Source organism: Bos grunniens, chromosome 18 (genome assembly GCF_055505025.1).
Source record: "Bos grunniens cultivar Pamir isolate PY7600 chromosome 18, Bosgru_T2T1.0, whole genome shotgun sequence".
In the NCBI taxonomy this organism is placed as follows: domain Eukaryota; kingdom Metazoa; phylum Chordata; class Mammalia; order Artiodactyla; family Bovidae; genus Bos; species Bos grunniens.
In genome coordinates, this window is record NC_141182.1 from 5,167,651 (window position 1) to 5,456,008 (window position 288,358).

Here is a 288,358-nt window from a genome sequence, read left to right on the forward strand (position 1 = left end):
TCTTTAAACTGCTGCAAGGGAATACCCCATTTTTTTCCTTAAAAAAAAAAAAAATCTAAGTGCTTCTCTGAGCTTTTTTCAAAAGGGCTCGCTAACAGAAGACAAGAAGCCAGGTATTGCTTGGCGTGTTTGTGTGTGTGTACACGTCTGCGTTGCAAGTGTGTGTGTGTGTGTGTAAACAGTGATCTGATCTTCTGTTGAGTCAGATCAAGAACAGAACCCCTTTCTGGTACTGAACTCTATTTTGGAGCCTCTTCAACGGCCCCAAACGGGTCAGGTGGTGAGAGTTAGCCATCGTGAGATGCTCCTCGCGATCCCGGGTAAGGGGCATCGCTGCAGGTCCCAAGTGCAAAGACCTGGATCTGGACTCCTCAGGGCAGCCAGTGGGATTTCCAGTTTCCAGTTTCCCGAACCTCTCCGTCCTTCTAACCCGGACCGGTGGTTTGGGAAACAGCGCGTTTCCCGTCAGTCCCCCGGCCCCCGCACGTTGGTGGGAGAGGAGGCCACCTTGGGGAGGGGAGGCGTCCTCCAGGCCCAGACATTCATCTCTGTCCATTTCAAGGCGCCCAGCCCGCGCCGTATATAATGAAGTATTGCGTCCACGGCGGAGGACAAGGCGTCCTCTCTCTGTGTGTTTTATTCACGAGTTTTTTTTTTTTTTTGGCGGATCTGGGCTCTGGGTTCTACGATCAAGAGCTTGGTGTGAAACTGGCTGAGAAGCGGGAGCTGAGGCTTTGCTCGGGCAGGACAGAGAGGAGGGCAGTGAGGCAGGGCGCGCGGCTCTTGGGAGGATTACGGCGGAGTCCGTGGACCGCGGCGCTGCTCGCAGAGGCTGCAGCCATTGCGCCGCCGAGCATCCCGCATTCAACAGGAGGAACCCGCGAGCGAGGGTCTCCGAGCCCCCCAGCGCCGCAGCAGCCGCAGCCCGTGCGCCCCGCGCCCCCGCGCGCCATGGCCAAGGAAGGCGTGGAGAAGGCGGAGGAGACGGAGCAGATGATCGAAAAGGAGGCAGGCAAGGAGCCGGCCGAGGGCGGCGGCGGCGGCGGCTCTCACCGCCTCGGGGACGCCCAGGAGATGCGCGCCGTGGTGCTGGCCGGCTTCGGGGGGCTCAACAAGCTGCGGGTCACCAGGAAGGCCATGCCCGAGCCGCAGGACGGCGAGCTCAAGATCCGCGTCAAAGCCTGGTCCAGTATCCGCGCCTTTCTTGCTTTCTTTCTCTCTCTCTCTTTGCGCGCTCAGAGCTCCGGGGGAGCGGCTGGCAGAGCCTCGGCGGGCACGCTGCCCGAGGGGAAGAGCCTCCCTGGGCGGCCCCCCGCGCGCCCTCACCGGCTCTCCGAGCCTCCCCCGCCGCCCCTTGGCCCGCCGATGCTGGGAAGGAGGCTGGCAGGCAAGCCCTCGCTCTCCCCAAGCCAGATCTGGGGGTGACCGGAGGAGATGGTGAGCTCCGGGGAGGGGAAGGGTGGCCGGTGGCGCCCAGCGCTCAGGGTCTGGATGATCGCGCCACGGGAGCTCTCCGTGGAGTAGGACAGCTCAGGGGCCAGGAGAGGAAGGTTTGATGGTAACATGGTTAGAAAATCGTAACCGTCGGCTCACTGCGTACCTGCCATCGGTTCTTAAAAGAGTTTTACGTGTGCGATCTTATTTAATAGTTCCCGGGACCCAGAGAGTTAGGCATCATCGTTGTCCCCTTGTCACAGGTGCGGCAGCCGGGGCTCAGAGAGTGGTTTGCCCAAGATCAGCCGGCTGCCACTAAGCAGCATGGCCAGGATTTGATATGGCATCTTTTTTAACCTCTAGGCAGTTTTCCCTTTGGGGCTGGGGTCGGAAAGCCGGGCTGGGGAAATGCGTCCTTCTTCCTCACCGCTGTACACTCCCTCCTTGTGGTCTCATACTGGGAAAGGAACTGGGAAGGAAGCATTTTAGGTACCCAGCATTTAAGCCTGGTGAGAGGGAAGGCCGGCACTGCTGCTTAATCCCCCTCTTGCCCCCCAGCGTCCTCTGTGTTTCTCTGAAGAGGAAAAGCACAAACAAACAAAACAGCTGAATCTTCTAACTCCTGCTTCCATCTCCTTAGTACCCTTCCTGTCCCCACCCCGCCCCAGGGAACGTCAGACCCTCACCCGGCCGGGATTCCTCCTGGAGTGTTTAAACATCGCTTGTGCTATCACTGTATAGTCATTTCCCTGGAGTTCCAGGGAGAGGGCTCGCCCCGGAGGGCTCACTGGACCAGCGCTGCGAGTCGTATGCTGCAGCGTGGAAAGCTTTCCTGGGGAACTTGCTGTTAGCACCCTGAGATGGGCCCATCCCTTCCCATCACCGTTCTTTAAAGCCCCCAACAGACCCAGCTCCCTAAAAGCAGCAGCCAGCTCACTGGTTAGCCCCCCAAACTTAGCATCTGGGAACAGTCTAGAGGCAGGAAGAGTGCAGAGGAGCTTCCCCTCTGCTTTGCCACTTTGAGGGCAGGTGCGGGTTTCATTCTTCAGACTGGAAGGTGGCTGGAGAGAGGCAGGCACTGGTCTCTGGCTCACTTCTCACACAGGGGGCTGGGCGCATTTGACTCTAAACACAGGGGCCTCTCCCAGGGGAATTCAGGGTGGCAGAGGCGGCTTTGGCCAACTAGGGGACCCTATACAGTTCTATCTTGTTAACTCTTGCTGAACCAAGCTGGCTGATCCAGAAGGCAGAGCGTGCCTCTGATACATGCTCACTGATAAATTCCCAATGCCCAGCACAAAGCTTGGCACCCAGTGTATCTTGCTGAATGACTCAGTTATTGTTGGATGGAAGGATGGGGGAAAGGTGCCTGGAGGGAGATTGTTGAGTCATGTCTGGTGGAAGTATATCTACCTAGTAAAATTAAACCTGTGTATTGATTAATTCTCCTTCCTCAACCACCAATCAAAAATATTACGTGTGTGTGTGTGTGTGTGTGTGTGATTTATGACCCTTATTCAAATTGGGGACTGGGTTCTAGGACTCTTTGTCAGAGTGTATATACAGAGAGTAAAAATGTTGAAGCTACTTTTTTGTTAAAAGATCATCATCTGCAGGACAAATAGACCTGGGTTCTCCAGCCTTTTGCTTCCTGCATAAATGCCAAGAGGACCTGAAGGGTTTGGAAATAATAAATGTCAGGATGAAGGCTGGGAGATTGATTTTCAAAGCCAGACACAGAAGCCTGCTGTTTTGGAGCCGCACACACACACAGACACACGCATATACACAGACACAGAGAGAGAGACACACACACGCTGAGTAGAATCACCGCAGATCCCCCTGCCCCAGTTGTTTAGAAAGCCAACAAGCCAGGAGGGGTGGGAGATGATGCTGGACGAGGGAGGAAAAACAGTACTGCAAAGGGCCCAGGTTGATTTTCATTTCACCCAAGCTGGAAGCAGAGTTAATCAGTTTTGCAGGGAGGGATTGGAATAGGTTTGTGAGGATTGCCCGCTGGGCCCTTCTTTCTCCACTGGGCTAGGATTGGCTGGCCGGAGATGCCCATTGATTGTAAGATTAGCCTTGGGAGCCAGGCTGACTCATTCTGTAGCTTTATGAATCAGCTGATGGCCTCTTGGATGAAGGTTCCCCTCTTATCCGTTCTCTCTCGGTTCTCTATTTTTAATGGAAACCTTTTATCATCAAATAGGATCTGCTTTTTGCTGGAAAATAGGGCATAGTCCATCTGAACTAGTATCATTCAGACCTGAAATGAGGGTCCAAGTTGATTACCATATGAATTTTGTGGAAATGGAAGAGAGAAGGCAGGGGGACGTACATATTTCATCTCATTTCCCCACTCTCATCTGTGGTCTAACACAGTAGGTATTATGGTAAATCAAACTGAGACTTGGAGATGTTGAGTAATTTGCTAAAAACACCACACAGGTAATGAAGCTAGGATTTGAATCCTAGTTTATTTCTCCTTAAAGCTCTGCTCTTTTCCTCTTATTTTGTCTCCCTCTGTTGAAAAGCCAGAAGAGGTGTAGTTTACTTCTCTGGACCTTTGACACATAACCTTGTTTTCTCCCCTTTCTTCAGTGAATGTGGCTTTGATCTGTTTGCACGGGTGCTCAGTCACTTCAGTCGTGTCTGACTCTCTGCAACCCCATGCACTGTAGCCCGCCAGGCTTCTCTCTCCATGGGATTCTCCAGGCAAGAGTACTGGAGTGGGTTGCCACGCCCTCCTCCAGGGGACCTTCCTGACCCAGGGATGGAACCCGCATCTCTTATGTCTCCTGCATTGGCAGGCAGGTTCTTTATGTGCCACCTGGGAAACCCTTTTAATCTGTTTATGTCTGGCTTAAGGAAACGTTCTCTGGCTGTCCCAAGAGTAATCCAGCTTTCTCCCTAAAGTGAAGGCTTGATGGTTAAACACGGCTCGGAAAGAACCACTGTGGGCTGTACAGGGTGGGAAGGGTAGCCCAGTCTTCTATCTGAATTGTTACCAGAACCTCATTGTTTATAGGGAGCCCATTTCATCAGCCATTCAGTGAACAATTTGCACAGCAAGTGATTTAACTGGCCAAGTGGAAAAAGCGTGTGGCCTTTGGAGAAAGATAGATCTGTGTAACCGTGGTGAGCATCTCTCTTAACTTCTCTAAGCTTTTCCTGCCTCGACTGCAAAATGGAGTTAATAAGATGAACACTATAGTGTTCAGAGGTTTGGATGCAAGAAAGAGATGGGCTCAAGGTTAGCAGCAAGAACTGTGGTGTTGGAGAAGACTCATGAGAGTCCCTTGACACCCAGGAGATCAAACCAGTCAATCCTAAAGGAAATCAACCCTGAATATTCATTGGAAGGACTGATGCTAAAGTTGAAGCTCCAATCCTTTGGCCACTTGATGCACTGAGCCAACTCATCGGTAAAGATCCTGATGCTGGGAAGTATTGAGGGCAAGGGGAGAAAGGGGGCGACAGAGGATGAGATGGTTAGATATCATCACTGACTCAATGGACATGAGTTTGAGCGTAGTCCGGGAGATAGTGAAGGACAGGGAAGCCTGGCGTGCTGCAGTCCGTGGGGCTGCAAAGAGTCCGACACGACTCAGCAACTGAACAACAACAGCAAACAGTAGTTGTGATTGTTGTCACACTGATGCCTGTATAATAGACCTGCTGGCAACCTGATGACTTGGGGGCCATCATTTTAATCATGTATGTCATAATACAGGCAAATGTTGCATCACATCTACTTAGAGATGAAGAGTGAGACCTTCCTAGACGTGAGCCTGGCTCACCCCCTGCTACACGGCTGTCCTAGGACTGGTCCCCTGGAGGCACAGCCTGAGACAGGAATGCTGTTTGAAGAGGTTGATGGTTGGGGGAGGGGGTGTCCTTTCAGGAGAAGGGGAGCAGGATAGGACAGGGGAAGGAGTGAAGCAAAGGTTGATCTCAGCTGGATCCCTCCAGGAGTTCTAGAGCACAAGTTGCACCACAGACTCAATCTGACCTTGTAGCAGTGGCGGGAGCCTTCTGGGCTCCCTGCCCTGTCATCGGTCGGTGATGGGCTCTGGGCTGCTTCCTGAGTGGGGGTGTGGAGCCTCTGTAACTCATGGGAGGAGGAACAGGGCTGCTCTGAGCTCCGACAGCCAGCTGGGGGACGGGTGTGTTGCCTGGTGACAGAGATCTGGGTGAGGCACGAACAGTGTCTCTACACTGGCTGGCCTTGACCCCGTCACTTACTGCTCTAACCATGGGCTTCCCAGTCTATAGAATGGAAAGAATAATAGCACCGCCCTTCAGAGCCAAGCCAGTCATTCCTCAAGATCAACCCTGAAGAACTTCATTGGAAGGACTGGTACTGAAGCTCCAGTACTTCGGCCACCTGACGTGAAGAGCCGACTCATTGGCAAAAACCCTGACGCTGGGAAAGACTGAAGGCAAAAGGAGAGGAGGGCGGCAAAGGATGAGACAGTTAGATAGCATCCCTGAGTCGATGAACATGAATTTGAACTAACTTGGGAGATAGTGAAGGACAAGGGAGCCTGGCGTGCCGCAGTCCACGGGGTTGCGAAGAGTCAGACGCGACTTAACAACTGAACAACAAGTGTAGGGTGTTGTAAGGGGGTTTCAATGCGACACGGCGCATCAGGACCTTTGTGGTGATGCCTGACACAGAGCAAGAGGCCAACAAATGCTAGATGGTGTTGTTCAAACTGCTTTCTTGGTTTCCACAGGTTCCCCTTACAGGCTATCATACCAGCACTCTGGAGAGTGAAAGGGACACTGTTGGTAACTGCTCTGGGACAGCAGCGACAAACTGGGACTGTTCTAGACAAACCGGGCTTTGTGGTCTCTCCTCCCCCAGTCCCCGCAATTGCTCAGGGTCCTGTCTACACCTTTGCGGCCAGGGGTCTTGCCACAATGGCGCTTCTCTTGGACAGGAGCTGGGAGGATTTGAGGCTGAGGGTCTCCAGACTGGGCTGCAGGAACTTACTTAAGTGGCCATTAACAAGCCTGTCTGTTTGGCTTGTGGTGGAAAGGCTCTAATGGACTGGGGACGTTTATTTTCCCAGACTGATTTACAGCAAGAGGCCACATGAAGCTGCTGGAATGAGACCAATCGGATGAAAAATAGTTGCAGCCAGTCATGGCTCCATTGGCTGATCTGAAAATGGGCCGAGGGCGGGCCACACTAGAGGAAAGCCGAGAGATTGGTGGGATAGGAGATTGGTGGGATCCTGATACATCATGAAGGTCAGGTGCACTGCAGATGGGCTGGGAGCCCAGCCATTGGCTGCTGGTGATAAGGCAGCCACTGAGTTGCCTGCTATATACTTTGCTTCATTTTATCCTTATGGCCACTCAAAAGCATCAACAACATCAGTGTTACAGTCTCCATTTTAAAGATGGGGGAACTGGCATTCAGAGATATGTTAAGATTGCAACTTTTTAGGTGGACAAGCAACATAAAAATCTAAGTCTGCCTTGTTCTGGACTCTATGATCTGAGGGACACAGTGACAAACACAGAGTAGAAAGAGAGAACAGACAGAGACAGTTAAAGACCCAGGGACTCAGAGAGGCAGACAGACACAGAGACTGGAATTGGAAATACAGAGAAAGAGCCATGGGATGCACTGGACTGACTTGAAGCATAGCTGGTCACCCTCAGAACTGCATGATGGGGCTTCCCTGGTGGTCCAGTGGTTGAGACTCCATGTTGCAATGCAGGGAACACCAGTGCAATCTCTGCTCCGGGAAGATCCTACATACGGCGGAGCAACTAAACCTGTGCACCGCAGTAGGCAACCTGTATTCTGGAGCCTGTGCTCTGCAACCAGAGAAGCCGCTGCAGTGAACAGCTGGGAGCCACGACAAGAGAAAGCCCGTGCGCAGCCACAAAGACCCAGTGGGCCAAAAATAGTTAAAAATAAATATATATTTTAAGTTGCATGCTGTCATCTTGCCTCCCAAAGCAGCCATTGTGGTTCTGGGCCACATCCACTTCCTCACCATTTCTGGGGTCTGGAATGCTTTTGGGATCCACTTAGAATCACATTACTACGGTTGACCCAGAATACCCATGCTGATTAAACATGATCACCACTCAAGACATTTAAGTTCCTTCCTCTGCCGCATTTCCTCCACTGGTCTATGGCTACACCAGCAACTTGAGCTCAGGGTATCCCAAACAAGACAGCATGAAAGGTTAAGCCAGTGAAACATGGCCAATATGCTCTTCCCTGTGTCTGTTCGAATACATAAGTGGGGTGTATGAGGTCAAGTTGCAAAGAGCCAACTCACTGCAAAAGACCCTGGTGCTGGGAAAGATTGAAGGCAGGAGAGGGGGGATGGTGACAGAGGATGAGACAGTTGGATGGCATCACCCACTGAATGGAATGAGTTTGAGCAAGCTCTGGGAGATAGTGGAGGACAGGGAATCCTGGCGTGCTGTAGTCAATGGGGTCATAAAGAATCAGACACGACTGAGCGACTGAACAACAACAATGCTCTTCTCTGTGTTTATTGAAATAAATAAATGGACTGTATGAGGTTAAGCAATGCAGGTGTTTGTAGAACTGAGAAATTGTTTGGAGGGTCCCAGTACCTGAGCTGGGAGCCACTCTGGCACAGAGACTGGAATAAAGTGCTCTGTGTTGGATGGGGTCATCAGGATTTGACGGGAAAGGGTGACTCTCCAGAGTCACACTGAGCCCCATTTGGGGATGAGAAGGTGGAGGCGCTGCATCAGGGGTCTTTCTTGTCCATCTGAATTTGCGTTTTTCCGTTAACTGTGTCCTCCCCACGGAGGGCTGGTGATGGTGACAGTATCTGCTCTCATCCAATAACGGAATGGACTTCCCGTCTCCCCAGCACTTTGAGGGAGAAAGGAAGCCCAGGATCAGAGTTTCTTCTACTTCATAGATAGAGGAGGCGCAGAACATCTCATTGGACGTCTGACATAGAGCAGGTTCCCATAAACAGCAGCCTGATCTTCATTAGATGGAAGCCAAAGGCAGGGGGCTCACAGTGGGCAACAGGAGTGAGGACTCAAGTTCACCCTCCCCTCCACCGGCAGCATCTTTGCAGCAACAAAGCCTATCGTCCTTGTCATTTCCCATCCGACCCTCACCCATGAGGCTGTCATCCTTAATTTCTAGGTAACGAAAAAGGGACTCAGAGATGAAATGGGAAGAGTAAGGACCTACAACAGATCTGAGTTCAGACTCTAATCCTGCCTCATGGTGGCTGGGTGATGGTGATGCCCAAGAGACACCTTGCCCGTAGCCTCCCCTTGGTACGAATAACACCCTCTCTTTGGTGTTACCGTGAAGACCGGCTGAGGGTCTCTGACCGTCCTCACTGCTCCTCAGACATAGTGAGTCAGTTATTTCCCTTCCTCTATTACTGGACTCGACCCCCATCCTCCAGTGCCCTGTCCTGATCACCTCCCATCCAACAACGTGCACAGCTGGAGTAGGGTGCTGGCTTTTGAGTCTTATGCCCAGGGTTGGGAATGGACTAGGATGAATGTATGCTACCCTGACACCAACTCTCTGCACACCCATCCATGGGTGACAGCACAGATTTCTCTGATAGCTGGGCATGCAAAATGGCTCAACCTCTGGAGTCTGGTTTACACCCATCTAGCGGAACCAAAATCCCATGACATTTGGGCAGATCACTGACATTCATGCCAACAGCAAAGCTCACCCAGGCATGGGGAAGAATGCCCTCATGACCCCAAGTTCCTGCCACTTCTTATTCTTCATACAGGTCTTTCTTGGCATCTTGGCATTTGTCATAGAAGAAAAAGTTTAATTAGAAATAAGAAGAGGCTCTTCCTAGGAAAGGGCAGCAGGCATGTAATCTCAAATTAGTCTGATTCCTCTGTATGTGATCTCACACAGAACATCAGTTGCAGCCACGGTATTAAAATGAGTAAATTTAATGTTTAATGTTTGAAGGCCCAAGAGACAAAATAGATGCTCCAGTGAAAGGAGCTGTTTCATCTTTGAACGTGATGTTTTTCTAGATGAGAGCCTGCAGGGGAATTCTGTTCTCCAGCTCCTTGGCCCCTAAGCCTTAGCCCCTTCCCTAGCACTGTGCAGGGGGAGAAACATGTGAGCCACTGCTTCCTCTGCAAATTAAAGCACCGAGTCCTCTTAATGCTGACTGCTCCCCTCCTCCAGAGTCCCTTGTAGGATAATTCTCTTCTGCGAAAAGACTGATAATGATTCATTTTGGGGGCTGGCACTGACTAGACATCCAAACTGGCTGGGAGGCAGGATGCATTGGGGTTATAAAAGGGTTAATGTTTGGGGTGAAACAGACGTGGTCAAGTCCTTGAATTGGATCATTTTTAGCAACCTCTGTCACCTTGGGAAAATGACTTCCTCTTTTGAAACCTCAGTTTGCTAAGCTGTAATATGGGTATAATTATAGTCCTTATGGGGTAATTTTAGATCGTGTCTAAAGTATTTGGCAATGATGTTGGCACATTTCATATCTGTTGAATGAATGGAGTCCTTGTCGTATAGTATATGTTTAATATATATTAATGGTGGTAAGAAGATGAAAAAAAAATAGGACATTAGAAAGTCCCTCCTTAAGTCATAAAGTTTTCTGAATGGAGTCCCTATTCAGACTCTACGTGTCTCCCCTAAAGGGTATAAGATCCTAAAATCAAAAGTAGCTGAGGGACTTCCCTGGAGGTCTAGGTGGCCAAGACTCTGAGCTTCCAACGCAGGCAGCCTGGGTTTGATCACTGGTCAGGGAACTAGATCGCAAGGTAAATTGAGATGACATGCCATAACTAGGAGATCCCACCGCATCTGAGACCAAACGCCGTCAGATTTAAAAAACAAAACAAAACAACACAGTAGCCTGGACGGGCTGTGCCACCATGGCATGACATAAACACGAACATCCAGATGCGTTCCCGAGGGAACAAGAGTGTGAGTGGGACCAAAATGTACGGTGCTCCGACTGCGCTGCAGGGGCTGGGCCAAGCTCAGGGACCTTCAGGAGGAAGACCAGTCGCTTCTGCTCCCACCTCTCTGTCCTTCCTTTCAGCCATGCTGAAGGAAGTTCACTTTGGTGAACTAGTCCCTGGACTCCTAGGCACTCTCCTTCCCTTCCCCTTCCCTCTCTTGTCTTCTCTTTCCTCGTGGGTGCGATCAGCTGCCTTCCCGAGACCTGGAAAGATGGAGACCTTTCACCCCAGCTGCCTCCTGAGAGTTTAGCAAGCCCCGATGCAAACAGAACTTTCTTTTCCCAGTTTTCATACGTCAGGGAAGGGATCCAATTGACCCCTCATAAATCACAAACCAGCCCTTGGGTCTCTGTCTGTCTGGCCCGAGGGAGTAAGGCGTAATGATTGGCCACATTGGTGTCTCACGCCCTCCTGTTCTGACCTAAAAGAAGGGAGCACTGAGATCAACAGCCCAGCCAGGAACTCATGAAGCACGCGCGCGTGTGTGTGTGTGTGTGTGTGGTGAATGTGGGGTAGATGCTGTAAATGGAATGGAGGGCAGTTATCAGATGACGCAGGTAGGTAAAAAACACACTGGACTGATCAAAATGGTAGCCATCATGGTGGATGGGAGATGCTTCTTTGTCCAGAAAAAAGTGAAGAATCAGAGGGGGCACTGGGGAAGGCAGTTCCAGGCCCTCTCTTGGGACTTGACATCCCTCAGCACCGTCATTGAATCATATTAAATAACATATATACTGTTTTCAACTTTGAGGCCCATCATCTTTTGAATCTCTGGTTGTCTTGGACGTTCCAGAAGCGTTCTCTATTCTCTGCTAACTGGTGAACACCATGCCTGGCGCTTCTGTAAAGTAGGCACACAATCAGTGTTTGGGGGAGTGAGTGAATATGTTACTCAGAGGGTTGGGTGTACATTTCGGCAGCAGTGGCTGTGCCACTTGTAAATGTGACTTTCCTAATACAAACAGTGGCCCATCCGAGCCCGTGTTCCTTTGCGCTGTCCTCCGTCATCTTAGCTTTCTCTGAGTCTACCTCCCTCCAGCGTGCAGGTCTTTGAACGGGGATTTGAAAGAGTACCAAAGGAGCTGTGTTTGGGGGAGTTTTACTTCTCCCCTGACACAGTTTGTTCTCTTGAAGCCAGAAGGCTGCTTCTTGAGCCCTCTCATAACCACTCCGCCGAGGCGGGGAGATGTGGGTCTCTAACTTCTCAAGACGCTCTGTGGTTTCTTCCTCACTGTCCCCCGGCTCCACTGGGGGCTGCAGCTGGCGAGGGTTACTCCAAGAGCAGTGACTCAAGTGTTCCTGCCATGCTCGCACACCTGGGGACCCGAGGCTCCACCAGCCTGGCTGGTGTTTCCCTAAAGTAAACAGTGACGTGACAATCCTTGTGTAAGATACGCACACATCAAATCATTATGCTGTACACCTTAAATTAATACAGTGTGTCAAATACAGCTCAGTACAACTGGAAAATAAATGAATAAATATTTCAAACTATTGGGGGGAAATAACCTTTTAGAACAAGTGGTATGTCCTTGACTCTGTCCTGACCTTCCTTAGTAGGTATCAGGACCCCCACCTTCAATGCCTCCCACATAGTTGGCAGGGTATCTTAGCTGCTGTGGCCTGGACTCTCAGAACACAGTTCTGGTTCCCCTCGATTGTAACCATCTCCCGTTGCTCTGCTGTGCTCCTCCCAGTACACTGAAGCCACCCAGTGTGTTTCCCGTTTCTTCTCCATCCCGGGTGGAGCCTGGCTTTCTGCTGAGGTGGAGCCTGGCCTTCTGCTGAGAATGCGGCCCCCTTTCTATCCAATACAGGTTCTAAAGCAGCATGTGCCAGCCTCCTTATCAATGTTTCTGCTGTTTGGAGCTAATAATAATGACACTCTTGTCATTCATTATTTATCATCGTTATTATCACAATGACCCTTACTGAGTGATTTCTCACAGCACCACGTTAAGGGTTTTATAGAAATTTCCCAGGTGGTGCTATTGGTAAAGAACCCGCCTGCCAATGCAGGAGATGCAAGAGATGCCGGTTCAATCCCCAGGGCAGGAAGATCCCCTGGAGGAGAGCATGGCAACCCACTCCAGTATTCTTGCCTGGAGAATCCCATGGAGAGAGAAGCCTGGCGGGCTACAGTCCATAGGGTTGCAAAGAGTCAGACACAACTGAAGTGACTGAGCACCCGTGCAAACAGATCAAAGCCACATTCACTGAAGAAAGGGAAGAAAAAAAGGGTTATGTGTCAAAGGTCCAGAGAAGTAAACTACACCTCTTCTGGAGGGAGGAGCCTGGTGGGCTGCAGTCCATGGGGTCGCAGAGTCTGACACAACCCAAGCGACTTCGCATGCACACGTGCACTTAGCATGATACCCAACATTTTCTGATGAAGGGAAAGGATCAGAGAAATAAAGAACTTGCTAAAGATGACGAAACTCTTGAGACAAAGAGCTGGGATTTGAGCCAGGGTTTTCTTCACTCACTTTATACCCACTCGTCACGAGCCCTTGAAGTTGAAGGGCTGAGTTGTACCAAAGCCCACATTCAGAGTCAAGCTTCCCGTTTGCATTACCATAGGCTTCTTCATCTAGGCTCCTCTTCTCCAACTCGCATTTCCCTTAGCATGAGTGTTTCTCTTCTTTCCCAGGCTTATCTGCTCTTCATGCAAATAGATACGTAGTGGGACAACCCCAGTGGCTCAGTCTAAATTCTACAGTAAGCTCTGATGAAGCTTGCAAACTGCAAAGCCCTCTCCCCACCCTCCCGATGCAGACACATCTCCTTCTTAAAACAGACTATCCATCAAGTAACAGACTTTAAAAAAAAAATCCCTAAGATCAGAAAGAATTGCTTTTCATTTATCTATGCTATCCCTAGGTCAATCAGCTAATGGGGAGCTATTAAATCCACCGTTCCTATGACTGGTCTCAACGATTTCATAATTGGATTCTCTTTATCCTCCAGCTAAACTGACTAAAATTGTTCCAACTGGGGACCTTGTAATAAGCTGTGACTCAGTGTTTCTGCAGCCAGAACCCGGGATGTGTAATACAGCTAAAAACATGCCCCCTCTTCCCAAAACATTCTGTTCAGGTTTATCTGCTTTCAGATCCTGGAGAACCGTTCTCTCTGATCACAGAGGAGACGGTCCGAGTCCTGGGACTGCTCCTTCCTAGGAAATAAATAGGAGAGGCAAATTTGCACCCTCTCACCGGCTTGGAGTCACCGTGTCTGCCCTCAGCCTATGGCGCTTACAGGACACTCTTCCTTTTGCTCTTTTAATGTTTTTCATTCCTATGCCTGTTCTGTTTTCCCTTTTGTAGCCCAGATTTAGCTGGGATGATTCACTCTTGAATAGAAACCCAATTTTTCAATATAATTGAGAAGCACTGTCAAATTCTATCGAGTCCTTTAGAAAATGCCAAAGCTGGAACTATTCGTGCTGCAGAGGAAACATCTCGAAAATTTCTCTTCCCATTTAGACATCCCCCACCGCCCCCGCCAATGCCTCCTCCCCCTCCAAACTCTTCTCCCCGTGCTCTTCAGACTCTCCCAGACTCTCAAACCCTGCCCTCGCTCTCTCTTGTCTTTTGCATCTATCTTTGCTCACCTTTCACATCTCTTCTTTTATCTTCCAGGATAAATATTTGCTCTTCCCAAAGCACATCAATCAAGCAGGTCTTTGATCTTCTCAGTTTTACCCTGCCTACTGACAAGGCTGCCAACCAGTAACTCCCTTTAGCAGGAGGAAGGAAAGAGCTTGAATCACGCCTCGGTATTTTCCTACTTAACACCTTCAGTGGAGGAATCCTTGTTGGCAAGGCTAGAATGTGCCCTGGGCTAAGCAGTGAACATCGAAAGATGGATTTTAAGGGCGACTCCCCCTTCGAGTTGTGCATAGTCCACCAGGAAGACAGCAGGGTAGTGATGTTGCTACTGTCTCCTTCTTAACCAATTAAATTTTTTACTGAAGTTTAGTTGATTTACAATGTTATTAGTTTCTGATATACAGCAACACAATTCAGTTTTGCATATATATATATATATATATATATGTTCTTTTTCATATTTTTCCCATTATGGCTTTAGTATATTTTATTTTTGGTTGCACTGGGTCTTCGTTGCTGCATGCAGACTTTCTCTAGTTGCAGTGAGGGGGGCTCCTCTCTGCTTGTGGAGCTCGGGCTTCTCACTGCAGAGGCTTCTCTTGCTGTGGAGCATGGGTTCTAGGTCCACGGGCTTTGGGAGTTGCTGCACGTGGGCTCAGTAGCTGCAGTTCCCTGGCTCCAGAGCACAGGCTCAGGAGTTGTGGCACACAGGCCTAGCTGCCCTGGAGCACGTGGAATCTTCCCGGACCTGGGATGGAACCCACGTTCCCTGCATTGGCAGGCGGATTCTTAGCTCCTGAACTACCAGAGAAATCCTTCCGTTTTGGTTTATCACAGGATTTGAATACAGTCCCCTTTGCTCTAGAGTAGGATCGTGTCTCTTATCTATTTCGTAAACAGTAGTTTGTATCTGCTAATTCCAAACTCCCGACCTGTCCCTCCCTCACCCCCTCCCCCTTTGGTACCCACCAGCTTGTTTTCTGTGTCTGTGAGTCTACTTCTGTTTCGTTAGTAAGACTGTTTGTGTCATATCTGAGAGTCCACATATCAGTGATCTCATACGGTATTGGTCTTTCTCTGACTTACTTCGCTTGGTTGATAATCTCTAAGCCCACGTGCTGCTGCAGATGCCACTGTTTCGTTCTTCCCTGTGGCTGAGTGGCATCCGTTGTATATGTGCACCACATCCTCTTTGTCCATGTTGCTTCCCAAGCTTTGCTATCGTGAAACTCAGTGAACACTATGGTACATGCATCTTCTTAAATTAGAGTTTTCATCTTTTCCATTTATATGTCCAGCAGTAGGATTGCTGGGTCATATGGTACTTCTATTTTTAGATTTTTAAGGAACTTCCAGACTATTTTCCATAGGGGCTGCACCAATTAACATTCCAAGAAACAGCATAAGAGGGTTCCCGTGCTCAATACCCTCTCCAGTGCTTGCTACTTTTTAATGGTGGCCACTCTGACAGGCATGATAGCTTTGATTTGCATGTCTCTAATAAAGGTTAACTAAATTTAAATACTAATTAAAATGAAAAATCCAGTGCCTCACCCACACTGTCCACATCTCAAGCATTCGGTAATCACACATGGCTAGCGGCTGCCACGTTGAACAGAACACACACAGAATATTTTTGCCATTGCAGAACGTTCTATTGGACTGAGTTGTTCTAGTCTTAGCCTACTTGTTTCCCTACTGACATAACTGTTTTATGGAGCAAAGCTTTTATCAGCATCAATGACAGGAGATAACCTTCACGTTGTGGCAAAAATGGAGTGTTTCTCTGGGGGAGCCCTCCTCGCCTCCGGGGCTGCAGTGAGAGGTCAGGCAAGAAGCAGTCTGCACTGTCCGGTGATACCGTCTCCCTTCTGCGGTGGGATGACGCTGGAGAGCTCGGGAGAACGGGAGCAGAGGGCGCCGCCACGCCTGAGTGACGCTTTGCTGTGGGACCTGCACGACTGCTGCGTGGTGGGTTATAACTGCCCGGCCTGTGCCAGCTGTGACCCACGGCCTGCAGGGCAACTGTCATGCTGTGAAGGCACTTATCTTGTTGGTCTCCGAGCTCTTGGGAAGCAGAGGTCCCATTGTCACTGCTGTCACATTAGTCCCGAGCCAAGCCCCAAGTCGTGAAAGGTCTGTTGAATTTAAATTAAATGCGTTTGAATGCTCTGCACAATCCGTCACAGCCAGGCACCTGTTTGAAGTCAGTGACTCCATCAACATCTAACCCGGACTGCAGAGATCTTAACCTTTCTGGGAATCTTGTTGGGAATAAACACCTGCTGTGTTCCCAGGATAGGCTGAGAGTAAATAAATTCCTCCAGGTCCAGAAATCAAGGGGTCCGTCTCAGCATCAGGGAGAATTTTTCCTGGACACACTCATGCTGCACTTTTCGGTTTCTGCTGAGAATGGCTGTTCATATTTAGATTCTCCGTGTATCTCCTTGGCCATTTTGTTCTGTGTTTGAAATATTAAACCGACATGTGTTTGGAATACTAATGTGGACCTGTGATGGGGACATGTTTCCTATCTCTGAGGAACAACAGACCCGTGCAACCTCAGCTCAAGCTCTGTCAGCGCACCATCAGTCCCTGTGTTAGAGATACAGGCGTCTGGGCTGGGCAAAAACAGCATCGTTCACTTAATAAGTCGTTGATGACAAAACACATCAGATGTGTCCGAGAACTTCAGGCCTCACATCTAAAAATAATGGTTAAACAAGGTAGGCAGGAATACAAGGACCCAGACATGGAGGAGACTGCTGTCAGGAGCCATGGCCAGGGGTGGGAAGAAGGTAGCCTGAGCATCCATAACACACTTTAAAAAAAATCTTTATATTTATTTTCTATGCGGACAGAAGGAAAATGGTGGAGTCGTAACTGAAAAGTTTTCTGGTTCTGTGGGTTTTGTTGCGTTGTTAAGTAGAGGAGTCAGATTTTTAAGCCAGGAAGTTCATTTTAGAATTTGGACTCTTAACACTATCCCATGCTAAGTTTTAGCAGCAAAGATGACAGTCTGTTTAGAAAATATGGTGGAATTGAATATTTTTTTAGTTGAAAATTTCCCTTCTGTCTCTTTTGCTTACATATCACTTGAAATCATTTAGTCAATTCAAATGTTATATTTTAGTTGTTTATTCTTGGTTGAAGGATTTGAAGAGTAGTCTGCATGCTAACTGACGAAGATCTTAGCAGAAGAAAACTATTTGTTTGGAGGTTACTCCCTCTTTTCTATAATTTTTTATTTTTGTATTCCTTTTTTATTTAGGTATAGTTGATGTACAATATTATGTAAGTTCCAGGTACATAGCATAGTGATTCACAGTTTTAAAAGTATACTTCATGTGTAGTTACTGTGAACTGTTGGCTGCATTCCATGTGTTGGACAATATGTACTTGTAGCTCATTTATTTCATGTGCTGTGTGTGCTAAGTTGCTTCAGTCGTTCCCAACTCTTTGCGACCCTATGGACCCTAGTCTGACAGGCTCCTCTATCCATAGCGATTCTCCAGGCAAGAGTATTGGAGTGGGCTGCCATGCCCTCCTCCAGGGAACCTTCCTAACCCAGGGATCGAACTCGTGTCTCGTATGTTTCCTTCATTGGAAGACGGGTTCTTCACCACTAGCACCAACTGGGGAGCCCGTTTATTTACACATGGTAGTTTTTACCTCTTCATTCTCTACCCCTTCCTTGCCATTCTCCCTTCTCTCCCCGCGGGTAACCACTAGATTGTTACCTGCATCTGTCCTAACACGCTCTTTCCAACCTCAGATGGAGCTCAGGTGGTTTCTCTCTCCTGAGGTCCACCCAGGATAATTCTGTCTGTTCTCCAGTAAAAGGTACCATTTGAGATGTGCATGAAAGTTTTCTTTGCTTTAGACACGAGTTTTTCCTTCCGTAGCAGATTTGTATCGATCTCTTTTCATAGTCTTGACGTAATAAAATGGGTGCTTTAGTTCAGTTCAGTTGCTCAGTCGTGTCTGACTCTTTGCGAGTCCATGAACCACAGCATGCCAGGCCTCCCTGTCCATCAACAACTCCCAGAGTCCACCCAAACCCATGTCCGTAGAGTTGGTAATGCCATCCAGCCATCTCATCCTCTATCATCCCCTTCTCCTCCTGCCCTCAATCTTTCCCCAGCATCAGGGTCTTTTCAAATGAGTCACCTCTTCCCATCGGGTGGTCAAAGTACTGGAGTTTCAGCTTCAACATCAGTCCTTCCAATGAACACCCAGGACTGATCTCCTTTAGGATGGACTGGTTGGATCTCTTACAGTCCAAGAGATTCTTAAGAGTCTTCTCCAACACCACAGTTCAAAAGCATCAATTCTTCTTCACTCAGCTTTCTTCACAATCCAACTCTTACATTCATACATGGCCACTGGAAAAATCATAGCCTTGAGTAGATGGATCTTTGTTGGCAAAGTAATGTCTCTGCTTTTAAATATGCTGTATAGGTTGGTCATAACTTTCCTTCCAAGGAGTAAGCATCTTTTAATTTCATGGCTGTAATCACCATCTGCAGTGATCTTGGAGTCCAGAAAAATAAAGTCAGCCAGTGTTTCCCCATCTATTTCCCATGAAGTAATGGGACTGGATGCAATGATCTTTGTTTTCTGAATGTTGAGCTTTAAGCCAACTTTTTCACTCTCCTCTTTCACTTTTATCAAGAGGCTCTTTAGTTCTTCTTCACTCTCTGCCATAAGGGTGGTGTCATCTGCATATCTGAGGTTATTGATATTTCTCCCAGTAATCTTGATTCCAGCTTATGCTTCCTCCAGCCCAGCATTTCTCATGATGTACTCTGCATAGAAGTTAAATAAGCAGGGTGACAATATACAGCCTTGACATACTCCTTTTCCTATTTGGAACCAGTCTGTTGTTCCATGTCCAGTTCTAACTGTTGCTTCCTGACCTGCATACAGGTTTCTCAAGAGGCAGGTCAGGTGGTCTGATATTCCCATCTCTTTCAGAATTTTCCACAGTTTCTTGTGATCCACACAGTCAAAGGCCTTGGCATAGTCAATAGAGCAGAAATAGATGTTTTTCTGGAACTCTCTTGCTTTTTCGATGCTCCAGCGGATGTTGGCAATTTGATCTCTGGTTCCTCTGCCTTTTCTAAAACCAGCTTGAACATCTGGAAGTTCACGGTTCATGTATTCCTGAAGCCTGGCTTGGAGAATTTTGAGCATTACTTTACTAGCGTGTGAGATGAGTGCAATTGTGCAGTAGTTTGAGCATTCTTTGGCATTGCTTTTCTTTGGGATTGGAATGAAAACTGACCTTTTCCAGCCCTGTGGCCACTGCTGAGTTTTCCAAATTTGCTAGCATATTGAGTGCAGCACTTTCACAGCATCATCTTTTAGGATTTGAAATAGCTCAACTGGAATTCCATTACCGCCACTAGCTTTGTTCATAGTGATGCTTTCTAAGGCCCACTTGACTTCACATTCCAGGATGTCTGGCTCTAGGTGAGTGATCACAACATCATGATTATCTGGGTCATGAAGATCTTTTTTGTACAGTTCTGTGTATTCTTGCCATCTCTTCTTAATATCTTCTGCTTCTGTTAGGTCCCTACCATTTCTGTCCTTTATTGAGCCCATCTTTGCATGAAATGTTCCCTTGGTATCTCTAATTTTCTTGAAGAGATCTCTCAAATCTTTCCCATTCTATTGTTTTCTTCTATTTCTTTGCAGTGATCACTGAGGAAGGCTTTCTTATCTCTCCTTGCTATTCTTTGGAACTCTGCATTCAAATGGGTATATCTTTCGTTTTCTCCTTTGCTTTTCACTTCTCTTCTTTTCCCAGATATTTGTAAGGCCTCTTCAGACACCCATTTTGCTTAAACAAAGCCAAAAAAATAGGGCTAAAAAAAGACGACGAAGAAGAATTGGGAGCAAGATTTTCTGAGATCAATGATTATGGTCCTAGATGTTTTTAAGCTATCAGCTGTGATTAAGAAACAAAACCAAAATCTTGAGTTCTGGGGAAATGAGGGAATGACTCAAACCTGTGTTTCTTTGGCCCCACCCCCTTGGGTTCAGAATTCAGTGCTTTGAGGAATATCGCAGCAGCCAGAGGAGAGCTGAACAAAGGGCAAAGCAGTTTGAGGTAACCACCAAATAAATAAAAATGTTAAAAAAAAAAAAAGCAAGGGCACAGCTTCCAGGCTGCTATGGCTCAGCGCAAAGCCACACATTGGGAGCCTCTGGGCCAGGCTGCAATGGCTGCTGGGCAGTGAGTTCACCAAGCAGAGGGAATTCTAGACTCCCCACGTGGCGTCTGACCGTGTTCCCTCTGGTGTCTGGGTCTCTACCAGTATCCAGTGATCCCCGCCTTCTAGACACAGAGAAAGCCCCGAGCTACTATTTTTCATGGATTTCCCCAAGCAGTTCACTAACCCTGCATGTATGGTTTTCATAGCTGAAAATAATCTAGTAAGCCCTGTGAAAGACTGTTTTCCCTTTGCCCCAGCGTCACTGAGAGATGACTGATGCGTAACATTGTGTAAGTTTAAAGTGTTGATTTGATATGGTTGTGAATTGCAAAATGATTACCACCAACCCATTAGTCGCCTCCATGCTATCAGAAAGTCACCGTTTCTTTTCTATAGTGAGAACATTTAAGATCAACTCCTGCGTGTATTTTGATAGTTCGTCCGCCTTTCCCCTTCTCTTTTTTTCTTAGTTTGTCGTGTCCTTGACACTTTGATCTCTTCAAGTCCTCCCTTTCCCTTCCCTCTTTGCCTCTCATCCTCAGATCCCAGTTTGAAGATACCATCCTCTTCTTCCTTCCCAGCATTGGTCGTAAGAACCCTACACCTTTCCTTCTCAGAAACCACCATGCAAAGGACACCTCTGTAAATTCTCACCATCAGTGACCACTGCTCTGGGCCAGCAGAGGAATAAAGCCCTGCAAAGGAAGGCCATAACACCCCTCTCATGGTGGATGCTGGGGTATACCACCCAGGACCCCCTTTTAGGACTGAAGAGCGCCTTCCCCCAGCTACAGCGAGTGCTGGCTGCTGGGGGCTCGCAGCTAGGTCCCTGCTGAGGAGTTGCCCTCAGCAGAAAGAAGTACCCTTGCCTGAGATCAGAGCTCCTCCCGGGGACAGCTCTCATCCAATGAGCAGTTGACATGAGGTAAAAAGGTCCAGCCCCCTTGCCTGGATTCATCATGACTTGAGGTCCCATCCTAGCTCTAGAACTTTCCACGGATAAATCGTGTCCTTTTTTACTACCACGTCAGTGTTTCAACCTCTCCATCCACTCAGTCCAGCTTCCCTCACCCCTGGGTAGGTGTTGTTCTCCGGGGTGCCTCCTATCGACCCTCCTGCATGCAAAGCTGAGTCTCGGAGTCTGCTTCCCAGGGAGCCTGACCCATGACGCCTTCTCTGTGCTGATGACAACGACAGCAGCTCACGCTCACTGAGCACTGCGGTGTGCGAGGCACCCCGCTTCACAAGGTCCTGTCACGTGCAATCCACACCAACCCCGACAGCGCGAGGCTGCTACCGACGCATGTTTGAGATGAAAGAACTAAGATTCAGGGAGATTAAGCAACCCCCTTGTGGAGAAGCCAGAAAGCAATAGCTAAGGGTTTACGTTTAGCTCTGACTATAGAACTTCCCTGGTAGCTCAGTCGGTAAAGAATCCGCCTGCAATGCAGGAGAATTCCATGGACTATATAGTCCTTGGGGTCACAAAGAGTCATGACTGAGCGACTTTCACTTTCACTTTCTTATGGAAATTGCTCATTCGTGTCTGACTGTTTGTGATCCCATGTCTGACTCTATACAGACCATGGAATTCTCCAGGCCAGAATACTGGAGTGGGTAGCCTATCCCTTCTCTAGAGGATCTTCCCGACCCAGGAATTGAACCAGGGTCTCCTGCATTGCAGTCGGATTCTTTACCAACTGAGCTATCAGGGAAGCCATCACTTTCACAGAGGGTGTCACCAAAGCTAAGAGTTCTTTGAGAAAACCTTGTTGAGGGTCCTTGTTCTGACTCCACGGTTATCTTGTCTGTGAGTCCGTCTCCTGGTGGCCAGGTGAGCTCTCTGGCTACACTTCTATCAAACCACTCATCCCACTGTGTTGTGATCAGCTTTCACGATTCTGTTTCCCCATGAGAAACTGAGCCCCCAGTTCTTAGACATCCAGTACTAAGTATCTGCTCAGGACATAGTAAGTGCTCAGTGTGACATGTGAGTTGAGAAGTCCCCTCTCTGTAACTGGAAACATTGAGTGATGGTCTCTTGAAAGGAAAGCAAAGGGCAGTAGCCTCTGGAGACATCACTTGCCTTCACCTCTTGGCTTTATAAACCTTAATGTGCCTCCGTATTGATCTCTGTAAAATGTGGGCAATATGTATCTCTCAGCCTTGTTATGGTTGCTGTAAAAATTAAGTATCACACTTACAGACATTTAATACCATGTCTGATACATAGTATGCACCCCATAAATGTTATCTATTACAAGACTTAGCCACAAATAATTCCTTTTCTCCCCATCCCTATCATCTGAGGAATTAAAATGAGGGTTTCTAGAGATCTGCTAGTTTATTGGGCCCCTCAAACCATCACAAAGCCCTACATGAGAACCCATCACAGAAAGGACCTATCTCTTCTTAAAAAGTCTTCTTGTGGGAACAGCTGATTTGAGGCTACTTAGAGCAATTTTTCTCAGTGCTGATCACACATGAGAATGTGTGCCTGGGTAAAACACTCTCAGAGCTAGGACCAGAGTGTGCATATTTGGGGATTTGTGGGCCGGGGAAGGGGGATTTGTGTGTGTTTGTGCACGGGAGGGGGGAGCTTTGATGGTCATGACATGCATCCAGAAAATTACTGTACCTGAAACTTGCTCAGACTGCGCCCACGTGGTCAGCAACTTCTGCTGGGAATGGGGAGGGGGGTTGACTGCCTTGGCTCACGAAGAGTGGGGCTCACTAACTTACACAGATCTTGTTAAACATGAATTCAAAGTATTGGGTTGGCCAAGAAGTTTGCTCTGGAAAAACCTGGAAGGACTTTTTGGTCATGCCAGTATCTTGGAGATGTTTCAGAGAATCATAGAGTTCATGAATTGAAGAAACTTAAAACATGTCCACTGGTTCTATATCTTGAATTTCCTCCATGACATCTCGTTGTGGTCTTCACAAATACCCTTAGTAACCAGGAATGTGACAGCCAGTCCAAAATTTTTATCAGCAATTTGGACAGAAAAGTCAATGGCTTGATATCTGCATTCTCAGAGGCTACATATCCAAAAGGAAGAGCCAATTTTTTGGATGAAAGAATTAGGATCCAGGAAAGAGCCAGACAAATCAGAATGATGAACCTAATCTAATAAGACCACATTTAACAAGAGTAATATAATTCTTTGGACTAGGATCAAAAAATTCAGCTGCCTTAGAGGACTATGAGAGAGCTTTTCATTTTCTTATCTACTTAATCATCATCTATTAATTTTTACCTTGTCTCATCCCAAAGACAACTTGAGATAGCTTTAAAAGAAATGGTACAGCAGCAGCTATCTAAGTGTGTTTTTTAGAGCAGCAGCGGCAGCAGCAGCTGGAAGCTTGTTAGAAATGCAGATTCTTTTTTTTTTTCTTTATTTTTTTAAAAATTTTTTTAAACTTTACAAAATTGTATTAGTTTTGCCAAATATCAAAATGAATCCGCCACAGGTATACATGTGTTCCCCATCCTGAACCCTCCTCCCTCCTCCCTCCCCATACCATCCCTCTGGGTCATCCCAGTGCACTAGCCCCAAGCATCCAGTATCATGCATTGAACCTGGACTGGCAACAGGTTTCATACATGATATTTTACATGTTTCAATGCCATTCTCCCATATCTTCCCACCCTCTTCCTCTCCCACAGAGTCCATAAGACTGTTCTATACATCAGTGTCTCTTTTGCTGTCTCATACACAGGGTTATTGTTACCATCTTTCTAAATTCCATATATATGCATTAGTATACTGTATTGATGTTTTTCTTTCTGGCTTACTTCACTCTGTATAATAGGCTCCAGTTTCATCCACCTCATTAGAACTGCTTCAAATGTATTCTTTTTAATGGCTGAGTAATACTCCATTGTGTATATGTACCATAGCTTTCTTGACCCTCGCCCTAGACCAGCTTAGTCAACAGTGCAGGAGTGGGACCCGGCCATCTGTTTTAATAAGAACTCCTCAGAATTCTGGTGTACAATCAAGTTTGAGATCTAAGATAACAGAGCCTAAGACTTTTAAAAATGGCAACCCCAAAGCATTCAGAAAGTTAAGATGATGGTGAGTGTTAGAATGACATAAAGAATGAATTCCAGAAAGTGCTGCTGTTTTCAGGGAGGGGTGCTACAACTTTGGCCTGGAGCTTCCTAGTAGCCAATGAAAAGAAACAAATATGATCAGTTTCTACACTGTGCTGGGCCTGTGAGACCCATGTAAACTAAACCTCTGTGTTGAAATTTGAGGGGAAATCCCCAGTCTTCATAAAGAAGAGAACGTATATTGTAACAAATGATATGTTCAACAATCCCTCAGAAAGTAAAACAGCGGGTTTCTGAAGGTGGTTTCTGTGACCACGTATCTCTCAACTGAACCAGATGGGGCAAGATTAGGGATTCCTATTGAGTGTGAGGTCAAAATATATGATTGGGGTCTATTGAGGTGCATTAGTAGAGAAGTAGGATTCTGGAAGATTTTCAAGATTTTCATCACATTGTCCTTTGTCTAGTGATCTGTGCTGAGGACACTGATGGCCTCTGGGAAGAACAAGACGGCAGGAAATCCAAAACCCTTTCCCATGAGCAACCTTCACCTTACCTTCACCTGGAAAATAGAAGGGGACTTTCTCCACATCTACTTGCTCTTCTTTGCTAAATCCCTCTTTGGGCCAATTTTCTCTCAAACTGGAAAATTAATAAACTATAGCTGGGCATCTGGTCCCATAACTTCATGGGAAATAGATGGGGAAACAGTGGAAACAGTGTCAGACTTTATTTTTTTGGGCTCCAAAATAACTGCAGATGGTGATTGCAGCCATGAAATTAAAAGACACTTACTCCTTGGAAGGAAAGTTATGACCAACCTAGATAGCACATTGAAAAGCAGAGACTTTACTTTGTCAACAAACGTCCATCTAGTCAAGGCTATGGTTTTTCCAGTGGTCATGTATGGATGTGAGAGTTGGACAGTGAAGAAAGCTGAGAGCCGAAGAATTGGTGCTTTTGAGCTGTGGTGTTGGAGAAGACTCTTGAGAGTCTCTTGGACTGCAAGAGATCCAACCAGTCCACTCTAAAAGAGATCAGTCCTGGGTGTTCATTGGAAGGACTGATGCTGAAGCTGAAACTCCAGTACTTTAGCCACCTAATGCAAAGAGTTGACTCATTGGAAAAGAGTCTGATGCTGGGAGGGATTGGGGGCAGGAGGAGAAGGGGACGACAGAGGATGAGATGGCTGGATGGCATCACTGACTCGATGGACACGAGTCTGAGTAACTCCAGGAGTTGGTGATGGACAGGGAGGCCTGGTGTGCTGCGATTCATGGGGTCGCAAAGAGTTGGATACGACTGAGTAACTGAACTGACTAACTGAACTGATAGCTGGGCTGATTTTTCAGTCATCCACTTACTGGTGTCCTTGAAGAAATAACTCAGAAGCTTTTGCACGGCAAAGGAAACCATAAACAAAATGAAAAGACAACCTACAGTCTTGAAAAAAATATTTGCAAATGGTACAACTGACAAGTGACAGATTTCCAAATTATACAAACAGCTCATACAATCCAATATCAACAAACCAAGTAATCCAATCCAAAAGTGGGCCAAAGACCTAAACAGACATTTCTCCAGAGAAGACATTCAAAACAAGCAACAGGCAGGTGAAAAGATGCCTAACATTGCTAATTAGTAATGAAATGTAACTCAAGCCCACAATGAAGTATCAGAATGGCATCACTGAAAAACCTACAAATAATAAATGCTGAAGAGGGTATACAGAAAAGGGAGCCCACCTACATTGTTGGTGGCAATGTAAATTGGTACAGCCCCTATGGAGAACATCAGGGAGATTCCTTAAAAATCTAAAAATAGAGTTGCCATTTGATCCTGCAATGCCATTCCTGGGCATAGAACTATACTTTGAGAAGATACACACCCCTATGTTAATTGCAGTGCTGTTTACAATAGTGAAGACGTGGGAAGAATCTAAATGCCCATCAACAGATGAATGGATAAAGAAGATGTGGTACATGCCTGGGCTTCCCAGGTGGTGCTAGTGGTAAAGAACCCGCCTGCCAGTGCAGGAGACATAAGAAACATGGAATCAATCCCTGGGTTGGGAAGATCCCCTGGAGGAGGCCATGGCAACCCACTCCAGTATTCTTGCCTGGAGAATCCCACGGACAGAGGAGCCTGGCGGGCTGCAGTCCATAGGGCTGCAGAGAGTCGGACGACACTGAAGCAACTGAGCACACACACACACACCTGATACATGCATACGTATGATGGAAGATCACTCAGCCATAAAAAAGAACGAAATGACGCTATCTGCAGCAGCATGGATGAGCTCACAGACCATCATACTAAGTGAGGCAAGCAAGACAGAGAAAGACAAGTATCATACAGTGTCATTTATATGTGCAATCTGAAAACTGACACATTTGAGCTTATTTAAAAAACAAAAATAGACTCACAAAGAAAACAAACATATGGTTACCAAAGAGGAGGGGTGGGTGGAGGGATAAATTTAGGAATTTAGGATTAGCGGATATACACTACTGTCTATCAAATAGATTAAAAAAGGGACCTACTACAGCAAAGGAGCTATGTTTCAGTTCAGTTTAGTTGCTCAGTCATGTCCGACTCTTTGCGACCCCATGAATCACAGCACGCCAGACCTCCCTGTCACCAACTCCCGGAGTTCACCCAGACCCACGTCCATCGAGTTGGTGATGCCATCAAGCCATCTCATCCTCTGTTGTCCTCTTCTCCTCCTGCCCCCAATCCCTCCCAGTGTGGCCAAAGTACTGGAGTTTCAGCTTCAGCATCATTCCTTCCAAAGAAGACCCAGGGCTGATCTCCTTCAGAATGGACTGGTTGGATCTCCTTGCAGTCCAAGGGACTCTCAAGAGTCTTCTCCAACACCACAGCTCAAAAGCATCAATTCTTCGGCGCTCAGTTTTCTTCACAGTCCAACTCTCACATCCATACATGACTACTGGAAAAACCATAGCTATGTTTAATATCTTTTAATAATCTATGGTGGGAAAGAATCTGAAAAACTGTGTGTGTGTGTATATATATACATATACATATATGTATATACATACACATGATATATATGTATATATACATATATAAAAAAGTAAATCACTTTGCTATATGTCTGAAACACTGTAAATCTCAGTAATAACACTTTAAGCCTCTCATTTGACTAATAATTTAATATAGGAGGGAACAAAAGCCTTACCTTTCTAACTGTATCCGTCTTGGAGAAACACAGGGTTGCATTTTTGCATCGAGCACCTTGCAGTACTATTTCTTTTTGCAGTGCCCTCAGATGTTTAAGGACTTCCCTGGTGGACTTCCCCGGTGGCTCAGACAGTAAAGCATCTGCCTACAGTGCAGGGGACCTGGGTTCGATCCCTGGGTCAGGAAGATCCCCTGGAGAAGGAAATGGCAACCCACTCCAGTACTCTTGCCTGGAAAATCCCATGGACAGAGGAGCATAGTAGGCTACAGTCCATGGGGTCGCAAAGAGTCGGACACGACTGAGCGACTTCACTTCACTTCACTTCAGATGTTTAAGAGAGTCACATAAAAAGTCAGCAAGAAAGACATATGACAGTCACCCCTGGTGTGGGCCCGAATCATCAGGCATAGTCGTTGCCCCCCGCCTCAGAATTCCCAAAGGGGAAAGTGAAGTCGCTCAGCCGTGCCCGACTCTTTGCGACCCCATGGACAGTAGCCTGCACCAAGCTCCTCTGTCCATGGGATTTTCTAGGCAAGAGTACTGGAGTGGGTTGCCGTTTCCTTCTCCAGGGAATCTTCCCGACCTAGGGATTGAACCCAGGTCTCCTGCACTGTAGACAGGCGCTTTACCATCTGAGCCACCAGGGAATTTTAGAGAAAATTAGAAACTATTATAATGATGATGCATGGCTTGATATGCCTCTCCCTGTGTTTTTTCCTGAGGGAGTGGGAAGAAAAACATGTTTGACAGACCCAAGTTTAAGTCCTTTCCTTCACCATTCACTGTCTGTGTGGTCTTGGGCAAGGAACTTATTATTGCTAAACAATGTTAGTTGTTTTGCTTGGGGGAAAAAAAATGAGGTCATTAATGGTTGTCCAGTGAGTGATTTACGGATATTGATTCTAGTATTTGTTTTCATTTGTATTTTGGGTTCATGAGGCAGAAACCACACACATAACCCAACGAAGAGCTCTGTTATAAACACATATGTGAAGTATCCAAGGACCCCTTAGGTATCTGACGGCAGGGGGCACATGGGGCAAGGAGGCACCACAGGTCGAGAGTGGGCTCTTCCAGCCTTGATAATTCAGCAGTGAGGTGTGTATAGCTGACCCTGGTGGAAGCTGCTGGGTTGGCTCTGCGACCTGGCTCAGTCCTACCTTTTGACATCCTCTCTGGTACCAAGTTGTTCTCTTGATGCATGTTTTCCAATTCATGGTTTCTGAGATCCAGTTCTTGGACCAGCTCATTTGCTTTATGCTGCATGCACTCCTGCTCAAACTAGGATTGGCCACTCCTCCAACACTGGGTCCAACCACTGGTAGTGTCAGCTGGCAAAGAGATAGGAAGTTATAAATGTGGGCCCTGGATGTGCCCCCTTCATCAAGGGCAGTGGATGGAGTCCCTGTGAAGAGGGACTAGGGTGTCATCTGTGAGGTCCCAGGTTCTGGACTTGGCTTGGATTTGAATCCTGACTTCAACAGTTTCCACAGATGAGACTTTACACAAGTAACTTGTTGAGCCTAAGTTTCCTCATCTGAAAAGTGGGTATGATAGTTCATACTTTGTAGGAGTGTTGTTGAGTCTTAAATAACAAAAGGAAAATGTTTATCCCAGTTTCTGCCCCAAATGAAGCCCTCAGTAAATGCTGGCTGGCTCCATTTGAGGAGGAGGTGCATGGGCAGACACCATGAAACAGGTCTGATGTAGCATAAAGGTGCTTCGTCACCACCTCGTCACCTCCTCTCTGCTGAGATAAACAACACTGACCCATCCCCCCTCACGTGGGACACACCTCCTTCATGTTTCCATGCTGAAGGTGACTGGCTTCCTCCACAATCCTGAGTGCATGCCTCACTGAGAAAACGGGGTGCTCCTGGCTCTATAAGGTCTTGGCCCTTATAGAGGCTAAGCCCTTATATAAGGCTCTATAAGTCTTGGCCCTTCTCTCTGGCATTGAGTAGCTGCCTCCTCATTTATAATCACTGCACCCACTTCATGCTGGATGGAAACTGAAGGCTGCCCTACAGAGCAGTGCGACAGGCATCTCGGCTGAAACCTTGTCCAAGGGGCTGGCGCGTTTACAGCACTGTCAAGTCATCTCTTCTGCCATTTCTCCATCAGGGGTCTTGGGAAATCATAAGTTTTCACATGGAGGATATAACACGGTGAGCTGAAATATGTGTGACATGAGATGGAGTGTTTGATTTGGGACGTAGAAATTCCTTTTATTGTTATACAGTGATGTTTTATTTATTTGATTGTGTCGGAAAATGGGCTATTTCACAGAAGCGAAGCTTACAGATAGCTCAAGTTTTCCCATTTCAGCTCTGAAACGATTTTTCACTCTCATTTAATGGCAATCTTCCCAAAATATATCTCACACTTCAGCCTTCTTAATAGAAGACACAGATATTATTATTATTGAATACGTACTTTTTACTTGGCACAATGCCTGACTCTCATCAGTTTTCCCAACAACCCTGTGATACGGGTGCTCTCATAACTCCCATTTCACAGATGAGGAAACTGAGGCTTAGAGAGGTTGCATAACCGACCCAAGGTTACCCAGGGAGAAGTCGTGGAATTGAGACTTTATTCAGCCACATTATTGGAGAACATTTTGGTTACTAAGTGGCCCTAAGAACTATTAAACGTCGAAACAGGATTGTTGGAAGTCTACACACACATTTCAGAAGGGTGTCCATGACTCTGAGCATCCCTTGGCTGTTTTCTAAAAGGTGTTAGTACTCAACCTGGCAGCACGTGTTTTTGAATATTCATGAATATTCTTTGATTCAGTGTGTGTTGCTTGAGTACCTACTGTGTTGCTGTGGGTATGAGGCATGCCAGGTATTCTGGGAGCCAAGAAGTGTGAGGCATGCAGCTGTCTTCAGAAAGGGCACACGTCAGAGATACTTCGGTGGGGGGAATATGTGAATCTGGCCTCATTTATGGCTAGAAAAACCTTGAGAAAGGGGTGACTCTAATCCGCCTTTCAAGGAAGTCACCCTCCTTGCCCCTGTCCATTGCTATGGATGAGACTGACAAGTGGAGACCAGAGGTGGAAGGTAGACGTCCTGTGTCCCTGGCTGCAAAGAGGCCGAGGAAGAAACGGACAAGCTGTGTTTAAGAAAGAGTTCAAGTCTTCTGCTTGCGAGAGAAGCTGTGGTCAGAGGCCAATAGGCCTTGGGCCAGACCGAGGACTTCGGTTTCTCCAACCCATGTCTTCCTTAGATGGCAGCTTGTGAAAACAGGAAGTACGTTAGAGCCACATGTGCGAAAAAAATACATGCTCGTGTATTTCACATACATGCTTTCTCACTTCATTCCTTCACAGCTGTTAAATGCAATTCTCAATTGTAGCTCTTAAAAAAACAACCAATAGTTTGGAACATTGGTAGCATCATTACAATCAAGTATGTGGATTTCCAAGGCAATGACTTTGATATAGTTTAATGATAACTTTCTTACTTCAAAAGTAATATGTCTATAGAGAATACCAAACAATTTCTCTCAGCCAGAGACAACTCAGGTTTTTGAAACAAGCCTTCCAGTCTTCCCACACCCACTGGCCTGTCCCTTTGACCTCTCTCTTTCGAGTCACCGTCCTGCAGGCGCACCCAGCCTGGTCTCTTGATGGCTCACGGTCACCATTACGGCTGGCCTTTATGTCGCGGTGCTGGTGTAGGTCTGTGACATGGTTGAAAGTGAAAGCGAAAGTTGCCCAGTCATGTCTGACTCTGTGACCCTGGAATTCTCCAGGCCAGAGTACTGGAGTGGGTAGCCGTTCCCTTCTCCGGGGGATCTTCCCAATCCAGGGATAGAACTCAGGTCTCCCACATTGCAGGTGGATTCTTTACCAGCTGAGCCACAAAGGAAGCCCAAGAACACTGGAGTGGGTAGCCTGTCCCTTCTCCAGAGGCTCTTCCCAACCCAGGAATGGAACCGGGGTCTCCTGCATTGCAGGTGGATTCTTTACCAGCTGAGCTACTTGTGACAGTCTATTTGAGACCTTTTAAGTTAGATCTTTTTCTCTCTTTCTTTTTCATAGATAGGTGGGTGGCCATTATGTCTGGCTGCTTTCTGTGTTTCTTCTTATAAGCTCTTCCTAGTATTTTTTTTCCCCTCAATTAAGTGCTAGAATGGCTAATGACCAGGCTGGTCAATACATTTTTAGAGTTAGAGTAAGGAGGCTGTGAGTGGGGACAACGAGGCTCTCTCTTGAATTAGAGCATGAACGCTGCAGATGCCATTTGAAGGGCTGAGAAAGCATGAGTTGTCTAGAGAGGTAATTGTTTTGCTTTCTTGGTGACATCTAGCTAAGTAACGTTATTATTAGACACATTTTTCCAGAAAGTTAAAAAAGAAAGAAGAGAGGAACTGGGGGAGGAAGGGGAGGGAGGGGATGGGAAGGAAAGAAGAGTCAAGCCAGTGCTTTCTTTCCATCTCATCGTGAATTTCTCTCTTTTCATTTTGCTGTTTACAGTGGTTTAAACTTCATTGACTTGATGGTGCGCCAGGGGAATATCGACACCCCTCCCAAGACCCCGCTGGTGCCAGGATTTGAGTGTTCTGGGATTGTTGAAGCCCTAGGGGACAGCGTTAAAGGATTTGAGGTAATGTTTTGACTTCTGACTGAAAGGGTGATATTTATCTGGAATCTATTGAAATAATACAAGATTAAACAAAACATTATGCAAAATGCATTTGAAATCATCTGTAACATGTCTTCTTGTTATTTGCTTTTTAAAATTTATTTCAATTGAAGGATAATTGCCCGATAGTAGTGTGTTGATTTCTGCCATACGAGTGAATCAGCCGTGGGCACACATATGTCCCCAACTCCTGAACCTCCCCCAGCCTCGCCCCACCCCTCACAGAGCATGGCCTGGAGCCCCCCGTGCCGTCAGCGGCTCCCATCAGCTATCTGTTTCACACACGATATTCATAAGTGATAGGACTTTCCCAGTGTTTCATGCCTTTCTCAGGGACCATCTTATTACAACTCCTCGCAACAGTCTGGTGAAGTGGCCAGGGGAAACCTTAACATCCCCTTTATTCACTTTATAGCTATTAAAAAGATTTTTAAAAAGAAAAATGTTTTTTTAAAAAGATTAAGATGAATACAACTATGGATTTGGCCATGGGTTAACCAAGCGTACACCCCTCCTCTCTCTACTCGTGGCTCCCATTTCGCCATCACATCAGGCTCAGAAGTTAATTACAAAATGCAAAGGTTGGTGAGAAATAGCCTCTGTTTCTTCTAATCACTTATAAGTCATTATTTCAGACATTGAGAAAGGGCATTTTTGGATGAAAAATGTAAAGACAAAGGGTAGAGTTATCTGACAATAAGACAGAATTGGCTATGGGTTGGTGGCTTGGGGAGTAAGACAAGTCTACAAAGGGTTATTATATAATTCTGTTTTTGTACATGTACATAACTCCCAATAACAAAATTTTTAATCACTGGAAATATCCTATTTACCATTACCATGCAAATCAAATAGGATCTGGTCTATGAAAACTGAAAAACCTATGGGCAAATCAACTATACAAAATTGTGGTAGTTGAGAGCAAGAAAAGCCATTGGAAATCAGGCATAAGAGCTCTCATTAAACTTTAGTGCTTCCCCACGGAGAGACAAAGAGACCTCACACTTGAGAATCCATCATAACCAGAAACATGGGCAAGTTACTGTTTTTCAGCCCCATCACAACCCTGCAACGTAAAGATTATTATCCCCTTAGAGATGAAGTTCAGAAGGGTTTGGTAGTTTTCCATGCGGTCAGAATGAGAACAAGTAGAAGGTGAACCTGAATTCAAACCACTAGAGAGTTTTGATTCTTCCTACAGTCCCACAATCTTTACCCCTCCTCCCCACCTGCAAATGCTGCATTGGATGGTTAATACAGGAAGAAAAATCCTGTAAAAGGCAATGCCAAAATCCCCTCGGAATCGATTTTGAGCCTGCTGCTTGGTCTCAGTGCCTCAGAGCCTCAGTATACTTTGAAAATATCAATATGCTCCAAATTCATTATGATGAATGTCTGGACCCCTCAACCAGCTCATCTGTCTTTTTGTCAGTGGTTTCCAGATAACACGGCAGAAAAACGTTCAGAGAGAAGTAATTGTGCTTTTTCTTTTCTTCTATATGACTTTACATTTTCTGTCCCCAGGTAGGCAATATAACCAGAGGCAGCACCGTCTCTCCCTGAAAATGCTGCGTATAAGAAATACAATCTGTTCTTCATTCCTCCACGTGGTCCCAAAGGAAAAGAGCATACTGTTTGCTCTATCAATCCTGAGCACTGGATAAACAACCCATCATTTTAGGGATGGGTTGACCTTGGTTTATAGGGAGGAATCACTGTGCCTGTTTATATATATTTTCCCTTATGTATGATCTTTCTTTTGCTAGTTAGCCCTGGCTTGCTTATTGTCAGATTGATCCATCATCTCCTCCACCCCTCCTCCAGTCCTTTCAGCTGCACTAATAAAAGAAGCCACCTACGGGTTTCTAGTCAGGGCGTGATTGGGGAGAAAAGCCAATACTAATATGCCCTCTACTGACTTATGATTTTCAATCATGTTGGAGATAGAATTCCACACAGCAACACATGGAATAGCTAGCTGTCTTGGCTTGATCGATTACAAGGAAGCCTTGAAAAATTATTGCCGGGAGCACTGCAGAAAAGGAATCATTTGGGCTGCGTTGCCAAAAACTAATTTCTTTTCCTTAACAGAATCAAATAATGAGGTGAATTAGATATTTTTTAAAAAGTTTCCCACCTCTGGACTCTGAGATTAGGGTTTATCTGATGGCTGACCCCTCTTTTTGACGTTTTGATAATGAAATGAGAGGCCTCTGGAGCAGACAACTCTGCTGGATGGCACGACCATTACTGTCAGGGTGGTCTGGGGTGGTATGACCATCACTGTCACGGTGGTTGAGATGCTCTTTTCCCACACTCTGTTTACACCGCACGTCATCAGCTACTCTGTGGTGCTATGACAGAGCTTTAGGTTTGCATGACTCTGAAAAAGGAGGATGCCGGTATTAGACCTGAGCGATCCTCTGGTCCAAGCCATGATGTTCCTGACAGCATCCTTTGATTCTCAATGCTTCCAAGGATTGACCCTCACTGCCCATGAGACAGCCTCTCCCACCCATCAGTTTCCTCACTAGACAGCTCTTCCTCTGCTTCATGAAACTCAGTGGGTCACAGATTTAGCTTTCGATCATTAAAGTGTGAATTCCATGGGAGATCAGGAACCAGGCTTCTTAAGAGCTGGCACTGACTGTTCTTTGCTCAGTTTACATGCACCATGCCATGTAGGTTGCTTGCTTATTATTTTATTTAATCTCATAAGGAGCCGTTCCTAATATTAAACCCATGTAAGAGCCAAGGAAACTGGAACTTAAAGACCTTAGACTAATATTCCCAGACTTGGTGGGTTTCCCCTGTTGCACACTCTTATATAACTCAGTGTCTTCTTTGTAGCACTTAGGTGTAATGAATGAACTATTTGTATCTGGAGTCAGCCTCGCTATGTTCGCATCCAGGTCCAGCTGCTCTCTGGCTGCATGACTTTTGGGTCAGATCAGTGACGTGATCTTCTCTTTGCTTCAGTTTAAGTGTCTGCAAAAAACTCTCATCGTTCATCTGTAATATGGAGCTATAAAAAGAAACCAGTCTCATGGGAGGCTTTTGTTGTAGTTTGTTGAACAGAGGTAAAAGAGAAAGGCTAAACTAGAAGAAAACAGTAGAATCAATTACTAAAAAAAAAAAAAGTAAACTAAAACACAGATATATGGAAGCCATTAGTTTACTGAGAAATCACTGTGACAGTAACAATTTGAATATTGCATTGAAGAGTCACAGTACAAGCCTAACGTCAGATAGCAGAATGGTTCCATTGAACTACCACTTGGCAACTCATAAGCTGTTCGTGATGGTTTACTTTGTATTTCCCTTGAATAATGATATGTTATGGGGGGGGAAAAAAAAAAAACTTAGCACATGATTATAACCACTTTAAAGGGAAGACCACTCTTTTCTTTTCTGCCTGGTGTCTGGCTATGTAAACCACTGATTTAAAAAAACCGCAGTCTTCAGCCCTGCCTCATCCGATCAGGAGGTAAACCAAGTGACAGCCTTAGGACAACGCCTGCCGTATAATACGTGTGCTCCTCACACCCGCGGGCAGTCTCCTATTTCTCTCTGAGCCTGGTTGCTTTTATTCAATTCCCTGCACTCAGATTTACATGACTTTTCTGACGCACCACGTTTCACATCTAATGCCATCGGTAATCCGGTGCTAACCTTTGACGCAAATACTGCAGTGAACTAGCCTGGCAGGGAATCAATACGGGCTGGGAGAGAACCAAAGAGAGCAGACTGACTCCCAGCCCTGCCCCTTTGACCCTCCACGTCCTGAAACAGGGAGATTAGATGAGAGGTCGGATCGGTAATGTGACCTTCTGACGCTAACATTCCAAGGCGTGCAACGTGGTGCACGTCGATATTTATGCTCCGGAAGAGGGATACAGACCGGGGCTTCCATGGCCTCTGGGAAGCTTGCAGAGATTGGTTCAGAGCATCCACAAATGCCTCAAAAGGCAGGTGAGGTGAAGGTGTGCATATTTTAGGGTTTGAGGTTTCTTTTTTTCCCCCCCTGGGAAGGACTCTACAGTTTTTGCTAGATCATTAAGTGTACTTGAGAAATCTCTCAAAAAAGACTAAGAAACCTCCACTCACGCCGTGCTTCCCTCTCGCCAGATCGGGGACCGCGTCATGGCATTTGTCAATTACAGCGCCTGGGCAGAGGTAGTGTGCACACCTGTGGAATTTGTCTACAAGATCCCCGAGGACATGAGCTTCTCTGAGGCCGCTGCCTTCCCCATGAACTTCGTCACCGCCTACATGATGCTCTTCGAAGTCGCCAACCTCCGAGAAGGGATGTCTGTGCTCATACACTCGGCTGGCGGCGGCGTGGTGAGTGGGCTGCTGTGCGTCCTCCTCCCCGAGGTCAGGGTGGAGAGAGTGGAGTGACACGCGGTTGATGATGTTTCTTTGTGAGCTGTGTCCATTCGTAGAGATGATCACTGTGGTTCTCCTGAATCTCACGTGAGTGGCAGAGTTCATAAGGACGAATGTGTTGGGGTTAATGTGAGCCTCAGAGATGGTTTCTCTGGAGTTTGGAAAGATCTCTTAGATGGTGTGTCTCAGTGGTGGATTCTGTAGAGAAGCACTCACTCTCAGCCTTGGCATCCCAGTGAACCTTCATGTCAATCACTGTGAGATGCTCCGTAGGTCATGTACTACTAACATTATCTGAAATGCCAAAATGGCGGAGGCTTTACTCTTTTCAGTAAGTTGCCACAAATTCGTGATACTTCCCAGAGTAATGGTGTCCTTGTTCATTTGTGTTCTGATATATTTTCTTGAGTGGCAGGGAGGCAGATGGAGATTGTACTAGCACAGTGGGAATGGCACTTTAACCTAAGTCTACCCATGAGAGCGGTTGCTTGTAGGAATGTCACCTGTAAGGCATGTTTTGACAAGGGAAGAAATAAAGGAAATTAAAATTGCTGCCCTGGAGCTCAGGAATGGCAGAGATTTCTTTCATGGTTTGGATGGATCTCAGTACCAGTCACATCATATGTACTGCCAACCTGCCCCAGGGCAAGCACTGTGTTCCCCTAGGTGTCTTGGGGTTGGAGGAGAACTCCAACCTTTGAGAATGAGAGGTACTTGTGCTCAGTCACTAGTCATGTCTTGACTGGGAAATTCCATGGACAGAGAGTGAGATGTTACTCACTAATTCAGTGACTGTGCATTGAATACATACTACGTCTTGGGCTCTATGGGGATAGAGATTAAAAAGAGAGGGTCTGGATACACTGTCCAGTAGGGCGTGAGAGGTTCTTGGGGTTGAGGATTCTGTTGTTTTATGAACTCAGAGATGAACTCTTAGGTTGCGTATATCTTAAAGATTTTTTTCATTGGTGGTTCTACTAAGGTTGTTTTTTTTTGTTTTTAATCTTGGCTTTCTACAACTACCAAAACCTTATATACTGTACAACTCATTTCTGGTTTTCCTTTCCAAGAAGACAAGGAATGCCTTTAAGAAGAATATCTTCAATCACTTTAGCAAATTTGCCAATGTCTTTTGACCATGAGTAAAGATACAATAAAAGTTAAATATCCCCCAGAAAAGAAATGGATTTCAGTGCCAGTGAATCTGTTAACAGCAAGCAAGCCATTTAGAACGCTGGTATTTATGAGCTCGGTGTGCTCGGCACGTAACGTGTGAGACCTGTTTTCCTTTTATCAGCCTCAGTGCCAGGCTTTACAGTGGAGCTGGATTCAGTTCTGCTGAGAGTCTGTGTCGAAACATCGGCATTGACGTTGTTTGGTTATATGTTTTGATTTTTTGTTTTTCATTTGAGTTTGTTCTTCTTGGAACCAAGAGAAATGTATCAGGGACCTGGGTCTCACAAAAGAGAAAAAAACGTCTTGGGAAATAACAGAAGTTCTTACCATGCCTTATTCTGGGCTCACAGACACGAAAGGACTAAACTCTGAACTAAACTAAAGGACAGTAAGAAAAAAAATGTGAAACAGGAAGGAACTGGGGAGGGGACAACGAGGGTAGATAACTAATGGGGCATATAATGCAGGCTTTGATGTCTTATAGCTTTGCTGAAGCTTCTTGGCTTCCTAAGAGTGGGTTGTGCAAAGGGAGAAAAATGATCAGCCATGTGCACTTGTGTTCATTTGATGGAGATAAACCAGTCACCAGGAAAACCATAACCAGTACTGGGGTGTTTGTTAGTTACTTTGCTTTTGGCCAGGCCATGCAGGCTGTGGGATCTCAGTTCCTCCACCAGGTATCAAACCCATGCTCCTGCAGTGAAAGCCCAGAGTCTTAACCACCGAGCCACCAGGGAAATCCCAGTGCTGATTTTAAGGCCAGGGATAATTATCTGTCGTTTCTCATAAGAAATGTATGCTGACATGTAATGAACATCCACTCACAGAACAGTTACCATAAATGCAACTTCTCCTGTGATGCTGCTTCTTATGGTGTGCTTGTTTCATAATCTAATAGCACTAAGTAAAGCAAAGTTTAGTGAAAGTGAATAGCCTGGGGCCAAAAGGATGTGGTCTGGCTAAACCCAAGGACACTTGAAGGGTGGGGTTGGACTTCCAGCTCTCAGGTGCTTGGGTCTCTAAATAGCATTTTTCCCAATCAAGATTTGATGGGTGGTATGTGGCATGGGGGCTTCCCGGGTAGCACCAATGATAAAGAACCTGCCTGCCCATGCAGGAGACAAAAGACACGGGTTCGATCCCTAGGTTGGGAAGATGCCCTAGAGAAGGGCATGGCAACTCACTCCAGGGTTCTTGCCTGGAGAATCTCATGGACAGAGGAGCTTGATGGGCTACGGTCCATAGGGTCACAAAGAATCAAACATAACTGAAATGACTTAGCATGCACAAATACGCATGCAGCATGGAGTTCAAGGTTACCATGAGAGGAAAGTCTTTTTGCCAAGCACATATCCACATATGTGAACACTCAAGTGAGATGGGGTGGACTTGACACAGTCTTATAAAAAACCAACAGGTTCTGAAGGGAGCCCAGACCATGTCACCACCCCATGGTGGAAAGACCAGCGGGCCACCTCCGGGGCAGACCTAGATTCCTCCCAAGAAGACAGCCAGCCACTGCCCTCATGATGGGGGGGTGGGCTCCCTGGGGAGTACTTTTCATGAGCTATCTGTGATGCTCTGGAAAGGTACAGGGTGTTGCCCATCACCATTGGATAAATTTGGCTCAGCTGCAGTGGGCAGCAGGAGACATGAGACATGGGTTCAACCCCTGGGTTGGGAAGATCCTCTAGAAGAGGAAATGGCAACCCACTCCAGTGTTCTTCCCTGGAGAATCCCATGGACAGAGGAGCCTGGTGGGCTATGGTCCATAGGGTCACAAAGAGTCAGACGTGACTGAAGCGACTTGGTGCACAGCACAGCTGTGGTAGGCAGGGTGAGTCTCTCTTTCTCTCTCCATCCCTGACTCCCCCCACCCCACCCCAGACATCCACGTCCTAATCCCTTATACAGCAAAAGGGATTGTGCAGATGGGATTAAGGAAAGGACCTTGAGGTGGAGAGACCCTTCTGAATTATCCAGGTGGGTCTGATAAAAAGAGTCAGAAGGAGATTCAGAGCTGTTACACTGATGGCCTCAAGGATGGAGGAAGAGACCATAAGCCAAGGGCTGTGGGCAGTCCCTCGATGCTGAAAGAGACAGAGAAAGGGACTCCCCTGGAGCTTCCAAAAGGAACACAACCCTGCTAAAAACCTTGATTTTAGCCTCAGGCAACCCATTTTGGATTTCTGATCTCCAGAACTGCAATATAAAACCTCTGTATATAATGTAATATATATCCTATTACAATATAAAACTCTGGCAGAATAAATTGGTTTTATTTGTTTTTAGCCATGGAACTAGATGGTAATTTTTTGTAGCAACAATAGGAAATGAATTCATAGAGCTACTTTCTCTGGGTTGTTTCCCTTTTCATGGTGAAAAGCCAGTAATAAATTGCAAAACTAGGATTCACACCCTCCTTTGGCTGATTAGAACACACTTCTCTTTCCACTCAACAGCTCCATCATTCATTCCTTCATTTATTCATTCATTCAACACATATTTGTTCATCTTCTACTTTAGTGCCAGCTATAGACATTTCTAAGAGCCAAAAAGGCTGTGGCCTGGGTATATGGTTCCTAACTTGATGATGATCAGATGACAAATCAGATTCAACCTAATTAGGATAAAGTTTGCTTAACTGAGTTTATATAAAGTGTGTAGTCCTCATGGTACCAAGACTTCTTCTGTCTGACTTTATCAGAGGCTGTGGAGCAGAATTTGCAGACAGGAAGTGAGAAATGCCAACCTAAACGTGATTTGGAAAGAAACTTTAATATCGTATAGGGAAATAATTCAATCCAGAGCCAGTCACTTTCTCATCTAAATTGCCCAAGTCTCCACTGCTGTATCCGATCTCTGAAGATGCTGTTGATTTCCTCTGACAGTAGCAGAGTCAGATGGTCTGAGAAGATAACACACCTAATCAAATCTCTGTGTGTACTCAGTCACTCAGTCGTGTCCAATTCTTTGCAGCCCCTTGGACTCTAGCCCGCCAGGCTCCTCTGTCCATGGAATTTTTCAGACAAGAATACTGGAGTGGGTTGCCCACTTCCTACTCCAGGGGATCTTCCCAACTCAGGGACTGAACCACTGTCTCTTGCATCTCCTGTGTTGGATTCTTTACCAGTAGTGCCACCTGGGAAGCCCCAATCAAGTCTTTGTCAGTCGCTCAGTCATGTCCGACTCTTTGTGACCCCATGGACTGTAGCCCGCCAGGCTTCTCTGTCCATGGGATTTCCCAGGCAAGATACTGGAGCGGGTTGCCATCTCCTTCTCCAGGGGATCTTCCTAATTCAGGGATCAAACCTGTGTTTCCTGCATCGGCAGGTGTATTCTTTACCACTGATTTGTTACTGCTACATCATAAATGCAGTAAACACTTGTGAACCAAAACGCTGTTGCAAGCCATTTTTTATGGCCTAGAAAACGTATATGCTGAGCTAAGGAGAGTCCCATCCTTGATTTAATCTCAGAAAAAAAAATCACTCCTAGGGATCTTGTAAATTTCAGCCTAGTAAGCCGTCTTTGGCGGTCTTGCTCATGCCATCCCACATTCTGAATATTGTTCCAGGTTTCCTCTCTGCATCTGGTGTGCATTATTAGTTGAATGAGGCCCCCTCTTCAAGGCCCTGTGACCGTTTCACCCATATCCCCCTCCATCATCCCATGGTCCAGCTATTCTTAGTCTGTACTCGTCAGCATCCAACTAGAGGGTGCATGCATGAGATCTCAGAGCCAGAAGGAGACAAAGACATCCAGTTGTGTCCCACACCAGTTGTGTACCAGGGTCATTGTAAACAGAATTCATGTAGCCCTCGTAACAACCATCCCCAAGAGAGAGTACGTAGCAGGGAAGACTTCAGACCATGAGTTCTAGAGCTGGGCTCCCTGAGCTTAGTCCCAGCTCCATCTTCCAACCCCTTGGAGAGTCGACTTTCTCATTTGTAAAGCGGGGTAACATTATGGCCAGCCTCAGGCGGTACCTCTGAACTTGAAGCAGTATACTTGCACGTGATAAACACCCAGTAAAAATGAGTTATTGTAATTTCCCAGATCCAGAGTTTCAGAGTTGTTTCCAAGCCCACAACCGTTCATTAGATGGAAGGATCAAATTTGAACTCGGAATTCCAGGGCCAGGAACTCCCCCATCCATCGCTCTTGAGATTGCCCCACAGAGCCGGCCTCAAAACTGTCTGCACCGCCCCTGTCTTCTGTCTGCCCCCTACCCTATGCCCTGGATAAGAGGGTCTACACCATAGCAAGACCTCCGAATCCCCAGGAGCCTACAATTCTTGGAAACGGAATCTCTGAAAATTTTAAGAGGATAAAGTGCCTCTGTCATATCCTTAAATATCCATGTCATATCCATGAATAATAGAAGAGATGATGATTAACTGCATCTCAGCCATCAGCAGGAAGGGCTGTGGCCTGAGGACCCCCTGGGATGCATAAGACCCTCATTCTGTAACCGCTGACCCCTAGAAACAGGCCCTCACCCTCCTAAATGTCAAAGATGCTGCAGAGATGTGTCGTGGCACCAGGCCCCACCTCCCTGCTTCTGGAAACCTCTGATGCTGGCTGCCACTGCCTGACTTTCACAAGTCAGCAATATACCTTAGGTTAAGAAAAACATATCTAAAAACATTTCTTCCAAGCTGGGTCTATGTCTGGATAAGCCTCACTTGATCTTTATTTTTAGTTGCTTTTAACTTCTTTACAGTAAGTCATGAGTGAGCCAAAGAAACTATCTTTATTATAAACATTATAAAGGTTAAATTTGGCCTCTGAGACAGAGGCTTTGTTTATTCAATATTCGTTGAACATATATATCACATCATGAGGGAATAAGAGCTGAAATAGAGTCCAGTAATTTCCATACAGTGGCTGTGAGGTAGATACTGTTTCATCCCCGTTATAACAGAGGAAATTAAGACACAGAGAGGTTGAGTTACCTCTTTCAGGTCACCCAGCCATAGAGAGGATGGGCTCGCATGTGTACTTGGGTCTCTTTGAATATAGAGCTCGTGTTTTTTAAGTACTGGGAGGCCATGTGCAGAGAAACCCAGCTTCTGCTTAGAATGAAGTGGAATGGATTCCTCTCTCTGGGTTTTGTCGGTGAGCTTTCCCCCCACCCCAGGAGCTGAGGACAGCCTGGGGGGTTACTCAGGAGAGTTGAGCTATCTTCAGGAGGAGGAGGGGGCCATCCGTTGATACAACCAGCCTTCCAAGAGGCAGGCAGATTTAGTGCTGGAGCATCTCCTCTTGTTAATTTCCCAGCTGGAAATAAGCTGTAGGCTGCCGTGTCCCTGAAGGCAGGGATGGTGTGAAGTCCTCAACACTATGTCCTGAGCACACAGCCCAGTGCCCAGTATACCGGGGTTACTTGCTGAGTATTTGCAGAGGGAATGAAGGAAGAAAGGGGCAGAAGGAATGAAGGGGGAAAAGGCAGCATTTATGTTAGTTATAGAGACAGTACAGAACTTCAAGTGCTCAGATTCCAAAGTTTGAGCTGGTTTTCATCCTAGCTTCTCTGTTTTCCAGGTGAGAGACCTTGAATAAGTGCTTTAACTCCCTTGGATCTTACTTCTTCATCTGAAAGAATGGATATAATATTGATCTCAGTTTTTGTACAGCATTTTAAAAGAGGTTTATGGAGTGGGCTTTGCAAGCTAACCGGCATACAGGAAAGTCCAGTGTCAGCTGCTATTATTACTATTATCATCATGTTATTATTATCACTCTCTGGTTAGAAAATATTACTCAGTGCCACTGTGGTACTTAAACAGCCAGAAGCAAGAGAGCAACAAATCATACAGTCAGCGGGCGGCTGGTTGTTGGAACCTGGAGCAAGGGGCAGGTAAAGCTGATCTCAGCATCCTTTGTTCATCCTCCCAGACAGGTGTCTGCACAATGATCTCATGAATTAGCGGGGCTGTCACACAAGCCCCTTTTCAAGCATCACTTTCCTCAAACACATAAGACATAATTAGACATGAAGAAAAATGTACCTCCGTAGTTCCAGCCCTTGGACATGCGCTGAGAACTCCAGACAGACAGACTAGTCTTGCTGAGTTTATATAACCCCAGGGACCCATCCACTTCCCAGCAACACACTTGAAAGGCCACACTTGCTTTTCAGAATATTATTGCCCATATTAAGATGAAAAAAAAAAAAAACTGTTCAGCTGGGCAAGTGTGCAGTATACAGCAAGAAGCAGCCTCGCCTGTTCTCATGGGCACCCACCAGGCTGTCAACCGTTGTCCCCGCCCTCTACCCATCCCCGGCTGGCCACTGGTCCCTCTGACAGTGTCCATCCTGTGGCTCACTCTATGAGAAACTCCAGAGAATCCCCCACGCAGTCCCTGTTCAAACCGCGCTTGGGCTCCTCAACCATTTGACTGGATAGAGAGATGAACTCTCAGCCTCACCTTTGCTCACACCAGCCCGAGTCCTTCTCGCACCCTGCTCCCCATTGTTCCCACCCTCCACCCCACACTTGCTCATAATCCCCTGCCCTCCCCACCGCCAGCCCCTGCCTCTCTCATCTCTCTGTGCCTGGCTCTGCCTCTGTCTGCATCTGTCTTTCTCTGCATCTCTATCTCTTGCTTTTTTTTCCTCTGTATCTTTCTGTCTCTGTTCTTCCCTCTCCATTTCTTTCTGTCCTTCCTTGCTTTTATCTTTTTCTCGTTCCTTCCTTTTTTCTTCTTTGCTTTGTCTTTTTCTCTCTCCCCTTCCTTCCATCTTTCCTCCCTTCTCTCTCTTTCCCTTTTCCTCCCTCCCTCCCTCTCTCTTTCTTTCTTCATCTATCTAGTACAAGCCCTGAGGATAGGTAACTGTGTCAGTCTCTGGGTGTTATAAAGTGAGCAACATTAACCCAATGCCTCTGTCCTGAAGCCTGCAGTCTCATGGATATAATACATCTTTACCAATCAGCAATGGTGGTGGTGATAGGCACTAAGCAGGGAGTAAATGGTGTTGTGACTATAGAATACAAGGTCTAAGCGCCTAGTCTAGGGGAACAGAGATGACTGTACTTAGGAACCAAACTTAGGACTGCTATTTAAGGATGACAAGGAGCTGGGGAGGTGTAAACAGTGAAGGGAAGAGGTTAGGAGGTTACAAGAATAATCAACAATGTGGAATCTGCATATGTTCCGGAAACTGACCAGAATGTGGCAAGAGAGGAGAAGAAGAGAGAAAGAAGGGACAGTGAGTGAGTGGCAGGTGAATGACCACATGGCAGCATGACGACCATTTTTTTTAAATTTTTTTTTAATTTTTAAACTTTACATAATTGTATTAGTTTTGCCAAATACCAAAATGAATCCGCCACAGGTATACATGTGTTCCCCGTCCTGAACCCTCCTCCCTCCTCCCTCCCCATACCATCCCTCTGGGTCGTCCCAGTGCACTAGCCCCAAGCATCCAGTATCGTGCATCGAACCTGGACTGGCAACTCGTTTCTTACATGATATTTTACATGTTTCAATGTCATTCTCCCAAATCTTCCCACCCTCTCCCTCTCCCACAGAGTCCATAAGACTGTTCTATACATCAGTGTCTCTTTTGCTGTCTCGTACACCGGGTTATTGTTACCATCTTTCTAAATTCCATATATATGCGTTAGTATACTGTATTGATGTTTTTCCTTCTGGCTTACTTCACTCTGTATAATAGGCTCCAGTTTCATCCACCTCATTAGAACTGATTCAAATGTATTCTTTTTAATGGCTGAGTAATACTCCATTGTGTATATGTACCACAGCTTTCTTATCCATTCATCTGCTGATGGACATCTCGGTTGCTTCCATGTCCTGGCTATTATAAACAGTGCTGTGATGAACATTGGGGTACATGTGTCTCTTTCCCTTCTGGTTTCCTCAGTGTGTATGCCTAGCAGTGGGATTGCTGGATCATAAGGCAGTTCTATTTCCAGTTTTTTAAGGAATCTCCACACTGTTCTCCATAGTGGCTGTACTAGTTTGCATTCCCACCAACAGTGTAAGAGGGTTCCCTTTTCTCCACACTCTCTCCAGCATTTATTATTTGTAGACTTTTGGATCGCAGCCATTCTGACTGGTGTGAAATGGTACCTCATAGTGGTTTTGATTTGCATTTCTCTGATAATGAGTGATGTTGAGCATGTTTTCATGTGTTTGTTAGCCATCTGTATGTCTTCTTTGGATAAATGTCTATTTAGTTCTTTGGCCCATTTTTTGATTGGGTCATTTATTTTTCTGGAGTTGAGCTGTAGGAGTTGCTTGTATATTTTTGAGATTAGGTGTTTGCATGACGACCATTTTATCCTTATCCTAAAAGCCATGCAGGGTCATGGGAGGGTTTTGAGCAGAAATTTAACCTGTGGTTGACAGTTTTATAAGATTCTGTATTGCTGAAGGGTGAATAGATTTGAGTGGGTCAGGGTGGAATCTGGGTGATTGAGGGATGGCCAGAGTGTCCTTCAGCTTCTCTTTAGAGTAATTAGAGCTCTGGATACCTGAATGCCAGAGATTCAGGCATGTAGGGCTCTATCCTTTGGTCTGACAACATCACAGTGTAGTCCTAGGTAAGCCTTTTCCCATCTTGTGCCTTAGGTTTTCCTGTAAAATGAGGTAATGCAATGCTGCTTCTGTAAAATAAGGTAGACCAGATGTTTCTCCTGTAAACTGAGATAGACCCATTGGTTTCTAAGGCCCGATGTCATGCTCTCTTGTGATGTGGCCAATCTTTACCTCCTAGATGAAAACTTCCTTACCTATCACTCTCACCAGCGCCAACTCCCCTCCCTATTCATCCACTCTCACCATGATTCTCTTCTTTAAATTCATAAGAGTCAGAGGAACAGTTAACAGTTGTTAAATGTTCAGTCTTTGGAACAGACTTCCTGGGTTTGAGTCCTGCTTTCTATGACTTACTACTTAGCTGTTTGTTAGTTTCCTTGTGTATAGTAGAGTTATTATACTTATCTCATAGTGTTGGGAGGCTTGAATAAATTAATATATGTAAAACATGTAAACAGTGCCCAAACCTAGTAAGTACCCAAACGTTACCTAATGAAACTGTAGGGGATGCTGTGCTGTGCCATCTAGAACACCCTTCAGAACAGAGGTACACATTTTCCCGAGCTGCCGGAAGCTTTGGCTACTGATGACTCACGGCTGTGTCCCCTCCCCAGTAATAGCTGTCGAGGGAGGGAGCTGCCTTGCTCAAGGTTTCTGCCCCTTGCTGGGGCAGCCCCTGTCTACACTGTTGGACGCAGGGCTACAGAAACCCGGCCCCCTTGCATCCATGGAGACAGCTCTGAAGGACTAGAGACAGCTCTGTAGGACTCACCCATCTTTGAAACAGTTGTGGGACTGGCATGATCATCTTTTGCAGGTGTGCCACAGCTCAACTTCTCTCTCTGCCCAGTTCTGCTTCCCTCACTCCTTTGCAGATGCTGTTCCCACGAGTACTTCCCAATAAGCACTCTGCACGCAGGTCTGCACTCAGAGTCCTTTTTCAGAGAACCTGGCTCTCAACAGTTATTGTGATGACCGTTATGAGTTATCATCATCATATCATCATACCCCGCTTGCCTGCCTGGTTGCTTGGTTGAATTTCCAACAATGATCATCCTTTAGACCTTGCTTCTCCACCCTGTGCTTAGTTCTGGAAGCTTATCTTCTCTCCTTTCTGAGAATCCTTCCTGTTGTCTGGAGCACTGCTGAGTGCCCAGAAGCAGCTCGTAAGTGCTGGTGGGCTGAATAAGTGTGTACACAATGGGGCTGGTGCATACTTTCTTTCTCCTAAACCATTTGGGCTCCACTTGATATTACTAAACCCAGGATATACACCAGACAAAACATCAGAATAACTTTGCAATATGGCCCCAAGCTGGGAAAACTGGGCCCTGGGCTTTCAGCTCTTATGGTGGGGTTTGCTTTTAGTATCAGGAAGAAAGAAATAAAGCTATTCCGGGCTTGGCTTAAAGAAGAGAAGCTCAGATTAAAGGCGTATTTCTCTTTATTTGGGCAAGCTACTTAACCCTCAGGACCTTGGTTTCTTCATTTTTGCAATGAGGATGAAAGTGGAGATGTGAGTAGTCAGTGATTAAATTCATATAGAGCTGTGGTTTCCCACAGCATGGCTCCTAGACCATCAGCATCACCTGGAAGTTGTTAGAAATGCAAGTCCTTGGGTCTCACCCCAGACCAACTATGGAGTCTGAAACTCTGGCATGGAAGCAGCAGGTCAAGAGACAGAATCTACAGGCAACTCTCCAACCTGAGTTTTAACAAACCCACCAGGGGACTCCAATGCAAGGTCAAGTTTGAGAATCAGTGATACGGAACTTCTAATAAGCCTGACACTCGGAAAATTCAATAGGAATTAGATATCACTGTCATTTGGGTGGTGGTGCATTGTAGTGGGTAATGCACGTGAAATGTCATGCATTAAAGAAAGAATTAGTATTCATTTCAGTCTTCTGTATTAGTGTATGCTAGTTTAGGTTTAGGGCACAGAGGTTTAAACTCAACCAACCTGTATTTGCATCCCAACTTCGACAATTTACTGGATGATCTTAACCAAGGTGCTTAATCTAAGTCTCAGTTTTCCCGTGTGTAAAATTCACATCATAGCACAACCCTCCTCAGATTGGTATGCAGTTAACAAGAGAATGGAATCCTTAATACAACATCAACCCCAAGTGAGAGCACGGTAAATGGTGACTGTGATTCTATCCAAGTCACGCCCTACGTCAAAGAGAAGACATAACGGCATAATTATCCTGTAACATTTCCATGTTTGCTCATAAAAGCAGATGTAGGACCCAGCTTGTCGTGTGTGCAGGAGGGAAGTCCTCATGAAATGGTACCCATCTGTGTCACACTGGAGTGAATGGTTATTTTCAAAGTCTCAAAGCTGTGAGCTCTTCCGCTGTCGAGCTTTTCTCAATCCCATGTTGCTGGGCTGCGTGCCCGCCTGGTGGAAGGACTGACTCTTGATAGGGGAGGGAGTCTGTGGTCTGAGAGCAAGGGACGCACTTTAGTGTAAAACAGCAAGAAAAATAGCCCACAAGGAATATTTGGACACTAAGGATGCTTTTTATCCTCCTCGGCTTCATTGCTTACTTTGTATCCATAAAATCTGTCTGGCATTCGTGTCCTGTTCCTCTGCCTGGAGCAGGCATTCATTTTTGTGAGCTGGCAGAAGAGGTTCAGACCAAATACTCAGCCACTAAGGAAAGAATATGTCTACTCATGAGGTTAGGGCTCTGGCCTTGGCACCTGGATGTGGGTTCAAACCCCAGCCCTGCTACTTGCTGATTATGTATCATCTCTTTTACAAGTCTCATTTTTTCCCATTTGTAAAATGAGAAAACTCATTCAGTATTTATACAAGTAGTCAACACAGCACATGACGCCCACTTAGCTATTTTTAATTGTCCTGTTGGAAATGATGTTAGACTGTCCAGCATGGATTTAAGGAGACAGATATTCAAATTACATAAGCGTGCTTGTTTTTGCACTTTTTTTTCTGCCTTGTTATTCTCAGGCTAAATCGGGGTTACGATAACTTCACTTCAAACCGGGAGTGAGCTATATGGATTCACGTTGATGAATGGCAGAAACCAACACAATACTCTAAAGCAATTATCCTTCAATTAAACATAATTTTTTTTAAAGTTAACCATCAACTCCAAGCCCTCTTGCATGACGATGACACGTTTCCCCAGGCATCTCTAATTGCTCACATGTAGCTCTGACATCAGCTGGTGGTGGCCTTTTACTCCCTCCTTGCTGACCAAGGACCATCACCCCCACCAACAGTGGTGATCCTGGGGGCAGTGGAGGGCCACCTAAGGGCCCCCTGTTCTCTGTTATAAACGTCGAGCCGTGGTCAGGCTGAGTCAGGGGTATGGGGATGCCAGGCATGTCAGCGAGCTGACAGCAAGTTCCATTGGGCTGTCAGCCTGTCTCCTGAACACCCTGCCTTTCCGAGCTGGGGCTTCATTGTTCTGACAAGAAGACAGAGGCAGGGGACCTTGGTGATGGGAGGAGCCTGGAGGCTTCTTCCTTGGGAGGTGACAGTGCTGAGCTCAGCCTGGGGCTGGGATGTGGTGTCAAAGTAAGAGTCCAGCTAATGCAAGGTCAGGTCTGGACTTGGCTTTTATGGAAAGAGGGAGTGGTACCTTGAGTGTTTTGCACTGCAAGGAGGTCAAACCAGTCCATCCTAAAGGAAATCAGTCCTGTATATCCATTGGAAGGACTGATGCTGAAGCTGAAGCTCCAGTACTTTGGCCACCTGATGTGAAGAGCCGACTCATTGGAAAAGACCCTGATGCTGGGAAAGATTGAGAGCAGGAGGAGAAGGGGATGACTGAGGATGAGATGGTTGGATGGCATCACTGACTCAGTGGACGTGAACTTGAGCAAACTCCAGGAGACAGAGGAGAATGCTGCAGTCTATGTGGTCACAAAGAGTCCGACACAACTTAGCAACTAAATAACAACAACAGCAATAAAAAGTGATACCCAAGACTGTCCATCAGGGGATGCTATCAAGGGCTTTCGAAATCAGGCTAGTCACACTTTTCCAAGGAAGGAGAACTCTTCCCTGGGGCTGAATAAACCTGAGAGTCCATTGAAACAGAGTGATATATACAGGTGCCCGGCCTGTGCTTGGTCCGGGAGAGGCCTCTGCAGGGACAGAGATGCATAAGACAGCTCCTGCCTTGTGAGGACTCCCAGCTCTCTGGAGGAGATGGATAAACAACTGCATACATGAACTAGAATGTGGAGTCTGCACTAATCGAAGCACTTGGGAGAAAGAAGGGTTAATTCTCTATGTGGGAGGGATGCTATGTCAGCAGAATTCTTACAGATAAAGGTGAGTTTTCCAGGCTGCCGGGAAACATGGCACAGAAGGTCAGGGAAAGCGTGGAGCTAGCTGCAAGTAGTGTGTGGGCAGTGATGAGTGAGGAAGGAAGACAAGGCTCCCTCACAGGGGCCCTGAGCTGCCTGTCACGCTGGTTTCCCAAGACCCTCCCCCACTCGTACTCTCAGCACCACGATTTGAGTTTTATTCATAACTCTTTGAACAGACAAACTGATGAATAAATGAGATCCAAGATAATACCTAGTAGCAGTTTTTAAATTTAGTTATAAAATTTCAATTTTTCAAATTTTGTGAATTGTAATGGCAACCCACTCTGGTATTCTTGCCTGGAAAATCCCATGGACAGAGCAGCCTGACAAGCAAAGAGTCAGACCCAACTGAGCAACTTCATTTTCATACACAAATTTAAGCACAGGAATGTATGTGTTGCTTAATTTTTTAAAACACGTGCTGCCAAGTACCTTGCACTCATTTTGTGTGGCTGACGACCACCCTATGTGGTATTTACCATTATCATCAACCCGTTTTGCGGTTCAGGATACTGAGGCTTGTGGAAGTGAAGTTCCTTAGCCAAAGCCACATGGTTGGCAAAGACGGAAACAGGATTCACACTCAGAAGGGTCTTTCTCAAAGCCTGTATTTAAACCTCTAAGGCAGGTCTGGAAATAGGAAGGAGACAGCAGGCAAGGTCTACCCATCTGCTCAGGATTTCTGCCTACCTGCCTATTTTTGGCACACTGAAGGGACCTTGCTACAAGCTGTTTCCTTTGACGGTGTATGGGGTCACACTGGCCTCTGAGAAGCCAGGTGGGCAGTGCGGGGCAGGAGTGAAGTCTGTCGGGGTAGAGGGGAGGGGGCGTGGTACGCACCAAGCCAGCTTGGAGGGACAGCCACTTTCCCCCACAACTCTCCGGGGCCCCAGCAGAAGGTCAAGCCCAGTAGGGTTGCCAGATTTAGCAAAATTCAGATTTGATCTGGCAATCCTTCCTTCCCAGGGGCCACCAAGCTCTCACACAAAAACTCCTAAACCTTCCAAGGAGCTAATTACACCAGTGAGGCTGAAATCCTGGATTTGAGGAGATTAAGGGATGCATCCAGGCAGGAATGCATTAAGGAGGGCAAATATTTTAAGCCCCAAGAGATGCAACTGAAAGGAGCCCTGTTCTCTAGAGCCCATCCCCACGATGACAGAGTGGCTCCGTGCAGTGCCGAGACCTGGACTTCCCTTCCCAGGGCCAAGCAGAGGCTAGTCTTCCCACCTACCTACCACCCCCCACCTCCGCCCCCAGAAACCTGCCACTGCTCAGGGCTCTTCCCCATTCCCCCAGCCCCAGGACAATGGGGAAGAAGACTTCCTCTGCCAGAAGGTACAGGAGGCAGGTTGTTGCCCCGATTCCTTTACCCAGCAGACCTCACTGAGCACTTGCTATGTGCCAGGCAACATGTTAGGTGTCTAGAATGCAATGGCAAATAATGGGGATAGGCACACAGCCAAAGATCAAACAAATATATGCACATGCGGACATACGTTATATATATACACAAGCACACATATGCTGCTGCTGCTGCTGCTGAGTCGCTTCAGTCGTGTCCGACTCTGTGCGACCCCATAGACGGCAGCCCACCAGGCTCCCCCATCCCCGGGATTCTCCAGGCAAGAACACTGGAGTGGGTTGCCATTTCCTTCTCCAATGCATGAAAGTGAAAAGTGAAAGTGAAGTCGCTCAGTCATGTCCGACTCTGTGCGACCCCATGGACTGCAGCCCACCAGGCTCCTCCGTCCATGGGATTTTCCAGGCAAGAGCACTGGAGTGGGTGCCACTGCCTTCTCCCATACATATGCATATATGCATACATGAATGCATACTACATGATATACACCTGAAAGGATCAAGATGCTATTATAGAATAATCACAGAGGAAGACGCACTGCAGATTGAATCATCAAAGATGACCTCACTGAGTGGGTGACATTTAAGCACAGACAGGTTGCAATTACATGAAAAGCAAGAAAGAAGTCCATTGCAGGCTTTAGGAAACAGTGAACACCCAAGGCAGGAATTACTGATGGTATTAAGTCACTGGAAGAAGATTATTCTTGTATAGTCATGATTGTTTGGAGAAACATCCATAGCCTCAGATATGCAGATGATACCACCCTTATGGCGGAAAGTGAAGAAGAACTAAAGAGCCTCTTGATGAAAGTGAAAGAGGAGAGTGGAAAACTTGGCTTAAAACTCAACTTTCAGAAAACTAAGATCATGGCATCTAGTCCTATCACTTCATGGGAAATAGATGGGGAAACAATAGAAACAGTGACAGACTTTATTTTCTTGGGCTCCAAAATCACTGCAGATGATGACTGTAGCCATGAAATTAAAAGACACTTGCTCCTTGGAAGAAAAGCTATGACCAACCTAGACAGCATATTCAAAAGCAGAGACATTACTTTGCCAGCAAAGGTCCGTCTAGTCAAGGCTGTGGTTTTTCCAGTAGTCATGCATGGATGTGAGAGTTGGACTATAAAGAAAGCTGAGCACCGAAGATTTGATGCTTTTGAACTGTGGTGCTGGAGAAGACTCTTAAGAGTCTCTTGGACTGCAAGGAGATAAACCATTCCATCCTAAAGGAGATCAGTCCTGAATGTTCATTGGAAGGACTGATGCTGAAGCAGAAACCAATACTTCGGCCACCTGATGTGAAGAACTGACTCATTGGAAAAGACCCTGATGCTGGGAAAGATTGAAGGTGGGAGGAGAAGGGGATGACAGAGGATGCGATGGTTGGCATCACCGACTTGATGGACATGAGTGTGAGTAAGCTCTGGGAGTTGGTGATGGACAGGGAGGCTGGAGTGCTGCAGTCCATGGGATTGCAAACAGTCAGACACGACTGAGCGAGTGAACTGAACTGAACTGAACTGAATCACAGCATTGTCATGCCGAGATCTAGCTTGTTACCCACTAAGCTTTAGATGCCCCCTTGCCCAGCCAACCCCCCTGAGGTCAGTGTATAGCCCCAGCTCATGCCATCAGATTCCTGCAGTTCTCTGCCTGAGGTCGTTTTCTGGTTTGCAACTTGGCCCTGGCTTGATGCAAGGTGGAAGTGTCTAGGAGTTAATGCCCCCAGGAGTGTCCTCAAGTGCATGATGGGAGTGGGCAGATAAATCCCTGAACTGGGAGAATTACCAGGTGTGTCCTGTGTGGTTTAGAAGATCCCCACTAGAAGTGCACTCCAGCTAGTCACTGGGCTAAGCTGCTTTATCGGTTGATAGGTTTTCCTCTCTCCTGCCTCACTGCCTTACTGCTTCATCTTACTTCCGGGATCAATTGCCAAATAAACCATGTGCACACATATCTTCATTTTAGGGTGTCCTTAGGGGGAAGCCCAAACCTTTGAACAAGTCATGATCGGCCAAGATGAACTCAAGCACTTCTCTCCATCATCTGCTGCCACCTTCTTCATCTCTAGCCATACTCTTCTGTTCATCTTCCCCTTGCAACCATGCATTTTCACTCCCGACAGCCTTTGCCAGCTCCCCTTATTTCTCTGACAAATTCCTGTTCATCATGTAAAAATCACTTCCCCATGGAAGCCTTCCCTGCTTTTCCATTTCTACAGCCTCGACAGTTTGAATATTCCCAACCATTCAAAACAATGATGTAAAAGAATGTTTCTCAATTGTATTATGGATAATGCCTTCATCAGACCTCATGCATCCATTTATCCATCCATCCACCCGTCACCTACATCCATATATCAGGTACTGCAATTGTTCTCCAGTCTTCTCATCTAAATCTTGAGGTTCACAGTGAATCTTAGGCATCTCTCTGCTTCTAGCATGTCGTACAGGGTCCAGTTGGAGTGAGTGGGTGCTTGGCCATTTTTAATTGTTTGATCTAATTAAATTGATGAACTTCACCTGTTCCAGGCAGACAGCATCTGTGCAATGATAATGAGATTCCTAATTACACAGAGAAGGATACGTTTATTAAGTATGTGGAATTAACAAATGACCATGTTGTCAAAATGTGAACCACACGTAGACACTGTTTCATTACTTAAACTAGCTTGTCAGCTGTTAAGTCAGGAACCACGATGGATTTCCCGGTCCCTAAATGTATCATTCAAGGCAGAGACGGCCGTCGGCTTGCTCTACTTTATCAGTCCGTCGACTCTCTCTGCTTTATCAGTCTGTGGACTCCCGAGTTTGGAATTCCTGCTTTGCCTCCCACATCTCCTCTTTAGAACTATACTAAGCTGGCGGACCTCATAATTTATACTGGTAGGGTTGCCATGTCAACTATAGGATAGAACCCTATCTACTGGCAGTGTCTAATAAGGAAATAATCTAGGAGTTAGTCAAATGAGTGGCAAGTCTGTATTCAAACACTGACTGTCTAGTCTCTCCAACATTGGGCTGGACACAAAGTACGCAGTGGCAGATAAAGCAGATACAGACCCTGCCATCTGAAACTTACCATCAAAGATCTACATTCCAAGATGGTCACTGAAATATGGCATTATAATTTCCTCCAAGATATGGACTGGTTACAAGGAATTATAGTGTATCCCACAATAGAATATTCCCCAACCATTCAACATAATGATGTTAAAGAGTGTTTCATGCCCACGAATGTGCTCATGGTGTAAGCTTAGAAAAAAATAATCAGGGTACACAGTGGTATATTCAGTGTGATTTCAATTCTGTAGACAACCAGATACTAACCTATACATGTCAGACAACTACTGGGACAAAAGAGTCAATTTATGTAGCGTATTTATCTCTGAGACTGGCGTGATGGTTGGCATTTTTATTGTTTTCTGTATTTTCCCAATTTCATTCTTTATGAGGAACACTAACATGTGCGGCTTTCAAATAATATTTTTTTTAAAGAGCTTAGAGGAGATCAGCATGCTGCTGCTAAGTCGCTTCAGTCGTGTCCGACTCTGTGCGACCCTATAGACGGCAGCCCATCAGGCTCCACCGTCCCTGGGATTCTCCAGGCAAGAACACTGGAGCAGGTTGCCATTTCCTTCTCCAATGCATGAAAGTGAAAAGTGAAAGTGAAGTCGCTCAGTCGTGTCCAACTCTTAGCGACCCCATGGACTGCAGCCTACCAGGCTCCTCCGTCCATGGAATTTTCCAGGCAAGAGTACTGGAGTGGGGTGCCATTGCCTTCTCCAAGAGATCAGCATAGATCCTGCTAAACGTGCCATCGAGTTCTCTCACCTACCTGGAGAATTTACTAATGTGATCAGTTTGTGCCGTGCTTGGGGAAATAATAGCTTCAGTCTTACCTAGAGCTTTCAGAGAATGAGGAAACATTTAGGAAACTCTGGACCCGTGAGAGCTGTGTACCTTTGTAAGCGCCTTCATTGACTGCAGCCTATAAATATTTGGTGGCTGAAAGCAGTAGGTGTCGGGGAGGAGGGAGGGGACAGAAACCACGCTGTCCCCTGCTCCCTCAGTCCCCCAGGCTTCTCACAGGTCAACCCGCAGCCCCTGAGTGCCACATGGCGGCCTGGGTGTAGATCTTGCTGGGGAAACAGGTGTTGAAATCCTTAACTGTCCTGCTGCCTGGTGCTAGGCCGGATGCCCAGGCCTCCATGGGGTCACATTCTTCTTTCCTCACACCCACCTTTAGCAGGGCACTGCTACCATGCATGCGTGAGAGGTTAGGGTTCTGAGGACTCATAGGACTGGTCCATTTCCAGATGGCTGATGAGTGTGGCCAGGGGTACCCCAAAGGCCAGAACCTCCCACTAAGGATTCCTAGAACCCAGTGCAGCACGTGGCACAGAGGAAATGTGTACAAACCAGCTTGATGTCTATGCACAACACTGATTTATGTCCACAGCACATGCTTTTCACTGAATAGAACAATAAATAAACAAGCAAAATTTATGCGACAGTGAAAAGGATACCATGAAAGAAACAAGGTATTCCCTTACTAAGATGTGTCAGGTCAGTTCAGTTCAGTTCAGTCACTCAGTTGTGTCCGACTCTTTGCAACCCCATGAACTGCAGCACACCAGGCCTCCCTGTCCATCACCACCTCCCAGAGTTTACCCAAACTCATGTCCATCAAGTTGGTGATGCTGTCCAAGCATCTCATCCTCTGTCGTCCCCTTCTCCTCCCGCCTTCAATCTTTCCCAGCATCAGGGTCTTTTCCAATGAGTCAGTTCTTCACGTCAGGTGGCCAAAGTATTGGAGTTCAGCTTCAGGATCAGTCCTTCCAATGAACACCCACGATTGATATCCTTTAGGATAGACTGGTTGGATCTCCTTGAAGTCTCGCAAGAGTCTTCTCCAACACCATAGTTCAAAAGCATCAATTCTTCAGCACTCAGCTTTCTTTGTAGTCCAACTCTCACATCCATACTTGACTACTGGAAAAACCATAGCCTTGACTAGGCAGACCTTTGTTGGCAAAGTAATGTCTCTGCTTTTTAATATGCTATCTAGGTTGATCATAGATTTTCTTCCAAGGAGCAAGTATCTTTTAATTTCATGGCTGCAGTCATCATCTGCAGTGATTTGGGAGCCCAAGAAAATAGTCTGCCACTGTTTCCATCTATTTGCCATGAAGTGATGGGACCAGATGCCATGATCTTAGTTTTCTGAATGTTGAGTTTTAAGCCAACTTTTTCACTCTCCTCTTTCCCCTTCATCGAGAGGCCTTTTAGTTCTTCACTTTCTGCCATAAGGGTGGTGTCATCTGCATATCTGAAGTTACTGATATTTCTCCTGGCAATCTTGAATCCAGCTTGTGCTTCATCCAGCCCAGCATTTCACATAATGTACTATGCGTGTAAGTTAAATAAGCAGGGTGACAATATATAGCCTTGACATTGTCCTTTCCTGATTTGGAACCAGTCTGTTGTTCCATGTCCAGTTCTAACTGTTGCTTCTTGACATGCTTACAGATTTCTCAGGAGGCAGGTCAGGTGGCCATCTCTTTAAGAATTTTCCACAGTTTGTTGCGATCCACACAGTCAAAGGCTTTGGCATAGTCAATAAATCAGAAGTAGATGTTTTTCTGGAGCTCTCTTGCTTTTTCGATGATCCAATGGATGTTGGCAATTTGATCTCAAGATGTGTCAGAGAAGGAAAAAATGCAGAGATTTCCATTCATTCATTCACTCCCACGTTTTATGAAAGCCTTCTGCATGCCTATTGCTATGATGGTGGCTCCAGATAAAGAGGTGATCCAAGACATGATGTAGAAACTGGTGGTGTTAATGTTTACCCAAGAGAGATGGCTTGATAAACAATACTAAGAGTTAAATAGCTGTACATTTATTGCATTTACAAAGAAAGTCAGTGGACTTTGAAAGTCTGCTGTTCATATGAAACAGCAGGACGAAGCTTTGGGAAGTGAGGAGCTGCTCTTTAAAGAGAACAGATCATGAGGGGTTGGAGAGGAAGAAAAGGTGGATCAGACAGGGCTAAACACCCTAGTGGGAATTCCTCTCTGGAGATGGTGCTTCTCTTCCCTATGGGACTGAGCCTGAAACACACTCTCACCTGGAACATCCGACGCCACCTTCCAGGTGTCACGAGCTCCACACCCACACCAGTTTCAGAACCTCAGTCAAGGGATTGGCAGCCGCAGAAAGAGCCCAGACGTCTGATCCAGGAGAGCTGGCAGCAGGAGCAGGGGCTTGAGGGTCTGAGTATTTCATGCCCGGGGCAGGGGCTTTCCTGTGAACTTGTCCTCGTATCTGACGGGAGCTGAAAGCAAGGTTGGGCTCTTGGTCCTGCCCAGAGGCCTGACTAATGAGGTGCCTTCAACAAACAGGGACACTCAGAAAAAGGCACAAAGCCAGAGCACTGAGTCGTGGAAACCGTCATCCTGAGCAGGGGCTCTTACTGCCTCCCAGGCACAGCCACGAATTGGTTTCACAAGTCCCCGGGGTTAGGGTGTGGACAGTGTAGTCATCGGGCAGGGAAGTGAACTTTTATTGCCTAAGCCCCCACTTTGTACTTGAACTCGGGCAGCGCTTCTCTCTATTTAGCGCATGCATGTGTGCTAAGTCACTTCAGTCGTGTTCGACTCTTTGCGACCCCGTGGACTGTAGCCCTCCAGGCTCCTCTGTCCATGGGATTCTCCAGGCAAGAACACTGGAGTGGGTTGCCATGCTCTCTTCCAGGGGATCTTCCCAACCCAGGGATCAAACCCTTGTCTCCGGCATCTCCTGCATTGACACATGGGTTCTTTACCACTAGTACCAACTGGGAATCCCTATTTAGCACATAGAGGTAGGTATTATCATCCCAACTCTAGAGGTCAAGCTGTCAGTTGAGAATCATTGGGCCACAGCCCACGGGTGGTAAGTGGTCGATCAAGGGTCAAAGTCCAAGTCTTAACGGATGCCTACACCTTTCCCTTCGCTCCTGGCCACCCTGTTCCTTCTGGTCCTTGACTTGATATTAGGGCACTCACACAATAGGTGTGTGTGTGTGTGTGTTTTAGTTGCTAATTCATGTCCAACTCTTGTCACCCCATGGACTGTAGCCCAGAAGGCTCCTCTGTCCATGGCGTTTTCCAGGCAAGAATACTAGAATGGGATCTTCCTGACCCAGGGATAGAACCCCAGTCTCCTGCATTGCAGGCAGATGCTTTCCCATCTGAGCCACTAGGGAAGCCCAGTAATAGGTGTGGCCACCCAGTTTACCTAGGGCACTTCCACCTTCTGCCTGTTGAGTGAGCCAAGTTAGTAACAGCATCCCACTCAGCCCCTGCTCTCAAAGGGTATCCCGTTTTGGATGGTGCATTATATGCTCACCCTACCTAACAAGTTTTGGGTTGAAATAGACACATTTATCAAAACCACAGCTCCGAAATGTGAGTACAAACTATAATTTGGCTGGGAACCGTGAATCCGGCATCCCACTGTGCACCAGTAATCATCCAGGAAATGTATCCAGATGCACCGCGTGGAAGGCAGCCAGCCTGGAAGTGGCTCTGACCACCACGATTTAGAGCCCTGTGAAGGGGACTTGGCCATCTGGCAGCCTGGACTGGCTCCCTGGCCAGGATTCCAGCCATGTGGTTCCCAGAGTCCAGTTCTCAGTCAGTGTGGGCTCTGGATTGTCCTATGGGTACCTGGGCGTCTATGGGAAAATTGTCCCAATGAAAGATACGGATCCGCAGGTGGGCTGGTTAGCAGAGTTACCATGTGCAGTTGGGCAGGCTGTACACGGCACAGAAACACTCAACCCCTGGGGCGACAGAGAGGAATGCTGTTTTATATTCTTTTATGAGATGGTCAGTCCGATGCAACCCCAGGCGGAGACAGAGGAAGGCTCAGGAAAATGAAGGTTATGATACTCTCTAGTCCTAGAGACAGGAGCACACCACACGCACAAGGAAAAGGAAAGACCTCGGGGTGCTCAGGAGGCAGAAGGAAGGAGCGAGGCAGACACTGGCTATGACCTTTACTGGGGTTTCTGTGGGAAAGGCCAGGCTGGGCTGGGTGGATAGTCAAGGACTGGCTATTCTGAAGCATTTCAGCAGGGATTGGGCTATAGGGCCGGTCACTAATCAACCCTCAATATTCTTCAGAAGGACTGATGCTGAAGCTGAAGCTCCCAGTATTTTGGCCACCTGATGCAGAGTGGACTCAATGGAAAAGACCCTGATGCTGGGAAAGATTGAGGGCAGGAGAAGGGGGCAACAGAGGATGAGATGGTTGGATGGCATCATCAACTCAGTGGACATGAGTTTGAGGAAACTCTAGGAGATAGTGAAGGACAGGGAAGGCTGGTGTGCTGCGGTTCATGGGGTCCCAAATAGTGGGACACAACCTAGCTATTGAACAACAACAATTACAGGCCTCCTATCGGGCTGAGAGACAGATAAGGCAGAAGAGAGTTGCCTCGGGGTGTATGAACCAGCTACACATACTGAGGAAGAGAGGGTCTCTGGATTGGTTAGTTTGCATATCAAAGAGTGCCCTTGGCTCCCTGGGGAGCCCTTTGTTATTGAATTGGAGAGCCCAGGAGGGGCCTGCCTCTCCCCAGCCAGTGAGGTTCTTAACATGTCAAAGCATCACATAATATACAGAAAACTTTAAACATCTACAATACAGATGCCCACACTTCGGTTGCCAAGGCTCACAGCTGTGCCTGCCTGGAGGTAGAGAAGGGGAGAGTGGCGGCCCTAAACTAAACCCTTCCAACTCAGCTCCCTGCCTTGCAGTCCACGTGGGGCTTAAACGGAGGCGAAAGATAACAGCACGCACGTGAGGATTGCACAAGGGCACTAATCGTGTGCTGGGCTTCCGCTCGCTGCCTGGTGCTGGGCTGAGTACTCATCTGTCAGCGTGTGAGCCTCAGACCAACATTGGAGTCGATAGTCCTTTCTCTGTTTTATAGATGAGACCATGGAGGCGCCAAGAAATGAAATATCCTTCCACAGTCACACAGCCCATCTGTAGCGTGAGTACATACATTTCCAGCCCATTTCCCGTCATTGATGGAAAGTCAAAACTGCCCAAGGCATGTGGGGCAGATCAGCATCTAAGCAAGGGAGAAAGCAAGGAAGCCTTCTGGGCAGCAGCTAGGACCATCCTTCCAAGCCTCCTCTTCTAGAAAGGGCACACGTGTACAGTCCCAGCCCTCATTCTCCCTCTGACATCGTGGGTCCTCTGTGACCACCTTGCCCTTTGCCACCAAACTTCCATCTCTTCTGCTACTTTATCCATTTAACATGAAGCTACTGAGACCTGTGCAATGCGACTCACCGCTGTGGATAAAGGTAAATAAGACATGGTCCTCCCCTATAGGAGCTGATAGGCTAGTGGGAGACACAAGAGAAAGAGATTTTTCAAAAGAAAGAGACAGGAACAGGAGGGAGGAGGAGGGAAGGAGAATCACAGCACAGAGTGGAAGATGGTTGAAGAGTGATGTGTATGAATTTTAGGGCAAAGCAAGAGATATTTGATGCTTTCAAACTGTGGTGTTGAAGACTCTTGTGAGCCCCTTGTACAGCAAGGAGATAAACCAGTCAATCCTAAAGGAAATCAACCCTGAATATTCATCGGAAGGACTGATGCTAAAGCTGAAGCTCCAGTACTCTGGCCACCTGATGCGAAGAGCTGACTCACTGGAAAAGACCCAGATGCTGGGAAAGATTGAAGGCAGAAAGAGAAGGGGGCAACAGAGGATGAGATGGTTGGATGGCATCACTGACTCAATGGACATGAATTTGAGCAAACTCCAGGAGATAGTGAAGGACAGGGAAGCCTGGCATGCTGCAGTCCATGGGGTCAAAAAGAGCGGACACAACTGAGCAATGAGGAGATATTAACTCCACTAGGGATCTCCAGGATGGCTTCCTGGAAGAGGTGGCTTTGGAAGCCTGGTTATTGAGCACCTGTTCTGAGTCTTCTGTGGTGAATCACATCACACATGTTGCCTCCTTTGACCCACAGTTGACCTCATTGAGTAAATGTTATTATCCCTGAATTAGAGAAGAAGAATCTAGGGGTCAACCAGCTGACCAGCAGCTCCAGGACAGAAGTGAGTCTGGGGTCCCAGAGCTCTAGCTTGCTCTGCGGCCATGGATGGGTCTCGTTTCTATGCAATTGTTTTGGTGTCAGAACAAAGAACTTGGGCTTTAGTGACAGGAAGCTTGGGTTTAGATCCCATCACTTCCTGCCTCTAGTATTAGCCTCTCTGAGCCTTGGTTTCCAGCAACTAGCAGGATAACCTTGATCCTTCTGAGTCTGTCTTCATGCCGGGAGTATTTTGCTGGGAGGGTGAAATGAGGTGTGTGTGGAAGGTCCTGGCACAGTGCTTGGCAAAGAGCACCCGGCCAGTGAGAGATGTTTCCCCTTCCTTCTCTCCTCGTAGCCCCAAGACCCACTACTGTCCTGCAGCACAGGGCAGAGGTTAAGGCTGTGGACGCTGGAGCCAGGCGACGTGGGTTCAGATCTAGTCTCTGTTGTTACTGTGTGCCTTTGGGAGGTTACATCACTTCTCTGCGCCTCAGTTCTTTCTTCTGGAAGATGAGGATGAAGTGGTACCCTCCTCATCGAGGACGGGATGCAGATGGAATGAGCTGGTGTTTGCAGAGCGCAGAGAACCCTGCCTGGTACACAGGAAGCTCTGCGCAGATGACACTGGGTAAATAAATCTAGACTCTTCACCACCTTGCCCCACTGCTTCTCACCTGAGAGCCTGTTCTGTGAGCTCAGTGCAGCCTGAGCGGAGGAAAAACGTAAATATTCACCTTGCCATCAATGGATGGGCAGAGCTGTGGGTGGCCAGGAAATGTCTCTTACTTCCAATCAGTGAAATTGACCTGGGTGTTCAGCAGCCTCATTGAGGCCCCAGGAGCAGGGAGGCTGAACGTCTCCAGGCCTGCAGAGCCCCAGACCATGCTGATAGAGGGGCGACAGTTTTCTCATCTGCCTCTCTGACTTACAGAAGACTGTTAGTCATATCCTCACCTACAGGATCTCACACGCTAAACCCATGGGCTCCAACGTCAACCTCGACTCAGAAGGGAGGAAGTGGATTGTAGTCAAGGCTGTGCTGTGCTCAGTCATCAGTCGTATCTGATTCTTTGTGTCCCCATGGACTGTAGCCCACTAGTCTCCTCTCTCCACAGGATTCTCCAGGCAAGGATACTGGAGTGGGTTGCCATTTCCTCCTCTGGGGGATCTTCCCAACCCAGGAATCGAACCTGTGTCTCCTGTGTCTCCTGCATTGCAGGTGGATTCTTTACACCCTGAGCCATCGGGGAGGTGCATAGTCAAGGCTGTAACTGACCAAATTAGAAGAAGGAGACTTTATAGAGCACTGGATCTCAGCAGACTCTGCACATTAGAATCACCCTCTGGAACTTATAAAATACAGACAAATAACTAGGCGCCATCCTGGCTTGAAATAAAACATGTGCTATTAAGGTATTCAGAGCATCCCAGGGGCCTTAGCCTCTGAATCATGCCAAGTGGAATGGCGCCCTGAAGGATGAGTGGCATCAGGGTCTCTTGGGAGGCTTGTTAAACCTCTGATGCCAGGTTCCACCCCCTGGGGATTCTGATTCTGCAGGTCTGGGGTGGGGGCCTGAGAACCTGCATTTCTAACAAGTCTCCAGATGAAGTGATGTGTCACTAGCAGCTCACAAGGAGAAGCACTGAGCTGTATGATAGATAAAATCAATCATCGATCAAAGGTATCATCCACCAGGTCTTCCCAGACAAATGTGTCTACTGCTTTTTTGGATTAAAAAAAAAATCCATATTTAGACCTTCAGTTCAGTTCAGTCGCTCAGTCATGTCCGACTCTTGGTGACCCCACGGACTGCAGCATGCCAGGCCTCCCTGTCCATCACCAACTCCCGGAAGTGGATCAAACTCACGTCCATCAAGTCGGTGATGCCATTCAACCATCTCATCCTCTGTTGTCTCTCCAGTGCCACTAGACCTTGAGCAATTGAAAAAGGCCTGTCTCCACTGATCTTCACTTTTTTCCTCCTTCTCTCTCTTCTCCCTCAGCCACTGCCCCCTGGAACTTCTCGCTGCAGGGATATCTGCTCAGCGCATACATGTTACAGGGAGTGTCATGTGTAGTTCAAGAGTTTGGCAGCGACGAACAAGATAAAGAGGAGCTGATTCTGAAAACGTTCTAGGGGAAGGCATAGAACGTTCTTTCCTGCCTTTGATGGCGGGTCACATGGATCAGCCCACGCAGTGGGATGTGAATTTGCTCTTCTTACAACAATTGAGTCAAGTGAATTGTTGAGCAGGCAAATGACAGCCCTGATCTGGGGGAAAAGAAGAGTTTCTCAACCCATGTCTGAATCCCAGTGTGGGAGTCAGTACTGTCATATGAAAAGCATAAGGAGGGCTCAGGTCTCCAATGTACTAAATTTTGTGATAACAGTCATTTATCTCTCCTCGTCCAAGTGCCTTTCTGCCTTGACGAAGATGAAAAAGTAAACTGGCGGTTCTTGGGAACAGAACAATCCACCCTCACTGTTTCCTCCAGGCGTCTCCTCTATATACCCCCAAGCTCATTCTTTTCCATTCTTTGACCACAAGAATGATTGGTGGTTTCCAGGAGCTTTTTAAAATCAAAAACAACTTGTGGAAGAGATAACCCTAACTCTCTTCTATAAGTGATCTTGGAAATGTCAAGTTAGCAGTAGAAAATTCCATTTTTCACTAAATGTAGGATACTGTGTAAAGTCTCATTCTCTTCGGGAGGCTTTTCAAATAGATTTTTTTATAGACCAGCTAAGAACCAGTCCGTGTGACCTAGAAATCACGGCACTTGAGAGACCACAGGGATCAAGTTCAAGTTCCCGTTTGTCTAGTCCCTCCCTCCACATGTCCACATGTGCTGGAGTGCATGCCCCCTATTTGCCACGTATTTCCAAGAGTGAAGTGTGCCAACGTGGTCTTATCCCAGTGGTTCAGTGGTTGGAATTGGCATTCTCACTCCATTGGTTTAAGTGTATGACTGTACTTTTAATAGTATCTTTATTTTATTAATATCTGTTGCCTCTAGAGGAATGCAAGCCCCAAAGTGAAAAGGACCATTTATAACTTGTTCACCTTTATGTTTCCAGGAACTCCCATAGGGCTAGGGTTAGGGTCTAACCTATTAGAGGCAGTCATGAAATAGCCCTCTAATGATGGAATGAGCAACAAAGAAGTGACAGAGAGGCTGAGGTTCAAAAGATGACGGGGAATCAGCCAAGAGAAAAGACAGGGGAGAGGGCTACCGGTAGGGGGCCTGCATGTGAAAGGTCCTGTGGTCAGAGGGTGTGGTGCTCAGGAAAGACTTGGCATTTTCCCCATATGCTCAGTCTGTCCAAAGCTAGAGTTGTGGTGTACGATGAGGAGGTAGAGAACCTCTGCATCAGAGAGGCCCTTTGAAGCCATCTTTCCATTGTCTCCTCCTTACTTGAGAATCTGATGCTGCATCCTGCATCTCAGTGCCCTGATAGGAGTGCCTATTCCATAATCAAAGATTTTTTCTTTTCTTTTTTTTTTAAATCAGAGGATAATTACTTTACAATATTGTCATGGGTTTTTGGCGTACATCAACATGAATCGGCCCTAGGGCTACATATGTCCCCTCCCTCTTGAACCACACCCCCCGCCCCTCCCAGCCCTCTCGGTTGTCCCAGAGCACCAGCTTTGGGTTCCCTGCATCATACAGCAAACTCATGCTGGCTATCTATTTCACACATGGTAATGCATCTGTTTCAATCCTTTTCTCTCAAATCATCCCACCCTCTCCTTCCCCTACTGTGTCCAAAAGTCTGTTAATATTTTTTAGATTTTTTAAAATTGAACTTTTAGTTTTGTACTGGAGTGTGACCAGTTAGCAGTGTTGTGATAGCTTCAGGTGGACAGCACAGGGACTCAGCCATGTTTCCATTCTCCCCCTAAACCCTCCCATCCGGGCTGCCACATAACATTGAGCAGAGTCCCCTGTGGTATACAGTAGGTCCTTGTTGGTGATCCATTTTAAATACAGCAGTGTGTACATGTCCATCCCAAACTCCCTAACTGTGTCTTCCCTCATTCCCCATCCTCCCCAGCAACCGTAAGATCCTCTCTAAGTCTGTGAGTCTGCTTCTGTCCTGTAAACAAGTTCATTTGTAGCATGCCTTTTTAGATTCTACACATAAGGGAGAGCATCCATTCTAAATTCAGGTTGAGTGGGTAACCAGAATTTCAGCCAGGCTTGGTCCTAATTCCAGGACAGCTGTGTTAAAAATTGTCGATTAACAAGCTGAATATGTCCCAGGCATGTACTAAGCCTGTTACACAGATGTGCCTGCTCCTCTGACCTTCCCAGTGGTAAGGAACAGTGGTAAGGAACCTACCTGCCAAGCAGGAGGTGGAGGTTTGAACCATGGGTTGGGAAGATCCCGTGGAGAAGGAAATGGCAACCCACTTCAGCATTCTCTCCTGGAGAATCCCATGGACAGAGGAGCCTGGAGGGCTACAGTCCACGGGGTTACAAAGAGCTGGACACAACTGAGCAACTAAAACAGCGACCTCCTCCTCAAATTGTTCATCTACTGTGCCCAAACTTTCTGGAATAAGATCTTGCTTTGAACTGCCAGTCCGTTGATAAGAGTCAAATTGCAGGACCCACCCCTCCCCGCCCCCCCACAAACAACTTCCTCACAATTATTCGCCCTGGATTTCCCACTGTCTGTGCTCTGCTTGAGGAGACCTCAACAGCCCTGGGATTAGGACCGAGCTGGCTGAAATCTGTTCACCTATCTTAACCTGAGACAGAGCTATCCAGAGTAGATCAATTAAGCCTTCCAGACTGATGTCAAGGACCCATGGCTTTCTCTAAGATTTCCATGTCAGCAACTTGAATGCTTAGCAGGATGGACAAAAAGACAGTCAGGGACAGTCAAGGAGTCAGGGACAGCTGAGTCTGACCCCAGCCTTATCACGTACAGGCGCCAGAACCCTGGACAGGTTCTTTTCCTCTCTGAATCCCCATTTTCAGGTATAAAAGAGAAACGAAGTGTCCTACAAGTGATTTAAGGATTTAAGGCAGCTCTTTAGCCCAGTACCTGGCACAAGGTGTGAGGCAGGAACCACGCCGCTGTCACCGCTGAGGGAAGGGAGGCAGAGGCTTGCTGCGAGCTCTTACATCCTACAAGGGAAGGGGAATCAATCAGAACAAGTACATGCAAATCTCCATTTACTGCTGTTGCTGGGAGACTAGATTGTCTTGTTCATTTTATGTTCTGGGTCTGCAGGTAAATTGCAAAATCCTTTTTATTGAAAATTCACTCCGTCTTCCGCAAATGTTTATTGAGTCCATGCTGTTTGCCGGGCACGTGGGAGAAACCGAGGATAAATTAGGTGCTGATCTTGCATTCACCTTGGGAGTTGGAGAAGGGAGGGTACAGATTGTCTATAAATGTGAGGGAGAGCACTTTTCTGCTTAAGTATAGAATGGTGGGTATTATTTATTTTAGAAAATCACTGAGGATCTTGCAAGGGCCTCTCATTGCCTGAGTGAATTAATTAAGAGTTAAAAGAGGGGGTGAGAGTGCTGCAAATAGAGGTGCACTGAACTTGTGTTTACTACCCATCATTATTTATATAATAATAGACACTATAATCTCAGACGGTAAAGCGTCTGCCTACAGTGCGGGAGACCTGGCTTCGATCCGTGGGTCAGGAAGATCCTTGGAGAAGGCAATGGCACCCCACTCCAGCACTCTTGCCTGGAAAATCCCATGGATGGAAGAGCCTGGTAGGCTGCAGTCCGCGCAAAGAGTCGGACACGACTGAGCAAATATTACATATACTACTTGTATCTGTGCTAATTATATGTGCATTTATATTGTATATATGCATGCATGTGTGCTCAGCCGTGTCTGACTCTTTGCAACCCCAGGGACTGTAGCCCACCAGGCTCCTCTGTCCATGGGATTCTCCAGGCAAGAATACTAGAGCGGATTGCCATGCCCTCCTCCAGGGGATCTTCCCGACCCAGGGATCAAACTCAAATCTCTCCTGTCTCCTGCATTGTCAGGCAGGTTCTTTACCACTAGCGGCATCTGGGAAGCCCATTCATATATACATATAATTCTAGCTATATATTGTATAACGTAATTATATATACACAGTTGTCCCTTGGCATCCACAGGACCACACCCCTCCCCCAACAGAAACCCAAATCCAAGGATGCTCAAGTCTTTTATATAAAATGGGATAGTGTTTGCATATAACCCATGCACATCCTCCATGTACTTTAAATCATCTCAAGATTACTTATAAGCCCTAATACAAGATAAATTCGATGTAAATAGTTGCCAGCATGTGGTAAATTCAAGTTTTATTTTCTGGAACCTTCTGGAATTAATTTTTCCAGAATATTTTCAAATCACCAATTGTTGCCTCCACAGATGCAGAATCAGTATCCATGAGGGCTGACTGTAACTATATTATATAATATGTTTATGTATTATATATTACATTTAGTGCTCACATATATTACATAATAATATAAATATGTAGGTAACCCAGTTACTTCTGTCACTTCATTTTATTACCACATGTATCTTTCTCTTTAAAATGAAAATGGTAAATTTCTGCTTGGGCCAGAGACTAGTAATGCTGAATGTTAAATCTGCGCTTTATTCCTGCTCTGCAAAGCTGAAAAACAAAGAAATCTGCAAAGTGACAAGGGGCTTCCCCATTACGTCAAACCCCTGTTATGTCTTGTGCATCAGTTCAACACACTTTACCAAACACCTGCTTCGTGCCAGGCTCTGCCCTGGGCACTGGGGTGTGGAGCCCACGAGGCACCGTCTCTGGTGCACGGACGGGTCAGCGAGCAGCCGCAGAAGGCGGCGGTGGCTGCTGTCCTGGAGGACGTTCGGTGGTGGCCCTGGAAGAGGGGAGAGGGTCTGCCTGGGATGCTGGAAAACGGGCGGCCTCAGAGCAAGCACTGTGAGCTGCATAAGGGAGTGGACAGCCAGGTCGTGACAGGAGAGGGGGCGCATTCGGGGAAAGCGGCACTGTTGCAAGCAGCATGTGGGGCTGTGGAGTAGTGGTAGACTGTGGATCTGCTCCCACTGCCCATATAACCATAATAATACGGAGAAAAATGGCAATAGGAGTCCTAGTGGTAATGAGTGCAAATGCTTATTGGGTGTTCCGGTGCTAAGCCTGTGGATGCATTATGTCATACAGCCCCGCAGCAATCTTAGAATTTATATAGTGCCATATGATGCATATACTGTAAAATGCAGAGGAGCGGACGGTTACTCAGGGTCGCTCAGCCGGCGAGCACAGCACGTCAAGTTCTGCCGCATCGTACCCTGGTGGCCTTGGCCCAGGCCCCCGACCTCCGTGAACCTCAGCTCCTTCCTCAGTAAAAGAAGGTTGAAGGCTTATTCTGCGAACGCCTTGGGATGAGGGTCAGGGCCACTGTCAGTGATGGCGCAAGTGTGTGTAGCTAGGGAGTGGGTATTGGCAAGGCGGAGGCCGTCTCTTAGTGAGGTGACTGGGTCAGATCCCGGGGGCCTGGCCTTGTGCGGTCACATACAGGGTGTGCATTTTATCCGGAAGGCGGGACAGGCGTTGGGAAGCCTTGCAGCACATGAGGAAATGTTCAGTGGTGTGTTTAAGAAAAATCGTCCTTCACGGTATGAAGTCCACGTGGAAACAGCCAGGCTGGTGAGAAGGGTGTTGTCATAGTCCAGGGGAGGAAGTGGCAGTCACAAGAGATGGTGAGGGGAAGCAATCTGTGCCATTTGGAAGAGGAGTTCAGCACAACTCCTAGATTTCTCTCTTTAGCAATGCATGAATGGTGCAGCTCCATCCACTGAGGCAGGAAATGCAGCGGGAGGAGTGTGTGGGGTTGAATCGTGTCCCCCTGCCCTCGTCCAGTTCATAAATTAAAATCCTAAACCCCAGCACCTCAAAATGTGCCCTTGTTTGGAGGCAGGATCTTCACAGAGGTCATCGAGTTACAATGAGGTCATGAGGGTAAGCCTTAAACCACAAGGCTGCTGTCCTTACAAGAAGGGGGTTTGTGGACACAGATAGGCACAGGGAGAGAAGACCAGTGTGAGGAGACCCAGGGAGAAGACCACCGGGGAGGGAGGCCTGGGTCTGCTCCCTCCCTCATGGTCATTAGAAGGAGCCAGCCCTGCTGACACTCAGTTCTGCTGACACTCTGAGTTCAGACCTCCAGCCTCAGAACCGTGAAACAGCAAAGTCCTGTTGGTTAAGCCGCCCAGCCTGTGGCATTTCGTGATGGCAGCCCTCGCAAGCTCATACAAGGAGTAACTCTTTTGGAGAGAGCCACGAGTTATGTTTTGGATCGCTTGAGTCTGACGTGTGGTTTCCGGAGAGCCGGGTGAAGATGGCTGGTAAGATGTAGTTCAGTACACAGCCGTGGACCTCGGTGTGCCTAGAGAGATGAAGGCGTATCAGGAGTCTGCCGCTCCAGCCTCTATTACAGTGTGACGAGGCAGCATGTAGTAGGAATCTGAAAAGGAGTTGAGGGATAAATGTCAGGTTTGCTTAAGGCTTCCCTGGTGGCTCAGATGGTAAAGAATCTGCCTGCAATGCAGGAGACCCAGGTTCGATCCCTGGGTTGGGAAGATCCCCTGGAGAAGGGAATGGCTACCCACCCCAGTATTCTGGCCTGGAGAATTCCATGGACAGAGGAGCCTGGCGGGCTACAGTCCATGGGGCCGCAAAGAGTCGGACACTTTCACTCACTTGCTTAAGGACAGAAGGCAGGAGGGACTACACAGCTATGAGCACCAGCTCTAAGCTCTCACCCCAGCAGTACTAACAGTACCTGTCGAATTTTCAAGGATCGTCACATTGGTTGCTGACATTTACACTCTGGTGGGCTATAGCCCACAGGGTCACACAGAGTCAGATGCGACTGAAGCAACTCAGGACACATGCATAGGAAAGATAACCCCTTTTTTGTTCTGTAAAATCAGGAGATAAAGAAATGAACCAGACTTCCGTGGTAGTTCAGTAATTAAGAATCCTCCTGCCAAGAAAAGAGAATCTGCCTGCCAATGCAGGGGACATGGCTTTGGTCCCTTGTTGGGGGCAACTAAGGGGAAACTAAGTGGCCCCGGGGCTACTGAGCCCATGTGCCACGGCTAGTGAGCCCGCACTCTAGAGCCCATGTGTGCAAGCACTGAGTGCCGCACGCCCGGGAGCCCATGCTCTGCACCCAGAGAGGCCGCCTCAATGAGAAGCCCCCACACTGCAGCTGGAGAGGAGCCCCCGCTTGCCACAACTAGAGAAAGCCCAAACGCAGCCGAAACTAAATAAATAAAATGTTCTTAAGAAGAAATTAACCAAAATACCAAAGCTATTCTTAGAGCAGAGAAGTACAGCCCGTCTAGAGTCTCAGGTTCATGGCCATGTTCTGAAATGGTGACCTCCAAGCGAGCATGTCAGTAATGTGTCTATTTTAGACAGCAATGTAAAAGTCCACTTAGTGCAAAATGTCAAAATAAGTAGACAGTGTGGCATAATAGAAAATGGCAGTAGCTGGAAGTCAAGAGACTTTGCTTTGCATCTCAGGTCTGCCTCAGAAGAACTGGGTCACCTTAACCTTTCCGAGTCCCCTGTCCCTGCTCTATAAACAATGAGGGGGAGGGGGTAACTGGATGAGCTTATAAATCTGACATTTTCTGATGCTCTCAATGTTTCCTTTCATTGCAAATGTTGGGAAGAATCGTATTTCCACAAATTGACCTGCCAGCCTGATTTGAGTCCACCAACAGGAAAATGTAAATAAAGTGAGAGGCAGTAATTCATATCACAGATGCGTTTGGTGGAATGATTTCCCTCCTTAATAATTTCTGCCTCATGAAGATGGTTGATGGAACACTGGAAAAAGATAGTATTTGGTTTTAGGATGCATCCTAATTAGCAAATTGGGTTTTACTGGAAGGTTTGTGAATGCATGCGATCACAGTATTTTGTCCACTGACTCAAACTTCTGACCATACTGAAAAAGGACATGGGAAGATTACCCATTCCTAACTACTTCTGTGATCTCTCTTGAAACATTTGGTATTTAAATGTACTGGCTTTTTCTTCATATGGTTGGACATCTCAGCTCTAGCTGTAATAAGCCACTATGGGGTACGGATAATTAACAGTGACTGAGTCCCATGTTTTGTGCCAGGCGCTGACCTGTGTCACATGTTACCTCATTCCACACCCTGGAGCAGAGGCTATCAGACACACCACACCTTCTCTGCACTCAGTGTGGTACAATTTGCTCACTTAGGGCTCCTAACTGGCTGTGGAAGCACGTTTGGTCTCTAAGGACAAGCCAGACATGCCTAGGGGTTACTGCTGCAGAAGCAACCCTGAACCCGTATCAGATGGAAATTTGGTGGATAAATACTCCAGCTTCCTCACCACTTGGTTGGGATAATGCAAGGTGCAATCTGCATTTGCTCTTGGAGTTCCTCAGAGGGACCCAGTTCCAGTTACCATGGTGGATGCTGACTTGATAAACACACCCTTTATTGACTGCCTTCCATTTCTGTCCTGATATCCCGGTGTTTCCTGCAACCCTATTCCAGATAAAGGTGGTTGTTGTTTGTTGTTCAGTCACTCAGTCATGTCGGACTCTTTGTGACCCCATGGACTGCAGCACACCAGGCTCCCCTGTCCTTCACTGTCTTCCAGAGTTTGCTCAAAGTCATGTCCACTGAGTCAGTGATGCCATCCAACCATCTCATCCTCTGTCACCCCCTTGTCCTCCTTCCCTCAATATTTCCCAGCATCGGGGTCTTTTCCAGTGAGTCAACTCTGTGCATCAAGTGGCCCAAGTATTAGAGCTTCAGTAACAGTCCTTCCAATGAATATTCAGGGTTGATTTGTTTATTGACTGCCTTCTATTTCTGTCTTAATACCCTGGTATTTCCTGTGATCCTATTCCAGATAAAGGACTTGCTCCTCAGGATCTGCTTCTGGGGAATCCAAACTAGGACATCCTCCAAGATCCCTGGGGTGTACGTAATATCAGTGCTGATTTATAGATGGAGAACCTGAAGTCCAGATGGTTAAATGATCATTGTTATGTCTTGGTACCAGGGTTTTGCTGGCTCTCCTTCCTCTATGCCAGTGGTTCTCAACTGGGGGAGATCGTGTTTCCCAGGGGACATTTCAAAATGTCTGGAGATATTTTTTTAATTCATTTATTCTTTAACTGAAAGGTAATTGCTCCACAATATTGGTTTCTGCCATCCATACGCCCACCAACATGAATTGGCCATAGATATACATATGTCCCCTCCCTCTGAACCTCCGCCCCACCTCCCACCCCATCCCAGCCTTCTAGCTTGTTACAGAGCCCCAGTCCGAGCTCCCCGCGTCAGGCAGCAGGTTCCCGTGGGCTATCTGTTTCACATGTGGTAGTGTACATGTTTCCGTTTGTCCCACCTCCTTCCTCCCCACCCCTGTGTCCGTAAGTCTGTGCTCTGTGTCTGCATCTCCATTGCTGCCCCGCAAATAGGCTCCTCAGTACCTCTTTCTAGATTCCATATATGTGTGTTAATATACGATATTTGCTTTTCTCTTTCTGACTTACTTTGCTTTGTATAATAGGCTCTAGGTTCATCCACCTCATTAGAACTGACTCAAACGTGCTCCTTCTTATGGCTGAGTAATGTTTCACTGTATATACGTACCACAGCTTCTTTATCCATTCATATGTTGATAGACATTTAGGGTGCTTCCATGCCCTAGCTATTGTAAATAGTGCTACAATGAACACAGCGGTACCTGTATCTTTTTCAGTTTGGTTTCCTCAGGGTATATGCCCAGTAGTGGGAATTACTGGGTCCTATGGTAGTTTTATTCCTAGTATTTTTAAGGAATCGCCATAGTGGCTGTGTCCATTTACATTCCCACCAACAGTGCAAGAGGGTTCCCTTTTCTCCACACCTTCTCCAGCATGTGTTTGTGGATTTTCTGATGATGGGCATTCTGACCAGTGTGAGGTGGTATCTCGCTGTAGTTTTGATTTGCATCTAATAACGAGCGATGTTGACTGGAGATACTTTTGGTTGTCACAGCTGGGGGCATGCTGCTGGTACCGTGTAGGTGGAGGCCAGGGATCCTGCTAAACATCTCACAATGCACAGTTCAGCCCCCTCCAACGAAGACCAATCCAGCCAAAAAAAAGGTCAATAGTGCCAAGGCCGAGAAATCCTGCTTTTTGCCCAGCAAGCTTAGCTGTCGGGTGGTAGCTCTTCTATGTGACTTGTCTGTTATATTTCACTTCTAGGGCCAAGCTGTGGCTCAGCTGTGCTCCACTGTCCCCAACGTGACCGTCTTTGGAACAGCTTCTACTTTCAAGCACGAAGCTATCAAGGACTCCGTGACCCACCTCTTCGACAGAAACGCAGACTATGTGCAGGAAGTGAAGAGGTAAGATGTTTGTTCTAAAGAGCACCGGGATGGTCCTTGCGCTTCTGTCTTAAAGAATTTCTCTCAGTCGTGTCTGACTCTTTGCGACCCCATGGACTGTATAGGCCCAGGTCTCCCGCATTGCAGGAGGATTCTTTACCAGCTGAGCCACCAGGGAACCCCAAGAATACTGGAGTTGAGTAGCCTATCCCTCCTCCAGGGGATCTTCCCAACCCAGGAATCAGACCAGGGTCTCCGGCATTGCAGGTGGATTCTTTACCAACTGAGCTATCAAGGAAGCCCCTTCTTAAAGAACAGGGGTATTCATTTAGAGGAGGGCTAATAATAGTCATCAGCTCAGTGGTAAAGAATCTGCCTGCCAATGCAGGAGACCCGGGTTCGATCCCTAGGTCGGGAAGATCCTCTGGAGAAGGGAACAGCAACCTACTCCAGAATTCTTGCCTGGGAAATCCCATGGACAGAGGAGCCTGGTGGGCTACAGTCTATGGGATTGCAGAGTCAGACACAACTTAGCAACTGAGCATGCACGCACTCTCTCTTTCTCAGGGTCATAATGCCATAATGATGAACATGCATATTACTAGCTCTGGGCTATTTCACATGTAATTCGCTCATCTAATCCTCTCAACAACCTTATTATTATCCCCATTTTGGAGACGATAAACCCAAGGAACTGAAACGTTAAGTAACTCACCAAGCTGAATTGTGAGAGCTGCTACAACACGACCTTAACACAGAGAAGTTTATCTCTCATGCATTCACATAACAGCCCCAGGGAATGTAGACTCCAACCTGGGTGTGACTGAGAGCCACCAAAGGACCACGGTGGTGACAAATGGGACATGGGCTTGAAACAGTCACTGGTGCTGCAGGGAGAATGAATGGGAGACGGGAGTCTGAAGGCAGAGGCGTCAGTCTGCTGGCTGTTGCGGTCTCCACAGGGGAGACTTTGGTTTATAACCAGATCCGTATTTTACCTGTGATCCTGAAGCCATTGATCACGGCTACGTGCATGCCAACACAGGGAATCAGATGGCACACTCAGCTGCTGCCACACTTGCAGATGATCTGTGGGTCTCCCCCTGCTGATTCTGAGCATTCAAGGCAGATTCCCAGGCTCTGCTCCACTCGCAGTCCCTGGGAGGATTCAGCCAGGTTCCAGAGCCACTGTTTATATATTTTCAGTCTCCAGCACAAAATTGTAAGCTGCAAAGGATTAAGTTGTCTAGCTAACATCATAACAAAGAAACCATTTTCTCCACACCCCTGATTAAGGGCTGCAAGACAGGAGATCTGGTTGCTTGAAGTGATAGATTTGGACCAGATTAGGTTAAACTTGGGAAGTTTCTTGGAAAGGAAAGCCTTCTGATGGTCTGAATTCCCCGATTTGTTTTTAGATATTGAATGGGGAGATCTACATGCTATTTAAGGTTGCCCCAGTATTTCCCATGAGGTGTGAAAAGAGAGCTTAAAAGCTAGATATTAGAACTTCACCATCCATTTCTCAGATGTCCAGAGATCACAGGCATTTTGTAAAAAATTTAAGTATAGATGATTATATTTTCCAGTGTAGGTAATTACAGAATATTGAATAGAGTTCCCTGTGCTGTACAGTAAATCCTTGTTGCTTATTTATTTTATATATAGTAGTCTGAAAGACTCTCAGAATATATTTTTGCCTACTCTTATACCCCTCAGGTGGTTCTTTATTCCTTTTTTTTGGCTCGCCGGGTCTTCGATGCTGCTACTCGCAGCTTTGTCTGGCTGCAGCGAGAGGGAGTGACTCCCTCTGGTTGCGGCTCTCGGGCGTCTCGGTGTGGGGGTTTCTCTTGTTGTGGAGCACAGGCTTTGGGTGCACGGGCTTCAGGAGTTGCAGCACTCAGGCACAGTGCTTGTGGCACACGGGATCTTCTCTGCACAGGAATTGAACCCGAGTCTCCTGCTTTGGCAGGTGGATTCTTTACTGAGTAGCCACCGGGGAAGTTCCTTCCTTTCTTTAGCTTGTATCTTTCAAGCTGTGATCTGATCCCTTCTGTCCTCTTTTCTTTCATCCTCTGAAGTGATATTTTGGCAAGCATCCCTTTCTCTGTTCCTGCCCTGACCAACTTAACTTAGTAAGTACCAAGTATCTGTGGTGGGCCAGGTACTCTGCTAGGGCAGCAGATCCAGCAGAAACTACCTTGAGAATCACTGTCTTCAAGGAACTTAGAGTCTCAGTGGGGAAGACAGGACAAAAGATATTGAAAGGTTCATTGCTTTATAGTTTTGGTATGCACTCTGGTGGAGAAATGCAAGGTGCTAGTGAAATAAGCACAGGCACATGGGGAAATCAGATGTGTTATCCATCAAAGGGTGAGATTTGGACTGAGAACTGAGGGATGAGCATCAGGCCAAAAGAAGAGCATTTCTGACCAAGGGGAATGGCGTGTGCTAAGGCCCAGGGTCAGGAAAGACTTGGTCAGTTCCAGAATCTGCAAGGAGACCCGTGCGGCTGGAGGATGTGGTGAGAGGATTTGGGAGGTAGTAGCAGAAGAGAAGCAGGGGATAGCAGTCTTCTGAAGAGGTGACAGTCCATACCAGGGAGCCTCTGTGGTCCCCACACCCCAGGAGCTGCACCATCCCCTCATCCCCTCACTGCACTTGACCTGCTCCCTTTAGCCCAGAATCGATGATTCTGCTGATGTCAGATAAGTGGAAGATAATAGCATCTGAGAGTATCTCCTCCGACCACCATCCTGCAAACATGACCTCCAATACTTCCTTGAGTTTTTAAGTAGAGATCCTAGGATTAGCCTAAAAATGACTTGAGAAGTCACAGGTATATTTCAACTCTCTGTCCCATGAATCCTACCCTCAGGAAATAATCCTGAAGAAGATAAAAGCCACAGGTCCATATTGCCTGTTGCAGAGCCAAGTACTCCTTCTGCCTCGCTGTAGGCGCCCAGGATGGACCGACAGCGTGAATTACAGCATCATCTGTAATAGTGAAAATTCAGAACCAGCCCCCATCAACAACAGAAGGGAAACAGCTCAGTAGATTACACTACACCCACACACTTGAGTATTATGCAGCCCCTAAAAAAAAATGCTAGTTATGAAGACTCTGTCAGAAAATGAAAAAAATATCCATAGTAGCATATTGAGTGAAAAAAGCAGTATGCCAAATTCCAGCTACACTGTGATCACAGCTTTGTATAAATCCTTGGCGTGTAAGGACATAAAATGAAAGAGAAAAAAAATCCACCCACTAAGATGCAACAGGAGTGGAATGCAGAGTGACTTTTCCTTCTTTTCTGATCCGTGGATATTGTTTGTTACACAATGTTGTGTGTAATCAACTAGAAAAAAATAATAGCGTAAAATTTCTTGGGACGGAAATTCTTTTATCAACCAGTCCGTCAGTCTGCTTCTTTTGAACATGTCTGCAGCCTAGAACCAGACATTGTAAAGGGAATGGGGGGAAATATTTATAATACAGACCTAGCCTTTATGTCACTCCCCCTTCTCTTTTCACGAGGAGAGAGATGAGTATGCTCTTTGTTTCAGGAGATGAAACAAAGTGGAAGAGTTCGAAGCTTTGAATTGTGTGCATCTGACTGTAAGGGCTTTAAAAATAAAGAGGAGAGAAAAAAGACCAGAGGGAGCACAGAGGGGGACAGCCCCCACGTGGGAGCTTGAAGACTGGGAAGTATTTTAGTCCTTAGAGAGAGGCGGGGAGTGAGTCCTACGCCAGGTCTGCATCAGTCCTCTTGCTCTTTAGAGCATCTTAGTGAGACCATTTGATGTGTATCCAGCAAGACGGAAATTCCACATCTTACAAAGAAACTGAGGCCAAGTGGAAATTAACAAAAGCCTAGCCAGCAGGAGAGAGCGGAGAGAAAACAATAGAGAAAGGGTTCCTTACTAGAGGTGGTTTTGCTAAGTGAGGTGGGAGGCATCGCAGTGAACTTTTACTAAGCAGCCTACTGTGTGCCAGGCGCGCTGAAATCGCCTCATCCCTGTGTCATGAGTTCAGAGGTGATGGTTAAAGCCATGGCATGGATGAGTTCTCAGAGAAAAGGGGATTCTGAACGAGAAGACTTGCAGGAGAGCCAAGGACCCAGCTGGAAATGGAAGTTACGATGATAAAGGGGAATTGATCTCTTGATTGACAGAGTCGAAGGGCCGCTTACCCAGTAATGACTCAATGGCAAAGGCTACCACTCAGGAGAAATCCCCCACTGATCCGAGTGGGCGAGAAGCAAAGAGCCGTCACTTTCAGAAAAGGAGCAGGGGGTTGGGGACCAAGGACAGACAGACAGGAAAATCTCGGATCAGCAATCCCAAAATATCTTGCTGCTGAATTTGGCATAGAGACTCTCCGAGCTGGGGCTATTTCTGTTTGCTTCTTAAGTCTGCAGAGATTTATGACAGCAGGAGAAAGCAGAGTAGGAACTGCTGCCTATAACTCTGCCCTCTCTGTGTTTGTGTAATTATGCAGGCAAGGTGCACATTCCCAGAAACTGGGGCCCTGGGGGCAGCTCAGAAATGAGGATGGTCTCTGAGCCTCTGGCGAGCTGTGTAGCTCTGCTTGTGATATTCATGATTGTTCCTTTAAAAGATGATGCTAAGGTGCTTGTCAATAGAAGGATGAGCAAGGGAGGACCTGACCCAAGCCTCCCTGTGGAAAGAAAGTTGTTCAGTGTTAGTTGTTCAGTCATATCCGGCGTGACCCCATGGACTGCAGGCTGCCAGGCTCCTCTGTCCGTGGGATTCTCCAGGCAAGAATGCTGGAGTGGGTTGCCATTCCCTTCTCCAGGGGATCTTCCCGACCCAGGAGTCGAACCCGGGTCTCCTGCATTGCAGGCAGGTTCTTTACCGTTTGAGCCACCAGGGAAGTCCCTACTTGCAGGACCTGAGCATTTTAACTAGACCCAGTGTTCAGTCCGATCCACTAACTGCGCTTCTAGTGACTAAACAAGGGGATGGAGCGCTTTTCCATTCTGCAGCTCTCACCTGAAGGAACATTGCTGGCCCTTAAAGGAGCAATGTCTGCTCGCAGGTTTGACTTCTATAACCAAATTGGGTCAGTGGCGTGTTCTCACCCTCAGGGCCCCCAGGAATGACACCAGCCTGTACCCAGCTTCTCATCCACAGAATCCATCTCCTCCCTTCCCTTCCTCCCACTGCACCACTGACCTTCCAAAGGATATGATGACAGCAATGCGCAGCGAATTTTTGGCTTATTTCAACCTCCGTGCATTGCCCAACTCTCTGCTCAGCCTCCACTGGGGACTATGAGTGGCAGTGGCAGTCACCCCCGGGCTGGCCACAACCCGCCCTACAAAACCTCCTCCATCTCTGGGGCTCTCACTTGGCGTCCGGTTCAAACCAGGGCCCTCCTATTCCCCACACAGTCAACTGACTCCACTGAGCCTCAGTTTCCTCATCCATCAAATGGGTATAACTGGCCCTGAGTCTCAGGACTGACACGAGGCCTCATGAGATGAGACAGTGCTGTGCCCGGCACACAGTAGGTGCTCTTAAATGTGGGGTTTTAGGAATAGCTAGAAAGTCAGGGTGTCTAGGGTGGTGAGTCAGAGGTGAGGATGGGGAAGTGGGCAGAGCATATGGTCACGTGTTTCTGTGGGCGTGCCCTGCATTTCTGCAGAACCACAGTCCAGAGGCTGGAGCCACAGGCCGAGGCCAGGCAGCCAGTGCAAGGAACTGGGATGGGCAGAGGGGAGGTTGTGGGCCCATGAGCAGAACGTGGATGTGAGGAGCCCCGGACAGGAAGTGGGGAGCAGAGGACAGGCAGGGCCAGCGGGGATGCCCCAGAAGGTGTGAACAGCCTCGTGTCGGGGAGGCCACTCTTGCACCTGGGCGGCATCCTGCGGGCCGAGGGAAGGGTCTTAGGGAAGTGAAGTTCACGGGGAGGACTTGGTCCGGGAGGGCTGGCTAGGAGAGGCAGGGCAGGCTCTCACTTCCACGGGAGGGAGCAAAACTGACCTGTGGACGTGAGAAAGGAGGGTGCTCAGCTCCCCAGCAGGCGGCTCAGCCCGGCCTCAGAAGCGTCTGTGCACCGCCTCCTGCTGCCTCTCCAGCCCCGCTGTGCAGCAGGCTCCCTCCCTTTTTTAAATTTTTAAACATTCTAAACAGCTTCATTTCAATTAGTGTACAAACCAGAAGAAAAGAACATTTACCAAGGAAAGTTTGTAACCACTTTTTTCTATTATTACACACCATGAAAAATTCATCTTATAGTGGTTCAGACTTAGTACTTATTTATACACACATTTGTTTCATGCACATATCCTTCTGCATGTTCATATAAACTCACACACCCTCATTCACATATTTTTAAAATATGTAAATGGAAATAAAAGTTTGATGAAATGAAATACCCTTACTACAATTTGTTATTTTTTTTTAATCCCAATCTCCTCATTTATTCCTCCCCCAACCTTTCCCCTTTGATAGCCATAGTTTGTTTTATAAGTCTGTGAGTCTGTTTCTGTTTGGTGAATAAATTCATTTGTACCGTCTTTTAAAATTCCACATGTAAGTGATATCATACGATATTTGTCTTTCTCTTTCTGACTTACTTCATTTTTATGATAATTTCTGGGTCCGTCCATGTTGCTGCAAATGGTATTATTTCTTTCTTTGTCATGACTGAGCAATATTGCATTGTGTGTCTGTCTGTGTATCCTACAGCCTCTTTATCCCTTCCTCTGTCAGCGGGCATTCAGCTTGCATCCATGTCTTGGCTATTGCAAATATTGCTGCAATGAACATTGGGATGCATGTGTCTTTTTAAATTGTGTTTTTTTCCAGATACATGCTCTGGATTGCTGGATCATACGGCAGTTCTATTTTTAGTTTTTTAAGAAACCTCCATATTGTTTTTCCACAGTGGCTGCACTAATTTACAATGCCACCAAAAGTGTAGGAGGGCTCCCTTTTTTCCACGCCCTCTGCGGAGTTTATTGTTTGTAGACTTTTTGATGATGACCATTCTGACCGCTCTGAGGTGATACCTCATTGTAGTTTTGATTTGCATTTTTCTAATAATTAGCAACATTGAGCATTTTTTTCACATGAAGCAATCAATTTTGTTCATTCAGTTCAGTTCAGTCCAGTCGCTCAGTCGTGTCCGACTCTTTGCGACCCCATGAATCGCAGCACGCCAGGCCTCCCTGTCCATCACCAACTCCCAGAGTTCACTGAGACTCACGTCCATCCAGTCAGTGATGCCATCCAGCCGTCTCATCCTCTGTCGTCCCCTTCTCCTCCTGCCCCCAATCCCTCCCAGCATCACAGTCTTCCAATGTTCATTATGGAGAGTTAATTTTTTTTAAGATTTTAAAAAATGAATGTATTTATTTTAATTGGAGGCTAATTACTTTACAATATTGTGGTGGTTTCTGCCATACATTGACATGAATCAGCCATGGGTGCACATGTGTTCCTCATCCTGAACCCCCCTCCCACCTCCCTCCCCATCCCGTCCCTCAGGGTCATCCCAGTGCACCAGCCCTGAGCGCCCTGTCTACATGCTGTTCCCTCTGCCTGGGACCCTGTTACCACCTCTCTTGACCCACATATCTGCTCCACCTGCCACTCTTCACTTCCCCAGGAACGTCTTCCCTGGCAGCCCTGATTGGGCAGATCCTCAGTGTAGACGGTCTCATGGCACCTTTGTGGCACTGGACCCCACTCGATTTCAATTTAATTTTTATTTGTATAATGTTTGATTCATATCTGCCTAAAGTAAGCTCCAAAAAAGAGGGAGAAATCAAATCTGTTCGGGTTCACCATGACATCCCCCATGCCTAGGGCAGTACCAGTGCTCAATATTCAATGAACAAATTAATGACTAATTAAACAGTAAACCAGGGGCTTCCACAGTGTGGAACTGAAATCAACAGCAGCAGCAGCAGCTGGAAACTTCTTAGAAATGCAAATACTTGGGCCCCACCTCAGACCAAGTGAATCCTAGAGCTGGGGTTGGGGAGGGGGGTGGGGGTGGTGGTGGGGGGATCGCAATCTATGTCTTAAAGAGCCCCCAGGGAGATTCTGACACACTGAGGTTTGAGATCCACTGGCCTAATTTTCTCAGTTCAGTTCAGTCATTCAGTCGTGTCTGACTCTTTGCGACCCCATGGACTGCAGCACGCCAGGCCTCCCTGTCCATCAGCAATTCCTGGAGTTTACTCAAACTCATGTCCATCGAGTCAGTGATGACATGCAGCCATCTCATCCTCTGTCGTCCCCTTCTCCTCCCACCTTCAATCTTTCCCAGCATCAGGGTCTTTTCCAATGAGTCAGCTCTTTGCATCAGGTGGCCAAAGTATTGGAGTTTCAGCTTCAACATCAGTCCTTGCAATGAACACTCAGGACTGATCTCCTTTAGGATGGACTGGTTGGATCTCCTTGCAGTCCAAGGACTCTCAGGAGTCTTCTCCAACATCACAGTTCAAAAGCATCAGTTGCTAATTTACAGATGGAACTTGAACGGACACACCCATGAGATAAGCCCTCTATTGGGTAGAAAGCAAAGCTGATCTCTTTGGAAGGGCCTCTGTAATGGGCTGGGTTTTGGACAAGGCCTGGGGGCTTTTAAAGGGCACACTCTTGTTAGACTCAGCTCTTGCGGGCACGAGAAGGTTGCCTTCACGTCTGAACCCTGGAGGTGCGTGTGTAATTTCCTAGTTGGTGCCACTGTGGACACAGCTGGTGACATCAGCTAGTGGTGGTGGCTGAACTTTGCTGAAGGATTGGGGAGGGGGTAGAAAAACTGAGTGATGTGCTAAGGCAAGATAGCCCCTGCAAATTCACAAACCTGAGGAAATGCCTTTCTTGTCTGCCCAGAGCAGGGTCCAGCCACAGCTGGTAACTCCGTGGGCAGGAATATTTTCCCTACACATCTCCCGAGAGTTCCAGTCCTACAGCCCCTCCTGCATAATCTCTTTTAACCCAGGAAGCCCAGTACGTGTTTATTAAGTGCATGAGTAAGTGAATTGCTAAATGTTAAATAAATAAACGGATGAAGGAATCTTCCTAATAGAGGACGGATGTGGATTCCCTGTATGCTGGAACCCTCCATCACTGTAGGAAGATCCCCTCTATTTAACCCTCTTCCTCTGAGAGTGTATTTATAGGTTGAACCTGGAGATTGGACAAACAGAAGTTTGCAAGTTAAATTAGTGTGCCTTTATAGATTCACTGAGGAGGGACGTGGAGAAGGAAAAAGGCAAACCCTGCTAGACTGGAAGCCCCATGAAGATAGGGAGCTTGCTGGTTATACCACTCTGTCTTCAGCACCTTGGACAGAGTTGGGCACGCGACCCAAGCTCCACAAATATGAGTTGTTGATTGGCGTCAGAGTGACTGTTTTGTGGTTGGCAATCGGCCAAGTATCACATTTTTCATCTCACTTCATTCCTAGCACAAAAAGACATGCTAGGTCCACTTTCCAAAGGAGAAAGGGGAGGCTCAGGGATGATGAGTAAGGTGGCTAGACAGACTATGACCTTCCACGCTGGCACCACCCTCTGGGCTTAGCATCCTCCAGCTTTGTGAAATTCTTCAAGACGGACTCCAAGGCTTCTGCTGTACATTTTGATGCTCTCAGAGCTCTCTGTGTTCCTGAGAGTCAACAGTATGACATGGGAGGGGAGAGGGACTGACAGTTTGTTCCCTGACAGGTTACAATATTTTACTTTGTCGTTTTGCCATGTAGAATCTCTGCTGAAGGAGTGGATATTGTTTTGGATTGCCTCTGTGGGGACAACACCGGGAAAGGCCTCAGCCTTCTCAAACCACTGGGGACCTACATTTTATATGGTGAGTGCTCAACAGAAGCGGGTGCAGGGAGCACTGCGTGTGTGCTTGCAAAAGCTCTGAAAGACGAGATGTGCTGATATGTTGGCAGAATAAGATGGGGTGTTCTCAACTTTTTCATATTTTCTATGATACTGCTATGGCTGTTCATTGTTTTCTATTCTAAAAGTGCCTACTGCACTATTATTCTATAAGCATGTCTCATTCTACAAGAAATAAAGCAGGGCCAAGCCAAGGTAGTGATGAGATGAAACCTGACCACAGTAGGTGGCACAGGAGGGAAATACTAATAGCTTCAAAGGAAGTTCCAAAAATGAAGCAATAAAGGACCCAAAGGAGGATGGAGAGGAGTGGATAGGATGCAGGTGGGGGTGGGTGTGGGGATAAATGGGAAGATCTTCATTACTGAAGATGAAGTTGCAAAGTACAGGATTTCCTTCCTCTAAACTACTCCTGTATGTCCCAATCAAGACAGAAGCTCTGAAGGGATGAAGTCCACATCTGCCTCTACATTCACTTATATGCTCTCAGGTCTGGGGGGATTTATGAAGGACATCTGGGAGAGGTTTCCTCCAGAAGAATGAGACCCCAGAGCCTCCTCTTTCTCTTTTCTCCCTCTTCTTCTTCCTCGCCTCCTTGTCTTCCTCCTCCAACATCACCTCCTCTTTTTCCCCCTTCCCCTTCCCCTTTTTCTTCTCTTTGTTATAGGCATAGAAAGCAATTTAAACATTAGTCTCCACAAAGGGAAAAAAAACATATCTGAAGCCAGATGTCACATTCCGAAGCCATATGATCTTAGGGTTCTCCAGTGTGTGAGATTTTTGGCACTCTGTTCCATGGGAATAGAGTACAAAATTGAGCCTTAGTTCTGTATAACTTAGGAAAAAAATACTCAATTCTGTACTATTTGCTGAGAAGTTTATAAAAGAGATCTGTGAGAGGAATAAGCAGCCAAGCATCATTTTGTCATCATCAGATCATTGTGACAGAAAGAGAAGGAAGAAGCTTTCACTGCTGGAGTATTCTGGCATCATCAATAGTGGCCATGTATTAATAGTTGAAAGGGGCAGATGCATAATTTTAAAATTATTACTATTGGTAAGAGAAGCTATGAATGTCAGTGTACAATATATGGATATTGGCTATGACCGACATGTGAGCCAAATGCAGATGACACTTTATCCATCTTTGCTCATGTACTAGCTGTTTTTTCGCCTTAGTTTCACAATGTCACTCTGGTGTAATACAACTCGATCGTATCACAAGTATCTAATTCATTGTATCAATCACTTGACTACTAAGTAATCAAAGCCTAGTGCCGTGATGTTTGTATCCCGTAAAAGCCATGCCATAAAAGGAGAAGCAAGTTCACCAATGCCAAAGAAGTGAGTTTAAGACAGACATTGATTTTCTCATTTACCGGTTCTCTGAGAAGATCCTAGTCCCAAATCTGTGGGGACAAAGCAGAGGAGTTGTTAAAAAGCCACCAATATTGTATAGTATCTCTCACCTTCCACCAAACCCAGAACCCAGGAGGAGGTCTTTTCTTTCTGCACAAGCAGACTCAGCTTCCTGTCTTCCCTGACTCAGCTTCCTGTCTTCCCTCTGAATATCACTTGTTCTCACTAGCAAAGCTCGGTTACCTACACCTTTGGTCTCAAATGGTTTTCTCCTTTCTGCCCAGACCTATTTGGAGGTAACATGAGTCACACCATTTCCTTGGCTTCTGAACCTGTTTTCACCCTCACCTGTTGCTCTGTACCCTGTATTTCCATCCATCTAAATTCTAGCCCAGCCCCACCTCTCCGCACCACTTAAATGCCCAGTCAATGTCATCTCCCCAAGCCTCTCACTCACCGAGGAATCAAATTAAAACCATAAAGGAAGCTCACAAATGAGTTCATTTCTCAGTCTCCAAGAACGGAACCAACAAGACATTTTGGCAGCCCATCACTTTATTAGAATGTTGGCTTAAATCACATTTTTGCCGCATGACCAATTTTCCCAAGTGATGAAAGGGTCGCCTTGAGAAATGTTACTTCCTCTTTGATCCAGTGATACTTAGTTAAAATTGTTGGCTTGACACCACCCACCCCCTCCATTTCCCTCACTTTTCCAAGGCTGAATTAAATTTCTTTTCAAGCTCTTGACAGTTTGGGGCCAAACAACTGCCATTCTTCCATGTGAACCAAGAGATTGATTGTCATGAGCTTGACTTAGGAGTCTTCCCTTTGCAGGTTCATCCAACATGGTGACTGGAGAGACCAAGAGCTTCTTCAGCTTTGCAAAATCAGTAAGTATCCATGCACGTCTAACGAACGGGGGTGGTGTGGTGCTTGGCATGCTGTAAGCTCTTCTAAGGACATGGACCTGATAGGCCAACTCTTGTTTGTCTTTCATCTGCATCATTCATTTGCAAGACAGCCTGTGTTCCCACCCTGCTCATTACACATGGTCAGGACTGTGACTTGGGGCGCTTTTGTTCAAATGAAGCAGAGAGGTGAGAGAGTCAGAGAAACTCCAGAAAGCTTTGTTTCTTATTTCAACAGAGATTGTTGGTGTTCTTAATCATTGGTCAAGAATAAACTTAGCATTAGTGAAGTTTGTTTGGTCCGTGGAGAGACCAGCCTTTCAGTTTGGCTACTTTCTAACCGGGTCTCCAGGGCTGCCTGACATTTCTCCATATCCTTATTCTACTGGCTTGGAGATACAATGGGACCTCAAATTTTCTCAAGCTCCTGGGGCAGTACTGTGATAGGGGCAAGTGTGTGAACCACTAGCGTAGATGCTCATGTCTGAATACAGTGGTTACTGTGTCTGCAATTGAGAAGCTGCGTTCCTGGTACATTCACTGCATCACGAACCTACTCAGGTCTGCATTCCCACCTAGAGCTACAGTTGCTGGAATTAAACTAATTTGGACTTGAACCTGCATTTTTACCTCCACACCCACAACAAGGAGTGGCAGCGTCTCATCAGAGCCTGCCTTCGTCCTCTCTCCTCTACCCTCCCCAGCAGCCAGTGAGATGCTGATGGACTTACTCGCTCTGTGAGCATCTTCTGAGCACCTACTATTTGTGGTGCTGTGCCAAGCACCGGGTACCCCAGTGAATTAGGCTGGCACACTTGATGTCCTTGGGAGGGAGGCAGACAAGCTGAAATAAGTAACACATATTAATAAGGTGCTTGGAAGAACATCTCTGAAAGGGATGAAGATAGGGTGTTGCAACAGAAAAGAACAGAATGGGGTAGAGGCATTATGAATAGGGCAGTCAGACAAAGCCGGGGCAAGGGGTTTAGAATTTACTCTCAGCATGACACTGTGGAGGTATCCAGATGCCCTCAAAGTGCCAACTCTGATTGCCAAAGGCTTTATTCCCAAACGGCCCCTGATTGTGGAATGATCAATACTTCCTGCCCTGAGAGTGGAATGAAAGGGCCTCTGCTTGCGTTTGAACTTCAAAGTTCAGGTCAAGGATTACGCAGCCATGGGATAAACAGGGGAGCAAGAATGGAGCCTAATGAAGGATGCTGTCTGGATCATGTCCCCTGAAGACAGGCTTTGTGTCCTTGGCAGCTGTTTCATTGCTGTGGCTGTAATTAATGTGATGCTGATGGCCTGCTGTGGGGAACCAAATTGCTCTGAAATTACATACAATTGTAAGAAGTGTTTTCCCTTTCTCCCCTACATGCACAATCACAACACACAGTGTTAATGAAATAATTGCTGTGTGCCCAGGTTCGATGAAGGCGCTTGTAAAAACAGCCAGGATGGAGGGTAAGATTCTCCTGCCCAGAACAAGGCTTCTGATTACCAGAAGGCTTTATAGCTGGAGGTCAAGAACAAAGTTTGTTCCCTTTCAGAGGCCAGGTTCAATATTAGTTGGTCGGTTAGAAGCAAATTGAAGGTAGGGCATGCTGAGGCAGTGGAATGATGGCTTTGTTCTGGAAGGTTCTAGAAAGGCATTTTCTTCTGTACATTGGAGAAAAGCTTAGAAATCGAAGGTATAGTTGGACTCATACAGGAATTTCTGACGCAGCTATCCTACTGATGTTCCCACTTAAAACTCTTACAGAGTGTGTGTTCACATGCCATTTGTTTTTAGATCGTAAGGGTAATGACAATAACAATTGAAGTCAACATTTCAAGAGCAGTCTGACTCCAGATCCAAAACTCTTACTCACTTAAGCCAAAATATCTCTCCAACTTCCGATGATAAAAAGGTTTCATACTTACAGACCACATACTACGTGCCAGATACTGAGCTAAGTCATTTGTACGTGTTAACACACTTATTCCCCATGACGACCCTGCGAGGTATGGTGGGGACACTGAACACAGGTTAAGCGATTTGCTTACAGTTGCACGCCGAGTGACAGAGTGGGATTCAGAAGCAGGCGCTGGACTCTGGAACTCACTTAACCACAACTGGGCAGCAACGATAGGCTCAGTGAGCTTTCATTTCACAAACGCTGCTGGAAGCACTATGCATACACTATGAATCAAGTTATTAATCGTTTCTCTGCCTCCACGTCTGTGGCAAGCAGCCCAGGCCAAATACATGTCTCTTCTAGAGCCGGCCCTGGGGCCCCTGGGGACTGGGTTTTGGTGAAAATGTTGGGCATGAACCTTACCCCTGTTGACAACCTGTCTTTCTTAGACTTATTTTCCAACCATTTCATGTCCCTACTTTTAAAAATATTTTACTTTTTTGAGCTTCCTCAATCCTGGAAGGAGGCAGGATGTAAAGGAAACAAACCATAACATAAATGTTAATATCATAAATGTTCCTAAGTGTCCATCACATGGCTCTTTGCCTTCTGTATTAAACTAGTTAGTAACCATTTTAATCTCTTAAGAGTCCTCCAGAAGCTGGAACTTCAAATTTCTAAAGTCTAACAAGAACTAAAGGGGACATAATCAAGACAGAGAAAAGCAATTGGATAAATATTTCTGTGGTTTGTTAATGAGTTATCTACTTATTTTTCCTACTTATGGCTTCCCTGATAGCTCAGCTGGTAAAGAATCCATGTGCAATGCAAGAGACCCTGGTTAGATCCCTGGGACGGGAAGATCTGCTGGAGAAGGGATAGGCTACCCACTCCAGCATTCTTGGGCTTTCCTGGTGGCTCAGCTGATAAAGAATCTGCCTGCAATGCGGGAGACCTGGGTTCAACCCCTGGGCTGGGAAGACCCCCTGGAGAAGGGAGCGGCTTCCCACTCCAGTATTCTGGCCTGGAGAATTCCATGGACTGTATAGTTCATGGGTTGGCAAAGAGTCAGACACGACTGAGTAACTTTCACTTTCACTCATTTTTCATGTCTAAAGTGGAAGATGGGAGACAGGAAATAAGGCAGCCGTACTTGTCAGGTGTGGCTTTCCCACTTAGGACCTTAGTGCTAGTGACATTTACGGATGGATAATTTTGTCTCAAGGACCTGCCCTGTGTATTGCAGGATTTTAGCAACATCCCTGGCTTTTTCCCAATTCCCAGGTGGTGCAGTGGCAAAGAATCCACCTGCCAGTGCAGGAGATGCAAGACATGGGTTTTACCCCTGGGTTGGGAAGATCCCAGAGTAGGAAATACTCCAGTAACCCACTCCAGCATTCTTGCCTAGAAAATTCCATGGACAGAGGAGGCTGGCGGGCTGTAGTTCAAGGGGTAGTAAAGGGTTGGACCCGAGTGAGCACACACACACTGGCTTCTTCCCAGTAGACGCCAGTTCATTCCCTGCCTTGAGTCATCACAACAAAAAAAAATCCCAAACATTTACCAAATGTCCTTTGGGAGGGGGGAGGGTAAAACTGCCCTTAGCTGAGACCCACCAATTTAGTCCCAACGCTCTGGCTTCATCACTCCATCATGCTGTTCCTTCTTCCTCCGTTATGCTTCTCTTCTCTGTTTTATCTGGTGTTTTCCAACCCTGTCCACCCGCCCCCCCACCCAGCCTTGCTGCTGTGCCCTGCAAGGAAAGCTGCTTCCACAGGCACCCCACCGCACCCACACCTCGCTTGGACTTCTCTGCCACTCTGCTCCCTTCACCAGCCCATCACCACCACCACCACCATCCACTAAGCCAAGTGCTTTAGGCTAAACTCTCCCAGGAAACCTCAGAGGCAGTATCCTGCCACATCCCATCACTGAGAAAAATGAAGCCTGGAGAGTAACTGGGAGCAGGTTGTCAGGCAGGATCCAGCTCCAGATCACGATTCCAACTGTGTGACTCAGCAGTCTGGTCACATGTGGCCTAGGAGCTGTCTTAGTAAAGGGCTCTCCCCGATCTAGATCCTGAGCATCTTCGAAGCATTGCTGTGCACTCGTGGCAGCGCCCAGCGTAGGAGGCACTTACAAAAATACACCAGCCAGAGGTACCTCCTGGCCAACTGGAATCCCCCCAGCCTGCCCAGCACTGACTCCTTGTCACCCACACCTTCTCTCTTTCCAGTGGTGGCAAGTCGAGAAGGTGAACCCCATCAAGCTATATGAAGAGAACAAAGTCATCGCAGGGTTTTCCCTTCTAAACCTGCTCTTCAAACAGGGCCGTGCTGGCCTCATTCGGGGAGTGGTGGACAAGCTCATTGCACTCTACAACCAGAAGAAGATCAAGCCCGTGGTGGACTCTCTATGGGCCCTGGAGGAGGTAAGGATGATGTTTCCCCCAGCAGATAGTCTTTTCCTTTTAATTCTGGCAGATTTGGGTAGCCAGATCCAATCTTTTATTAAGGGATTCTTACCACCACCACCACCCCCCACCAGGCTTGTTTGTTTTAAATGAGGATCCTAAATGTCATTGTCCTAGAGTGTGGAGTGCTATGAATGTAAGATATACTTCAAGTTTCATAGTGGTTCTTAAACCACGTGTGTCAATTTGCCTCTTGTGCCATGAACCTTTCCCAGTAGGTCACTGAACTTTGATGGGTATGTAGGATTCGCCTTGACTCCAAGAGAGCGTGTACATTGTTGCAACATCAATTATATCCTCACTTGCGGGTATATGAGACCGAGGTCAGAGCAGACAATGACTCAGAGCTGAAATAATTTGTGTGCCAAGCCTGGGTGCTTGGATCCCCTTCCAGACGTCGTTAACTTCACCCTGGGCACTGTAATTATTCATGAATTGCTAGATCTAGTGTTTGAGTCTTTTTATTAACTGATCTGCCGAAGTTCTAGTATTTGAAAGCATTTCTTGATTACACAAAACAAGAACTCCTCAAATACTGAAGTGTGAACTGGCTGCAGTGGTTCAGGGGAGATGGGCTAGGAGGAGGGAGTATCTAGAAAATTCTTCAGGACAGGAGTGGTTTTGGATATTTGGGAAGTCAGTCATGGGAGCTACTCGTGAGGAAGAAATGAAGAAATGTGATCTAGGCTTCAAGAGACATTTCATTAAGACATCTTCCTTGGTCCGGATGTCACGAGCTTGGCTTCAGGCAGCCAAGAAGCCCTTGGAAAATACTGTGAAAGATGTGGGCTTGTGTTCTTTTGTTTGGTTGGTTGGTTTTTGCATATAGCATGAATGAATGTCTTGTATTTTGAGGAATCATGGACACTTACGAAAAATCTAACAAATATAAAATATTCTTTGGGACAAACAGTAGCTGTCATCCTGGCATGAAACTTGGTGCTGTTTGCCTAATGGACTAGGTTGGCCAAAATCCAATGGCTTTCCTGAGCACAGAAATCCCTCCCACCCAAAATATTTTTGTGGGAATCACCATGTAATCAAATAGGGCCAGTCCTGGATCTGTGGATCAAGCCTATATATGCCTCCTTGACACAGCAATATCATAAATGGTGCTTGAAAAACCCAGCCACCAAACCCCCTTCTCTTTTATGGTAAAAGAAATGTGTGCTTATTATAAGAAACTCCTAAATTATCCAAAGACATAAAAAATAAACTGAAAATCCACATTCCAGAGATGGGTAACACTGTTAATATTCTGGTTTACTTCCTTCCAGTCTTTTTTCTTCTGCCCGTGTTCACTGTAATTCCATTGATTGCTAAGTCAAATCAGATAATCATACGTTTCCTCTGCTGTGTAATTTCCAAGATGGTTAGCCTACGGTTATATTTTTCTTGAAAATGTTTTAATTTAATGGGTCAGACATCTGTGTGGTATTCACTGTGGCCTCTCATTGGAAGAGGAAAGGGCTAGACTGTAGAATGGCTGGTCTCAGAGGTCGGCGAGAAGGGTAAACCTGGGCTAGTGGAGACCAGGTATAAGAGATTAACTTGACCGTGGAGCAAAGAAGGGGACTTCTGCTTAGTTTCCAGAAGGGATCCAACAAATCTGGTAGCATTGAAGTGAGGCTTACAATTGAAGAGGGGCCTGGTTGATCCAGTGGGTCCTTGGTCTGGTATTGGAAATCATTCCTTGCTTACAATGCTCTTGAATCAGCAAATGTGAACTGAATAATAATTGCATGCCCAAGACTATGCATTGTTGGGGGTCACAGTGGCAAGCAGATGGCCAAGGTCCCTCAGCTTCAAGCTCACTTTCAGAGCGGTGGGGCAGAAGAACTCAAGTGACACCTTTAGACATGACATGTTTGCACCTTGTTTTATGTCCCTGGATATGTTCCAGTGTCTCCTAGTTTATAGTCTATGGGAACTTGAATAGAATCTGTATCCTACTGTTGTGTGAAAATTGTATAAATCTGAATTACGTTGAATTGGTTCATAGTGCTTTTCAGGTCTACTATATCCTTCTACTTTTCTATATATTCATTCTATTAATTTTGGAGAGTTTGATATTGAAACACCAACTAAAAATATTATCTGCTTAAAAAATAATTGTAATGTATAGTGGAACTAAATGTAACCTTGCTCCATATTTTCCAAGTCTCCTGTAAATGTGTTATCACACTTTCATAATTTAAAAAATAACCACCTGCCCCCCCAAAAAAGAAAAACCCAAGTGAACAAAATTAAGTGTTCTCCAACTGCAGTAAGTTCTGGAAGGAATAAACCACGGTATATGTTGGCAAGTAAGTGGCGGGGGGTGGGGGAGAAGTTTCTACAAAGCAGTCTTTCCAACCTTTTAAAATTACTGTCCCATATGGAGTTTTTTTTTTAATACTTTTTTCTTAATTAACCTCCTCTGTGAAACTTTAGTCCCACAGATATACCATCTACCTACCTACCCATCTATCATCTATCTATGTCCTGTATGTATATTTGTGCTTTACACATATTAAAAGTGTAAGACTTTTAAAAAAATCCTCCAGGAAGCAATTCTCACCCCTCTGGGGGTGGTTTTGCTCCCACTAAACCAATAGCTCCCCGCCCCCACTGCCAGCTATGACAACAAAAACTGTTTCCAGCCATTGCCAAATGTTCCCCAGGAGGGATAGGGAGAAGGCAAAACCTTCCCTAGTTGAGAACCACCACTTTATATGAAGCTGTATTGAGGCTTCCCTGGTGGCTCAGTGGTAAAGAATTCACCTGTCAATGCGGGAGATTCAGGTTTGAACCCTGCTCAAAGATCCCATATGCCTCGGTGCAAATAAGCCCTTGCACCACAACTATCGAGCCTGTGCTCTAGAGTCCAGGAGCTGCAGCCACTGAAGCCCGCGTGCCCTACAGTCTGTGTTCCACAACAAGAGAAACCACTGAAATGAGAAGTCTGAGTACCACACTTAGAGAAAAGCCCGTGCAACTGTGAAGAACCAGCATAGCCGAAAATGACTAATGAATTTGATTTGATTAAAAAAAATCAAAGACGTCATATTGGTTAAGACAGGCACCAGGAAAACGAAGGAATTACAGCCCCTGCAGCAGGCTAGTCATTCACAGAGTGGGGAGGGGCGGCTGCCCTGTTTGCTAACAAAAGCACCCACAGTCACTCATCAGCAACACCCACCAACGTTTTGATGGTCTCTTCAGCAGTATTTACAGACAGCATTTTAGAAGCTGCACTTGGGCCAAGCTTGGCTATTTATCAAGCCCACACAGCTCTTCTGGGCTTGAAGAGAACAGAGCATGCTTATTACTTGCAAACCTCTGAAGGATGACTACAGTGAGTCTCCCCCATCCCCTTTGGTAAATGAGTTCACAAAATTACTTCTCAGGCCAGCTCTATAACTTCATCTATGGGACAGAAAGCCCATAGAGATTAGAAGAAAATTTTCTTGGGCTCTCTGAGAACTCAAACTAGAGGATTTAATAATATCAGAGATGATTAGGGTTCCTTTTTAGCCATCTATCTTCAACTTTATTGTAAATGTTATACACACCTTGGTGATATGCTGCAGCCTCAGGTTTGTCTCCAGATAATAAATGTGCAGCTGTACATAAAACTGTAAAAACAGTTCAGAGATGGGAAAGGGAGAAAAAAATACATCTGTCAATCAAGCAGCAGAGACATTATTGGGCACCTACTATGTGCTCATACTGTATTAAGATGTCACATCTACAGAAAGGATAGGTCACTTGTTCCCTGACCCTTACATTTATGATTTCATTCCTGAGACAATCCCTAAGACCTATGAAACAGAAGAACTGCATTTTCAATTTTGGGATGTCAGTTTCAAGTGTGACTGGAATTTGAAAACAGAGGAGAATGGTGTTAAGGAAGAATGAATGTTCAGAGATGGTTTTGAGAATGAGTTAGGGCTTGGTAGAGATTAGTAGAATATAGATTCTTAGGATGATGTTGGGGTTTATAAAAGCAAAGTATTGCCCGCAGGAAGGAGAGTGTGAAGACAATCAGAGAAGTGGGAATGAGTATGGGGTACTTAGGGTAGAGAAGTCTGAACAAAGCCGACGAACGGGAACAAAGAACGAGAGGAAATAAGGCCGATCTGCTCAATGGAGTCCAAATCTCGGGTTTGAACTGGCCTTGCCTTTGCTGCCAGGCTCAGACGGTAAAGCATCTGCCTACAATGCGGGAGATCCCGGTTCAATCCCTGGGTCGGGAAGATCTCCTGGAGAAAGAAAGGGCAACCCACTCCAGTATTCTTGCCTGGAAAATCCAGGCAAGATGGATTTGCAATCCTCAATGGATGGAGGAGCCTGGTAGGCTACAGTCCAGGGGGTTGCAAAGAGTCGGACACGACTGAGAGACTTCACTTTAAAGGAGAATGAGTTGACATTCTGGGTGAGAAGATTGTTATTTAGAGACTGTGGCCTAAGGAATATGACATCATTTCATCTCTCAATTCCTGGAAGCACATCTTGGCCCCAAGTATGGCACTAGGACACACACCTGGAGTATACAGCTATGGCTTCTGATCACAAACGCCTTTACCTGTCTGCTATTTAATAGCACACAGAGGAAACTTATGAGCTGAATTGTGTACTCCCTGATACTCACATGTTAAAGCTGCAAATCCCAGTACCACAGAATATGACTGTATTTAGAGACAGGCCTTTAAAGAGATAATTAAAATGAGGCCTTTGAGTAACCCTAATACAATCCAACTGGTGTCCTTATAAGAAGGGAGATTAGGTTGAAGAGAGACATGAGGGATGTTTGCATAAAGACTAAGTGAGGACATGGTCTTATGAAAAGATGGCCATCTGCAAGCCCAGGAAAGAGGCCCAGAATGCGTCCAACCTACCAACACCTTGATCCTGCAAGCCCAGGAAAGAGGCCCAGAATGTGTCCAACCCTACCAACACCTTGATCTTGGACTTCCAGCCTCCAGGATTTGAGAAAATACATTTCTGTTATTTAATACCACCTCCAAGTCTGCAATATTTTGTAATGGCAGCCCTAGCAAACAGATACAGGGTTACAGGAAGGTCTTGACAATTTTATAATATTCCATTAAAGATATTTTACAACATTATTTACATATAAGTCTGTGATTACACTCTAATTATGGTACCAGTAGCCACAGATAGCTATCCAAATTTAATTTAATTTAATTAAGTCAAATGAAAAATTCAGTTCCTTGGCCACATTTCAAGTGGTCAGTAGTTGCCTGTGGCTAGTGGCTACCATACTGGACCCTGCAGAGATGGAAGGACATTCCCATCACTGCAGAAATTCTCCTGGAGCTGGTCTGTGAGATGATGTCATCCTCCTGTTTGAAGGTAGGAAAGGAATTTGTTTCCCTAGCAATCTGGTATGATTACCCTTAGTAAATTATGTTAATTATGCCCTTCCTTGTGTATCTCTCTTTGCCTTGGCTATAGTGAAGTTCACTGCCCGAATGCAGTCATTTGTTTGATTTAAGTGCTCCAATCTCTCATTATGGGTCCCCTGCATTTTCCTCTTCATGTTATTAGCTGAGGCTTAATTATACATGTGTCTTTCATTCTATGACATCACGAAACCTACAAAGATAGAGGTCTGCCTAAAAGAATAAATGAAGGAAAAATAATGTGATGCTGAGTTTGATTAGGGACCCTTATCTGACACAGAGCAAGAGGTTGACATGATAAAAGGGAGATTACTGTTGAACCAGTGATAGGGAGGGTGGAATGGCTCAAGAGACAAGGATGGGTGAGGGTGTGGTTGTCGCTTTTAAAGAACTCCCAGACTTCAACTCCAATACCAGACTGGGAAGGTAAAAAAGGATGAAGCCAGTTATCTGAAACAGATACCCAAGCCAAAACCAAGAAGCAAAGACTGAAGAAGAAACCACGGAAAGTCCCACTTAATTATGGCAGACGGCAGTTGGCTGGTAGAGACCTCTTTTAAAGATTTACAAGCTCCTGGGACTTCCCTGGGTGTCCAGTAGTTAAGAATCCGCCTGTCAATGCAGGGGACATGGGTTCGATCCCTGGTCTTGGAAGTCCCACGTGTGTAAGGCAACTGAGCCCGTGCACGACAACTTCTGAGTCCGTGCGCTGAAACTACTGAAGCCCGAGTGCCCTAGAGCCTATTCCCCAAAACAAGAGAAGCCATCACAATGAGAAGCCCTTGCTCCACTACAGGGTACCCCCACTCGCCGCAACTAGAGAAAGCCTGCGTGCAGCAACAAAGACTGCACGCAGCCAAAAATAAATAAATGAAAAGATTTAGGAGCTCCTTCAGAGGCCCAGCTGGGTGTAGGGAGAGTGCTTGGCAGCGTCATGTTGAAGCACATAATGCATGCAGGTATGTCGTGTACTCATTGGTTTGGAGGATGGACTCGGGCAGGCAGGAGGTAACTGCACATTTTTACACCTGGGTGGACAAGCCCCACACAAAAGTGGAAGCTGTGGAATGGGAGAGAATGAGTGAATCCGAGTCACTGGGAAGGATGGAAAGCCGATATAAAGGACAAAGGGGACGCGAGTCTGGGAAACCAGGACTGCGGTTGCTAGCAGTGTGATTCGAGTTAGCAGTGATGGAAACTGCTGTGAAAAAATTAACGTGCTCAGATGTGGGTTTGGTTTAAAGTGATGGTAGAACAGCAAGTGATGTCCCTGGGCAAGTCAAACGCACCTGAACTCGAGAGAAGAAGGCAGGATAATTACAACTACCACTACTGCTGACATTTCTAGAGGATTTGCTACATTCCAGGCACTGTTCTGGGGCTTCCCTGGCGGCTCAGCTGGTAAAGAATCCGCCTGCAATGCAGGAGACTTGGGCTCAATCCCTGGGCTGGGAAGATCCCCTGGAGAAGGGATAGGCTAATGCCAGTATTCTGGCCTGGAGAATTCTATGGACTGTATACTCCATGGGGTTTTGCATGGATTAATTTATTTAAATTCTCCAAAATCCCTAAGGCTTCCCAGATGGCACAGTGGTAAAGAATCCTCCTACCAATGCAGGAGACATGTCCCTGGATCCCTGGATAGGGAATATCCCCTGGAGAAAGAAATGGCAACTCACTCCACTATTCTTGCCTGGAAAACTCTATGACAGAGGAGCCTGGTGAGCTACAGTCCATGGGGTTGCAAAAGAGTCAGACACAACTAAGCCAGAGACTGAGCATGCAAAAAGCCTAAGACCCAGCTACTATGATCTTCATCTTATAGGTTGCAAAAGTGAGGCTTTGGGGGGAGTTATCCATGCCCAAAGTCCTTGCTTACAATTGAATTTAATGGAAATTTGAACCCCAGGGAAGTCCAATGCATAGAAGTTATTGAAAAAAAAAATGACTATGAATAAACTCATTGAATAAAAGAAGGAGCAAAATAATATTAGCAGACACTTATCATAGCATATTTGTATGTGCCCAGTGGCCTGGGAAATCCCGTGGACAGCCAGGAGCCCGGCGGGCTACAGTCTAGGGGGTCGGTCACAAAGAGTCGGACACGGCTGAGTGACTAAACAAGAACAAATGTCCCCAGGAGTTCTCCAAGCAAGCACTTTCCATGAATTAACCCATTTAATCCTCACGACAACCCCAGGGGGTAGGTACTGTTACTCTTCCTGAAGCACCAATAAAGAAAGAGGGCTTAGATGAAGTAAGCTGCCCAGGCTCACAGGGCTGGTGTGCGGTGAAGCTGGCATTCAGATCACAGGCATTAGCTTCTACTGAAGAAGGAAGAGGGTAAGACCAGAACCCCATCCCCTCCCTTCACACTGTCCATAAAAGATGAGGCGTCCCAGGCAGGGGAGGGCGTGGGGGCCGGTAAAGGGACCACCGTGACCATTGGCAGGTCCTTAGTGTCCAGACTGCTGACCAGTTGGGAGGTACCAAGGAAAAGCCTTTGAATCTGGCCCAGGGGTCACTGTTGACCTTTCAGAAAGCCTTTCAGTAGAATGATGTGGGCAGAAGTCTGAAGGCAGAGGGTCAGGAAGTGAATGCGTGGGTAGGATAGGCTGACAGCCAGCGTGAGCCTCCCATTTGGCAGCGAGCAGAGGAAAGGACTGGCAGAAGCCAGGAGGAGCAGGCCCACAGAAGGGCTGCTTAGCAAGTAGGTCATGGGTTCCATGGGCTCGGGGGCATTTCTGTTTAGCGAGATAAACATGTTCTAAAGTTAATGACAGTTGCACAACCCTGTGAAGATGCTAAAAACCATCGCTCTGCACCCTCTGAACGAATCGTGTGGTGTGTAAAGTGTATCTCAATACAGACACACACAGGAGGAGAGAGAGAGAGCAGGGCTGTTTAAGGATGGGGTAAGAGGACAGGAGAGAAGGGAAGGGGCTACAGTTTGGGCAGTCAGATCCCTGGCCTCAGGCCCTACTAACATCCTAGCTGCACGGCCTGATGGAACCAGACATTCAGCCTAGCCCATCCTCCCGGTTTTCAGACAAGGAAACCAAGGCCACAGAAGTAACCAGTAGGCTTGCTTTATGTCCCTTCCTTTTTTTTTTTTTTTTTGCAGCATGTCCCCCTTTCTTTCAAGTGAAACCCTAGACTGTTCAGTTTAACATAATCAGTCCCCCATGCACAGCTTTCCAATTTCCACACTCATTCTCCCGGCATGCCCTGCTCACAGGTGTGAAAGTGGAAGTGAAGTTGCTCAGTCGTGTCCGACTCTTTGCGACACCATGGATGGAGGAGCCTACTTCTGTCTATGGGATTTTCCAGACAAGAATACTGGAGTGGGTTGCCATTTCTTTCTCCAGGAGATCTTCCCGACCCAGGGCTTGAACCCGGGTCTCCCACATTGTAGGCAGACGCTTTACCATCTGAGCCACCAGGGAAGTCCTACCTCACAGATTTTCTGCACCTCAAACGTGTCAGCACCATCATGCCCCCCAGCGCTGCCATGCACCTGCTCTCACCCCATTCTAGTTGTCCAGCAGATCGAGCCCCCTGCGTTAGCATCCTCATCCATGGCAAGATGAATAACAGCCCCTTCAAGATGTCCACGTCCTAATCCCCGAAGTCTTTGAGTATGCTCCCTTATGTAGCAAAGGGACCCTACTCATGTGATGAAATTAAGGGTTTTGCAATGAGGAGACTTCCCTGGACTGTTTGGGAGAGACTGATCCCATCCCGCGAGTCCTCATGAGGGAGTCAGGGGAGTCGGAGGAGACGTGAGCAAGGAAGTGGAGCAGGGAGAGGCCATGTGATGTGGGGACACAAGCCAGGGAGGGCAGGTGGTCTCTAGAAACCGGAAAGGACAGGGAAGCCCCGGCCTCCAGAAGAAACCAGGCCCATGGACGCCTTGGTTTCTATGCACTTGGCTGATTTCAAGCTTCTGACCTGCAGAACCGTAGAAGAGTACATTTGCGTTGTGTTAAGCAGTGAGTTTGTGGTGATGTGCCAGAGCAACAATTGGAAATCAGCACGCCATCCGTTCAACAGATACTTAACAGGGGCTGGGCTCTGAAAGCTGAGAGGAGCAGTCAGATAATGACACGAGCGGGAGGTGAGCCGTCGAGGGGTGGAGCTGGATGGGAGCGTGACCAGTGCACACTTTGGCCTGGAGAAAAGCCTGGAAGCTAGAGAGAGACGGAGGTAGGAGCATCCAAGCCTTGAAAAGCGTGCATTGGGTGGAACACAGAGATGGGGAGGCCAGGAAGGCAGGCCTTGGGAGAAGGTGGGGTAGGGAGAAACCCCCACCAACCGCCCAGCTCCCCATCACTCCAGCCTCCGGGACCATAGTGCTTCTTCCGAGACCCAAGTCTCTTTTGCCTCCTTGCTTTTATCCCTCCTCTTATCTTCACCTGCCATGCCCTCCCCTCTTTTTTGTCCTTCTGCATAATTCCTGCTCACCTGTCAAGACTCAGGGACACTGCTGACTCCTCTGCAAAAACACCCCTGACATCCCCTAAACTTGCCCTGACCCAGCCCCCACTTAGGAACCCTGCTTTCGGGTCCCAGGGGTTAGCCACCCTCACTGACACGCTCACAGACAGTCACCTGTGACGATAACGGTACCTTCCGTCAGTTTGGTGGAACCAAAAGGCGTTACGCCCACAGTTGGATGGAGAGTAAGACCTGGCAAGCTGGTATTACAGCCCCGTCGCAAGTGCGTTCCCCGTGGGGTCATGGTCTTTGCAGTCAGGGACTCTCAGACAAGGTATCAAGCAAGGATGCTCTGTGCAGAAGGTGCCTGGGGTCTCAGGCAGATTGCGTGCGCCAGTGGTGCAACCCCGGCCACTCAGGCCCTAGCCACACAGACTCATCTCCGCCAGAGGCCCCGGTGTGTTGCAGGATTAGGTTTTTTGCAGTCTGGCGCTCCCCGTTAAGAGGTCTGGGAGCTCAGCTCCGAATACACGTCTGTTGTGAAGGAAATGATTGTTCTCGCCTTCACGCCTGTTGTCTAGCTGAAAACGAGTCACAGAACTGGATTTCCTCGCGCCGGGGATGGAGTCAGTGTAGGCTGCTCTTTGCTGTGTTCTTCCAAGACCTGGATGAGATTCTGTTGCTTCCGGAGGCTGGACAGGAACACGTCTGTTTGCTTCCACTTGCCTTCCTAGGAGGTGGGGGTCAGGGTGCTTGTCTGACTTGCAAGGTGGCATCAAAGGACTGTTTCAAACATTTTTGAGGGACCTGTCCTGATGTGTTCATCACAGATTCTGGCCTATCCGCTAGACCAGAGAAGAGGGGTAAATAACTGTTCTTCAGACCAGGATCGTGTGAGCAGGAGAACAGACATTTAAACCAGGGAACGCAGGAATAAAGGTCACACCACAGCAGGTGAACACACTGTGGATGTTGATTTCAATTTCACCTTCTGAAATCCATCCTCCTCCCTAAGCACCCCTTTCCTCCACTGGAAATGGGGCTGCTACCACGTTCCCTGTAATTGCAAAGGATTTTGTGGTTCTTGTGCCATCGACGGATAGATGTTGAATCCTTGCAAACTGAAAAGCACTCTGCCAATGTTGCTCAGCCACTCAGTCATGTCCTACTCTTTGCGATCCCATGGACTGACTGCAGCACACCAGGCTTCCCTGGCCTTCACCATCTCCCAGAGCTTGCTCAAACTCATTGAGTCAGTGATGCCATCCAACCATCTCATCCTCTGTCATCCCCTTCTCCTCCTGCCTTCAATCTTTCCCAGCATCAGTGTCTTTTCTTATGAGTCAGTTCTTTGAATCAAGTGCCCAAAGTATTGGAGCTTCAGCTTCAGCATCAGTCCTTCCAAAGAATATTCAGGACTGATTTCCTTCAGGATTGACTGGTTGGATCTCCTTGCAGTCCAAGGGACTCTCAAGAGTCTTCTCCAACACCACAGTTCAAAAGCATCAATTCTTCCACGCTCAGCTTTCTTCACAGTCCAACTCTCACATCCATACATGACCACTGGAAAAACCATAGCTTTGACTATACAGACCTTTGCTGGCAAAGTAATGTCTCTGCTTTTTAATACTAGGTTTGTCTAGGTTGGTCATAGCTTTGCTTCCAAGGACCAAGCGCCTTTTAATTTCATATTATAATATGCGAGAGCAGCACCAATCAGATGGGGTAAGCTTTGGGACAGTAAATAAATGCATTGGGTTTCCTGACCCTCTTACTTCTGGCTGTTTGGCCTATAACACTTCTTTTCTCTGAGTCTCCTTTTCCTTACCTATAAAATAGGAACAACTGGGGGCTTCCCTGGTGGTCCAGTGGTTAAGACACCCTGCTCTCACTGCATGGAGTACAGGCTTGGATACCTGGCCAAGGAACTAAGATCCTTCATGCTGCGAGGTATAGCCAAAATTTTTTAAATAAAAAAAATTTTTAATAAAATAAAATAGGAACAACTGACCCTATTTCTCAGAAGAGTTATATATTTGTTTCCTAGAGCTGGCATAACAAACTATCCCAAACTGAATAACAATAGACATTTACTGTCTCCCAGGTCCGGGGGCCAAAAGTCAGAAATCCATATGTCAACAGAATTAGTTTCCTCTGAGGGTTGTTAGGGAGGCTGTTCCAGCCTCTCACCGCATGTCTGGTGGTTTGCTAGCTGTCTTTGGCATTTCTTGGTGCGTAGAAGCATCATCATCCCTCTCCGCCTTCCTTTTCACATGGGGTGCTCTTGTGTGTGTGTGGGGGGGGGTCCACATTTCCCCTTCTTCTAAGGACATCGGTCATATTGGATAAGGCCCACCCTGCTCGAGGGTAAACCCTACTAATTTCATTTTCAGCGACCCTGTTTTCAGACACGGTCACATTGTGAGGTCCTAGGGGGTTAGGACTTTGAGGACTTCCCAGTTGGTGTTAGTGGTAAAGAACCCATTTGCTAATTACAGGAGATGTAAAAGATGCAGGTTTGATCCCTGGGCCAGGAAGATCGAATGGAGGAAGTCTTCACTCCAGTGTTCTTGCCTGGAGAACCCCATGTACAGAGGAGCCTGGTGGGCTACAAGTCCATGGGGTTGCCAAGAGTCGGACACGACTGAAGTGACTTAGCATGTATGTGAACTTGCAGGGGGTGGGAGAGGATGGGACACAATTCAATCCATAGCAAATGGTGAGTCAGACAAGATCAAACAGAAAAATATTTCGTGAACTATGAAGGGCTACAGACGCACAATTTCGCCTTGGGCTTAAAAGGGCAGGTTCCTGAATCATTCAGGTCCTCCAGTGATAACTGTGAGTTCTTGAGAAAGGTATTTCACTTCCTGAGGCCTCGCTTTCTCCATCTGTGAGATGGGGTAATAGCAGTGCCTCCTCTGTGGGGTCATTGTTGGGGCAACGCAGGTGAGCAGTACCCAGCCCCGAGTAAAAGTCAGCCTCTGTCACCATATCCAAGGGGTGGGATGGGGGCGTCCCATTTTTCTGTCCCTCAGCAGGTGAGCCCCCGGGCTGATTTCCCCCTCCATTTGCCACTGCGTGATGTAGACAGGCTAACCGGGGCCCTAGCCTCATGCTTTCCCTTCATTCCCATGGGCGCCGCTTTGGGGCACAGAAGCTCAGAGCAGCATGCATGAAAAATACATGCTGCTGTTTGGATCCTCGGAGCCTCCACCTGTCTCGTCTCGGGTTTCTAAACTGTCAGCTTGTTGGGGGAGGCTGTGCCAGGAAAGTCATTTAATAAACTCTAAATGTGCAGCTGCGAGTCCTGGACAAGTGCAAAGTGGCAGCGGTGGGTGCAGGTGGCTGTCTGCACTGAGCACTTCACTCGCCTAGACTCCCGACTGTCCTGGAAGGAGACATGTCGCCCATTTTACAGATGGGGAGACCGAGGCTCAGAGAGAGGGCTACGTGGCCCAGACGGGGTCACACAGCGGAGAAGCGGTGGAGCCGAACCTTGACTCCCAGGCTGGCTCTGTCCTTCGTCTGATCTCACAGCCAAGGCTCAGCCCCTCCTGGAAGGGGGTGGCTACCCCAGCCCTACGTCCTGCTCACCCCGACTCCCCGACTGGATGCTTCCTGAGTCAGGGGTGAGACTGGTTTTCAAAGCCCTTGTGCATCCATCCCGAACTTTTGTGAGTGCAGACAGTGTTGACTCTGAACTGCAAGCCTTGGGTTTCTTCCTCTGTAAAGTGGGGCCGATGACCCTCACGCTTTCTGCTGGTGTCAAACTCTGGGGCAGCAGTAAAGCAGGTGCTGTGTACAGGTGCCTCGGGGTGGGGTCTTCCTCTAACTTTTCGTTCATTTCTTCCTGTCCCCATCTCTTCCCAAACGTGTGTCATTTACATCACCTCACACGCGTTGTCAAACAGCTCTTGGGTGAGGATGGGGCCGTGGTGAACTGGCTTCAGTCACGTGATGCCCGCCTCGGCCTTCTGGGGTGGGTGTTGCTCTGCCCACGTCTCAGACGAGAAGACTCAGGTGAGGGGTGCTGCCCTCCTCCGGGACGTGAGACTTGAGTGACAGCACGAATTCCCGTGACTCCCAGGCCAGCACTTGGGTCTCTCCAGCTCCCTCTCTGCCTCGCCCCAGTGGCCGTGAATCATGAGCTGGTGGGCTGATCACTGCACTTTTATTCTTGGCAAGTGGACGTGTTCCAAATGATCCTCTTTACCATCCACATCACTGTGTCCAAGGGTGTGGTGGGAAGTAAGGTGACGATTCAGAGGCTGCACCCACCATACCCCTTCTATGTACACAGCATTTTACTTGCCTTGTGGGCACTGAGCCCCACAGTTATCCCACAGAGATAGGCAGGTCAGGAGTTGAGCCCATTATACAGATTTTTACAAAGAGGGACTGAGGAAGATAAATGGTACCAAATGGTAGAACCAGGAATCCAAGAAAGGTTTCTTACTTTGGAGTTCATGTGTCTTTGTGTGTTCATGAGTATGTGTTTGTGTTGTGTGTGTGTGTGTGTGTGATGTGTGTGTCTTTGTGTGTTTGTATGTGTATGTTTGTCTGTGAATCTGTGTGTGTTTGTGTGTAGGGTGTATGTTTGTATATTTGTGTGTGTGCTGTGATTATGTGTGTTTTGCCTACTTCCCCAGCATAATTTTTTCTTGCAATTAAAAGATTAAATGATATAAATTTCATATGACCACAACACCCATTTAGGAAACAGAAGAAAAAGAAAAAAGATCACTCATAATTTGACTACCCTAAGGCTTCCCTGGTGGCTCAGCGGTAAAGAATCCACCTGCCAATGCAGGAGATGCAGGTTTGATCTCTGGGTTGGGAAGATCCCCTGGAGAAGGAAATTGCAGACCACTCCAGTTTTCTTACCTGGGAAATCCCATGGACAGAGGAGCCTGGTAGGCTACAGCCCATGGGCTCACAAAAGAGTTGGGCACGACTGGGCAGCTAAACAACAGCAAACAAAACCACTGCTGCTGTCCTAACGCACTCCATTCTCGGTTTTATTCCTGTACATCTTCTTCCCCTCCACCATGACAGCTGCAAGCGGTCCAGATCCCTCCTGAGCCTGTGTGAGCAGGTTAGAAGAATATTATGATGCTTGTCTAAGGAGGGACGTGAAACTGCAACGAAATGGAGGAGGTCTTTGCTTTGGGCCATTGAAGGGTTAGGGCGTCAACACAGGAATTTTGCAGGGACACAAGCATTCAGTTCATAACACTCCCTGATTTACCTAAAGAGACTTAGTTTAATCCTTCTTTTCTTTCTAATATAAAAATGGGGTAAAGCAATGTGCCTCCAATACTGTTTAGGTGCCTTTGGATTCCTTCCTTGACTTGTTTTTCATTTAAGGTGTTTTATTTTTTTTCAATTTCCATATAGTTGCACATAATAATTTTTCAAACCAGCTTGCATTTACTGAGCACTTACTATTTACCAAAGCCCAGAGTTAGGCCCTGAAGAGACAGAAAAGCAAGGTACCCTCAAGGAGCAAACACCAGCTGGTGGTAGACATGTAAATAGACAATTACAGTATTTCGTTGCAAGCTCACTGATGAGAACATTCATGAGAAATACTGGTGGCAAATGGCAGGCATTCAACTCTGCTTGAGTGGTCTCATGGTGGTGAGACCCTTATAAACCACACCCTCCCTGTCAGGGTTGCAGGCTTTATTTATCCACCTCTTGTTGGCAACTTGCTAGACAGCTGAAGGTTTAGGTGCTCTCGATCTTGAAATAATTTTCCAGTGTTTTAAAAGAAGAAAAAGCTGCATTCAATATGTTGGTAGATCTTCATTGTCTTTAAAGAAAAAAAAAAAAAACAAAACCAAAAACCTAAGGCAGAATCAAGACAGAAGAAGTTAGGGCTAAAAGGAGATACCTTGAAACTACGTTCTCTCTTTTTTTTTTTTTTTGTCAAGATGTTTATTTTTCGTGTTTAAAAATGTGACGAGGAGATTTCTTCAGCTCCTCCTTGGAGGATGCTTCTAAGAGCAAGCACGGAGTAGCCTCTGCTACCCTGCTGCGATGGTTTTCCTGTTTGGGTCCATTCTTAAGTTGCTTTCCTGCCCCTGGCTTCCACGTGGCTGCCATTTTTCAGCGTCCTCTGCTGCCTTATTATTTACCCATCAGTTGACTCTCTTTCTTCTCGTTCCTAGGCTGGCAGGCTTCCTCACATCATTATTCTGTTTATATCATTAGGTGCAATTTAGGTTTGTGGTGTGATGGGATCATCCTCAAAGCGCTGCAAATAGGACTCCCTCGCTGTAACTTTCATCACCTAGGTTTGTACTTCCCCCAAAGTGATTATAAACTTATCACACACCTGCAGTGTTGAGAAACATGCCTTTAAAAAAAGAGTGATCGGTCTCCCCTGGTGGCTCAGCAGTAAAGAATCCTCCTGCCAGTGAAGGAGGCGCAGGTTCAGCCCCTGGTCCAGGAAGATCCCACCTGGCATAGAGAAACTAAGTCCCTGTGCCACCGCTACTGAGGCTGCGCCCTGGAGCCCAGGAACCACAAGACAAGCCACTGCAGTGAAAAGCGCACACACCACCGGGAGAGAGTAGCCCCCGTTCTCTGCAACCAAGATGAGCCAGCACAGCAGTGAGGACCAAGGCAGCGATACATATAAAAAATACTTATGCAAACTAGTTGATGGCTGCTTCTCGCGCTGACATTCCAAGCGTTTTATTGGCTCTAGGAGGTGCTGGCTGAGTATTTTCTTGTTTGCTGCGGGTTTAAATTTGCACCTTTCCTTGCCTGTAGTTTGAGTTTCTGCTCACCATCGATCTGTGGTGTTTGGATGGCCTTGGCTCACATCAGGAATGCCCTTCCCCACCTTCTACCAACAATGAGTGTCAAATGAACGACCTTCCCTAGTTGTGCTCAACAGTAAACATTTTTTTTTTTTTTTGGTGGAGGGGGGATGCTCTCTGCATTCATTCTTTAAAAAGTTTATTTACTTATTTTTAAACATTATTTATTTGGCAGAGCGAGGTCTTAGCTGCGACACGTGAAATCTTCCCCCTTCATTGCAGCACGCAGGATCTTCTGTTGTGTCACCCAAACTCTCAGTTGCAGCTTGTGGGATCTAGTTCTCTGACTGGGGTCTGAACCCAAGCCCCCTGCACTGGGAGCACAGAGTTTTAGCCAGTGGACCACCAGGGAAGTCCCCCCAAAAGTCTGTTGGTACCTATTTTGTGCCAGGGGACGTTGTAAGATGAAGAAAATAATGTTTCATCTTCCAGAATTTCTAGGGAGAGAGGTCTGATGTATGAATCGCTCCATTCCAGTGCAGTTGGTTCCCATGGGAACAAAGTGTGACCAAGTCTTGGGGGGAAGCAGGCAAGACTTCCTTTAAGAGGAGGTCAGTCACCTTGACCTGGTTCTCCATCACCAGGCCACTTCCTGCTTATGACTGCTGTCACAAGGGGAGAGTCCTGTGAGTGACGGACAGGCATCAACAGACTCAGACGATGTCTTAGGCTGAGATCCCTTCAACGCAGAGCCTGGGGTACAGGCTTGGGTGCAAGAATTTATGTGAGAAACGATGGCAGGGAGGAAAAGTGAAAGGGATACGTAGCATTCAGGACATGAAGGGAAGACTGTTATCAGAGGCAGCTATTGCTATAGCAGTTTCCAACCGCATAATTCCTAAAGCCTGGAGTGTTCCCCTAGGAGCCACTCTCAGGAGGAAAAAAGGGAGGGTGAGCTGGCAAGACCAACTTGACAGGCAGAGGCAATGCGCAGGTGTGGAGAGGCACACTGTCCCGGGAAGTGGGTTCAAATCCCACCTCCTCCACCACCGAGAATGGTGATCTTAGACAAGTCCCTGACTCTCCGAGCCTTCATCTCCTTACCTGCCTTAGTCAGACTGGCTGTGATGGGTGGATGGCATGAGAAGACGCAGGAAGATGGTCAGGTTCTTGGGGAGACTTAGGAAATGCATCTCAGAACCGTCTCCCTGGGAAACCACAGGGTGTCCATTGACTGTCACTCCCCATCAGTCAGGTGGCCCCACAGGCACCAAGCCCCCAGGACTTGCGTGACTGTGCGTGTATGAGGATGGCTTCCCCTGCGCGCACATCAGGGACACTGCAGGTGAAGGCCAGGTATGGGCAGGGCCCAGAGCACTGTCAGCTGCGCCTGCGTGAAGCTGGTCAGCATTGCACAGAACGGGTCCCAGCAGCAATAGCTGGAGAATGAAGGGCACCCAGAGGATTTCAAGTGCTGTGCAAGAGGGGTCCAATCCAACGGATGGGAAGTTTCTTTAGCAGAATAAGATCTGGAGACATGGAAAGCGGTAGGTCTTGCAAGAGGCAGCACTCGAGTGCAAGGTGCTCAGAGTGGTGCACTGCAAGCTGTTTAACAGCTAGCCTTGGAAAAGAACTCCCTGATGGGGAGAATTTGCCAATTTCCCTGTTGCAAATGCTTTCCATCAAGACCAGGATCGAGTTACCATCATGAGTGCACAGTTGGGGAGAGATGCACACCATCAGCTGTCAGAGCTGACTCCCCTGAGACACATCTCCTGGTACCAAGGTCCCCGGGTTGGCCAGTGATAGGATAGCGCTTGGAGGGTGGGGTCCCTCAAGCACCGTCAGGCAGAGACCTCGCTTCTGCTGGTCTCCTATGTGGAGAAACCCTGGCTCCGTGCTGGCTTGCCCACCTCATGCAGTGCAACTGGGGGAATCATCTCAGAACATTCCGGAATGTTTACTAGGAGACTGTATAAAAAAATTAACATTTGACCAACAAGAACCTCCTGGATAGAGCAGGGAAGTATACTCGATATTTTGTCATACCCTCCAAGGGAGAAGAATTTGAAAAAGAAGATGTGTATTGTTGCTGTTGTTCAGTTGTTAAGTCGTGCATGACTCCATTGCAACCCCGTGGACTGTAGCCCCCCCAGGCCCGTCTGCCCACGGGATTTCCCAGGCAAGAATACTGGAGCCAGGTAATGAGTCCTCCTGCGATGTGGGAGACCTGGGTTCCATCCCTGGGTTGGCAAGATCCCCTGGAGAAGGGAGCAACTACCCACTCCAGTATTCTGGCCTGGAGAATTCCAGGGACTGTATAGTCCATGGGGTCACAAAGAGTCAGACACAACTGAGCGACTTTCGCTTCATGTGTACATCATACATATATTTAGCGTAACTGAATCACTGTGCTGTATACCTGAAACTAACAAATATCGGAAATCAAATAAATATTTTAAAAATCAATATCCAGGCAGAAGCTCCCTCCCTGAGCAGTGCCAGTCCTCAGGTCTGTTTCTCCCTTGTTCTTCAAGTCTTGTTAAGCTCTCCTTAAGCAGACTCCCACCTCCAGCTCCTGAATACACCCTGTGCTTCCAGATACACTGTCTTCTTATCTTCCGGTTTCCCCACCAAACCCTAAACTTCCTAAAGACAGGGGCAGACACTGTGTTGAATCGATGTTCCCGACATTGGATTTACTGCACAGGGCCTGAAACTTCCTTAATCTTTGCTTAGTTCAGTTCAGTTCAGTCTCTCAGTCGTGTCTGACTGAGAGACTGAACTGTGTGACCCCATGGATGGCAGGCTTCCCTGTCCATCACCAACTCCCAGAGCTTACTCAAACTCATGTCCATTGAGTCAGTGATGCCATCCAACCATCTCATCCTCTGTTGTCCCCTTCTCCTCCCACCTTCAATCTTTCCCAGCATCAGGGGGTTTTCCAGTGAGTCAGTTTGTCGCATCAGGTGGCCAAAATATTGGAGTTTCAGCTTCAACATCAGTCCTTCCAATGAATATTCAGGACTGATTTCTTTTAGGGTTGACTGGTTTGATCTCCTTGCAGTCCAAGGACTCTCAAGAGTCTTCTCCAACACCACAGTTCAAAAGCATTAATTCTTCAGTGCTCAGCTTTCTTTATAGTACAACTCTCACATCCATACATGACCACTGGAAAAACCACAGACTTGACTAGATGGACCTTTGCTGGCAAAGTAATGTCTCTGCTTTTTAATATGCTGTCTAGGTTGGTCATAGCTTTTCTTCCAAGTAGCAAGTGTCTTTTAATTTCATGGCTGCAGCCACCATCTGCAGTGATTTCGAAGCCCAAGAAAATAAAGTCTCTCACTGTTTCCATTGTTTCCCCATCTTTTTGCCATGAAGTGATGGGACCAGATGCCATGATCTTAGTTTTCTGAATGTTGAGTTTTAAGTAAACTTTTTCACTTTCGTCTTTCATCGAGAGGCTCATTAGTCCTTCTTTGTTTTCTGCCATAAGTGTGGTGTCATCTGCATATCTGAGGTTATTGATATTTCTCCTGGCAATCTTGATTCCAGCTTGTGCTTCCTCCAGCTCAGTGTTTCTCATGATGTACTCTGCATAGAAGTGAAATAAGCAGGGTGACAATATACAGCCTTGACATACTCCTTTCCTGATTTGGAACCTGTCTGTTTCTCTCCTCTCCTCTCTTCTCCCTTGAGGAAAAGTGCTGAGGAGAGTACGTGCTCTTTGCCCCCGAGTGGGGCAGCTTAGGTCTGCGGAAAAGCTGTTTCTCACCATCAATGATTAAAGAGAGGGCCTGGAATCATTGCTTAGTGCTTGTGTAGAGAGAATGGTAATACAAGCACAGAGTTGCGGTGAAAGACTGGGATGACAGCTCAGACAACAACAGAGGAGCCACCAGAAAGTTCTCTGTGATTAATTGCCAAGTGAAAGCCCAGACAACAGCAGCTGTCAGAGCTTGGAAAAAGTCAAGAACACTTGCGGAACCTGCAGGAGGATGGGTGTTCATCTTCTGACAGTGAGGCTCTGTTAATGGCTTAACCGATGAAAAGCAAAGTAGAGCTGAGGGAGAAGAAAGGGCAAACAAGAGGACCCGGGCAAAGGATGCTGATAATAATAATATTGACGATGATAGTGGAGAGAACACTGTGAGCATTTGCTACAAACTGGGCACCATCCTAACCCCTTCGTGTGCTCCGTACCTCATTTCATCCTGCCAGTAACCACAGGAAGTAGGTGGTATTATTTATCGATATTCAACCGGATAGAAAATGAGACACAGAGGAGGTAAGTAACTTGCCCAAGGTCACACAATAAGACATGAAAGATAAGACAAATCACTTCTTTTTAGAGAGGCTTTCTTTTAAAAGTAGGTGATGACAGTTCTTTATGAAATTGCCTGTTTCCTCCAATCCTTACCTCCCTCTGCACTTCTTTTTTAAAAGTATTCATTTATTTATTTTTGGCTGCACTGGGTCTCGGTTAGTATACACGGGCTTTTCTACTTGCGGCGAGCAGGGGCTGCTCTTCATTGCAAAGCACTGGCTCTAGGGCATGTGAGTTCAGTAGTTGGGGAGCTTGGGCTTAGTTGTCCTGCGGCAGGTAGAATCTTCCCTGACTGGGGATTGAACCTGTGACCCCTGCATTGGCAGGTGAATTCTTAACCACTAGGCCACCAGGGACATCCCCTTCTGTGCTTCTTTTCCTCACTTCTCTGCAGTAAGACTCGTGAAGACTTATGGGCTACTAAGTGTTGAGCACTCTACCGTATTTTCTTGTGCAGTCCACTCACAACCAGGCCAGCTGTGGCAGTTCAGGAGATGCAGGCTTAGAAAGAGTCAGCCTCTGGTGTAAGACTACCCATCTGCTCGGTGAGGGAGGTGGGTGTGAACCCAACCACAGGGCTCTCACCCTTTCCATGCGTGCATGCTATTTCTGCCTGTCAGCCCAGCCTCCAGCTCACCCTCCCCTCCTTCGTCCTGAGAGTAGTCCTACAGGAACGTCTCAGGCTTCTGGAAGAAAGCAAATGGAAGCCACATCAAGACTATGTCAACAACCCAACTGCTAGAGAGGGCAGTCCTAAGAGATTCCTCTTCTGATGTCTTTTGGAAGCCAAGAAGGATCAACAAGGTGAGATTCAGCCTGAGTTGGAATACTCTTTGCAGACTTGTGAATTCTTTCAATAGGAAGAATGACGGTCCCTATAACTCTGCTTGACTCTCTGCATCTGGGGTGTAGGGATCAACAAGAATTCTGCCTCAAGGGAGGGAAAATGAAAAGCTGGGGAACAGCAGCCCCTCTTTTCTCCTGAAGGGAAATTTCAACAAATGCTAAAAACGGACATCTCAGGGAGTGTTTCAGAAATGCCAGTATTAGTGGTTTTGGAAAGGAGCGTGCAATATTGCTTCTTAGTATGACAGTAGGCATTCTGAGATCTTACAGACTTTTTGGAGTCCTGTATTAAGGAAACCTCATTAATAGTAGTTGAACTACCATTTTCCAAAATTGTGAGGATACTACTATAGTACTGTTATTATCATCATTTTACATCATTTGAGCTCATACTATCTGCACAGCACTGTGCAAAGAGCTCTAATGTGCAATTTCATGTTGAATCTTTACAAGATTATAAGGTGCAGTGACTACCCCATGTTATAGATGATGAGGCAGAGTCTTAGAGAAGCTGAATAACTTTTCTGGGGGCACACGGCTAGCCACTGGCATCTGAACGCAAGCAGTCTGACTCTGAAGCCTTGCTGGTAACAGTTATCTGTGCACATTTACTGTTATCCAACAGGACAGAACCCCCGAGCTAGTTTGCAATGGCCAGCCAGTGTCTAACTCAGCCTGCACCACCCAGTAAGACCAGTGTCCAAACCAGAATGCCAGTTTGTTAACTGACCGTGAGAAACATAACCTCTGTCTCAGACACACAATTGCTCTGGTTGGCCCGTGTCCCTGCTGAGGAGAAAACAGGGGAATCCAACTGCTAATCAGCCAAGCTCCTTGGTTATATACAACAAGGAAGGAACCAAGAGGCTATGGGCAGCTTCCGTGACTTGACTCGTGTCTCCACTATCAGCCCAGGGACCATCCCTTCCCCTCGTCCGGCTTGGTGCCTGGAGCAGTTCGGTGAGAAAAATGTCTGACGGTGGCCTTATTTTCTCAAGCTCTTTGCTCACCAGCCCTTTTGAGAGCTAAAGAGCCACTCACACAGCAAGCACTGAGAACTCTGACTGCTGCCCAGACCATGCTCAGCACTCGGAATCCCAATGCCGATGCCATGGTGTGCCGGGCTGGCTCCTACCTGCTCACAAGAGCCTATTGTCAGACGTTCGGGAACTTGGTGAGCCGGTCAATCAACATAACTGTTATATGAAATACTGAAGTATATAAACTTACGATAAAAAATTCTATTGCAGACAAAGGTCACAAATACTTAAAACTCACCACTTCTTAATTATTTTGCTACGCTTCACTCTATGTGCTTGGGGTTCCTTAATGCTTGCTTTATCCGTGCGGGGAAAGTTCTGCAAAGTGGCCCGCTGTGTGCACTGCTTCCTAATTGCCTGCACTGATGTCACTTGGGAAAGCTCGTAAAACAGCCTCGTTGGGAGTATTTACACCACAGAAATCAGCGCTTGATTTATCATTTATCTTTCTGTCGACTGTCCAAACTTGGGAAAGGAATGGAGAAAACGTGACTAGCGCAGGTTAAACTTTTAGAATGTGTCGTGTCTAGTGCGGACTAGGAAAGAGATTACAGGGGACCGAGTACAGATTTATAGGCGGGTAAGGAACAGTCCAGCAGCAGATCAGAGATCAATCACATATCAGGATCAACAACAACAAATCTATCCGGTAGTGAGTAATTGGATTAGGGTAGGGCAAAAATCAATTTGTCAAATCATGATTGAATTGTGGCCACAGGTTGGCCACAGGTTGGTTACAGATGGGCCACCATGGGTGGGCAAAAATCAATGAGAGCATTCTGTGGGGTTCAATTCATTATATAGATTTCATAAAGAGTACATTACATATTTTATGATCACTTAAAATTGGGGACTATACATATTTTATGTCAGGATTGTTTCTAGTAAGCATGTGTATGTAAATATAGGAGGCTTCCCAGGCTGCACTAGTGGTAAAGAACTTGCCTGTCAATGCAGGAGACGTAAGGGACGAAGGTTCCATCCCTGGGTCTGGAAGATCCCCTAGAGGAGGGCATGGCAACGCACTCCGGTATTCTTGCCTGGAGAATCCCATGGACAGAGGAGCCTGGCGGGCTATACTCCAAAGACTCGCAAAGAGTTGGATACAGCTGAAGCGACTTAGCGTTCATGCGTGTATACTTACGGCGGACTCGTGCTGTTGTGTGGCCCAACACAACATTGTAAAGCAATTATCTCCAGTTACTTTTTTTAAAAATTATTTTAAAATACTGCAAGAGTTTCCTCTAAATAATATTTTTGTTGTTTGGGCCCCAAGTGTCCATAAATAAGGTAATTTAAATAAGTGAAAAGAATACATGTGAGGGAGTTTTATAAACTGGCATTTGGATACTGTTATCACTTGTCAAAATTTCAAAGAAGAAAAAATAAGGTTTGCAAAAGACTCTATAGCAGAGGTTATTCTTTTTTAAAACCTATGCCTAAGAGGATCCTTCTTAGGACATACTGAATTTTGTTCCTTTTATTTTTTCTTTTAAGGTAGGCATATGTTCAAACTGACCCCAGCCTTCCCTCCACTGTTGTGGGCATCCTGTGTGGAGAGTGACCTCTGATTCACGATGATGGCACTCTGGGGACATTAGTCATTCTCACTGTTATACCCAGGCAAGCAGCGGCTTTAACAGATGCTGCTTTGATTAAACTAAAAAAAAAAAGTCTCTGTGTATTACTCCAGTGAATCACAGTTTATTATTCACCCACCAGCAGTTGAAGGATTTAGATAAGAGATACTCAGGAGTGATCGTCTCCTTGGCCTAACGGAGCCTCTGAAAAATAACCTGATTCTCAGAGTCGTCTTGGAAGACTCACTTCATTAATTGAGGGCCAATTTGGAAAGAGGATGAGAGGAGAATAGAGGAGGAGGTTAGAGGAAATCTAGGCTCATGTGCTAAGAAGTATTAGGATGGGAGGTAGAAGGGGAGGAGAATCGAATAAGATGAAAAAGGGAGGGGTGATCTATCTTGAGTGCTAAGATACAGCTATTACAGGGGAAAGACATATCTGTGCTTTATAATTTCAGCGATATTACCTTTTATTAAAGTACTTCCTTTAACTGTATCACCTTTAATGCTGGGTAATAAAAATTGCTAAAGGGACTCGGCTGGATCCCACTCCAGATTTAACAGAGATAATAAAATTCATCCCAAAGCAATCCCAAAGACCCCCCTGTTCAACTTCAAATCATTGCACTGAAGAAGGCAATTTTCAGTGCAGCTCAGAGACTTAACCACGTTTTCTTTATGTTTTGTTTGTAGTTTCTATTAATAGGCAGTTTACAAGGCTGGATAGGACAAAACCGAGGCTCTAAAAGACTGAGACGGCGTGCAGGGGGATTCAGGTCCTTTCTGTCTAATCTGAAGGTCTTTCTACTCTGCTGCCTTGCTTTTTGGTTCCAGTGAATTTCTTGGAATGGGTTTCCCAGGTGGCACGATGGTTAAGAATCTGACTGCCAGTGTTGGAGACGCAAGGGATGAGGGTTTGATCCCTGGGTCAGGAAGATCCTGTGGAGGAGGAAACAGCAACCCACTCCAGTATTCTTGCCTGGGAAATCCCATGGACAGAGGAGCTTGGCGGGCTACAGCCCATGGAGTTGCACAGTCAGACACGACTGAGCACACACGAGACATTATTATAGAAGTACACTAAGGAGTGATGAGGAAGGCATATGATTTTGCTCTGCCTTTCAGCGGGAGACTTGCGGGTTGCAAGGATTCTGAATTTCCAGTCTCCCCATCTTCATACGTAAGGGAGCCTTGGGAATGGAGAAATCAGCTGATTTGACCCTCTAGAACCTAGGCAGCCCCCTGCCATCATCCTAGGAAATGATCAGTTATTTGTCCCCCAACGAGGCAGGGAAATAAAGGGCAGAGACAGAAGCCCAAATCTTTTCTATCCAAAGACACACTCTGAAGAATTTCACGGCCCAATAAGCATGTGAACAGGGAAGTTACGGGAATGCAAAGTGGAAGCACTGAGGAACTTGCTAATTGGCTGAAGAAGCTGGAAGGTTCTCTCGCTGACCCCACTGCAGCTGGCTCAGCAAGCTGCTTATTCTGTGTTGTCTCAGAGTTCAGGAAAAGGTGATACAGTGGGTCCAAGAAGCTTGGAAATGTTTTCCCCATTATATCCCACTTAATGGTACTACCGTCCACACGAGCGGCCATGGGAGAAACGTCTCTGCCGCCGCACACGCCTGTGCACTGTTTGGGCCATTCCTCCCGCTACGTTTCTCTTGAACCCAGTACTTTCTCTTCACTCCTACAGCCACTGCTATCATCCCCTGTCACTTTCCCTTAGTTAGATGCTTTCACTGGCTGTCTCTCTCCCTGCCTCTGTTCCTGGACCCCCGGTCTTCCCTGGCCAGCCTGAGAACATCAGGGCCAGAGGCATGCTGGGAATCTAGGTGCTACCCATGGTGCACTTGGGCAACCAGAGCTGTGGGAGGATGGGAAGCCTCCTCTTCCAATGATTCCTCAACATCCAGCTCCATCCCTGAAAATACAGGCTTAAAAGGGGAAGGAAGTGTATCTGCGCTGCTATCCTCCCCCCTCCACCCCCAAGCTGACCACAAGGGTGCCTCCTACAGGACAGCCAACAAGGCGCCTTGAGTTTGCAGTCCATAAATGGTCTAGTCAGAGCTATGGTTTTTCCAGTAGTCATGTATGGATGTGAGAGTCAGACCATAAGGAAGGCTGAGCGCTGAAGAATTGATGCTTTTGAACTGTGGTGCTGGAGAAGACTCTTGAGAGTCCCTTGGACTGCAAGGAGATCCAACCAGTCCATTCTAAAGGAAATCAATCCTGAATATTCATTGAAAGAACTGATGCTGAAACTCCAATACTTTGGCCACCTGATGAGAACTGACTCATTGGAGAAGATGCAGATGCTGGGAAAGATTGAGGGCAGGAGGAGAAGGGAACGACAGAGGTTGAAATGGTTGGATGGCATCACTGACTTGATGGACATGAGTCTGAGCGAGCTCCAGGAGTTAGTGGTGGACAGGGAACGCATGCTGCGATTCATGGGATCGCAAAGTTGGACAACACAACTGGGTGACTGAACTGAGATGGTCTAGTAGGTATGCGCTCCAGGGCTTCCTCGTCTGCTTCCACCCCACCGTCTCCCGGGTCATTCTCCTCCCCTGACACCCCGCAGGGCCCTGGCTCCATCCTGGAGTAGCGCTGCTGTGTATCACTCCGGTCTTCAGCCTGCTGTGTAACCAGAGAGGCAGTTGCCTTGCGTGCAGTACAAAACAGCATCCACATTTCCTCTTACTGACACTGATGCCTGCCAGAGAATACAACTTCAACATGTTACTATTCTACTAAGGTGCCTGTTTCTTGCTAGTCTCTTACCCAGAGGCTAGCCCCTCACACCACACACACACACACAGAAATAAACACCATGGATGAGGAGGGTAGGGAGGAAGGGCATAAGCAGAGAAAGAAAATCTTGTTCTACCAGGAATTCTTTCAGACTCAAACCAAACATCACCTCCTCCAGGGAGCCTTACTTGTTTACTCCCCAACAAGAGTCAACCATCCTTCCACTGTTTCCGGGACCCCTGATTGACTTTGTCTTACCTCTTACCACAGTCGACATAGTTCCCACTTTGCCTTCAATTTTGAGCTCTTTGGAGGGGGAACCTTCCTTTAATCATCTCGGGGTTCAGAATGCATAACAGAATATTTGGCCAGGACAGGGTCTGAGTAAATATTTGGAATATGTGTGTGTGTGTCTCTCTCTCTAGCTTCTTGTTTAAGAGAGCCTTGGCTCCATAAGCAATGCCCAGGCATCTGTATCTTCTTTCACAGTAGAGGCTGTGCCAATGCGGAAGGGAAGGAGCATTGAAACCAACCAGCCACCAATGAGGAGTCCTCTCAGAGCTCTAGATGAGCATGTGTGTGTGCATGCCTGTGTGTGTCCAGATGCTTTGCTGACAACCTGGGTACCCAGAGAGAAACACAAAGCTGCTTGTGCTTCCTGATTGGTAAACCCAACGGGGCCCCTCGGTGATGGGTGTTGGACCCAGATCAGAATTCTGTTTTGATTGGAAAGGATGCTGGGCTGATAAGTGGAAACAAAACACTCTCTAATTAACAGAAATAAGAGTCTGGAGCTGGGATGGGAACAGCAACTGTGTTGCCAGGCAGAGGGTTTAAAATGAATTTGAGATGCAAATATGTGGCCCCTAGAAGACCCCATTCCCTGCTTCTCAGGGCTGGGATTTGGGAAACAGGCTGTGGGGCTATGTGAGGGTTCCTGGGGGAGCCTGAGCTGCCTTCTGAGATCCCATTCCTTCAAGTGATGGCTCTTAGGTAGCATGAGCTAAAGTGAATCTCTGTGCAGGAAAGAGGTAAGACCACTGTGACAGGGAAAGGGAGAAGCATTGTAAGATATCCCTTACTAGCTAAATCTCCTTGGCTCTTGGGTGTACAGAGCAACAGTTCAGAAAGAAGAAATACCTGGAACTAATAAGACAGGCTCAATATATGTCATTTATCTAAAAAGCAAACTATCTGAATAATGCAGCCAGAAGTCCAGATGGAATGGCAAAGTGACTGCTGTTGGGACCACAGAGAGGGGCCAAAAGCATCTGCCCAGTCAGGCGAGACCTAGCTCAGCTCCTGGGGACTTGTACTTTTCACACAGTTCTAACTGCTGTGCATCTTGGTCTGTTATGGTATCCGAAGTTTCAAAGGTAGAGGAAACTGATGGAGTCAGGTCCAGAGCGACAGCCAGTAGCCCAGCAATGGGGGAGGGAAACGCAGAGTAGACCTCCAAAAAGCTGCCCAAAGCCCTCCCCCAAACACAGCTGCTGTTAATAGTAAGAGCAAAATAACTCCATAGGGCTTCCCTGGTGGCTCAGATGGTAAAGAATCTGCCTCCAATGCAGGAGACCTGGGTTCGATCCCTGGATCAGGAAGATCCCCTGGAGAAGGGAATGACTACCCACTCCAGTATTCTTGTCTGAAGAATCCCATAGATAGAGGAGCCTGGCGGGCTATAGTCCATGGAGCCGCAAAGAGCCAGACACGACTGAGTGACTGACACTAATTCCATGCACCTAATTAGTGCTTGGAAAATCCCCGCTAACTTATTAGAATTGAAGACATTACTTGACAATCATAATGATGACCTTGTGTTGTATCTTCTCAGAAGACTGAATGCTGTATCCAAATGTATCCAAATTCGATTCTTAGAAGACTATACATATCTAACTGTATGTGTGTATATATAATATGTCTGGGTAGGTATTGTTGTTGTTCTTTAGTCACTAAGTTGTGTTCAACTCTGTTGCAACCCCATGGACTGTAGCCAACCAGGCTCCTCTGTCCATGGGATTTTCCAGGCAAGAATGCTGGAGTGGGTTGCCATTTCCTTCTCTAGGGGATCTTCCCAGCCCAGGGATCAAACCTGAATCTCCTGCTTGGTAGGCAGATTCTTTCCCACTGAGCCACCTGGAAAGCCTGTTTATGCATTATGCATATATAATATGTGTATATATGGATATACATATATATAGTGTGTACACACACACACACACACACACACACATACATAGAGTGAATCCATCAGAAGTTAACACAAATATCCATCCTTCTAGACCAGCAGTAGCCAGTAAATTTTATCTCATATACCAATGTCAGTAGGTTGCCAGTAGCTACCTGAAGATCTGCTAGGAAGGATTCTGAGGCCAAAACTTATCTTAGAAGAAAAAAAGGCTCCTTCTTAGAGGTGATAACGTGTGTCATGGGACCTGGGAGGGAAGCAAGTGGTGACGGTCTTTCTACTCTTTTCTGGTGAGCACGTCAGAGCCCAAGAACACGGTTATAAATCAAAACCCTGTTGCTCCAAGTCCTCGTGGAGCTGCTTTTACTCGGCTATGCTGACATTTTTCCTATCTTGTAACCAGAGGTATAGCTATAAGAAGAAATTCCACTGTGTATCTCCTAGGGGTGTTAAGGACTCACCATTCTAGAGAGTCCCAATATGAGGACACATGCGAGGAAACCATCCAGCAGGAGATGGAACTGTGTTTCTCTTAAGAGGCTGGTTGGCGCCGGTCATCGGGGGACCCCGAGTCCTGTGATGAACTGTGCCCCCCTCTCACGGTGCCGGTGAGACCTGGATGTAGGCTGCCCTGTAAGCCTGCACACGGCCTGTTCTGTGCGTTTTACCTGCCCATCCGACCCCTGGCTTTATTTTATCTCTCTATTAATATCGCTCCTTTGTCCTAATGTGGTCACTTTGAGACTTTTGGGCATATGCATTTTTCTCAGTCCCCCCCCAAATCCTAATATTTCATTTATTTCAAATAACAATTAGGGAATTGTGGACACTTCAGAGAAATTTTTTTCAAATTAGCATCTATTGAGACAAGTCGTGACTACCTGGAAAATTCAAGCGTGTAGAACATTGCATTTGCTAAAAAGAATAACTCTGTGTGTGTGTGTGTGTGTGCGTGCGTGTAAAATTCAAGCATTTGGAACATTGCATTTGCTAAAAAGAATAACTCTGTATGTGTGTGAAATAATATGCGGCTCTTAAAATGTCTGGGAATTAAAAGGCATCATCTTCAAGCTGAGCTACACAGAATTACAGTAATTACCAAGGCCAGTTCCTTCAAGGCAGCTGAGCTAAGACAGGTTTCAACTGAACAAAGAGAGCCTGGACCATTGTTAGGAACGCGCTGCCTACTGATGGCTGCAAGCGAACGTTCTTCCGCCTCGGCCTCAGAAGGGGAGGCAATTCATTCCTTAGGATGAAAAGACAGGTGGCTGCTGGCGGCTCATCATGGCTGGGATGTCATGGAAAGAGCGGTGATGTGGCCTTTGCTGGCAGGGAAGGGTCATAGGTGGGAGAAGCAGGGAAGGATTCAGCTCTCAAATAGGGGCCAAGAGGGAGAAGGGTCTGTGTTTCCAAGTGCCTCCCTACTGTGTGCCAGGCCCTATTGGGCACTTTTCCTAAAGTCTCATTCAACTTCCTGAAACACTTCCCGTGTGATGAGAGAGGAAGCTTAAGCGCAATCAGCAGCCTTTTATTTTATATTTTGTAGTAGAAATTCTGTTAATGAATTTTGGACTTCCAGTTGGATCATAAAGGTGGAGGAGGAGAAGGAGAGGAACAGGAAGAGGAGGGAGAGAGGAGGAAAAAGAGGAGGAAGATGCAGCAGCAGCCACAGGAGATGCTTCACTGAGCACAGAGGGGGACCAGCCCCTTCCCCACAGCCACGCAACCATGTAGCTCCCAGCCCATCCAGCTTGCCCTGTACCAGTGCCCTTCCAAGTGTGGTCTGCGAACCACCCAAGGGGGAATTTCTGGGAGCTTTCTAATGCAGATTCGGGGGGCCCCGCCCAGATCTATTCAATTCAGAATTTTGGGCAGTCTCTACGTGCACTCCATCTTGAGAACCCCGCCCCAGCCCCGGTGGCCTCTCAGAGGCAGCACTGTTCTGTCACAGAGGTGGGCTTTGGAAAGCTCCCTGAGCTCACCATGCCCTCCGCCAAAGTGGGGCCTGAAGACCCCCAGGTCTTCAGCTTCCAGAGGGCAGCTCCATGGCCAGGGGACAGCTGGGGGTGGTTCTCAGGCAGCAGTATGGAGCAGCAGTCAGGGACCCGCTGGGCAGCCAAGAGCACCCACCCAAAGGAGCACCCACCCAAAGGAGCACCTACCCAAAGGAGCACCCACCCAAAGGAGCACCTACCCAAAGGAGCACCCACCCAAAGAAGCACCTACCCAAAGGAGCAACTACCCAAAGGAGCACCCACCCAAAGGAGCACCTACCCAAAGGAGCACCCACCCAAAGGAGCACTCACCCAAAGGAACAACCACCCAAAGGAGCGACTCCAGGGTCCTGGAATCAGGTCTTCAAATCCCTGTCCCCTGGGGGGTTATCAGGTTAAGCAGACTTCCTCACTTGCCGGGCTTTTTCTGCTCTGTTCTGTAGAATCCCTTTGGCGTTTTTCAGAAGCCAGCCTCCCACCTGGGCACGGGGCTTCCTGCTCTGGGCCTCGATTTCTTGAAGTGTAAAACAAAGCAGAAGGGCCAGGACACCTACCAAGGCCTCCTTTTGGCCCAAAGATTCTACCCAACTTGGGAGCGCAGCTTCTGAAAACACACAGTCTTCATTGAAAAAAAAAAAAAGTGACCATGGAGAAAGCTGTCCAGGGCAGCTGCTGTGGGCTTCCCAGGCACACGCTGGCCTGCACTGGGCTTGTGTGTCAGGCTTGCCCCTCGCCGCCAGCCCTGCCATCCCCCTCCAGGTTTGGGCCCTGGCCCCACTTGCCCTTTGCCCAGCGTGGGTGACGATGCCCGTCTCTGCAGCTGTGAAACGGGCATGCTGGAGGCTGCAGCCCACCTCCGACTTGCTCTGGGGTATTGAGCACTTGACTCAGCCTCTCTGAACCTCACTATCTCCATTTCTCCATAATTCAGATGTCTGTCAAGGGCCCCCACTTCCCCTTAAAGAGCTGTACTGACTCAGCCTGAAACTCTTCCTTCCATATTTGCTATTTCCTGGGGCTTAGGATCTGGTGGTCTTCCCTGTGTCTGTGGGCAGGGTCTCTGTTTCACCTGGCATCACACAGGCACCAACACAGCACCTTCACTGAGCCCCGTAATACACCTGCCACCCTGCCCCCACTGCACACATACACACACATTTTGAACCTTAGTAAATCTGCTGGCAAGTCAGGAGCATTTGACGATGGGGGTAGGGGTCACATCAAGGGGCAAGAACCCCCAGTCTTTGAGCTGCCACCCAATCCCTCTTCTCTCTATCTCCTCTCAACCTGCCTCCCGGACTATCACATTCATTTCCCTCTGGCTGGCAGAGTAATTTCTTTTTTCCCTTTGGACTTGGTCTTAGCAAATACCTAAGCTCTGGACCAAGGAGAAGGCCAGCTCATTCTCTGTCCTGTTTCTTTTAATTAAAGGATTTCTTTAAAAATATACGGCCCTCTTGGTGGAAGAGGCACTCTGGTGCATACAATTGTTTCTACCTAAACATGCTTCCCAGGTGGCTCAGACGGTTAAGAATCTGCCTGCGATGCAGGAGACCCGGGTTCAACCCCTGGTTCAGGAAGAGTCCCCTGGAGAAGGGAACAGCTACCCACTCCAGGATTCTTGCCTGGAGAATCCCATGGACGGAGGAGCCTGGTGGGCTACAGTCCACGGGGTCACACAGAGTCAGATACAACTGGGCGACTAACACTTGCACTTTTTCACAAGCATGTGTACATTGCAGGTAAGGCATGTGAGAGGATGGGCAGTCCTTTGTGTGCATAAAGCTCCCGGCAGTGTCCGGCTCACAGGAGGCTCATTTGCCTCCCCGTCCCCCACCATCAATCAATGCTGACAGCTGGGTGGATGGGTGAGCAGGGTGGATGGACGGACTGGGTTGGCACTGTGAAGCACACAGGGAGCAAAAGTTAAGGAGATGCTGACTTTCTCCCGGGTTCAGGTACAGCCTTGAGCCTCTGGGAGCCTCCTTACATCTCACCTCATCCTGGTTCTAGCCCTGGTTACAGCACTCTCTGTCCCCTATGTTGATTGGAGTCTGATCTCAGCTTAACCAAATAGTTATTATTTGAACTTGATCAAGTTGCTTGAACTCTTTAGAAAATCAGGCTGCTGCTGCTGCTGCTAAGTCACTTCAGTCGTGTCCGACTCTGTGCAACCCCATAGACGGCAGCCCACCAGGCTCCCCCGTCCCTTTAAGGTAAAGGCTTGTTGAGGGGATGAAAGGGGTCCATAGATGCAGAATTCTTCATTCAGTAAATGCTGCTCGTGTCTGCCCAGAACTAATCTAAGAAAAAGGGACCATTTCAGCTTCCCAGGCTCTGGTGATTTTTCTGCTTCGTTTAATAAAATGAACTCAGCAGGAGATGAGACTAACCCATACCATTTTTCACAGTTTCCCTTCCTGAAATCAATTTTGCTTTTTCCCCAGCATTGCAAATGATGTAAAGTCTAGAGGGGAGACTAAAGGAAATTGAAAGAATAAAATAGATTGTGGACTTAGGGAGTCATTGCTAGATCACAAGATGGGTGCCCTTTGAGAAATCTTTAAAACAACATAAAACGCCGGAAGCATCATCTTTCTTTAATTCCCTCCCCCACCTCTTGCTTTGAAAGTCCTTGACCATGAAATTGACTAGATGCTTTATTTGGTCCTTTGATGATCAATGGTACGTGTTCATTTGATCCTTTCCTGCCAATGATTCATCATTAAAAAATAATGGGAAAAAAAATAGAACACTCAGAGATGCGGTGGTTGATTAAGCGCATGGAAATGCGGCCAGATTTTTTCTTATGTATCTCAGAATAGAAATAAAGTTGGCTCCACAGCTTTCCCCAGCCCCTCCTCCTCCCACGCCCAGTGGCTTTTCTGACTGAGCACTTTCCCAACCTACAGCTCTGACTGAGCCTTTGCTTTCGGCCCAGAGACTCGACCCTGTTTCATTCTTCTGCAGTCTCTTGTGCTGGGGTACCTCTCCCTCTACGTGTGACCTGGAAAGGGACTCTGTCTCTGTAGGTCACTCCAACCTGGCTGCCCCTAAAGTTAGAGATCAATCAACCACTTCCTCTGGAGCTTTAAAGTCCTCTACACATTTACATATTTCAGCTGTCTGCCTAGTTCATGAGTGTTCAGTTACTAAGTCGTGTCCGAGTCTTTTGCCACTCCATGGACTGTAGCCCACCAGGCTCCTCTGTTCTTGCAAGTTCCCAGGCAAGAATACTGGAGTGGGTTGCCATTTCCTTCTCCAGGGGATCTTCCCAACTCAGGGATTGAACTCGAGTTTCCTGCATTGGCTGGTGGGTTCTTTACCACTGAGCCACCAGGGAAACCCTGTCTGCTTAGTTAGGAATGTCTTATTTATTTATTGAGTGCAGAACTTAGTACCCATTACATGGTTTAGTGGGCTTTGCATACAGTGAGTTTTGCTATTGTGCCCATTTTACAGATAGAGAAACTGAGGCTCAGCAAGTTTCAGTAATATGATAGAGGTTGAACAGCTAGTAAGAGGTAGAACCAGGATCAAAACCAGTGAGTCCATCTCCAGAGGCTGCACTCTTAGCCACAAATCTGTGCTGTCTCCCTCTGGTTGCCCATTAATTGGCATCAGGCCAGCTGTCCTGATCTGCAGTTTAGAAAATAAAACTGCCATAGCCATCAAGTTTTCAAAATTCTTTTCAAATTCTTGGCATTTCTGACCCCTGGTTCTGATCCTTTTTGTTCATGAAAATCAAGTCCTTTGACCTCCAGTTCAATCCTTCCCTTCACAATGAGATGCCTCCTCTTTGCACTGTCAGAATAATAGAGCAAAATTTCATATCTTTGGTGTCTGTTTGGCTCAAGCAGAACATTGTCACAGCAGGACTTATTGGCAAAGTCATTTTAATGTTGAGCCCAATCAAAGACCCCAGAGTTGGTCTCCCTCTGTGAAGGCGTCAGGACAGTGGGACCTGACTGTGGATCATTTGTTACCTTTAAGATGCCAGGGAAATCATCATTTCTCTGATCACCAGCCTCCTTTCTGACAAATGAGCATCAGATAATTTTCAATGAGAAAAGCTATATAATCACCTAGCACAGTGCCAAGCACGTATGAAAACGCATTCATTGTTCACTCATTCCACTCTTGCTACTGCTAGTATTTCTCTCTTACTACTATTTGAACTCATTGGAAAAGACTCTGATGCTGGGAAAAATTGAGGGCAAAAGGAGAAGGGGGTGACAGAGGATGAGATGGTTGGATGGCATCACTAACTCAATGGACATGAATTTGAGCAAACTCCGGGAGATAGTGAAGAACAGAGGAGGCTGGCATGCTGCAGTCCATGGGGTCACAAAGAGTCAGACACAATTTTTGTGACTGAACGACAACAATTATTCTAACGTGGATGGGGCAGGACTCAGAAATGGAGGGAGGTTGTCCCTCAGCTTCTAAAAGCTCATCCATCAAGTGTTGAACTTTTCTATAACACCACGTTATTGTGAGACAAAAGTCATGTACAAATGTTCTGTCGCTGACATCTCAGAAACCTGGAAAATCTTGGGTTTTACATCCAAACTTTTCCCCTTAAATCACCTGTCCCTCACTCTCTCCACCACAGTGACATGTGGAAAAAAAAATACAGTTATGGTCAAGGAAATAAGATATGAAAGCAAGTGCTCCTTGAATGACTTGTTTGATATTACTCACCAAAATCAGTTATAAAACCAGTTGCACAAAACATCTTATCTTGATTAAGAGGAGTTGATTAATAGTGGAGTCAGAAAGGTAAGTTTATTTTTCTTTTAAAATGAGTGTCTGCAACGTCCCAGTTGCTGTACCAGGATACCCTTGTTACTTTTAAGCTGCATGGTACTGACACACTCTGGTCCTTATTTGAGCTCTGACTTCTCTGGATGGATGGAATATGACATCCTTCTGTTTCCAGAAATCCTCCTCCCTCTCCATCAATAATCATTTGCTAGACTCAGGGCCACCTCAGCAGTGGGGCACTGTCTTCCAGATGGGGGTCATTAGTGAGGGAAGGATCAGTAACATTTTTTTCTGCTTTGATAGAAACTGGAGTTATATGATCGCTCTGTGCATTTGTTTTTAAGGCCATCTATTTGTATTATTCCCTAAGGAGTTTCAAGGCATGGTGAATTTCTTTGGGCGTTTAATACTTCATAAATAAAGCCTTGGCAGCAATTCTCAGCTCTAGCAGATCGTGGATGTGTTCCAGAGAATATTTAAAACATAAAAGTAAATTTCAAATAAAGATGAGCCCCATTTTCCCAAGCAGTCGGCGTTATCTCAAATCACTGATGTCTGCAGAACAGGGAGGGTGGCAGATAGGGGATCAGAAGAGAACTGTTTGGTGGGATGGAGACCCCCAACAGAATGACACCAAGGCCACCCTCATCCCTCCCAAGCGCTTTAGTCCTCATAAGATGACGTAGTGTAAGGGGCTGTAATTACCGCCACGGTATAGTTGAGGAAATACTTAGAGGTTATGCAAATTATCTGAGAAGACTCAGATGGTAAGTGATAGGATTTGGACTTGAAGCCAGCAGAATGAATCCAAAACCTGCCCTCCAAGCCGCTGTCCAACCCAGCACAATGCACTCTGCTTCCTGCATGTCCTTCCAGAAAAAAAGCCCCATATTTCCAAATGAACCTCCAAGCCACATCCAGAGCCCATGCTCTTTACCCTTTCTGGAATGCACCACCAACCCAGCCCCTCCTCCAACCCACACCCCTTATCCTTCTTGGCAGGAGCCACTGACACCTCCACCCACAAGCCCAATTTCTGATCGTGCTTGGCATGGATCACCAGTACCCCCAGCTCGTATTCCTGATACTTCCTGGGGTGAATCACTCAGCCACCCCCATGCACATACTCATCATTCTTGGGATGAACCACCGAATTTGACCCCTAGCCTGTATTCTTTCTGTTTCCTGTTCAGTGGCAGCCATTAGATATCCCCCACTATTACCACTACTGGTGTTCTTAGGGATGTTGGGGTCAGCGCTTTCTGCACAAGGGGCACCTCCTCTTGTCCCGTCCACTGGCCCGTCTCTTATCACAGCGAGGAGGACCAGCAGGACTTGTGTCTGACCTTGTCCTTTGAATGACTCTCTGCCATGGCCCGTGAGACAGATTCGGGGTTGGGGGGCGTCATATGGATGGCACCTTGATGTCATGTCCAGTTGTTCAGCCACTAAGCTGTGACCAACTCTTTGCAACCCCATGGACTCTACCCACCAGGCTCCTCTGTCCATGGAAGTTCCCAGGCAAGAATACTGGGGTGGCTTGCCATTTCCTTCTCCAGGGGATCTTCTCGAGCCAGGGATCGAACCCACATCTCCTGCATTGTCAGGTGGGTTCTTTACCACTGAGCCACCAGGGAAGCCTCCATTCAGCAGCTTGGCTACATACAAAATGACATTCTTGTACACTGAAGAGAGGATGCTGGAAGATTTTGGGCTTTAACTATTTCAATAGCTTCCTTTTTTATAGAGAAGCTAACTGAGGCCCAGAGATAGGAAGTAATGCTGCCAAAGTCACACATTTTCTGTCTGTGAAACAACTGATAATGGTTTACATAGAATTAACTTTTACATCAGATTTTCTGAAGTGTGTTCCCTGGAAGAGTACGGCCTGGGAAATGTTAAAAAGTAACTCAGTGGAGGGAAAGAAAAGGGTTCTGAGGTCAAATACTCTATTTGCTGTGTGCAAAATTCACCAGTTAGTTATATGAGACCTATGAAATGCCATTTTCATACTGTTCATGAGGTTCTCAAGGCAAGAATACCCAAGCGGTTTGCCATTCCCTTCTCCAGTGGGCCATGTTTTGTCAGAACTCTCCACCACTCTGGGGTGGCCTGTGGTTTCACTGAGTTAGACGAGGCTGTGGTCCATGTGATCAGTTTAATTAGTTTTCTCTGGTTGTGATTTTCATTCTGTCTACCCTCTGATGGAGAAGGATAAGGGGCTTATGGAAGCTTCCTGGTGGGAGAGACTGACTAAATGGAAAATTGTGTCTTGGGCGGGGCCATGCTCAGTAAATCTGTAACCCAGTTTTCTGTTGATGGGCGGGACTGTGTTCCCTCCCTGTGGTTTGACCTGAGTCCAAACTATGGTGGAGGTAAGGAAGATCATGGTGACCTCCTTCAGAAGGTCCCATGATGCACTGCAGCACTCGGTGCCCCCAGCCCTGCAGCAGGCCACCGCCGACCCACGCCTCTGCCAGAGACTCCAAAGTCAAAGCTGTGGTTTTTCCAGTAGTCACGTATGGATGTGAGAGTTGGACCATAAAGAAAACTGAGCGCCTAAGAATTGATGCTTTTGAAATGTGGTGTTGGAGAAGACTCTTGAGAGTCCCTTGGACTGCAAGGAGATCCAACCAGTCAATCCTAAAGGAAATCAGTCCTGAATATTCTTTGGAAGGACTGATGCTGAAGCTAAAGTTCTAATACTTTGGCCACCTGATGGGAAGAGCCAACTCATTGGAAAAGACCCTGATGCTGGGAAAGACTGAGGGAAGGAGGAGAAGGGGACGACAGAGGATGAGATGGTTGGATGACATCATCAAATCGATGGACATGAGTTTGAACAAGCTCTGGGAGTTGTTGATGGACAGGAAGGCCTGGTCTGGTGTCCATAGGGATGCAAAGAGTCAGACACATCTGAGCAACTGAACTGCTATACAATGCCATAAATTTTGTGCAAAATCACAGTTTTAACTATACTTTTTAGAAAGTGACTTCACAGAGGGATAAAAATTATACATGCAAAAACCTCTACATTCCACTATTTGTACAGTGGAATCCTAGTTGGAAATTGCAAAGTGTAGCTATGTAGTTACACCTTACAAAGCCCTGAGGGGCATGGAAGTCACATAGCTATGTGAATGCTGGCACCTGGCAGGCTTAGTAGTCATATGTTAAAATTTAAAATATAGGGAGAAAACCCAACTTCTACACTTGAGCAGCCATGTTGATTTTAACTTGCTATTTTTGATAAGAAAATTTCTGATTGAATGTGGTGGTGGGGGGATAGGGTGTGGAATGTATCATGACTGTCATGGTTTTAGGCTGCCTGTTTCACCGCTAATGGAGTTACCAATATATTATTTTGCCTTGGGTTCTCATTATTCATCCATACCTGGACATAGAGTGCAAGGCAATTTTGGGATTCTTATTCTTTTGTTGCAAGGTAGGGAGGAGAAATCAGGGAATGTATCCTGTGAGTTTGAAACAAAGTTTAAGAAACGCTAGGTGAAACAAAGTTCAGCAGATTTCTTTGCCGCAGGACTCCTTGATCAGAGAATGTACTGCACTGTCCTTATTTGACTGTGGAAGCCTTTTTCTTTGCAGCTCACTTAATGCAATTTCCTGAGGCACAGGTGTTCCCTGGAACACAGCTTGGAAAACTAATTTCTTTACAAAGAGATAGCTCTATCTCTGCCACCAGACTGTCAAATCCTAGCGATGCAATGATTCCGACTCGAGGGGAAGAACACGTCGGTGCTTCATCATTTGGGACCCACAGTAGAAACAGAGAGTGTCAGGGAGAAGGACATAGCCTCCTACCAGTGAAGCAATGGCTGAGATGTCATGGCTCACGGCTTGTGAACCCCCAGGCTCGTCTCTTTGCTCTGCCCACAAACCTGCATTCTTATTTGCCTCCATGAATTCACAGAAATCCAAAGGGGAAAGACAAAGGGGGCCTTTCTTAACCAGGAATGCTGAGCTGGCACACAGGAGGAGGAATGTTAAGATGGGCGCATGCTAAGTCTCCACGTGGTTGATGAGGCGGTGAGATTCTGAGGACTTGGGGCATTCCTCCCATGCAAATCTCATTGGCTAAATCTGGTCATGTGGTCCCCCTCACTGCAAGGAGGCTGGGAAATGTAGTTTTCCTGGATGTCCAGGAAGGAGAGGGCAACCAGATGTGGGTAGCACAAGCGTCCCTACCTCAAGCCCCTAAATTCTTGCAAATTTCAGTAGGCAGAGGAAGAAATGGAAATTCACTTGATAGCTTAATTCAGGTGTCACATCCTGTGGTTTCATGACTCTGTCTCACCTGAACTTATAACAAACCTGCAATATATCTCGGTTCCTCTTTTAGTGGGGAAACTGTAGCTCAGGGACCGAACCCACATCTTCTGTGTCTCCTGTATCGCAGGCAGAGTCTTTACCACCGAGCCACCAGGGACGCCCCGTAGGTAGAATAATGGCCCCCAAATATGTCCACGTCCTAACCCCTGGAACTTGTGAGTATGATATGTGACAAGAGGGAGTTTACAGAGGTGAGTCAGGTATAAATCTTGAGACGGGGAGGTTTTCCTGGATTATCCAGGGTGGTCTGTTGTAATCACAAGGGTCCTTGGAAGACGGAGCATGAGGGTCAGAGAGGTTTGAAGATGCTGCTGGCTTTAAAGATAGAGGAAGGGGCCACAAGCCAAGGGATGCAGGTGGAATCCAAAGAAACAGATTGTCCTAGATCACCCGGAAGGAACACAGCCCTGCTGACTCCGTGATGTTACCCCAGTGAAAGCCATTATGGGCTTCCGATCTCCAGAACCGTAAGATAATAAGTCTGTATTGACTTCAGCCACTAATTTTGTGGTAATTGGTTACAGCAGCAAAAGGAACTATGATGGTATGTGGAACAGTCTTTTGAAAAACACTGAACAAAAACCACCATGAAAAACTAGGAATGACATCAGAGAGGACAGAGAGAGACAGGGTGGTTTATGGTTCAACAGTAAGATGAAAAGTGCTCAGTTGGGTGCTATCTTAGAGCTTCAAGGTCAAGCAGGAGGTGCCAATATGGCATGTCCTGCATAAGGCGATGGAAGTGTCAGGAAGCAGGGCCAGGTCTCGTGGAGAAGCACAGGCTGGGGAACAATTTCATGGAAGCTTAATGGACCTGCCTCTCACACTACCAGCAAAAGGAACTCTGATCTAATCCTCATTTCTGAGTGAGAGAAAAATGCATCAAGATGCTCTGTTTCCTTACGGTCCCAAAGAACATTCCTTCAGGCAATTTTTGTTTTCTATCTTTCTTTTGCCTCACCAAAAGTAGTTTATTTCACTTGGTTCTTCCTTTCAATTGAAACCAGCCAACTGATTCTAGAGCGTAGGGCATCTCTGAAAAACATAATCAAAGTTTCATTTGAAGAGTGAAATTTCTTTCTGGTTGTGGGAGATGTCGCTTCATCTAATCTGATGTAATTCTAAAGTGATAATTGAGATTTTTATGGAATGCAATTAAGAAATGTCATTACTGCTTATTACAGATAATGAAATAAATTGGCAGTGCAGGTAACAGAACTGATATTCTACAGAATTACAACTCTTTGGGAAATCAGGGGAAAGCCACCTCTTCAGGGCATCAAGAATTTTTAACCCTTCCTAATCAGAAGAAACCTTGTCCCCCGTCATTCTTCACTGACCATTCAGTAATGTTTAACAGAAAACCTTCACCTTACCCCAAATCTCAGAGAGAGAGAGAATGAGAAGGAGTGGGGGGAGAATGAAGATCAGAAAGGGAAGTGGGAAATAATACAAATGAATTTATTTACAAAACAGAAATAGATCCACAGACATAGAAAACACGCTTATGGTTACCAAAGAGGGCCGGGGGAGGGGTAAATTAGAAGTTTGAGATTAATATATATACTCCACAGTATGAAAACTAAGCAGCAAGGACCTACTGTGTAGCACAAGAGAACTACACTCAACTATACTCAGTTATAACCTTTAAGGGAAAAGAATCTCAAAAACACAATACGTGTATGTGTATGCACCACTGTGCTGCCCACCTGAAACTAACTCAACATTGTAAACCAACTACACTTCAATTTAAAAATTAATAAATAAAATTAAATGGAGCAGTTAAACCCATGTGCCGCAGCTGCTGAGCCTGCAGTCTACAGCTCGGGAGCCACAGCTACGGAAGGCCGAGTGCCCTCGAGAAGCCCCTGCAATGAGAAGCCCAGGCACCACAACCAGAGAGGAGCACCCCCACCCCAGCCCCTGCTCGTTGCAATGAGAGAAAAGCCCAAGCAGGAGCAACGAAGACCCAGAACAGCCAAAAGAAATAAATCCATAAAATTTTTTAAAAGGTTTTTTTTTTTTTTTAAAGAAAAGTGGAAAGCATGAGAAAGAGGTTTGGATTTCCTGGGTTGTGTCTCCAGCCATTATTGCCAGAGACAGAATTGCTCAGTAAAATCAATACTTGGTCGTAAAGTTAAGCTGACCGGAATTTGAAGCCCATCTCTGGCATAAACTACCTGTGGGACCCTGGATAAGATGTCCACTCCCTCTGAGCTCCAGCGTTTCCATCCATCAGAGTGAAGTAATAACATCTGTTTGCAGGGCTGTTAGACTTGTGGTGTATCTAGAGTGCTCTGCACTGTCTAAAGCATACTAGTTACTTAATGAATAATCATTTCCTTCTCCAGAGCATCCTGCCTCCCTCTCCTTATTGACACCTCACGACTTCCTCCTCCAAATGTCAGTGACATATGTCTGGGGGGTAGGGGGAAGCAGGTAGGAAGAAGGTGGGAGGCAAGATAAGGTTGTAAAGAGATCATAGCACCAATGACTTACCTTACAAATTCCCTAGACTGATGGAGGAAAGACCTCATGGTACAGTTGCTGCTGCTGCTAAGTCACTTTGGTCGTGTCCGACTCTGTGTGACCCCGTAGACAGCAGCCCACCAGGCTCCGCTGTCCCTGGGATTCTCCAGGGAAGAACACTGGAGTGGGTTGCCATTTCCTTCTCCAATGCAGGAAAGTGAAAAGTGAAAATGAAGTCACTCAGTTGTGTCTAACTCTTCGCGACCGCATGGACTGGAGCCCACCAGGCTCCTCCATCCATGGGATTTTCCAGGCAAGAGTACTGGAGTGGGGTGCCACTGCCTTCTCCACATGGTACAGTAGGTGCTTCCAAACTCTGGATCCTCCTGGTTATTGTAATATCCTGAGACTTAAGGTTAAAGAGCACTTGTACTTCTGTAGCCAAATTCCCTCTAAACCTCTGAAGCAATATACTGCCCATGTTTGAGCTGAAGAAACAGAGCCTCAGAGTGGCTTCTTGATATGTCCGGGATTACAAAGTCCAGTGAGAGGAGCCTGAATCTTCCCAAATCACCACACAGCAGCTCTTTATGCCACATCACACCTGCCTCCCCCCCACAACCTTGCCACCTTAGGGTAAAAGCCAAGAGCAAAGGGAAGGGGCCAAGTTCTGACACCAGGAGAAAGCCTCTTGGACCAGGCAAGGTGGGTCTCTGGATTCACACAAATTGAGAGACAAGCCGACGCCCCTACCAGGTGAAAATTCAAAAGAGGCTACTAAGCCCATGGTATAGAGTCGACAATCACCGGAGAAAATGTGCCCAGAGATGTGAGACAGAACGACAGTCATATGAAGGAAGATGCTAAGTCACTGAAAGTTTAGGGACTGGGAAAACGTGCAATTCTAGACTTCAGCATTGCTCTCAGCAGGTGGAATGGGTGCTGATTTCATCACCAATCCTACTGGATGCTGAAGCCACGCACTGGAAAAACCCCGATACTGAAGTGGGTCTGAACCCACCCAGAGAGACCACACAGCTTGGCTCCTTCCCCTCTGCCCAGGCACCAACTGGGTCCGCCCAGCTTGGAGCTACTGCCTGGGAAGGGTGACTCTGAAATGACGGGCAGAAGCCTTTCTCCTATAAGCAATGGCCACAGTTGCTCCCTTGGACAGGCAGGGTTTTTCAAGGTGTGCACTCCTTGGGCCAATTTCTGAGCCCTGCCTCCAACCCAGTGAGTTAGAGGAGACTAGCGATAGGAAATGGCAACCCACTGCAGTGCTCTTGCCTGGAGAACCCCAGGGACGGGGGAGCCTGGTGGGCTGCTGTCTATGGGGTCACACAGAGTCGGACACGACTGAAGCGACTTAGCAGCAGCAGTAGCAGCAGAGATAGGTCTGGGGTCTTCCATTTTATCATGCGTCCCAGTGACCCTAAAGCCCACTGCAAGTTGGGAAGCTGCTCTAAGCTCTGTCTTATGTCTTTGCCTACTGGACATTAATTTGACAGATATTTATTGAAATTCCACTTATTTGTCAGGCTGTTTTAGGCACTTTGGCTACATGTAAACAAAACGGAACCCCCCCCCAAAAATATCTTCAGTGCTTACATTCTACTGCGTGTGGGGGAGGTGGGAGATGAGTGAGTGAGTGGAGAGAAAAATAATGAACAATAAACCCTGGACAGTGGAGTAACCCGTCCGTTGCTGGCTGGCATTTGCCATCACCTTTCCAAGCCTGTAAATGGTGAACTACCCTTTGTGAAAATGAAGGAAAACTCATTGTAAATGGAGTCAGAAAGCCCTGAAGGGGGCTTTCCCACGCAAGTACCACTCAGCCAGCCTCACCGGCAGGGAAAAGGAAGATTGGAATTGTTTTGACAAGGAAGGACATTTCTTACCTGTAGAATTTTATCCCCTGCTTGTAAGAAAAAGGAAGTTCCCTCCCTGCCCCCAGCAGCAACGCTCTAATAACCACTTGGAGCCAATGAGAAACTGCCACAGCCTCCAACTCTTCTTCTCCAGTGAACGTTTCCTTCAAAACTCTCCCCAGTTGCCTCCTAAAGCCAGAGAAAAGCTGACCTTCTCTTTGTCTCTCCCAGCTTGCCTGCAAATTTCACCGTAGCTCACCTGTTCTGTCGCATTGCAATTCCCTGCTATTCCCAAATAAACACATTTTGCTGGTGAAACAACTGGCTGGTTTATTTCCGAGGTCGACACCGTCTACAGCTCTCTGAAGGAAAGAGCACCTACCTACCAGGTCTCCGAAACGTTGGAAGGAAAGGAGATTTCTCGGAGCTGCTCTCTGTGGCGGTGAGTGCTGAAGCCTGTGTGCGCCAGCTCCTGAGGGCTTCCAGCTCTGCTCCCGTGATGGTGCCCAGTAGATTCAACTCAGCTGTGTTGGGAGCAGTTCCACCAGAAATCAGCAGGGCACCCACTCCCCACCCGTGAGATCCATAACAAAAGCGTTGCTGGACATTCACCATCGCAGTAATACGACAAAGGGGATAGAGTCACAGGGGATAGAAGTCAAAGGGGATGGAAGCTAAATTCCAGAGCCCAACCATTTCCCCCAAATCAAGTGACCAGGGTGTGTCTCCCTTTTGCTTTCTGGGTAAATAAAGATCAGGGCTTCCCAGGTGGCACAGTGGTAAAGAACCCGCCTGCCCATGCGGACTCAAGAGACTCAAGAGATCTCTAGATCTCAAGGACTCAAGAGATCCCCAGGTCAGGAAGATCCTCTGGAGTAGGAAATGGCAACCCAGTCCAGAATTCTTGCCTGGGAAATCCCATGGTAAGAGGAAGCTGGTGGGCTTCAGTCCACAGGGTTGCAAAGAGTCAGACATGGCTGAGCACACACACATGCATGCACACACACAAGTAAAGACCAAAGGAGTTGAGGCTCTGGACCAAAACATACGCAGAAAGGCTTGGAATAAAACATATGGTAGTGACATGAGGGATTACCAAGGGTGAAGCTTTCTGCACTCAGTTTATCGTCTTGTATCTTGCATGTTTGTTGTTGGTGCTTTTCCCCTAATAGTCAGTCATTGATTGCACCCTTAGAAATTGATGAGTTTCCAGGGCATTATAAATTCCAAGCGTTTAGCAGAACCAGCACTAAAATAGCTCATTAAAGAGTGTGGGTTGGAAAGGAGGATTGTCAGTGTACTTTATATACAATAATCAATTACGGCAATTTCTCAGCAGTGGTTTCTATCACTCCTCTTTAAGATGCTATAATGGAAATGAGCTCATCAGACTTTAAGGATGTTTGTTACTCTGTGTATCTCAAGTTGTTGCACACAAACTCTCTGAGGTAAGAGAAGGAATGGATGTTCCTGGCTGTCTAAGGCCATAACCTAAAGGGGTGTGTGTGTGTGTGCCTGTGCCGGTCACTCAGTTGTACCCGCCTCTTTGAGACCCTATGGACTGTGGCCCGCCAGGCTTCTCTGTCCATGGGATTCTCCAGGAAAGAATACTGGAGTGGGTTAGTGGGTTGCCATGCCCTCCTCCAGGGGGATCTTCCCAACCCAGGGATTGAACCCATGTCTCCTGCATTGTAGACGGTCTTCTGCATTGCAGGCAGATTCTTTACTGTCTGAGCCACAGGGATGCCTTAAAGAGGTTTAAACAAGTTCAAAATAGCATGGAAAGCATTAGCGAGTAGCACACTTGTGAAATGTTTTCATAATCAGATCTTGGGGTTGTGGGAAGCTCTGATTTGTAGTGTTTGTCAATTTCCGTCGTGTAAAAGCTCCCCCCTGGCCAATTCCAAGCAACGGATGTGCTGTCAACTGATTAGCTAAATCCCTGAAAATTTAACCGTTGAGCCCCATGAGCCAGTACAAGCTGGCTTCAACGTGCCACTGAAGTTAGCTTTAAAGTTAATATGAACTTTGCATTTGGCTCAATGATGCTTCATTTTTTTTAAATGATCTTTTTTTTTTTTTCTGTCTTCAAATCTTCTAGCATCATCTAACACAGTGTTTCCCCAAGAAAGCTCTCCTTTCACCAGCGGAGTAGGGCTTTGATGTTGACTAGCCTCACATTGAATCATGTAATGAGAAGAATATGACCTTTGCATTTCCTCCCTCAATCCTCTGATTACACCGGAACAGTCAGCAGGGAGCCCGTGTGCTTCCACAACTCGAGGACACGTGTCCTCTCCTTTTTGAACCAAGAGAGAACAGACCCCGGGTTCTCATCTTCAGGTAGGCAAGGGCATCAAGCTAGAGTATGACAAAAATGTTTCCTTTTGTCTTACTCGTTATGTTTGGCTTTCGTAAGTGTCACTCAGTTGTGTCCGAGTTTTTGGTGACCCCATGGACTGTCGACCACCAACCAGGCTCCCCTGTCCGTGGAATTCTCCAGGCATGGAGTACTGGAGCGGGTGGCCATTTTCTTCTCCAGGGGCTCTTCCCAACCCAGGGATCTAACCTGCATCTCTTGTGTCTCCTGCATTGGCAGGTGGCTTCCTTAATGCTTTCCATGCTATTTTGAGCTTGTTTAAACCTCTTTAGGATTCACTGGTGGCTCAGACAGTAAAGAATCTGTGCCACCTGTTTGGCTTTTAATGGCAAACAATACCGATCTTCTCCCTCCCCACCCCCACACTTATGGAAGTAGCACGCAGTTTTCTTTTCAGTGTGTTATTAAATATGTTCCCTGTACTTAGGAGGAGGTACCTGGATGAAGCAAAAGTCGCTGGCTATTGAGCACCTTGAAGATGAGACCCGGCCTTTCGTGGGGTCTGCTTGCTGGGCCCTCTGGAGGCAGAATGGGCCAGAGACAGCTTGGGTGCCTCAGCAGTTACTCTCTGTCTGTGGGAGCGCCTGCCCCACTTTGTCTAAATCACAGATTGAGGCTCAAGCCGTATGTGCTATCACACGCTGGTTTGTCGCTGTTTGCCTGTTTCTCTGGTGTAAATATTCCCACCGTGGCTGATTTCAAGCAACCGACATGACTTCACTGTACTGAGATTGGGGAAGAAATGTGCACAGTAGACTTCCCTGGACCGGTAAGAGTGGCTCCAGCACACGCTGGATGTGGCCACCGCTTATGGTCGCTATGGGATTATGTGGAAGGCACCAGGCAAGAGGGCCTTCCTGCTGGCTCCGATGGTAAAGAATCCGCCTGCGATGTGGGAGACCTGGGTTCAGTCCCTGGGTTGGGAAGATCCCCTGGAGGAGGGCATGGCAACCCACTCCAGTATTCTGGCCTGGAGAATCCCCCGGACAGAGGAGCCTGGTGGGCTACAGTCCCTGGGGTCGCAAAGACACTTTCCAGGTAAGATGCCTTCTCATGCCAGCTCACGCTGGCCCCCAAGGCCATAGTTGCTGGTAACGATTATCACTGTTCTGCAGATAAGCAGCTTTGGGGCAGAGAGATTACAGAACACACCCAAAGTTATAAAGCTGGTGAGTGATGGAGCTGGGATTTAAACCCAGGTCTCAGTCAGCACTCGGATTGCAGCCATGAACTTAAAAGGCACTTGCTCCTTGGAAGGAAAGCTATGACAAACCTAGTGTGTGCACGTGTGTGTGCTCAGTCGCTTCAGCTGTGTCCAACTCTTTGCAACCCCATGGACTGTAGCCCTCCAGGCTCTTCTGTCCATGGGATTCTCCAGGCAAGAGTACTGCAGTGGGTTGCCATGCCCTCCTCCAGGGGCTCTTCCTGATCCAGGATCGAATGTGAGTCTCCTGCGTCTCCTGCATTACAGGTGGATTTTTTACCACTGGCCACCGGGGAAGCACTGACCAACCTAGACAGCATATTAAAAAGCAGAGACATTACTTTGCCGAAGAAGGTCCGTCTAGTCAAAGCTATGGTTTTTCCAGTGGTCATGTATGGATGTGAGAGTTGAACCATAAAGAAAGCTGAGCACCGAAGAATTGATGCTTTTGAACTGTGGTGTTGGAGAAGACTTGAGAGTCCCTAGGACTGCCAGGAGATCAAACCAGTCCATCCTAAAGGAAATCAACCCTGAATATTCTTTGGAGGGATTGATGTTGAAGCTGAAACTCCAATATTTTGGCCACCCAATGTGAAGAGCTGACTCATTGGAAAAGACCCTGATGCTGGAAAAGATTGAAGGCCAAAGGAGAAGGGGGTGACAGGTGATGAGGTGGCTGGATGGCATCATCGACTCCATTGACGTGAGTTTGAGTAAGCTCCAGAAGATAGTGGAGGACAGGGAAGCCTGGAGTGCTGCAGTCCATGGTGTCGCAAAGAGTCAGTCACGACTGAGCGACTGAACTGACTGAACTGAACTGAACAGCGCCAGGCTTGCGGCAGACAGTGAAGGACATCAGCGCCCTCTAGAGGTCAGAGTGGCAATGACAGCGGTGACCTGTGAAATCTGTGTGTGCTTAGTCACTTCAATAGTGTCCAACTCTTTGCAACCTCATGGACTGTAGGCCGCCAGGCTCCTCTGTCCATGGGATTCTCCAGGCAAGAATACTGGAGTTGGTTGCCATTTCCTTTTCCAGGGGATCTTCCCAACCCAGGAATTGAACCCTTGACTCCTGCGTCACCTACGTTGGCAGGTGGATTCTTTACCACTGAGCTATCTGGGAGTTTGAAATCTTTGAAGGAGAGATAATTCCTTGGGGGAAGAGAAGCTTTGCATCCACAGCCCTCTCCCTCCCCTTCTCCACTTAGTGACCTCCTGGCTTAGAAGGATCAAGTTAAATGGGGGGCCCAGGATGACTGACAGGCTCCCCTCCAGCTTCTAGTTGCTAACACCTACTTGCAAGGCAGTGGTTCCCATCTGGGAGAGACTCTGTCCTCCAGAGACTACTGGCAGGGTCTGGAGGCACTCTGGGTCCTCATGCCTGGGAGGACACTGCTGGTGTCTAGTGGGCAGAGGGCAGGAACGGTGCTAAACATCCTGCAATAGGCAGGACAGCTCCACATGCAACAGAGAGTCATCCAGCCCAGAATGTCACTAATGTCGAGGTTGAAAACCCCCCTGTAAGGAGTTAGGGAGCTGGGCCACTCAGGAGGCTGAATTTATTCTATTGGAATAAAGGAATGCCTGGCACAGCCTCCGGGTGTTGGAAATAATCTCAGGCTCCCTTGGGAGGGTTGGGGACCATCTCCTCGGGATCGCAAGGGGGCTTCCTTCATCTCTCCACTGTATCTCCCCCCTCACTTTCTCCTACCTGGTGACTGCTTCCTATCTGACATTCAGAGACACCTCCCAGCAAGGCAACCCCATGGAGCAGCACCCAGTTTCTGGAAGAGCAAAACTACTCACTCAGGGGGTGACATATTTCTTTAGACCTCTGCAGTCATAGGTGTGGATGGACACTTTGATGTACCCACTCCTTCAACAGTGATTCCAAGATGCGTGATTGCCAGTTGATTGTTTGGTTTGAGATGGATAGAGGCTCCTTGTCTGGCTTTCAGTGTCTCGACACTTACCTGTCCATTATTCATCCTTTCCACAAATCTTTTTAAGCATCTGCTCTGTACTACGTCTGATGTTAAGTGTTAGAAATGAGATAATTGCCTGACATTATTTGTCACGCTAGGCGACAGGGCCACCACAACGCAGTCGCAGGGAGGAAGGAAGCAGACTGTAGAGACACTGGCTGGGTTCGAATCCCAGCTATGCTGCCTTCTAGCTGTGCGATGCTGGGAAAGCTTCTCAACCTCTCTTAGCTTCGGTTTCCTCACCCTTTAAAATGGCAGTGCTGCGTCATGTCCAGACTTGTTAGAAGCTAAATGACTAAATGGTCTCAACGGAACAGGTTTTAATCCTCTAGTTCCCATCTTTACATCCTAGCTCTTCTAGTTTTGTTTTTTTTGTTTTTTGTTTTTCAGCTGTGTCACCTTGAGCATATTCAGTTCTAGGGTTCTCAGTTTTGTCTTCTGTAAAGTAGAAATAATGACCCGCCATGTACAGAGTCGATGTGGAGGTTAAGGGAGATGATGCCTGCAAGCCAGTTAGCCTGTTACTGCTGGCATGTTGTAAGCACTCAATAGACATAACCATTATAATCATGACTATCTATTGCTATTATATTGCCTGCAATAATCAGAGTTGAAGTAGCTATTTTCATCCACATTATTTTAGATCTGTTTCAGTGTTTTAAACAGCCGTGGGTGGCTGAGAGGCACGTATGCTTGCCTCTTCTTTGTGCCAAGACTGTACCCTGATGAGCAGCAGGAGGGGAAAGCAACCCAGGCTGATGGGTCCTCCACGGGGCGGGTTGCTCAGTCCCACCTGCACTCACGCAGTCATGAGCTGAACCCTCTCCCAAGCTTTCTTCCTCCATGTGATGATTTCCTTAAAACTCGTCAAGAATCCCAAGCAATGAAAACCAACGAGCCTGATTATAAAGACTCCACGTTGTACACAGGCCTGTCTGCTCTGGTTCGTACAGGTGATCTGGGTTGAGTCAGGGTCTGCTCGGAGTGCTCAATTACGGAACATCAGGAAGTGAATAGACCTACTCTGTCAAGTCCATGGGGGCCAAAATACTGTATCATTTGGTTTTGCAGCAATGCCTAAGATTGCATTGACAATAGAAGTGTCTAAAAAATAGTGTAATAAGTGGCTTCTGGGATCTGTACTCGGTGAGACTATTGACTCATTCACTTGGAAGCATGACCAATTCCAGACTGTAGAACTTTTTAAGAAAGTTATTTTCTTCCACATACAGATGGCCAATGGGCACATGAAAAGATGCTCTACATCACTAATTATTAGAGAAGTGCAAATCAAAACTACAGTGACCACACATCAGTCAGAGTGGCCATTACTAAAAAGCCTATAAAAGTAACAGATACTGCTGAGGGTGTGGAGAAAAGTGAAGCCTCCTACTCTGTTGGTTGGGATGTAAATTGCTACAGCTGCTATGGGGAACAGTGTGGATGTTCCTTAAAAAACTAAGAAGTGAAGTGAAGTCGCTCAGTCGTGTCCAACTCTGCGACCCCATGGACTGTAGCCTACAATGCTCCTCCGTCCATGGGATTTTCCAGGCAACAGTACTGGAGTGGGTTGCCATTTCCTTCTCCAGAGGATCTTCCCAACCCAGGGATTGAACCTGGGTCTCCTGCATTGTAGGCAGATGCTTTACCATCTGAGGCACCAGGGAAGTCTTTAAAAACAAAACAAAAACTAAAAGCTCCAGCAATTCTCTCCCCCAGGAATGTATCTAGACAAAACTGTAATTGGAAGAAATGCATGCACCCCAGAGTTCACAGCAGCACCATTTACTGCAGCCAAGTCATGGAGACAACCCAAGCGCTCACTGACAGAGGAGTGGATAGAAGATGTGGCAGATGTGCACAATAGACCACCGCTCAGCCGGAAAGAACGGCATAGTGCCATCTGCAGCCACCGGGGTGCGCCCAGAGACTCTCATCCTAAAGGAAGAAAGTCAGACCGAGAAAGGCAAACCCCACACATCACTTCAGTTCAGTTCAGTTTAGTTGCTCAGTTGTGTCCAACTCTTTGCGACCCCATGAATCGCAGCACGCCAGGCCTCCCTGTCCAGCACCAACTCCCGGAGTTCACTGAGACTCATGTCCATCGAGTCAGTGATGCCATCCAGCCATCTCATCCTCTGCCGTCCCCTTCTCCTCCTGCCCCCAATCCCTCCCGGCATCAGAGTCTTCTCCAACGAGTCAACTCTTCGCGTGACGTCACTTAAGAGTGGAATCTAAATCTGACATGTGAACTTATCTATAAAACAGAAGCAGACTGACAGACACAGAGAACAGACTGTGGCTGCGAGGGGAGAGGAAGGGAGGAATAACTTAGGAGTGTGGGATTCACAGATACGTGCTCTAATATGTAAAACAGATAACAATAAGGACCCACGGAGCGCACAGGGAACTCTGATACCCTGTAATACTCTCTCTCTCCCCGCCCTCTCTCTCCCTCTCTCTCTCTCTAACTGAATCACATTGCTGTACACTAGAAACCAACACAACATGGCAAATCAACTATACTTCAATAACAAATAAGTTACAAAAAGAAAAGTGCTAAAACCATTGAAGAAATGTTTTCTCCCGATAGGAAAAATGTCATACTCGATGCAGACATTTAAAAATATACCCCTTCGGAGAAAAGAAAAGAAAAGCGGACAAAACTGTCTAATTCCCATCATCCAAAATAACCTTTTTTTTTTCCTTCCAATGTTTTTCTTTTGTGCATTTGGGGGTTTGTTTGGATTTTCTTTTTTCAGGGCATTGACATTTTTCAGAAATGATAATCACACTGTAAAAACTTTTACAGACTGCTTTCCCCTCTAATAGACTCTCTCAGCACTTTTAACCTTTACTGTTCTTCAGTTGCTAAATCATGTCTGGCTCTTTGTGACCCCGTAACTGCAGAACACCGGGCTTCCCTGTCCTTCAGTATCTCCCTGAGTTTCCTCAAACTCATGGTCACATACTATTCTAACAAATGTTTATGTCAGAGTTTATTCAACTGCCCTCCCCACTCCTGGACATCCAGGTCACTTTTATTTTTATTGTTATAGCTGCAATAAGTATTTTGGATATAAAGTTTTTTTCTCTTCTTGTTATTCCAAATGTAGGACTACTTCCTTAAGATATATTCTCAAAAGTGGAATTGTTAGGTCAGAGAATTTTAAATACTTTACAAGGTGCTTTAAAGACTGTGTAGACTCTGCAAGTATTTCCTATGCTGCTTGGTGTGGATATGACTTCAGTTTTGTATAAATGTGGGTGAACTGCCACCCACCTTCCCAACCTCTACCCAACTCTTAGCTGTGGGGACCTTCCCAGATCCACCCTCATTCCATGACTCCCGAGGGTCTGACTGTTGTCCTAAAGCTGTCCCCTGGGTTTCAGTCCCTGTGACCACCTGTGAATTCAGAGTAGCCTGGTCACCCCGGCCCAAGGCATGGCCCTGCCAGCTGAGACAGTGGGCCCCTGAGCAGGAAAGGAAAGTGTCTGGAAGACAAAACCTCCCTCATCCCTTGACTTTTTCCCCCCAGTGTATTGAGCCTGTTTTCTGTCTCGTTGCCATAGCAACGCAACCTCAGGCTAATAGATACTCCTTGGTGCTTAGAGGAAAAATCTCAGCTGACAGACAAGCCAGGACAATGCAGGAAAGAACAGGTTAGGCCCAGATGCCCCTCCACGCCTCGGCAAAGCTGCAGAGATAGTTAAAAATTCGACTTTAGGGTCACGCAAACTCCAACAGAAGGCAGGTTCCAGGCCTTAGCAGAGTCATCTGTTTCTAACGCTGATTAAAATGGACAAAGATAATTCAGATGACCTCAGCTCTCCTCTCTGCTTTGATGGAGAACCTTTCCAAGCATAGGTCTTTTTAGAGGCTCTTTCTTCCTTTTGGGGAATTAGATGACTTCCAAAGAGCCTGAAAAGATCGCACAGGTTCTGTGGGATGGACAGCCTATTGCAGTATCCCACCATGGATCTTGTCAGTTCCACTTCACAGCCGCCCTGACTCCCAGGTCCCGCTGGTCTCCCCCTCTCTCCTCGTCCCCTGCCTCACCTGCGGGCATCCCTCCTGGGCTGTCTTCTCAAGACTCACCTCCAGTTAGGTCCGAGCCCCCCAGCCCCGACCGAAGAGAGCCCTGCAGACACAGCTCGGCACAGCGTCCCTGTCACTGACTCTCGGGTCCCTGCATGAGCCATCTTCCCCTTTCAGGATTTGGTGTGCGCATTTTCTCTTCCAGGAAAACGCCACCCAGCCTTACAAGCCCCGGGAAAATGCCATTTTTCTCTAAGTAGCGTCATTTCCCACCCCCCTGGGCTCTTCATTCAGGCCCAGAACGTAGGTCTCCCCACGCTGTTCTGGATGGACTGTGTGGGTGGAGTCCCCACCGTGGCAGCCAGTGGGGTGGAGGGCATTGTCTGGGGAAGGGGTTCCCTGTGTGTGTTCATCTCGCTGAATGCTGCCTGGCGTGGGGTAGGTATCCAATACTGGAATCTATTACTCTCATAAAGCCGTGTTATTTGCTGCAAAGAATAACATGATTCTATCTGGGGAAATGGGCGAAGACCTCCACCTTCTCCAGCCCAAACCCCTCACTCATAACATCAGCATCCAACACACACCGTTGAGCATTTGGGTGCTGCATCTGTTGATACAGTTGTTGTTTGGGGAACAGAACTCAAAGTTCATATTTTAAAACCTTTTTTGGGAAATTTCAAACAAGCAGCAAATCCTGACCCACCTCCGCCCCCACCAGCCAGGTACCCATGGAGGCAGCCTTCACGTGATGAACCCCTGGTCAGCTTGTCTCCTTTGCTGCCTCCCCTCCCCAACGGCTTTTCTGGAGTATTTTAAGGCACATCCCAGACACGATGTCATTTCATCTAACAATATTTCATCAGCCATCTAGGTGAAAATCCTACTCCTTCTGCCTACACTGCCTGTGACCTTGGGCAGATTAATTAACCTCCCTGGTCCTCCTGTTCCGTGTATGTAACATGAGAATAATCATGGCACATCCATCAGAGGGTTACAATGAGGAGCAAATGGACTATTCTGCAAAAAACACTTGATGCTTGGCATTTGCCCAGCTTGTGTGCTAAGTGGTTGGTGTTAGCCATTAAAATCACCATCATACCATCATTATCATCATCTTTACTGATGTTAGCCATTAAAATCACCATCATTACTATTTTCCTTACTGAATCTACTGCCCAAGTCCCAAGCATTTGAGACACAAGAGACATACAAATGTATCGACCACTAATCATAGCTCTGGCAGTTGAAGGAGAACAGATTGGAACGTGGAGACACTGGAGCCCCAGAGATCAAATAGGAGGCTGGAAAAGTCATCCCGGAGGGAGGTGATGGGGCCTTGAACGAGACAGTGAAGGAGGTGGAGAGAACACACCGGGAGGTGAGAGCAAAGACCTGCGGGGGGTGCTCGCTGCAACTGAGGTCGACTTTGGGTATCGGTGACTGGAGAGAGTCAGCGAAGGGAGGGGAGAAGAGGTGGGACGGTGAAGTGTCCTCTGAGAGCCTCTGTCTTTTCTGCACTGGTTGAGGGACATCCTGGGGAGGCGCGCAGCGTGTGAGGCTGCTGATTACGGCAGCACACGGCTTCCCTTGCGCAGCTGGTGGTGTGTTTCACTTTGAAGCCACTTACACAACTCTGTGAAAGGCTCCAGACCCCCCTGAGCTTCCGTCCCCCTCCCCCCTGTTCTGCAACCTCCCTTCAGTGTCCTGGTAATCAAAGTGGAGGTGGTGCTTTACCCACCACCACTTTTAAAACGTATTCTCCATGAATACATGCTCACCGTGGACTTTTTAAAAAAGACACACACACAAACATGATCTCGCTTGTATGTGGAGTCTAAACTGGCAAAATCACAGAAGCAGAGAGCAGAGGGTATGTACCAGGGGTTTGGGTCGGTGAGAGAAGGAGAGGTGGTGGTCAAAGGGAACAAAGTTTTATGCAGGATATGTAAGTTTTAGAGATCTGCTAATGTGGCGTAGTGCCCGTAGCTAACAATTCTATATAATGTACTTAACGTCTGCTACAAGGGTAGAGCTTATATTAATTGTTCTTGTGTATGTGTGCTCAGTTGCCCAGTCGTGTCTGACTCCTTGCGATCCCATGGACTGCAGTCCACCAGGCTCCTCTGTCCATGGGATCTCCCAGGCAAGAATTAAGGGATCGTCGCAACTCAGGGATTGAACCCGCATCCTCAGCATCTCCTAATTGTTCTTACCCCCAAATAATAACTGTGATAAAAAGAGTGAGAGAGAATGGTGAGGGGTGATGGATATGTTTATGGCCATGACGGTGGTGATGGTTTCACAGGTGTACACTTATCCTCAAGTTCATTGAGTTGTAACCATTAACTATGTACAGCTTTTTATATGGCAATTATACTTTAATAGCGTGGCTTAAAAAATAAAGATAGAAAGACTGAGATGTGCTCTGGGCCCCAGCACTCGGATCTGCCTGATCTTTGAGAGACCCGCTTCCTGGGGTTCAAATGGGAAGAGGCGTTTAAGGTTCCTGCTTTTGCAAACCAGGAAGAGTGCACAGAGCCATGGACAACAGCCATGCTCCAAACCACTTGGCCTCAGGAGCCAGTGACCTCTGAGAACGTGGCTGTGTGTTTCACTCAGAACCAGTAGGCCAGTCTGGATTCTGCACAGAGGGCCCTGTGCAGGGAGGTGACGCTGGAGAATTATACAAATGTGGCTTCCCTGGTGTCTCCATCCCCCACATTCGATCTGGTCTGCCAGCTGGACAGAGGGTAAGCTCCAGGGGACCCCAATCCCTGGGAAGCAGAGGTTTTGAGATGGCAAGTCCCCCATCAAGACAGGGGAGCTGACGGTAGGACCCTACGAATGTAAGGAGCCTGGGGAAGGCCTGCGTTCCAACACCACCCTGACCCAGCATCAGAGGATCTGCACGGGGGAGAAGCCCTGTGCGTGTAAGGAGTGTGGCAGGCTTTCTGTCGGAGCGCCACCTACCTGCAGCACCGAGGCTACGCACGGGGGAGAAGCTAAATGGGAGGAGTGCTGGAAAGGTTTTGGGTGTAGGTCACTTTTGTATTGTCCAGCGGCGCATCCACGCCCAGGAGAAACCCTGGGAATTTTCTCGTGTATGATACAGTCGTAAAAGTGAAAGTGAAGTCGCTCAGTCGTGTCCGACTCTTTCCGACCCCATGGACTGTAGCCCACCAGACTCCTCTGTCCATGGGGATTCTCCAGGCAAGAATACTGGAGTGGGGTGCCATTTCCTCCTCCAGGGGATCTTCCCAACCTGGGAACTGAACCCGGGTCTCCTGCATTGAAGCCAGGTTCTTTACCGTCTGAGCCACCAGGGAAGGCCGATAAGGCGTAGCTGGACTCGAACGCTTTGCCGCAGTCCTTACACTTGAAGGGCTTCTCCCCAGTGTGGTTCCTCTGGTGCCGAAGGAGCTTTGAGTTACATCGGAGGATCTTCCCACATTCTTTCCATTTGTAGAACTTCATGCCGCCTCGAAATAGCAGATGGGGATTCAGACTGGAAGCCTGACACAGGGCCTTACTTTCAAAGCCGGAGTGCTGAGGCAGATCTGAGAGACGACCCCCGCAGGCCTGCCGCGGCCTCTGTGCCGTCAGAGGCTTGCTCCTCTGCTGCCTGCTGCATGGACTACGGTGCATGGGAAAGCCTGCAAGTGCCACGGCTGCCCGTCCGGCGTCAGCACGTGCAGCCTGTGGAGGAGAAACGCAGCAGGCTCTGGGCGGGCCCTGCCGTGGCCCCGGGGCCCCTGCATCCGCCGCTCGCGGGGTCTCTAGGCCCGGGCGCTGCTCTGGCGGGGCGGGGCCGCGCCTCACACCGTCTTCATTCCTGCTTCCCCGCCCGTGTTCACGCTGCTGCCTCAGGGGTTCTTTCTTCCCCCATCCAAGTAGTACGTGTCTTCCGGGGTCTTCCTCCCGCCGCGAAGCCTTCCCCAGCTACTCTGACCCCTTCTCCTCACCACCGCCCCCACTCACTGTGGCCTCTCTCTTGGCACATCTCTGGAGGTTAGAGCAGATCTCTAACCTACCTTCAGCTTGATCTGTAGCTTTTACACTGTATCTGTGTTCTTACTATTTCAGCATAAACTCCATTGTAATTGAAAAAAAAAAAAAGATAAAAAACAGGAAAAGTATATTGGAGAAAATAAAAACTAGCCATAATCCTGCTACAGATATATCCAAGGTAGTTGGGTTGATATAAGCTCTCTTTTATTCTTTATATTAATATGTATTCTATGAAGGTATGACCACATTGAGTATATAATTACTCTTTCTCCTTAGCATGTCAATAAGAAATGGGATGAGGTGACCTTTCAGGGTTATCCTATAATTCCCTTAACCATCCTGATAGACATTGATAGACATGTTTTGCTTCCCACTTTTTCCTTTTAAATATCAAATAAGAATTTAGTAATATTCAGTTAGTGAATGTTTTACGCATAAAGCTTTACTCAAGTTCCTTAATTTTGCTTCTTTGAAAAGGCTGCTGCTCCCAGTAAACCCAAGGAAAGAATCACGTATTTATCCTCCCATTCCTATAGGAGCTGTTCACCAGTCATAATCAACTAAACAGATGAAGGGGCATGGCTCCTTATAAAATGAAGGCAGGTAATAAATGAACACAGAGTCTTGGAATCGGAATTTCACAACCCCCACTAAATTAACGGGTCTGGGCACTGAACATCAGGAAAAGAGGGCCAACCAGCCACGTGTGTCTCCCAGAGGACACAACAGCGCCCACAGTCTCAGTCTGATCAGACCTCCCGCCAACCTGAAGGAAATGCAGAGCACAGGGGGCCCTGCTGGACAGTACTGGTTGCCTGCAGTTCACAGAATCCAGACCGTGGGAAGGAAACCACCGCCAAGCAACCCAGACTTCGACCTGGAAGGAACAGCAGCAATAATGAAATAGGACAGCCTGTAGATTTAAAAAGACCTGAAGGTGTATGTTTTTTCAAATGGCACAAGACAAATCGCTGGTGCCTAGGGATGTACTGCTGCTGCTGCTGTTGCTAAGTCGCTTCAGTCGTGTCCGACTCTGTGTGACCCCATAGTGGCAGTCCACCAGGCTCCCCCATCCCTGGGATTCTCCAGGCAAGAACACTGGAGCGGGTTGCCATTTCCTTCTCCAATGCATGAAAGTGAAAAGGGAAAGGGAAGTCACTCAGTCCTGTCCGACTCTTAGCGACCCCATGGACTGCCGCCTACCAGGCTCCTTCATCCATGGGATTTTCCAGGCAAGAGTACTGGAGTGGAGTGCCATTGCCTTCTCCTAGGGATGTACAGTTAGGTGAAAAACGAAAGAAATACGAGGAAGTGGTCGCTCTAAAAGTCAGGATGCAGTGGTAACATCTGGAGAAGGGGAGGGAGTTGGGGCTGTGACAGAACACACAGGGAGGCTTTGGGGACGTCCAGCAAAGTTCTGTTTCTTTACCTGCGTGCTTACAAACTATACATGTGTGGCTGTCTGTGTATGTGTTTTCTTTTATAATTTTAAAAAAGTTTAAAAAGAAAAACTTAAAGGTGTTACTACCTGTCTCAGCTTGGATAGGTGTGTCCTTCAATTCATGTCCTTCCCTGAACCTTAGAACACGAGTGTGGAGCTAGGCTCGCTGCAGATGTATTTCAACACAGCTGAGCTGCAGAGGGCTGAGCTCAGATGAGGTCATCCTGGAATAGGATAAGCCCTTAATCTGATATGAGCTGTCCTTATAAGAAGAGGGGAGACACAGAAACACAGAAAGGAAGGGCACGTGATGACGGAGCCAGAGATCGGAATGCTGTGGCTGCAAGCCAAGGACAGCAAGCATTGTCAGCAACCCCCATAAGCTAGGAGAGAAGCTGGAAAAAGATTCTTCCTTGGAGCCTTTGCTAGGAAGCCATTCTTCTGACACCTTGATTTCAGGCCTTTAGCTTTCCTGAAGCTTTCTTCATGTGCTGAGCAGAAAGCAAGCTGTTTGATGTCCACACAGGTGTGCAGAATCAAAGCTGAGATAATTCATTCTCAGTTGCCCTAGAATGAGAAGGGCTGTAACTGTGACTCTCTGCTACTTTCCTACATGCAGTGATGTTTAAGCCAAGTGCCAAACAGGTCCTATCCAGATATTAAAACATGGTACACCAGACCCCACCCCTCGCAGAGATCTTAGCCCTCCTGGGGAGGGACTGGTCTTTCTTATTTCTCGCTGTGAGTCAGTCAAGCCCAGAGCCTCAGTTGTGGTGGGCAGTGGATATTTGTTACATGAAACACCATTTAGGTCAAGAGTCTAAAACATCAGACCCCCAAGATCGCCTGGAGTGGCATGCCTCTGCATTCTCAACAAACAGGTCTAAGCTGAAGCCAACACACTTTTCTAAAAATGTATTTAACTGGAGGATAATTGCTTTACAATATCGTGTTGGTTTCTGCCATACATCAACATGAGTCAGCCACAGGTATACACATGTCCCCTCCTCCCTCTGGAACCTCCCTCACCCCCACCCATCCCACCCCTCTAGGTTGTCACAGAGCATGGGGTTTGAGCTCCCTGTGTCGTCACAGCAAATTCCCGCTGGCTGTCTTTTCTACACATGGTAAAGTGTATGTTCCCGTGCTACTCTGTCAGTTTGCGCCCCTTCCTGCCCCCACTGTGTCCACAAGCCTGTTCTCTCTGTCTGCCTCTCCTTTGCTGCCCTGCAAATAGGTTCATCCGTGGTGACCCCCTGGATACAGGTTGTCTTCCGTCCACATTTTATGAAAACCTGACCTAACCAATGAGTGTTTTGAGGTCAGAGACCATGCAGCACCCACCGTGTGCCACATTCTCTTCCGAGTCCTGAGGATGGAGCAGAAACCAGGCTCTGGGGGCAAGTCCCTGGCCAAGGTGTCCTGTGCGCACCGTGCAGGGGCAGGCGTCTGCCCTTGCATGGGAGGTGTGGAGAGCGGACTGAGACCTCACACTGTCTCAGCTAGAGCTGACTCTTTCCCTCCAGGGGGCATCTGACAAATGCCTGGGGACATTTTCCTTTGTCACAATGGGGGTGCTACCGGCATCTAGTGAGTAGAGCTCAGAGACGCTGCTAAATGTTCTGTGATGCACAGGACGGCCCCCGCAACCAAGAATTCTCTGACTCCAAAAGTCAGTGCTTCCTAGGTGGAGAAACTCTTCAAGAGAGAGTGGAATTAAGTGTTACAACCCAGGAGCAACAGGGTGCGTGTGGAAGTGCGGAGGAAATACCACACCCTACAGGGCGCCCCTTGGCCCCTCCTCTCCAGCTCCTGCCTCCTCCGGGCTCCACACACCCGGCAACCGTGCACCACGCCCTGGGGCTTCACAGGGGTTGGTCTGAAGCTGACATCATCACATCCCACAGCTTGACATGGCACAAGCCACGTCACCTTGCCAGACCTCAGTGTGATCTCAGCTCTCCTCTGCAAGCAACAGGGGCTCCAGGAGAAAAGAGAGGCTATTTGTCCGTACCCTTGATTGACAGTCTGACAAGCTACCTCTCCCCTCACAGAGATCAGGCGCAGAAAGTGCTCTGCTTGGTGAAGCGCCTGCTGAGCATCTGTCACGTGCTGGCTGCTGTGATGAGAGCCAGCATTGACCCCCACAGCCCCAGGGGGATGCACCGCCACTGCCTTGCCGTTTACAGTTACCTGAGTTTCAGATTTGGCCCTTTCCCTGAGACTCTCACCTTCTTCTAATGTAACCTGAGGACAGGTTATATCACTGCAGTCCAGAGCCTAAAACCTTCTTTTCCTTCCTGTCTTAGTGGAGGATCCACAATATCCCCTTCAAAGTAGTGGAGGGTCAACTTTCTACTGGAGTGCTTTGCTTGCAAATGCCTCTTATACAAACACAATTACTCTTTTATTTCTACTCCTTGAATCCTACAGTCCCCAGACAAGTTGTCCCAGGCATATCTGCCTCTGTTGGCCACTGCTCATTTTGCACCCTGGACATCCTAACCCTTATCTAAATGACAGCCATGTCTAGATGAGACAATGTCATCTCAGTTCCCTTAGGTACAAAAATGCTCCCCAAACAGCCTGCTGCTGCTAAGTTGCTTCAGTTGTGTCCGACTCTGCGTGACCCCATAGATGGCAGCCCACCAGGCCCCCCCGTCCCTGGGATTCTCCAGGCAAGAACACTGGAGTGGGTTGCCATTTCCTTCTCCAATGCACGAAAGTGAAAAGTGAAAGTGAAGTCTGCAAACAAGCCCTTTCTATGGAAGTCTAAGGAAAGGTCACCTCTGCCTTCTAAACTGTAGTTTCCTAAATGCCAGCAGCTCTGGCCATCATCCCTTTGGAAAGATGAGAACTTTCAAGATTTTGAAGGGTCTTTTGCCTCCTTGTAGTTCTAACCCTTTTCCATAACTTCCACATTTCACTGTTTCAGGGGAAATCCTTCAAGTGTCATGGAACGCAAAACCTTCAGGTGTCATTATCCATCAGGGAATGAATAAAACTAGTATTATCTGGAGGCAAGGGGATGACCTTATTAGTGAGGAACTAGAGTCCTCCAAGCAGGAATAAGAGTTTCTCTCCCTGGCTGGAGGATTTTGCTAAAGGATTGGAAGCAAGAATCAGTTGACACAATATTCTGTCAGTTCTACCACTGCTGTGTGGAATTTCAGGAGTGGCAGGAGCTCAAGCGATGATGTAACCCATCTGCAGCAGACTTGAGAATCTTAATTCAAGAGGATTTTGAAAGCATCGTCACCAGCATCGCCCTCAGAGTTCTGGTGGCTGTCAATGACTCATTCTTGGAGCAGAGCAATATTTCCTTAAACTCTTAATATTTCTATGTCCTTCTCCTTGGCTGAGTGACAAACTTCTTGACCTTCAAGTCTCAGTCCGTAAGTTCATTCCTGCCAAGAGTTTTCCCCTGATTTTCATTCTTCTCCTAACCCCAATTGCTTCCTCTTCTGTGCCCGTCACACTTCAGACATCTCTCTTACAGATTGTACAGCAGATATTTTTTTCTGCAGGGAACAAGAATCATTTCACGCATTTTTTTTTAATCTTCCCCCCAGACCTCACTTATATGTTGGAATAAGCATCCTCAAAGTGTCCAGCTTAATTCTATTCCACCATCCAAATTTGACACTGGGGAGCATTGTTAAAGAAAATCAAAGAAATGTTGGAGGCATTTCACTAGATTTTTTTTTTCATCTTTTGCTTTAGTTCAAAATACAATTCGACTAGAATATACAGTGCAGCTTGATTATGGGTTGTAGGTTTCTGCAGAACAATTCTGGCTTTTAACTCAATGTTTACTTCATTTGAACTCCTCATGACCGCAATGCATACTTGATCATCAGTGTCAACGTCATCTAGGTTCCCAAGGAAAAAAGGACCAGTTGCTTCATCTGATTCTATTGTCTTGCTGTTTTGTCTTCCCTCTTCCTCACTCTCCAAATATCCTGTCCCTCTTCTAAACCCGTGTTCCTACCAATGGCCCTTTAAAAATCTTCTTGGACCATCCACACTATTTTGTGGCCAAGCAGACACTTCTTTTAAAATGACGACTTACTGTCTCCTTCTATTGACAATATTTGGCTTCCACGCAGTGCCAGAACTAGAATGGGGCAAGGCAGGTGACTAGGATGCAAAATTTAAGGAAGCACTCACTCTTGGGTGCTAAACCACCACTCAAATGACCTTGGGAGTGAGCACCCCCTTAAATGCCCCACCTTAACCCATGCCTTGCATCATTGCACAGATCCATTTGCATCTAATCCAAACATGAATTGTGTTTGATTTTTTTCTCCACCTTCCCAGTGGGTCAATCCATGATTCTGGACATTTTACTTTTTCAGTCACTCTTCCATATAGGTCAAAATCTCAGGGCTCACTCACTTTAGATTCTCACAGCTTCTCGACAGAACTTAAACCCCAGATTTCAAGTCTACCTGCACTGAATGTGTTACTTTTCCACACCCACTTTGGATTTTAAGCAATCATCCATTCCCCCCAAAGATGAATGCCGTTAATATGAGTCATCTTCCAAATACGAATTGGGTAGATGTGCTTCTTAATTAGAGTATTACTCATTTCTTCCTTTTCAAAGCTTTTAATTTATAATCTAATAGACACAGTGATCCATGGAATAATCCATCTTAATTTTTTTTCCTCTTTTAGATGGCTAGGCTTATTACTATTCATAGCACAAGCCAAATGCTTTGGTTATTAAGTGGTATCATTTGTACTCTAATGAATTTGTGCCTTTCACAACATGGAAAAGGAAATGAAATATTGGGAAACATTAAATGAGACCCCAAACAAAGATGGAGCATCATTAACCCTCATTGCTCAAGCATGAAGGAACTGACCAGTCTGAAGATGACTGGAGGGTGTAGATCTGTGTGAGCGGCCCTGGACAACTGCACCCTGGCAGGCTCTGGAACGTACTGCCAATATCCCCAGCCAACTTCCCCAGCATCTTGCCTGATGCTCACTTTTGTTCTCTGTCCTCATGTCCGCTGGCCTCTTTGCAGTCTCTCCTTTCATACTCAGCCCCCTCTTCTTGCGATGGTCCTCTCTCCCTTCTTTTCCTAGTCATGTTTCTACTCATCCTTTAAAACCCAGCTCAACTGTCGCTTCTTCAGAATTTTCCATGATCTTCCCAACCAGGTCAGTTCCCCTATCCATGTTCTCTTAACACCATCTCAGAATTACCCAGTGGCAAGCCTACATTTATTTGAGTCATTTTGATTAAGACCATGAGCTTCATGATGGCTGGGATCTTGTGGGTTTGCTCATCATCATTTTCCGCAACTTCCAGAAAACCACTTCTCCTAGATCCGTCGCAGGAGGAAAGAAGAACGACCACAGCTAGTGTTCCTCTGTGAACACAGTCTGAGCCAATCACGTTTCCCCAGGGGTCATGCGTGAACACCAACTTGAATGCTACGGGACTTGGTTGGAACGCAAACTAGGGATACACGACCAACTCTGATGGACTGTCACCCACTGGGGTGAAATAAACAGTTTTTAGATCGTGGAACTCTTCTTATGACGACTAGCCTGTTTAGTAAGTGAAACTGTGATTCCTTCTGGACAGAGTGTCTGTTTCGACCACCACTCCGCACACAGCTCCTGGAAAAGGGCTTTGGCACTGTTGGCTGAGTGACCGACCGAATGAACAGGTGGACAGAATAACATATCAAGAAGATGGGGAGCAAAGAGGTGAAGCAGCTTCCTGGAATGATGTTGCTGAGTCAAAGCAGAGCCTGGGAAGTGGGGATATCACCCCTGCCTCCTGCCACCATCCTCTCAGGCTGGAGAATCCAGCTGCTGAGACCAGCTCTGGCCAGCCCCACAGCTGGGATCCTGGCTGCAGTCAGTCCATCTGTCCCGCAGCTGGCAGGGGTGTCTCAGCCTGGGTGGGGGACCACGCCCTGATTATGAGCAGACTGCACTGGGCCGCCCCGGCAGCCACCAAGCATGCCGCCTGGGCCAGGGGCTCTGGAACGTGGCATGGATCAGACAGAAACCTCTGGGCCAGCTCAGCCGGGTGATGTCTTACTCTCCGCACAAATCGACTCCTTTGCTCGTTCATTCGTTTGTTCTGCAAGCTGTCATATGCCAGACGCTCCTTTGCACTGGGATCCCTGAGGTTGGTGTCATTGTCATGCCATCCAGGCTGCACTCTCCAATACGGCAGATGTGAGCAGCTGAAGTGCAGCTGGTCTGAACTGAGACATGTGCTAAGAGGAAAGTACACCCTGGCTTCCAAACACTTAATATTTCATCCATAGCTTTTATTATATTGAGCATACATTGAAATGATAGTATTTCAGATAGATAATGATGCTGCTGCTGCTGCTAAGTCGCTTCAGTCGTGTCCAACTCTGTGCGACCCCATAGACGGCAGCCCACCAGGCTCCCCCATCCCCGGGATTCTCCAGGCAAGAACACTGGAGTGGGTTGCCATTTCCTTCTCCATAGATAGATAACAGATAAGATAATAAGATTATAGGTATAAGGTATATAAGATAATAGATAATAATCTGGTTAAAGAAAATATATTATTAAAGTGAATCTCAGCAGCTTCTTTTTACACTTCTAATTGGGTCTAATTGGGGCTTCCTAGGTGGTACTAGTGGTAAAGAACCCAACAAAACCCAAAAAAACCTCCTGCCAAAAAAACCAGGAGACATAAGAGATGTGGGCTCGATCCCTGGGTCAGGAAGATCCCCTGGGGGGCACTGCAATCCACTCCAGGATTCTTACCTGGAGAATCCCATGGACAGAGGAGCCTGGCGGGCTGCAGTCCATAGGGTGACAAAGAGTCAGACATGACTGAGCAACTAACATTTTCACTTTCACAGACAGAAATGTAGAAATAGGTGAAATTAATTTTAATCATATGTTTTCCTTTACCCAGGATACTTAAAATGCTATTGTTTTGAAATTTTTAAATTAATGATTTTAATTGGATGATAATTCCTTTACAATATTGTGGTGGTTTTTGCCATACATCGACATGAATCAGCCACGGGCACACGTGTCCCCCATCCTGAACCTCCCCACCGCCCTCCCCACCCCATCCCTCTGGGCTGCCCCAGAGCACTGGCTTCGGCGCCCTGCTCCATGCATTGAGCATGCACTAGCCATCTCCTGACATGAAGCAGAGAGTCTGCACTCCTTTTCATTATGATTAAATCACTGAAGTGCGTTGTGTATTTCACACTCCAGCACATCACAGCTGGGACGGCTGTGGTTCAAGTGCTCAGTGTCGCGTGCTCAGTGGTCACTGTGACAGGCTGTGCCACACTGGCTGGATGTTCCTCCTGAATGCAGTGGGGAGAGGCTCCAAGCAGAGGTGTGCTTTAGAAAAAGCTCCCTGGCAGCCACAAGGCAGATCAGCAGCTTTCTGAACGTTGTCACTTCCATCTTCTGGGCACTGTCACCCACGCAGGTGCTTCAGCTCATAAACTGGCAACTTGGGAGCAACATCTCTCTTTGCAGATTTTATCTTTTGATGATGTCACTGGAGGGAAGCTTTGGGGTGCACACAGTAGAGACCCATCTGCTCTGGTTTTCCCAGAGTCCTAGAAAGGGCAAGCTGCAGTCTCAATTCCCATGTGGTTCCCACACCATTCAGATGATGACTTGCCACAGACCCCTTCGATTTTTCATCTTCGGGTTTCTCCTCTGTTGAAACTCTGATGCCTGCCTGTGGTCACCTAAGAGGCTTGAGGTGCAGATAAAATGAAGCAACATGTGTAAAATGCTTCACGCTGTGCTTCATAAAGAATTGATCAAAAAACGGTACTGAGTTTCTTTCCCTCTGAGAGCTGTCATAAAAGATTCTTCCCACCCCCAACAGCAGCCCAGGAGGACTGTAAACTCAAACAGCATGACTGGGGATCAGATTCCTAATCCTTTCTCCATCCCCCATGTATGGAACTTCAAGGCGTCAGTTCATTTCAGAAAGCAATCTACAAAAAATATGCAGATTAGAGCCAGCCCGGCAGGGAGCTCTTTTCCCAGCACCACAATCAGCTTTTCTGTCTCCCTGGGCTCTACCTTATTGGAGAAGCAGTTTAAAAACTATTCCTAATCTCCAAGGAGTTTCCAGGTGTTTAATAACTTGCCTGGGTAATAAACAACTGAATTCTGGGAAATCATTATGTGAGCATCAAAGGAAGCGGCATGTTCTGGGCAGAACTGGGGAAAAGCATTGGTTTTTGAAGTCTGACAAAACTGAGTCAGAAACACGATTCTGTCGCCCACAGCCATGTAACCTTTGGACAAATTGCTTATGTCTTTGAGCATCAAGGTACTGATCTGTAGAATGGGATAATATGTACCTTGCAAGGGAAGAATTATACATTCCAGGTAACAATGTATTAATTATCTGTGGCTGCATGACAAATTATCCCTAAGACTTACTGACTTAAAATAACTCCATGATCTCTGTTCCTGTGGGTGAGGACTCTGGGCAGGGCTTAGCTGGGTCCTCTGGCTGCAGTCAAGGTGTCAGCCAAGGCTGTGGCCTCATTTCATGGCTGGACTGAAGGAGGATCTGCTTCCAAGCCCTCTCATTGGCTGTCGGCAGGATCCAGAGCCTGGGGGCTTTTGGATGGAGGGGATCAGCTTCTCATTGGCTGTTGGCTAGAGTTCTCCCTCCATTCCTTGCCACGGTGATGGGGGGACCTCTCCATAGAGCAGCTCACAACATGGCAATTTGTGTCATCAGAACAAGAAAGCAAGAAGAGCCAGAGAAAGAGACAGACTGCAAGACAGAAGTCAGTCTTTCATAACCTAATCAGGAAGGGACATCCCATCACTTTTGCTATACTCAGTTTGTTAGAAGCAGGTTGCTGGGTCCAGCTCACATTTAATGGTGAGGGCGGGGATGGGTCATGGGGATACACACGGAGGTGAGTCCCAGAAAGGGGTTGGGAGCAGTTTTAGAAGCTGCCTGCCACAATATTTAAAGATTCTTAGTAAACAGTAGTTGTCAGCACTGAAATACGAAAGCACTTGGAAAGCAATGTTCATCACAGAAATGGGAGAAACCTCCTGGATTATGTACCAGGGGCAGGGAACTCAACAGTCACAAGATGCCATCAGTCTACAAAAGAGGCTGATTCCGACCAACGCTACCTTGTCCAAAGAACGCGTTTAAAGATACACTGAATTTACAATGACCGCTGGTTTGACAACAGGTTACCAGATAAACATGTTTGGACATTAGAATTGAAAGGCGCCTATTTCCCCTACATCATGTTTTATATCTAAATCTCTTTCTAGTTACTGTAGGATGCCCACGTTTTTATGGAGATGTAAAGATATGCACCTCGGTTTTCTCATTTAACTGTATTATAAAGGCATTTAATCCTACTGCAGTCTTTATAATTAGCACTTTAACAGCCACAAAACATTTCCAATCGGTAGATATATGTCAGAACTTCGGTTTACTTGACCATTCCCTTATTCTGTGACATATAAGTTGCTCCAATGTTTTGCCATTGAAAGCAATTGAGTATCTTTTCTGTGGTAATTTTTTCCCCATAATTTGAATTGTGTCTTTAGGACAAAAGTCCTACAAAAGCAATTAGAATATGCACCTCTTAATGGCTCTCTCAAGTTTTCATTCAAATGGGAAGTTGGCTTTGGTTTTTCTATAAGCAAACACTGCTCCATAAATCCCAGATTGAGTTCCTCAAAGGCAGACAGACACCCTAATTTACTTAAAAAAAACTTTTTTTAAGATATGGCACCTAGCCTATAAGCAACAATTAGTGAATATTTGTGGATTGAATGAATGTATGAACAAAGATGTTTAAAACTGAAACTTCAGGGAAAATATTTTAACTAGTTCTGTTGTTTCTTTAAAAAAAAAAATCAAGAGATGTTGCACTCCCATTTAGATTTTACTGAGATGCGGAGGATTTATCCACGCCAAGCTTGGCGTTGTTACCATTTCCTTCTTTTATTTCATCCCCACAGCACCCCCGAGTGTTCATTTTCCATACGGCAACAATGAAATGCTGGAAGCCCCCATCACACTCCATCCACACCTGCCTTTGCAAAGGGGGCCCAGGAGGCGTCTGTGTGCTTGTCTGACAAGCCCTTGTCACTTGGGGAGAAACAGGAAGCCCCCTCACTGGAGAAAACGCTAGTCTGGAGACGCCTCCACTCGGGTGGGAAAAATGTTCCTGGGTCATGGGCCATTTTAGCCAAACTGCGAACCAGATTATGTAACATTTGAGTAAGCTGGGCACAGATGACCCTAGAAAAATAATTTTACAATTTTATTGGTCAAAATTTGCTCTGGTTAATGGGCCCTGACACGTTCTGCAGCATGTAACTCTTGGAACCCCACAGGCCTTTCCTCCCCCAGTTCTTTTTCTTTTTTTTAAAGAAACGTTCCTCTTTTCATCTCTGGAGCTATCACGCTCATTTTTTTAGACCCAGGAAACCTAACTGCTTGCATAACAACAAAGAGTGTGAGTGACAACCAGAATTTAAGTTGGGAACCACCGCCGGTTGAGCTGCTAAACCTGGACTGCAGCGCCCCCTGGTGGGCAGCGAGTGGTTTGGCTTGTCCAGGTCCTCTCGTCACCTGGATGGCATCACCAACTCGATGGGCACGAGTCTGAGTAAACCCCGGGAGCTGGTGATGGACAGGGAGGCCTGGCGTGCTGCAGGCCATGGGGTCGCAAAGAGTCGGACACGACTGAGCGACTGAACTAGCCTGTCACCTGGGTGACGTCTCACCTCACCTTTGTCTCCCTGTCTCCCAGGTGAAGGAGGCCATGCAGCGAATCCACGACCGAGGGAACATCGGCAAGTTAATTCTGGACGTAGAAAAGACCCCGACGCCACTGGTGAGTCAAAGGAGAGGCATCTGTTCACTGCGGCAGGAGAGGGTTTTCAGAGGCAGGCACACGTGCGGTGGAGGAGAGCTCTCTGCTCTCAGCTCTCTGCTGGGGCTGGTGGGGGAGACCCCAGGTAAGTGGGTGAGGGATTAGTCACAGATGGGATGAACGCCAATAAGGAAAGGAAAAGGCTTCGGCGAGAACATTTCCAGAGCCATCCGAGGGCAGAGGGGAGAGGACAGAAACCACAGCCCGGGCCTGTTACCCGAGCTCACTCTTGGCTACAGGTGGGAGGAATTCCTGGTAAAGGTTCATAAACTCACATTCAGATCCCCAACAGAGTGATGCCACCTGCCTCCGAGCTGCCTCCTGCTGGCCCCAGGGCTTTTGTTTTCTCTTACCAGGACCACACCCTTACATGTGGGGACCCCCCATACACACCCTGTCCCTCAGGAGTGAAGCATGTCACACACACATCCCAGACCCTCTTGCAAGGGTCCCTTGAGGGGCTCTGCAGTGTGGCGGTCAACACACAGACTGCCCCCAGGCTGCATGGATCCTGAGCCCTGCTCTGAACCCCTGCATGACCTGGGCAGTCGTCACTCTGGCTTCAGCTCCACTGTCTGTAAACTGGATCTGAATACGCCCTCATCAGTCAGTTACAGTGACGTGCATAAAACTTTGTTTCGTACAAACTAAGTTCTAGGAAAGATTTAACCAAGAAAATACTCGGGAAGACTTTTGGTTTCTCACATGTTTAGCTTTGGAGCTGCATCAGTGGTTGATGAAAGAGGAAGAACTAAAATCCTGGCACGTTTTAGTCCAACGTGCATGCTTTAAAAAGTGTTTCCTTGCTTTTGAAACCAGAATGTGGTTTGGGTATAATGGCCATTTCACACAATGAAGGACAGTTTAGTGAGAGGATATTTTACAACATGGAAGTGACTGATAGCAATCTGGATATAATTTTCTAAATGTTTTCTAAGTCCCAGGACTGGGCCAGCAAGTGTTTGGAGGCAGATAAGGGGTTACGGTTAGGCTAGAATCGCAGGGCTTCTGTGCACCTGTGTTCTGTTTTGTAAACCCGTGACCGAGTCTATCTCAGTCCCATTAGAGGAGGGGTCTAGAGCCCGACTGGACCACTTATTGCTCTCAAGCACCGGAGTTGTTCCTGGCTTCCTGCCCTCCATTACACCTGAGGTCCTGTTGGGTGGTGGGGCTGGTAGGAAGGCCTGCTTGACCACAGGAGGATTCTTAACAGGACAGGAGCTGCAAAGCCACCTTTCTGAGTGAAAGCCCAGGCCGTACCGTGGCAGGTGTCGCTGTCCTCATTGCTGGAGCTCAGGGGGGCTTTCACCCCTGGGACCTGAGCTGACAGCAGATGGGCCAGCTCAGACCTGCGGTCCGGGGAGCATCTCTTGGCGGGAGGGGCCCGTCCCTCCTGGATGGAGACGAGGCTTGAAGGAGAGGCAGCCAGCGGTGAGGGTATTTCTAGGGAGAGCAAACAGCACAGGGTCTGGGCTCTGTGGGGCCGCGTCACCGCCCTGCAGCATGTGTGGGGGGGTGGGTGCAGCTAGGGGCTCCTGGGGCACACTCTCCTGGCAGAGCGGCCACTGTCAGAGCTCAGGGGGCATCAAAGGCCCCGAGTCTGCCCCACTGAACCCACTGCAGGGAGCACACCCGCCATTCGAAACCGTCTGGGCTACAAGGCGTGGGGGCAGCAGGCTGCCCGAAGGTCCGGAAGCGGACGTGCCTACAAGCAGCGGGAACATCTGTTCTGCTGGGGCCTTCTCCTGATGGGGACGGGCGAGTACAGCAGGGCTCATCTGACACCGTGCGTAGGGTCAGAGCCGAGACGGAGCTGCTGCCTGCACACCCCGCGGCGTCAGACGGCGCCCCCGCCCCAGGCCTGGCGTCTGCCCCGGGCCCCAGAGAGGGCTAGCGACCTTCTCTGCAGCCTGCTGACCTCCGCTGCCTCACGACTTCCGCTTACACGTCACCTCTGAGTCTCCCTTTGCACCGCTGCAAAACAACTGCCAGCAATAGTTATTGCTATGGCTACTACGTCATGGCTGTTGAGAAGAGAAAAAGTGGGGTGATGGACACGAGGTACCTGCACGGTGGTGAATATGGCGTGTATACTAATAAGGAAGAACTCTCACCACTATGTGTTCACTGTTCTAAAACGCACATTGCCTTCCTGTGTGTGTCCGGCACTTTGCTAGCTGCAGGAGATAAAATGGAAGAAAGCAGGAGCCTGGCTCATCTGCCCAGTCGCTTGCAGTTCCCACAGCGGGGCAGGGTGTCATCTGTTCACAAGCCGTGTGTATAGATGGGACACGGTAGCCATGGATCCGGGCCACAGAGGCGCTCACAACAGGGGGACTGTTCCCATTAGAGAAGTCTAGGAAGGCTTCCTTGAGGAGGCGGGCTGTGTGCTAAAGGAGAAGCAGGCTTGTGCAGGCAGGAGGGTGGAGGGGTGGAGCTCCAGGGAGAAGGCCCCGCATTCATCAGTAGCCCAGAGAGAAAGTCCAGCTCCAGGTTAGACCACGAAGGAGGGGGTGGTGCCGAGAGTCAGGGGCCTATCCCTGTTTCTGTTGGATTACAGATGGCCAACGACAGCACAGAGACCAGCGAGGCGGGCGAAGAGGAGGAGGACCACGAGGGAGACAGCGAGAACAAGGAGAGGATGCCCTTCATCCAGTAGCCCGCGGCCCGGGCAGGAGGACAGAGGGATGCTCTGGGAGAAGAGGACCCAGCTGAGAAAACCCTCCTGTGCCCCAGTGAACAAACGCTGTAGTCCAGTGCGTGTCGTGTTTGTCTGCTGTCAGCCGAGCTAAAAAAAAAGCTGTTGATCACTGTTGTTTTTGAAATTAAGTGCCAAGCCCATATCACGCGGTATTACATCCCTCCCCCATCTGTGTATTTTACACTCTGCCCTCTTCTCTGTTTCAAAACCATCCATCTTTGGGTCCTTCTCGACAGTTCTAGAACAGCCTTGAAAATCAATATGAGCCCACAGGTCCGTCGCTTAGGAGGCCAGACGTCGGCAAAAACGAGTTTGGGTTGAGAGGTGTTAACAGAGAGCACCGTCCAGATCCGAGAATTCTTCGGGCCAGTGATCCTTTTTGCTGCCAGCCACCCATGCTTCCGACAGGAGCACTTGCCGGTTTGGCCGGCAGAAAGAGGGTAGGCCGGGAGATGTTTTCACGAGCCCATTAACTGTAGGATCTCCCCAAGTCGTACTCTACTTCCTCCCACTGAAGAGGCAACCTCTTCACCTTCATTCAGGTGTTTCATGGTCAAAAGGTTGGAAGACCCTCCTCCCACCCTCTGATGCTTGATCCCTTCACTGGTTCTTAACCACAAACATAGGGGAAGAGATGTGCATTTTTCAGGACAGAAGATGGGTCAACAGCAAAGTGTGAGGACCAGCCACGGGGATTCCTCCTCTGAAACCCCATCACGAGAGCAAAATCCTCTGGCTGCGTATAGATTTCATTTTAAGAAAATGTGCCAGGTGCAGGACTATTTCCAAGTCACTCCTGAGACCTGCCTCTGTTTGCACACTTGCCATGGCATTACCCTTCTTCCTCTTTTCATTTCCAGGTACTGGATAACCACCTTTACCGTAGATTCCCCTCCTCCCCCAGGGAAGACCCCCTTTTTGAGCCCTATTTGGGGGGAAAAAATCAATGAGTATCTTTTTTCTTGCCAAAGCATGTTCCTACATGTAACAAACTCTAGTGATACAAAAGGTTGATGTTTATTATCTGATGCCAAATGTGCGTTCCTCTCCTCTGAAATAAAAAATCATGGTGCAGACTCTTTGCAAGACCCTGCTTTTCAGAAATCAGGGACCAAACTACTTGATCACACACCCTTGATGAACTTTCCAGCTCCCAAATTCCTAAGGAGCCCACCCCTAGCCCCACCCCACTTGACATGGCTTGAGGCGAACAGTTCCCCTGGAGGAAGAGAAAGAGAGTCAGATGCCGGGGGGGTCCTCATCACCTTCTCCCGGTCCTGCTGTCCCAAGGGGTTGATTCCATCACTAGCAGACCAAGCTGCAGACACAGGAGCCCACACGGTTACCAAAGGGCTCCCACATTGCCCAATCTCTCCACCACTGAGCCTTAGGGTAGAACCCACTCTTTCCCCAAGTGATGGCAATGAACGCATCTCAGCAATTACCTGTTTTATTCCCTAAGTCCCTTTGTAACAAATGTCACCTCCCTGAACATGTGCTTTTTTTCCCCCTATCTTAAGCTTGTGATGATGACTTATTTATGCCAAATCTTTATCTGAAAGAAGTGTCTCCTCACTGTACGTACACATAAGCTATGAAGATGAGAAAGGGTGATGCCATCTGATGAGCAAAGGGACATGTGTATCTCAAAAGGAGACGCCAACATCAGCGTCTCTTCCTACCCCAGGACACGCCAGTATTCCAGGTCTTGGCCACTTTAGGAAGATCACATAGAGGTTGTATTGCCCCTTCTCCCAACACTTTTGCTAAATGCTGTGCTACTGGTCCTGTTTCTCCCACAGCCAAGTGTTCCATGAGGTCTTAAGAAGAGCCGCTACCCAAGTGGCATTCCTGGTGAGCTAGACAGAAATGGCGTTTTCTTGGGCTGGGGGAACAGACACCTGTGAGCATCCCAAGTCTCTTCTCTGGCTGGGGAGACAGAACTGTCCGTTCAGAAGCCAAATGCCCTTTGTTATGTCCAGTGGGTTAGCATGAAAAGACCTTCTTTCCCAAGTCTGTTTCTTCAACTTTAATCACAAATTGTGCTGGTGAGTTAAAGAAAACCCTTTTGTCTCCGTGAAATACAGAAGGAGAAGAGAAAACTAGTGTTTGACCAATAAGATCAACTAATGCCATGAAGACCGGGGGGAAAAATTAAAGTATCAAAATGAACCGTTTAACACTCTTGTTTGAAGCATCTTTGCCGCCACGTGGTTGTTTTCCTGAAGGAAGTGTACAGAATGTCTCAGGTTGCCTTAAAGGAACTGTGCAGGCTTCACCATAATGTCAGCTTGATACAAGGGAACTGAAGCATTGTCTAATGTATTTGTGGCTTTAGAGCTTTCGTTATATTGTGCCTACAAAGCAAATCATGTTTACATTAAAAAATACAAATAAAAGTATTCAGCATAGCATAACCTTGCCTGGCATCAGTTATTCTACATACACAGTTGTTGCAAAAACAGCCCTGCTATTAAAACGCAAGGCACCAGTGGCTAAAAAAGAAAATATTAAAAAAAAAAAAAAAACACATCCGAGAAGAATCCTCCGATGAAGGAACTAGAGGCTACATAGAAAAAATAGGAGTTGAGATGAGACAAGCCTTTAAAGGGGCTTCTCTGGTGGCTCAGATGGTAGAGAATCTGCCTGCAATGCAGGAGACTGGGGTTCAACCCCTGGGTCAGAAAGATCCTCTGGAGAAGAGAATGGCAACCCATTCCAGTATTCTTTCCTGAAGAATCCAGTCCACGGAGTTGCAAAAAGTCAGACACGACTGAGCAACTGAGTGAGTAAGCAGAAGCTTTGAAAAAAAGCATTTAGCTCCCCTCAAGCTGAATATATATACATACACACACACACGCACGCACGCACGCACACACACACACACACACACACACCCCTTGTATATATATGTATATATAAAGACACTCTCTTACCCTCCCAACAACCTTAAGAAGCAGGGTCCATCATTATGCCCATTTTACAGGTGCAAAAACTGAAGACAGGTTTTGCACTAAGATCACACAGCTAGGAAGTGGTGGAGCCAGGATTTAAAGCCACAGTAGAATCCTTGCCCTTACCTGCCCCATATGCTTCCTGGCTCAAATAAGGGGTAACATACAATGCATTTCAAGTTACCATCCCTTCTCACTAGAAACTCTTCAGGGATTCCCTTTCCTCTGATTTCAGGGATACATTCAGCAATTTGTTTTGTTTTGCAGCAAATAACATGCACATCAAGAAGCATTTTTTTTTTTGGTCCAGCCTGTGATCCAAGTGCGCAGTGAAGTGCTATTTTAAACCTCACACATTTCAACCATTTTCCTTTTCATGATCAAATCAATATCCTCAAGGTTATCAAAGAGATGCACAGAAGTGAATCTCCAAGGGCAAAGGTTTTGTGAAGGAGGAATTCATGATTAGGGAGGCTTCTTCCTTCCTTCTGGGTAGGAAGCCCAAAATATTAGAGCTAGGTCGCATGTTAATAAAATGCCACATACATAAACTTGAGTTAACAAGGCAGAAAAGTTAGTCACATTGTGCGTGGAAGTCTTACAAGATCAGTGTGCAAAGGGCATTTTCATTCTGTTCTCACTTAATGCTCCTGTACTCCGTGTAAGGCTCATGACCTCGCATAGCCAGCGTTGGTGTGCTGTCACAGGGAAATCCAGTTCAGCAAAAAACTGCAGCATAAACTAGAACCCGTGTCTTCACTTGCAAATCTGAGAGTGGGGAGCAGGACCTGTAGCTGGGAACAAAACTCTTTTCAGCCACGTGGACGAAGGTAGACCAGAAAAGGAGGCAAAACTTTTACATGCCATTTGGGGCAGAGGAAGACATCTGTGCAAAAGCCAGGAGGTGGGATCACTGAAGGGCATTTTGGCAGGATGGGGAACAGAATCCTGCAGCTGAAATACACGCTCCCCTGTGTGGGGCTGGAGTGGGGCTGGAGAAAGGCATGAGGCGAAGCCCAAACAGGGCACAGAGGTCTTTGAATGCCAAATGAATAGTCGTGGATTTCCAGGGGAGGGAACAAGGGTGTGCAGTGAGGTGACATGAAAGCCTGGGGGTGTGGGGGGTGATTACAAAGGGTAAATGTGGCGTTCAGTGGGAGGAGGGATTGGAGATAAGCCTAAAGGTGATCCAGAGGTAGACAGCCCTTTGCCCTGGTTTGGGTCCTCCAGAATCAGACACTGAAACAAGGATTTGAAAGTCAGCAGTACTGGGAGGTGACCCCAAGAAGCACAGATGGGGGCAGAGGGGATATAAGACTGAAAGAGGAGAAGCCACTTCACGTGCGTCTGTGAGCAAGTGACTACAGGAGGACACCTACAACTAACTCACCTGAGGAAGAGGATGTATTTCTCCATTAACTTCCAAGTATCACTGGATGGATGAGAGCAACTCCTAACAAGTGTGTTGATTCCCTGATGCTCTTCCATCTTGGACAACAGGTCTAGAGGAAGGGCAGAAATGGACACCAAGGGATTTCCCTGGCGGCCCGGTGCCTAAGACTCCATTCTCCCAATATGGAGGACCTGCATTCGACCCTTGGTAGGGAACCGGATTCCACAGGCGGCAACTGAAGATCCCACGTGCTACAACTAAGACCCAGTGCAACCAAGTAAATAATTAAAAGAAAATGCAATGTTTTTCAAAAAGAAATGTTACACCAAGATATGTAACACAGATTCAAAGAGGTAATGTTAGGGGGCAGAGGGCGGGGCAAAGCAGAGGGTCCGACGCTGATGGAAGACAATGCTGAGGACAGTGTGCACGGGGAGGTGATGGCTGAGTGCATCTCTCTCTTTTTCTGACAGTACCAGGGAGCATGAGCTCTTAGTTCCTTGATCTGGGATCAGACCCACGCCCCCGGCATCGACAGTGCAAAGTCAACCACTGGACCACCAGGCAAGCCCTGAGTGCAGTGTTTCAAGCTGACTTAGTGTTGTTCATGAGAATAAAAGCACACGGCACAGAGCTTGGTACCTTAGGTTCAGTTCAGTTCCGTGGCTCAGTCGTGTCCGACTCTTCGCGACCCCACAAACTGCAGCACTCCAGGCCTCCCTGTCCATCACCAACTCCTGGAGTTCACTCAGACCCATGTCCATTGAGTCGGTGATGCCATCCAACCACCTCATCCTCTGTCGTCCCCTTCTCCTCCTGCCTTCAATCTTTCCCAGCATCAGGGTCTTTTCAAATGAGCCAGCTCTTTGCATCAGGTGGCCAAAGGATTGGAGTTTCATCTTCAAAATCAGTCCTTCCAATGAATACCCAGGACTGATCTCCTTTAGGATGGACTGGTTGGATCCCCTTGCAGTGCAAGGGACTCTCAAGAGTCTTCGCCAACACCACAGTTCAAAAGCATCAATTCTTCGATGCTCAGCTTTCTTTATAGTTCAACTCTCACATCCATACATGACTACTGGAAAAACCATAGCCTTGACTAGACGGACCTTTGTTGGCAAAGTAACGTCTCTGCTTTTCAATATGCTGTCTAGGTTGGTCACAACGTTTCTTCCAAGGAGTAAACGTACCTAGTGAGCATGACAAGGGCTGGGAAAATGGGGTGATTAGGAAATACTCAGTAGCTTCCTTTTCTTAAACAACAGATAATACATAGATCTCACTATTTCACTTTCAGATTTATAAGGGTCACTTATAAGGGTCATGAGGGGCTTCCCTGGTGGCTCAGACAATAGAGAATCTGCCTGCAATGCAGGAGAAAAGGATTCAATCCCTGGGCTGGGAAGATCCCCTGGAGAAGAGAATAGCTACTCACTCCAGTATTCTCCTGGAAAATTCCATGAACAGAGGAGCCTGGCAGGCCCCAGTCCATGGGGTTGCAAAGAAGCGGACACAACTGAAAACTAACACAGATAGATAAAACAGTCATGAGAAAACTGGCTCCCTCCGCTCCCTCATTTACTGGCAGTCCTCAACCCAGAAGAGCACTCTCTCTCAAAAACTCGACCATGCTGGCACCCTGAAAAATACAGTTTTGCTGTTTGGAGGCTACCCAGTCTATGATATTTTGCTATAGCAGCTTGAATTCTCTAAGGCGTAAATGTTTTACCTTCTCTGTCTTGAGCAGAATGAGCAAAGCTCTTATTATGATCCAATCAAATATGCTGGGAAATTTGTCTTATGAGTTATTCAAATTGGCTCCCAAACACCCAAACAAAGGAGTGACTCAGATAGGAGCAGAGAAACCCAAACACACCACACGCGTATGCTCCCACGTGTGCAGCGACCGAGAGCACACGCCTTGGAATCCTGCAAATCAAGAATCAAATTTGGGTAAAAGGCTTGGCATTTGAGCTTGCCCCTACTGAAATGAAGGGAATTTCCTTCCTTGGAGAAGGAAATGGCAACCCACTCCAGTAGTCTTGCCTGGAAAATCCCATGGACGGAGAAGCGTGGTAGGCTACAGTCCATGGGGTTGCAAAGAGTCGGACACGACTGAGCCACTTCACTTCACTAATGAAGATGATCATATGGTCTATGTCCTAGAATTGTTGTGAAGATGAAGTGTTTATATAACCAGATTGAAACTATGACCCACATGTTCCAATCGGGAAATCAGATGGCAGATGCTTTCAAAACAAGGGTTTTTTTTTTTTTTTATTCATTCAACAAACATGTTCTCAGCACAGTATTTTTAGTATTTTAGCAGGAAAATAAAAAGTAGACAGTCTCTTCCAGCCCTTCAGGAGTTTACAGTTGAATGATGTAACAACAAATAAGTTTTCTCACTAGTGCAAACAGCAATCTATTTGTAGAGCCTGCCTTGGTACAGAGAGGCGGTGTGGTCTGAGCAGTTAACAGTGCTATATTTGAAGAACCATGTTCATCAGGAACAGGGGAAGAGAGTGGTCCAGGAGAAGGAACTATCCTTAGGCACATTAGTGGGAAAGTGCAGGCCGAGTTCATGGAATGGTACATTTAGCTACTGCATGCATAGGGAGAAGAGACAAATGATTAATGTGGCTGAATTATAGAAATACACTAATATCCTTTCAAAGATTCTGGATTTTGTACTAAACAAAGGGATTAACCCAGGGATTGATGGAGAATGTTCTCAAGTAAGAGGAGATCATGAGAAATCTCCCCCAGATGAACACCATTATTTATATGGTCCAGGTGGTTCAAGTGGTAAAGAATCCACCTGCCAATGCAGGAGATGCAAGGGACACGGGTTCAATCCCTGGGTCGGGAAGATCCCCTGATGGAATGGCAACCCACTCCAGTATTCTTGCCTGGAGAATTCCAGGGACAGAGGAGCCTGGTGGGCTGCAGTCCTTGGGGTCACAAAGAGTCGGACACGACTGAGCATGCACGCACAGAGCTTCTTCTAGCTTTGGGAGGCAGATCAGATAGCAGGAGTCCTATCAGAATCACGATTCTTTAGCAAGTCGCCCCCGACCCCAGAGTCCATCCATAACACGTTTGATCACGAATTTCAGCAGCACTAAACTGACATGAATGGGGGGGGGGGAACCTCTTCCTTTCAGGAGTGAAACAAAGAGGGGCAGGTGAGGTAAGCTTTTCCCTAAGAGGGGGGCCACTTGTCCAGAGGTGCCCCCCACAAATGTAAATCACTACTGGAGCTGGGAGTCAAAACCAACAGAGGACAATGACCCAGGTAGCATACTTACAAATGCTCATGGACATAAAGCTTGGGATCATTTTCAAAATACTATCCCACCTTAGAGTTTGGAGATTTTCATAGAGTGAAATCAAATCAAGGCAAAGCATGAAAGTGAATCACACATTTACTGAGGATCTGCTCTTTGCCAGGCATTTTACACATGCTCTCACTGAATCAAAACATTACCTCAAAATATAGATATCATTCCTGCTTACAGATCAAGGACATTAAATTCCAGAGAGGTAGCTTGCTCATGTTTACTCAGTCACAGAGTAAAGTTCTGTCTATAGAGTCCAGGACTCCATATAACAGAAAGGTTTCTTCCCAGAAGCTAGGGAAGATGGGGACTAGCAGTTCCAACCTCACAGCCTCCTGGTGAGGTGGTCCTTCCTCCCTTGCATACTTTCCTCCACACTCCCTCCACCATCCCCTCCTAAGCACAACTTCCTCTCCATTAGCTCTGGTGTGAGCCAAAGCACTCTCAGGAAGGTTCTGACTAGCCAGCTTGGGTCACATGCCCATCCATCAACCAATCATTGAAGCAGAGGGATGGCTATTCTCACTGGTCAGTCTGGGTCATGTGACCACCCCTGTACCTGGTCATGGTAGGTGCAGACAACTTGAATGACAGTCCTACCAGAACCACCTCAAGTCACAGAGAGTTAGATCCTCACGGGATAGGAGGCTGGGCAGTTAAAACTGGGTCTACTGTAGCTCCAGTCTATTGAACACTGATTGTATACCAGACACTGTTTTTTTTGTTTGTTTGTGTTGGTGTTTTACTAGTTTTATTTTCTGGACTCTGTTTTAAGCCCCTGTGGGAACCACCACTGACACCTCCCCGCTGTATTGTCTTGGCTCCCTTGACACCAGAGTCCACTATGCCTGTGGGCAGTTCCTAGCAAGCGCATCACTCAAGCACCTGCCTTGGTCTTTCTTCTTTATGCTTTCTTTCCACTCCAGTGCCACAGGGCACAAGTGCGCCAAGGTAAGCCAGAATTACTGTGGTGGGGACTGGGGGTAGGCGAGCCACACCCCCAGGGGCAGCCTCGACCATGCAGAATGGCAGCCAGTAGATCAGTGCTCAGATTCCCTTTCCATGCTCCACACGGTGTCTGAAGGGCCCCCTCGTGGGAGTCAACCCCAAGTTGTCACAATTGTGACTTACTCATTAGCAAGCACACTGGCTTTTCTTCCTTCCTTATCTCCTTCTCCCTACACCCCCCCCACTCCTGCTTCTAGAGATCACCAAATAAACCACACCCGAGTCCTCACCTGGGGGGCTATTTTTGTTGTTCAGTCGCTCAGTCGTGTCCAACTCTCTCCGACCCCATGAACAGCAGCACGCCAGGCTTCCCTGTCCTTCACCATCTCCCAGAGCTTGCTAAAACTCATGTCCATTGAGTCGGTGATGCCATCCAACCATCTCATCCTCTGTCGTCCCTTTCTTCTCCTGCCTTCAGTCTTTCCCAGCATCAGGGTCTTTTCCAATAGAGTCTGCTGTTTGCATCAGGTGGCCAAAGTATTGGAATTTCAGCTTCAGCATCAGTCCTTCTAATGAATATTCAGGGCTGATTTCCTTTAGGATTGACTGGTTGGATCTCCTCGCAGTCCAAGGAACTCTCAAGAGTCTTCTCCAACACCACAGCTCGAAAGCATTAATTTGGCGTTCAGCCTTCTTTATGGTCCAACTCTCAGATCCATATATGACTACTGGAAAAACCATAGCTTTGATAACATATGGGATTTCCCTGGTGGCTCAGAGGTTAAAGCGTCTGCCTGGAATTCAGGAGACCCGGGTTCGATCCCTGGGTTGGGAAGATCCCCTGGAGAAGGAAATGGCAACCCCCTCCAGTACTCTTGCCTGGAAAATCCCATGGAGGGAGGAGCCTGGTAGGCTACAGTCCACGGGGTCGCAAAGAGTCAGACACGACTGAGCGACTTCACTTGCACTTTGATGACACACAGGACCTTTGTCAGCAAAGCAATATCTCTGCTTTTTAATATGCTGTCTAGGTTTGCCATAGCTTTTCTTCCAAGAAGCAAGTGTCTTTTAATTTTGTGACTGCAGTTGCCATCTGCAGTGATTTTGGAGTCCAAGAAAATAAAGTCTGTCACTGTTACCACTGTTCCCTATCTATTTGCCATGAAGAGATGGGACCAGATGCCATGATCTTCGTTTTTTGAATGTTGAGTTTTAAGCCAACTTTTTCACTCTCCTCTTTCACTTTCAAGAGGCTTTTTAGTTCCTCTTTGCTTTCTGCCATAAGGGTGGTGTCATCTGAATATCTGAGGTTATTGATATTTCTCCCTGCAATCTTGATTCTAGCTTATACTTCATCCAGTCTGGCATTTCGTATGATGTACTCTGCATATAAGTTAAATAAGCAGGGTGACAATATATAGCCTTGAAGTACTTCTTTCCCAATTTGGAGCCAGCTCGTTGTTCCATGTATGGTTCTAACTGTTGTTTCTTGACCTGCATACAGATTTCTCAGGAGGCAGGTAAGGTAGTCTGGTATTCCCATCTCTTTAAGATTTTCCCACAGTTTGTTGTGATCCACACAGCCAAAGGCTTTAACATAGTCAATGAAGCAAAAGCAGACATTTTTCTGGAACTCTCTTGCTTTTTCTGTGATCCAACGGATGTTGGCAATTTGATCTCTGGTTCCTCTGCCTTTTCTAAATCTAGTTTGAACATCTGGACGTTCTTGATTCATGTACTGTTGAAGCCTGGCTTGGAGAATTTTGAGAATTACTTTGCTAGCGTGTGAAATGAGTGCAATTGTGCAGTAGTTTGAGCATTCTTTGGCATTGCCCTTCTTTGGGATTGGAATGAAAACTGATCTTTTCCAGTCCTGTGATCACTGCTGAGTTTTTCATATTTGCAGGCATATTGAGTGCAGCACTTTCATAACATCATCTTTTAGGATTTGAAATAGCTCAACTGGAATTCCATCACCTCCACTAGCTTTGTTTGTAGTGATGCTTCCTAAAGCACATTTGACTTCACATTCCAGGATATCTGACTCTAGGTGAGTGATCATCTAGATAACCATCGTGGTTATCTGGGTCATTAAGATCTTTTTGTATAATTCTTCTGTGTATTCTTGTCATATCTTCTTAATATCTTCTGCTTCTGTTAGGTCCATACAATTTCTGTCCTTTATTGTGCCTATCTTTGCATAAACTTTTCCCTTGGTATCTCTAATTTTCTTGACAAGATCTCTAGTCTTTCCCATTCTATTGTTTTCCTCTATTTCTTTGCCTTGTTCACTTAGGAAGACTTTCTTATCTCTCCTTGCTGTTCTTTGGAGCAAAGGGCTACTTTGGGGGAACGCAAATAAAAATAGCATTTTGCATGTATTAACTTGGCCAAATACTCATAACAAGCCTAAGTTAGTGACACTATCCCCACCTTACTGATGAGAAAATGAAGCCAGGAAATTCCCTGGTGGTCCAGTGATTAGCAATAGGCGCTGTCACTGCCGAGGGCTGAGATTCAATCCCTTGTCAGAGAACTAAGATCCCATAAGCTGCATGGCATCACAAAATAAATAAATAAATAAATACACACACACACACACACACACACACACACACACACACACACACATGAAGCCAGAGAAGTTAAATAAAGTGCCCCAAACTACATATAGCAACTGAGTTTCCAGAATTTGGGCCAGAAGTCAAGCTAAGCTCTCTCTAATGCTCAAGTCATTGAGAATGCTTAACAAGTTGGAGACAATTATTCCAAAGCACAGCGAGTGACAATTAGAGAGACTTTGGGGGCCAGCCCTCCTTAGCTTTTCAAAAGCCTGCCCAGGGAGTAAGAAGGGATTAGTGCTGTCTCCCTGACTCTGGGGCATTCTATCCATGGCAGGCAGGATGGTGCCCAGCCACCCTGATGAGTTAAAGGGCTGTGCTGTGAAGCGGGGGAAAGACCATCGCACAATGGCAGTCAAGCTGATCTCTTCATCCTTCACAAAAACAAGCACAAACACTTATTTTCTGAGCCAAGGCTCAGGCTCAGGTTGACTATGGATGTTAAGAGCTGGTTTGTCTATTGTTTTAGGGGCAGAAGTCAGAAAATTCCAAAGATTCTTCAGATTAGTCAGCTAGCAAGGCAGGAAGCCCATGCACCATCTAATCGACACTGAGTTTTTAATTATTAACTAGCTTTGTACAACAGTGTGAATGTTCTTTACCACTAGTGCCGCCAGGAGATATAAGAGACCCAGGTTTGACCCCTGGGTCGGGAAGATCCCCTGGAGGAGGGCATGGCAACCCCCTCCAGTACTCTTGCCTAGAGAATCCCAGGGACAGAGGAGCCTGACAGGCTACGGTCCATGGGGTTGCAAAGAGCTGGACACAACTGAAGCGACTTAGCATGCACACACACACACGTGAATGCACTTAGTACCACTGAACTGTACAATTAAATATGGTTAAAATATTTTATGTGACTTTTACCACAATAAAAAAAAATTTTTTTAAGGAGTACATCAGAATGCTCATTCTTACTCAGGATCTCTATCGCTATCTATTTATAAAACTAACTCTACTAAGGTAAAAATTACTAAGGTGACTCAATTAAATTCTACAAATATTTACCAAGCTTTGCCTAAGTGCATGGCCCTGTTCTTTGTGTTCTGAAGGATTCAGAGGTAAATACAGCCTGGCCACTGCCAGGCTCGTGAGTGAGAGAGGAACAGCAATGACCAAGAAAGGCTAGCAGCCCGGAGGGAGGGACGCAGGGGACTGCATGGTACGGAGCTGAGAAAGGGGGTGTCTGTCCTGGGGGTAAGACAGTCTCCCTGGAGTGAAAGTAAAGGATGCTCTAGGCTTTGCCTGTCAAGAACTGACTCCACCCTACTTGTATCTTGATGGCCAAAGGCAGGGACTCTGAAGACAGACGCCCCGAGTTAGGATCCTGACTCTTACAGTTGCATGACCTCGAACAGGTGATCCTCTCTAGGCCTCTGTTGCCTCCTCTGTAAAAGGTAAATGATAAGATGAACCTGGGGATAAACAATAAGGGACAGAGTGTACATGTCCAAATGTGGCCACTTGGGAAATGCTCCAAGCTCTTAATTGGGACACAATTATCAAATATTTAAAGTACAAAATTTTAAAAATTAGAGCCAACATACCTCCTAATACAAGAGCAGTATCTCCCAAATTTCAGCTATTTACATACCAACCTTTTGATGATTTAAAATACGTATTTTTAAATTTCCTTCCCACCATAAATGGAAAATCAATACTGCTTGCCAAGAATAGAAAAGAGAGAGCAATCATAAGCATTAATACCTGGAGCCAGATTACGAACTCCCACTGCCCAAACATCAAGTAATTTGAACCTCAAAATAAATAATGATAGTAATTCAATTTAAGCCATGAATAAAATAAAAATCTGTGAGTCCATCAATAAACAATGTGCTGACTGCAATAAAATGCCAACAAACGAATGCAAATGAAATGATAGAGTTAGAAAATTAGCTACTTGGTGAAAATTTGATGAAAAACTGTTTATTTACCTAGTCTCAAAATATTTTCCCCCCAAATGAGGGAAAAAGTGATAACCTTGTAGTTGAGAAACCTGGCAGGTGACAACCTTAACCAAGTGATCAAAGGCATTCTCATCCAATGGGACCAATTCCTAATAGGATGGACTGAGAAGGACACAGGATCACTTCTATGATATTCCTGCCAAAATACGCGGACTGAATTTACTCAGGAGGAGATAGCAGACGACCCCAAACTGAAGAATGTTCTAAGAAAAGAAAGAAGTGTCCTGCTTTCTTCAGTAATGCTCCAGAGAGTCAAAGAAAGGCTGAAGAACTATTACAAACTGAGAGCCTAAGGAGACAACGGAACCGCTACGGCTGCTGTGTGACCCCGTACTGGACTCTGCGCTGGGTGGCAGTGCACGAGCCGTAAAGGGACGCTCCTGGGACAGCCGCTGAAATCAACTGGGAACTGCAGGTTCCATAGTAACAGCGCATCAGCAGCACACTGCCTGCTTTTGACAGCTGTGTTGTGTCTGTGTTAGAGAGTGTCCTGGCTCTTAGGAAACACACACTTAAAGACTTAGTGTAAAAGGAAATGATGTCTCTAGAATACCAAAACAATATCCTGAGGAAAAAAAAAATGACAAAGCCAGGGGAGCAAAATGTAGCCAGTACGTGAAACTGGATCATAGGTAGAAAGGAGTTCCTTACACTGTTTTTGCAACTTTTCTCTAAGTTGGAAATTATATCAAAATAAAAATTGACCCAAAGAATAATACAAGATTAATATAATAATACATACTAGTAGAGTCTGGTTAAAAACTATTGTCCATATGGGACTTCCCTGGGAGTTCAGGGCTGAAGACTCTACGCTCCCACTGCAGGGAACACGGGTTGGATCCCTGGTCAGGGAACTAAGATTCCACATGCCTTGCGGTCAGGAAAGAAAGAAAAAAACTATAGTCCATTGAAGTCTCTGAACTTGAGGCCAGTGCCTGGTTAATAAAAAAAAGATTAGCAAGTCTTAGAAGAATTATAAGCCAGAATGACATGAAATTTAGACTGTCTGCTGGACACCATCATCAAGAGTGAAAGGGAGCTGGCAAGGGGAATGGCCGTCTCACTGTGTCATAAGACATTCTTTAATGTATGCACCCCAGTGCTCTGCACACCAAACTGCAGGGAAGCCTGCTGTCCGCAAACAAGGTCTGTAGAAGCTTTGGTCTGCCCGGCAGCTGGAGGCCTTGTAGGCTGGACGCTGGGGCGGTCTGACTTTCCTGCAAGCACTTGACTGAGAAGACGGGCCAGTGCATGTAACTGAACATGCTGGTTGTCACCTGTGAGAAATCCACTTTGCTCACAACAGTTTTAAACCAGTTCTCACTTCTGGGTGGTGACAATATTTTCTTCAGCCAGCTGTTCCTACTTAAATGCTGGCTACGGCCGGCTTCAGCAGTGACTCATCAACAGAAGTTTTGTTTCCTCCACACCAGAACACTCAGACGGAAAGAGAAACCATCTGTCAGCCACCCTGACAGCCCCTTCCTAGCACCTGCAGACCCAAGATGGAGATAGAAGCCTTCAAATGGCCCCCCAAATAGCCCCAGGGCCCTGAAGGGGCTGAAATTCAGTGTTACCAAATAGTGCTCCTCCTGCAAAGGAAGCGAGCTCTGAGGCTGGACCGGCCAGTGTCATCTTACCCCCAGGACGCCCTGTCCATACCTGACTCTGCAGGTCAGGGGCGCAGATCTCTCAAGTGCGGTGGTCTGGGGAGAGTGTAGGAAGAGAGAAAGGAAAGCTTGCCACTCCTGTTTTTGAGACTATCCATTCATTTAAAGAATGTAAGAAAGGCCATATTTACAAAAATGCACAGATCTGTTGTTGCTGTTGTTCAGTCACTAGGTCGTGTCTGACTCTTTGCAACCCCACGGACTGCAGCACGCCAGGCTTCCCTGTCCTTCACCATCTCCCAGAGTTTGCTCAAGCTCATGTCATGTCCATCGAGTCAATGATGCCATCCAACCATCTCATCCTCTGTCACCCCTTTCTCCTCCTGCCCTGAACTTTTCCCAGCATCAGGGTCTTCGCATCAGGTGGCTAGAGTATGGGAGTTTCAGCTTCAGCATCAGTCCTCCTAATGAATATTCAGGGTTGATTTCCTTTAGGATTGACTGGTTTGATCTCCTTGCTGTCCAGGGGACTCTCAAGAGTCTTCTCCAGACCTGTAGTTGCGTGATTTTTTCCCCCAATCCTATCTATGAATTTCTATGGCAGTGGAAATACGTGCATTTGAAGATAAGGTGAAAAGTCTAAATGCAAGGCCTTTTGTGAAACAGGCCTCCCCCATTTCTCCCCACCCACTACACCACAACAAGCTTTAGCCTGGAAGGACATTCAAGGCTGGTCAAGGAAGCCTCCCAGGCAGCCCCCAAGCCCCGCCCCAGCCCCGCCTCCTGCCCCACCCCTCCCCAGAGCAGCTTGGACTTGCCCTTGGTGCTCCTGCCACCTCACCCTCCACTTGGCTCTGATCCACTGGTCGAGCATCATGGTCAGGCTCCTACGGAGGTTCTAAGGCTTTGCTGGGCTGTCTTGTAGAGCTGGAAGGAACCTTAGCAATCCTTTTAAGTCATTCCCAGTGATGGAACTGAGGCCCCAGAAGCAGCGGAGTGACTTACACAAGATCCCACGTCAACTCCTCTTATAGCTCATCTCAAACATCTCTTACTCCACATGATCAGGGTATATATACATCAGAAGCACCTACGGGGCCTTTTGACACTACACCTGTCCAGTGAAAGTGAAAGTCACTCAGTCGTGTCCGACTCTGTGACCCCATGGACTGTTGCCTGCCAGACTCCTCTGTCCATGAAATTCTCCAGGCCAGCAAACTGGAGTGGGCAGCCATTCCCTTCTTCAAGGGATCTTCCCAACCCAGGGATGGAACCCAGGTCTCCCACATTGCAGGGGGATTCTTTACCATCTGAACCACCAGGGAAGCCCTCACCTGTCCAGGGAGGGGCTCAATCCTGGAGTTTCAGATTCTAAAAGCCTAGGATGGGCTTCCTCATTGTGAATATATTTTTTTAAGCTCCACAGATATTAATTTCTTATGTACACACATACACACACCAAGTTGAAAACATTTTTAGATTACTAGGCTCTGATCCAATTTTCCGTGTGATGATGATCATCGTTTATGTGGTACTTTACCGTTTACAAACTCCCTTCAAATCCATTATTGCCTTTGATCATCACACAACACGGTACAAGCATAATCTCCATCTTGCAGATGAGGGAACTGGACTCAACAGGCTAATCCTCCAGGGTCACATAGCTCATCAGTGGCAAGGCGGGACCCCCATCCAGGTTCTGCCCGATTCCAGATGCCATTGCTTTCTACTATATTAAGCTGCCCCTGGACCACTGTTTGGACAAGAGGATGCAGGAGGCCAAGATTGGAGGACTGATTCTATTTAGACAGCTGCTAACTAGCACATTTAAAACTTTTATTTAGTAATTGTGAGCATTTAACTGAGAAAACACATAATAATTCTCAAAATAGCCAGCATCAGGAAACATTGGAATTTAAGTTCTACATGGGCAGAGGTTTGGTCTGTGAGTTTACTCTTGTATCCTTGTACCTAGAACCCCTCCTGGAAGGAGTCAACTGATACTTAACAAACGGACAAGTCTGAAAGAGGTATGCAGACCGGCACCATATTCCAGCCAAAACCAATCAGTGGTCCCAGCAAACCAGGTGTGACACATGTCACCTTCCTCCCGCTACTCTATCTATCCTCCCTGACCTGACAAGCCTTGGGGGAAATGGCATTATTATTCTGGAGGAAGCAGTAAGGAGCATGAAACCTAAGTTATGAAGATGAGCCTCAATTATAGCACTAAACTCTGGCCCTGTTTCCAGGAGAGTCAATTAATATTTAATCGAGCCCTGTCAGTTAAATAAAAGAAAGGAGAAGCACAAGCCCCCTGTCGTGGGATTTATCACTCATAGCAGGACATTCCACTTGCTAAACATCCAACATCTTGGTTCATTAAGCGGTTATGCCCAACAAGTCAATTGAACATCCCTGGGACAGATTTACAAATAAAAGTCAGTAGAAAACTGAAAAATAACCTGCTTACAGTGATTTCTATTGAATGGATTTCTATTTCTGAATAGCAAAAAAAAAAAAAAAAGAAAGAAAGAAAGAAACAAGAGAGACTGAGGAGGCATGAGAATGGACTTCGTGGAGTCACTTATTCCAGAGCCTGCATCCTTGAGTACGAACCAGGAGATGTGCAATCTAACAAGATATACACGTGTTGTTAAACAACAAACCACCCAAATTACAGTGCCTGGAAGTTCTGTTTTATAACGGCCTTTTCCCTTTTAGAAATATACTGTAGGAATTTTCCATGTTGATCAATATTCTTTTACAGCAGAATTTTAATGATGGTTTAAAAGTCCAATAGACTAATTCCCCTTTGAGTAATCCCCTTTCAATTTGGGGCATTACAAAAAATTGTTTTGTTTACTCCTTCTAAACTACTGTCAACAGATGCAAGCCAGAGACTTGTTTGCTCCTTTATTTCCAATAAGGGATACTAAAGGCAAGTACTGGGTTTTTCAACAACAATTCCAGCTATCTGTTATATATTTTGGAGGATGGCCTGGTCACTTTGGGCAGACATAAATTACAGAAGGAAGCAGGCATGGTGAAAGTGGGTCTTTCAAAACCATCAGACTGTCCCCTGGACTTGCTGTCTCCACAGCCTAGCGGCCAGGCTCTGGGAACATTTCCTGTCTGGTTTCCACTGGAAGGAGCCCTGCAGCAAGGAATGACATCCAATGCAAATTGGATGTCCCGAGATGAAAACTAGACACTCATAAAACACTGACTCCTTCATGTTTACCAGACTTTCAGAATGGATGTGCAAGTGGTTTCCTGAAAGGAAAGAAAAGCTGGTTCATATTCTAAAGCCCCAAATCTTTGACTCTGAAAATAAGACCAGTATTTTCTGGATGCCAGCACCACTCCCCATTACGCCCAGCCATCCTGCTCCCTAACTTGAAGGACCTCTCCACACCACTAAGAAAAAATATAAAATTGAAATCCACCTCTTACAGATTTTTTCCTAATGGGAAAATGGACACAGCCTTTTAAAATAGAGCTAAGGATGATGGCCCTGGGGCACTATTATGGTCAGAGAACATAGCAATACCTGCATCCTGCCTTGACCCACCCATCCCTCCTCCCCAATTCATGAGGGACAGTGGGGAATGGACACAAGAAACAACTCGGTTAGAAGAGAGCTTGAGGCTCAGACTCTACTACAGAGCACCCCAGTGTCCTGGGCTCTGAAACCTACCCCGAATTTAAGAGCCTCTGTGTCTCCCTTTGGCTAGATCCACATCTCAGGACTTTACTACCATGAGAAGCTCACAGGAAGAGGCAAAAAGAAAGAGCTAGCCATTTCTATGTGGGACCCTTCCAAGAACTAACAACCCTGAGGGCTGATCCACGCGGCCTGATCTGTCCTGAAGTCGACCCAATCCAATCACTGTCCCCGCCTCCTTTGGAAGGAGAAAAGCTAAGGCCTACTCCTCTTTCCCATGGGATATAATTAGCAATATGTATTAAGAATCTTAGAGTAGTCATTCCCTTTAGTTCAGCAATATTGCTAAACATCGTTCTAAGTAAGTGCTTTAAAAGTACTAACTTATTTAAGCTCCACAATAAACTTGTATTTTAAGTACTACTATTGTCCTTTTTAGCTCAAATAGTAAAGAATCTGCCTGAGATGCAGGAGACCAGGGTTCGATCCCTGGGTTGGAAAGATCCTCTGGAGAAGGGAATGGCAATACATTCCAGGATTCTTGCCTGGAGAATCCCATTGACAGACAGGCCTGGCAGGCTACAGTTCATGGGGTCACAAACAGTCAGACACGACTGAATAACTAACACACACATTGTCCTTTTTAAAGATGGGATACAAAGACGTGGAACAGCTCAAAAAACTGCCCATGACCCGAGAGCTGGGGGCAGAGCCCAGCTGTGAGCCCAGGCAGTCAGGCTCTAGTCTGTGTTAAGCATCAGACTCTATTGCCTTTCAGTAAATCCACTTACAGAATTGTGCCTCCTAAAACAAGTACTGGATGCAGGGGGGAAAAAAAAGGATTAACACACAAAGATGTTCATCTCATCATTATTTACAATAAAGGAAAAATTGGAAATTAAAACAAGTGAAGAAGTTTTAGTAAAGTAGGGCACATAAAATACTCAGTTCAGTTCAGTTCAGTTGCTCAGTCGTGTCCGACTGTTTGCAACCCCATGGACCGCTGCACGCCAGGCCTCCCTGTTCATCACCAACTCCCAAAGTCCACCCAAACCCATGTCCATTGAGTTGGTGATGCCATCCAGCCATCTCATCCTCTGTCATCCCCTTCTCCTCCTGCCCTCAGTCTTTCCCAGCATCAGGGTCTTTTCAAATGAGTCAGCTCTTTGCATCAGGTGGCCAAAGTATTGGAGTTTCAGCTTCAACATCAGTCCTTCCAATGAACAGTCAGAGCTGATTTCCTTTAGGATGGACTGGGTGGATCTCCTTGCAGTCCAAGGGACTCTCAAGAGTCTTCTCCAACACCACAGTTCAAAAGCATCAATTCTTTGGCACTCAGCTTTCTTTATAGTCCAACTCTCACATCCAAACATGACTACTGGAAAAGTAGCCTTGACTAGACAGACCTTTGTTGGCAAAGTAATGTCTCTGCTTTTAATATGCTATCTAGGTTGGTCATAACTTTCCTTCCAAGGAGTAAGCATCTTTTAATTTCATGGCCGCAATCACCATCTGCAGTGATTTTGGAGCCCAGAAAAATAAAGTCAGCCACTGTTTCCCCATCTATTTGCCACAAAGTGATGGGACTGGATGCCATGATCTTCATTTTCTGAATGTTGAGCTTTAAGCCAACTTTTTCCACTCTTCTCTTTCACTTTCGTCAAGAGGCTCTTTAGTTCTTCTTCACTTTCTGCCATAAGGAAGGGTGGTATCATCTGCATATCTGAGGTTATTGATATTTCTCCCAGCAATCTTGATTCCAGCTTGTGCTTCATCCAGCCCAGCATTTCTCATGATGTACTCTGCATATAAGTTAACTAAGAAGGGCGACGATATACAGCCTTGACGTACTCCTTTTCCTATTTGGAACCAGTCTGTTGTTCCATGTCCAGTTCTTCCCAACCTGCATACAGATTTCTCAGGAGCCAGGTCAGGTGGTCTGGTATTCTCATCTCTTTCAGAATTTTCCACAGTTTACTGTGATCTACAGAATCAAAGGCTTTGGCATAGTCAGTAGAGCAGAAATAGATGTTTTTCTGGAACTCTCTTGCTATTTTTGATGATCCAATGGATGTTGATGATTTGATATCTGGTTCCTCTGCCTTTTCTAAAACAAGCTTGAACATCTGGAAGTTCATGGTTTACATATTGCTGAAGCCTGGCTTGGAGAACTTTGAGCATTACTTTACTAGCGTGTGAGATGAGTGCAATTGTGTGGTAGTTTGAGCATTCTTTGGCATTGCCTTTCTTTGGGACTGGAATGAAAACTGACCTTTTCCAGTCCTGTGGCCACTGCTGAGTTTTCCAAATTTGCTGGCATATTGAGTGCAGCACTTTCATAGCATCATCTTTCAGGATTTGAAATAGCTCAACTGGAATTCCATCGCCTCCACCAGCTTTGTTCCCAGTGATGCTTCCTAAGGCCCACTTGACTTCACATTCCAGGATGTCTGGCTCTAGGTCAGTGATCACACCATCATGATTATCTTGGTCATGAAGATCTTTTTTCTACAGTTTCTTCTGTGTATTCTTGCCACCTCTTCTTAATATCTTCTGCTTCTGTTAGGTCCATACCATTTCTGTCCTTTATTGAGCCCATCTTTGCATGAAATGTTCCCTTGGTATCTCTAATTTTCTTGAAGAGATCTCTAGTCTTTCCCATTCTGTTGTTTTCCTCTATTTCTTTGCACTGATCACTGAGGAAAGCTTTCTTATCTCTCCTTGCTATTCTTTGGAACTCTGCATTCAAATGGGTATATTTTTCCTTTTCTCCTTTGCTTTTCACTTCTCTTCTTTTCACAGCTATTTGTAAGGCCTCCTCAGACAGCTATTTTGCTTTTTTGCACTTCTTTTTCTTGGGGATGGTCTTGATCCCTGTTTCCTGTACAATGTCATGAACCTCCATCCATAGTTTATCAGGCACTCTATCAGATCTAGTCCCTTAAATCTATTTCTCACTTCCACTGTATAATCATAAAGGATTTGATCTAGGTCATACCTGAATGGTCTAGTGGTTTTCCCTACTTTTTTCAATTTAAGTCTAAATTTGGCAATAAGGAGTTCATGATCTGAGCCACAGTCAGCTCCTGGTCTTACTTTTGCTGACTGTATAGAGCTTCTCCATCTTTGGCTGCAAAGAATATGATCAATCTGCTTTTGGTGTTGGCCATCTGGTTATGTCAATGTGTAGAGTCTTCTCTTGTGTTGTTGGAAGAGGGTGTTTGCTATGACCAGTGCAGTCTCTTGGTAAAACTCTATTAGCTTTTGCCCTGCTTCATTCTGTACTCCAAGGCCAAATTTGCCTGTTACTCCAGGTGTTTCTTGACTTCCTACCTTTGCATTTTAATGTATCCATTAAAACAGTGTATAATAACTTGGGTCACTGGGTTGTTGCAGACCCACCTGCAAACCTGCTTCTCAGGGTTTCTCTGAGCTCTCAGCCAGCCTCCTCCTGCCCCTATAATATTAGGGGAGAATCTGGAGGCCAGGTTCCCGCAGGTCTGAGAAAACTCACTAAATGGAGAATCCGCCTCACTCTGAAACAAAAACTTCAGCCCAGGATTAGAATCACTCAACATTCCCACCTACTTCATAAGCATTGTTAGCACTTGCCATTGGGCAGGCTCTATTCTAAGCATTTTCTGTGTTGTGACGAATTCAGTCTCCACCTAAGAGGCAGGTACTGTTGTTCCACCTTCTCTTGCAGCAATGACACACAACTGAAAAGTCAAAGTTGGGACTCAGTCCAAGGCCGTTTGGTTCCAGAGTCTGTGGCCTTAACCAGCCCCTCCCAGCCCAGAGCTTGCAGGGGGGCCGCCCTCTGGTCAGCAGCCTGTGGGCATGGATGTGTGTGGCCGTGGCCAGCACATTCCTGCACCAGGAGTGAGGTCTGTGCAGGACTGTGAGGCTGGATCTGGGTGGCGGAGGGGACGAGGGAGAAGCTGGGCCCCGGGGGGAAGCCTGCGGACGGGGGCCAGATGCCCCTGTCGTCTTGCACACCAACATGTCCTCCGCTTCTGACCCAGCACACAAGCGGGGACCTATGCAGGGCGCAGAAAATCTCTGTACCTTTCAGTTAAGTTTGCTGTGAACCTAAAACTCCTCTTTCATAAAAATTCTATTTAAAAAATTAACTTTTTAATCTCTACTTAGTTGCAGTCTGGCTTCCATGTCTAATGAATTACAGAAATTGCTTCAAGTCATTTTCTTACTCCCAAGACCAGTGTTTATTTTAGTCTTTTTCCTATTTTGCTTCTTTGACCTATTTGCCAGTTCTTTCTCTCTCCTCCCTAGGAAACTTCATCTGAGATTTTTAAAACACGGTCTGTTGACTCAGTAGAGGGAAATACAGGTTTTCTCTGGCTTTTCTGGCCACTGAAGCCCTTTCCTGTCTCTTTCCACCCCTTCAACATCTGGGACCCAATAGATTTGCCTCTGATTCTACTCTTTTCACCATCTGAGTATCCTGGCTTCATCCCCATCATCAATTTCCCACTATTAACATATCATTGATTCTCTATTAACAAATGATTGATGCATTTATGGAACTCTCTTTTTCTATCTCATTCAAGTGTCCAACCATCATATCCAATCATCTATGAGACAGACGCAGCTGAGTGTCCCATAAAAACCTTAAGACTGACTCATCCAACATCAAACTGATTTTCACCCCCTCCATCTGCTTCCCTGGTGGTTCAGCTGGTAAAGAATCCACCTGCAATGTGGAAGACCCCGGTTCCATCCCTGGGTGGAGAAGATCCCCTAGAGAAGGGATAGGCTTCCCACTCCAGTATTCTTGGGCTTCCCTCGTGGCTCAGCTGGTAAAGAATCCACCTGCAATGCAGGAGACCTGGGTTTGATCCCTGGGTTGGGAAGATCCCCTGGAGAAGGGAAAGCCACTCCAGGATTCTGGCCTGGAGAATACCATGTACTGTATAGACCATGGGGTCACAAAGAGTCGGACATGACCGACTTTCACGTCTTCCCCATCTGCTGCTTCTCTTCCTCACAATTACTTAGAGTCAAAAGAAGTACAAGTAACGCCTTGTACCTATAACCCACCCAGCGTTTTTTCCTTTTCCTATTCTTTCTGAGAATCGGACCCCATGGACCTGGTTTCCTCTGGTTAAGCACTTAGGGTTTCAGTCTCAGGAAGCATGTGCTGGAAAAGTGACCCCAACGCCATCCTTTTTACATCATCTCAACCAACAGGAATAGCTTGACTGTTTACTCAAGCCCACTGAAGGGGAACACGAGGTGGCTGGACTTCTGTTGCTAAGTTTCCGCCAGTAAGCTGTCATGGATTTAAAGCTGGAAACTGAGCTAATTTTCCAGAGAGGCGGGCCTTCTCAGAGGGTCACTGCAGCCCACTGTCGCCTTGCTTGGAGCACAGGCGGGGTCACAAGCCCCTGAACTCCGAGGGAGAACAAGGGCCTCACTGTTGCCCCCGGAAGGCTGAGCACGATGTCCATGGAGCCCCCGGGAGACCCACAGAGATGAGCAGTGGAGGCTTCTCCCACTGCGGACCCACCTTGTTCTCGGTGGACAGGGGGTGAAGACTGACTTATTTGTGGTCTCAAACTACCTTGGCAGCAGGGCCAGGCACAGCTCACAACAAATCTGGACCATCGGCACACCTAAGAAAAACAGACCGAGAGACCAGTGTTTGCCTTCCATGAAAAGTGCACTGTTTGCTGCAGTGAGTATTTGGAGGATGGGACGGCGGGGGTGGCCAGGGCGGGCACAGGGTGGGTGACTTCACGGTGAAGTCGTTAAAAGCTGGGACAGTGTAATAATGACGGATGATTTATTAATAGCAAGCCCGCATATGAAATCTCTCTTCTGTACCAGCCACTCTGTCGATTGCTTGTAGGGCATCTTTTTAATTTTCCCAATCATGTTGGCGTATAGTCATTATGGTCCCCAAATTACAGGAGCATGAGGATCAGAGAGGTTAACGAGCTCGCCCAAATCACAGAGCTAGCAAATGAGCGAGCCGCCACGACTCACCCCCAGGTCGGGATGATGTCGTCTGCACACTTTCCACGACTGCACACCAGCATGGGAAGCAAGGACACAGTGAGGTGTCTGATTGCGGCCAAGGATGCATCGGCCTCAGCCACCATCTGAGAGGCTCCACACGGAGGCAGGGTGGATAGAGCCAGAACACTCGGTCCTGCGAGAGGGGAGGGAGCTGGGTGAAAATGAGATCACGCACCACACACTGGCCCAGAGGAGTGACTCCCACAGGCCTGGGGCAGAGCAGAGGGATTCGGCCTTGGGAGGGGCCGTGTAACCAACGTCAGGGAGAACCCGAGGAACTTGGGGCAGTGGCGGGATAGTGGCAAATGGGCAGGAGAGACAGAGCAACCTCAGGGGCCTTCATGAACTAAACTGGGGCTGGCATCCAAGAAAGCAAGCTGGGAGAAGGTGCGGAGGAAGGAACGGCAGGACTTTCTAGCCGAAGAACTGGCTGCCCTGATGGGTAGTGAGCCCTCCATCATGAGAAGCATCAAAGTAGACTGGACAGGGACTCACGCCTCAAGTTCAAATATATGACTATAAGTGTCTCCTAAACTTGAGATCCACTACCCCAACTTTACCAGAAATTTTCACACTGATCTCCTAGGTAAGCCCATGAAGCCCCAAATCCTCCTTCACTGCCAGGTGGGCCTCACCCCCTGCTGGTTCCTGAGTGGGAGACCCCTGTTTGATGGACGCTTAGAAACTGAGGATTCTAAGAAAAACTGTTTCATTCTCTAAGACTACGTCTCACCTTCTACAAGACGAGGATAACAATGCCTCCTTACTGCATGCGTGCATGTGTGCTGAGTCGCTTCAGTCGTGTCCGACTCTTTGTGACCCCATGGACTGTAGCCCGCCAGGCTCCTCTGTCCATGGGATTCTCCAGGCAAGAATGTTGGAGTGGGTTGCCATGCTCTCTTCCAGGGCATCTTCCCAACCCAGGGATTGAACCTTCATCTCTTATGTCTCCTGCAATGGCGGGCAGGTTCTTTACCACTAGCACCACCTGAAAAGGCCCTTTCTTACTGCATTTAGGTAAAAAAAGAAACTCTTAGCACAGTAGTTCAGATAAGATTGTGTGTTGCATGGTCAGTTGTGTCTGACTCTGTTGCAACCCCATGGGCTGCCAGGCTCCTCTGTCCATGGGGTTCTCAAGGCAAGAATACTGGAGTGGGTAGCCACTTCCTTCTCGGGGGACCTTCCTAACCCAGGGATTGGATAGCATTGAAGGAATATAAATCACTCATCTCTTTACTCCAAACCCTCTTGGTTGGTCATTTCATGCAACACACGTTTGTAAGTGTCCGCTAAGCATCAGCCAGTTTTGAAGCTCCAAAATTGTGCTATCCAACCTGGCAGCTACTAGCTGCAAGTGGCCACTGAACACTTACATCAGACAGCGCTGGTCTAGGAAATCAGAAGGGAATAGGACAGGATCCTTGTCCGAGATAACACATGTGGGGAAAACAAATACAAGATAAGTACAGAGTGTGTAGAAGCCCTTAGATAGAAGTATGGGCTGTGCAAAACCAATGGGACCAAATCTGTAGGGCTGGGGGTGGGATGGGGCTGGTGCCTCAAGCATCTGTATGACGTGAGTGAGGGAAGCCCTTTCATCCATCACCTGTTGCGGTAAGTTGTGGCTTGTATGTTTTATACACACGCTCTGGTTTTCTCAACCATTCCACAAGACAGATGAAGAAACCAAGGTTCAGACAGTTGACACACTCTGACCGTTGTCATATAACTAATAACTTATATGAAATATTTTTTTTTTTTGGTCATGCCATGTGGCCTGTGGAATCTTGGTTCCCCAACCAGGAATCGAACTTGCGCCCCTGGAGCAGACGCACAGAGTTTTATCTGCTGGACCAGATCTGAAGTTTTAACACCAGAAGTATCAGTGCCCTTGCGCTTTACCTCTGTTCAACGCTGGAGCCTTTACCGTCTCCAGAGCTGCCCCAGCCTTCTCTTCAAATTCCAGGCCCATGGGTCACAGCTACAGATCAGAGCCCTGCATGGGAAGAAGGCAGCTTGCACATCTCCCGTCACCAGTCTTTCCTCCAAACAGCTCAGCCTCGCTCCTGCTATTTCCACGTTCATTCCATCACTTCCCCCTGAATGTTGCCCCGGGTTCTGAATGCAGCCTTTGCGTGTGTTCCACCTTGAGGATGAACAGCAAACAGACACGGGGCCAGATGGACATTTGCTAGAGTCTAATCCTCGGAAAAACAGCCTGAAGCGACTTTAAAATAGCAACACACCGGTGACACTGGGTGACCAGGGGACCTGTTGTAAACAGCAACTTAATAAAATAAAACCCTGGTGACAGTTTTAAAATCCTCACCAAACATTTTGGGACTAAAGGCAATATTTTTATAGCTCCTATTCCCTGGCTGTAAATGTCGGCTTTTTCTTAAATAGCCCTTTCAGAGGCCCAGGTGCAGCCCAGGGGACAAGCTGATGACAACATGCTGCTCCATAAAAGAGCGACTGTTCGGCCTCCAGGAAAACCCAGCAAGGCCCGTGTTTCCCATGGGCCAGGTCGGGGCGGCCCAGATGCCCCGTCCGCCCCGCCCGCCCCGTCACTTTGATGTGTGTGTGGCTCACGACGGCCTTCTTTCCAGGTCACCGTCATTTCTCTTCCTGCTTTTCCTTTGGCAGTCTTGGGGGTGGGGGTCCACCTCAAGGGGTGGGCCATGTCTGATGGGAATCACACTGGGGACAGGGACAAAAATCCTTACCTTGAGACTACCCTCAGATCCGACTCTCCCCCCCACCTCCCCTCCCCCCTTCTCCTAGCCGATTGTGCAGACGTTGAGTTTCCACTGTTTCCCCTGGACCGGGCGTCTCTCCGGGAGGAAAGGAAAGTTCCCACCCGTCTGGTCTCAGGGCCAAGCACCTGCAACGTCCCAGTGCTGAGACGGGTGGTTTCTTAGCATGACTCCAGGTGTTATTCCTCCAAACAAGAGCCTCGGGCTCTTTGCTCTTCCATGAGTTGAGATGCGGTTTCCTGGGCCAAGTGCCTTGCTCTTGGAGCCTCGGAGGAGAGGTGGGAAGGCAGGGCAGCAAAGCAAAACTGTCCTGCCCGACACGAGTACATGTTTTATTGAGCAAATACTAAGTGTCAAATACCACATGCAAAGTCGAGTTAATTCGACCCAGCCCCAGCCCTCTGGGAGCTTACAGCCTAGCTGGTGAGACTGACATCCTGCAGGAGATCAACGAAGTAAAACCGTTTAGAAGTAAGTCCAAAATTGTGACAAGGGCTATAAACGAAGCAGAGTCCTTTGGTGGAGAAAACAGGGCAGGACCTTCCTAGACTGGGCAGTGAGAGAAGACGCGTCTGGGAGTGCAGACCTGAAAACAGGAAGCCGTACACTGAACGTTACCCATCTGGGCACATGTCAAGTTTGGGAAGGGATGGTATGCAGGTGTACGCATAGGCTCAGTGGCTTCATTCATGTCCAATTCTCTGCGACCCCATGGACTATAGCCCGCCAGGCTCATCTGTCCATGGGAATCTCCAGGCCAGAATACTGGCATGGGTTACCATGCCTTTCTCCAGGGGGTCTTCCCAACTCTGGGATTGAACCCCCATCTCTGCCTTGGCAGGTGGTTTCTTTACCCACTGAGCCACCTGGGAAGCCCTAGGGATGAGATAGGGTGGCAGGGAAAAAAATATGTGGAAAGGAATGGTGGGGTGGATGGAGGAATTGAAAATGAGTCAAGGCTGAAAAAAGGTCTCGATGACTGGAGAAAGTCAGCAGGAAGAACCAGGTAAGTTCTTGGCAGGTAAGAGGGCCTTAGAAACTACGGCGAGAAGTCTAAGCTTCCATGGAAAGATGTGGAGCGTTTTCAGTAGGAGTGCTATGCTATGCTATGCTAAGTCACTTCAGTCGTGTCCGACTGTGCGACCCCATAGATGGCAGCCCACCAGGCTCCCCCGTCCCTGGGATTCTCCAGGCAAGAACACTGGAGTGGGCTGCCATTTCCTTCTCCAATGCATGAAAGTGAAAAGTGAAAGTGAAGTCGCTCAGTTGTGTCCGACTCTTAGCGACCCCATGGATTGCAGCCTAACAGGCTCCTCTGTCCATGGGCTTTTCCAAGCAAGAGTACTGGAGTGGGGTGCCATTGCCTTCTTTCAGTAGGAGAGTGATGATCATATCAGTGACCTGTGGCTAGTTCCTATGAGTTGGACAGGAGCCCAGCTCCATCTCAGGGATGAGACGGGTTAGGGTGGGAGCTCTTAGTGACTCGGGGCGGGATGATGGCAGGAGAGATGACAAAGGCATGTGGAGGCAGGAACCACAGCAGCATGTGCTTTTGACCAGGTTGTGGAGAGGGGTGTGGGGGGCAACGGCGAGTGCCAATGGCTCCAAGACGACACCCAGGTTTTGGAACTGGCGCACGATGGAACATTAACTCTGATACGGGGGGCTCAGGAAGAATGGGACCTTTTAAAATTCATGGGGGAATCCCCTGGTGGTCCAGGGGTTAAGAAGACTTGGCAGTTTTATAGTGGTGGCCCGGGTTCAATCTCTGATCTGAGAACTAAGATTCTGCAAGCCATGAGGTGCAGCACACACAGAAAAACAAATAAATGAAAGTAAATTTAAAAACCATGGGACATGAGTTGGGGAAGAATGCAGAACTGCATTTAAAGCATCATGAGTTTAAGGTGTCTTTTGAGATCCAGCTGGAAGCATCGCATGAGCAGCAGAGCTGTGAGGCTGAAGGAGGAGTTCCAGGTGGAGAGGTCAGAGTGGAGAGTCCCAGACGGAGTCTGAAGCCTGGAGAAGGAACTCGGCCATCTCAGGAGAGTGTGCAGGAGATCAGGACAGACAGGAGGGAGTCCTAAGCAGTCTCAGGCAATAGCAGTGAGGAAGAGGTGGATACTCAAAATATTTAATTAGAACAAAAATTGTGCGCTTTCATGAAACTATCCTCCATGCTACTGTAATGCTGGCTGCAACATTATACGTTTATTTGCCCAAACCTGCAGAACTCTCCAAGTGAAAAAGTGAATCCTAATATAACTACAGACTTCAGTTAATAACATGAGCTTTCCAGTTGGCGCTAGTGGTAAAGCACCTACCTGCCAAAGTGAGAGATATAATGAGACATGGGTTCGATCCCTGGTTTGGGAAGATCCCCTAGAGGAGGGCATGGCAACCCACTCCAGTATTCTTGCCTGGAGACTCCCACGGACAGAGGAACCATACCACACACACATGCAAGGCGGTAATAATAAGAGAAACTGGGGTTGCGGGGCAGGGTGGGAAGAGGAGATCTATGGGAATTCTCAATACTCTCTGCTCAACTTTTCTGTAAATCTAAAACTGCTCCAGATATAAATGAACTTATTTACAAAACAGAAAGGGACTCACAGACATAGAAAACAAACTTAGAGTTATCAAAGGGAAAAGGAGATAAATTAGGACTTTGGGATTAACATACACATACTACGCTATATAAAATAGATGACTACTATTACTACTGTATAGCAAAGGAAACTATACTCAAAACCTTGTAATAACCTATAATGGAAAAGAATCTGAAAAAGAATATATGTACATTTACTGAGGGCTTCTCTGGGGACTCAGATGGTAAAGCATGTGCTTGCAATGCTAGAGACCTGGGTTCGATCCTTGGGTTGGAAAGATCCCCTGGAGAAGGGAATGGCCACCCACTCCAGTATCCTTGCCTGGAGAATTCCATGACAAGAGGAGCCTGGTGGGCTACAATCCATGGGGTCACATAGAGCCAGACATGATTGAGTGGCCAACGCTAGCTAACATGTATAACTGAACCACTCGCTGTACACTTAAAACTAACACAGAATTGTAAATTCACTATATTTCAATTAAAATAAAAGATGGGTGATAAAAAATAAACCTGGATTTATTTATGAAAAAAAAAAACTGCTCTAAAAATAGTTTGCTAATTTTAGAAGCAAGCATGGGCTTTTGGATCTGGCTAACAAAAAACAAATCAGGAAAGTGTCAGAGGCTTTCCTGGAAAGGGAAAACAGCTTAAAACAATACGGATTTTTTTTTTTTTTAAGATAAGCCTAGCTTTAGCACAGGACAGACCAAAGATCTAAGAGGAATCATTAGCTATCCACCACTGTCTGTAACTTGAAATCTCTTCTCAGAGTAAAGGATTTGAGAAGCTGGCAGAAAGCTTTTGGATCAATCACAAGATAGTTGTAAAACATCAATCCTTTTCCCCTTGTCAAATCAAAACACGTTTCCCAGGTCAAAAGAAATATCTTCTGGGTCACTCAGAACTAGATTTTAAATTCAACTCCCATTCTTGGGACCTGAGTGACACTGAACAAATCCGGTTCGATTTTCTGAGGCTCAGTTTCAGTCATCTGTAAAATGCAGAGAGTGTTTATACCACGGGCTTGCTGTGAAGACTAAAAACGTGTGGCATTACAGTACTATTATAAATTATGTTAAGGAAATTACAGGCATTATTACTATTATCATCATCGCTATTATCATTAAGCACTGGACATCACACTGAATGCTTATTGTCATAACTTTGTTGACTCTTTCCAACAACGCTGTAAAGTTAGCATCCCTAGCTAACCCATTATTAAGATGAGAAAAGACTCAGAGAGGTTCGGTAACTTGTCTAAGAGCACACAGCTGCTAAACGGTTGAGAGTAAAATATGAACCCAGCTCAAGTTCGTGTCCAAGATGCTCTCAATGGCCTATATACAGATTGCCCACATCAGTACGAGTTTACATTATAAATAAAATCTTTATTTTTAAACTAACACATTATTTTTTATTTCATATATTACATTATGTTAGACTTTCCTACGTCACCGGTCTTACTTCAACATCGATATTGTAGGTAGTCTACAAGGTGGCTTTAGCAGGAGGGAAATCAAGATGGATTAGACTGGTTTTCCTCACTAAGATTCAGAAGAAATTAATCACCCCTTGATTCTTCCTGTATTGTCTCCAAAAGAAAGAGATACAATGAGTTTGGTCCTTGGGACCTTCCAAAATCTACAAACCCTGCCCTCCATCCGCACCTGGTCATCCAGATAGTGATGTCAGTTAGTCAGGACGGAGGTCTTTCCCCAGGGTCTACCTTGGACACACTCCTGGAAGTTCCTTATTTTGTCATAAGAGTCTACCTGGTTCTCAGTTGTTGCTACTGTCATTTAGTCACTAAGTCATGTCTGACTCTCTGTGACTTCATGGATTGTAGCCCACCAGTCTCCTCTGTCCATGGGATTTCCCAGGCAAGAATACTGGAGTGGGTTGCCATTTCCTCCTCCAGGGGATCTTCCCAACCCAGGGCTTGAATCCAAGTCTACTGCTTGGCAGGCGGATTCTTTACCACCTGGGAAGTCCCTGGTTCTCAGTACTTTTCCTAAAGCCCATTTCGTGCCCAGGTAAGAATAATTACAGCAAGTCTTTCACTGTATTTCTCTGTTATTTCTGTATTTCCTTTGAAAGTGTTTTTTAAGTGTTTGAGATAATTTCAAAGGAATAAAGTGTTAGTTGGTGGAGACTGCGAGATAGTGATGGTTGACATTTTACATTAATTTTTATGGAAAAAATTCACTCTTTCTTTTCTTTCTAAGGTGTGTTTCCCCAAGAATTTAACTCTTGCTAAACCCACAAAATCCTAACAGGAGGCCCTTTGACCATCCCCATTACTCTGTGTGAATAAACTCTTCCCAAGCTCCATATGAGCTGTGTAGACACACGAGTGTGTGCAGATACACAGGTGGTGCTCTGGCATAACATGCACATACTCCCACACAGTTACTTTCCTAGATGTGTGTATGTCACTGAACGCACTTCTCAGAATATTAAGTGAACTGCAGAGCTCCAGACCAAAGACTTCATCAGTCTTCACAGAGAGACCCCAAGCTTCCCGGACTTTAGATTGGAAAAAAAAAGAAAGAAAAGAAAGACAAAACTTTTAGTCCCTTTATAAACTCTGATATGCTCTGAAAAGGCAAGTCAAGTAGGAAAATTTTTCTTCGCAGGAAATTTTTTTTTTTAATGCCTAAACGAGACGTGAGAACAGGGGCCACCTTATGCGGCAGCCAGCAGAGGCACTCAAACTTTCCGTCAGCAGGATCCCAGCCAAGCTGCTCAGCGCGCTTTTATAAAGCTGGCCCCAGGCATCTCAGGGCAAGATGTGGCTGTGACGTCTACTCTGCCCTTAGTACTCCAGAGGCACTGGCACAGTGGCTGTCAGACTCGCCCCACAGCCATGGCAAAGAACGGACTTGTAATTTACATCCTGGTTATCACCTTGCTCCTGGATCAGACCAGCTGCCACGCATCCAAGTTCAAAGCCAGGAAGCACAGCAAACGCCGAGTGAAAGGTAACGGGGTGCCTCCATCCAGCAGAACTCTAGGCTTGCTCAGGGTGGGGAGGAGGTGGACGACGTTCATTTCCAGACTCCCCCCGGAGATCATCTCTGGTGGCGGTTACCATGGCTTCATGCGGATCTGGCATTTTCAGGGGACAGAGTGACCTCTTAATTCTCTGGGACTGTTTGACATTTAAAGGAATCATATGGTAGGATTCTGGTTTCGTACAATAAAAAAGGCTCTTGCAAAAAGACTTTCTGTATTGTATATCCTCCATCAGGTGAGCTTAGGCAAGAAAATGTTCATTAGAGTGTGACAACCTGGATACAACGTCTGCTATTTGGAATGAGGGATCAAGTAGAACAAATCGATTAACAGAGTATACTGTTTCACTCATAGATATTGTACAGCTGTTCAAATTCATCTGTAAGATAACTATAATCTTATTCAATGTGTAGTAGAGGATAGAGCTATTGGTAATGTGACTTTCGTTTCATCAATAGATATATTTTCATATCCCTGGGAATATAAGGACAGTCTATATTATATGTTTAAGCTTCTTCATGTCATAGAGAAGTTTTAAGTCTTTCACTTAAAAATATTTCAACACACAAGTCATACAGCATTTGAACATATGTTAATGCAAAACAATCTCCAAGCAATTCCAGTTTGGGGTGCCTTGAATTGGATTGAAACAGTCAAAGTGTCAGTCGCTCAGTTGTGTGCAACGCTTTATGACCCCATGGACTGTAGCCCACCAGGTTCCTCTGTCCTTGGGATTCTCCACGAAAGAGTACTGGAGTGGCTTGCCATTCCCTTCTCCAGGAGATCTTCCTGTCTCAGGGATCGAACCAGGGTCTCCTGCTTTGCAGGCAGATTCTTTACCACTGAGCCACCAGGGAAGGCCTGAATTGGTTTAAGAGAGCTAAAAAGTCTTGCAAGGAACAAATATAATGGCAATGCACACGCAACACACTGCAGCTAAATCAAAACTAAATCATCGAGGAAGGTGTGGTGTGATGTGCATCTCATTCTGAGGTATTTTATACAGGAGATTTCAAGGGGAATATTGGCACTATTTCCTCATCAATTTCACTTCATTAGGAACAACACACAAACAGTAATACCAGCAAAGCTGAAGTCTGGATTTAACACAACACAAATGGCTGGCTGGTGAGAAGGGAGCTTCTCCCAGCAAAGTTGAAGTCTGGATTTAACACAACATGAATGGCTGGCTGGTGAGAAGGGAGCTTCTCTTGCTGGTCATGTTGTTAAGATTACGAAGGGCCCTGCTTTAGGTCTGATGTAAGGTTCCTTTTTGTTTCTTTGATAATTCTTTATAACACTGTGCTGGCCTCTGCCACATATCACCATGAATCAGCCAGGTATACACATGTCCCCTCCCTTCTCAACTCCCCTCCCATGGCCCACCCCAGCCTGTCCCTCTTAAATGGAATTTTTTTTTCCCTAAAGAAATACTACACTTCTCTGTTACCTCCTTTAAAGAGAGATTAAAATATCTCTCATGAGCGATGAAGCATTTTGTGGAAGACGAAGGCAGGGAAAGGAAGGGGAGAGATGTGGCATTTCTGCTGGGTGATGAGGCATGTTTTGTCGCCAGCCTCTCTTTGCCATGAAGAAGGTGTGGTCAGCTGGTGATCACCTAGCAGGGGTGTGAATATGTGAATGTGTGTGTGTGTTCTCTGTGGGTGTTTCTGAAATAACTGCAGTTCAGGGCATCATGTTCTATCCTCCAAGGCACACACACACAAGTGCACACACACGCTTTTGTTTGCTTTTTAACCGACTGGGTCCAATCCTAGATATCATCCTTCTAAAGCAGTTTGGCTTGTTTTTTGCTGTGAGACCCAAGAAAGTAGATTCTACAATACGTGAAGCCATTAGCCTAAACCTGTTAAACAGTTCTTTTAAACTGCCTGGAAATAATACCAAATCTTATGAAAGCAAAAGCAAAAGTCATTTTTTTCTCTCTCAATTCTTTACATAGAATTAACCATGATTAACTGCTAAGAGATAATATTCCCAGAGTTTTCTTTAATGCCCAATTAAAAATTGATTTGTTGTTGTTTAGTTGCTAAGTCATGTCTGACTCTTTGTGACCCCATGGACTGTAGCCCCACCAGGCTCCTCTGTCCATGGGATTTTCCTAGCAAGAATACTGGAGTGGGTTGCCATTTCCTTTTTCAGGGGATCTTCTCAACTGAGGAGTCAAACCCGAGTCTCCCACTTGGCAGGCGGATTCTTTACTACTCTGACACCCGGGAAGCCCTACTTTTAACAAAATAAGTGTTGGCTGTCTAAAGTACTTGGCAGACAAATTAGCTGATTTTATCTGTTAACTCTTGGATAACCTCACATATAAGGCATTCCTCAGTCCTTTTAAAAGCTGCCTAACATTCCATGTGTGGATGGGTTATGGCTTATTTAATCTGTTCTTTCTTGGTGAAGCTCTATGTTAATCAAATCTATCTCTTTTTGATCCAATGCCTCAGTGAATTGCTTTGTACATAGATATTGATCCCAATGCTAGAATATCGAGATGATACTTCTCTAGAAGTAAAATGGTAAGTTAGTTACACCACCTGTCTTTCAAAACGGTAGCATGAACTTGTGTTCTCAACTTCAGTATACGAGAGCACCTACTGAGTTTCTCTTGTGGCTCAAAAGTTAAAGAATCGGCCTGCAATGCAGGACAGGAGACCCAGGTTCAATCCCTGGGTCAGAAGGAACCCCTGGAGAAGGAAACGGCAACTCATTTCAGTATTCCTGCCTGGAAAATCCCATGGACAGAGGAAACTGGTGGGCTACAGCCCAGGGAGTCTCAGAGTCAGACACGACTGAGCGCCTAACATGCACACACACCTTGACAACCTGACCTATCGTCAGTTTAAGCTGTGCCAGCCTAACAAAACCCCAGAAGACTTTTAATTTGCATCTCTTTGCTTATTAATGAGGTTGAGATATTTTTTCATGTATTTACTGGTCATTTTTTCCAGCAATTATTTTTGCATTCTTATCCAGTAGTACCTATTTTTGGAGAACAACAATAATAAAATGAAAGGGAGCCTTTAAAAAACTTAAAATGGTAATTGAGCGATTTAGCTCCAAAAACAAGTTTCCCCTGCTATTCACTTCAAGGGCCTCAACAAATTAGGTTGAGCAATGCAAGTTATGTTGTAGTAATGAATTAAATATAATCTCTATTTAGTGATATAGTTGTTCCCTGTATTCATTTTGACAAAACACAACCACATTTCTCACAAAGGACAGAAGCAGACTCCAAGCCACCTGGATAACAATTTCCATAATGGTCTCCCAGGAGCCTAATATTAATTCATGTGCCTTCATGTTAATTACAATGTTTACAGCTCCCCTGTGGAGGCCAGTTACTTAAATAGTGTGGAGTTGGAAGCTGGGAGGAACTGGGGTGACATCTGTATGGCTCACAACTTGTAAACTCGAAGAAAACTTAGCAGTCTTTGCAAGTCTGGCCTCCAACAGCCACTGGCTTTGCATAGTGAATGCACCCCTGTATTTATTCTGGGTTGAATGGCCCTGTTGAGGAAACCCTTGTTATTGTGCTTCTCAGCTGAGCTATCGGAGAAGGCAACGGCACCCCACTCCAGTACTCTTGCCTTGAAAATCCATGGACAGAGGAGCCTGGTAGGCTGCAGTCCATGGGGTCGCTAAGAGTCGGGCACGACTGAGCGACTTCACTTTCACTTCTCACTTTCGTGCATTGGAGAAGGAAATGGCAACCCACTCCAGCGTTCTTGCCTGAAGAATCCCAGGGATGGGGGAGCCTGGTGGGCTGCCGTCTCTGGCGTCGCACAGAGTCGGACACGACTGAAGCGACTGAGCAGCAGCAGCAGCAGCAGCAGCAGCTGAGCTACTGGATGCCTTGAGAATGGATGTCCGTGCCTGGACACCCCAGGAGGCATTTCCCAACCTGAATGTGGAAACACCTGACTTGCAAAGCACATGTTTAAGGGGGAAATGAGTCAGCCATGTTTGGATACTGGCCTGTCCTGAAAACACCCAAGACAGAACACAGATTCTCCACGTGGTACTCCTGCAAAGAGGCAGCTGGGAACAGCCATATCAAGCTTTAAGCGTCTTAGCTGCTTGAGGCTACATAGTAGGGACCAAGCAGGTAAAGGTCGTCACTGTGCAGAAACAGATGGAAGGGGTGGAAAGAGAACAGATTTGAAGACAGCAAGATTCGAATCCAACTCTGCACCTTACAGCTGGGTGGTCTTCGACAGGTTCATTCAGTTTTCTGTGCCTCTCCTTTTTTCTGAAGTGATATTGTCTATTTCATAGTAACATTGAAAGAATTCAGCTCCTGGCACACAGTGTATGGTGGCTTTAATATTCTTAAATGTGTATTAAGATTTATTTATTATCATTCCTGCTTTTGAAAAGCTCACAAGTTGTCAGTTTCTAAGACACTGCCCAGCAGGTCTGGATTTTTGATTCGTCAAAGTTACTAATTTCCTACTCCTTATTTATACCCAAGGAGAGCCATGGGGACACCCAAGACTAAATAAATTGCTAGTCCTTAATACAGAAGCATTTTCATAGGGCTGTTTATCACTGCCTTTCCATACTTCTCCATGAAAACCACTTAACCCTGCTAAGAGCCATTACACCTGGAGCATCAGTTGAGTAGGGGTATTGAGGCCAGGGGACCTGGAGACCCAATTAAGTCTGAGTATGAGTTCTACCACTTACTTGCCAATTATGCTTATTGAGTTCATTCTCACTCTTCAGTGGGAATCTCATTTTCCTCCATTCCTAACTATCTTTGAAGAGTAAGTGAAAATAACATGAAACTATTTTGTATGCCATCATTTATTCACTCAATAAATGTTATGAGATTGATTATGTGCCAAGCATCAGGAATACCATGGACAACCAGAGAGATAAAATTAAGTAAGTAAAGAAACACGATTATAGATTGGAGAAAGTGTGTGGAAGAAAAACAAAGGTTCAAGGAAAGAGACCAGCCAGAGAGATGTAGAGAGGATGATCAGAAGAGGAGATGTTTAAGCTTGATAAGACGATGGATAAGGGAGTTCCCTGGCAGTCCAGTGGTTAACATTCCACGCTTCCAATGCAGAGCGTGAGAGTTTGATCCTTGGTTGGGGAACTAAGATCCCACATGCTGTGGGGCCAAAACAAAATAAAACTGAAGTGTTAAGAAAAAGAAAAAGGACAAGACCTGGGCCAAGAGTGTCCCAGGCAGAAAGATCACACTCGAAGGGTCCTGTGATGTTCTAGAGTGCATCGAAAATCAACCAGTCTAAAGTCTAGTGATGGGCAGGGAGTCACACGGGATAGGCCTGGAGAGATAGACAGGCGCCCCACCTCACAGAAGAAACTCCCAGTATTATTACCCCCACCAAACCCTTACAAATCTTCCTGAACAACTTTGCGTTCATTCATTGTTTTTCATGTACTCTGGGCTCAGTTTCATCAAAATCACCCTCGGCTTATGTTCTGTATCCTGAAACTTTATCTTATTTTGTTTTATTTGTCCTTTATTTTAATCATATGTTGTTTTATTCATCCTATCCCACCCCACTCTAAAAAATCCTCAGAGAAGGATGGAGACCTGAAGACTCAAGTGGAAAAGCTCTGGAGAGAAGTCAATGCCCTGAAGGAAATGCAAGCCCTGCAGACAGGTGAGACTCGTCTTATCTCAACAAGATAGGAAAAGAAATTGTGATTAGCTGGCAATTCAAACCACATTGAGAGTGCATGTCATTCTAGGTGACATTTAAAAAAAGAGAGAGAGAGAGACATTGACAAGGCAGAGATGAGTCCAGGACAAAGGATTCAAAAGCTGGGAGGATGAATGTTTTGGGAAATCAGCTTGATTTTCCACTTCCTTCGCCTGTCAATGAGTGGAATAAAAATCAAACCAAAAATCAAATCAAATGTATTACTGCATTTCAATAATACATTTTGGAAGACCATCCACTTTTTTTTTTTTTTTTTGCTGTGCTGTGCGACATGCGAGATACCTGATCTTAGTTTCCTGACCTAGGATGGAACTCCTTCCCCTGCTTTGGGAGCACAGAGTCTTAACCACTGGACCACCAGGGAAGCCCTCATAATTCTTTATTAGGCAATGGAGCACAATTGAAGCAAGTATTAACTAGACAAAATAACCAGCATTTCTTAGCTGTTTACTAAGATGCTTAGGTCCCCAGGCAGCTCAGTGGTAAAGAATTCGCCTGCCAATGCAGGAGACCTGAGTTTGATCCCTGGGTCAGGAAGACCCCCTGGAGGAGGAAATGGCGACCTACTCCAGTATTCTTGCCTGGGAGATCCCATGGACAGAGAAGCCTGGAGGACCACAGTCCATGGGGCCACAAGTGTCGGACATGACTTAGCAACTAAACAACGACAACAAAATAACCCACTGAGAGCTCAGCCGAGGTGGAACTAAACCCAGGGTCACAGGACTCAGCTCTGGCCACACTGAGTGGGTCAGATGCTCTGGAGAAGAGCTTGCAAGCAGGGGGCAGCAGTGAGTGTTCCTAATGGCAACCTACTCCAGTGTTCTTGCCTGGAGAATTCCAGGGATGGGGGAGCCTGGTGGGCTGCCATCTATGGGGTTGCACAGAGTTGGACAAGACTGAAGCAACTTAGCAGCAGCAGCAGCAGCAGCAGCAGCAGCAGAGCTCCCAGCAGCCTATGAAGCTCCCAGGGTGAGGAAATGAGAGCCACGCTGGGCAGACTCTGGAACACCCCTGGCTTGCAATGTTCACATCCTCAGGGAGGAATACTGTCATAGCAACTCCAAAGGCAGAGCTTCGAGGGTCCCAGAAGAGAGCTGCCCAATTACAAGAGTTAATGCCTTCAAGGAATACCAAAGTTAGGGCTTTTTCATCAGCTATTTATGGCCCCCAGGGCTCCCCAGGGGGCTCAGTGGTAAAGAATCCACCTACAGTGCAGGAGACATGGAAGACATGGGTTCGGTCCCTGGGTCAGGAAGATTCCCTGGAGAAGGAAATAGCAACTCACTCCAGTCTTCTTGCCTAGGAAATCCCATGGACAAAGGATTCTGGAGGGCTGCAGTCCATGGGGTGACCAAAGAGTCAGACACACCTGAGCGATTGAGCTCGGCACACTGATAGCTCCCAGGCCAGCTGTATGCTACCAGTCTTGAGCCATTTTTACCATAAGCAATATTGCCTAGTTACACTGCTGGCAGGTCCCTTTATCAAGTTTCCTGGGGAACAGAATCAGGAAGTTAAAGGAAGGTCAAATGAGTTTTCAGAAGAGGAAAGAGCTTGGTTAACCCTTCAGCCATAGTTGGGGGCTATAATAATACTTTATAAACATCAACACAGTTCAGTCGCTCAGTCGTGTCCGACTCTTTGTGACCCCATGGACTGCAGCACACCAGGTTTCCCTGTCCATCACCATCTCCCAGAGCTTACTCAAACTCATATCCATCATGAACACATTAATCCTTCACTAATTTATGAGACAGATGCTGCTACAATTCTTCTCAGTTTACAGATGAGGAAACTGAGGCACAGGGAAATTAAGGCTGACACAGATAATAAATATCAGAACTGACACCTAAGCTGAGGCAGTACAGCCCTGAAGCCTGATTCTCCAATGCTATGCCTTAAAACTATCTTTATATTTGGCTTATATCCTGGATAAGATAAACAATATTTAGCTTATTGTTATCTGCTGTGGGCTCAGTTATCTGCTGTAATCTTACGTGCAATGTAAGTCACCTTTTTATATGTTAACAACTCTTTTAAGCTTCATTATATTGTGAGCTCAGTCGCTTCAGTCGTGTCTGACTCTGTGACCCTATGGACTGTAGCCCACCAGGCTCCTCTATCCATTGGATTCTCCAGGCAAGAATACTTGACTGGGTAGCTATTTCCTTCTCCAGGGGATCTTCGGGATACAGGAATCGAACGCATGTCTCCTGCATTGGCTGGCAGATTCTTTACCACTGAGCCACAGGGAAGCCCCAGGCTTCACTACCCTGATATGTAAGGACAGGTGTAATAAGAATCCCACATCATGGGACAGTTGTGATTATCATACGGGTTCATTTATATAAAATGCTGGGCACAGTGTCTGCCTCTGTGCACAGAGTCTTCATTACACGCTGACTCACCATTATCTCCATGCATCGTCCTTTCCACAACTATCTGCTGCTACTGGCCAGGGCCAGTTCTAGATTCGGAGAAGGCAATGGCACCCCACTCCAGTACTCTTGCCTGGAAAATCCCATGGACGGAGGAGCCTGGTGGGCTGCAGTCCATGGGGACGCAAAAAGTCAGACACAACTGAGTGAATTCACTTTCACTTTTCCCTTTCATGCACTGGAGAAGGAAATGGCAACCCATTCCAGTATTCTTGCCTGGAGAATCCCGGGGACTGTGGAGCCTGGTGGGCTGCCACAGAGTCGGACATGACTGAAGTGACCTAGAAGCAGCAGCAGTTCTAGATTATTATACTCCCACAGCATGTTAATATGTCAAATCTCACATCTTTACAGTCTGTCTGCGAGGCACAAAATTTCACAAGAAGTGCTACCTTGCCGTGGAAGGCTCGAAGCACTTCCACGAAGCCAATGAAGACTGCATTTCCAAGGGCGGGACCCTGGTTGTCCCCAGAAGCACGGATGAAATCAACGCCCTCCGAGACTATGGTAAAAGGAGCCTGCCGGGGGTCAATGACTTTTGGCTGGGCATCAACGACATGGTCGCAGAAGGCAAGTTTGTCGACATCAATGGGCTTGCCATCTCCTTCCTCAACTGGGACCAGGCACAGCCTAATGGTGGCAAGCGGGAAAATTGTGCCCTCTTCTCCCAGTCAGCTCAGGGCAAGTGGAGTGACGAGGCCTGTCACAGCAGCAAGAGGTACATATGTGAGTTCACCATCCCTCAATAGTCCCTTCTCAGGTACACCTTCCCAGAAAGACCGGTCATGATTTACAGGCTGATGGTTCTCAAGAATGGTTCAAAATCGTCATAGGGGAGGCGATGTCCCTAGGAAAACGAGAGGCAGCCAAGCTTGCTACCACACTGTATTGTGATTTTTCCCCTCCACGGGGATTGGGGGATCGGAAAATAATCATTCCGTCATGTACACACTGCTCAAGCAGCTTCTGCAAAAATGGGCTATTAGACCTTTCTCATTCCTGGTCCCTCTTCCTTGTATAGACCAGGTGTGTATTAAAAAGACAATGGCCAGAAAAGCAAGCTGTACCTGGAAGATCTTCTGTTAAAGGTTTCGTATGTATCTGAGTGATGAGGTGCTACATAATCCAAAACCTTTTCAGTCTGATGCTCGGTCTGCTCCCCCCTAGTGACAGCATCTTATTAGCCGTCACCCTTTCCTTGAGTCGCGTCATCCCCTGGTGGGACATGTAACTGCTCTGTCACATGGATACATAGAAGTCTCAGATAAGCTCTGGTTTAACTCTGTTTTCTTCAAACCCACCCGACTCCTGCCCCCGCCTCCAGTGATATATACACATTTTTTTTTTTTAAGTTCCCAGTAAAGATCTGAAAGGAAATGTTAAGGCAGCATAATATTTGGTCAGTTTCCACCCCAGTGTGACATTACAGTTTCCAACCTGAATAGGTAAACCGAAGGCAGAACAGAGTAGCAGACTGTATAGAAAAAGAGAAACTTTTTAAAGTCTCCTTTTCCCCTGCTTTAGTTTTATGAAATCAACAGCGGATATTATACATCTTAGTTTCCTTTTTTAAAATATATTTTACACAGATATATATTTTAACAATCATATATTTAAGTCTATTAGGAGAAAAATCTATATTTAGATTGAAAGTTGGAAGGTGGATTTAAAAAACCTTTTTTGAGTTACATGTACATCTATACTTTTATTCTGCCAAGTGCTGCTCCCCCTAAATTGTTTAGATTGTGTAATGTAATGCCATTGCTTAATAAGAAATTATGAAGTTAAGGCTTGGAGAAAATGGGTTTTTTAGAAGCAAACAATTCTAGGTACATTCTGTTCTTCAAATAAACATCCTTTTTTTTTTTCCCTTTAAATGTTGAATATGTTTTGGGAACAAAATCCTTCTTTATAAACTTAATCATGTATGCTTGGAATTAAGTTTTAGTTCTTCACACTGCACAATAATAATAAAGCCTGAATTCTGATCAATGTGGGGTTATATGGGTATTGTCTGGAGTTATTCAAACTATGTTGGTTTATATCAGACTTGAAGAAATTGGGGGATAAATGCACTAGATTTGATCAAACTGGTGATTTAGATGTACTGTAAGGATAGTTTTACTTGAGAATAAAGAAGTAAAGTGGAGACGGAGGAAGAGAACTTTTTAAAAGTTGTACCTGCCATTGTTTTTGGTTGACCCTGATCAATTTCCTCTTCCAATGCAACCACAGTCTCCGCGTGGGAATCTTATCAAATTGCAGATCCCATAGGTCTGGGCTGAGGTCCCAGATTCCTCACTTCTAAAAGCATCTAGTGGAAGCCAACAGGGCTGGACCACACACCACAGTCTGAGAGCAAGGGTCTGAACCTGTAACTATTGCCCAGAGACAGTCTCTGCTGATTCAGGTCTGTTCCCCTTTAACTCAAGTCAAGGGTAGGACCTACAGTTAATCTGTGTGAAGAACAATACTGAGAGAAATTTTTCTACCCATCACAGATGCTCCCAGCCATATCATTACATGATCTACAAAATAAAAGTCCATTAGTTAAAGGAAACAGTAATTGAGACTCAACTTAGTGATCTGAAGGAAAATGTATCTCAAGGCTCAAAGGCATAAGTTGAATAGAAGTTCTTACGCTAAAAATAAAGATACAACGTCTTTCCTGCTCTCTGATTACAGAGAACTTTCATATTCTCACCAACTTAAGTACATCTAACAGATAAAGAAGCCCACTAATTTTAGTTATTTAAGTTATTAATTTAATCTGATGTCAGAGATTCAAAGGACACCTACTAACTATAAAGCACCATGGTACATAATTCGTAAGGACAGAAAGGAAGTAAGTGATGGTATCTATACTAGCTCACAGGAGGAGAGCAGGACTTGTCTCTGGAGTCCAGGAAAAAAATATTAGTAGCTCTAATTATATATGAAAATTGTAAATTTACAGATTATTACTATCTAGTTTAACCTAAACTGAAACCCACAAAATGGGCACTGATTTAAACAGATTCTCACAAAGAAACAGCACATTGAACATGCACTAATAGTAAGACAAAATGTGCCCACATTCAAACAAGCAGAGCTAACACGTCTACTGGTTCAGAGAGGCATGCATGTTGCAGGCAAACCCATTCAGAATCTTTCCCAGTGATTGCCAATGCCACTGGGAGTCATGAAACGCTTTTTGCTATTTTATTTTTGCTAGAAACATTAAACAGGAACAAAGAGAATTTCGGCTTCTGACAGAATTCTTCCCTTCCAGTTGGATGCAATGTGCAGAATGAAGCCAAACATAGATAAGCCGTGATGAGAAATGACAGGGTGGAGAGGGAAAACAGGGAAGGGGAGAGACAGAGAGAGAGAGAGGAAACGAGTGTGTGTTTTCACAAAATGCTGAGTTTATCATTCTTAAAGCCCTGGTTTTTATTTCTGCAAATTCTCTGAGCTACTGTACAATCCCTTTCCTTTTGCATCTGAGCTAGCTGGAGTTGGCATACTGACCAGGATAGCCTAGGTTATGAATTTGCAGAGCTTACATCTAGAGAGGCAAACAAACAGTAAACAAGCAAAGGAAAAAACAAGATCATCTCAGAAAATATGACGAAATGTCAAAGGACTGACATGACAACGCGGCATAACAAATGACACAATTAAAATGACACAGGAAGGAAATCAAACAAGGAGATGAAAGATGGAGTGACGAGAGGGAGTATTGCCAGATAGAACAGACAACTTTTGTAATACACTCCCCCACCTGTTGAAAGAGGATGGAAAAGAAAGCGATCCATAATCTTCAGGGCAAAAGTGCAAGAGAGACCCCAAGAACATTGACTAACCCCAAATCACCCAGCAAGCTGGGGACAGAGCAGGGACTGGAATTCAATTTCCTGTCTCCCAATGCCAGCCCAGGTCAAGGTCAGTTAAGGTCAAGGGACTTGAAGTCCGAAGACCTAGACTCCACACTCACTACATGTGTGATTTCAGGTAAGAATAAACGTTTGAGTCCTCACTTCCCCCTCTCTCAACAGAAATGATAGATCATCCACAGAAATCTGAAAATATAATTGCCGAGAAAGCAAGCACTCTGGATATCGCATCTTTAAGAAAATAAAGAGCTTTGTTCCATTAAATAACCAAAACATCTCACGAAAGAAAAATCTGAAGAGTAGGGGGGAAAAAATTAGAAATTATCCTTTATCTTGGTCTTTTTCATTCATTTACCTAGTTAATAGTTATTCAGCACATGTATCCAGCAGTATCTTTTTACCACCTTCCATGCAAGGCACAGGTTACATCATTAGGCAATGTTATATCCTGCTTTATTTTACTTATAACCATTTTCCTAGCTTTTCCATAATGCACTTTCTATGGTTCCATAATATTCCAATGTTAATTGAGCACATAAATGAATGAACGAAGGCTCAGTCGCTAAGTCATGTTTGACTCTTAGCAACCTCATGGACTGTAGCCCACCAGCCTCCTCTGTCCATGGGATTCTCCAGGCAAGAAGACTTAAGTGGGTTGCCATTTCCTCCTCCAGGAATCAAACCCACATCTCTGGCCATCTCCTGCAGTGGTAGGCGGATTCTTTACCATTTCGCCATTTATGAGTGGAATTTCACTTAAACTTCTAAATATAAATGTTTAGTCTTTATGTAAATAAATAGAAATTTTGCTTTTCATTTTTATTCTGTAAATAATGCTCTAATGAATATTTTTTGGTGATATTTTTTCTCTTTGACTGTAGATTTTTCTCCCTTGTTAAGATAGATTTCCAGGCAGTCCAGTGGTTAAGACTCCACTTTTCCACTCCAGGGGCAAGGGTTCCATCCTTGCCAGGGAACTAAAATCTCCGCATGCAGTGCTGAGCAGCCAAAAACAAAATAAAAATAAACCTAAGCAAAGAAAGACAGATTTCCAGAAGTGGAATTGTTAAATCAAAGGATAGGAATAATCTTAGCCACTTTGGATCATGGTGTGAAATTGCTTTCTGAAAGGATAGTGCAAACTGAAGAGGCAGCATGCCCTGTAACACCACTAAATTTGGAGTCAGCTCGTCCTGGGTTTGAATACCAACATGCATGCTCTGTGACCTGGAACAAATCATTTTACCTGGCTGAATACATTCCTAATTTATCAATAAACAATAAAAGTAAAGCAATGTGAAGGGATTCTTAATATTTACCTTAGAAAATTGTTAGGATTAAAAATAAAGACAGAGTTAACAGCTGGTAATAGTTGATTTCGGATATATTAATTATTCAGTTAAAAGTGGGATGGTGGAAGTGAAAGAAGTACTTGGAAGAAGCCTTACAGGTACCAGGTAATATTATATTTGTTATATTCATTTGGCTTCCCTTGTGGCTTAGCTGGTAAAGAATCCGCCTGCAATGTGGAAGACCTGGGTTCAGTCCCTGGGTTGGGAAGATCCCCTGGAGAAGGGAAAGCCTAGCCACTCCAGTTTTCTGGCCTGGAGAATTCCATGGACTATACAGTCCATGGGGTAGCAAAGAGTTGGATGCGACTGAGTAACTTTCACTTTCATTTTATATTCATTTGAGTTACACAAATTCAAGCTGTGCTAAAAACTTGGAGTGAAGACCAGCATGAAATAAAAAGTTACCAGAAATACATATAATTATAAAACAGGATGAATGCATTTTAAAACAAAACAGGGTTTTAGAAAATCTCCAGAAGCAAGACAGACTTCAACGGGGACTAGAGCCCTTTATGACGTGAAGGGGTATACTTATCAGCACCAGCTTGGGGAAGTTTTTACATGTTCTTGCTGCCTCCCCACGGACGTGCCTAGAAGCCCTGAGAGAGGCAACAGAGGGGGCCACATAGGGAGCCCTGCCTTGGGGAGCAGCTGCAGCTCTGGACACGCGCACACAGCCCCTGGCAGGCCTGGGCAAGGAGGCACAGGGAGATGTGCAAGGCGATCGCGTGGCCCGACAGCGCCGAGGTGCTGGCGCTGGACGTGGCGCTGGGCGCGCTGCTGGCGGGGGTCAGAGGCGAGGCGCGCGCAGTGGCCGCGCAGGGAGGGTGAGGCGGGCTGCTGCGCTCGTCGCTGTCCACCTGGGCCGGGTGCTGAAGCCGATCGTTCAGAACGCCCGCGCAGCGCGCATCTCTCGGTGGCATCTCCGGCCACTGGGAGTGAACCTCAACGACAGAGAGGGCTTCTGGCCCAACAGCCAGGCCACTTTTTCATATAGGTCGGAGTCTTCCAGGAGCACCTGCTTTCTGGGGAGGAAAGGGCAGCGGTCTGGCTTCTGCCTTCTTCTGGGCACCAAGGTGAGGGAGAAGGGGTCTGGGAAAACCCACTGCTCCTTGTCTTACCCTTTCAACTGCCAACACCAGCTGACCACAGGGGTCCAGTGACAGGTGATGGACATGACTGTCTTCTCTCCTTGCCTTGTAATGGCAAAGCTAATTATCAAGCCACCTTTTTGACAGGGAGGAAGCAACCCACAAGCTGACTTGGTTTTCTCATCTGTAAAATGCAGATAATATTTGAGGACATCTAGAAAATGAAATTAATATTCCCACTCATTTGAAGTTTTGTGATGATTTCATGAGATAGTGCAGGCAGAAGGACACTGCCCAGGTTCGTTGCTCATAGGAGATGCTCAGAAGATGAAGGCATCACCATCTGCTGCAAACCGAGTTCTGAGGCCTGGAAATGGGTGGGCCTCATCTTTTTAGAGGTAAGTACTCAAAATTCAAATATCAGGGGGTTCTGAGAAAAGAAATTTCCTGAGTATTCAGAGAACAATGAGAAGAAGATTAAAATGACAGGAATTTTTTTCCCAAGGTGTAGATTTAGCCAGAATAAGCAACCAAGATCAGTCCTAGAGATTCATTTTTAACAGTGAACACTCACTTTTAACATGTGCTGTCTTTTAGCATGATATCAAAAACAATCTCAAATAATATTGTAATTTTTGAGTTAAATTTCTTCTTATAAAATCTACTTATATCCTTAGGTCCAAACTATAAGTTAACTGGGCTGATTATGGAATCAAATGATATTAGTAAATTAATATATGTGGGAATAAGGCCTCCACTCCAGTTCATAGTCTGGAGTGAGGTTGGTGGACTTCCAATGTTACCCTTCAGCACTGACTATCTTCATGGCCTAGGATGAGAGAGAACAGCCTTCCAGTAGATGCAGTGGTACACCCAGACTCCCTTCTGGGATGCAGGCACTCACCCCAGCTGCTGGGAGTGTTGGCTCCCAGCTGCTCACAGATGAAGCCCTCCTGAGCAACTGCCCTCCACTAAAGGGAGCTGCTTCACTCAGGTTTACACCATGTCCCGGGGAACCTCATAATGATGAGGAGAGACAAAGACCTGGCCCCTTGCCTCAATTCTGGGCCTTGCTGAAGGGACATCCCAGCTTTAGCTCTTTGCACAGGGTCAGTTGAGGCCTCCGTTGTAACTGCATTCCATTTCAACTTCTTCCTCTCCTTCCTTGGTGCTGGTCCTGGAGACATCCCCCTAACCTGCCCCCAACAAAACTGCAGCATGAAAACCTCATTTATGAATTTATTTATTGAGCAACCTGACTTCTGACACTCTAAAAGCCTCTCTGTCCTCATCTGTAAAATGCACATGGTAATCACTACATCATAGGGCTCTTGGAGAATGCAGTGAAATAATCCCACTAGAGTGCCCAGCTTGGAGTCTGACATAGACTGAGTTCCCCCTACCCCGAATCCCCAAATCAATCTAGAGAATCAGTGCAATCAGGGTCAAAATCCAAGTTGGCATTTTGGCAGAAGCAAAAACACATATAGAAATTGACAAGTTGGTTCTAAGATGCATATGGCAATGCCCACAACCAGAACATACAAAACAATCTGGATAAAGAACAAAAAAAGAGAACTTAGAAAAAAAACTGGAGAACTTACATACCTTGACCTCAAAAGTTACTACAAAGCTGGAGTAATCCAGATATTGGTATAAGCATGGACATATATCAGTGGAATAGGGTTCAGCAATAAACTTGTATACTTATGGGCAAGTGATTTTTGACTAGAGTGCTAAGATCATTCAATGGGGGGAAATAATCTTTTCAATAAACGATGCCAGGGCAATTGGACAGTCAACATGTGTCATAATCAATTTGGAACATTTCCTTCCACTGTATAGTAGATTAACTAAAAAGAGATCCAAGACCTCAATGGAAAAGCTAAAACAATAAAAATCTTAGAAGAAGATATAGGTGCAAATCTTTGTGACCTGGATTAGACAACAGTTCAAGAAACAACGTGGAGAAGGCAGTGGCACCCCACTCCAGTTCTCTTGCCTGGAAAATCCCATGGATGGAGGAGCCTGGAAGGCTGCAGTCCATGGGGTCGCCAAGAGTCAGACATGACTGAGTGACTTCACTTTCACTTTTCACTTTCATGCCTTGGAGAAGGAAATGGCAACCCACTCCAGTGTTCTTGCCTGGAGAATCCCAGGGACGGGGGAGTCTGGTGGGCTGCCATCTATGGGGTCGCAAAGAGTCGATGCGAAATTGACAAGTTGGTTCTAAGATGCATATGGCAATGCCCACAACCAGAACATACAGAACATACAAAAGTCGTGTCTTTTTCGGACATGACTGAAGCAACTTAGCAGCAGCAGCAGCAGCAGCAAGCAACAATGAAAACAACAGATAAGTTGACCATCAAAATTAAAAATTTAATTAAAAAAATTAAAAACCTCTGATTTTTCACAGGACACTATGAAAAAAATGAAAAGACAACCAACAGAAAGGGATAAAATATTTGTAAGTCATGCATCTGATAACAGATTTGTATCTAGACTACACAGTGACCTATTTACAAGTCAACAATAAAAATATCATCCAATTTAAAAATGGGCAAAAGATTACATTCTACTTCAACAATTATTTCTGCACACGAGTCATCTAACTTTCCATGTCTGAGGGCAAACTTTGTGTTTTCTTGCTTTCTGCAGCTCCAGCACCTACCAAAGGAGAGGCAAAAGCATTGGCTTCAGTAGGAGACCTATGCTTCCGTTACGACTCTGACACTTAACTAGTCCTTTGATATTGAACAAGTCACTTCACTTCTTCAATCCTCATCTTTCTCAACTATAAAATGGGCCTAGTAATAACAGCTACTTCATGGAACTTTGGAGACTGGATGCAAGAGTGCATGTCAACCTTTTAGTACAATGCCTAGGATAATAACTAGCATTGTTGTAAGTTGTAGCTATAATCCTGAGTTAATAAAATTATTGTGACAAATAAAATTGTTTCTTTAAATTAATTTTTAATTTTTTTTAAACTGTGGCTGTGCTATCTCTGCTGTGGTGCTTGGGCTTTCCTCAGTTGCAGCCTGTGGGCTCAGTGGTTGCGGGACACAGGCTCCGTTGTCCCGCTGCATGATCTCAGTTTATAGATGACCTTATGAGAATGGTGATAGTACCAGTCTGACCCCAAATCTTTGTGGTGGTTGATGGCTCCCTTGGGGAGACCGGCTATGTGCTGGGGCTCAGTACAGACTGTGTGGTGGCCTTCTGCAAGGCTTGTGGGGCTAATGCTGCCATAAGCCTTGGGGGGTCTTTTACATTCTGTTTTCCCCACTCATTTCAATCTAAACCAGTAAAAGTGAAAGTGTTAGTTGCTCAGTCATGTTTGACTCTGTGTGACCCCATGGAAGCCTGCTAGACTTCTCTGTCCATGGGATTTTCCAGCCCAGAATACTAGAGTGGGTAGCTATTCCCTTCTCCAGGGGATCTTCTCGACACAGAGATCGAACCTAGGTCTCCAGATTGCAGGTGGATTCTTCACCATTTGAACCACCAGGGAAGCTCTCATTCTAAAACAGAAAGTTGATTATTAGCTCATTTATTGTCTACAGACTAGTCTGTTCTGCCTCTGGAAACTTGTTTACAAAGAATACTTGTGGATGGCTTCCAGGACACATTGACCAAGTGATCGTCCTACTGGACTGCATAATGGCAACTCCATGGCTGAGTAATCAGCAGTGGGAGTGTTAGGGACTGTGACTTCTCTAATCAATTTGTGCTAATGATGCAATGAACATAACCTGACACAGACCCAGAATGCTTGAGGTATCATTTCATTCCAATCGCAATGCCCATCATCAAAAAGTCTACAAATAATAAATGCAGAAAAGAACGTAGAGAAAAATGAGTGACCATCCACCTCCTACACTGTTAATGGGAAGGTAAATTGGCGTAGCCATCATGGAGAACAGTATGGAGGCTTCTTAAAAAATACTAAAAGCAGGCTTACTACATGATGCCACAGTCCCACTCCCAGGCATATATCTGGGGAAAAAACTATAATTCAAAATGATACATGCACCCCAATGTACTGTGCATGTATCACTGTTGTGCAATTCACAACAGCCAAGATCTAGATCAACCTAAATGTTGACTGACAGGTGAATGGATAAAGATGTGCTACATACCTACAATGAAATATTACTCAGCCATAAAAAGAATAAAACAATGCCATTTTCTGCAACATGGATGGCCTAGAGAGTATCATACTAAGTGAAGTAAGCTGGACCGAGAAAGACGATTATCATGTGATATGGCTTATATGTGGAATCTTAGAAAAAATCAAATGAACTTATATACAAAACAGAAATAGACCCACAGACATAAAAACAAACTTATGGTTACCAAAGGGGAAAGGGGGTAGGGAGGAATAAATTAGGAGTTTGGGATTAATACATATACAATACTATATATAAAATAGATAATAAACAAGGACCTACTGTATAACACAGAAAACTATACCTAATATTTGTAATAACCTATAAAGGAAACTATCAATAACCTCAGATATGCAGATGACACCACCTTTATGGCAGAAAGTGAAGAGGAACTAAAAAGCCTCTTGATGAAAGTGAAAGAGGAGAGCGAAAAAGTTGTCTTAAAGCTCAACATTCAGAAAACGAAGATCATGGCATCTGGTCCCATCACTTCATAGGAAATAGATGGGGAAACAGTGGAAACAGTGTCAGACTTTATTTTTTGGGGCTCCAAAATCACTGCAGATGGTGACTGCAGCCATGAAATTAAAAGACGCTTACTCCTTGGAAGGAAAGTTACAACCAACCTAGATAGCATATTCAAAAGCAGAGACATTACTTTGCCAACAAAGGTCCGTCTAGTCAAGGCTATGGTTTTTCCAGTAGTCATATATGGATGTGAGAGTTGGACTGTGAAGAAGGCTGAGTGCCGAAGAATTGATGCTTTTGAACTGTGGTGTTGGAGAAGACTCTTGGGAGTCCCTTGGACTGCAAGGAGATCCCACCAGTCCATTCTGAAGGAGATCAGCCCTGGGATTTCTTTGGAAGGAATGATGCTAAAGCTGAAACTCCAGTACTTTGGCCACCTCATGCGAAGAGTTGACTTATTGGAAAAGACTCTGATGCTGGGAGGGATTGGGGGCAGGAGGAGAAGGGGACGACAGAAGATGACATGGCTGGATGGCATCACTGACTCGATGGACGTGAGTCTGAGTGAACTCCGGGAGTTGGTGATGGACAGGGAGGCCTGGTGTGCTGCGATTCATGGGGTCGCAGAGTCGGACATGACTGAGTGACTGAACTAACTAAACTAATAAAGGAAAAGAATCTGAAAAGAATGTATATACATTATACTGCTGCTGCCGCTGCTAAGTCACTTCAGTCGTGTCCAACTCTGTGTGACCCCATAGACGGCAGCCCACCAGGCTTCCCCGTCCCTGGGATTCTCCAGGCAAGAACACTGGAGTGGGTTGCCATTTCCTTCTCCAATGCATGAAAGTGAAAAGTGAAAGTGAAGTTGCTCAGTCGTGTCTGACTCTTAGCGACCCCTTGGACTGCAGCCCACCAGGCTCCTCTGTCCATGGGATTTTCCAGGCAAGACACTGGAGGGGGGTGCCATTGCCTTCTCCAATATACATTATATACATATATTATATGTAGATATATCTGAATCACTTTGCTGTATACCTGAAACTAATACACTGTAAATGAACTATACTTCAGTTAGGTAAATAAATAGATAGTTAAGCATCTAAAAAAAAAAAACAAACACCAGAACAATCAGTCTTTGGGCAAAACACTGGTTATCTCAAATAATATTGGCCAGAGAATTCATTACCCTGACTTGTAGGAACGGACTGATCATCTTAACCACATTAGGCAGTAACCAGAGGCAGAGTGCACACAGCCACTTATGACCAAAAGAAAGTCAGTGTTTCATGCCAAGCATGAGTTACTGAAACTTACCTGCCTTATCGGACAATTTCCCTCTTGAAACCTCCCTTTTATAGCCTCACAAGTTTCTAGGAATCACAGGAGTTCACACCATCCAAGGGAAATGGGGTGGAGATGTGTCAGTTAACTTCTATGCTTGTCTTAATAGCAGTCCTGAGACAACTGTTTGGGTGTCTCCGTCATCCCCAACAAAGCACCTTAGTAACAAGACTTCCTTCGGTCTCTATAACAATAAAACACTGAGGAACCAGCCAACTTTCCTTCTCTTCTCCAGGGGATCTTCCTGACCCAGGGAATGAACTCAGGTCTCCTGCATTGCAGGCAGATTCTTTACCGTCTGAGCCACCAGGGAAGCCCCATGACAAGTACACAGTTGTTTTTAATTCTTCAAAGAACTGGCTTGCAACCTGAATGATACCATATCTTGATGTTGACCGAGCCATTCAAAGACAGTATCCTCGCTTTTTCTTATCAGGAGGTAGACCTTCCACCAAGTGAAAGTGAAAATGAAGTCACTCAGTTGTGTCTGACTCTTTGTGACCCCATGGACTGTAGCCTACCAGCCTCCTCCGTCCATGGGATTTTCCAGGCAAGAATACTGAAGTGAGTTGCCATTTCCTGCTTCAGGGGATCTTCCCAACCCAGGGATCGAACCCTGGTCTCCCACACTGCAGGCAGACACGGTCTGAGCCACCAGGAAAGCCCAGACCTTCTACCAAGATGGACATAAAAAAATTCCTATATTCTAGACCTTAGAGCTGTGTGTCTTTAGAATCCTTTAGTAAATACTTCCCTGAAGGCTTTGGGATATTTTTCTTTTGCTCTGGGTCTTAGTTTCACTTTAGTGTAAGAGAGAAGGCCTAAAAAACAGTTTCTGAGTCTCTGAATATCAGCTTCCAATTTGGGCAACTTGTGACTAAGGGGAGGAGAATATGCTATCCCAGTATGTGCCACTTTGGCATGAGGGTTATTTTGAGCTAAAACAATTAGATCCAGCAGATCTAAGAATAATCTTTTCCCTCCCTCAGTTCAGTTCAGTCACTTAGTTGTGTCCGACTCTGAGACCCCATGGACTGCAGCACGCCAGGCTTCCCTGTCCATTACCAGCCCCCAGAATTTACTCAAACTCATGTCTATCGAGTTGGTGATGCCATCCAAACATCTCATCCTCTATCACCCCCTTCTCCTCCTGCCTTCAATCTTTCCCAGCATCAAGGTCTTTTCCAATGAATCAGTTCTTTATATCAGGTGGCCAAAGTATTGGAGTTTCAGCTTCAACATCAGTCCTTGCAATGAATATTCAGGACTGATTTCCTTTAGGATGGACTGGCTGGATCTCCTTGCAGTCCAAGGGACTCTCAAGAGTCTTCTCCAAAACCACACACAGTTCAAAAGCATCAGTTCTTTGTTGCTCAACTTTCTTTATAGTTCAACTCTCACATCCATACATGACTACTAGAAAAACCATAGCTTTGACTAGATGGACCTTTGTTGGCAATGTCTCTGCTTTTTAATGTGCTGTCTAGGTTGGTCATAGCTTTTCTTTCAAGGAGCAAGCATCTTTTAATTTAATGGCTGCAGTCATCATCTGCAGTGATTTTGGAGCCCAAGAAAATAAAATTTCTCAGTGTTTCCACTGTTTCCCCATATATTTGCCATGAAGTGATGGGACCAGATGCCATGATCTAGTTTTCTGAATGCTGAGTTTTAAGTCAACTTTTTCACTCTCCTCTTTCACTTTCATCAAGAGGCTCTTTGGTTCATCTTCACATAAGGGTGGTGTCATCTGCATATCTGAGGTTATTGATATTTCTCCCAGCAATCTTGATTCTAGCTTGTGCTTCAACCAGCCCCACATTTCGCATCATGTATTCTATATATAAGTCAAATAAGCAGGGTGACAATATACACCCTTGACAAACCCCTTTCCCGATTTGGAACCAGTCTGTTGTTCCATGTCCGGTTCTAACTGTTTCTTCTTGACCCACATACAGATTTCTCAGGAATCTCAGTCTGGTATTCCTATCTCATTAAAAATTTTCCACAGTTTGTTGTGATCCACACAGTCAAAGGCTTTGGCCTTCTCCCCTCCCTCTGAACTGCCTTAAAGAGTTTAGATAGGGTGCTGGTCCCAGGAAGAGAACTATCACCAGAGATAACTTTTTACACAGTGTCAACCACAACTTGGCACTTGCCATCTACCTCTACAAGGATTAAATCACGTGCTTCCATAGCTGCTGATTTTCAACATCTCCAAAAGGAGTTCAGGGTAGAGAGCAGAAATGAGGCACTCTGTGCTCCACGGAAAAATTGGCCAGACAGGTTCTTATAGTTAGGTATTTTCAGGAGCTGATTTCATGAGCCCAGTTCTTGTATCTCCTCATATTTAGAAAAGCACTAAAATCCCTGGTCCTCATGACTAGCAGAAATATTCTGCAAAAAAATGTGAGTGTGATTGCATGTATCCCCCCTTCACCAAAATCACATGTATACTGACCTCCCTGCTGCCCTGCACCACCCTACTTCCTGCCTCTTTGGAGCAGTTTCTTAGCGCTATCTGCAGTCCTCATCTTGCCCCAAATAAAACTTAACTCACACCTCTCAAATTGCGCACTTTTTAAAGTCAACATCAGAAAGTGTTATCAGCATGGCAAGGCAAATATTTGTTTACCAAACATGTGTTCTTCTCATCTTGTGAACCATCTCCCACCCCTTTGAAGCTCCTGGCCCTTACCCCTTTCTGCTTAGCTAGGCATGCAAGCCTCCGCTACCTGATTGCCAGAGAACCTCACATTTTTGTGGGGCTTCCTGATGTACGACATTTGTTTTTCTTCTATTAATCTGTCTTATGCCATTTTAATTATCAGATCAGTTGAAGAAATTAGAAGGGAAGAAAAGAAGTTTTCCACTCCTGTATGACCACAGAGTTACTTTAAAAAAAAATCCTTTCAAATACATTGTCAGGTTTCAGCTGAGAAAGCAGTAAATATGCCTGGTAGTATTGAACAACTGCTTGAATACAAGAGACATCCCCAAAGAGAGGGCAAAAGCTACTGCCCTCTGCAGATCCAGAGTCACTCCCAAAGACAGCTAAAAGGAAGAAGGACTTAGACGATTCTCCTGAGAGGTGGTAACAGTCAGTAGGACCCCAGCCGCAAATTGAGGTACAATGCAGATCATATTTTGGCCATATTTTAGGGGTCCCAACCTGATGGTTGTCAAGCCAAGTTCTCAGGACACAAAATGAGACAACAAGTCAGTAGCTGTCCTGGGAAAAAAAGGATGATAACCAATGTTTGTCCTGCCAACTGAACTTGGATCAACCAGACACCATGGATTGCCATCTGCGAGAGCTGACTTCAGTAACAATTCTTACCCTTTTTCAGCTTCTGCCAGCTTTCCCAGGATGCTGTCTGTGGGCTCTGGAGTGAGTAGGGTGTCCCAGAGGGTTCCATGCTGGTCACCAGAAACTGTAGAGGAGGTAAAGTTATTATTCCTCTGCTTGTTACAAAGAGTGCCTGGCTGAGAACGCCTTCTCTGGGCATCTCATAGACGGATGAGCTTATCTAAGATGGTTAAGTGACCCCACTGAGGGCACTGCAATTCTTGATTGTCTTTAGTAACTTGAACCTATTAGCTCAGCCTGAAAAATTTTATTCACCAGCGACATCACATTGACTCCATTCCAGTTTAAGTCAGACCCAGTCTGACTCCAGATCCGATCCAGTTTCTGGACCTGATTAGCCTCCAGCAGGTTTCTGGACCCAGGCCAGAAAAACACATGCTCAGATGGTCTGGAAGCTCATGAGGCGGAAGCCAGTGATCCAGGACCGGGAGGACTTGCCCAGCACCTCCAGGGACTCAGTTCCTGCATGCTGGGGCTCCTGGCAGCTGTCTGGGGTCTCCTTCGGTTCCCTTCCTGATATCAGTTTTAGTTAATATGCACTAAATCGGGCATACTAAAAAAAAATTAAAAGCCGATGAACAGGACCTCAGCCAGATGATCAAGGTCAGCCTCAATGCTGATAAGTCACGGGGATGTCAGACCCCCTTAATTTGATGTGGTAAGAGTGGCAATGTGTCTCTGTGGTCTTCTCCCCAAACACCCATAACCCCAGGTGAATCATGAGAAAACCAGCAGGGAAATCCCAGCTGAGGGACATCCTGCAAAACACCTGACCAGCACTCCTCAAAACCCTCAAGGTCAGTAAAACAAAAAAGTCACAATCTAAAGGACCTAAGGAGCATGAAGACTAAATTGTTCTTGGTGGACTCACAGGAGAGAGAAAGGACATGGGAAACACTGAGGAAATATGAATAAACTCTGGACTTTTGGTGATAATATCATATCCATATTGATTTGTTAATCATAAAATAAATGCACCATATTAATGTAAGATGTTAACAGGGGAAATGTTAATACAAAATATTCATTGGGTGTCAGACATATGCAAATTTTTTGTAATTTTTCTGTAACTCTAATACGATTCTACAATTAAAAGTTTACCTATAAATATCTAGAGGAGATTGCTTTTTTGGAAAACAGCAGTGGCTTTCTAAAGCAGTGGCCCGCAAACTTTAAACGTCAGATAAATCATCTGGCAGCCTGCTAAAATTCAGATTCTGATTGGGATGGGGTCTGAGAAGTTGTATTTCTAATTATCTCCCCCGACCATACTGAATGGGCTTCCCTGGTGGCTCAGATGGTAAAAAATCTGCCTGCCCATTCAGGAGGCCCAGGTTCGATCCCTGGGACCATACTGAATGAAGGCAATAAGCACCCTTCATAAAAGAAACGCGTTGTCAGAGGAATCATTTCCAATAAGATTCCTTCCCCTCATCTTTTATTAGTGGAAGTTACGAGGGAGTTGTATGATTTTCTGGAGTGGTCTTAGGATGTGCCCTTTTCTCTTTGTGCAATAAAATATGCATTTTATGGCAAAATAAGAAAAATTTAAACATTTAAAAAAATTCTCTTTCGGTTTCTTCTCTCCTCCAACTATGCATATATCCACACCATACATTGGCCAAAACCTCCCCCATTAGCAGGAATATCTGCTGCTCAACCATAAACAGAAACATTCTCCTAGCATCAACAAGACAGCTCATTTTTGGAGTTCCTGGTAGTTAAGACTCTGCACTTTCACTGCCGAGAGCCCGGGTTCAATCCCTGGTAGGGGAACTAGAGATTGATCCTGCAAGCTGCATGGCTCAGCACCCCCATCTCCAAAAAAAAAAAAAAAAATTAATGTACAGCCTTCTGTTTAAAACAAAAACAAAACTTATGTAAACTGTCTTGACTTCTAACGGGTGAAACAGTTCTCAGAGATTTCTGAGATACTCTTCTTAGGTTATTATAATCCTCAAATTTGGTTCGAATAAAATATACCAATTCTTTCTTAGACTAGACTGGTTAATTTTTTGCCAACACCCTTTTGCTGCTGCCAGATAACTTTGTACTGCTCAGAATTTAGGTAAGCTGGTACATCTTTTAAGTTTGGGCAGTTTTACAACTTCAGAAGTCAGGAATTCCCTGGCAGACCAGTGGTTGGAACTCAGCGCTCTCACTACCAGGGCCCCAGGTTCAATCCCTGATCAGGGAACTAAGATTCTGCATGTTGTGCAAATGGCCAAAAGAAAAAAAAAAAGTAACAGCCGTTGATGGAGGGAGGGAGAAAAATTCAAATATGCCCAATAACAACCAACTAAAGAACAAGTCCAAAGAGCAAAGAAAATACCATGTCTCTTTTAGTCCCCTAGACTCTCCCTGTCCTCACTTAACCTGCTGTAAACTAATATTTACCTTCTGCGGCAGAGCTTCCTCAGAGCTGTTTGTAAACAGGGAGTTCAGAATTTCACACTATTCTAGTCATCCGCTCCTACCCTCAACTTCGATTTCCAAGGTTCCAGCTACCCACGGTCAAACTTAGCCAGAAAACATTACCTTGGAAAATTCCAGAAGTAAACAATTCCTGCCTGTTAAATTGGGTGCCGTTCTGAGGAGTGTGATGGAAACTCCCGCTGCCTCCCTCCGTCCAGGGTGGTGACTCACCCCTTTGTTCAGCGAGAGGAACGACACCCGGGAGACCTCAAACACCGGCTTGAACCAGGCTTGGCCCGAGATGGCGGAGGATCCGGCTTCCAGGAGCCTGTGCCTTATTATGCGCACGTGGTAATACACTAGCATGCGCTGGAGGACCCGCCGCCAGCGCCAAAGCCCCTCGGAGACCAAGCGTAAAAGGCCGCAGGTGGGCGGGGCCCGACTCCTGAAAATCCCCACCCCTTCTCCAAGACAGTTGCAATAATCCTCCCACTCATTAGCCTAGATTACCTAGCCCATAAAATTACCCAGCCCGTGAAACCGAACCACCCCATATTTCCAGGCCTCTCGCCTTCCAAGATGTCCAACACTCTGTTTGTTGGATGATGTGTCTCCCAGGGCCTTTTTCCTTGCCTTTTGCAATGGACCACATCCTCTCTATGGAGTATCTCTCTAAATAAATCCACTTCTTATCTTTCACTTGTCTCTCACTGAATTCTTTCTGTGGTTAGACATAAAGAATATAAGCTTCCTTAAGTCTTGAAACCAGATGGGTGATTTCAATTAAAAGACAGTGGGTTTGGGACTTCCCTGGCGGTCCAGTGGTTAAGAATCCACCTTCCAATGCAGGGGAGGCAGGTTTGATTCCTGCTTGGGGAATTAAGATCGTACATGCTGCGGGGGCTACGGAGCCTGTGTGCTCTACAGTTCAGGCCCTAAAGCAAGAGACGCCTGAGCACCACAATGGAGACTCAGCGCAGCCAAAAAAAAAGTGGGTTAAGTCTCAGTCTGGGTTTTGTCTGGGTTTGAGCTCCAGTCTGTGGGTTCAAATCCCGATCTAAATTGTGCCATTTCATATCCATGCTATATACGTTACCCACCCACTGCTGCTGCTGCTAGGTCGCATCAGTCGTGTCCGACTCTGTGCGACCCCATAGACGGCAGCCCACCAGGCTCCCTCGTCCCTGGAACTCTCCAGGCAAGAACACTGGAGTGGGTTGCCATTTCCTTCTCCAATGCACGAAAGCGAAAAGTGAAAGTGAAGTCGCTCAGTCGTGTCTGACCCTCAGCCACCCCATGGACTGCAGACTTCCAGGCTCCTCTGTCCAAGGGATTTTCCAGGCAAGAGTACTGGAGTGGGGTGCCATTGCCTTCTCCGACCCACCCACTAGTATAGAAAAAAACAGTGTATGCAGTAGTAGGTCCTTTGTATCTGTGGAGCCTGCATCCTTGGATTCAGCCAACTTCAGATCCAAAATACTCTGGAAAAGAAATTTCAGAGAACTCCAAAGAAACAAAACTTGAATTTGCCACCCACCAGCAACTGTTTACATAGTATTTACAGTGTATTTGGGCTTCCCTGGTGGCTCAGATGGTAAAGAATCCACCTGCAATGCAGGAGACCCAGGTTCCACCCCTGGGTCAGGAAGATCCCCTAGAGAAGGGCATGGCAACCCACTACAGTATTCTTGCCTGGAGGATTCTATGAACAGAGGAGCCTGGCGGGCTACAGTCCATGGGTTTGCAAAGAGTTGGACACGAGTGAGTAACACTTTTTGCTACATTGTACTTGCTATTATTTACATAGTATCTACATTGTATTAGGTGTTAGAAGTAATCTAGGGGTGATGTAAAGTATACAGGGTCCTATCATATGAAAGCAACTTCTACATTATTTTATATGAAGGACTTAAGCATTGGCGGATTTGGGGATTGGCGGGTGGGAGTCCTTGGCCAATTCCTCATGAATACCTAGAGAGACTGTATGGGACTTGGTACTATATGCAGTTTCAGACATCCACTGGAGATCTTGGAATGAATTCCCCTCGGATAAGGGGTGGGAGGGCTAGTATATTTCCTTGGCAGTATTCAAAATTCAGGTGTCCTTTCTCAGATTTCAGGAATAACCTGAGTTATCCCTTCTGTGCTGCCGCTGCTGCTGCTAAGTAGCTTCAGTCGTGTCCGACTTTGTGCGACCCCATAGATGGCAGCCCACCAGGCTCCTCCATCCCTGGGCTTCTCCAGGCAAGAATACTGGAGTGGATTGCCATTTCCTTCTCCAATATCCCTTCTGTAGTACATCCCAATAAAGTACCCGCTCCAACCCCTGCCCCCCTTTCTGTTTAGGCTTGTATTGAACAATTGCCTTTAAATTACCTCGCAGTACCCTAGGCCTGAGGGCAGGGAGCTCACCTTTTCCCAGAGTGCAATTAAGTTCCTCTGAGGGGAAGAGCCCTTTTTTAACCTCTCAGACCCACCTCGGAGATTCTGATCCCTTCCAAGTGGAGCGGGAGCCTGGAGTCTGTACACCCTCCCCCAGCATTGTGATCCTTATGCTCTAGCAAGAAGACCTGGGTTCGATCTCTGGGTTGGGACGATCCCCTGGAGAAGGGAAAGGCTCCCCATGCCAGTATTCTGGCCTGGAGAATTCCATGGTCTGTATAGTCCATGGGGTCGCAAAGAGTTGGATTCGACTGAGTGACTTTCATGTAGTTTCTTTAAAGGATCAGATTGACTCCTGAAAAAGAGTAACAGCAACAGCTCAGTGTAGCCTCTTGGTAAACGTACTGGCTAATCTACGCATCACAAATCACACACTGCGCTCTGGATGATCCCTACTTGCTTTCCGTCTCGGGTTACCAGGGCTGCCTTTGGTCAGTAGGTGGGGTTCCAGGGAACTCTGCGGCCAGAGATGGGATCCCAGCTCTGATAATTACCATCCTTGTGACTTAGGTATCTGCTTCCTAGCCTCTCTGTGCCTCTTGTCTTCTGCAAAAGGGCCCTAAACTGTCCTACAGTAGAAATGAGCCGAGCCGACCCCAGTGAGAATGAGCAGAGTAACTGACTCAGAGCTTGCTACTCAGGCGAATCAGCCACCACCACTTGGGTTAACTTTCTAGTAAGGAAAGAGAGTCAGCTGTGCTCTGATTGCAGGGTATTGACTGGGAAAGAGGAGGGAGTGTGGCTAACTAGAATCGGGGCATACTTTGCTGTGGGTTTTCAGCTCATATTGGGCTTTCTCTGTTTGGTCCTGAGTTGGAAGTAGAAACAAAATACAGGGCACTTGGGTGTCATTCGTCAAATCCTGGCCAGTCTGGGTCAATTGTTGCAGACACTGTGGTTTGGCTTCTCAGAGTGGCTGCTGCAGAGGTCGTGGGTCAGAGTTCACTGTCATAGACGGTCCGGGCATTGTCTGTTTGTGTATTCAACATCTCACTACCTATTTCATGATTGTTCTTCCCAGAATTAAATGAGCTAAAGTCATTGCTTATAAAGGGCGAGACAGAGCCAGGCATGTGGCAAATACGCAAAAATGTTAGCTGTTGTTTTCCCTGTTTAAAAAAATTTTTTCTAGGTTTTAAAAAAATATTTATTTTTGGCTGTGCTGCTTCTTCATTGCTGTGTGAGGGTTTTCTCTAGTTGCAGAGGTTCCCAGGACTGCCAGGGAAGTCTCCTGAACAATCATTCTTGATTCATACTAATTACTCAATATTGTTTACCTTACTCCACTGCTTCTCAATTCCCCCACTGTAACTGTCACTGATATTAGTACCTGTGTCAAAATATAGGTTGGATAATATGTGTGAAAGACTTGACCAGTGCAGCAGCACCTATTAAATATTTGATAAATATTAGCTATCATTATTAAAACCTCATCTCTGCAGCCCTGGATGGAAATATATATATAGTCGTCCCTCTTATTCATGGAGGATACCTTCCAAGGCCCCCAACAGATGTCGGCAACCAGGGCTGGTACTGGCCCATGTATATACACTTTTTTTCCTGTATATACATCCCTATGATAAAACTTAACTTACACATTTGACACCGTCAGAGATTAACAACAATTACTAACAATAAAATAGACAAATTATAACAATATACTGTGATAAAAGTTATGAGAATGCAGTCTCTCTAAAAATACCTTATTGTACAAAAGCAACGCCTTTTCCATTTTAACTAAGCATTTAACACACACTGTGGCTGTGACTTCTGCAGCCTGAGGGGCGACAGCAAAATTGTTACAAATTTCTTTCTTCTTCACAATTTCATGGATAGAAGATTTGTTCCTACCGCGGATCTTAGTAACCTCAGCATAGGATTGTTTTCCTCCCTCATGAGGTCAACTTCCGCCTCTTCTCTTAAAGGAAACACTTCACAGCTTCTCCTTACCATATTCGAACATCCAGCATCACTCCTCATGCACTTGGGGGCCATTTTTTCAGTAAAATGAGGGTTATCTGAACAGGAGCACTGGGATATCTGGGACAGTCGATCCGGATATGCTGGACAAATGGGATTCTCGTCCCGGGACGAAGCAGGATATCACGAGATTTCGCCTCGCTATTCAGAGTGGTATGGCAGTTTAAAAACTCAGGCGTTGTTTCTTTCTGGAATTTTCCATTTAATATTTTCAGAAGATACAATTGACTGCAGGTAAGCACAGCTGGGAAAACAGAACCATGGTCTAGGTGGGAGTTAGTCTATTAGCAACAGAATCCAAAAGTCGAAGGATAGAAGAAAATGCTGTGGAACCGGGGGTCCCCCGTGCCCCACTGCTGACTGGTTCTTGAGGCGGTCGGTGGGCGAGCCAGCCTGGCGTCCTCTGCCGCTCCCCATGGCTCCTGAGCTCGCCTCACCACCTGAAGCATCTCCACCACCCCCACCGCCCCCTCTCCCCTCCTGTCTGTGGTAAAACTGCCTTCTGCGAAACCGGTATTTGGTGCCAAAAAGGTTAGGGACCATTACTGTAGAGCAGTGTTGTTGTTTTTTTGCTTTTACGGTTTATTTATCTGGTCAGGCAGCATGTGAGATCTTAGTTCCCCAACCAGGGATCGAACCCGTGTCCCCTGCTGTGGAAACATGGAGTTCTGACCACCGGACTGCCAGGGAAGTCCTGATTGAACATCTAATTACTTACTTAATTTGAGGCTGCGCTGGGTCATCGTGAGTGCCCATGGGCTTGTTCTCTAGTTTCGGCGAGTGGGAGCTACGTTTTGTGGTGGTGCACAGGCTTCTCACCACCGTGGCATCTCCTGTTTCAGGGTACAGGCTGTGGAGCACTGGCTCTGTAGGTGTGGCTTTGGGAGCTACGTTTTGTGGTGGTGCACAGGCTTCTCACCATGGTGGCATCTCCTGTTTCAGGGTACGGGCTCTGGAGCACTGGCTCTGGAGCTGTGGCTTAGTTGCCCCAAGGCAGGTGGGATCTTCCTGGACCAGGGATTAAACCAGTTTCCCCTGCATCGCCAGGCTGATTCTTAACCATCAGGTAAGTCCAGAACATTCTAAAAAAAGAGAGACTTGGAGGTTCAGAGAGGAATAATAAATGATCCTCCTACTCTGAGCTGAAGAACTGCAGGGCCAAGTTCAGGCTCTTTCCCAAGCACCCAGTGGACACAGCAGGTGAAACGAAAGTTCAAGTGCTGGTTGTTTCACTGGACTCTATCAACATAATCCATGGTATCTTCATGGCCCCCATCACCTCCTCCTCCACACCATTTGCACAGACTCACACAGCAATGAGGAACAGACCTAACCTAGCATGCCTCTCTCTCTCTGAACTTTATCATAAGAATTGGATTGTAGTTTCAAGAACCTAGCCCAGGAGGAAATAAGATGGCAGAGGAACGACTTTTTTTTTGGCGTACGATATGTTTTATTTCTGCTAGGTCAACAAAACATGCTTTGTTGCCTAGAAGAGCTAAATCAGGCTGTTTAAATCCCCTGTCACTACAAATATTCTCTTGATTTATGAAAAAATGTTCAATACATTTATGATTTAGATTAGCACAGCTACAAAATACATACAGGGCATAGCATTTGTTTTTCAATTGGCATTTTAGTGGGACCTTTAGATAAAGCATTTCAAATAATAGCAATTGTGACAATGATGATGAGAGAGACACAGTGATTACTATTGTTTTTTGAGTGTCTGCCCTGTACTAGGCACTAGACTGCTGCTGCTGCTGCTGCTAAGTTGCTTCAGTCGTGTCCGACTCTGTGCGACCCCATAGACGGCAGCCCACCGGGCCCCGCTGTCCCTGGGATTCTCCAGGCAAGAACACTGGAGTGGGTTGCCATTTCCTCCTCCAATGCATGAAAGTGAAAAGTGAAAGTGAAGTCGCTCAGTCGTGTCCGACTCTTAGCGACCTCGTGGACTGCAGCCTACCAGGCTCCTCCGTCCATGGGATTTTCCAGGCAAGAGTACTGGAGTGGGGTGCCATTGCCTTTTCCGGCACTAGACTAGGAACTTTCTATTCACTGCTGCTGCTAAGTTGCTTCAGTCGTGTCCGACTCTGTGCGACCCCATAGACGGCAGCCCACAGGCTCCCCTGTCCCTGGGATTCTCCAGTCAAGAACACTGGAGTGGGTTGCCATTTCCTTCTCCAGTGCGTGAAAGTGAAAAGTGAAAATGAAGTCGCTCAGTCGTGTCCGACTCCTAGTGACCCCATGGACTGCAGCGCACCAGGCTCCTCTGTCCATGGGATTTTCCAGGCAAGAGTACTGGAGTGGGGTGCCATTGCCTTCTCCTTCTATTCACTATGCTGTTTAATTGTCTGAAAAACATGTGGGCAGACTCTGAATAAAGATGGTAGACTGGACACATATTTATAGCCACATTCTCCCCAAAGCTCAAAATATCAAAAAGCAGTACTTTTTATTTCATTTGGTGAATAAATACTTAAGAACAAAGGGGAACAGGAGAAAAGTTTATAGAAAGGACATTTTGGAATCTGGAAAGTAAAAAGATACAAAGAAAAAGAAAGTAAAAAAGGCATAACCTTTGGGATTAGGTTCAACTCAAGTGGCAGTACAGCCAACTCAACAATGGTTTAAACACATGAGGTCTATTTCTTGCAGGTAAGTACGGGATTTGGGGAGTAAAGAGTAAATATGAGAATTCCATAAAGTTGCCAGGGACCTAGCAACTTGGTAACCTCCCCCTCCCCCCGCCCTGCCCCGCTCCCCAATCTCTGGGTGTGACTCTCATCTCATGGTCCAAAGTGGCTGCTTGAGCTCCGTGCATTGCATCCTTTTTTCCAGATGGCAGTAAGGAGGAAAGTTGGGTGGAAGAGGCATGCATATCACCTTACAGACACTTCTTTCAGGTTTTTCTTATCACATGTCTTCCACCTGCAATAGCAATCTCTATCAGAGATAGATGTTATCTAGGTTTACTAAGCTATTTTAATATCTGTCTCTATGATTAACCAAGCCTAATGGACTGACAGTGACTGAACCACCGTCGCCGCCACATGAACGGACATTTATTAAACAAATACTGCACCTGAGCACAACTTTGGAGTCTGAAACACAGTGTGATAAGGACTTGTCAGGAGTGAGGACTTCAGAAGGAGGCCACGGGGACAGAGCCATAGCCATGCGATTTTATTTCCTTAGTCTTGGGCACTTGTTTTATGCTCCTCGGTCAGCACGATAGAGGAGAAAGACCCTTCTCTACTCAGTGGCTCCCAGCTGTCAATTTCCTGTCCTGCCTTCACCCTCTGAGGGGGTTCCTAGGAGTACAGCACGTTGGTCAAGGGCAGTAAGGAGTCTGTCTGAAACAGTCTATTACAATTGCCAAGTTCATAACCACAATCTCTTTTGGACCCTGCGATGTATACATTGCCATAGCGAAGAGTCATAGAAAACTAGGTTCTAGGGCAACACCACTGCTTCTCTGATTTGGAAGCAGGTTTCACCTCCCTAAGCCCCAGTTTCCTCATCTGTAAGGTGGTTAATAATTGCACCTACCATACAGTGTGACCGGTAGAGTTACATAATTCCTGGTAAGTGCTCAGCACACTGCTTTAACATAGTATTGCTGAGGGAATGTTAGCTCTTATTATACAGTGGGGACAACAGACCCATCAGATGACGGTCAGACCTAAAATCAGAGTTGTGCTTCGTGGTTGGATTTTAAAGCTCTCCTGGTCCCGTTTTAATTACCAGTAACAACAATGATAGTAGCAAGCATTTAATGCTATAATATTTGATAACAAGAGCTAGCTTTGCGCTTGGTGCTGCGCTGAGTGCTTTGGAGTCATCACTTCTGTTGTTTCTTTCTCTTTATGCCTCTCCCCACACTCTGCCCCTGGTATGCATGTGTATATATAGCCCACCAGGCTCCTCTGTCCATGGGATTCTCCAGGCGAGAATATGGAGTGCATAGCTCTTCCCTTCTCCAGGGGATCTTCCCAGCCCAGGGATCGAACCTGGGTCTCCTGTATTGCAGGCAGACTCTTTACCATCTGAGCCACCAGGGAAGTATGTATATATACACACACAATAATTTTACTTTTTGTTTTTATTTTCCCCTGGCATATTTACATGCACAGTCTGGCAGGATTTGGGGTGAATCTTGGGCTCCAGGACACGAAGTCTTTGGAAGAATTATTTGCAAGTTCATGACAGCTGCGGATCAGAGCCACGTCTAGGAAGCTCTGGCTGTCAAAATAAGACACTCTAAACAGGTGGTGGAAGATTTTAAACAGAATGGACTTCTCATGGCAACATGACTGCCCCCAGAGGGGGCCCTTCTCTCTGCAGGACAGAAAGGAGCCAGGGAAGAAGTTAGGCTGAAATAGAATTTTGTGAATGTTGGCAAGTTAGCAATTACAGCCACACTGACACTTGGGGCCTATACACATGAATTAAATGAGTGATGTTTCCAAATGTAAGGGTCTAATTTCTGCAAGTCCCTGCAATGGTTGTGATGAGGTCTCCAGGGGAGAGTGCCTACTTGTGGCCCAGGAGATTTTTCTTAGTCCATTTGTACTTATTCCAGAGAACTTCCAAAACAATACAAAATCACTCTCTCCTAAAGTTACGGGCACTCAAGTTCCCTCTGATTAAAACAAATATGGCAGAAGGTTAAGTGTGACTACACCTATGTGTGTGTCAGGGGTAGGGTAGAATGGATATTCATTGTGCTCATCTCTCAACATTTCTGGATGTCTGAAAAATGTCATTATAAAACATGTTGGAAAATAGGAAAAGAATAGATTACCGAAAAAATAATAGAAGTAATCTCATAGAAAGAGAAACACAGTACTTTAACTGGAACATATTTACCTTTAAGAAAAAAATTCACTTCTTTTTAACACTTTTCTCACTTTCCCATGGAGGATCAAACCCCCCCGGGCATCCACCTGAGAACCAGCACTGGGGATCCCTGTTCTGGAAAGGCAGCTCGTGGGGTGGTGGGTTGAGAGGATGAGTTTGGGGTAGGTGACCTTGTTTGTGTTCTATTCCAGACCTTGCTGGCTTTTGCTCACCCAGTGACCATGGACATGCTACTTCAATTCTTTGTGCCCCATTTGCCTCCTCTGTAGAAACTGGGCTGATACTCATGGAACCAGGTAAGTGACGTGGCCACTGTCACAGCTTGCAAGTGACAGTAACTGAGTTTGGTTCCCAAGATAAATGATAGGAAAGCCTGTCACCAAAACTCTCCCCATCTCCGCATACCTCTAGGTCTTGGCTGGCTCTGCTCTCAGAACCCTCATCATTCTTTGTTGGTTTTATTCTAACCAACTGATTTCTGGATGCAAGGGGTATTTCATTTTTCTTGACTTTTCTAAGAGATCTAATACAATTTTTTGTTATCTGTGTGTTTGAATGAATAATCAAAATACAAAAACACTTTCTAACTAAGTCCACATTAACCAGGAGAGTTTTCCTTGAGAATCCTGTTCAATATTCTTGCTTATTAATTATAGCAGGTTTGCAGAATTGTTGGGGCATTTGTGTGTCTGAAAGGAAAGGAAATGACCATCACTGGTAATAACAATGAACTCAAGAAATGTGGCTCTCAGGAATGTTACACCGAACCTTGTGCCCACTGCATGAGTAATGCCAAATTGTTTTCGGCAGAAAATGTACCAGTCTTCTGTTCGTAAACTGTGTTATTGCAGAAGTCAGAAAGAAAACTTCAAATGTAGAAAACCATGTCTCAAATTGGGCTTTCGCCCTAAAATTGTGGGTAACAGCACCATCTGGCGCGTAGTTGTATAACTACATAGTTAATTTTTTTTTTTTAAATCAATGTAATAATCAATTGATTCAGCTGGCTTTACAATAAGAAACCATTCTTTAGGCTTTTGTAAGCACATGCTGAGGATTTTGGCTCATTCCCAAGCTTAAGACTCTGCAAACCCATAATAATCTTACAAGCTAAACAGGGTTCACCCTGTGACAGATCCCAAGTCAAGATCACATCCAAGTTGAAGTCCAAGGGGAGCAGAAACTATGAATAAAGGAAGCTAGTGAGGAAACAGGGGGAAAAAAAAGCTTGCCCATGAACACAGAGCAGGAGCAAGAGATCGTGAAACCCATGAGAGAAAAAATCAGGCTTGTCCTTGGGCTCCTGCAGGTCATGACAATATTCTTATTTAGCTCATTTACATCCTGATCATAAACTTTTGAGTGAGTCTCTGCTGCTTGCAATCTAATAAGCGTAACTAAGACAGCATTAGTTTCAGTGAAGTCCAAAGACTTAAATAGTCCAAAGACTTTAGTCCAAATACTAAATCTGACTTGCTTAATTGCACAATTCCCCAAATGCCTGAATGCCTTTCTTCATTGACCTCTGATCAAGGCCAACAGTTAGAGGCAGGAAGAGAGGAATAAAATGAGGTCATCATAACCATTTGGGACCATGATGGGTAGTCTGGGCCACCCAGTCAGACTTGTCAGTTCCTGTCTCTCACGTGAGGATGGGCCAGGAATTAGACAGGCAAATGCCCTCGGATGATGCTAGAGAACTCAGCAACCAGAACCAGTAGGATCTACGTAGCACCTCGTGAATCTCTGGCCAGAAATGGGCTCTTCAATGCCTTCAGTAAATCTCATCAAATCATCAAATCAGCATTTGATTCACAAGCTAGTAACTTCCAGATTTACCGTCAGTGCAGATCAGCCGTTCTTAACTCCAGGAACAACTGGCAATGCCTGGGGACACTTTTGGTTGTTGCAGCTGCAGGAAAGGCAGTGCTACTGGATCTAGTTGGCAGAGGACAGAGCTGCTGCTAAACATCCCACAGTGCACAGGAGAACCCTGCAACAAAGAATACGGGATCCCCAAATGTCAGCAGTGTTGAGGTTGAGGAACCCTGGTGTCCATGGCAGAGAAGCCTGGAGGAAGTTTTAAAGTGGTAGGAAGGGCAGAGGTTCGAACGAGAAGTTGAGAATCCTGCCAAGGGGAGTACTACCCAGCTTGGAGAACACACCATACTATATCACCATCTGTGGAAGATGTCAAGTCATGGGCAACAGGTGCCAGTAGAGGGTCTGATGAGGGCAACCTGAGATAAATCTAAGCAGCAGGTCCTTGAGAAGCTGAGCAGAGGCTATGGATGATGATTTGAGAAACTGAGGCTAAGGAGATTGACTCTATTCATCCCCTTCCTCACCACTAAGGGATTTGGGGATCTAATTTCCTATTCACATCAAAGGAATAAATTGGCTCGGGTGACAGGGGCAAGGGGTTAAATTGGGATGAGCAGAAGCTGGCAGATTAATAGTAGCTCACTTAAATGTACATGGATTTGGAAAGAGTGATGTGATGGATCTGCGATGGGATAGTGGGTCTGTCAAAACTGAAACATGCTTACCTTAGGTTAGCTTTCGATTGGGTAACTTCCCAGGAAAGCAAGTCTCTCCTCTAAAGAGCAGGCAGTGCAGAAATTCCAAAGCAACATCAATCCCAGGACTTGAAGATAAAAGTCCTGATAAAAGGACTTGAAGATAAAACTCCCTTCTTCCCATTTTCCTCACTTTAAAACCCGTGGAGTCTTGCATTCTTCTGTAAACTAGGGCCAGAGAAATCACAGTCAGATTTCCCTGTAACACTAAGAAGAAAGTTCTAAGTAGGGAATGTTCTGGAAAAGTCTATAAACGGCAGGCATTTGTAACCAACAGAAACATGCTGGGACTGGAAGAAACTTCTCCATGAAGAAACACCTCCATCAGCAGGTGCGTGGGAATTTGCTTTTTTATAGCGTGGAATAGCGTTGACTTTATACGCATAACAAAATCTGTGACTTAGCCTGGGAAAGTTCTGGAAGGCTTCTGAGCAAGACCCTTCACTTCCTGCCATAAACACCGGACAGGCCCTGTAGCCTTAGAAAGCCAACATCACTTGCCTCCTCCCTTTCCGTGCGGTGCGCTAGTCCGGCCAGGCCCGGGACTACATTTCCCAGGATGCCCAGTGGCGGGAGCTCCTGCGGGATAGGCCAGAGCCACGCGGAAGTGATTACGGGTCGCCCAGCAACGGGGGCGGAGCCCTGGGCTAGGATTGGATGCTCACGCCCCCGGCCTGGGGCGGGGCGGGGTTAGGAGCTCGGCCCCGCCTCCGGAGCCCCGGGGCGCTCGCCGGCTTTTTCTTCCAGCCGAGCGGCCGTGTGTGTTGCTCCGCGCTTTCCCCTGCGTTCCCCCGAGGCCCCGCCCTCCTTTGCTCCGGCAGCTGCGAAAGTGCGGGCCTCGGATTCGGCGGCCCGGGCGCTGAGGGGCCCCCGGGCGGCGCGGTGCGCAGGCGCGAGCGTGCGGGGCGCGCGGCGCGCGGTTGAAGCCGGAGTGAGTTCCTGGGCGCGGAGACCGGGGGCTGGCGGGCGAGCGACCGCTTACCCCGCAGCCATGGCAGCCCTGCGCTACGCTGGCCTGGACGACACCGATAGCGAGGACGAACTGCCCCCGGGCTGGGAGCAGAGGACCACCAAGGACGGCTGGGTTTACTATGCCAAGTAAGGGGGGCGTCCGGGGCGCGCGGAGAACCCTGACCGCTCCGCGCGCCCCGGGACGCGTGCTGCCTTCGGACCCCTGCCCGCGCGGGGAAGGCCTGCGCAGTGAGGGCTGCCAGCCTCCTGAGGACGGGCCCCATCCCGCTTTCTGGCCCTGCTGTCCAGCGTGGGGTCACCTGGCGGCGCCCAGACACGCCCTCTGCTGCCCAGGAGGCGGCAGTGCCCGGCGGTGCGGGGATGCACACGCTTGCATCCTCTTTCCCCAACATCAGAAAAAACGAGCACGCCCCGCTCCTTTCCCGGATAGAAGGGCCGCCTGGGAGTGTGTATTTGTAACCGACGTCCTAGTAGAGCTGTATGTGTATATATGTATGTATGCACGTATATGCTTGTATATAAAATGTAGCTAATACAGCTTTACTGTAGTTCTCGGGAAAGTTTTGGAAGCCCCAGAAGGCCCTCTCTCCCGCCTCTTACTGTGTGCCCGTGGGAATAACTGTCAGGGGTTACTCATCTGTTAAGAGGGTTGGTTGGAGCGTTTTAGTTGAGGCCTGAACAAACTCTGCTGGGTCCCACTCTCGGCAGCTGACAGCACCGTCTTAGCCTGACACTAGAATCATCTGAGGACCGTCATAACTAGATTTGGGGTCTCAGCGGACACCCCACGTAGGGACTCTGTTTTTTAAACTTCCAAGCTAAGGCAGGTTGTGGCTTTGAGAAACACGGAAGTAAATCAGTGGTTTTCTACTCTTGGGAAACTGACCGGGCTCTGCTCCCGGCTTCCACCTGCAGGTGATTCTTCTCTTCATTTGCTTGCTCTGCCTCCCACCCCCTACTGCTAGTTCGTGAAATCTTTCCCAGGTGATTCTGATCTGCCCTAGGTTGTGAGCCACGGCTGGCTGCCTTTGGTGGCTTTCTAGAAAGAAAAGCAGGAGCAAAAGACCTTGCTGCATTCTTTGAAGACACGTTGGGAAGGTATCCTATGCCAGGCCCTTTGCTGAGCGCTGGTTTTACTGAGATAAATAAGACCGCATGGTGGGACTTCCACTTGGTGGTCCAGTGGTTGAGACCAAGATCCTTCAAGATGCCTGTTGTGGCCAAAAAATAAAAAAGGTGGTCCTCACACGGTCTGTGTGACCAGTGGCAGCATGCCCAGCATGAGCTGTGTGGGCAGGTGGTGAGGTGCCTGGGGTGGTTGGCCCCTGAGCCCTGCCTTTGGGCACAGGTCGCAGTTGGCAGGTCCAGGGGCAGCCCAGGTAGGAGAGACAGAGGCCCCGCCCATGCTGTGGTGGTGCAGGAACCTGAGCACAGGTGAGGAGGAAGGGCCCTGCTGTGCCTCAGGGGAGCTGGGCTGCATGGTCAGGACCCCGAGTGGGGTCCACTGAAGCTTTGCGGCCAGGCAGTGAGCTCGGCTATGTGTCTTTATTTATTTGTTGGAAATGGCAAGATTTTATTCTTTTTTATGGCTGAGTAATATTCCATTGTAGGTAGATAAATAAGTAGATATAGAGTAAGCAAGATGAGTAGATATATAGTAGATAAGTAGATACAAATTTTTGAATCATTGTGTTTCATTGTATTTTCATTTTAAAACTCAGCATTTAAAAAACTTAGATCATGGCATCCAGTCCCATTGATTCACGTCAGTTGTGTGTCTTTAGAAGGATGATTTCTGCTCTGGAGGACTGCAGGGAGCCAGGGGCTCCGGGTGGCTTCTGAATGGGCGTTGGTTGTGGCCAAGGCCCCTGCCTGAAGGGCTCTTTGATCCCTGGGAGCTGAGCTTCAGTGTCTCTGCCCACGAGGGCGCCCCCGTGCGTGGGCCCTGCCCTCTCCTCCCAGCACCTTGCGCTCCCCCGTCTGCAGTTCTCTACGTGCCACTCGGCCTTGCCTGCTGTCTGTCCCTCCCCAGATTGTCAGCGTCGTGAGCACAGGGACCGTTCCTCGTTCCCCTCCATCCCCCATGCTTAGCATCACGGAGCTGTAAGCTCAGTCCACGGGGAGTAAGGAAGTTAGCTCATCAAGCGAAGGTCTCCTGGGCCTCCCTGGGTGGGTGGCCTTCTGGGCCCTGGGGATGTGAAGAGGCACTGGGCCTGCTTCCTGGCTTCCGGGGCCTCCCTTGCTCTGGGTAGGGCCTGTCCCTGTTCTGGCCACTGTCCCCAGAGCTCCCGGACTCCCTTTCAGGTTTGACCTGGGGCCTCATGCTTGGTCTGGAGGCTCCTGTGGCTGTGGTCACTCTGCTGTCCCCCAGAAGGATGTTGCTGAGCCATGAGAGACATCAGGATTCTTGGCCTCCAGAGATGAGGATTTCAATCCTGGGCCAGTGACGAGGCTTGATCACTCAGAGCTTTTGTGGGATAAAGTGTTATTAAAGTATAAAAGAGATAGAGAAAGTTTCTGACATAGACATCAGAAGGGGGCAGAAAGAGTGTCCCCCTGCTAGTCTTTAGCTGGATGTTTTATGTCTGTTAGAAGGCTGTTAATCAGATAAGTAGCTCAGTCAGTAAATCATCTGCCTACAGTGCAGGAGACCTGGGTTCGATTCCTGGGTTTGGAAGATCCCCTGGAGGAGGGCATGGCAACCCACTCCAGTATTCTTGCCTGGAGAATCTCATGGACATGCAAGAGTCGGACACGACTTAGCGACTAAAGCATCACCAGTCGGATAAGAGAGACACCTCAAGGCTGAGGGAGTTTCCCCAGGCCCCTCTCCCACAATATGCATTTTTGAGATAGGATGGTGTGTCATCCCCCAGCCATAAAACAATTGGCATGAATACTGGTTTGTTGAGCTACTATCAGCCCAAGGTTTGAGAAAAGAAAAAAAGTCTTAGGTGGAGCCATTTTGAAGAGAGGCACGTTCCACAGCAAATACATAGTCTCATTAACATAGCTTAAGGAAAACGTGCTGGTGACCTCAGGGTTTGAGAAAAGTAAGTTCAGGTGGAACCAGGTGTCGTGGTGGCAACACAGAATTTTGGGAGAAAGCATCTGACCCTTGTAGTTTGTTTGTTTCCTCCTGCCGTTTAAGGGAGAGAGAAAAAATGTCTGCCGCTTGCAGCCTCTTCCCTCCGTTTGGGGACCCCTGCCCGCCTGGCCACCCGCCTCCCACCCACCGCGCCTTGCCTTCTGCCGGGCAACCCTTCCCTCCGCTTCCTTCCTGGAAGGCGTCTGCCTCCTTCGCTCAGTAAGGCCCGCAGGCTCCCGCCGGCTCCACTGAGGGCTTCCAGGAGCCCACAGCGGGGGACTCCGTGGTGCCTGCGTGGTCCCTGGAAAACACCCCGGGGCCCCCAGTGGTGTTTGGCCCTGTTGACTCTGGCTGTGGTGATAGAGCTTGGCAGGCTCCTGGCCGGAGTGGTGGGTGCCTCTCCACAGACGCTCTCCCCTCCTCCCAGCCCTTGATCTTTGCTCGGGGTGAAGGATGCCCGAAACGACCCAGGCCCTGCGTTCCCAGCAGTCCCCCTGAGCTCTGCCGACCTGCAGGCATCCCGGGCTTTTGTTCATTCCCAGTTCTGGAAGCTCATGCGTCCCTCGGGGTCTGGGGAACCTGACCGATCTCTCAGAAGGTTGCCCTTGGAGTCCTTCCTTCTCTCCAAGGCGTTCCTCCCACTGCGGCGGGGTGCCCCCCACCCCGGCCAAGGCCTGAGGCTGCAGCTCCCAGCTGGCCCCTGGGGTCTCGTGGGAACCCCCCTCGCAGCCTCGCTCCTTCTCTCCCATGTGGGTTCTGTCCGCCCCTCAGCCTCCCCAGAAGCAGACCTCAAAGGCTCTCATGGCTCAGTGCCCCCAGGCTGGGCCCCCAGAGAGGCCCGGTATTGTGGCGGAGGGTGACCGGTCAGCAGCGTGAGCTGGGGGGCCTTTCTCACTGCCCTGACACCACCCAGGACAGTCCCTCTGCCTTAGCTGGGGAGGGGACTGAGGGGCTCGGGCTCGGTGCTGAGGGCCGTGATGCAGTCCTGGGGGTCCTCGGGGCCTCAGGTCCTGCCCCCCTTTGCTCCTGAAGCCCTTGGGCCTGAAGGGCGATGGCTGGCCTGCCCAGTGGGTGGCGGGTCCCCGTCTGCAGGAGGCTCTGGGTCTCCCTGTTGAGCTTCAAATAAAAACCCCAAAACCTTAGAAGAGCATACTTAAAAGTGATAGCCATGTAATGTGGTGTGAATTTAATTTTGATCCCTTTGTTTTACATTAAGATCACTGTTAATTATCTCTTTAAATGACAAAAAGAAAAAGAGAAAGCTTGCTGAAAGAAAAGAAAAATAAAAGGACTTCTTTTTGAAGGAGAATAAGATAACAGTGGGGACGTGTTGTAATTTTCTGTTCATTAAAAAGTCATTTTAGGTTACAGTGGAAAGGGAACAGCTTTTAATTAACTTTTATATGAAATTTATTTCAAATAATCCTTTTCTGTCAAAGGCACAGTTCTTAGTTCTTCACACATGTAGACTGACTGAGGCTTCTCTGACCCCAGGAAGGGGGGCCGTTATTACTCCCTTTGTACTGATGGGAAAACTGAGGCTCAGGGAGGTTTAGTGACTTCTCCAAGGGCACAAGGCTGGTGAGTGGGAGGACCAGGAAATGTGGGCGTCAGGCCCGGGACCCCAAGTCTGCGGGAGATGGGGGCAGTGTCTGCAGAGCCTTGCCGTTGCCACAGCTGCGTTGGCGTCTGGTGGGTAGAGACCAGGGATGCTGTTCATCACCCTGCTGTGCCCAGGATGGTCCCCACTGCAGAGAGTGATCCCGCCCTTCAGGAGTGCCAGGGCGGGAGCAGGGTTACACTTCCTAGGGAGTTGGGGCTTCCTTTCTCCTGGCAGGGCTGCCGGTGCCCTCTGTCTGCAGGGATCTCATCCATCACCGGTGCTGTCCCGGGCCCGCCTCTCACCCTCCCTGTGCTGCGGGGAGACCGGCTCACCGGGTGCGTGCGGTGCGGGAGCTCAGGTGTGTGGCCTGAATCCAGAGTCCACAGTGTCCCTGCGCTGGCCGCTGAGAGTTTGCAAAACACCAGAAGCCGGCAGTTGCTGAAAAGACCCTGCTTTTGATGTGCAGCATCTTACAGGAGCATTTACTTGCTCTCTGTATTTATTCTCTTTAAAATAATGGCTCCGGAAGAATGTTCTGTTATCCGGTTGTCAGTGATTTCGTGTTATTTGCTACTCTGGCCTGAGCATGTGAACTTGAGTGCTTCTTGCAACATGCAGCTTTTTCTGGCATTAAGTAATTTTATGTTTTTCTTGATGATAGGTCACCTGTTGACAGATGTCTCTAGTCTGTTATTGGCTCGTGGTGTGAATTTGAATGATAACTGTATATGCTCTCCTGAGATGAAAGGCTAGTTTGGCATGGAAATCAGACCAGCTTGTATATTTGATTTGTTCAAAATAGTAGACCTTTTGAGGGCTTTTTATATGTCAGATACCGTGTCCAACCCTTTATGTACAGTATCCCCATAACATTCTCCTGAGATCAGTACTAAGATTATTTCCATTTTGCTAATGAGGAACTTGAGGCCCCAAAGCTAAGTAACTTAACCTATGGGGCTGTCTTACCACTTCTTAATTTCCTCTTGGATGAAATTAGGAATCAGTGCTTAAAAAACACTTTGAAGTTCAATTTGTGAAAAGAATAAAACATTTAAGAAGATTTGTGACCCCATAGACTGTAGCCCACCAGGCTCCTTTGTCCATGGAATTCTCCAGGCAAGAATACTGGAGTGGGTAGCCTTTCCCTTCTCCAGGGGATCTTCCTGACCCAGGGATTGACCTGGGTCTCCTGTGTTGTAGGCAGCTTCTTTACTGTCTGAGCCGCCAGGGAAACCACTAAGATTAAGGTTTATCTAAATTATATTTACATGTCAGCATTATCAGTTAGACAGAATTTTCAATCTGTCCTGGAGTAAAACTGAAGCAAGTACAAAGCAGAACACTTCTCTAGATATTTTGAGAAATTCAGCGAGATTTCTAGAGTTGACCCACAGCCGGGGTCCCGTCTTCTTCCTCTGGCTTCCCCATCGGTTCATAAATGCAGGCATTTACCAGACTGCTGCTGCTTGAAACCTAGAGAGTTTGACCTGTTGCAAACAGACATCTTATGTTCTGAATATTTCTTTGTGAATGTCTGACTTGACTACTCTTGAGAGAGAATTATGTTGGGGAGAGAAAAATCTAATGCCATGGATTAATTTTAGAAGTGTAACTTTTCTAATTGTTCTCTGGATTTTTTTTTTTTACACAGTCACACGGAGGAGAAGACCCAGTGGGAACATCCGAAGACTGGGAAAAGAAAGCGAATCGCAGGAGGTGTGTTTGCCGGTGTCATAAAGCAGAGACCCTTGTGTGTTAGGCGTGGTTCAGATGGGGAGACTGTCACAGGCAGAGGGTCTGTTGAGGAACTGGACCTTCCCTCTCGGGAGCTTGTAGGATTCGGTAGAAGGAAGTGATGAGATTTTTGAGTGAAATGCTGATTTCTCACTGGCCTTAAAAATAAAGTATTAAAATAATAGGGCGCTTGGACTGACAGTTCATGAGGTTTTTCTGTAGTTGTGCTGTTTGTGGAAATGTTATTGGCTCCTATCCTGGAATTAAGTACACCAGTGTTTGATAGAATTCCCTGAAGCTTGTGGTGACTCGTAGGCGTTTCTGAGTACGTGTGTCATCCATGGAGTAGAAACGTAAGAACATCCGGGCCTTCAAGAGGTTGAGGGGCTGTTTGAAAAGACAGCATGTACCCATGGAAGAAAAAGGGAAACTGCTCTGTAATGGGAGTCATCACAAGCCAGCATACAAATGGTACTGGCTGCCTGCTGTAGAGCAGATACATTCTGGGAGTTCATTCACGGGGTAATTCATGTTGATTGGAGCAGCCAGGAAGGATTTTGTGGAAAGCAGGAGCCGAAGGGAGTGTTGAAGAATGATCAAGAATGAAATTGTTTTAAAAATAGAGTTGCCATATGACCTAGTGGTCCCACTCCTGAGCGTATACCCATATAATACTCTGTTTCGAAAAGATACACTCGGCCCTGTGTTCACCGCAGAGCAGTCACGATAGCCAAAACATGGAAACAGCCTAGATGATCATCCGCAGATGAATGGACAGAGGTGTGTGTATACAGTGGAGTACTCTTCAGCCATAAGCAGGATGAAGTGTCCTTTGCATCAGCGTGGGTGGACCTAGAGATCGTCATTAAGGAGAGCAAGTCAGAAAGAGACAGGTACCATATGATACCACTTACACGCGGGATCTAAAATACGACGCGCGAGTGTGTCTGTGGAACAAACAGGCTCACAGGCAGAAGAGGCTTGTGACTTCCACGGTCTCGGAAGCTTGAGGTTAACAGATACACATTACTGTGTATAAGGTAGATGAAAAAGAAGGTCCTACTGGATAGCATAGGGGATTGTATTCCGTATCCTGTGATTAAACCATAAAGGAAGAGAATAGGAAGAAGAACATGTATATATGTAAAAGCTGAGTCACTCTGCTGTGCAGCAGAAATTAACACAATATTGTCACTCAGCTATGCTTCAGTAAAACTGAAAAGAACGGAATAGTCTTACTTCCCAAGCGAGAGACAGAAATGTGGAGTCTGGTTGGGGTGACAGGCGTTTTCCTCCTGCTGTAGTTGGTCCGGTGGGAGACGGGGGCTGTGGCTGAAAGGGCGGGGGCTTCAGTTAACCCCTCCCCCAGGCAGACCTGTCTTGCTGTTTTTCAGATTTGCCCTACGGATGGGAACAAGAAACCGATGAGAACGGACAAGTGTTTTTTGTCGAGTAAGTTGTCTACAAAGAAACTACTCTCGGGCTTCTTGCTTTTGTAATAAGTGTATACACTGTAGAAAAATAGTATGTAGTATGTAATCTTACCAGCAGGAGCAACTGCTGTTAACGATTTTTGGATTTTTTTCTTCTGTATTTTCTGTACATATACTTAAAAAAAGAGAATGTATGGGGTGAACTGTTTGGTTAACTGTTTTTGGCACATAATTCGTGTGAGCTTTTTCTCATATCCTTAGAAAGTTTTCAAGAAAATGATGTTTAACAGCTAAGTGGTATCATTTTGTATAGATATACTATAATTTATCAAATTACCTACTGGGCATTGATGCTGTTACACTTCTGTGATGTGGGGTCCATACAAGCAGATCTTGTCATATTGTACTTCACAGATACTTTTTTTTTTTATATAAATTGGCAGCCCTACCCTGAGGGCCTTTTGGCCCCATTTTTCCAATAACATTTGCTCAGTTTGTGTCTGTGTCACATTTTGGTGATTTTTGAAATATTTCAAGCCCTCCACTGGCATAAGGGCTTCCCTGCTGGATCAGAGGTTAAGGCCTCTGCCTGCAGTGCGGGAGACCTGGGTTTGATCTCTGGGTTGGGAAGATCCCCTGGAGAAGGAAATGGCACCCCACTCCAGTATTCTTGCCTGGAAAATCCCATGGACGGAGGAGCCTGGTGGGCTGCAGTCCATGGGGTCGCTGGGAGTCGGACACGACTGAGCGACTTCAGTTTCACTTCTCACTTTCATGCATTGGAGAAGGAAATGGCAACCTACTCCAGTGTTCTTGCCTGGAGAATCCCAGGGATGGGGGAGCCTGATGGCCTGCCGTCTGTGGGGTCTCACGGAGTCGGACTTGACTGAAGCGACTTAGCAGCAGCAGCAGCAGCAGCAGCAGCAGTGTGAACGTAACTTTCACATACACTGGAAGCCGCAAAATTTGTATGACTCAGTTTATCTCATGCGACGTGCGTTTTGTTCCTTTGGTCTGGAGCTGACCCCACAATGCAGGATTTCCACGGTGTGCCCATAATTACAGTGTTTTGAGCACCCTCGTCTGTAACACCATCTTTGGAATAAACTACAATAGCAGACAGCAGTAGTGACCGTGTGTCTGGCGCCTGGCATGGTCCAGGTGCGCTCCTGCTGCCTTATACCCGTGGTGGTAACTCTCAGTCCCCAGAGTGCTCTAAGGGCGGCCAGTGCTCAGCGGCCTGGCCCGTCATCGCCCCGCCCTGATCCTGTGAGAGTGCTGATAAACTCAGCGGCAGTTCCCTGGGGGAGGAGCCCAGGTTTGTTGCCCTGGTGTAAGGACTTCCGCCATAGGTTATTTCTGGTTACCAGGGTGGAGCCACTGAGGGGCTGGGAGAGAGGTGTAAGCCAGGGTGACCCTGTCTCCAGGGAGCTCTGCCGTCTGTATGACTGGAGTCAGAATGCTTACCAGGCAACTGTGGTTAAAAGTCAAATGAAAGTCGGGTTATTCTTGGGTCTTAGTGTTTATGGGGTGGCGAGTATAGATTTTTAATCTGTATCTAGTTTTATACACAGATACACATTACAGATACATTTTTTTTTACCTATATGTATATATTTTTCGCTGCACTGCAAGGCTTTTGGGATCTTAGTTTCCAGACCAGGGATCAAAACCTGGGCCAGGGAGTGAAAGCCCTGGGTCCTAGCCACTGGGCCACCAGGGAACTCCCACAAATACATTTTCAATCATGAAATCTTTCTTTCTGGAGAGTTCTTCATAGCTTTCGAGATATGTTGAGGTGTACTGCGAATCCCAAGGTTACATTTAAAATGTGAAAAGCAAATCCTATTCAGTAGGAGCAACTGGTCTTTCTGTATGAATAGGATGTATTAGTGTGTTTCAATACATTGTTTACAGTACCGATATATTTTATTATTGTTTCTACAAGATTTAGATCAGTTCCAAATCAAATTAGAGTGCGAGTATAGTCTTAAAATGAAAATGTTTAGAAATTTTAGTAGTTGACCACTTTCATATTTATTGTTGCAACTTTTATCACTTTGAGTTTCCTGCTCAGAATCTTCTTAGGCCCTTACACGTGAGAAATTTAACTGAAATCCGCTGACAAGAGTGACCAGCAGATCTTTCAGCCATGTTTGCATGACTTAATTAAAAAGCCCCAAGCCTCCTGCGTTTTTGAGATCTGGGGATACAGGGCAGTGCTTATGGTATGTTACAACCTCTTTTACAGGCAGTTCCGAAGAAAAAGCTTGGATGCCTATCTTCCTAGGCAGGATGGTAATCCTTCTGGAGCCCAAATCATAGATCAAACAGACCCCAGGTCTTTCCAGGGTTAAGAAAGAGCTTTTCTAGTCCCTGGAAAATGGAGTTTGCCTACCCTGCGCCGGAAGATTGTCTTGTGGTCGTAAACGCCTCCGTCCCCTGCTGTGGGCTCACTGCTCTCTCCTCTCCTCTGCAGCCACATAAACAAAAGAACCACCTACTTGGACCCAAGACTGGCGTTTACTGTGGACGACAATCCCACAAAGCCGACCACCAGACAGAGATACGACGGCAGCACCACGGCGATGGAGATCCTGCAGGGCCGTGACCTCAGCGGCAAAGTGGTCGTGGTGACCGGGGCGAACTCGGGGATCGGTGGGTCGTCAGCCGGCAGTCGTGATTGTCGCTGCTGTTCTTTCCACTCTAGCTGGGGGGAGGTTTTTTTCAGTGATTCTCTGATTTAAAAGATACCTGTAGGCTCTTCAGCCTTCGGGTCATTAAAGTCCCGGGCGCATTTTCGGTCCTGGTGTTTGCATGGAAGGAAGGCCACGGAGGGGCTGACCCTGAATCCTCCGAATGCTGCAGTCACAGGAGACAGTGGTTATTTTGGTTCTTAAGGAAGAGAGACGGCATGCTCCGTTGGGGATTTTTTGAGCTGGTCTGCGTGCTGTGTAGACACAGTCCGGTCACCTGGCCCCTCGAGCCCAGCGTTGGTGGGTAGCGGGTTCTCGGAAGCAGCAGTGTGTGGTGCCTGTGGGACAGAGGGCACAGCGGGTGTCCGCTGGTCACCGAGAGCATCACTTTCCTTGGAGAGCGGGATCTGGTTTCTTTGCAGGGTGGCAGAATCAGTCCTTGTCTTGACCTCTCGGTGGCCCGTGTTTCCCCACGGTGACCATCACGAGGGCAGGGGCTCCAGGGGGTGTCACAGGCTGTAAGAGAAACTGCGGCCAAGCAAATGGCCCCGCGGTCACTCTCTGCATGATTTCATTCTCATCTCACTTGGTTCCGGTGACGTGAACATCTGAGTCTCTAGGAACCAGCTGCTTGGAATGAGGATGCGCATCCCCAGGTTAATTTGCAGGAACAAGACATGGAATTGTGTTCCGCTGTATTCTGGCAAGTTCTCTGTCCCTTCGACCCTTCGCAGCACCAGCCCCCTTCCCGACCCCTGCTCCCAGCCGCCTCTCTGACCAGCTTTGGGTCCTCAGCTTTTTGTGCCCTCCAGCTTTGTTAATTTTTGGTGACCCCTTCTTGAACTCACAGAAGCATCTCCTGGTGTCAGCGGGGCAGGTCTGGGTGGTGACATTTTCTTAGAGCATCAGTTGTTACAGAGTGCAGTGTCAGAACTTTAACAAGCTACAGTCCCAGAGCAGAACATTTTTTTTCTTTTTAAATAAGACTAGACGTCCTCTTTTATCTGTAGCTTTATGTATTGGCTCAGTTGCTTTTTGGGCGCCCTGGGGCTCTGTTGCTGTGTGCGTGTGGCTGTCTCTGGTCGTGGTGAGCGGGGGCTGCCCTTCCTCGCGGTGCACAGGCCTCGCTGCTGCACTTCTCGTGGAGCGCCGGCTCCGCGGTGTGAGGGCGTCAGTGGTTCCGGCACACAGGCTCAGTTACTCCGTGGCAGGTGGGGTCTTCCCGGACCGGGGGGTCAAATCGGTGTCCCCTGCGTTGCAAGGCCGACTCTTAACCAGGGAAGCCCCGGAGCAGAAGTTTGGACTGTTTTTTGTTGTTTTTTTTTTTTTAATTGAAAGGGATTTATTTAAAAATCAACTCTCGGACCTCATCCTGGACTGAGAATATGTTCAGTCCAATTTTCTGAATCACATTGGCATCAATTCTGTGTCTTTGTCATAGATAGAAAAAACTGATGCTTTATTGACAATAGCTGCTAGATCCCCAGTCATCCAGGAAACAGTGTCGTGCTGATGTGTCGACCACTCTCTGTGAGGGTGTGGACTAAGCGTAGGATAATTAAGAAAAAAAATAAGGACTGAAGTCAAATCTCTCTATTTAACCCTCAGTTACCCAGAGAAGTAACCAGAAGATCTCATTCCCTTAATCTTGTGGCTGGACAGTTTTTCCCTTTCGTTAGATGTGTGACTTCTGATGGTCTGTGCGTGAGCGGTCAAACTTGGCTCTGCATGACACGTGGCACGCCTTCGCGTCTGGGGAGGCTCTGCTGAAGTTTGCCACAGCAGGCTTATGACGTGGTTGTTGTCACTTAGTTGCTAGGTCGTTTCCGACTCTTGAGACCCCATGGACTGTAGCCTGCTAGGATCCTCTGTCCATAGGACTTCCTAGGCAAGAATATTGGAGTGGATCCTGCCCCTGAAGTTTCCTTCTTCAGGGCATCTTCCCAACCCAGGGATTGAACCCACATCTTCTGCTTGGCAGGCAGATTCTTTACCATTGAGCCACCTGGGAAGCTGTAATATGGGACCAAAGGGGTCGGTCCAGAATATGCAGAGAGCTCCATGCAGTGGGGGGTATCGAATCGTGGTCGGAAGGGAGGAGGAGGTTCTGGAGCGTGGAGGAGAAACGTGCTGCGGGTCAGCGTGGGCCTCGGGCCTCTCGGAGGGGGCTCTGGCCCCTCCCAGCCCTGACCTCTCCCCGCCCCTGTCTTGAGCTGCCTCGTGGACCCTGCAGGGCTGCCTGTGGTCCATTAGCACGCGGGGGCCAGTGGTCGCGCTCAGGCTGGGAGGGCGGTGCGGAGGTCTCAGGGCGCCACGCTGCCCCCGTCCCCAGCTCCGACCTCAGTTGCCTTCAGCTCTGCCTCCTCGCCCTGGGGCCCCTCCGCCCTTGAGAAGCCCAAGCCTGGGGGAGCTCCTGAGATTTGTTTCCTTAATTTTGTGAAATGATATTGGACCGAACATTCCAGGTAATCAAATCCTTGCAAATAGCTGTCACACTGCAGCCCCTCCAGCAGGCTTAAAGAGAAGGGCTGAAGGCAGGCCTGTGGCTTTCTGGTCGTTTCTAAGGTGGCTTTGACATCCTGTGCGCGGCCTTACAGAGTGTCCCTGCCCCAGGAGGTCGTGCTTTCCCGGTGAAGCCCTCCCTTCTCCTGAACTGTGAAACACGCCAGTTTAGACATTGCTATCACTGCTCTGTTTCTGCCGCTTCACACGGAACCACTGCGGGCAGAGCAGTCCAGGCGTCTTTGTTTCCAACTCTCCCGGGCACTCAGGACTCACCTTCTGTGGGAGCTTGGACGTGCTGGCCTGCCCTTGCCGCTCAGGGGGCCTGTGACCCACGTGGGAACTGCCCAGTCTTTAGCCTCCTGGACGTCTGTGCTCTTGGGAGCAGAGGCGGCCATCACAAAACATACCAGCCTTTATGTTGGGGGTGGTGGCCCCACAGCTGGAAACACAGGTGACCCGATCAGCTTTACAAAGGTTGGTACACACATTCGGTGTTTTCCCGTGATGGTTTGGTTGAATTCCTGACAGGGCGCTGCTCTGTTGGACTTGCTCTTCGGGGACCCAGGCCCCCGGCCACAGGAGGGTGATGATGGCATACCGCGTGTCTCCTGGGGACGCCCCACCAGCGCCCTCTCCCCCAGCTCTCGGGAGCTGCAGGCCCTGGGACGTCACCTCCTCTAACACTCGCCTTCTTCTCTCCTTGACCTCTGAGCACATTCTGAACCCGGAGGACCTTGTAGATGGAGCACTGTGGCTTGTGGGCCTCTCTGGAGCTCAGCATTGCAGTGTCTGGGCCAGTCCCCCCCGTGCACCAGAGCCGCTGCTCACAGACCCAGCAGCCCAGAATCTGGTCCTGACCGCCGACCCGTAGAGACGAGGCGGGAGGTCACTTCTGCTTGTGCTCGCTGTGGCACTGGCCAGGAAGGGGCAGGTGTCCGTAGCTCCCTGGAGTCCATGGTACGACGGAACTGATCTGGTAAAAGAAATGAATGAAAGTGGCTTCAGCACAGTGATTGTTAAACGCAGACGGAGTCTCCTGCCAAGTCCCAGGAGAGAGGGTTTTGGAGACTGGGGGTCTCCCATCGTGGAAGATCCCATAGCCGCTTCTCTGGACTCAAGCCTTTTGGCCGAGCTTCTTGCTGACCTCTTGCCTGTCAATAGCTCAGGGCAAACTGCTGCCTTCTCGCACCTGAGGGCTGACCGTGCTCCTCAAAGGCCAGACCCTTCCAGCGCGGGGCTGCCTGAATGCCTCAGCGTGGGGCTGTGCCTGCCCTGCGCGCCGTCTGTTGTGAGCAGGTGCGTCAGTTGGGAATCGTGCAGATGTTGCAGGGAGCAAAGTTACCATCATGGCGCCTAAGGAGAGAGGTCCAGCTCCTGTCAGACGTGCACTGAAGAGCTGTTAACAGGGATGTGCGCGCAGCGTTGCTATTCTCAGCCTGCTCTTCACTGGCAATGATGATAGAACTTTCTTCCCAACTTCCAGCTTTTTAAAGATTCGTTTCATTTTGGCCGTACTGGTCTTGACTGCTATGCGGGCTGTTCTTTAGCTGCGGTGCGCAGCTCCTCACTCTGGTGGCTTCTCTTGTCGCAGAGCACGGCTCTAGAGCCCTGGGCTCAGCCGCTGTGGCTTTGCGGCTCTGGAGCCCAGGCTGAGAGCTTGGCCCATGGGCTTCGTTGCTCCACGGCATGTGGGATCTTCCCGGATCAGGAATCGAGCCTGTGTCTCCTGCACTGGCAGGTGGATTCTTTACTCCTGAGCCACCAGGGAACATCCCCAACTTCCAGTCTTAAAACCAACAGTGGTTAAAATTTGGTTTTTAAATCCCTTTCGGAGTGTAGTCAGGATGAAACATTTCTTTGACCTTCTGAGCCTTGATAACGCTGGGCTGTCTCAAAGGTTGTGACTCCAGGTCTGGAATAGCCTGGCCTGCGTTTGATTTTTGAGTCAGATGACCCATTAACAAGAACAAAACTGTTTTTTTCCCCTGAACAAATACAAGCTGACCACCTCAGAATATGCCAGTAAAATATATTTTAGGACCGACACTTCAATTTTCTCTTGATATTCATGTTATATATGATAAACCTCTTTAAGGTTCGTTACAAGAATTCTAATAATGTGTGTACATGTGTGCACGTGGTTATATGCCCACATTTATATACTTTGAGATATAAAAAAAGTGTATGTTCACACTGTCAAAGTCAGCCCCGAATTTGTTCTTGAAACAAAATGGAGGTATAAGATTTCCACCCCGGAATCCCAGAACGTTGGAGTTGAATGTTGAAACTGGTTGTTTTGGTTAGAGCTGTGTTTTAGAGCTTGGGGTCTTGTTCCAAAATCATGTGTTGAAATTCCAGTGTGAAGTGTACTCGCTGTATTCTTTTATCCTACAAATCATCACCACGATGAATTCATCTCTGGCGTAAATTCTGCCAGTTATGCGTCGATACTAGAAGAGTGCTTTTCTTTGTGTAGAAAGGTGTGTTTGTCCTTCAGGTTTAAACCCGCCGGAACCCCTTCCGCTCCACCCACAGGTCTTTGGCTTTCTTTTCCACACCCAGTGTAACTAAATTTTGCCTTGCAGCCTAAATCACGCCATTGACTCCCCCCGTCCCAGTTGTTCCAAAAGATCCCATATGTTCAAGGACAAGAGGGTGCCTTGGACTCGTTTTCTTGTTTAAAACTCCCTCATATGGGATCATTACACTTGAGATCTTGAAATGCCTGATTACAGTCTCCTTTCCGGTTGTCAACAAGATTTAAACTAGTGGGATCGTGACGTTTATCTTCTTTTTAAGAACCTGGTGCTCATTAAGCGGAGGGGAATTTTTTGAAGTAATCTAAATGATCTTTTGGGAATTCAGACCCCCATTTTAAATGAAAAACATTTGTGACTATCTCTATTTTATGATCAAATACACCCATGTAAGTGAAATGATTTTGCAGTTATTCCAAGAAAATATTGAGATTTTTGACAGTGTTGGAAGAAGTCCTTGAATAATATTACATAAAGATTGAGAATTAGTACTTAAAATTAAAGAATCTTTTTTGCATTTAAATATTCTTAGACATTGAATATACATGGGAATCACATGATCAGAATATTTGAAAAGCCGTATATCTAAAGGAAGAGGTCAACTGAAATATTCTAATGAGCCTCATCTCATAATTTGGTAATCATATTTAAAAACTTATTTAAAAATGTATGCAGTAGATAATATGTAAATGATATATGTGCCTCAGTAGATGTCAACTAAAGCTTTCTTGTCAGATGAGGTCAAGAATTTCATACTTGCACGTATGTTGAGATTTTAATTTATTTGTTATAAATAAGCATAACAAACGAGGTTCATACAAGCTGCTATTCATTGCCAAAGTGGTTTAAAATCATCACTTAAAAAGAAGTACTTAAAAATAGTTCCACCCTAATTGAGATTACAAGTGTTTTATCAGGTTTGAAAACTTGACAGTTATTCTACTTAACCCCGAATATAAGATATTTGCTTTTTTGCTTTTGCATAGTACAGTGACATAGCAGTTGTGAGGAAAGAAAGGGTTCTGTGTATTTTGTGTGAATTACCTAAAAGAGAAATGTCTTCCTGTAGGCTTATATTTTCTGTCCACTAGAGGGCGCTGTTGCCCTTTGATACAATTAAACAAAAGCAGTAGCATCTCAGCAGTTTTCTTCCTCTCAGCGGGCTCTTGCTTTCATTTTTGTTAAATAATGCCTTTTACTTTCCTAACACATCTTTCAGGTCTTGTACGTCCTGGTGAAAGAGTTCACACTGAAGACTGTTGCTAGTGCCAGGCTTGCTTCTCTTTCTTTCTCACCCCTTCCTCTTGCCTCCCCCTTTTTTCCCGGTATGAAATTCCAAGGATGAAGAGATCCATTTAGAAAAAGGCCCATTGTGTTCAGGGAGCAGCCCATTCTGCCAGATTACACAAGGGCTTGTGTTCTCGTGACATTATTGGTTTTGAGTGTGCTGGCCTATCAATAATGTGGTTTTTAAATTTCTAAGTGGAAATTGTAATATTTAAATACTAATACCTCTGTTTAAGGTTCATTTAGAAGGCCTTGGTGATCTTACAGTTTTTTCTAAGAATATAGAATTTCTCTGCCTCCCTCCCCCAGCCTACTCAGTGTTATATAATTTATTGTAATTAGATTGCTTAGTAATGATACGTTTTTGCAGTAGAAAGAAAATGTGTCCTTTTGGGCTTAGTATATGTTTCTTAACTGAGAGGCCATGTTAAACCAAATACTTAATATGAAGCAGATGGCCTGTATCTTCACGTACAAGATCTGAAGGAGGGTAGTTTTTATTTTGGCTCTGTAACCCAAAGTTGGAGGCAACACATTAATTGTATGCTTCAGCTTTCAAACAGAAATTTGACCCAGAAGAGAAAATCCTTTTGGCTTTATGAAACTACTTATTTTCAAATTTTAAATGGGGGCAAAATGAATACACCATATTACATGCTTTTACTTCTATTCTTTCTCTCAGCAACCTTTTTCTCTCTCCAAAATGAAAAGAGCCAGCAAGAATTGCGAATATACTTGTAATGGTGTGAAACTCCTTCACCAGTCTTAAAATGTTCTGCTCATTGCTTTACAGATGTTTTCATTGTCTGTCCCGTAAAAATGGTTAAAACTCTGTGGCAGTTGTGGGAATCATTCCAGCCTTGACAATGAAAGGCCTGCTGGCTGTCGGAACCCCCTTGACCGTGTCTCGTTCAGGATGACACAGGATGATGCGGCCACATTCTTTCTTCATTCTCTGCAGTGTTATACACACACACCCCGTCTGGATCCGAGTCCTCCGCCTTTTCCAGAGTAATTTCTCACGGTGGGGCGTGGTCAGCAGAAGGGCTTTCATGCAAAGATCTCTTAAATTAAGTCCATAGATTGATGAAAAAGCAAATTCCAGAAACTTAAGTGATTCTTGCCTGAGTCTCTGATTCTCCCTCGGCTTAGCAAGTAAGCAGCACTGCGTTCCCTGAAGGGCCTGTGTTTGTGTGCACGGCGCCCGATAGGTGAACTGAATGGGAAGCGTCCTCCTGTTTATGTAGCGAGTTGCGTGACAGGGATGGGCTCTGAAGTGTTACGTGTTTACCAGGCTGTGCTGCTTGGTTTTCGGGATCCTTCTTGTTAGAAGCCTCACTGAGCAGTGTTGTCACTGAAAGCAAAGCAGGTTCCTCGCTAGACCCCGAGAGGATGGCTGAGACAGCGTGCTCCGGGGAGGCGCAGGGGTATCGGGGGGTGGGGGCGCTGATGTGTGTGCGAGGGGGGAGGCAGTCTCCCCGGCGTCTGTAATGTTCCTCCCTCGGTAGGCTGGGAGGCCCAGCAGGGCGGGGGGACCCAGGCCTTTCACAGGAACAGATGACCTCCTGAAAGAGGGGCACAGTTCAGAATCAGACAAGTTTCTGGTGTAGTTGTATGGAAACTGAAGTGAAAACAAGCAAGGCGTTTTTCATTTTCACCCTTACCTCTGAAATGTACTTCTTTATTCCAGGTTAGTGTTGATTGATCACTGTCATTTTGGCTTATAGTAACAGCTCTTTAGAATTTGCAGATATTCTCTACCCCTTGTCTTATTTAAAATTCTTGCTGCAGTGCTCACAAGCTCTCCTGAACTTGTGTCTGGCTGAAAGCCCAGAGAGGTGAGGTAGCCTGCCCAAGGTCACACAGCTCCTGAGCCACGGGTGCCTGCAAAACCAGAGCAGAGCACGTCCGAGTCCGTGCCCGGGGCCCTCTTCCCCTCGCTGCTCCCTTCCTGCGGGGAACAGTGCTCAGTCCTGACCACGCTCTTCCGCAGCAGCTTATCCAGTCTACCTGAGGTCAACAAATTTGTCTTAAAAATCTGCCAGAGCCCGCTCTGTGCCAGGCTGTGTGCTGAGTGTGGTGTCTGAAGGGAAGGTGGAGACCTGAGCTCTTGGGACTGCTGGACGATCGTGGTACTTGGACACTTTCTCGGTCAGAACTCCCCTTTGCTGTCACTGTAAAGTTAGCTTGGGGAAAGCGCTGCAGGGGACAGGAGCTGGCACTCATCAGACTCAGACACGTGCCAGGTGCTGGCCTAGAAGTATTTGTTATTGCTGTAAACATGTGCTCCTTATGGAAAACTTAGAAAATGCAGATAAGTAAAAGGAAAAATAAATGTAGATAAGAAAAAATCGCCTCAAATCCTTACCAACCAAGAATCACTGTAATATGTAGTCTATATGACTCCCAGCATTTGCCTTTTGCTTCTTTTCTTCTGTGATTTTTCTGTTTAAACTGTGGTTATGAGCACCTTTCCCTGCCATAGAATATTCTACAGCATCATAAGGGGTCGCATAGCCATTATATGGTTCTAACCATTTCCCCTCTACGGCACATTTGGGTGCCTTTCAGCGTTTGGATGGCTGTGGAATGGAGATGAACATTTTGTAATTAAATGTTTCTGCCCATCGGTGACTATTCTAATAGGCTTATTCTCTGGCAGTGGAATTGCTGAGTCAGGGGATGTGTTTCTTAACCTTAAAATCTTGATTTGTTCTGTCAAACCACGCCCGTGGAAGCTTGGAGCAATTTAAACGCCCCCGTTCGCTCTGCATCCTTGTCAGTGTGGGCACTTAGCATTTTTTAAACTATCACTTAAATTTGCACGTCTCTGATTAATCAGCTCTTCCATGTTTGGCCATTTGTATTTTTTTTTTTTTAATGATTTTAATTCTGGTTTTTAAATTTTTTTGGCTGTGCTGGGTCTTGCTGTTTGCACGCTTTTGCCTAGTCGTGGTGATCGGGGACTACTCCCTGGCTGCGGCGCGCAGGCTCCTCACTGCGGTGGCTTCTCCTGTGGCGCACGGGCTCGGGGACTACTCCTTGGCTGCGGCGCGCAGGCTCCTCACTGCGGTGGCTTCTCCTGTGGCGCACGGGCTCGGGGACTACTCCCTGGTTGCGGCGCGCAGGCTCCTCACTGCGGTGGCTTCTCCTGTGGCGCACGGGCTCTCGGGCTCTGGGCGCGTTGGCTTCGGCAGTTGCCGCACCAGGGGCTCAGAAGTTGTGGTGCGTGGACTTGGTTGCCCCGAGGCAGACGAGATCTTAGTTCCCAGACCAGGCATCCAACCCTTGTCCCCTGCATTTGAAGGCAGGTTGTTAACCACTGGACCGCCAGGGACGTCCCTGTATGCATTCTTTTATGAATTGCCTTTACAGGCGTAACCGTTGGATATGTATTGATTGCTAATTGATTGCTTGATTCATGTGGCATAATTTAATTTTCAAAATGTGCCTTCGTCTCAGGAGTTAATTTATCTCAGAGCGTCTGTTGTTTAAGGCCACATTCAGTGTTGGGATCCAGAGGTAATTCACGAGAAGGAAGTTGGCCTCACCCCCCCAGCTGGCTTCACTAACAACTTGTAAGCCTGTGTCTTATCACTCACGTCAGCTACAGCTCCCATCACAGGCACCCCTGCCTCACACCTGTGTTTGTGGATGGGGGCACCCAGAAAATTCAAGGTTGGACAGCTTGCGGTGGAGCTTGAATCCCACGATGATGCACAGCTCACATCCGGTCCTCTGGGTTTTGCAGATCTCCCCCCAAAGCATCTCTTTGTGGCCAGAGCCCCTTTTCAGAGCCTTACTGTGCATTATCTCATTTGATGAGCCTGGCTTCCATGTGGTGAAATCATACCACTGCTGAAAATAGTTGTGCTGACAGTCAGGGAAGCCGGATAGGTGGCAGGTTTCTGTCTGGAGAGGCAGCAGGGTGCCAGGGAAGAGCTCAGGACTCAGGAAGCAGACGTGACCCAGTTTCCAAACCTGGCCTAGGCCACGTCCCGTCTGACTGACTTGGGCCCAGTTCCTCTCCTTCTCTGAGCTCTGGTTCTGCATCTGGGAGACATGGGCACTTTTTCTGCTTTGCAGAGTTGTTGAAGATGGGAACTCCAGAATGCCCAGGGAACTGTCTGCCCCACACTGCAGGGACTTAATGAACTGCAGTCATTTCGGTAATGGGAGGCAGGGCGATCAAGTTACTGAAATTAGTTTGGTATTTTCCTGGCTTCCTGGTTCTTGGATACTCCAAAAGCTGCTGTCATATCTGTGAGTTTGTCCTAAAATGACCTTTTTCAATAAACTGTTTTAGGCATCTACTTGTCTTTGGTATGAAGGGAAACATTTGAGTTATTATTATTATTATTTTTTTTCCTTTGGAGGTCAGATGGCAGATGCATCCAGAAAAAAAAGAGTCAAGGGAAGGATGAGGTTATTTTTTTTGCAGGCATGGAAGAAAAAAAAAAGATGAATTAAATTTGGGAGGAAAAAAGGACGGGAAACTATTAAACTTTAAACGGATGCATCGTAGTAACATCTTTATTCCAAAAGCCTAGCATCAGAGCTCTGCTTCATTTGAGTTTGTGATGGTTTACAGGGCTGCCTGGAATATCAAGTATAAACTCCCAGCTTGGCTGTCCCATTCACTTGAAACTGTAGAAGAACCCATCAGCGTGGATCCTTTTTTGTTAAGACCTGCTGAGAGGTGTCGGCAAGCATTTCTCCGGGTTCAGAAAGGTAACCAGACGTCAGGTACCTTTGCTCAGCCTTGGACCCTCGATTTGGTGATGAGGACTAGGAAACTTCGAGGGGGGCTGTGCCACCCGGGGTTGACAGGCTGTGTGATGCTGGCTGGATCCTGGGAGCAGAGGCCTGCGGTAAGAAGGGCGTTTCTGAGGAGGCTGTCACCATGCCGAGTTTCCGTAGGTGAAAGCGTTGCTGGTCCTTGGATGGCACGTTTTCTGGATGCTGTAGGCTGCAGCCTCCCCGGCCCTTCTGTACCTCTGCTCGCAGTGCCGAGCAAAGACAGAGGCTCACGGGGAGAGAGGACGGGGTGCTCTTGGCTTACGTAACATCGGCGAATTTGCCAGCAGCACCTCCATCGTGGAAGCTGTTTTCCTGGTGATCACACGAAGCCAGAGGATGAAAATAGTCACTCTTTCACACGGGCAAATTCTGCCGTGTCAGCCACCGGTGGCCGGAAGGATGGGTCTCAAAACTCTCTGCATCTTTCAGGTCTGTTCACTGCCTTCCGCTTTTCTGCCTGGTGCATCACACAGGAGGGCAGCTGTGGCGTCTCCTCTCCGCAGCTGGGTTTGAGAAGCTTCTTTCTATCAGCTGAAATATGATCACTGTGTTCCAAGTGGCATTGCTATGGGGGTAAAAAAAAAAAAATAGAAGAAATGCTGTTACAGCTTTCTCAGGAAAGGAAGTTTCCATTCCAGGTCCTGGTACCAGCTTGAGCGTGTGACGAGGTGGAGAGTTAACAGATGCATGCAGGGGGACGTCTCAGTCAGGGAGCGGAGTCAGGTTTTTGGCAGAATATACCCTGCTTTCAGCCTAAGAAGCTGACTTGGGAGCCGCGGGTCTCTGTGCCTGAGGGCCTTTCTGTACCGAGCCTGGCCATGGCCAGTTGCCTGGTGTTTCTCTTTCATGGTCCCATTGGCCTGACCAGCGAGGGAGTTGACCAGCGGAAGCCCGTGGTGTCCGCGTGTCGTCATGTGACCCTGTCACCCAGGGGCGCACACGCATCTGTCGCCATGTCCTTACAAGTTAACAGTACCATCTTGCTCACCTGCAGCCCTGGAGGTCAGAAGTCTGAAATCAGTCTTGCTGGCTGAAGTCAAGTGGTCTGGCAGGGCCTACATCCCTCCGGAGGCTCTTCGGGAGTCCCTCTTTCCTCACCTTTTAATTTTTTTCTATTTTTTTGCCACACCACGTGGCATGCCAGGGGATCTTAGTTCCTTAACCAGGGACCGAACCCACGCCCCCTGCAGTGGAAGCATGGAGTCTTAACCACTGGACCACCAGGGACGTCCCCTCCTCACCTTTTTATTTTTTGTTTATTTTAATTAATGCCCGGCTGCGCCGGGTCTTTGGGTTGTGCAGAAGCTTCCTCTGGTGGCGGTGGGCGGGGGCTGCTTTCTGGTTGAGGTGCGCGGGTCTCTCATCGCAGTGGCTTCTCTTGTTGCAGAGCACGGGCTCTGGAGGACGCAGGCTCCGTTCTCGTGGCTCATGGGCCTGGTTGCTCCATGGCACGTGAAATCTTCGCGGGTTGGCAGGTGGATTCTTAACCACCGGGCCACCAGGGAAGTCCCCTCCTCGCTTGTTGAGCGGCTTGGCCCGTGGACGTTTCCTCGACCTTGAACGCGTATCACTCCCCATCACGTCCCCTCCTCCTCTTGTAGACGGGTCTCCCTCTTATAGCAACACCGTTCGTCACCTGGGGTCCACCTGCACCAGCGGCAGGACGTCCCCATCTCCAGACCATCATCGTGCTCACATCTGCAGAGTCCCTTCTGCTGTAGGTTGACTCAGCGTCCGGGGCTTGGATGTAGGCGTCTTCGGGGGCCGCTCCTCGGGCGCCGCAGCAGGAGGCAGGCCGTCTGCAGGGCCTCCTCTCCTGCAGCACCGACACCTTCTGCCCCGCGCCTCTCCCCTCCTGCCGTCCTCTGTGCCAGGCAGCTGTCTTTCCCAGGCTGCGTCCGGCCCGGGGCCTGGCTGTTCTGAGTTTGGGAGCAGCCCTGTGATTCCCTTTGTCCTCCATTCGGAGTTTGTGCAGGACAGGGTGGTGTCTAAATGTTGCTGACGCATCGTAGCGCTGCTGAGTGACTTCCAACCCAGCGTGACGGGGACTGAGGGAGGGGGACCCTCTCCCACTTGCTCGTTCCTCTCTGGGAGCCGTTTGGTCACGAGTGGAGCCTCCCAGCTGGGACACAGGGGTAACCGGGGTGTGTAGCCTGGATCTGGCCCTCAGGTGGTTGGTTTGGTCTGCGTAGAAAGGACCTGTGGTGTTTGCCGGTTTTGTTTCAAATGAATTGCCAACACGTTAAAATCAGGAGAGTTAGCTTAATAGTAGTCTTGAGTTGGGGCTTCCCTGGTGGCGCAGCTGTAAAGAATCGTCCTGTCAATGCAGAAGATGTGGGTTCGATCCCTGGGCTGGGATGATCCCCTGGAGGAGGAATTGGCAACCCATTCCAGTATTCTTGCCTGGGGAATCCTGTGGACGGAGGAGCCCGCTGGGCTAGAGTCCATGGGGCGGCAAACAGTTGGGCACGACTTAGCGACTAAACGACAACAAATCTTAGGGTTCTGACTCTCAGAAAGGTCAGAGAGCAGGCCCCAGTGGGCTGTGTGCCCTGCAAGCAGAAGTGCACCCAGCCTGTCTCCTGGGAGCATGTCCTGCTGCCCTCCCGGTCCGTATGGATTCTCGAGGCTGGAACCCTGGTGTGGGGTCTGCCTTGGGGGCTTTGTAGAGAGACAGGGCTGGCTGGCTGGCAGCAACAGACGCGTCCTCAGTTTGCTCACCCGTGCAGTCAGCACACTGACTGCTGAGAGCCGGGTGCCAGCTTGTCACGGATGTGCCCTCCATCCCATCATTCGTGCGGTCAGCAGGCTGACTGCTAAGAGCTGGGTGCCACCTTGTCACAGATGTGCCCTCCGTTCCATCATTCGTGCGGTCAGCAGGCTGCCTGCTGAGAGCCGGGTGCCAAGTCTTCAGCACAGAGCCGGATGAGACACCGCGCCTCTTTAGAGCTGTAGGCTGCCCAGGGTCTCAGCCACTTGGCCTTTCTGTTTCTAGAGGATGTTTGCATCGGTTTGCTTTAGGGTATAATTTTTTTTTTTTTTTAAACCACACATTTCCATGTACACATGTAGTTTCTAATTACTTCTGTAATTCTCTGTTTGTATTTAAAAGCACTGGATACTAAAGCCTTTTCTGTTTAATTCTTGAGATGTCTGCAAGTGAATCACCAGGTAGGTTCTTGTAAATGAAAGACAAGGTTCGCTGGCTGGACTGATGTTCTAAGTCTTCCTGGCAGTCTCCGATTCCTCTTAAGCTTCATCTCCACTTCGGCCTCTTCTGGGTAACTATAAACCTGCAAGTAAGTGCAGGGTGAGCAGAAAGTCACCGTTACCTTGAACAAAGTGTGGCTCTGTGGTCGGGTGCCACGGCTTTTACCTGTCATTTGTATTAATCCACACTTTCTTTTCTTGCCTCGTGCTAATAAGCGTACAGCTGTATTAGGATTTTTTTGTTTTTAATAGATGCCTCTCTGCCTTTTAATGTTTGTATTTACAGTCTGAGCAGCTCGGCATACCGCTTAGATAGTATGTGCTAAAAATTCGAGGTTGGTGTGAATGGCAGGCTTCCTCTTTTGGTTTGTGGGCTGATTGCCGTCCCGGTCCTGGCTGGCTCTCCTGTCTCTGCGTTCTGCGCTTCCCTCCGCGTTTGGACTTGGCCCTGCAGCTCTCAGCCCTCCCTCCCTTGCTCAGCCGACCGAATAGCAAGTAGCGGAGCTTGGCTAATGCTGTTATTAACCTGACGACGTGTATACCAGCGGGATGTTACGATTGCCGCGGTTCTTCCCTACTCCTTTCAGGTTCTCAGCTCCTCAAGTGGTGTGGCCGCTGCAAAGCACAGGATTTGACCATGAAGTGGAGAATCGTTTCCCAGACTTTGAATTTTACATTCTATCGAGGCTTCAGGGAAGGTGGTCACATTTTCAGATAGTGTATTTGGGTTTACAAATTCCAAGCAGATTTTAAAATTATTATCCATCATATAAAATTTAAACATCAGCTGAATTGCAGACTTTTGAAAATTTTCGGATGGCACACGCAGTCTTCAGGAGTGACTTCCAGATTTCGTGTTTCAGTGACTGTAAAGCCGGTGTGGTCTGGACTGAAGAAGAATGTTTAAAGGCTCCAGCAGTCATCATCATGTGTTCTGTTTAAACTGTACACAGAGAAGTACCTGAAAGTGAAATAGTTTTGAACTAACTCCCAAAGAAGAAATGCCAGTGGCTTTACAGGAATGTAGAAGCTGAACTACCGAAGCTTCTAGCCTGCACGTCCTAGGAGGTTAACCCGAGGGACGCTGGCTTACGTAAGAGAGGGTGCACTCAGGAGTGTGAGTTGAGCTGGGTAGGGACGGGGTTGTCACGTGTAGACTAACAAGTGGCTCCAGGTGTACGCTTCTGTGCTCCTAAGAGCCTGTGTGCATGTTGTGTGGCTCTTAGGGGGCTCTGTGTGTTCTCTTCAGTGCTCCTGGACTGTTCGCTTTAGGAAACTGGGCTTTACACCGTATGGCGCCCTGTGTGTGTGCACGTGTGTGCCCTTCTGCATCAGTGGGCAGAGTCAACTCTTGTGACAAGTAGGAAACAGCAAACATTGTTCATGTTGACTCAGCTGTTGGCTTAAATATTAGTAGTGAATCTCAGAGTCAACATGCTCACAGGTGGGCTTTGTTTTAAATGAGGTCCATGATAGAAAACTCTCCACTCTTTCTGATAGCATTTCTGCATAGCTCTCGGAAATCTCTGCTTAGAAATTTACTGATATTCCTAATTCTGGGCGTTGCCATAAACGATCATGTGGACGTGGCAAAGACTGTCTTCTGTGCACAGAATGCTTGTAATGTTAGCCTGCTGAGTTTTACCCATCCCTTGAGCCTTTGGGAAGCCATTAAGCCCTCTTCTTTAGTTTCCACGAGCTTTTTTTCTTCATGACAACCAGTGTAAGAGTTTTCTTTTTCTCCTGTGATTCAGAGCCTGTCTCTGGCTCATCTCTGTGTTCTCTGTTCAGTTTCATATTTTACTTTAATCTTCCTGAACATCAGTATCTGTCATTATGGTATTTAAGCTCTTGGAAGAGTCCGGCGGTTGCCAACTTTTTGAGAAAATAAAGCACTCTGCTGTTGTGATGTCCTGCTTAGGCTGAGTTAACAACTCCACGGTATTTGGCGAAGGTCGTGATGAGTGGGTGCTGCTTGTTTAATTAATAGTAGGGACTATCTTCCTTGTTTTGAGGAGCATAACTTGGATTTTGGAAAGCTTGATTGTGTTTTTTTTTCCCCTCCACGGTAGACGTGAAAAGAACCAGGAGGGTATGAGGATATTTATAATAATGTCACACGCTGATCCTGCTGTGCTGATGTGTACAAGAGAGAAAATCCAGAAGAAGGCCTTCAGCTGCAAGGAGAGGGCGGTTTCTGGTGTGCATGCTGCGGGTGCAGCGAGAGAGAAGAGGGCAAGAGTGAGTCATTGAGCGAGGGGAGGGTGTCGCTTGCACACTGAGGACCCTGCAGCGTGGACCCCACGGCCTCCTCTGTCCTCAGGGGAGGAAGACAAGCCCTGCTGGGTGGGGAGGGTACAGAGTGCCCCTGCAGGGGTGCCGTGCCGCCAGGCGCTCTTGTTTTTCCAGCAGAGGATTAGCAAGGACAGGGCAGCACGCGGCCTGACTTTTTAAAATTTTAATTGAAAGAAAATTGCTTTTCCATGCTGTGTTGGTTTCTGCCATACCACCGCCTGAACTGGCCATAAGTGAGCACACGTCCCCACTCTGGTGAGCCTCCCTCCCCGCTCCATTTCACTCCTCTAGGTGGTCAGAGCCCCGAGCTGACCCCTGTGCTGTAGGGCAGCTTCGCACGCGTCGCAGCACACACACATCGCCATAGATAGGTTTCAGTGCCGCGTTACGCGTCGTGATGTGCATGTGCGTTACGCGTCGTGATGTGCATGTTTCAGCGCTGCTGCCAGTTCGTCCCACCCTCTTCTCCGCCCGCTGGGCCTGCAAGCCTGTCCTCTGTGGCTCTGTCTCTGCTCCTGCCAGGCAGTTTGGCTCCCCGGTGCCATTCTTGCGCATCTGCTTCGAACAGCTCCAGTGTGGTTGGCCGGGTGCTGGGGAGGACTTCTCTCTGAGAGGGGAAGGGTTTTGTTTCCTTGAACGTGAATGTCTGAAATCGTGTCCGCATTTCTCTCTAGAAGCCCAAGAGAGAGAGGCAGCAGGGAGAGCGTGGACTTTCAGCTCGGTACTCACTCAAGTTTTCTTACCCCATAAAGGGATTCTGTTAACTGTGCTCTGATCCTGGAGACCAGCTCTCTCGACTCCTGTACGTTGGATCACAGGAGACTCTCTTTGTTCTGTGAACTGAGACGCTTTCTTCCATCCATGACATTGATCTAAATCAGGCTTTCTTTTCTTTCTACTAAATTTTTCAATTATCAAGAGGCTAAAAGAATAATTAGACTGAAAGTATTACTGGGGGATAAAAATTAAACCGCTTCTGCTAAAACTGACCCCAAAAGATAATAGGAAGGAAAATGACATTTCCAGGCTTGTCTATCTGATTTCCCTTTCTACTTGATATGAATTCTTTCAGGAGTTGAACATGAGCTTTCCTGATGGCTTAGTGGCAAAAAAAAAAAAATCTGTCTGCAATGTAGGAGACTCAGTACATGTTGGTTTGATCCCTGGGTCGGGAAGATCCTCTGGAGGAGGGAACAGCAACTCACTTCAATATTCTTGCTTGAAAAATCCCATGGATGGAGGAGGCTGAGGGCCTGTACTCCATGGGGTCGCAGAGCGTTGGACACGACTGAGTGACTTAGCACTCACACACAGACATTGAACACAGAAGTGTGTGTGCATTCGTATGACTTTCAAGATCTCTAGGATAGAGAATTTGCTCCTGTAACTGGAATTTATCCAGCATGGAAATGCAGGTAGCTGATTGTCTTATATGTGCTTGCTGTTGAATGATGAGTAGGTGTGATAACTATATATAAAATAATATTAAAGTCCAAGAGGTGCTTTTATGGCGTCAGGCTGGAAATGGGATCCGATTTTCTTATGGCTTTTTCATGTCCATTTTGATGAATCTATTTATTACTTCTATAATGAGTAGTACACATGGTTGGTTAGCCAAGTTATTGAACTTTATCAACCTTGGCTGAAATTCACAATGCGTGCCAAATTTGTTGTAACATGTAAGAAATTACATCTGGGCTAAAAGGTTCAATAATGATTATTCTTATAATGGAATCTTTTACAAAGCATGGGATTTCACGATATGCCTGTGCTTTTTAAAAATTATAGTGATACAGTGAAACAAGGAATGATGCAGAGCTGAGAAAAAGGATTAGCTTGTGGAATAGATTCAGACTTGGGACAGGTGCCTGCGACTCCCAGGACGTGGTGAGAAGATTTTCGGGTCTTGTCTCCTGATTGTGTACTTCAGCGTTGGTTTTCACATGGCTCTCAACTTAAGTTTTTTTTTTTTTTTTCTTCAGTGTTGGTTTTCACATGGCTCTCAACTTAAATTTTCCTTTAAACCAAAATTTATTGGTATACAGAACTCCGTTTCATAGATAAAGTGGCACATCATTGCCACTTCTATCGCACCAAGTAGTTAAAAACACAGAAAGAAACATTTGGTTTTGAAAACACCGCAAATAGCCAAGACCTCACTGGAGCGAGCCTTAATCACGTGACTTGTGAGCTCTTCTGGGTCTAGAGGACAGACCCTAACAGTGTTCTGTTATACCTCATCTGTTTATAAATTCCACACTGATTTGAAGTGTGCGGCCGCACTCTTCTTAAATTGCGGTGACTTGAGGTGCGTAGAACGTCTTACTCTCAGCGAGAGGAATTTGAGCTTAGATTGGTCAGGTCGCCCATAAAGAGGTGTGGGGCTTTGCCGGCCCCAGCGAAGAGTGTATTTCCTCCCCCTGCACCTTTTCTAAGTTCTGCACCGAGAGTGAAGCAGGACCCTCGGTGTGGCCAACGGAAGGCTGGCGCCTCATCTGCGCACGCGAGGGAGCGCGGCCCTCCAGGTGGCTGTGGGCTTTCTGATGCTCTAGTTGGCATCGGGCAGAGCCCACCCCTGCAGCAGGCACAGGGGGCACAGGAGGAGAGGAGAGGTGGGCTTGTGGGCCCTGTGCTCACTCCTGGACGTCCCACCACGCGGCTGCCCCGGCCTCCAGGGCCAGGGGTCAGTGAGGGCAAGGGGTAGTAACACAGCTGGGGTCCCCACACCCAGACACATGTGTCTGAAGTGGGAAGCTGGCCACAGGGGTGAAGCCTTGGCACAGCAGGACTGCAGCATACACGCGTGTCCACTGCCCGGTTTTATTTTGGGTGGTGAGCCCTCGCTCTTAGGTAATTAGATATGCTTTTTTTTTTTTTAATAAAAATAACAAAAAAGAGAGAAAAAAGCTCCGTGCTCTTCAACTTGCTGACGCTCGAGCCCTGCACCGCGCCCTCAACCCACAAGTCTCAGTGTCCTCGCTGTGAAGCGGGCGCTGTGATACCAGCCTGGCAGTCTCGAGAGAATCCAGTGAGGGGCAGTGACGGCACCCAGCACGGTGTCTGTTGCCTTGTCTTGTCCAGCATGAGTTTCCTTCTCTTTGGTTGTGGGGACTCAGTTTTAATTAAATTTCTTTTCTTTTCTTCCCAACGGTGGGCATGATCGCGTGGAGGCCAGCACAGAGGGAGCTAGGTTTTTTCTTAAGAGGTTAAGAAAGGAGCTGGTGTCGGGCGCACTGTTGTACGAGACGGGGAAGAAAAGTCACTCAAGTTTTAAATTCATCGACCGACCTGCTGTGGGACGCCTTCATCCATCAGTCTCTGTCGCGCTTTGGGAGTTTGACAAATATTTGCCGATTTTGTCCGACTGCCCTTGGGCAGCAGGTGCAACCACCAGTGGATTGCAGAAGGGATTTCTGCAAAATCCTGGCTTCCCACGCCCAACTTGGACCACATCCATGCTTTTAGCAGAAAAGACAGAATAAGGCAGGCCTGTCTTGTTCCACATCCTCTGAGTGCAAGCCTCAGCTTTTCACCTGTAGTGAGTGAGCGTCGCAGACCCAAGTGGGAGAGGAAAGCACAGAGCAGGGAGAGTGCGCCTCGCTCCAGGGAAATGGAAATGCCTTGCTTGGCTCGGCTTTCCCAGGGACCCACATACCGACAGCTGTCCAGAAGGAGAGCACGCTGGGGGCGCCCGCTCTGAGTAGTCAGTGGACGGCCGCTTGCCTTCAGTTGCAGTCCCCCTGCTGCTGTGGACGGTAACCATGCTTGCACAGGCCATGCGCTCAGGCTGAGGGAGCAGGGTGGAAGTGCTTAATGACCCCCCACCATGTGAGGGGTGTTGGTGGTAAAGGCGGGCTTTCTCAGTTTCAGCCGGCATTGGGCATCTCTGTTACCTTCAGCTGCTTAGAAGTTTCTAGCGGGCAGCGTTCATGGTAGCCCTTAGCATCTGCAGCAGTAAAGCCAGCATTCATGGTAGCCCTTAGCATCTGCAGCAGTAAAGCCAACGTTCACGGTAGCCCTTAGCGTCTGCAGCAGTAAAGCCAGCATTCATGGTAGCCCTTAGCGTCTGCAGCAGTAAAGCCAGCGTTCACGGTAGCCCTTAGCATCTGCTGCAGTAAAGCCTCTGAGGCAAGACAGCCTGCTTGTGCATTTGGGTGGCTGATGCTCTCGTGGTTTGGGGGTCAAGAAAGGTGAACAGCGCCAGTGGTCAGGCCACACGTAGAATATTGTGTTCATTTCTGGTTTGAGCCCAGACAAGCCACGGGCTGGCAGATCGAGTCACGTCCTCAGAGTGCCTGTTGGTTAGCTGGTGGCAGAAGAAAAGTGAAAGTGAAGTCGCTCCGTCGTGTCCGACTCTTGCGACCCCAGGGACGGTAGCCTACCAGGCTCCACGGTCCGTGGGATTTCCCAGGCAAGAGTACTGGAGCGGGCTGCCATTGCCTTCTCCAGGGGATCTTCCCAACCCAGGAATCGAATCCGGGTCTCCTGCATTGCAGACAGACGCTTTACCATCTGAGCCACTAGAGGTTGGCATTAATTAGTCCTTGTGATAGTCCTGCTGGAGAGAGGTGGACCCGGTTTCCTTCAAGGGAAAGAGGTGGATCAGTGGACTGAGTTCTATAGGGAAGCAGGGTTCGGCCAGTTAGAATGGCAGGGGGAGGGGGGGAAACTTGTGTAATGAGTCAGGTTTTATAAAAACTAAGCTAGTGAGTTTGTGTTGTGTATCGAAAGTGTTTTAAGAGGTTTTCATCTCAGCTTAGGTTCCCCCTCAAAGCAGAACCGGAGACAGAGTCTTATTTGCCGGTAATTTGTGAAGTGCTCAGCACCAGTGTGGGATGAAGGCTTAAACACAGAAGGTGGCTGAGCAGGGCAGGGCGTGTTACTGTGCAGGCAGCATGGGGGGCCACTGGCGCTCTGTCCAGGGACTTTCTGAGGAGGTTTGTGAAGTGCATCTCAGAGCTGCCAGCCTGCATGGTAAGGGGGAACGCACCTCCCATCCCATCAGACCAGAGCGGCCCCATAGGTGTTAACGCCCAGCCTTTTGGGGTTGTGCAGCTAGCTGTGTCTCCCAAGTGGGTTTCTGTGGGTATGCCATGCTCCACAAGAGGATTGGGGGGTGCACACCACACTCAGCCCCAAGTCAGGCTGTCTGGTTGCATTTGTGTTAAGTTGTTCGACAGCTGCATGGAGCTGGTGGCCCCAGCAGCAGCAGTAGCCGGAGTGAGACAGGACCGGGGAAGGGGACTGTGGGTGTGAGGGGTACCCGGGCTGTGTGCCCGGCACCGTCACTCGGCACTCTGTGCCCTGATGTGAACCATCAGTCCCAGGGTTCCCATAAGGGTTGCAGACTCTGTCCAGAGTATAAATCAGCCCCAGTTGGGATGAATTCTGGGGCCCCAACATCATCCACTGTCGGGTTAACTTGCTCAGGCTGCTGGAACAAAGGACTACAACCTGGGTGGACCATAGGAGAGGAATCAGTCGTGTCCGAGCTCTGGAGGCTTGCAGCATGAGGTGAAGGTGTCGGCAGGGCTGCGCTCCCTCTGAAGCCTGTAGGGAGGGGCCCTTCATCACCTCCCCAGCTGCCTGCAGGCCCTAGCTCTAGCCTCTTCCCTGCCTTCACCCAGCACCCTGCCTGGCTCTCCTGCGTGTCCTCACACCGCCTTCCCTCCACGTGTGACCGTCTCTGTGCTCACATGTCCCCCTTCTGTAGAGACACCAGTCACAGAGCCCACGCTGACTCCAGTCTAATTTCAACTCGATCACCTCTGTCAACACCCAGTGTTCAGATAAAGCCACCTTCTGTGGTTCTGGGGGTTCAGTTCAGTTCGTTTGCTCAGTCGTGTCCAAATCTTTGTGACCCCGTGAATTGCAGCATGCCAGGGCTCCCTGTCCATCACCAACTCCTGGAGCTTGCTCAGACTCATGTCCATCGAGTCGGTGATGCCATCCAACCACCTCATCCTCTGTCGTCCCCTTCTCCTGCCTTCAGTCTTTCCCAGCACCAGGGTCTTTTCCAAGGAGTCAGTTCTTTGCATCAGGTGGCCAAAGTATTGGAGTTTCAGCTTCAGCCTCAGTCCTTCCAATGTATACTTAGGATTCATTTCCCTTAGGATTGACTGGTTTGATCTCCTTGCAGTCTAAGGGACTCTGAAGAGCCTTCTCCAACACCACAGTTCAAAAGCATCAATTCTTCGACACTCAGCTTTCTTTATAGTCCAACTCTCACATCCATACATGACTTCTGGAAAAACCAAAGCTTTGACTAGATGGGCCTTTGTTGTCGGCAAAGTTATGTCTCTGCTTTTTAATATGCTGTCTAGGTTGGTCATAGCTTGAATACACATTTTTTTTTTTTTAACGAGTGACACAGTTCAACCCCTAAGAACCACGCTGTGAGAGAAGCATTCCTTTCCATCAGTGATGCTACCAGTTAATCAACAAGGTGTTCCTTTAACAAACACTGAGGGCTCAGCTGTGTACTCAGCACCATTCTAGGACCTGGGGATACAGTGGCGAACAAAATATCCCCACCCTGCCTGGAATGGACTTCCCTATGGTGAGTGGTCTTCAGAAGTAGCTCTTCTCTTCATGATCCGTTAGGATGCAAGCAGGAAATTGCCTCTCTCCCAGAAATAGAGCAGGCTGCCTCGAGCAGGTGCTCTCCCCGTCTCAGAGGTGTTGAAGTGTAGGCTGGGCAGCCGCTTGCTGACAGTGCTGCAGGAATGACTTGAGTGCTGGGCAGGGCTCTGGGTTCGTAATGGTTGAGGTCCCCTTCCCATGCCAGGATGGTCAGCTCGTGTGGATGGACTTGTTCTGAGATTTCGCCTGTTTTTCAAGTACACAATACTTCTTTCTGTTTATCTTTCAGAGTAACAAGCAAAATGTTTTCACAGCTTTCAGCTTTTTTTTAAAATTCCAGGCTATTGAATTTTAATGTTTTTTATTTTATTTTTTTTTCTGGCACTCTGGGCTCCTTTGAGACTATGATGGGATTTCTGGCTACTCTGCACAGGGAGGGAATTAATGTGTTCATAGCCTGGCATTTCTATGGCGGTTTGGGAGGTGGGGAGGATGGTCCCTGGATCCTGAATTAAGAAATCCTGATAGATTTCAGGGATTATAATCGTTAGTAGCAGTTAGATACACATACTTGCTTTAGACAGTGCTTTATTCGTGAAAAAAAAAAATCATTGAACTGAATAGAATTAGAAAGTAAAAATATGCCTAGAGAGGTTGATGTTTTTATTGTAACGGTTGCTTTTCTGATAGAAATTCATCAGCATGTAATTAATAAAGTATTATTGATTTCAGAATTACCCTTCAACAATGGAAATTTCCTAAATACCTGGCAGGTAATGAAAAAAAAAATTCAGTTAGTGACAGCCTGTCATAGTTGAATCTGAAACCTGGGGGCAAAATACATATATTCTATGTAGTTTCCATTTCTAGAGCCTGGGTTTCTAAATTCCTCCTTATAAAATTTTAAATTTCTTACTTTTTTTTGTGTGAAAGATTGGGCCCCCTAATTATTGATTTCCTTTTTTTTAATAATCTCTTCATAAATTTGATTTTCACACTGAAGTTTTACTTAAGTTAAAATCATTCTTTTGGTGGTCAGTAAATGTAATTGATTTAAGAAAACTGGAAAGATTCGATACTAGAATTAGCTGATCTTCCAGGACGTGACATTTAGCATCTTATTCATGGAAGGTCCATGGTGAATGTTTATGGAATTGAATTCAGGCTTTGCCGCACTTCCTGCAGAGCTTTTAGAAATGTAATAGTTACTGCCTCCGTGGGAATAGAAATTGCTCAAATATTATGTGATGAAAAACTAATGTTAGTTTACTTAGAACAAAACTGTGTAGCAGTGTGTTATAGCCACCGGAACTCCTCAGCCAAATGTTAAGTAAATGCTGTGAAAACATTTGTAAAAACGTCATCATTCTACAAAGAACTAGTTGTGCCAGATACTGTGTTACTAGCTGGGTGCTCAGAGACACGTGGGTTGTCTGTCTTGCCCCTGTATTCCTGTTACCTTGGTCATCATTCACCTTCAGTTCAGTCGCTCAGTCGTGTCCGACTCTTTGCCACCCCGTGAACCACAGCACGCCAGGCCCCCCTGTCCATCACCAATTCCCGGAGTTCACTGAGACTCACGTCCATCGAGTCAGTGATGCCATCCAGCCATCTCATCCTCTGTCGTCCCCTTCTCCTCCTGCCCACAATCCCTCCCAGCATCAGAGTCTTTTCCAATGAGTCAGCTCTTTGCACGAGGTGGCCAGAGTACTGGAGTTTCAGCTTTAGCATCAGTCCTTCCAAAGAACACCCAGGAGTGAGCTCCTTCAGAATGGACTGGTTGGATCTCCTTGCATTCACCTTAGATGTGATTAATTCCCTGGCACACCCAGAGAAACAGTATCTTACTTATGCATTGGCTGCGTTTAGGGTGTTCCTTGATGTCATGATTATGGGTGAATCACTTGAAATGAATCCTTTTCCTCGATAGACAGTGTTGTGTCACTTTCCACGGAAAGATGAAATCAATACTGTTCCCTGTAACGGAGATTTGCATTTTTCTAACTTCTTATTTAGGCTGATCTGAGCAAAGATGTTCAAATTTCCATTTGTTTAAGCAAGATGGAGTTCTTGCTACGCGAAGGAATATTTTCAGCTTAGTAATTTACTTAGAAACTGCCTTACTCAATATTTGATGTTAAATTTGAACTAAAACAAAGAGCATCATATGACATGGGTTCTTACATTAACATTTTGTTGGATTGGAAGCAGAATCAACACATTAGTCATCTTAATTCATTTAGGTTGGCTTTCTCCACAATTCTGGAATCCAAAAACAACACATTTGTCAATTTTACACAGAGAGAGAGAGGCAGGATGTAGTTTATAGTTAAACACCCGGCTTTGCAATGAGAAGCCGACATAGTTATAGTAAGCTGAATGACATTCAGGGTGAAACAGACGGTGCCGTAAGATCTTGAGGCAAATTGAATGTGTTAAAAAAATTTCTTTTATATTTGTTGAAATGAGATTCTCTTTACAGATGCTTTTATAGAATCTCGTAAACTGTCTAAAATTAAGTTTTCAGTGGTTGTTATCCAAATGAGTTCTGAACTTGGCTGTTGTGACTATTCGATATTAACATTTTCTTTCATAGAAACATCTATGGGTCAAGGTCACCTTCATATCCTCCCATGCTTTTTCCTTGTTTCGCTTCAGGTCTGCTTAGAATTGAATATTAAAAGTACTTTGTCTGTCTCAGGGGTCAGCAAACTGTGGTGCGTGGGCTCAGCTACAGGCCCTCCCTGTCTGTTCTTGTAAATAAAGTTTTATTGGGACACAGAGATAGTCACTCATTAACTTACTGTCTCTGGCTGCTTTCACGTTTAAAAAGGCGAAGTCAGAGACCACGTGGCTTGCAGGGCCACAGAAATTTACAAGTGTTTACCTCACCTGGTTTATTCTATCACATGTTTCTCACTTAAGGATTCCTCTGATAAAATTTCAGAGTTGTTAAGAAAACAGAGCTCATCCCACCTAAAGAACTGGTATGCTCTTTTTCATGTAATAAAGAAGGCAGTTTATTGCCTTTGCCAAGGTTGCCAGGGAGCTCAGAACTAACATTTAAATGCTCAAGAAACTAGCCTACTTCAGATTCCTGGTAGATCAGATTTTTTTTTTTTTAATATTAAAGATATGGATGCACGTTTTCCCCTTTTTAAAAAAGTCAACTTTTTAAAAGTATAAGTTACATATTAATAAAACTCATGTTTTAGTTGTATACATGAATGACGTTTGACAAATGTGTACACCCAGGAAACCACTGCCTCCAACCCGGACCCACATTTAAGCCTCCAGGGGAACCTCCTGCTTCTTTGCCCCAGGTAATTTGTCAGTCTCCTCCCCATTTTTCCCCCCAGGCAAGCACTGATTGTCATGTTTTCTTTTTTAAGCCCCTCTCCCTTTATTTTGCCCTTTTTCTTTCCCCGGAAACTGTATTTGCAAGTGTTTCTATTTATTTTGGCTTCACCAAGGGGCATGCAGGGCTTGGTTCCTGACCAGGAATTGAACCCACACCCTTTGCAGTGGAAGCGGGATTCTTAACCATTGGACTGCCAGAGAAGTCCCGGTTTTCACAGGTTTGTGGGGTTTTTTTAAGATTTTTTTTTTTTAACGTGGGCCGTTTTTAAAAGTCTTTATTGAACTTGTTACAGTCTTCTATTTCATGCTTTAGTGTTTTTGGCCATGAGGCATGGGGGATCTTCATTCCCCTACCAGGGATGGAACTTGCCCTCTCCACGTTGGAAGGCAAAGTCTTAGCCAGTGCACTGCCAGGGAAGCCCTGATTTTCCCATCATTTTTAATTTCTGGGTTGCACATGGGTGTTTGTCATGTTGTACTGTAAATGCTTCTTGGGAGAAGTTGAAGCACCAGCCGTGAGTGGTTGAATAGCTCAGCTGCTAGAGAAGCTAAGGTTCGTTTATTCTGTCTGGTGTCCTGCACAGATGTTCAGATTTCCAGAGGAGAATCTGAGATGTAAATCACAAGGAGAGCGTTTTAGCTGATGTTGTGTTAGTAAGAACCCTGTTGCATTGAAACTTGCTACTTGTCCAGGTCTCTGCATGGGAATTTCATCAGATGTTTCTAAGAGCCCTGCTAGAACATAGCTTCTCACTATTTGCCTTCGTGGATGAACACTGAGGTTGGTAGAAGTTCAGTGTCTTAGCTTCCTGGGGCCGCTGTGACAGACACCCCGGACGGTGGCTCAAACTGCAGTTCGTTGTTTCACATTTTGTGGAGGCAAGGGTCTGCCGTCGCGGTGTTTGCACAGTTGTTTTCTCGCGTGGCCTCTCTCTGCCTTGCTGATGCCGCCTCCTTGCCATGTCGTTGTGTGGTCCTTCCTCTGCGTACCCACATCTCTGTCTATCTCCGTGCCCACATCTCTGTCTATCTCCGTATGAGGATACAAGTCTTATGGGATCAGGGCCTCACCCTTATAACTTCTGTTACCTTCGTCACCTCCTTAAAGGTCCCAACTCCGAATGCCACATCAGAGGTTAGAGCTCCACATACGAATTTTTAAGGGGACACAGTTTGGTCCATGACAGCCAGTATGACTCCTGATCTGTTTTTCCTCCAAGAAATTCTTTGATTACATGTTCATTTCCTATTCTACGTCTCTCTCAAAATGCTGAAGAAAGTCTGGTCCACCTGTGGAGACTCTGAAACGGTACATGCTTGAGGGGCAGCCTGCATGCTTGAGACAAATGAGAAAAACTGAGCTGAGCCTGCCTCTCAAGCTGACTCATCTGGGAGGAAGATCACCACGGGAATCTTCTGTGGCTTCTGCCCAGCCGCGTGTGCTCCCACTGCTGAGAGCAGGGAACCCTGCAGGCCTGGAGGCTGAGCGGAAGCCCTGCTCTAGTCCGAGTCCTCCGTTAGCGGACGCCGAGAGTGCTGCTCCTCCTTGAATCCAAGTGAAGCCTCATCCCTAATTGTGCATGTTATGCACGTGGGGACTCCTGCCGTCGCCCGCTTGGCCCAGGGGCTGCAGCGGCGTGAGGACAGCCAGATGCAGACGTGCAGCTGCCCGCCAGGCCGAACCAGCCTCTCCACCCCAGGAGGCGCTGCGTGCATCAGTGCCCTTCATGCCAAGCACGGTGGTTAGGTCGCGTGTTCCCTGAGCCGTACGGATTTCACAGTCCCTGTGTTTCGCCAGTCCCCCATCGGTATTCTGAGACAAAATGTTGTCAACCGGGAAACAGACAGCTCCTTCTCCCCTTCCCCTTCCAGTGAGTCCGACTTTGTTTAGGCAGGTCTTCTTAACTTAAAAAGCTATGGAGAGTTTCTTTTCCAAATTATATGGCCCCTGGGGACCAGCCACCGTAAAATCACTGCATGTATTATATCGGAAAGGTAAGCATCAAACTTGTAATACTTCCTGTGTCTCGTTCTGGCACCTTGGCTTGTGAAAGGAAGGGAAGGGTTCTATGACTTCCTCCCCTAGGACTGCTGGGGACTGTCTATTACGAGAAAACTCAGCTGAAGTAGAAACTTACTTTTTTTCTAATTTCAAGTGGTTTGAAATGATATCAGCATTTGTGTTTTAGAAACCCCCCCCCCCCCCCACACACACACAGAGCTAAGCCATGGTTAGATCTTATAAAACTTAAAATGATTATATTACAGGTGTCCCGGGAGAGGGTGGTCTGGTTATACAGGTAATCAGAGACACTTCTTTTCTCAGCGGCTGCACGGCAAGGGTTGCCCTTCAGGTGGGTGCTGTTGCATCACACCCAGTTGGGTGTAAAGTGCTGTATGTTCTGTCTCCTTAGTGTGCCTTTCATTTTAGTAGTCACTGCTTCTGAACCAGTCTCAGTGAATGTCTGATTACAGGTTTTCTTCCCACGTAAGAGGGTGTTGTAGGAGTCACCCATTTTAGGACAGGTCGTTGATAGACCCGGAGAGCAGAAAGTGAACAGAACTCTCTTCCTGGGCATCTTGCTCTCATGACTGAATTTAAGTCATGCTTCTGAGAAGTTGTATCTTATAAAGTTAAAGGCGGTGGAGAATGAAAAGTCAATTTGGGCCCTTTAAAAGTGAGCCTCAGAAAAGTGCTGAATTTCCCCAGCGTGGAGTTTTGAGCACCTCCATATGACTTTGGAAGCATAAAGAATTTAATCTTTTCAAGAGAGGAAGGCATATACCATTTTTTTTTTTTTTAAAGGTGAGGGCTAAGGTTGATCAGAAATTAAAAAAAAAAAAGTTACATTGCGACATTGAAGGTGTAGGATAGAGGAGACTTCATTTCTGGAAGCTCTCACTGGAGAAGAGTTTTGTTTTTTTAAACTGTTCTGTCCTGAGCACTTCTTAACGGATAGGAGTTGGCAGACGGGCTGATTGCAGCCACTTTGCTCATTAAGAAAGTAACAGAAAGGGGTCTGTCTTTGGACGAGTGTGGGTGCAGAACCCAGGCAGCCGCGCCGTTTCCTTCAAATCGTAAAGAACCCTGTCTTGAACAGAGGACCCGGGTAACAGCGGCCACTGTCATGAAAGGAAATCCCGGCCCAGCTGTGAAAACAGCGAACCGCTCAGTAATATAATACAGGCATGCTTGCCATGCAGAGCTGGGCTCTCTTCTCTTGAAGTGGCTGTAAATTCATCCATCAAAGTAAAAAAGGCCAAACTTCAGGGTAGATCTTTCCACTTATAACCTTGTAGAAGCACTTTGCTTCTCTTGGTAGATAGTGCTGTGCCTGTGGAATTAGAAGAGCTGACACCATGGGGTGTGTGGTGTGTGTGTGATTTGTTACAGAAAAAGGCTTGCCTTCTAATGAACATAAACTTGAGCCGAACAGGGTGTGTTGGGTTTGGAATTATGGAGCCCAGGGTACTTTGCTGTGTCAGTGGCAGTGAGTGAAAGATGCTTTATCTTGTTGGAGGCCTTTAGTACCTAGGGGTCTCCATGTCCAATAAACTAGACTTGAAAAAATTTTGTTTGAACTGGGAAGCCTTTGTTTTTGCTTCTTCTGTTTCATCCTGTTTTTATTTTTCTTCCTGAGAACCTGGGCCAAGTTTGTAAAAGTGCCACACTTTGTTTAAAAAAAAAAAATCCAACATGGCATGCCTTTTTTCTTAAAGGAGGGTGGTCTTTATCTTTGATTTTTATAAGGATGGTCCTTTCAAGTCTGACTCGGAAGCCTTTTAGAAAGTAAAGAAAAAATTTGAGCATGACCTCTAATGACCATGGTGTTGAGATGGTCCCTTGCAACGCAACTCATTGGTTTAAAGCATAGAGGCAGAGTTAAATGAAGTCCGTCCTTTAACGTTATTGACCTTGGAGAACACGGAGAGAAGGTTTATTTCTGTGGATTAGTTTTCCCTGCCCACAGGCCTATACACAGAGAAGTGTTTGTGAAGGCAAAGAATGGTGTTAATTCTGAGCCCTGTGATGAAATATTAAATAAATGAGAGAAGGTAATTTGATAATGCCTCACGGTTTGGGGACAGATTCCATAAAGTAAGTACTTTTATGTAACAAAGTAGCTGACGAGGCCTAAACTCTTTGCCTCGACACGATGACCCGGGAAAGAAATGAGCATCAGGAGGCTGGTTGACATGGGGGCCCGTGGCATTTCCACCGTCTCTGTTGCTTTCAGAAGGACAGCTGCTCATTTAGCTTACATTGTGCGGGTGCTAGAAATGTAAACATACCTCATAATGGCTGCGAAGAATGTATATCAAAGTCTCTAAGACGTGTGTATTTTTAGTACTTAGTTTTATTTGTCCTCACCAGGTCTTAGTTGCAGCGTCTTCCATCTTCACTGTGGCAGGCAGGATCTTTACTTGCAGCACGCGGAAACTAGTTCCCCGACCACGGATTGAACCTGTGCCCCGTGCTTCGGTAGTGCAGAGCCTTAGCTCCTGGACTGCCAGGGACGTCCCTCTGAGTCATATTTAACAGGTGCCATTAGCAGACAGTTGGTTTTTCCTGCCCTCGAGGAGCTCTAAGTTTGTGACCTGAGCCCATGTGGCAAGCGTGGTGGTCTGAAGGCTCACCTGCCTTGAGCTCAGGCTACGTCCCTTGGTCATGCTTCTCGGTTTTCGCCCTCCAATCTCGTGAATCCCTTAACCTCTGGGATTGTGGGATTTCACGAGTATGTAATGAGGACAGTGATGCTTCTTAGGGCTTCTGTGAAGTGCACCTTCAATGAGATGCTGAGTTTCCAAAAGCACTCAGCACAGCACCCAGCATGAAATCACAGCCTTCCCCCCCACTCCCAGGGCCGCCTTTTCCACACCTTCTCTCTGCAGTCTTCTCTGAATATCAGGATGACTAGAAAATGCATCATTTGGAGTAAGAATAGGTTTTCCTTTCTCCCTTGTGTTGATTTCTCTGTATTAAAGTTTATGAAGACTTAGAAATGATCCACGAGATACCATTCAGTTTTCTGAGTTTCTTATCCTAACAGGCTCTACACACATGTGTTAAAAACAGAAGTAGCATAGATGTTCATCATATGGAAAATAAGTCTTCCTCGCCTCTGACCAGTAATAGCTCTTTTGCTGAGATAATCAACATTATCACACATCTGAGCATGAACATTCCCTATTTTGGCTTCAGCCAGTGGGCCCATACATACCTGCTAATCTGTACCTTGATTTTTTTTTTCTTACTGACAGAACATGGGCACGTTTCCTGGTTTCTCCTCTTCCTTTCACCCTGTTCTTTTCTGTGCGTGCTATGTAATGTATTTTGCCTAATTGATGGATATTTAGGTGGATTCCAAGTTGTTGGCTTTTACAAACAAGGCTGGTTAAATATTCCCCTCACATTCTAGCTCATGTGGGCAAGGACATTTATTGGCTGCATTTCTGGTTATGAAATAATTGGGCAAAAAGGCTTGTCCACGAACAGTTGGATATAGTCCAGTCACCCCCAAAGACGTTGAGCCATTCTATATTCCTTTCCCAGCCCCTCCCCTTTCGGTCTGTGAGGTTGCTTGTTTGTCCTGCATCCTCACCGACACGGATGCTGTTTGATTTAGCTGTGATTTAGCGCGTCTTTGTTGGGCTGCTGAAGGACCATGTTAATCGTAATCTCTGGGTGCTTTTCTCACTGTGATTCATGACACACTGGGATCTGGACTGTTCCTGGCAGGTCAGGTGAGAACTTATTCATCCGGCTCAGTGGCAGCCCTGGTCGGCAGCCTGGGGTCAGTCTTGCCTCTTGAGGATCCTGGGCAGTCAGCTGGAATTGATAATACAGCTTTATAAAACACTGCCGTGTGTAAACACAGCCTGTTGACACTTCAGAAAGGTGCTCCGAGCAAACCAGCCCTTTCCTGCTTCTCTGTCCTCACTGCTTGAATTGGCATTGTTCTTTGGTGAATATTTATATTTAGGACCGCCTTTGAGGGGTGTGGAAGAGTCACCTGTGATCCTTGTGTATAGCAGTGTAGAACGCACACATATAAAAGCAGGGCTCGTTGTGACTTAACTGGTCCCGGAGAGATCGCTGTAGTTTTATAATGTCTTAAGAGTTGGAGAGTGTGGTTAGTGTTTAGCGAGCATGAGTTTTAAACTCGCAGGGTTATCTGTTCACTGCATTTGTGGTGTTGATCTCAGAGCTGTAGTGACTGCGTATCAAACTTGGTGGGAAATGGCCTGGGAGCATTAGATTTCAGCATCGTGGTCAGTGTCATACTGCCATAGCTTCATTTACAGTCATCAGATCGGTGAGGAAAGTACGGTCCTTGTGCATTTAGGAGAATGTAGGCGAAACCCACATCCTTCAAGCTACTACTGCTACTAAGTCACTTCAGTCGTGTCCAGCTCTGTGCGACCCCATAGACAGCAGCCCACCCGGCTCCTCCGTCCCTGGGATTCTCCAGGCAAAGCTAATGGTTTCTTAACATGAGCATTGTCCCCAGATTTGAATTGTCCCAAAATCCAAGTCGGGATGAAAGACATGAGGCTCGTTGGCTTGCTCTGTACATGACGGTCGCTCTCCAGGGAGGGAGCTGGCTTGTGCTGGAAGATTCTGTAACTTGTTGATTGGTTCCTCCATATCACTGTCCTGGTATGTTCTAGGATAGGAGGGCTGGGGACGGTGTGGAGGAGAGGAATCACCATCTCTGTGGCCTTTTAATTGTGTACTGTTACAAGTAACATTTGTCTCCAGCGCTTCACAATTATAAATTAATAATAACAACCCATTAGAAATTACTGGTGTTGTAAGCCCCAAGCTCCTTTGGGCATCTTAATAAAAATGATAATTAAAACCATAATTTACAGTAAATGGGGACACTGCCCAAGTAAATCCACAATATGGAGAAAATTAGAAAACTCAAACCGGAAGGAAGCTTCGTAGCACCGGAGGAAGAGAAGGGCCTTTTCCGTGGCCCGACTTGAGCGGGAGCTCCATCGGTGTCTGTGGGCCTGGCTTCCCAGCCCGAGGCTCTTCTGGGGGATCCGTGGCTCCGTCTCTGTCTCCCCAACCTGCTGGCGAGCCTCCCTGGTTGTGGCCCCTGCTCCATCCCCCCCAGCCCCAACCCCCCTGCTCCCCATGTTCCCTGTCTGGGTAAACTGTTCACCAACCCTGGATCCTGCCTCAGACTTAGATTCAGGCTTTGTACATTTTTTGCTTCCCGATGATTTTCTGATTTTCCCCTTGGCTGTCGAGCATAAGAAGGTACCTCATCCTTTCTGAGTGGTTACAAAGCTTCAGTATCCTCAAGTAGCCCATCTTTTGCATGACAACCAGAGGTGTCTTTTTTTTTTTAATTTATTTATTCATTTATTTGGCCACACCAGATTTTTAGTTGAGGCATGTGGGGTCTAGCTCCCTGACCAGAAATTGAACTCAGGCCCCCTGTGTGGGGAGCGCAGCGTCTTGGGCACTGGACCATCAGGGAGTCCCCGGAGGTGTCTTCAGTGGATCAGAACCAGCAGCAGCAGCATCGGTAGTAATTCATGGCGCTGCTCTACTCCTAAATCCTCACCAGTCTTTGATCTCATTTTGCCACGCACTCAGTCTTTTTTTTTTTTTTGGCTTGATTGGTTCCTTTTTATGCCCCTGGGTCCCAGTGTAGTTTCGGGTCCAGCGTTCCTGTGACCACTCAGGGACTCTAGGGGATGGCAGGGCAGCTGGGTAAAGAGACCAGCACCACAGACCCAAACCCCTGCGTTGGTGCCAACGCATCTGCCTGTGCTGAGCCGAGCGCTGCTGCTGGTCTGAAGGCATTGCCAGCATCCTTCTCGCGCTTGATGGAGTGGGGTTTGACGGACCTTAAACAGCATCTCAACCAGCTCAGGGTGAAGCCGCCTTTGAGATTGAGCAGATCACACATGAAGATTCTGACTGAGGCAGTTTCGTGGTCAGGCTTGAGCCCGTCTCCAGCAGGGCTCTTCCCTTTACGACGTGCATCTGAGCATCCGATGTCTACTGTGGTCTGGCGGGTGATGCCAGCCTTCCAGGGTGACCATGGGCAACAGGGGAGCTTGAACCCCGTGTCTAGTCCACCGTGGCTCCTGGGCCTGCTCATCACTAGTGGAATCGGGGGCCCAGTGTGGTTTGATTGTAAGCTTTTACAGAGAACTTGGACATCTGCCATTGGATATATTGATAAAAAATCTCCCTGATTTTTTAATGCCGGCAAGTGATTATATTAGGAAGGAAGGGAGCATAGAAGGATGGAAGAGAGGGCAGGACAGAGAAACAGGAATGAAGGGAGGCAAAATGTGGGCCAGAGGAAGCAAGTCCATGGGCTTGATTTACTCCATGGTCACCAGTTTCTGACCTCGATTCTAGACAAGGAAACCTCGTGTAAGATAAGCAGGCATTTCATATCTTTGAAGTATGTTTTCCCTTTAATGTTCATATGCAAAGCTTGAAGCCTAGGTCAGGGGGATATGAAACCCCCACGGCGACTTGATTTTCCAATTGGATCATACGTAACAAGTGCTGGAAAACCAGTGCTGCCCGTTGTTTTCAAGTCTCTTCTGTTAGTTCCTTGATATTATTAGCTTTAAATATTCCTCTGGACACACTCTTGCCACCTCCATGCAGTTAAGCTGGTTCAATTTAAACATTGTCATAAAGTTAATTTTTTATAAGATGAATCAGGTCATTAAATTTAGTAAACCATCGCCTTCATTATTTTGCACAAACTTTGGCGCTGTGCAGAATTGGCTTAGCACTACTGCATTTAGCTAATTAAACTGGTCATCAGCTTTGGTATTACCGGAGTGAGGGATGCTATTCTCATGGGCTTTTCCTGGACTTGAGCAGTAGGTAGCATTATTAAACTTTTTTTTTTATTTTATAAAACTCCACACGCAAGAGAGATGGTTTGCTATAAAAGTGTTATTGTCCTTCCTGTTAAACCATCGTCTTTTGAAATATCCCTGCTTTGTTTTTGCTCCCAAGGCAGTTGCACAGGCTAAGAAGATGTAATTGTCCGTTGCCGCTTTTAAAAGTAGACTTGCGATGTGTAACGCATGACTTAGATGAAAGAAGATAGATGGAGGAGTCTAATTTCACACGATGCGGGGACAGATAGTCCAACCATAACTACAGTCAGGACTCATCTGAAGGAGAGATGGTGCAGACTGGTATCCACAGCCTGTTGCTGCCTCAGCATCAGATGTGCTGTTTTTCGTAATAAAAAGTCATCTGCCATTGTTTATTTTGTCACATTGAGATGGCATGTTTGGGAAAATAAATTTTGATAGAATAAGGGCATGCTTCTTCCCCCACCAACCCTGTACCCGCCCACCCCCCACCCCCGATTTCTAGATAGTGTCATTCAAAACTGCCATGATTGGTATTTTTGCAGGATTTCAGTATTTATTTGTGGTCTAAAAGGAAGTGTGAGGGCCATCCGTGTTTTCACAACTTGGGTTGTTTTCAAACAGTCCAGAATTGTAGCCTGTTAGCCAACCTGTAAGGACATTCATCTCTTTGGCAGGTATTTATTGAACCCTACTGGACCTTAGTCCTTTGAGACACAGAGATGGAAAAGGCACTGATTCTAAGGAATTTGCAGTTATCCTGGTAAACTAGATAAATAAAGTCCTAATGATGCTAAAGCTGAAACTCCAGTACTTTGGCCACCTCATGTGAAGAGTTGACTCATTGGAAAAGACTCTGATGCTGGCAGGGATTGGGGGCAGGAGGAGAAGGGGACGCAGAGGATGAGATGGCTGGATGGCATCACTGACTCAATGGACGTGAGTCTGAGTGAACTCCGGGAGTTGGTGATGAACAGGGAGGCCTGGCGTGCTGCGATTCATGGGGTCGCAAAGAGTCGGACACGACTGAGCTACTGAACTGAACTGAACTGAGGACCTGCTTGGCCCTGCGTTGTGTTGATGCTTCCTCAATCCATTAAAAAAAAATAAGTTTGCTATGGCATGTGAACTCTTGGGATCTAGTTCCCTGACCAGGGATTGAACCCAGGCCCCATTCATTGGGAGCTTGCAGTATTAACCACAGAGTTTCCATGCTACATCTAAGCCACAGCATAGCCAAATAAATAAATAATCAATCAATTAATTAATTTTGCTAATGAGTGATGAGGCATTGCCTCAACTATCTTTCCCCACTCCCCATGTAATTTTTTTTAATGTTGTTTAATCGCTAAGTCGTATCTGACTGTTTGTGACCCCATGAGCTATAACCCACCAGTCTCCTCCGTCCACGGGATATCCCAAGTAAAGATACTGGAGTGGGTTGCCATTTCTTTCTCCAGGGGATCTTCCTGACCCAGGGATTGAACTTGTCTTTCCTGAATTGGCAGGCAGATTCTTTACTGCTGAGCCACCAGGGAAGCTGACTTTTTTTATACTCTTGGGTGAAAAAGTGATGTGAAATATTTCTTTGGATTGCTCTGACCTGGAGACTTCATAGGGACACAGAGTCCCTCCTTTCCAAGAAGATCTGGGTGTGAAAGGTCCTGCGATTGCCAGTGAAGTCTTTCTTGGCCGCTTGACCCGGCCTCCCTGTGGCCGTCAGCGTGTCATTAACCCGAGGGGTGCGGCACGTCGGTCAGGTAGACTGTCCCACGCTTGGGCCCATGCAGCTCTGAAATGGCTGGGCTACACACCTGGTGTTTCGCTTCTCTTGCTTTCCCTCGTGATCGGGGTACCTTTTGCTCACTGGTGACAGGGGTGAAATTGGTGTCATGGATCCAAATAAGTGAATTTCGGGTTATTGTTTCTTGCCTCAAAGATGCGGGTTCGAGCACCTTTTAGTACATGCACCATAGAGGAGGCAAGCAGATTGAGATGTATGATATCTCAGATTTGGCATTTTTTGTGTGTATTTTGACCTCAGATTCAGGTACAGGAGGTTGTCCTTTAGTTCAGTTCAGTCGCTCTGTCGTGTCCGACTCTTTGTGACCTCATGAACCGCAGCACGCCAGGCCTCCCTGTCCATCACCAACTCCTGGAGTCTACCCAAACTCATGTCCGTTGAGTCAGTGATGCCATCCAGCCATCTCATCCTCTGTCGTCCCCTTCTCCTCCTGCCCTCAATCTTTCCCAGCATCAGGGTCTTTTCAATGAGTCAGCTCTTCACATCAGGAGATTCAGCTTCAACATCAGTCCTTCAGTGAATGCCCAGGACTGATATAATGGTAAATGACTATATCTTGGGCTATAGAGCTTGGCATAAATGGAGGTCAAGTGTGTTCTTAAGCCGGTACTTAGACAAATGGAGTGGTAGGTCTTGTGGCTAATTTCTTTCTTTGTTTTAAATATTTACTTATTTACTTGACTGTGCTGGGTCTTAGCAGCACATGGGATCTAGTTCCTTGACTGGATTGAGGCCAGGCCCCCTGCCTTGGGAGCATGGAGTCTTAGCCAGTGGGCCACCAGGGAAGTCCCTAGCTAATTTCCTTAAGTTCTAGTTGGTGTTGAAACTAGTTAACTCATGGGTTGCTGTTGGGAGCAGAGCCCAGAGAGAGTTTTTTCAGTCATGATGGCTGTGCTATATTTGCTGCTGCTGCTAAGTTGCTTCAGTCATGTCCGACTCTGTGCGACCCCATAGACGGCAGCCCACCATGCTCCCCCGTCCCTGGGATTCTCCAGGCAAGAACACTGGAGTGGGTTGCCATTTCCTTCTCCAATACATGAAAGTGAAAAGTGAAAGTGAAGTCGCTCAGTCGTGTCTGACTGTTAGCGACCCCATGGACTGCAGCCCACCAGGCTCCTCCATCCATGGGATTTTCCAGGCAAGAGTACTGGAGTGGGGTGCCATTGCCTTCTCCAGCTATATTTGCTAGTTCATACAAATCAGAGAAAGGTCCAGACTTCCTGCTGAAGTGGATTTTGGAAAGGATCTGCCGTTAACATTTGTTTTCCCACTGACTATGGTTAACATTAGACTCCTAGTGTGCGGTTACTGTTCACTCCCTGTTTTATTGAGAAAAGATGACTGAGTTTCTGATGGGTTAAAGGCACAGCCTGATGTCTGATAGCTTATAAATAGCTAGAGTTGGGTCAACACAGACGTGTCGACTCCTGAGTCTGAGTTTTCCACTGTGCTGTGCTGGCTTCCATTGAGAGTGAGTTTATATAAATAGTCTGGCCTCCATGAAGACTAGATCCTCGGAAGTGGTTTGAATGAACTACCTGTGCTTGCCTCCTTCACGTGACAGTCTCAGTAAGATAACGATACTCTGTTCATACATACGAATGTTATCTTGGAAACACTAATCTGTGATCATCCGATGTGGCTTTGGCTGAATTACATTGCTGCCTTCTCCAGTAGAATCAATTTCTTTGTCGTGGTATATTCTGTGTGATTTTCCACACAGTTTACAAGGTGTGGCATTTTATACTTTAGCGGGGTGATAGTCAAGCTCTGAAATTAGATTCCTCCCCTCCCTTCCTTTCTCTTTTCATGTCAGTCGCATATAAGAGTTCTAGGTGCTCCACATCCTTGCCAACACTTGGTGTGGTCATTATTTATTTTTTAATTTCTAAAAATTTTAGCCGTTGTAGCAGTAGATATGCGTTATCATCTCATTGTATCTTTAATTTGTATTTCCCTAAGGACCAATGAGTTCAAGCCTCAAAAAATAGTTGAGTTTTTCACTATTATGTGGAAAAGCTTATGTAAGATTGGCATTTTTATTTTCGTAAATGTTTGGTAGACTTTATTGTTCAAGGCAAATGGATCCAGAGTTTTCAGAAGAATTTTCTTTAAAAAATCCAGATTTTTTTTCAGTTGTTCTCTTTCTCCTTGCAGCGGTTTTAACTGGTGTCTTCCTGGGAATTTGTCTTTTTCACCTGTATCTTACATCCACTGGTGTAAGGTTGTGGATTATATCTTAAGATCGTTTTAGGGTTTGCAGAATCCGACTGAGGTCCTTTTGTTCACCCTTGATGTCTGCCGTCTGTGTGCTCACTTGTTCACTCAGGTGTCCACACTAGTGTGTGTGCCTCCTCTGTCTGTCTGTCTGTCTGGCACTTTGTCAGTTTTATTTGTTTTTTACCCAAGGCAATCACTTTCGGATTCTTTGTCCCTCTGTATTTTATGGTTGTTTTATTTTTATTACCTTCCTTCTACTTTCTTTAGGTAATCAGCTGCTTTAAAATTTCCTCTAACTTAATACATGCTTACTTAATAGAACTCGTATTTTCTTCCAACATGTATTTATGGTTATCAGATCAGTCGCTCAGTCGTGTCCGACTTTTTGCTACCCCATGAATCGCAGCACGCCAGGCCTCCCTGTCCATCACCAACTCCCGGAGTTCACTGAGACTCACGTCCATCGAGTCAGTGATGTCATCCAGCCATCTCATCCTCTGTCATCCCCTTCTCCTCTTGCCCCCAATCCCTCCCAGCATCAGAGTCTTTTCCAATGAGTTAACTCTTTGCATGAGGTGGCCAAAGTACTGGAGTTTCAGCTTTAGCATCATTCCTTCCAAAGAAATCCCAGGGCTGATCTCCTTCAGAATGGACTGGTTGGATCTCCTTGCAGTCCAAGGGACTCTCAAGAGTCTTCTCCAACACCACAGTTCAAAAGCATCAATTCTTCGGCGCTCAGCCTTCTTCACAGTCCAACTCTTACATCTGTACATGACCACAGGAAAAGCCATAGCGTTGACTAGACGGACCTTTGTTGGCAAAGTAATGTCTCTGCTTTTGAATATGCTATCTAGGTTGGTCATAACTTTCCTTCCAAGGAGTAAGCGTCTTTTAATTTCATGGCTGCAGTCACCATCTGTAGTGATTTTGGAGCCCAGAAAAATAAAGTCTGACACTATTTCCACTGTTTCCCCATCTATTTCCCATGAAGTGATGGGACCGGATGCCATGATCTTTGTTTTCTGAATGTTGAGCTTTAAGCCAACTTTTTCACTCTCCACTTTCACTTTCATCGAGAGGCTTTTGAGTTCCTCTTCACTTTCTGCCATAAGGGTGGTGTCATCTGCATATCTGAGGTTATTGATATTTCTCCGGGCAATCTTGATTCCAGCTTGTGTTTCTTCCAGTCCAGTGTTTCTCATGATATACTCTGCATATAAGTTAAATAAACAGGGTGACAATATACAGCTTTGACGAACTCCTTTTCCTATTTGAAACCAGTCTGTTGTTCCATGTCCAGTTGTAACTGTTGCTTCCTGACCTGCATACAAATTTCTCAAGAGGCATATCAGGTGGTCTGGTATTCCCATCTCTCGAAGAATTTTCCACAGTTTATTGTGATCCACACAGTCAAAGGCTTTGGCATAGTCAATAAAGCAGAAATAGATGTTTTTCTGGAACTCTCTTGCTTTTTCCATGATCCAGCAGATGTTGGCTATTTGATCTCTGGTTCCTCTGCCTTTTCTAAAACCAGCTTGAACATCAGGAAGTTCACGGTTCACATATTGCTGAAGCCTGGCTTGGAGAATTTTGAGCATTACTTTACCAGCGTGTGAGATGAGTGCAATTGTGCGGTAGTTTGAGCATTCTTTGGCATTGCCTTTCTTTGGGATTGGAATGAAAACTGACCTTTTCCAGTCCTGTGGCCACTGC

General features: G+C 46.8%; 4 protein-coding genes, 1 long non-coding RNA gene and 1 other non-coding gene across 33 annotated transcripts in view; 3 read left to right on the forward strand and 3 right to left on the reverse strand.

Moving 5' to 3' along the window:
* Window positions 1–840: 840 nt before the first annotated feature.
* VAT1L (vesicle amine transport 1 like) lies at window positions 841–167,019 on the forward strand. Its single transcript, XM_086350033.1, has 9 exons — window positions 841–1,184; window positions 32,030–32,159; window positions 36,327–36,542; window positions 74,454–74,596; window positions 84,321–84,424; window positions 86,659–86,714; window positions 90,870–91,064; window positions 161,779–161,862; window positions 164,462–167,019. Exons 1-9 carry the CDS (start codon window positions 952–954, stop codon window positions 164,558–164,560), a joined length of 1,260 nt encoding a protein of 419 aa, XP_086206159.1. The 5' UTR covers window positions 841–951; the 3' UTR covers window positions 164,561–167,019.
* LOC147352964 (small nucleolar RNA SNORA15) lies at window positions 35,508–35,669 on the reverse strand. Its single transcript, XR_015146728.1, has one exon. It is a non-coding gene; the product is annotated as a small nucleolar RNA SNORA15 (small nucleolar RNA).
* Window positions 167,020–196,662: 29,643 nt separating the features above from the next.
* CLEC3A (C-type lectin domain family 3 member A) lies at window positions 196,663–207,679 on the forward strand. The gene is made up of 3 exons (XM_086350038.1): window positions 196,663–197,496; window positions 203,110–203,193; window positions 206,049–207,679. Exons 1-3 carry the CDS (start codon window positions 197,382–197,384, stop codon window positions 206,441–206,443), a joined length of 594 nt encoding a protein of 197 aa, XP_086206164.1. The 5' UTR covers window positions 196,663–197,381; the 3' UTR covers window positions 206,444–207,679.
* Window positions 207,680–208,496: 817 nt separating this feature from the next.
* Window positions 208,497–224,258, reverse strand: LOC147352966 (uncharacterized). The gene is made up of 4 exons (XM_086350039.1): window positions 224,013–224,258; window positions 221,337–221,430; window positions 212,043–212,196; window positions 208,497–211,946 (listed from the first exon to the last, which is right to left on the reverse strand). Exons 1-4 carry the CDS (start codon window positions 224,145–224,147, stop codon window positions 211,808–211,810), a joined length of 522 nt encoding a protein of 173 aa, XP_086206165.1. The 5' UTR covers window positions 224,148–224,258; the 3' UTR covers window positions 208,497–211,807.
* Window positions 224,259–230,636: 6,378 nt separating this feature from the next.
* Window positions 230,637–236,139, reverse strand: LOC147352967 (uncharacterized). The gene is made up of 3 exons (XR_015145287.1): window positions 235,616–236,139; window positions 234,906–235,059; window positions 230,637–231,134 (listed from the first exon to the last, which is right to left on the reverse strand). It is a non-coding gene; the product is annotated as an uncharacterized LOC147352967 (long non-coding RNA).
* A 394-nt stretch (window positions 236,140–236,533) lies between these two features.
* Window positions 236,534–288,358, forward strand: part of WWOX (WW domain containing oxidoreductase) — a 907,382-nt gene continuing 855,557 nt past the window's right edge. For 26 of the 28 annotated variants that reach the window (XR_015145280.1, XR_015145282.1, XR_015145281.1 and 23 more), the window contains exons 1-4: window positions 236,534–236,743; window positions 242,960–243,024; window positions 244,437–244,494; window positions 246,955–247,133. Coding sequence is in view for 23 of the 28 variants with exons in the window: in XM_086350012.1 (XP_086206138.1) it covers window positions 236,637–236,743; window positions 242,960–243,024; window positions 244,437–244,494; window positions 246,955–247,133 (409 nt within the window). In the remaining 5 variants the exon portion in view is untranslated. Of the gene's footprint in view, window positions 236,744–237,626; window positions 237,716–242,959; window positions 243,025–244,436; window positions 244,495–246,954; window positions 247,134–288,358 lie in introns of those variants that run through there. The other 2 variants (XM_086350022.1, XM_086350023.1) reach the window with 2 other exon arrangements.

Coding starts and splice junctions, on each gene's coding strand:
- CLEC3A (XM_086350038.1), top strand. CDS start 197,382: ATGGCAAAGAACGGACTTGTAATTTACATCCTGGTTATCACCTTGCTC. Junction 197,497..203,109: donor CAGCAAACGCCGAGTGAAAG/GTAACGGGGTGC, acceptor AAAAATCCTCAG/AGAAGGATGGAGACCTGAAG. Junction 203,194..206,048: donor AATGCAAGCCCTGCAGACAG/GTGAGACTCGTC, acceptor ACATCTTTACAG/TCTGTCTGCGAGGCACAAAA.
- VAT1L (XM_086350033.1), top strand. CDS start 952: ATGGCCAAGGAAGGCGTGGAGAAGGCGGAGGAGACGGAGCAGATGATC. Junction 32,160..36,326: donor ACAGCGTTAAAGGATTTGAG/GTAATGTTTTGA, acceptor CCCTCTCGCCAG/ATCGGGGACCGCGTCATGGC. Junction 36,543..74,453: donor ACTCGGCTGGCGGCGGCGTG/GTGAGTGGGCTG, acceptor TTTCACTTCTAG/GGCCAAGCTGTGGCTCAGCT.
- LOC147352966 (XM_086350039.1), bottom strand. CDS start 224,147: ATGCTAGTGTATTACCACGTGCGCATAATAAGGCACAGGCTCCTGGAA. Junction 221,431..224,012: donor TCCTCTCGCTGAACAAAGGG/GTGAGTCACCAC, acceptor CCTCCTCTACAG/TTTCTGGTGACCAGCATGGA. Junction 211,947..212,042: donor TGGTGTTGGCAGTTGAAAGG/GTAAGACAAGGA, acceptor TTTCCTCCCCAG/AAAGCAGGTGCTCCTGGAAG.